The sequence below is a fragment of the Folsomia candida genome, unplaced genomic scaffold (assembly GCF_002217175.1).
Source record: "Folsomia candida strain VU population unplaced genomic scaffold, ASM221717v1 Fcan01_Sc022, whole genome shotgun sequence".
Classification (NCBI taxonomy): domain Eukaryota; kingdom Metazoa; phylum Arthropoda; class Collembola; order Entomobryomorpha; family Isotomidae; genus Folsomia; species Folsomia candida.
The window spans coordinates 384,527-672,884 of NW_019091214.1; the positions used below are offsets into that span (position 1 = coordinate 384,527).

Sequence of the window (288,358 nt, forward strand, 5' to 3'; positions counted from 1 at the left end):
GGCAATCAAATTAAGTGCCAATTTTTGCGTAGAGCGCCGTTGTGGATTTTTGCGAATTTAATTACAGTGACACGTTGTACTGATAAGAACACAAAAGAGTGGCGACATTTTTCCCGCCTCTCAAGTTGTTTTTACTAGAAAAATTCAAAATATATCATCCACGTGGTTACCAGCTAACAAATTAAGAGCCAATTTTTGCATAGAGCGCCGTTGTGGATTTTTGCGAATTTAATTACAGTGATACCTTGTGCCAATAAGAACACAAGACAGTGGCGAAATTTTTCCCGCCTCTCAAGTTGTTTTAACTAGAAAAATTCAAAATATATTATCCACGTGGTTACCAGCAAACAAATTAAGGGTGTTTAAATTTAGGGTGACCAGACCTCCCGGTTTAACCGGGACATGCCCTGGTTTTCAAAACCTGTCCCATCGTCCCGAAGATATTCCGGTTTTGATAAAGTGTCCCGTTTTTAAAATCTAGGGCAACAATTAAATTATCTCACAATTTTTGGCAAAATATTGTATAAAAAAGTAGATTTTAGCACATAAATACCAGTACCGTGCTGGTAAGATCTGCTTAATTCACTTTTCTGCAAATTTTTCGCCAAGCAGTAGATATTATAGGCAAATTTTTCGCCAAGCACTAGATATTATTGGCAAATTTTTTTGTCTAAAATGTCCCGGTTTAGTAAGAACAATTATGGTCACCCTATTTAAATTAGGACTATTTAAAGGTATGATGTTCATGTCAAAAAGTGTCCACCCTGGAAAAAATCTATGCCTCGTATAATATAATTTTTCGACTTTGTATGTCTCATATTTAGTAAGATACAAAACCTTGCATTTCTAAGTATTTTACTGGGTCTGGGTCTGGGTTAAAAATATGCACGACGTAAAAATTGCGTGAACATTTTACAAATTTTGTTTAAATCGTGACATGAGCAATTGCTACATTTAATAAGTAATTCATTACAAAATACTTTAAATACCTGAATTAACTTTTTCAAAACTTACTTTCTGTTCAAATTAACAAATTTTGCTAAGTTTACTCGGTTAAAAATATCCACTTGAATTAATCGTCTGAATTATTCTGCAGTTGCATGAACCAAGCTGGCATGAATGAATTTCATGAAAAATAGCCACGTTTAACCGCCGTTTTACTAAAATTTATTAAATTGTGGGACAAATTGCTGTTATCAAGGTTTTTTAATTCCGCAAAAATCAATTTCTGTACAAGTTGTAGCATAATTTGATTAAGTTTACTCGGTTAAAAATATTCACGTGAATTAATTCATTGCCAAAATTATCCTGCAATAAATTTACCAAACTGGCGTGAATTTAATGAAAAGTTGCTGCCTTTCACCGCCGTTTTACTAAAATTTATTGAATTTTGAGACTACATAACTTATAACAGATTATCCTCATCAATTGCATCGAAATTTCTTTTTGTTCAAATTCCATCAAGCTTACTTCCTACTCGATTACAAATATTCGCGTGAATTGTGTCCATATTCTGCAATTTTTATTATTAGAAGTTATGTTTCAAGGATGGTTGCAATTAATTAATTTTAAAATTTCCCCATTAAGAATGCATATACGTTGAAAAAATCTCATAACTAAAAGACAGAGACGACGGTTGCGTCTCCTTGTGTGCCGAGAGATTTATTGCTAATGAGGGGGGGCGGGGCGAAGAGAGCAGCTGATTTTCATGTAAACAATGCAGGCAGTTGCATGTAAAAAGTTGCTTTGGGCTTTGAGAGTGACCGTTCCCACTCTCCAAACGGGGCATCGCGAACCAGAAAAGGAGAAAAATTTCGACTAAAACTTCTAATTTGCAGCTAATACAAAATGGATTGATTTCGTTTTGGTGGCAATAAATTCCCAAGTTTGTGCTTTACAATTGCCATGTTGCATAAATTCCATAATAAATCTCAGAGAAAAGTATTGAACTGAAACATGGACTCATATCATGTTTCAGTCCAATACTTTTCACCGAGATTTATTATGGAATTTATGCAACATGGCAATTGTAAAGCACAAACTTAGGAATTTATTGCCACCAAAACGAAATCAATCCATTTTGTATTAGCTGCAAATTAGAAGTTTTAGTGACAAAAATCATTTACATTACTGGTAAGTGGCGAGGAAAAAAAGTCAACTCGCTCACTAGGATGCCCAGACTGTTCCCTAACTCAAACTTTAAAATGCCGTTCAATCTTAATTACAAAATTATTTAAGCGATTAATTAAATACATACAGATCATGATTACGCCGTTTTTTGGAGCAACCCTGTAAACATGGGGTTGTCAAAATTCTCAGAAAATCTCTCATTTTTTAACAGTACTTAATGAAATCACCAAAATCGTTATATCAAGCAGCACATTTTTAATTCATTTATCTCCTCTAGGATTTTATTTTAAAATTCTGAACGACAAAATTAGTAGAGCAGATGGTTGTCAATTTCTAAAAATGTGTACTCCAGATTTTGACCGTTTCTAAACGAGATGTCAAGGTTAAGAAGCCTTCAGAAAAAATGTTTTTGCGTTTTTGCGTAATTTAAAACCAAATTATATTTCTCGTTATTATATTTTTTGCATCTTCTACTCATGGAGATACATATCTAACATAAATACAAGTTAAACTCTGTCTTTTAAACTATGGCTTGTTGGTCGAGTGGTCTGCGTCGGGGATTGTGGGTTTTTGGGAATGCTGCTGGGATTCGAACTGGTGACTAACTAATATTTGTTGTTTCTTTACAGAATATATAGTAGAAGTGTGCCTGTGGGGGTATACCTGCTACAGCAGCAAGTTGGTATTTTCGTAGCAGAGTATACCCCTAAAGATGAACAGACACACAAAAATACACAAAAATACAAACATCAAACCAAACTATAAACAAGTAAGTACAAATATCTACACTCTTAAAAAAATCAATAACCGTTGGTATTGATACGTGACTCTACCGCGTGGTATTGATCCGGTATTGAGTTAATACTACGTGGTAAAAAAATTAATACCAATTAGTATTAAAATTATTACCATGGGGTATAATTTCAATACCGGTTCTATACCAATATGGTATAACTGTTTAATACCAAGGCGGTAGAGTCACGTATCAATACCGTTAAGTTTTTTTCAATACCAAGTTTCTAAGAGTGTAAATAAAAAATATCCCCGAAACAGACAAACCACAAGCCAATTTTTTTGCAATTTGCTGCTCGAAAATCTTTTTCATTTGTCGTAAAAATCGAAAAAAATACTCTTAAAAATAGTATTAGTGTGGGACTCGATGACTCTTCTCCAAAATCGTCAAAATCAACACATTTTTAATCATTTTTTAGCTCTGGGAACTTATTTTAGAATTTTGGACTATAAAGTCATGGTCGATTAAAGAAATTATGCACCCCATTTTTTGGCAATTTTTGGAGGAAGCGATCTAAAGTTCAATAAACAAGGCCCCAAAAAAGGGAAATCTTAGTGAGGCTTGGTGGGACTACAACTAATAAATACAATTAGATTGTAGAATCTTTGCATCACCGCTCTCTGTACCGTTCTTTACTGGAAGCATTAAGTAATCATTTGGAATAAATGGCTCCCCTCAAACATGCTTGTAATTTCATGAGAATAAGAATTAATAGGATATCCAGATTATAGGGCTATCCACAAAAAATTAAAATTAAATATTTGCAACTTTGCATCTTATACTTAAAGATTGGTAGTTCACAATTGTTTACCCTTTATATTTGTTCCCAGTTAATTTACCAAACTTCTCGTTCACTAGTAACGTCTTCTTAAAAGCCCTATTTATTCAATAAATGTAAAAATGCATGTGTATGCAAAACAAAATTTATATTGAATCCAGTAAGAACGGTACAGAGAGCGGTGATGCAAAAATTCTGCAATCTAATTTTATTTATTAGTCGTAGTCCCACCAAGCCTCACTAAGATTTCCCTTTTTTGGGGCCTTGTTTATTTAATACTTGTAATTGAGTTCTTTATATATTTAATAATAAACACCACACATTCCTTAAAGCTAGAGTTGATTAGAAGATTTATTGTCAACAACATTAATGCTTTGCGTCGCTGCAAAACTTTGAAGGTTTTCTAAATTTAATAATCTCTCGACTTCTTAACCGATTTTGATCATCCGGATCATAAATTCACCAAATCAGTTTGAATGTCATTTCTAAATTTCATAAGAATAATCGATGCAAAATGTCATCAAAAACGGTTGAGAAATGACTGAGATATTGAATTATTTCTATCAGTTTTTTGGGGTGGGGTCAATGCACACAATATGTAATTTTTGTTGCCAGGGATAAAGGTCACTAGAAAATTGCAATTTTTTAGATTTCAAATTTGAATAACTTTATGAGTTCCTAACGGATTTGGATAATATAGGACTTAAAATAACCGGAATGACTTTATCTACAATGTTTTCAATAAGGGAACATGTTTCTATGACCCATTAATGAACTATGAAAAGAAATATTCAGTAAGGGGCAAATTTTCGCGTATTTTTGCCAATAACTCTCTTAAAAAACAAAAATTCCAAAAGGCGACTCGTACATCGTTTTTAAATTATCTAACAATGATCGGTGCAAAATTTCATCCAAATCGGTTGAGAAATGACGGAGATATCGTCTGTGGTCACTTTTTTGGGGAGGGTCAAATGCATACTTAGTAATTTTTTTTGCTAGGTATTTGCCTCACTAAGAAAAAGGCTTCAGAAAAACTGGAACTCATCGAAACTTGCTTAAAAACTCACTGCCATTCTATTAATCAACTTACAGATTACAAGCTGTCGTTCAAAATTTTAAAATAAATTCTCAGAGGAGAGAAATGCTGATTTTGACAATTTTGGCGATGAGTTCCACGTTAGCAATAATTTATAGACTGATTTTTTACAAGGTTTGGACCTAGGAATACCCCAATGTTTGATCTAGTTTTATTTGCATCACGCATAATTTCGTATTTTTTGCAAAATTGGAAGTTAAGTTTAGCAAAATTAATCTTTATTTCAAAAATTATTACTTTTGAACCAAAGATGATTGAAAATTTGCTACTTTTTGATGTTTTGAAAGCTAACCAGGTAAACTTAAGAAGATAAATTTACGAATCAAAAACATGCATTTTATCTTCGTAAGGTTTTGTAAGTTCGTTTCGTAAGCAAAATTACCTTCGAGATGTTCGAAAGTTTCGTAAGTTACTGGCTACAAAATAGTCGTCCAGAATTTTAAAATAAATTCCCAGAGAGGGAAAAATGATTCAAAATGTGTTGATTTTGACGATATTGATACGAGTCCCCGTCGGTGACTCACCGGTTCCTAAAGAAAAACGTGAACATACAAATTTTAAACATTTTGTTAAATTCCTGCTAAAATTCGATCACTTCCTTTATCCACGGTCTTACATCTGCGTAACTAAGCCAATAAATTATTTATTCTAATGTTTTATACAAGAAAAAACCTCTTTATTTGAAAATTCTGACTTCAACATTAAAATTCATGACATGAAAATGCATTCACATTTGTCAGACGACTCCTCTCCGATCAATGTTTTGAATTTTAATATTTTTTTTTTAAACAAACCTTGTAAATATTTAATTTAATGCAAACCTATTCTTTAAGTATAAACAAAATAGTAATAACAAAATTTGCATATTAATTAATTAATTGTATTTAATAAATGAATGACACAATAAAGTGAAAGTTGATTTAAAATTTAAAAAAATACATGACCTTAATTCGTTTCCCAATCAATACTATTACCGATTTTGCAATACAAAATTAAACCTTAAATTAAAACTAGGCTTAATTATTCATGCAAATTAGTAAATCACGGCGGAATACATACGGAATTATAAATTCTAATGATTTTTAACGCTTGGGATTAGTATGCGTGCATGTAATTATCATAATCTCATATCCATCCATGAACATGACTTCATTTCATGACGGGCTGAAAGGATGTGGCCTCCATAAAATTTGTAACCGTCTCAAATTTCTAGTAGAACTGTACAATGAGCATGGCATGGAAATATCTATTTGTAAAAATGGCAAGAAATTTTTCGTATAAAAATAAATTTTTGGCATGACAAATATTTCTGGAGCATTTATCTATTGCAATTTTTTGTACTGGGCATAAATTCTGGGCAAATATGGTCATACATAAATGTCCAAATTGTGCGCGGAATTTTTCGTACGAAAAATATTTGAAAATGACCGGAAAATGAAAATAAATCTCCCGAATTTTTTCTATGAAAATCCATGTTTTTCCCTGAATTTTGTCTATGAAAGTAAATTCCCATAAGTTTTTGCCACGAGATAAATTTCTGGAGTAATTATTACATCATTTTTTGGTGGGCATAAATTTAAATTCCGGACAAACAAGGTATATTCTCCATAAATACGCAAATTTTGCTCGGAATTTTTCGTATGAAAATAAATGCCTCAAATTTTTCTTGTGCATTAAATCCCACGAATTTTTTCGATGAATATAAATTCCCAGAATTTTATATATTACATAAATTTCTGGAGTATTTTTTACACCATTTTTTTGCTAGGCATAAATTTAAATTCCTGGCAAACGGTATAAGTGCCCAAATTCCACCGGTATTTCCGCATAGATATCTACAACTCTAAACTCTAAATCAACGTCCCATCAAAAATACCTCAATTTTGACGTGTCTCTCATAAATCATGACTTTTCCTATGTTACATTACGAGGGGTAGAAAGTCTTTTAAAAAATCCATCCTGCACGCTCCATAGGTTATTAACCAACCACGCCAAATAAGACAACAAATCCCAGCCAATAACCAGAAAATAAGACGCTCGTATAGCAATTTCCCTGCCGTACGTAAGTGATACCATCTTCTTCTCGTTATTAACTTCCTATTAAGTTTTAGATATTTAACAGTACTAAACAGGAGGATTGCATAGTACTTTTTTAAACTATTGTGTAATGTAATAAAGCCCAGATATGCGATGGATGCGACTGACGACGACTGGCTGAGCGGAAAACAGGTCCATTCCACTCCGCATTGTGTTTTTCCTCTCCATTCTTCATGACCACGTGCAGAAAGCATGTCCACAATTTGATAGATTTTTTTATTTATGGTTAAGACTATTCGTTTTTGGCAATCAAATTATAAAATTCTGAAGTTTTACAATCAAATTTACACGCAATGTTTCATTGGGGTTTGAAGCGTTTAAAAATTACAATTTAACAAATCATTCTTTTTTTTTTGTAAACAAAGTTATAAAAATCTGAATTTTTGGTTCTATAAAGTTACAAAATTTTTTATTTCGAAATACGTCGTCGAATTTTGTTTTTTAATTTTATTAGAAATGTGTATTTTTCTGGTAACACAATTTCTTCTTTGTACAACAAATTGCATATATGCAAAAAAGTTCATTAAAATTTTTCTGGTAACACAATTTCTTCTTTGTACAACAAATTGCATATATGCAAAAAACTTCATTAAAATTCCTAGAAATCTGTTACCAAAATTTTAAAAATTTCTATTGAACGTACATTACTCAAAATTTAACCAATTTTCTGCAATCGTACCGTACAAATACATATACATAATTTAAGCACACACACATGGATCAAGGTATGCAAATTTTTTGCACGATAAAATTTCGCACATCATCCTTACTGCAGGGCCCTTTCTTTTATGCAGAAAATTTCATACATTGCTCGCATCGCATTTCATTTTCATGAGCCAGTCTCACTTTGCTTGTTTGGTGGACAAGTTGTTGTTACGTGTGTGCTTTCGTTTTATTTTATAGTTTTGTTGTCTACCTTTTCACTTCGTGGTCTCGTCTGGTTTTCAGTGACGTGTCGACTCGACATGAACGTGGAAAAATTGTTTACGGAGAAAAATCGGGGTTTAAAATAGTGCAAAAATTCCAGAAATATGAAACCACAATGAAGTAAAATATCACAGTGACAATTAAACAGGTAAGAACTTTTTTGAAATTTAAATTTACGAAAATCTAGTCATATACATAAATTTGGTGAAATATGCATGCAAAAAATATGTGCGTAGAACTCTACGCAAATAATGCGCAGTTTTTTTTTAATTGAGGGCAGCAATTGAATTTTTTAAAAACGAAATCGAAAGGAAACGATAGAAATTTTATTTTTCATTTTTTTAAAATTTTCTGACCACCTTAAATAAATTGCGTACCACACCTTTGTATGTAATCATTTTAATTAATTTAATTTAATATTTCCTAACGGCGTTAAACTTAAAGAAAAAACAAAAGAAAAAATTAATTCCTTAATTATGTCACGTGTTCGTTTCGATAGATTTAGATAGATGTATTATGCATGCATGTATACTCGAGTTGTGTCAGGTCACGTGGTCAATTGTGGTTAAAAATCGTACATATTTTTTAAACAGGGCAAATAATTATTTTTTTTAAGAAAATTAGACCTCTAGTTTTCAGTTTTTTAGTTGACGCGCATTTGAAAAACTTTTTGTTTGTAGTTTTTGGACATTTCAATCAATAGATATAATTTTCTTGTGGTGCGTGTTATGCACGTCGAAATTATTTGTATTAATCCCTGAAATTTTTTATCTAACTTAAAAATAGATACATACCTACATGAGCTTTGGCTTTTTCGAATGGAAAATTTGTTTTACGTGAAAAAACAAAAGTTTAAAATTTGGTTGTCATACTAAAATTTATAATATTTTCCATTGTTGGAAATCTGTCACAAAAAACTTTGTAAAAGTCTATTTAAAAAATTAGTCGCTTCTTTCAACACAATTTTATAACAAATTTTTTTAAATTTACAAAAAAATATACACTTAAACTAAAATGCATTCTTAGAAATATGTCATCAAAATTTATAAAAACATATCCCGTTAAAAGCACATCGTGCAGAATTTATTTATCAAATTTTCTGCAATCGTACCAATTACACACAGAATTAAATACATGTAATTTATCCATCTACATAGACACGAATGGATATTATATCAAATTCCATGAACACGAATCCCAAGTTCATCCTGTGGTTGATTTCCTGTCATTTTTGGTTAAACTGGATTCCAAACGCTACCCAAAATCGGATTCGTATGAGGAAAAGTCATATAAAAAATTTCAATGGGGAAGAAAATCCAATCCACCACCACCAACATGAGTACATTTACTTACTTATTTATCACTGCATAAAATGGATTGGATTGCATTTCTTTTGGGGGAGGCGCATAGATTTTTGATCCCCTTCAACGTGTTTATTATAGGAACTGGTTTTAGTTTAATGGGTAAAAATCTTATAAAAATGTGAACAAAATCAACAACAAAATTTCAAAAATAAAAAACAAATACTAAAAATATGTAATAAAAATCAACAAAATCTACATACCAATTTGAAGTGTAAAGAATAAGATTTTTGACCCTTTAAGCATGTTCACGTATTAAAAGATTTGGCCTAAATGTAATAAAAAGGTCAACAAAATCAATAAAATTTCAAAAATCTGAGAAAAAACACTAAAAACAATTTTAGAAAACCAACTAAAAATATAACAAAGTTACCCGCACTTAAGGACAATCTGTAAGTTGGGTAACTAAATTATATACAAAATATATGATTTTTTTAAATCGTCAAACTTAACCAAAAAAAATCGGAAGATCAATAACAATCAACAATCTTGACAAAACAAATTTAATTACTAAATCTGACAAAAATATATGAGGAAAAAATTATGAAATTTTTAAAAGGGTGAAGAATGTAGATTCTTATTTCGCTAAAAAAATCATCAAATCTTTTATATTGATGGAAAGCTAAAAATATTACATTTCTAGCTAAAAATATGTCAATTGTCAAAACTATTTATAATCCGTACCTCGGGTGGAATGGGACTACCCACTTTTGGCCAATTTTGTTTTATTGTTAAGCATCAAATGGAAACCACGATTCTGTTCAATTGTTTGTGAATAAATGGCAACTTCCTTTACAGGCGGAGAGCCCTGCACAATAAAACAAAGGGTGTCACTTTAATTTCGACCCTTTAATTTAAAGTACGAAAAAATTGACCTTCAAAATTTGACCTTAAAAACACATCAAATATATCTGGCCCCCAAATCACATCTTATGTGCAAGGCCCCCTTAAAAAAGATATTACATGCATAAATGACATTCCAATTTTTATCTGTGCAAATTGCAATGACGAATTTTTACTGGTGTGAAATCTTTTAAAAAACCGAATAAGTTGTTAAAACTTGAAGTTATTCGTGATTCTTTTTAACATTCCATTCTTGACGCTGTTTTGTGTTCACTTTGTCGTAAAAGAGCTAAACCACAGATAGAGTAGGCTAACCAGGCATGAAGAATTTGTAGAATAATAATATTTTACGATATGGGGAACCGAAATTGGAAACCGAACTGTCTTTGGTAAGAAAAAACAACGTTTTTTTTTCTTCGGTAAGACAGTTAGTACATATTTTGTTTATTTATTTATTTGCAATTGAGGGTGAAATTTTACTGTTGAAATTTGAGGAGCAGGTTTAAATGTCATATTTGTATTAATTCGATTGTTAGAGTTGTGCTTATGGACATACGATGACATTTATGACACAAGTAAAATTGTGAGAATTTATTTTGACGCCAAAATTTGCAGGAATTTATTTTTCATGTAAAAAATTCAGGCATTTATCATTCCAAAGCCAAAAACCCTGTATTGATTTATTTTATGCCCAAAATTTTGTGAATTTATATACTTTTTTGTTCTAAAAATTCATGATATTTATTTAATAATTCCATACGTTTATTTTGGTAATGCTCGAAATTCTGAGAATCTATTTTCATTCCCAAAATTCCTCTAATTTTCATGCCCCTGCTATTCTACGACGCTGCCAGGGATGCATGACATTCAAAGACATGAAACAGTGCAAGGAAGACAAGGTGCATTTAGGATTTTATTCATTCCATCCTTTATTTGACTGGGTTCAATTTTATGGACTTTTGTACTTTTGTACATACACCAAGAAAATTGCATAGAAGAAGATGCACTCCGCTCAAAGTTGAATAATAGCCAACCAGGGTTTGATAATCAAACGTTACGATTTAGGTGTGATTTTCACACAATGTGATTTCTTCACGAATTGTGATTTTGTGATTTATTATATTACTGACTGGGGAAAATTGTAACAAAATACATTTCTAGGACAAAACTAACTTGATAAGTATTTGGATTCAGACGAAATTCTGAGCACTTTTCTACGTAAGTTGATCCGATTAGGATAAAGTTGCAGTCTGCATGTAATTTGTATCTTAAAGATTTGTCAAAAAAATGGGTCTAGTCGCGTATGAAAATGCTGCGAATTTTGTGCTGAATCCGAATATCAAGCCAATTTTTAATCTAAAACATATACATATTTATTTATAAAAGTTGTTCCATTTTTCCCCATGATCGCAAAAATTAATATATTTCACAGAAATAACATAAAATCACATTGTGATTTTCCTCACCCTGTTGTGCAACAATGGAGTCAGATTTCGTGCTTCTTTCTGGTCCGTGTAAATAAAAATGCATGGAATAATCTCATCTGCCAAGTCATCATCCTCCTAAGTAAATACCAACCCGTTTTTACGGGGACCCTGCATAAAGCACGTGTCCTGAAGTTTAGGGGTTAAGCCAGGTCAATTATAAAGTGAAGGTCAAGGGTCAAAACTTCTGTAATAATTGAAATTCTTCACATGCTTCATGCAGAGGGTCTTGTTTTTGATGAATATTCGAACCAGGTTGTTGTCAGGTTAAAGAATTCCATTCAAGTTTTTTAGTTGGTTGGTGTTAAGAATTTTAAAATAAATTTCCATATCCGTTCTGTCAACATAACGGGATAAGGAGAGGTTTAAAATATATTTACACCTTTAAAAAAGTCGGAATTGTGTGCTTTACACGCCGTAATTAGTAATTTCAGAAATTTTGTAGTTTAAAAAACAAAAAGATTGTCGTATACTTCAACAAAAATTCATAAAAACAAATTCCAGTCAAATCCAGTCACTAAAATATGGTTTTTGTTGGAATTCGGAAATTAGTGAAGCAATTCACGCAGGCCTTGGAAACATTGTAAAATCCGTAAATTCTGTAAACTTTCAAAATTTTACAAATATTTCTAAAGAAAATTAGCTCACAAATTTGTAAGCATATTCAGAGATCAAGGACATCTTTTATTCTTGTAACCTTTGCAATTTCATACTTCATCATATTTTGACGGTATCGAAAAAAATAGAATTTTAAGAGTATAAAATTAAGTTATTTGAATTGAGTTTGGCCATAAAAATTTGAAAATAAATTGATTTTCTCTGAATTTAATCATTTTTATACAAGATTTGTAACATAATATATGATTTAAAAAAATTATTTTTGAGTGCTTTACACGACGCAACAATTAATTTCTAAAATTATTCATGGTGTATAAAATACTAGATTCATCATTTAGTGATTAGTGATTTCAAATATTATTTATAATAATTTATAAAACAATAGATTCGTTTTTGAAGGATTACAAATAGTGATTTACAAATATTTGAAAATTAGGATTTGAATATTATACATACAGTTTAGTTATTCTAATTGATTGTCCCTGAATTGAAGCTTTTGAGTGATTTTTTTAACTATATTTGTCACAGAATATATGATTTTAAAAAATATATTTTTTGCTTTAAACGTCGCAATTATTAATTTCTAAAATTCTTTTTAGCTTAAAAAATGGTAGATTCGACAGCCCCGCTACCTTCTTTAATTCACGATTTAAAAATATAGAAAAATGGGATTTTTTCATGAGATTTATCATGGGATCATATTTAAAATGGGATGTTGCATATTTAAGTTCGCCGAATTGATTTTGGACAAAAAATTTGAAAATCCATTGATTTTCTTTGAGTTAAAGGTTTTGAGTGAATTTTGTCACGATATTGGTAGCCAAACATACTTATATGTTGTTTTTCTTTAATTTATAGCGTGCTTCACACGACGCAATTATTATTTTTTTTAACTCTTTGTAGTATTTAAATTGATAGATCACTTGTTAGTTTTTGGCATTTTTGGTATAGTTTAGAAATATTGCAAAAAAAATTTTAAGAGTACGAAATTAGAATTGATTTTAGTCATGAAAATTTGGAAATCCACTTACTTTCTTCTGCACAGAAGTTTTTGAGTGATTTTTATACCATATTGGTAACAAAGTATGGTTGCAACTTTTGTGCTTTATAGGAATTTCTAAAATTCTTTATACCTTTTTAAAGGGTAGGTTTGCTGCTTCATTCTTCGATAATTAAAATACTTTTACACCTATAGAAGTCGAGATTTTTGCCTTTACTTACACGCCGGAATTATAAATTTCGGAATTTTGTATAGTTTTTAAACAAACAGATTATTTAACTCGTCAGCCAAAATTCATAAAAAACTCCACTCAATTCCACTTATTAAATTTGTGTTTTTGTTAGACTTTAGAAATTAGTGATATGCAATCAGGCAGCGCAACTAGCGTATCACAAACTCCTCCCTGGATCCATTTATCTTTTTAGGGACACTCAAGAACGGATCCAAAATGTGAACATGTGCGATCGACTTGAAATTCAAAACTTAAGGGTTTACTGGCCTTAAAAATTTATTTAGACTATATTTTCATCGCCATGACCTCTTTTTCGACACCATATGACCTGACTGGGTAAAATTGGGTGATCGACTTGAAATTCAAAATTTAAGGGTTTCGTGACCTTAAAAATTTATTTCTATTTTATTTTCATCTCAATGACCTTTTTTCGACACCATATGACCTGATCGGCCAAAATTCATCATCAGTCGATCACCCAATTTTGGCCAATCAGATCATATGGTGTCGAAATAAAGGTCATGGCGATGAAAATAAAATAGAAATAAATTTTTAAGGTCACCAAACCCTTAAATATTGAGTTTCAAGTCGATCACGCAATTTTACCCAGTCAGGTCATATGGTGTCGAAATAAAGGTCATGTGATATCGTATTTAGTCTTCCGAAATTTTCCAGTCTTTTACAAAGTCAACAACTTATACCAATTTTGTTGCCCTTATTTTGTTATATTGCTGTGCGTACGTAATTTTCATTGAGTAAGAGTCATCGAATTTCGTAATCTATAATTGATTAATGATTAAACTTATGATCAATATATCCCAAGGCCTAAATTTTTATAAAATTTTGTAAAAGTTCGAGACTTTGCAGAATTTACGGAGTTTACACTGCGTGAATAATTATAAGCCTAAAATTTTGTATAAAATACATATGTTAAACGAAAGTTTGGACGAAATATGTATGTAATCAATTTCAAAGTATCGCCGTGAAAGTATGGAAATTTAAATTTTCGAACAAGAACAAATTCGAATCTGAACAGTAAATTTTAGAAAATGTTCATACTAGCCTTTAAAGATAACATTATAACCAAACAGTGGTTTAATTATTCTCAATTTGTCATATCAATATATGACCATCAAGAAGGCATATTTGTATTAAACAATTGATCACGGCCCACGGTGAGGCAAATGGTCCCTAATGCATATTATTTGTTGGGATATTTACCGAAAACTATAAATTCTGGGATGAACACTAATGCACCACATTATTTTAGTACACGATGATAACAGCTTGTTTTCCCCTTTTAAGCAAGCCTCACCTAAGCTTTTTTTAAGAATTAATTTATTTTTTATTTTTTTTAAATGATGTTTAAATGATGGGACTGGCAAACGTACCATTTTTATCGCTATAACAAATTTCAAAAATTTATAATTGGGTCGTGTTAAATTTTTTTTAAGTCATATTTTATTGCAAACATGGTAGAAAAATTCTTAAACAAACTTTAATTCAGAGAAAATCAAATGATTTTAAAATTTTAATGTCCAAAATCAGCAAACCTATCATTCAATAAGTTATAAATAAATTTTCGAAATTACTCGTTGCGTCGTGTAAAGCACTCAAAAAATTAAGCAAATCATACATTTGATGACAAATACTGTATAAAAATCAATCAAAAATTTCAATTAAAAAAGTAAATCGGATATCAAATATATAATATTAAATAAGATCCCAGTTTTTAGATATTTGTAGATACTTCATGAATTATATAATCCGTATGTCAATCGAACTGATTTTGGACATAAAAAGCATAAAACCACGTGCTGCTTCATTCTTCGATAATTTATACTCCACAAATACCGAAAAAATGGGAGTCGAAGACAGCGAAATTATTCTATCCGAGCTGGTTTTGGACATAAAAATTTAAAACTCAATGGATTTTCTCTGAATTAAAGTTTCTGAGTGATTTTTATCCCATATTTGTAACAGATAAGTATGTGATTTTAATTTATTGTGTGCTTTACACAGCGCAATTAGTAATTTATAATATTCTTTGCAACTTTTAAAACGATAGATAGAAACAAGAGAAAAATTTGATATTATGAAAGGTTGATTTTTAGGTTTTAGGCCTTTTAAGATGGCCTTATAGATTTGTCAAGATGTCTGTCTGTCCGTCCGTCTGTAGGCACGATAACTCTCTTAAACACATTATATCGACCTGAAATTTTGCACACTTCATCTTCGGGTCAAAAGTAAGGATGAGTTCGGAGATGGGCATGATTGGCCAAGTAGTTGGCCAGTGGGGGGTCTTTGCCACCCAAATGCGTTGCCATTAACTACCAAGATGGTATTATTGCCATCTTAAAAGGCCCCGCAAAGTTGCTTGGAGTAGGTTTTAATAAGTATTTTTAAACTAGATATCTTTCGTACACAATTTTTGCATTTTATTGCAATTACATTACACAATTTCATAAATTTTGCGTATCGTTGTCAAATTTTTCTTGTCAATTTGATTCTATACAAATTTCATCCTATTTCGTTACCAATCGGTCCTTATTATTTGTGCACAGTCGTAGAATTTTATTTGCTATAAAATAAAATAGGTTCATAAGAAAGTAATTATTAGCTCGTTTCAAGCCATGTCCAGTCCAGTAAAAAAGATAATGATGGGTTAATCTCTTCTTAAAGATGATTGCATCTCATGGTTGATTTTCATTTGCGATTTAATTGTCCTCCTAGCAAATGAACTACTGCCCAATATGCTAATTCACAACCTGGAATGTTGATCTCATCTATGCAAATTCAATTTTGGCACATGTGTTCATATCTGTATTTTCTTATTTTTTGCAGTAATGGGCGTATTCATGACGAGTTCGCATTTTCGCATCGCAACACAATTTGTTCGCAATTTTGTAAATGCTAGGCTTGGAGATGTACAAGTTCGCAAATGAATTTTTAAAACAATTTTTTTGCGAACTTGCGAACTGTGGGGGTATTCATTACGAGTTCACATTGCAACATATTATTTCTAAAGTCCGAACTAAATACCAGCCTTGGACATGTGTAAGTTCGCAAGTTGAATTTCAGGCTAAATCTTTTTGCAAACTTACGAATTTGTTTTTTTTTGCTAACTTAACTAACGTTGCGAACTCGGAGTGAATACCCCCAATTAAAATTTCTTTTTCTATTTCTTGGAAATTTTCAAATCTTGAACTTCAACCAGCCAGATTTTATTCCTGCACTGAATAAATTATGTACAGTCTTGTGTAATTAATTTTTTGCAACAACCCTTCAAAGCTGAGAGGAGAGAGAAACATGGCACATATTTTCATAATTTGCAAAACCATTCAAATTTAATATTTTTTGTGGTTATTTGACTTAATTTTTCATCATATTGAGCGTACTCACGTCAACCTTCGCATATCTCGCATATCTCGCAAATTGAGCATAGCAACATAACCTGCGAAGTTTTGCGAGATATGCGAGATTTCGCAAAAAATTTGCTGGAAAACCATGGGATTTTTTTTTCGCAAATTTACCCAGCAATTGAGCATGTCCTTATTTCGCAAATATATTTCGCAAAATAATTCTGCAAGAGAAATTACAGAAATCCATGGAAACAATACCAAAATAGGTGGTTTTCTGTAGATTTGCGAAATAAGAGAGTTTTGCGAAGTCATATTTTGCGAATCCCCTCACGACAGAAATATTTTGATCTTCGCAAATTTTCTAAATGAGTTGCGATGCGAAATAAGAAGTTGTCGTGAGTACGCCCATTGTGTTCCTCAATTATATCAGAACTAGTGCATAAGCCCGTCAATCGACGTGCAAAATAAGCCCGTCGATAAGCCCGTTAACATTAGTGAAGTTAGCCTCTACTATTCTCTCTGCAGAGTGGAGAGAGAAAAGGAGAGGCTAACTTCTCAACTAAGCCACCGACACAGCAGCGATACACTCGCCTGCTTTATATAGTTTAGATTTCGAAATTGCAGATAAATAGCTAAGGAAGAACCATAGATATAGATTAGAGTAGATTCGGCTACTTTTGAAAAAAGCGTCTCGGCATGGAGGAGAATTTGGGGATAATTTGGGGATAATTTGGGGATAACGCATGGTTGCACGGTAGCGCATGGAATGCTTAGCACGCTTGCACATCATTAAAAAATTATTATTTGACACCTGTTATTTTTATTTTGGCGTTTAAATCATACTAAATTGAATAATTTAAAAGCCAAAACAAAAATAAGTGGTATCAAATAATAAAATACGGAGTTTAACAAGCTTGGTTTGTAGACACAGGCAGAGTTTAGTCCCACCTCAAAAACATTGCCGAGTTTTTAACATTGACTATATGGAAGAAGCCTGATCTATTCTACTCTATATCTATGGGAAGAACCTGGTCAATATTACTCAAGGTTAAATAACTAAAAAATATATGATTATGGAGTTTTAACTTTACAAATCACGAAAAAATATATTTCCTTAAATTCGCAAATATAATGTAATTTTGTAACGACAAATTTTATGTGATACTACCAAAACGTTGGTAACAATATGTTTTGCTCATTTTACACTCATTTCAATAAATTTTTGAGGATATTTACCAACATAAGTGAAACCAAACGTATATTTTATCCTTTGAAGTTTTATTTGCTTTAAATCACATTCAAAAGATTTTGCAAGTTAAGATTGCAATTTTGTGCAAATTTCGAAGCCAAATAGTTTAATTATAAAATACTTATGCTGATACCATATAAAAGATACCTTGCTGTTCGTAGTGCTTATATTAATTTAAAATTTTCAAATCATTTTTATAAAATTTTGGTAAAAAAAATGAAGCAAAAAGGCACATTTTTACCAATTTTTATAGTTCATAAATCAGTAATTTACTGCGTGAATTGCCTCTCTATAAATTTCAGAAATTCAAAATGCATGCGATTTGTTAACTTGTTCAATTAATTGCTTATTATATTTATTAAATGTCAGCTTCATATTATTTCTACACTGAAATTTTACTTTATTTCAATTTTAATTTTTTACAAATGAAACTATTTTTTTTATAAATTGAAATCCTCAGACTTATAATTTTATTCGAAAATTATAACTTAATTTATTCGTAATTTGAAGAACTCTAAATAAATAAATGAAACCAGTAATTTTCATCGACTTCACTTTATTAGCCAATTTTCAGAAATTTATTTCCCATCTTATTTTTTTGAACATCAAATTATACATATCTTTGCTCTAATCTTATCCTATATTTTGAACGAGTGAAGTAAAAACGAATCTAATTTGCTCATCTATAATTTAAAGTTGGCGAACAATGCGAAATTTTTCCGTAAAAAAGTGCACTATGAAATTGAAAGGATTTTCATTTTCAATTAAGCCTCACTTTTTGCTACTGAACTTGAATGTGGTCCAAATTATTTGCATCGCAATTGGCGACAGGATTTTCAATGTCACTCATTTTATGAGCGCATGAAAATTTATGTGGCATCATTATCCAATCCAGTGCGGATCATAAAAACCTCCCACCTCGTCGTAAAACGAGGACGGTAAATATTTCGCAAATAATCCTATTGTTTTCTGCCCTACGGAGTGGAACGAGTCTGGGCTGGGTGGAGTGGAGTTGGTGACAAATTGCGATGGAATGCAAATATGTATGGACGACTTTAAGGAAGGGTTTGGTAAAAATTGGTAACGAAAGAACGAAACAAGGCAAAATTGGTAGCAAAAGAGTACAAAATTGGTAACGAAACAAGGCAAATCTGGTAACAAAGGAATACAAAATTTTGTAATAATAGAGTACAAAATTGGTAACAAAAGAGTACAAAAGTTGGTAATAATAGAGTACAAAATTGGTAACAAAAGAGTACAAAAGTCGGTAATAATAGAGTACAAAATTGGTAACAAAACAAGACAAATCTGGTAACAAAAGAGTACAAAAGTCTGTAATAATAGAGTACAAAAGTTGGTAACAAAAGAGTACAAAAATTGGTAACAAAACAAGACAAATCTGGTAACAAAGCAATACAAAATTTTGTAATAAAATATGACAAAATTATAACAAAGCTTGGAAACAAAGCATAGAAAACTGGTGTTAAATCATTATTGACTGGATGTATGGGTCCACCGGCACTGATAATAACAGGCATTACCGCTTAGTAATGTTGTGGTTATGAAAAATTTACCACTCGTATAAACAAATGGTAGGTAGTTACGAAATCAATACCCGTACATGTGACTCGACCAGATTTTTAACAGTGTTTCAAAAAAGACAAAACGGGTACCAAAACCTGACCGAAATTGGTAAAAACTTGGTAAAAAATTGTTAACACCACATTGCCAAAAATTATATAACCCTTGTAAAATTGCTGCGAGTTGCCATTTTTCTGTAAAATATTACCACACAATTTCGTACCGAATTATTAACAATAAAATTGTGAAATGTGTAATTTTCGATTTGGAGTTAATTATGTACACTTGCGAGTCTATTTTGCATAATTTACGTGTAGATGGCTGCATTTTAATAAATTACATTTATCTATTTAGAAAATCAGATTCGTGGATCTTCGTGTGTTAATTTTCTCTTTGAATTGAACAATTAATACGAAAATGACGTGTTTTTTATCGGTAACCATTTGTGTACGAGTGGTAAACGCGATTTGTCACTAATTTCATAATCCCAGTTGTTACCAATGAATCATATTTTTATTTTTTTTTGCAATAAAGTCGTCAATATTTGCACGTTTGCTAATAAAACCGTGTAATAAATGTGCATAAAATCATCTTCGCAGTTTTTTCGCGACATAATTATCAAATTTTTTGTTAAGCTGGTTCCAAATTGGGAAAACTCCCAAAATCAGATTTTCTGCTTTTTTACCCCCGTTTTTATCGTCATGTCCAAAGTTGTACACTAATTGCGTTTCAGTTTCACACTGTTGCGCAATTAAGAGTATTTTCCTAGCATTGTAATCGTTTTACATATTTAGATTTTAAATGTGTCTAAAATTGAAAATTTTCGCACTTTTTTCGCACATAAAATCTGATAATAATGATAATAATGATAATAATGATTTCAGACTACAATTATTGTAGTCTGAAAATAGTGTGAGATGATAGAATTTAATAATGGCAAAATATTTACGTCGTTTTATTTATTTTAAAAGATTTTTACATTGTTAAGTAAAGTTGTGTCAGGTACTAAAACTACGTTATTTTATTAAGTTTTTTAAAATTCTGGAAATTTATAGAAATTATGTTTCCAAAAATTTGTTATCCTGTGTCGTGACCGCAGCTTTTAAAATTAAAATTCACCTGATATTTAATATATTTAAATATTTATATTTATAATTTTTCCAATTTTATTTATTTGACTAGTTTTTACGTCTATTTTATTATTCAAGAGATTTTAAGCACCAGTTATGACAGATAAGGATGATCTCTTTTGGAAGTGTAGTTCAAAAATTGACCGAAATAAACTAAATGATTCTAAATCCTGGTAAAAAAACTATAGAAAAACGAACATCATTTTCAGTCAGCCCAAAATTTAGCAGTTTTCAAAATTGGAAGATTTACAAAAGCTGCTGCTTTTTATCACCAATTTTCTTACTTTTATTATTATCCAAAAATTTCTGATCTATTTGTAAATCCGTTTTTGCTTACTGTTGTTCAAGCATTTTTTATTATTTTGTAATCGTTTTACATACGCGAATAATAATTACATGTTTTACATAATTACGCAAATATTCTCACTTTTCCCCTTACTTTGAAGTGTCATTTATTTCCTGGAAAGTTTTACAACAAGACAGACAAAAAAGAGAATATTTGTTAATTAATTATGAAGACATCCCAATTTAATTATTACAAAATTACGCAGTCTTGGCGTCAATTCAAATTTTTTCCTGATTTTGAAAATAAAATGTCATATTTAGATGATATACCTAATTTTTGAAGTTGCAAAAATTATGTAGTTTGTGTCGTGACTTGGAAAGTTTTAAAATTAAAATTTTGTCATTTTTTTTTAAATAATTGGTCTTTAATTAATTAAAATATATTAATAACTTTTCGCAATTTTACTTATTTGGCTACTTTTATCTAGAAACAGGCATCATTTAGGCCAAAATTTATACTGATTTCCCACATTTTACATATAGAATTCACAATTCAATGTCATGAACATGTGAACTTTGACGCATTATTTTTCCACAAATTTGCATTAAGCTCACTTTCAGCATGAAGTTGCAAGTTTTCCATGAAAATCTCGTGTTACAAAATAGTCCACACAGCACATCCTCCTCTCTTTTTAAACCTAAATCTTACTTACTTATAAGGTTACCAACCTTATTTAGATATTTGCGTATAAATTTTGCTAAACATATTCGTGCAAAAAAATCCCCACAATTCATTAACAATAAAGCAATGAAACGCTGCTGAAGGATTATTTAACCAACTTATCACACACTTATCATCATTATAAATCTTTTCAAGATAAGGCTGACTGAGGATGAGTTGCTCTAAAAAAGGGAAACGTTTCCAGATTTGACTCATTATTTATTTATGAAAATGAAATAAATCACGTCAAAGTCAGGCCTAAAAATGTACGTATCGTGAGAAGATTAACTCATAATTTCAGAAAAACAAGGTAAAAACCTCTCCTGGTTCACATAGGTCGCATGCATGCAGAAATTATGCAAATCCAACAACAATTCTTGTCCCATGTGTCAACCAACTGTTACAGGACTTGGCCCATTTTAGGAATGTGTTTATTTTTCCGTGACACATTTTTTTGCACATCCTGACTACCACGAGACCACCATTTTTGGGAAGAAGGAAGTAGGATTTGCAAATTTGTGATAAAATTACAAAATAAAATTATATATAGTTCTAAAGGAAATCACAAAAGTGAAATAACAAAAGTGCAAATTTGTTTGCAAATTTGCAAAAAATATAGTTCGACTGTTTAATACGTAAACCTTGCAATATTTGTAACCTGACAGATTACAGATTGGGTATTAAAATGAAAATGAAACCCACTTTTTTATTTAGCATATACGGCCAAAGTTTTTGGATCCACCTAAATAATTCATAACAAACTTAACTAATTTTTCAAAAAACTTGCCTTCGGTGTCAAACTTGTAAAATTTACAAATTTTATAAATAATAATTTTCCAAGTAATTTTCAGATTTTGCTTAAAAATTGTTTTTAGAAATTCAATTTTCTTCAATCGTTAAATTGTGCAATTTAAAAAAGAATGAACCAATTTAGTACAAACGTACCTAGCTAGCTTCGGACCTAACCAAGCTTAATGGTGAGCTAAACATTTAGGAAATTTAGAGTCGGATTTTAACAAAGCAAAACTCAACTTAATTTTCAACCTGTGCGAAATGATGCTTAATTTATAACGTATATTTGGTTTTGAAAACATCACTGCGAAATAAGCAAGTCCCACACACACAAAAAGAACGATAAATTGCTAAATTTAAAATAAGTTTCACACAATTTTCGGAATTTTGTGCATCCTTTTTCAGAAATAAATTTTGTCGAAAACTGTGCTAACCTTGTTTTTATAAAGACATTTATTTATTTAGGTTATAAATTAAGCATCATTTCGCACAGGTTGAAATTGAACTTGGGTTTTGTTTTGCTTACTTTAAATCCGATTCTGAATTTTCTAAATGTCTAATATGTTATTAAAACGAGTTAGGTACCGCTTCCGAGTTAAACAAGTTTGTAATAAATAAATTAGTTCATTTTTTTAATATATATTTTGCATAATTTTGCATAATTTTTTTAGACAAATATTTCTATACAGAGTTCACCCTGCAGTACAGAAAGTCAAACTTAAAAAAATATGCAAAAATTCTCAAAATTCCGAAGATTCGTATGCAATTTATTTTCAATTTTCCCCCACACATTTCATTTACAATACTTCTTGTTAACTTGATTGGACAAAATTTCATCATTATTATTTTTGTAACTGTTAACTTTTAACTGTGTTCGTGACTAGACATAAATTCTATATTTGCGTTATCAACGTTAGCAACGGACTCGTAAAGAGACAGATGAAATGAATTCGTAGAATGAGATCAATCTAATCGTGTACGAACACACTGCATGGAAAAGTTGGAAGTTGGACAATTCTAGGAAATTTCTATGGACAGATTCACCTCAAAATTGGCAAACTTTGAGAAAAAGTTGTATAAAACAGGAATTATTTATATTAAAAAACAAAGTTGACAAAAATATAAAATTTAAATTTGTGTCAAAAAGTTTACAAAATTCTTATCCCTATAATTCGTGAAGTTTTCCAATTTTCAAAATAATTTCTAATTTCGCAGGGAAGAAAGTCATATCATATCTAATTTTGTAACGTAGTCTAAATTCATTTCCAGAATAAAAAAGAACTATGATGTCACACTTAGGTAAAAAAAAACTTGACAAACTTAGCTATGAAAATGAGCCTGAAACCATTTCGCAAAATTATTCACATTTGCAATCCGTGCTGGAAAAAATGACATGCCTACTCCCAAAAGTTTAGTCTGCTGATGGATTTTATTAAATAAAATATTGAATAAAATGGGACTCGATTAAAACACTAAACAACCATTAAACTTTTGCTGGGCAGATATTTGCTCAATTTTGAACATGCAACTTATCGCAATTTTATTATTTGCGAACTCTCATCCTCATCCATTCCATGATAAATAAATACGATTCCAATCCTCACTTAATTTGGTCATCCAGTAACAATAAATCAGTAAATGTGGACGGATGGAGCATGATTTATAATAATAATGCAGTCCACACTAACTAACTATAGTTAGTTAACTATTATAAGTTATAACTATCCAATACATACGTGCTTTGCCATGCATTTTATTTTGGCACTACATATTCGCCATTATGAGTATGTGACATTTGCAATGCAAATATTGAATCATCACACTTTTTTATTCGCGAATAAATACATACGCGAATTGAATTCCATTCGAGTCCGTCATACATGTTGTTCTCGATATGAAATGAAATCGTATCATTCTCGTTTTTTTGAAATCTAGTGAGTTAATTGCGAAGTTAGTTAAAATTGTGGACGTGTGAGAGATTTCATGGTAAAATAATTTCGTAATTTAGAAAATAAAATTTCAAAATTGTGTAACTTTGATGCCGAATAATAAATAAAATATAATTTAGCAGCGAGTTAAATTTATAGGTTGGCCATTTCGTTGTCTGAATTTAATTGAAATTTAAAGTTTACATTTATCAGCAGGTTTTTGGGACAATTTTCATATTTAATAATAATGACTTTAGTTAACTAACTAACTATTCTGCGTCATTAAATAATGAGTCATTATTATTAAGTATAGTTCGTTTTAGTTTAGTTAGTACTATGTGAGCGACTAATTATTATTATCCACAGCTGATAAATACTAGTGCTATTAACTAAACTAAATATTGTATTGTGTCATTTATTTTGAATCGACGACTGACTAAACAAAGTAGTTAATTAACTTTAAATTCGTCATCTTGTTTTGTTGGTTAGTTAAAGTTAATTTTTACTTGTTCCCATAATTAAGTATGCCATCAGTTAATAAATAATTAAGTTTTGTTTTCATAAAGTTGGAAATTATTTGTGATACATATTTATATTTTTCTTTGTTATTCAGGTGTCAGCAAGTTCAAAATTCAAGAAATGACATCATACTCGTCACTTTACCAAACTACAAGTGAAGTTAATTAAATACTAAAATTAGTTAAAATTTTAACGACAACCGGAAGTTACAAAGGTCACAAATTTCCTCAAAACCACAAGAGATGACCACGACCACACACACACACGCCAAACTATCGTCACACATCGTCATAAAAACAATAACAACGAGGACAATACCTCCAGGAATTTAAATATTAGTTAATTAAACAATACTTTAATTAAGTGGATGACGTCAATTGCCAATTATAATTACGATGACGGATTCCAAAATGACATCAATTTTCGCTACATTCCGTCGCCCCAAGAAGAAGGATTCTCTCTCGGGTGGTGGGGACAGCTTGGGACAGAAACCTTCGTCCGTGTTCTCTTCGACGCCTAATCTCCTAAAAATCGACCAGAATCGGATCCACCCCAAGAACAAGGTGCTAGTCGACAATAATTCGTCGTCATCGTCGAAATCTTCTGCGACGGGATGGGGTGGATTTGATCATCGGAGGGCGAGCTTGTCGAAGGCGACGACAATGGAATCCATAACAATGGGGCCTACGCCACCACCACCACCGCCGCCGCCTTCCGTGGGGATGTCGACAAGCCTTAAAAAATCAGCGGGGGGCGGGTCGATGCGACGTTTCATGTCAATGGCAAATATCCTGGGGTCGTTGAAAAGGTCAAAGTCGATACGAAGATTGGGTTGGGAATCTACTTCGGTAAGGTTTTTGGCGATTAAATATTGCGAATTTAATTGGCGAATAATCTCTCCTTTTGAAGACTGAGCTGTTTTACGCCAAATTTTCAGTAAAATGACGCTATTGCGAATTTAAAGCATTTTTATTCCAAAATTGCACCAAAATGGCGATATCATGAATTTATATTAGCGAATAATCCCCCCTTTTGAATTCAGAGCCTTCTTACACCAAAATTACACTAAAATTGAAATTGCGAATTTATATTAGCTAATCATCTCCCCTTTTTGTATTCACAGAACGTTGCCTCATCACTACCCGTGTCGAAAGATTCATCGCCAGGCCCACATGTCGCAAAATCTGCAGAATTTCTAGACCAAGACGACTCCTCGTCGATATCATCATCTTCCCGTCGTCTGCACGCGAATAAACCTTGGTTGGCGAAATCGTCGCCGAACACGGAGCCTGGCGTGGCCAGTAGTAGTGAATCCTCCTCGGAAAATTCTTCCCTGCAAGACGCCACCTCAATCCGGGCAAGTTCGGAACGATATTCTGAATTCGGGAGCGATTTTGAGGACGAGGTGACCCCAAAAGATCCCGCAGACCTTGAAAGAAAGAAAAATATTTTGATTGGGACGAAGAAATTTAATATGGAGGCGAAAAAAGGGATTGCGTTTTTAGTGGAGAAAGGAATTCTGGAGTATACGGCGGATGATGTTGCTCGGGTAAGAGAAGATAATATGACTTATCTTAATTTTATATACATAATCTGAATTTCTGGAAAGAAAGCTTGCAAGTTTGTTTCAGAAATTAGGGTGAATTTTGTAAAATTGTTAAGTTGCGAAAATGCAAATTTAAAAAATACTTTTTGCCAATTTTCAACGCTAGTTTTTAAAAATTATAAAATGTGACGATCGAGTAATTACAAAAACTGTTTCATAATTACCTGTCCTAAATTTGCAATTTAACTTTTTTTTTCAATGCGAATTGTTAGGATTATGTATTTTTATAAGTTACGGAGGGTGATGTTGCTCGGGGGAGAGAAGATAATGTCTTATCTGAACACAACTAGAAGTTCTGGAGAGAAATTTTACAAGTTTGTTTCAGAAATTAATAAGATTAGTCGAATCATGAAAACTTTGACAGAAATGCAAATTCTTCCTGTGGATATTTTCAACACCAGTTTTTAAAAATTATTAAATGTGACGATTTCAAGTACAAAGAAGGTCCACTGGGATTGATGGCGTTAATTATTTTTTGCACTTTTGAGATTTAATTTGCAAAATTGCTCATTTAAATATTAACCAAACTTTTTTTGCGAACCTTTAACTCCATTTTTTTTAAATTACACCATTTGTGCGGTATAACGAACAAAAAGATGTGGTTTAATTCTTGACTTAATTTTAAATTTGCACGTTTAAAATTTGCAAATTCGATTATTAAAATATTTCTTTCTCATTTTCACAGTTCATCAAGCACGGTTACGGCTTGAGCAAGGCGTCCATCGGAACTTATCTCGGGGAGCGGATCGACTTCAACGAAGCCGTTTTAAAAGCCTTCGTCGATTTGCACGACTTCAAAGATCTCATCCTCGTCCAAGCCTTACGCCAATTTCTCTGGGCGTTTCGTCTTCCGGGAGAGTCGCAAAAAATTAGCAGGATGCTCGACGCCTTTGCGGAACGATATTGTCGCAATAATCCCGACCTTTTCTCAGCCGATACCTGCTCCGTCCTTTGCTACTCAATTATCATGCTCAACACGGAACTTCACAATCCGAACGTAAAGGTAAAAAATGAACAAGAAAAAACATTTGCATATTTTCGAAATGAAATATATAAATTATACTCCAAGTTTTTTCCCCTCAATTTATCCTACGAATTTGTGTATATCTATGAAATTTTTCAAAATTTGTACTCTCAGATTAATTATAAACGACGTTGAACCCTGCCAAACCAATTCTAACTTCAAATCCGTTTTTTAAATGTTGACATTAACACTAATTTGCGATTTCTGTACATTTACTTATAAACTCATTTTACAACTTATTTTTAAAAATCTTAATATTTGTAAATTTTGTGAAATATTTGGACTTTGATTTTCCCTAATTTTGTCAAAACATTTTATATTAACTGATATTTGTTGACATTAATCAACTTGACTTGACATTTGTAAATTTCCGGATTTTACAAAGTCATCCAAGTGAACTATATGAATTTTGTTTGCTAAAGTGACCTGTAAATTTTTGTGAAAACTTATGTAATTTGTATTTCTTCACAGGACAAAGTGAGTCTGGAACAGTTTATCCGACGTAACCGAGGGATTGAAGGGGGCGAAGGGTTCACTCACCAGTTTATGACATCACTTTACAATTCCATCCTCTCCGAACCCTTCCGTTTCCCCGAAGAGGACGGAAACGACCTCATGCTCACCTTCTTCAATCCAGACTATGAAGGTACATAAATAAGCAGTGATTTCTGGGATGAAATGTGGCAAATAATTTCCTAAATCTGCAAAAAAAACTTGTAGCTTGACATAGAAATAAGTTTCCGGTATATTTCGTACAATATACATATCAATTTTTTCAATATTTCCGAGATTATAGACGAAAAATTTCTATTACAAAAACTTCGAATACTCAATTTAAAATATGGCCAAATTTGGCCAAGAAATGTCAAATTTGTTCGCAATGTAAATGTTTTGGCGTTTTTTATGTTTTAGAAATATTAGCTTTTTTCATAAAACTTTATTGATTATTTAACTTAACAGGCTGGCTATATAAATTTGGGGGTCGTCCTAAATCTTGGAAACGTTTGTGGTTCATCCTGTCGAACAATTGCCTCTACTACTTCAAGTTCACCACGGACAAGACGCCGTTGGGGATCATCCCCCTGGAAAACATTCTCGTTCAGGTCCCCCCAGAAAAGCCGACCAGCAAGCAGAAGGCCTTCGTCCTCTACAAAGACTCACCCGACCCCTCGATCGTTGACCTTATCAAAACCTGCAAAACATTACCGGGCGGGCAAACCGTTCCCAGACTTTACAAGTAAGTTTGCAAATAAATAAAAATTTGCAAAATATACAAATTTTAGGGAGAAGAAATTCAGCTGAAGTGCTTATTAATTCGCAACATTTTTTTACCCAGGCAAATTTCAATGCAAATTCGGGAATCTCTTTTTGTAAATTTATATGTAACTTCAGTTTTCTATTTTTTTACGGTGAATTAAACTTTGCACTTTTCACTCATTTTATCAACACTGGCAAAACATAACTTTGCCAACTTCTGATTCCGAATTTGAATTTAATTGCAAAACGTATTTGCAAGTTATCGTTTGTTTAGATGCAATACAATTTTGTAATTGTAATTTTATATTATCATCCTTAAAAAATATTACAAGGTCTGTTACTCAAAAATTTCTACTTTTCCTCCCCACAGTTCCATCCAACTCGGCACACCCGACCGGAAGGAGCGTGAACACTGGGTCCGTGCCATTAACGCTAACCATTCCATGTCACGATTCTACTCGGACCTCGCCCGCAAAAAGAACCAAGCCAAGAACCCTTCTTCTTCCACCCTGAACGTCCGCAAGTCACAAATCGGCGCCCCCTCCAGCACCTTCACTACCGCCGACGACCTACCTCCTCTCCCACCCGAAGTGCTCCTCGACCCGAACAAAGATCCCAACAATTTCTTCGCGGCGAAAAACCTCAGCGCAATTTCCCTCGTGAATCCTGAACCTCTCGAGCACTACCCCACCGCCACCGATGACCCAAGAACCCGATCAAGATCGGAAGGTCGTCTCTACAACGGAAGACGGAAAGGATCCCTCGAACGCGGTCCGTCCTCCGCACTCTCGGTGGAAATGAGGTCCCGATCAAATTCCAAATCCCCCCTGTTTCGCGATAAGAACCGTCACGGAGTGAAGGTCGACGATTCGATGGAGTCACAATTTTACGTCCCTAGTCAACACGTCACGACCACAGAACCAGTCCCACTCAGAAGGGAGCAGATATCTGCCACACCCAACCCCACAATTCCCCCTCCCGCCATTTACGACAAGTACAAAAAACTTTCCATGATTAACGAACTATGCGCGAGATCTGGCAGCATTTCGTCGTCGTCGTCGTCATCGTCCGATGATTACTTCCACGCGAAGAGAAAGACGTCACTTGTCGTGGTCACGGATCCCCCAGCGTCGTCGATCACGCCCACGAGTGATACTCCTAGTCCGATAATCCTCTCGATACCGAGACCCTCGTCGTCATCGTCTTCTAGTGACGACAGTGACTCGAGTGGTGGTGGTGGTGACGATGGCGATGATGACGCCCACACTGAATTTGAGTACCGCGTCCTCACCAGCGATCAAGACGACGGTGGTGGTGGTGGCGGAAATCTGTCCTCGTCGAGAACAAATCTTTTGTCGACAAGTCAAGATTTTTTGTTGGACGATCCTCCCAACCAAATTCAGATTATTGACTGTAGCAAGGCTCACGTTAGGACGAAGTCGGTGGATTTAATGTGCATTGATGATGAGGACGACGAGGTCACGAAAGGTGCTGACGATGACACTAATTTTTACGAGAATCCTAATCCTCAAATATATTTCCAAAATAGTATTTACGAGTCAAACGTATAGGGAAAAAATGATGTGATAACTAGTTATCAAATGTGATACCGTAATTTCTTAGGATAAGGGTAAAGTCAGTCGCCAAACCGGAATTCAAAATGATAATAATTAATGACGCCAACTCAGACAAACTGCCTCAAATTTTAGACCCGCACGAAATAACGATTTAGCATGATTGATAGAATTTTATATTTATCTAGTAATTTATTTTATCGTGATAATTTAGATATTTGAATTTAAATAAGGAGAAAATAAAGCTTGTTGTATGTAAATAATATTTTAAAGAAAAGAAGTTGTTTCATACAAAAACTGAAATACAAAATTCCACAAATTATCATAATACAATTTTTTTAATAAATGAAAAGAAACCATGATATCAAAAATTATAGAAAAATGAAAAATGAGTGAATTAATTATTTTACATTACATAATTATTTTTAATTTACTACTCAGTATTAATTGGTCTTTAAAGTGGTGCGAAGTGATGGGTCTAAATTTTTACACTTTTTCCCCCTAATTTCTCGATAATACTGACTTTTTTTGCAAATTAAGTTCGAGAGAAACATATGTAGATTTGTCCAAAGTTGGACAAATATTGTCTTTTTGTGACGTTTTTAAATAGAATTTCGGTAACATTGTTCATAATAATCTCGTGATTAAATAGTTTACAAACTAGAAATTCTTAGCCAAACTAGACGAATATTTTTGCAATATGTATGTAATTGGCACATGCAATAATTACAATACGTTCCAATTACAGGTATGAGTATCATGCATAATTAATTAACTAACTACTTCACTATATAACTTCAATGATTAGCAACAATTAAGGGTATTATGTGTTTAGATCATCAATTACTCACTATTTTGGATTTTTAAGCGCGTACTTCGAAAAACTAGACACCGTTTCATTAAATTATCACTATAATTAACAGTCTGTCGGGAAACATGTAAGTAATTAGCTTAACTAAGAATTAATTAAACACCTTCGACTCATCCCTTTCCAAAAAACACCATCCCCGAAAAAATCATGAACTCAAACTCAAACCCTTCCAAAATCACGACCCAATTTTTACATAATTCCGAAAAACAAACAAAATTTCAACTCGTTCATAATCTCCTCGCCCACAAAGTTACCTTACAACAACATCAACGACACTATATTTACACACGATCAACATCAAGATAGATCAACACCGAGATAAGAGAACAACGAGAACGACAATGACACCAAAAACGGGACAACTTTTATCTCAGAGAGGTGAAAGGATTAGATGGATTTCTGACTCCTCATAAAATCGGCAAATTTCCAAAAATTTCCACAATTTTACACAGATTACGATGCAAAATCTGTAAAATTCGTAAACTGACAAACATTTCGTTACACAGATCACGATGACACATCAGGTGTTACAAATCTATCATAAATCCCACCCTTTCTTCCTCCCTTCGAAATTTTACAATTTACATAACTTTTTTGTCTACTACTCGATTTTACAACACAAAAAATCCTCATTAAATAATTATTGCTACCTTACACGTTTTCTTCTACCTGTGTTACCCACCCCGTCGAAACTCCGGTTTTTTTATTCACCGAAGCTCTCCAGGATGGAGGAAGAATTAAATAATGATTGGTTCAGGCCGGACGTCGTCATGCGGATGTTGGTCGGGTCGAAGGTGTTGGAGGACATGCGCCTCTGCTGAAGCGTGAGGGGTTGAGACAAACGGAAATCTTTAAAGTGATAATATTCATTGAAGTCGAGGCGGAACGAGAGACATTGCAGGGTCAAGTCGGGTTGGCGATTTAGCACGAGCAGGAAAGATCGCACGAGGTCTTGCGTCGTTGTGTGGAGCGTTTCTATCTTGCCTTTCGCGTGGCGGATGTAGGATGTGAAGAATTCTTTGGTTTGCGAGATGGGGTCGGACGAGGTGAGGGTGTTTTTTCGGTGGGCGAGTTCCTTCTCCACTTCTGATTCAAAGTCAGAGAGGAACGATTTCAGTTCGTGGACAGAGTCGAAAATTCCACGGAGTTGGTTGAGCAACTCGCGGTTTTTTAAGTCGAGAAGGGATCGAGACGTGATGGCTTCGAGGAAGCGGTGGTGAGCGGAAATGATTTCGTCGAGATCAACAGACCGGGAAACCTAAGGGGACAAATAAGTAGAGTAAGTCTCATGGCAAAAAATGTGACATTTTTAATTAAATGTGGCATTTTATTATTTTTAAATGTGGTCACCACCTCCTCCATCAATCTGTCCCATGCACACTCGGTCGCCTCGAACATGATATAATATTGCGTTTGGTGGACAAAATGGATCATTTCTGAGATTAAGAGCTGCGAACGGTGAAGAACTGGACCCAATTCTGGAAATATATATCAAAGTTTTTATAAAATTTCATGAAAAAGTGTTCCAAAAATCTTACCCGGAATCACCCTTTGAAACTTGAACAGGGCGGTTTGATCTTTCCACAATGTACTTAGAATCATCTCGATCCTCTTAAATCGCCATAACGCGTTGAACAATTGATTATAACGGATCATGTCGTCCTCCGTGAGAACCGTACCGATCGGACCGTGCACTTTGTAATCGAGGCAAAACACGTCCCAACCAAGGTCACGATCGTTCACGGGTAAAATCCGGGTATCAAGGCGACACAGGATTTCCTCCGGTTCGAACTGTGCGTTCGTCGCGCGAACGGCGGATTCCAGAATGGCGGAGATGTTATGCGTGTACAGCTTGTTGGCAGGTTTTTGCAGCTCCTCTCTAAAAAATACATTTTTTAAAATCAAATTGCACTAAATTTACGAAAATATGTATGCAAAAAAATACTTACTGCACAAGTTCGAGCAAATGTTGGATAAAATCTCCTTGACCGAGGAGCAAGTAGTGTTTTAACGCTTTTAAATGATCGATCAGCTTGGATTCATTGATTAAAACTTCTAAAACCATTTTAGACGTGGTCTTGTACGCTTTCTCGATCACGGTGGTTAACACTTTGTCGTCCTCGGTGAACATGCAGTCGACTAAAAAATCCACCAATTTTAAATTAAACGCAAATCATTATAAAAATACACCCAAACCGCTAACCTGGGTTATCCGCGAGCCACTCTTTTATCCGTCCACGCCCCTCATAACCTTGATTATGATGACAAATATCTTTCAAAAAGTTGATGTTTTTTCCCGTCGCCAAAACGCGTTCGGCCTGCTTGATCGAGATAAACGAAGGGAGCATGGAAGATCTGAAAAAAGTGAATTGCATTTTAAATGAAATCGGAATTTTTCAAATTTTGTGTGCAAATTTCCTCAATTTTGAACCATTTACAAATTCCTGGCTCACCGAATGTGATACTTTGCGTGCCACAAGCGCTCCTTTTTGCAGGAGATGTCCGCCTCGATGAAAAATTCTCCGTAGGGATCTTCCAACTCGCCGTAGAGGATCCACTGGCATAACATCAAGTAGAGGGGTTTTGCCGTTGTGGAGAGGAGTGACTTCGTCACGGCGCGAATCATGGGGTCACCGTGGTGAGAATATTTATAGAGCATGGAACACAGCTCGCCGCCTTTGAAGGATTCACAAGTCGTGATGATCGAGGAGAGGGCGTCGAGACGGGGGCGAATGTCCCACATCCAGACGGTCAGTTTTAAAAGGGTCATCTCTTCCCCGGGGGAGGTTAACGGAAGCTGCTCGCTAAGAGGGGTGTCAGCTATGATTGTGGTTTGTTGGACCTGGGAGAAAAATTAGAACATAATTAACATCAAATTTACGTTTCTTTAAATCTAGTAAAAAACCAATTTGTTACAAAAACTTTGCAATTGAGACCTCGAAAATAATTATCGGAAGAAAAATAGACAATCAAACGTAAAGAAAATCTAAAAGAATTTCAAAATTTTCTAAAAAGACAAGTAGTTGCAAATGTGAAGAACGTTTATGGGCGAAATTGTTAAAAATTAATTTGGCGACCCACCTGTCCTTGCACGATGGCGAGGAGACGATAATATTCTTGGAGTTCGATGTCCAACGCATGTTTCAAGCCTTGTGCCATAAGTCCCACCCTCGCAGTGTCGCAATAGGTGCGAATTTGTTTGTAAAAGTAGCCCAGTTCGGCGAGGCGGAGGGCTTGGAGGCGAGATCCGGGATGGATCGGTTTCTGGATAATCAAATTAAATCAATTGAACGATAAGGTAATCAATGCTTATTTATCTACACTGGGATATTCTGACTGCTACCTTTGCAGCAACGTTGAAATTTCCTTTCGCATCACATTTAATCATGGCACCGTCAATCCCTTGGAAGACGAAGATTAGATCACGGATCAAATCTTTCTCAATTTGTCGGGGCGACAGATCTACAAAATTATTGTAAAATATTAATTAACTTGAAATTTTTCGCAAAATTGGATCAAGTCACCACAAATTAATTATTAACTGCCCACTTACACAATCCTCCACCACCACCACTCGTGCGAGGATGTCCATTCATTTTATTAACAGGGGCGGCATCATTTTTACCAAATAAATGCAGCTCACTTCGTCCCCCTCTTCCGTTCCCCATCGAGATCGACTGGGTCATTCCACCTCCACCACTACTTCCACTAACAAACGGTCTACGACCTCCTCCTCCTTGGTGATCGACAGGAAACGCGATAACTTTACTGGGCAAAAGGCTACCCCCATTGTTCAGAAGTTTCTCCATGTTATTATTGTTATTCGCTCCATAGCCGCTGTCCGTCATAGGATGTCCTGCTGGACGCGTCGACGTCGACGACGGTGGCGACGTCAAAGAGGGCACGTTGCTCACGCTGCGATGAATTTTATCACTCATTGCACGATCCGATACGAATGAAAAGGTCGGCATGGGGGTGAACCCGTCGAATTCGAGGTTACTGTTGGGGTCGGATTGTTGTCGAGGCGTCATGAGGGGAGGTTGACCTCTGGCTGCGCGTCTTGCTTGTATCGCTGCACGGGTTGGTTCCTTATCAAAGAGGTCGAAAAAGAGGGTGATCATGGCTTCACGATTTTTGAGGAGGGGGATTCCTCTCAGTTTTTGGGACAGTTCGAGAAACCGTTTCGACTCGACGGCACGATCTTGATGGATCAAGTGGAGTTTGAGCTTTTCTATTAATCTGGTCTCATTCTGGGTGTTAGTAGGTTCAGAGGTGTAGGTCAGGGAGGAGACGACCTCGCAGAGATCACGGTCCCCAATTACTGGAAGAGATAAGTAATTAAATTAATTAATAATTTGATTAGACTTTTGTGACGATAGAAAGTAACATAGAAAGTAAATTACAATTTTGTCATTTCATAAAAATTGTAATTAGAATTTGTAAATTCTATAAACAGTTATCGTAATTTGGCCAAATATTCAACAAAACAATTTGTAAACAAACAAGATCAGAACATGTTAAAATCAAAATCTCTCCAAATTCTCCGTTCCCCTTCCTCTCTTCACATCATCCCCCCGTCACAATTAACCCTTTAGCAATTAACTTTAACTACAAAACAATTAAAAATCTTGCTTATTTACCTTTCCCACCCGTCAAATGTTTATAAAGTTCAGCCACCCTTCTCGCCAAGGCATCTCCACCACCACCACTCCCTCCCTGGGAGGAGATCGACGTCGCGGACGCATTACGGAGAAAACTCGAATTATTGCGGGAGGAAGTCGACGACAACGACGACTTCATGTCGAAAGTGGCGAAACAAATAAATAATAATTAAAATAATGACGAAGAAGACGAAGTTGGTGTCTCTCTCTCTCCCACCCTGACTTTTGCAACCTGCGCGGGGTGCACTGTCGGGGTAAAAAAATAACAAAAGTCGGCACTTTTTTGACACAATTTTGGTCAGTTTTTTGGAAAAAAATTAATTTCCGACCCTTCATCATGGACATCTTGACCCCCGACACGTACTGGATTGATGACCGTTGTTATAGAAGAAACCCGTCGAAAACGAGGTGTGTTGCGGCCCAGCAGAAATTTTGGAGCAGTTCGGAGAATAATTCTGCGGGGAAAAATGATAAGTTCCCGTCCTTATCTTCGTCTTCCCGACCTCCGCCAGGCCTTCAGAAACAGGGAGATACTGGAGGAAACGGTCAGAACAAACCGTACGTTGAGGAGGACGAGTATGGTTGTAAGTTTTGAATAATGGAATGGACACTTAATTTGTGAAAAGCAGTTTTTTTAATTGTTTTTTAGTTTGTGTAGGGGGCTCCGACGAGCTTGGCGACAATGATAACGAATACCTTATCGAAAATAAGGGCGATTACTTCAAGTCGATCTGCGATAATGTTCCATCCCAACTTTATGCCGTGGTTATTGGTACGAAGGGATCCACCAAGTCGAGACTTGAGAAGGAGACAAAGACTAAGATTATCGTTCCGAGGCAGAACGCTAAGGGATTTATTGGTGAAGAATAGATGACATTAATTAGGTCATAACTAACTAATGTGTGCGTACCATTCATTGCGCAGAGGTCGAAGGTCGTTCCATACTCACTGTTCGCCACGCACGTAGAAGAATTGATGAATTAATGTGGCAAACTAGGATAAAATGCGATGCGACACATTTTGCCTGTTTTCCTGTCAATAGCGCAGCAGTTATTCAGAGAATTAAGGACTTCAAGGTACAAAATTAATTAAAAAAGGGGCATATTTTAAAAATGAATTGCTCACGCAATAATTTAAAACTAGGAGGAGGTCACGTCACGCATCGCCGGGGCGGATCCTTTCCTATTTCTCGAAGCGGAAAAGTGTCACATAACGATCTGCGTTACGACCTTGTTCGACGAGAAAGAGAGAGAAAAGGCGGCCCAGGTTTTGGAGCAGGCGCAGAAGGAGATTTCCAAGTATTTTTCTGTACCAGAATGCTTACAAAATGAATTAAAAGATAACCTAAACATTGTATCTGTTTTCCAGACAACTCGGCCACACCGGAAAAATAACCGTGCATCTGAAAGAACTCGAAATCATGAATGATGATCCCACCCAGGTCGACATTGTATACGCGAAATGCCACGACAAGGGGGACGTGTTACAACAAATGGCAGATTATATTGCAAAAAAGTTCGATAAGTCGGGTAAGATAGCAATTTCTGTAGTTTTGTGCATTGCTTTGAGAAGTCATCTCATTCTTATCTCTTTTCCTCCTTAGGCTTATCGAGACAGGCTCGCGGCGACCACGTCAAGTTGCATTGCACGATGATGAATTCTCTCAAAAAAGCGGAACGCCTCATTCCAGATAAGACTGACCAATCATTCCCCTCCGAATCTGTAAAATTTTGTAAGAAAATATCCCGAAAAACTTTTGATGCCAGTCAAATTCTAAAAGTATGCTAAAAAATAAGACACAATTTTAAACCTGATTTTAATTTTCATAAATAATTCATATTTATTTACTATTAGGAATTCAAAGATTACGACTTTGGCGTCGTGGACATCACAGAGATAAAATTAGCCACGAGATTCACTTCTGGGCCGGACGGATTTTACAAGTGTTTCCGCACCATTCCACTCTAACCTAATTTGTATAGCTAATTTTCTACTTAATTTATATTTAAACTGGGTGCTAAAGAGTCACATTAAAATCTAGTTAATTCAACAAGGAAGAAATTTCCACCTTAATTTAATTGCTAATTTATACCTTAGAACTGACTCTTTTTGGTTAAAGTTTGGTCCCATTTTACGTTCAGTTTTACACTGAATGTTAGATTTTAAAATGTCGGAAAATTTAAGGTCCTCAAAATCTATGGGATTATTTTTCAGAAACTTATTTTACTTAATTTTTGTCTTCTATTTTTCCTCGGTACAATCTTCGTCCCCTCGAAATGTACAATTTTTCCCTCAATCAATAATTTCCCCCGAGCAAAGTGTCACCGAATCGATGTCGACCAACGTAACAAAATACGACACCGAATACGTCACATTTCTCCAAGAAGAAAACCATCACCCTTCTTCACGACAAAAACGGTACGTGTATCTCAACGTACAGTCAAATTTGGATGTCGGGTTCCTCTGCGTTATCCCCATCACGATAGTGCTCCCACAGATGAGCAATCTCTTCAATAAGTGGCGACGGAGGAGGAGCAAGCGGTCATCGCCACAATCTGACGACGAACCCCTTTTCGAAGACGACGATCCCCTCGTACAAAAACACTTGGACAAAATTTCAGCTTATTTCGAACTCTTGGACGTAAGTGAATCAGAAATTTTGAGTTTGAAAATCTGGCTGATGCTGATTTTAAAAATTTTTTCGGCAGATTTCCGAGCATACCTGCCAACTCCGCGCAATCTGTGAGTTTTCCTCCGATCCGTCCACCTTTTACCCGGTATCGGACATGATCATAAATCATTTACAAATTCCATCCCCTCCTCAAAAAAATGGAACAACTTTATACAAAACCTTTACCACTGCGTCCGACACTGGAATGAATCTCGGCCGAAGAGGGTGTTCCTCAAAGTACGGGAATAAATGCAAATATCCAGCCGATAAATTATTGAGCATGAATTTCCTCCGGGTCTGGAAAGGACTCAGGACTCAATTCGGCCTGGGTATCAGGGACGACTACGAATTATGAAAAAATTAACTGGCAAATTACCTCAATAATTTTTTTTATTCATTTTTTTTACAAGATATAATTACTCAATAATTAATTAGTGTAAATCCTTCGTTACAAATTAATACGATAACCTCATCTTGTTCGTGCATCCATATACATATTTATCCCTTATCGCCGGCGTCAAATTCATAACTATTTATTTTCAAAAATTTCAAAAATTCTGTACAATTGACCCTTAACCACAACCTCGTCTTAAAATTCCGTTAATCTTCCTTATCATCGTCTTACTTATCGCCGAAATCATGCATAATTTTGAAAATTCATCATCCCAAAAATACCGTCATCTTTTCATGTAAATCTATATCTGCATATGCATGTGTGGCACGGTGCAATGCCACGTTGTCACTCGGTCATCATTACCAATTTACTAACTTTTTTAGCAACCCCTCATCTCATCTTTGTTATTATAAACCAATTCGCAATCCAAATTCTAATCCACACAATGCTTAACTTTTAACGCCCCCGTAGCAGAAAAGAACCGGTTGTGTCTACGTCACACTCTTTTTTCGTCCAGGGTGACACTTCTTTTTCATGATTGGCGTCATTTCGCCATCAAATTTATTTCCAATCCTGATCATAAATTTAGTTCTGGTTGAAAACATTTGATTTAATTTTTTTTTTCAAAATTTTTGACCTGATTTTACCTAATTTTTTAAAAATTAAGCCATTTAACCCTTTCATTTACGACACCCTGTCAAATCACCACCACCACCACCGTAAACCAACCAACCAACCACGTCCACAATCCAAAAACTTTCTCCGTCTTTTGGTTGAAGTCCTCTGTGTGAGTAGTCAGTCGTCTCTCAGCTCTCGTTTTTAATTTTCATAAATTTTACGAGAAATTTTGAAAAGTAAGAATTCATAATGGGTGCCCAACAGAGGATGAAAGTGGCGAACGAGAAGGCCAAGAAAGCGCTCGAGTTGAGGGGAAATGTACCAAAGTCGACGGTAAATAAAAATAAAAATACTGGTCTTTTTTTTCTAGATGGAATTTCAAATTTTTATTTGTTTTTATTTTGATAACAGCGCGCCACCGAAGATAAGTACCCCGTCGCTCCCTGGCTCATGGGTCTTTTCCTTTTCGTCGTGTGCGGATCTGGTAAGGAGAAATTTAGATTTTGAAATGAAAAAGAGAATGGAATTTTGAAAGTTGAAAAATTTGAAAGTCTTGTTTGTTTGAGTGATGTGGAAAAAAATCTATTTTTAAATCAGAAAAGGGTCAGATTTTGGTGAAAGTAACGGTTAAATGATTTATATTTTTAGATTGTTAGATAGAAGAGGGAAGATTTTGTCCATATGGTAGATTTTTGTGATGTGATAATTAATTACGATGTACAATTTGGACTTCAAACTTTTAGTTATGGATGGGTTGCTAATTATTCTCACGTTTTTAATTTAGTATCTTTGATCTTTTACAAGTTAAGTTTACTTCTTGATGCTAAATTTTCCAAATTTTTACAAAAATAGACTCATTTAATTCACCAATCACTAGATGAACTTTTCTCTAAAAAATAGATAATTGTATCTGCTGAAAATGACCATTTCTAATTAATTATGAAACTAATTGCATGAACATTTTTCCTTCCTTTAAAAATAGCCGTTTTCCAAATCATCCAATCCATCCGCATGGGATAAACTAAAGAAGAACACAAAACCTGGACATTCTAAAAATTCCTCAAAAATCTCTCTCATCACAACTTCCATTTCTACGATTTCAAAAAGAACAAAAATTCTTCTAACGATTCCACCAACCAAGCAAATTCAAAACCGAAAGAAGAAACCAAATTCGACTGAATTCATCGCATCACAAGATTAAGATTATGACGAGATAGTTTCTAAATTTTAAAAAGTTCAATTTATTTCAAAACAGTTTAATGAATTTTTCTGACTGGAATTTTTCATCGTCTTCTAAATCACTGATTACATAAAATATTGAAATTAATTACTGATTACTTTGTAAGAAAATAAATGCCAGTCGAGTGACGAGTCAGGAAAGAAAAGAATTCCATTCTTCTCGAGTAATTTCTTATTGTTTCTCTGTTTAAATACTAAACACGCAATCAATTCTACTGTGCAATTTAATACGCAAAATTTATTAATTGTACGTAAACTTACTAAATTTTGACTTAGCTGTAATTACTGTACTATAATTCTGGCCTCCACACTAAACTAAACTACTGTACCGTACTTACATACAAACATTTATTGTCAATCATTATCCCGACAGCATCGCCACCGCCACGGAGTGAGAAAAACATATAGTTAATTTAATTATTATTACTTTAATTACATAATTGCGAATATACATACATGATATTTGTTACGTTTACTTTAAGAAAATGGGGTACGATTTTTTGCCAATGTGAAAAATGTGTCGAGTTGCAGTTAAATAAATGATATGATAAAAGGGTTATATATATGAATATATATTGAGTAAATAAATATTGCGAAAAATTATATCAAAGAATATTCGGTTATATTTAATCTGCATCTGCAAAAACCACAAACATGAGATCCGATGCGCAATTCGTGAGTGATGGGATGAGTGATGTGCAAAAAATAATGGAAAGTTTTATTCAGCCAACAGAGGAGATAAATATTATATTCGCAATAATGACCATAATTTAACCCTAATTCAGCATCAAGGTTGAATTAAATTCGCATGCATCTCGAATGTGTCATTCATTTCATTGTGCAGTTTAATCAATACGTAAATTCGCGTAATATTTGCAGAAAAACATGCAACATAATAGTTCGATGTTATGCAAAATATGGGGAATTTTACCACGGTTTTAAAACGAAATGTGTATGAAATATCTGACCAATAAATTTTTTGTAACTTTGTTTAATTTGTCTACTATTGACGCCGACTTTATTTTTGTTAATTTGCAAAAATATTTAATTATAATTCAGATACAGTTAGTTTGTCATTCAAATTGAATTGAATTTATTTTAGTAAGTGTATTATAATATTCTGATGTAAGTGTTATATCGAGATTTTCAAAATTTTGATTACTGATTAATTATGATTACTGATATGATATTGATCTCATTGTAACAACAATTCCGAAAAGTTTTTGCACAAAAAACTTCTACCAAATTGTTTTAATTAAATGTCAATTTGAGTAAAAATTATTACACAATCATTTGTAATTAAATGTCAATTTGAGTAAAAATTATTACACAATCATTTGTAATAAATGTATATTCAATGAATAACTGGAATTTCCAGACTGAAAAGTTTCCCAATATTCTAAATTCACGATAATTTTCAAAAAATATGAGAGTGTAAAAATAAAAATCTATATAAAATGAAAACTGAACTTAAAATAACGCATTGTGCAAATTAAAAATAATAGGAATCTTAAAATGTGCATGAAATTTTGGCCATGAAATTTAAATTTACCTTAAAATTTGGTATCTGACAAATTTTCTGTAACTTTGTTTATTTGTCTATTATCCACGCCGGACTTTATTTTTTATGAATTTATCAATGTCGAATTATAATCTAGATTCCCTTATGTTTTGATACAAGAATTTAATTGAATTTGTTTGTTTCACTTTTAGTGTCAAGATTTTTTTTCCCAAAACGGTGTTACGCAGAAAATTTCTACCAATTTGTTTTACTAGATGCCGATTTAAGTATATATTACTATGTGATGTAGTTAAATATGCATGAGGTGAGTTTTTGGTGTAATACAATCTTCCATAATAAATGTTGTTCAATAAATATCTGGACTGTGAAGGGAAAAAGTTGCTTATAAAATTGGGGATAAATAAAAAAAAACGATTAGGAAAGTGGAATAAAATCTCCATCCATCCATCAAAATGAAAACTAAAATGTAAAAATAACTACTAAACATTATGATAAACAACGTTTTTTATGCAAAAATAACGAACCGTATGCAAAAAATAAATGACCTTATCAATTTAATGACTATAATTACATATGCAAAGTTGAATCCGAATATACTATATGCTCAAAGATTACTCCGTATATGCAAATAATTCTTAACAACACCATTATTATAGGATCACAACGGTTCAAAATCGGTTAATTTATTTTCAAGGTTTCAATCTCAAATCGTATTTTAATCAAACAACTGTCCGCTGATTAAAAATCCTTAATAAATAAATCCATAAATAAATAAATAAACTTTAACCATTCTAATTAATTACAATAATTGATCATATTTTTAACCCAACTTAATATTTTACCATCATCAACTAAATCACTTTCTTCTTCTTACACAACCAACCACTGACTAACTTGACTCAGAAATTATGTAATTTAATTTCCAGTTTTTTCTTCTCCAAACAATTTCTAAAATTCAGCTCATTTTTGAAAAATAGTTTTTGCATTAAAGTTAAGTAAACTTTATTTATAGGTACAATTTTTAGTCCGTTTTTTCCAAACATTAAACACGACATGTAGAGATTTTAAATTAATTACACGTTTTTTTTATACCTAAAATTTTCTAATTGTTGTCCCATTTTCAAATTTGAACTCTGATTTTTCTCCACCAAAATTTCAAGATGTTTTTTTTATTTACAATTTCATATTTTGATAAAAAGTTTTTTCGCTTTTCGAGTCAAATTGGGCGACTTAATTTTAACCAACGTTTCTTAATTTGACAGAAATTTTCCTCATCCCCCCAACTTTTCAGAAAGACGTACAAAAATTATAAAATTACGGAATATTTTTTTAAATACTGGTAAAAAATTTTGTTTGAAATTTCATAAATGTATTTTCTGATGTTTTTCCTACAATTTAGTAGCTAGCTGCGCGTTATTATTCTTTTTTTGATAAGCAGAGCGTTTAAAATTGCATTGTTTCGTGTGTGACTTGGACTTGGCGAAAAACTAAATAAATGCAATTTAAAAATTAATTAGAGTTAATTAACTGACTATTAACTAAAATTCAGTCCATTTTTAGTCTATTTAGTTTGCGAAATGATTAATTAATCAGAGAGCGTCCATAAATCACGTGATCGATCATAGGGGGGGAGGGGTCCGAAATTTGTCACGTTCTATCACCGGGGGGCGGTGGTAATGGTCGGCAGTCACGTGACATACCACGAAAAGTCTTTCTTTTAATTTTGGATGTAAATAAACTTGACACATAATATGTATTTAAATACTTAATCGTTAACCTCTTTTTATCTTAAATTCGTAATACGGCGTATTTTTAAATTTTGATTGACAATCTTGGGTCTGGTTTATATATATATATATCACTATTCCAAGTTTCATTGCACATTCATAGAACTCTCATTATTCTTTCAGATTATAAGTGTATACAGTTGTCCTTAAGATGTCATGAATTTTAAATTAAACTCTAAGCAAAGTGGTAGCAAAACCTAGAAATTTATTGCTACCAAGCCATGGTAGCTGCTCTCATTACGCTCTCGTTTAAAATTTAATTTAACTGCGGATTTGAAAAGGCCCAGGAATATCATTATTGGATTATTTTGTGCCATGTGTTGTCCTGTCGGAAATAGGTCAGTTTGGTGAAAAAACTTTTTGCGAAAAAAAATTCGCCACAAAAAATCACACTTGGCGAGAAATAGGTTTCATGCGTTTTACATTACTTTAGGTTTAATGTGTATCCTGTCACGTGACCGCGGGGGGGGGGGGTAATGAATTTATCACCATTGGTCACCAAGGGGGGGGAGGGGGTCAAAATTGTCCGAAAATCGATCACGTGATTTATGGACGCTCCCTCAGTGTTTTTTCCCTATTTTGCAAAATAATTAAAGAACAAATTAATTAATTAAATAGTTCTGTAGGAGAACTAGAGAATGGTTAAAGTAGAAGTAGCACCTTAATTTACGTAACAATAATTAGCATATTTAATTTTAATGATCGATCAACATGAGACCAAAAATTACATTAATAATTTTTTGCAAATTTGCTATTTTTTACAACAGTTTTTACATTTTTACAATTTTTGCATTTCTACACTTCTTAAAAGTATTGTAAGTTATCGTTACGTTTTAAATGTACAGCTTATCCTGCGAGCTTATCATCGTTATGTATTTACCTTATCTGCTCCATAATCTCACCTTTTTGTGTTATCAATCTCGAACAGTAACAATTTTCCATCGATCCATCATAAACGGCTTATCTGTAATTTTGCAGCTGCGTAAATTTGTCTGACTTATATTACACAAAATCCAATCAGATTTGCGAAATTTGTGCAAAATCTGATCTATTTATGTTTAATCTCCAGTTTTGGATTTGGAACCATTATCTTCTTAATATCGCACCTTTTACGAAATACTTCTTTTTTGCACTCTTAATAAATCTAGGCAAAAATTTGGACTATCGAAAATCCGATTTTGTCCAGATTTATTAATCAATTCATTTCTAATGACGCTATAAAAAAGGAATTTCGATGGACACCGAGCCCGTGTGTCATCTATCAAAAGTCCTTTTTCTTTTTCATTCCAGCGATTTTCGAAAATTTTCTGTAATTTTAAAATCTAAAATGTCACGATTTCTTACAAATTTTCAATACAATACTGCGCAGGTAATGGTCACGTCAACTTTGTAAACTGTGTAAATTTATGCTGCAAATTTTTGCAAATCGGGAGTTTTGTTTCTGCAATTATTTTGAACAAAAAATGCATCTCATGATTTTATGTCTGCAATTTTTGCGCAGTTTACACAGTTTTCCGTAAAACAATTGACTCAATCCAGATTTTCCTGTTAGTTTAAAGCGCTTCATTTCTAAATACATGATTTGAGGTTTGACACAAGATTTCTAATTTCAAATTTTTCGCCTAAACTCTTATTGTCCACGAAAAGATACTGATTAATTAATTAATTAGTTAACGATTTCATTAAATTAATTATAGCCGCCGTTTTGATGAAAATGGTGATAAATAGATACCATCTTAATTCATTAGTTATTAATTATTTACCTGAGATTGATTAAATGCTAAACATGTATTTATCCAAAATTATAGTCACGACACGAATTTTTTAGTTGCATAATTATGTAAATATTTAGCCTAACATTTAACATTTAAGAGTATTATGAACTGGTTTTTGGTTGCTGATATCCGATGGTAAATATGTGTGACACGATTTTTTTCCGATTTTAATATCCTTCTCAGAGTACTCATTAGGTAAAATTCTGACTAAAAAATTTGCGAAATCCTGGCAAAATTTTAACTTCCCAGTGTTCTTGCTAAATGCCAAAGCTATCAAATTCCCAGTTGTTATTAAGACAATTCACCCGAATGTTTGTAACGCAGTAAAATTTGTGAAATTAGACTTTTGCAAAAAAATATGCTACACAAATTTTAACAAAATAGCGACGCTAATTTGATGTGTATTTAATTTCGCTTCGTAACCTTTGCAAATTTATACATAAACGGAAAGATTTTTTCAAATTTTGATTATTACAAAGTTTCCACAGATCAGCGTGAATGATTTTTTTCAAAATTAAGAGAAAATAGACACCATTTAATTTCATATACTCGATACCGCTAATTTGTAATTTTCCGAAATTTACTGCGTTACAAACATCCACGTTAATTGCGAGTTCCTCTAGCTTTTTTCCATGACTGATTAATAACAAACCCAAAATTACCATCGATTCATGTCCAACTTTGTAAACTAACTATGCAAATTGCTAGTTATACATACACTTTTGTTTCGTAATACTTGTTCTTTTTTATCCTAATAAGAATTCAAGCTGCTTCTCCCCATGGTTTAACTTTTAATGTACAAGTTAGAGATACATATATAATTATAATATTTACATAGTTTAGACCTCTCACAAGTTGCGAATTTTTTCGCAAACAATTCTGCCAAGCCAAACTTTCGTCATTTATTGATAGCTAATGCTGCCTTGCCGTGGCCCCTGTCTTCGAGTATGTACTTCAATCAGTCAACTTTTTTTCGAAATTTGAAATCCAACCCGTTTTCCAAGTCTTATCAAAAAGCCACACCTTTCCATTTTCATAATTTCCGTTCATTTCTTATCTACTATTTGTGACGATGAGTTAATTAATATCATAATTAATTAGTAATATCGTAAGCTAATATTTCCCAGAGACAAGACCACTGCGCAGACCAGAGAGTAAATATTTAGATCGTTATTAACCAACCAACCAACTTAATCTCACGTGTGACTAATAAATAAATGTAAAATAGTAAATTTTTTAATGAGACGATTCACTCGGATGTTTGTAAACTGTGCAAAAATAATTTTGCAATTTTGTAACTTTTTTTACAAGTCAAAGAGACGCCCTCGAATCGAACGGTTTAAGTTTACAAGAGATTTCTAATCTTGTTCAAGTTCCTAATTTTTTGCACAAGTGCAAAACTGTGCAAACTTAATAAATTTTGGAATTTTTAATTATTGAAAAATACTCGTCGAACTATGCTTTTACAAGAGATTTGTAACCTGATTTTGCATCCTAATTTTTTACACCTTTTCTACAAAATTGTGGAAAAACTTGTTCGTAAGCTGGGTGAATTTTGTATACTTTTACAATTTTAATCGTAAGACACGCCATCAAATTGAAAAAATTTCCAGATTTTAAATTTACAAACATCCTCCCGAATCGGCTCACTAATTTACAACCAACTCAAAACAGAGATCCTTTAAAGAAGAGAAAAATGCTAAAACGACAACAATTCACGATTTACAACACTGACAGGTAAATTTCATTTCGTTCCAAAATCCAACAGTATTGCTGCACATTTTCCATCAAAATTTCAGGTAATCAAGTTTCTAAAACAGAAAAATTAGTACAAAATATCAGATTTTTCCTTTCCTTACGTACGAGCAAAACAGACTTTTCCAGTTTCGTTTCTTTCTTTTCTTCGGTAACGTGTGAATTACGAGTTGCTTTCCATGTATGTAAATTAATTACGAGACGAGACGACAATGAGAGATTAATGACTAATGAGTAATTAATGAACAATTAATTAACTAACTGTAAACCAACCTCTCCTCCTCCTTCTCTGATCAGTCGTGACTAGAATCACGACAGTCAAACGTCCACACCCCTCCTCCCACCCGCATTTGGTGGGCCGTTTCACTGTCGTAATTCTACTCACGACTTTTAAATTAACATTTCATTCCATCCTCGAAAACCCAAATTCCTAACTTTTTTGTTCCGCTAATTACCAACTTAAATTTCCCAAATTTTGGGAAATGGTTAACTATATATTACTAATAATTAATTAATTATCCATTATTAGTGAATAGAACGATTAACAGATTACAAGAATGCAAATAGAAGTTATGAGAATTTTAACAATTAGGAATTGTTAAATGTGTAATTGTCAGTTAATTACATACACAGTTTACAAGAATACAGAAGTAGATTACACCGTTAATTATGATACTGACTAATTTGTAACACGTTATTTTTTGAAGTTGGAACACTGCGTATCTAATTTTACACCAATTAATTTTTGTTTTCACACCGAACACCAATTCGTACTCTTTTTGTGCTCTATTTCATAATAAGGAAAGTTTTTTTAGGAAATCATAAAAAGTGGAAATGTGACAGGAAATGATACTACAGTTTCATTTTTTATTTCTCTAGTCGTCGTCTTCCTCCTCGTGCAGAATGATGGGTGGGATGTTGTTCGGGAGGCGGTTGAGATCTACGGGCGGCGGCGGAGATGATGGTGCCTGTTGTTGGTTATCTTGCCCGACATGGGGATCGGATTGTCCGAGTTTCTCGAGGAGGGTTAAGTACGTGTGATATCGGAGGATTTCTGACTGGAAAAACAACACCTTTTCGCGGTCCTCCTTCTTCACGTGGGCATAGGAGAGGAGGAGGAGCGGCGGAAAGGGGGGGTTGGAGGTGGAGGTTGATGAGAATGGGGGTGGTGGAGGTGGCGGTAGACTACTGGCGCCGGCTGGTTGATCGCTAGAGGAGGAGACCTTTCCTTTCCCTTTCTTCGGTGGGGGGACCTCCTGGGAATAAAATAGGGGGAATTTTTTAGTATGGATAATTTTTGCATAGATTTTTACGATAAAGATAAAATCGTTAGAGGAAAAAGTGTAGTTGAAAAATTCAAATATGAAAACATTCTAAATCTATTCGAAAGTCAATGTGAAAAATTGGCAAACAATTTGCACATGCAAACAAAGTCTTAATTGGGGTGACCTAAAAAAGATCAATTTATAATTAATTGCTTAATTTTTGTACACGTTTTTTTTGCACAAATATGCAAACTTCTTGCAGGGACAAGTACGTCTTAAAATTCGAACATTAAAACATCACAAGTCTAACAATTCGAAACTCATTTTTTCAAAACTGAAACTACTTGAAAATTCCAAAATCCAAATCTCCCCAGTTTAAAAAACCTACTCCAAGCAACTTTGCGGGGCCTTTTAACATGGCATTAATACCATCTTGGTAGTTAATGGCAACACATTTGGGTAGAAATGACCGGCCAACCACTTGACCGATCATGCTCATCTCCGAACTCATCCTTACTTTTGACCCGAAGATGAAGCATGCAAAATTTCAACTCGATAGCTTTTGTATAAAGAGAGTTATCGTGCCTACAGACGGACGGACATCTTGACAAATCTATAAGGCCATCTTAAAAGGCCTAAAAACTAGGTAATTTACAGAGTAATTTGTTCCTAACTTATCTTTTCATTAGTTGTAGTGCATTTTTAATACATACCTTAACCGGTGGGGTGTAAAATCCCAACTGTTTTTCCCAATGCTGCTGCGCCCTCAGGTGTGTCGCGACCTGCTCGTCGCGACACAACGCAGTGATACAACTTGGCAGAAGAGGTTTCTGAAAACGGCCCGTCGAAGAGATTGGTGCTTCGAGAGCGGGAGCGGAAAATCTGGCCGAATTCCAATTCAGCAGTTCGACCCAGGAGGTCAGTTCGCGGGGGTCGGAGGCCTGCAGAAGAAATTGAGAGCTGTCCGCGAGAACGAGGCGGAGAACATTTTTCCTTTTTCGGTAGTCAGACGCGGGGGAGGCGAAAGCGTGGTGGAGCTTGATTTGGTACGTGGGAACGGAACAGTTTCCCTCATCGGCGAGAAGGAGGAGGACGAGTTCCTTCAAGCGACAGAAGAATATCTTCCAGGAACGTTTGCCGAACGGGGCTGAGGAAAAAAGAGACGACAAATTAGCATAAAATACAGGACAAGTTATACCCAAAAGATATCAAAATCTCCCCCCAAAAACGTAACGAAAAATATGGAAAACATGTTCAAAATGAAAACGAATTGACGACTTAAAATTGCAAAAATTTTGGAAAACTTGGTAAAATTAGTCCAAATAATTTTTTCTGCCTTACTCTTCTTTCCCCCAAGCTCATGGGTTGACTTCCTCATGAGGTAGCCCGTCCTGTAATCCATACTTTTCGTAAGATCAGTCACACTTGCACTGGCTGCGGCTTGATCCTCCAAACCCATTCGGGCTCCACGATTAGCTGGGTTGACAACCGCGTCGTCGATATCACTAAAAAAAGCCACACAATGCATATAATTAAATAAAAACTTGACAAATTTCCAAAGTTTTACTACAACAATTCACTCGGACGAATTTTCCTTGAAACAAGAGAACTTTCACAGTTTACAACAACACCTCCCGAGTGAATTGCTTATCAAACTATTTTCGCCATGTCGCGATAATTTGGTACAATATTTGCCAAATTATTATTCTTACCCTGGGGACACAAGGGGCTTCTTGCGGACGGAGATGTACAATAGTTTTAGCGTTTCTTTATTAAAATTTTTCCCGTCGTTGAGACCAGAAAGATTTTCAATGAATTGGGGACACGTCATGCGTTCTTTATTGGCACCGGCATAAAGGTCCGTGTTGAGCAACATTATCGCGCACGTGATCGTGTGGACGGCATCCGGCGACGAGAACTGCAAGCCCGGATTGTTCTCGAGATAACGAAGGGCAAAGTACGACAGGACCCGTTCGCGTTCCTGAGTCTCGCCTGAAAAAAAAAAAAATCAAAACCAAATTAAAATTGAAAAAAAATCTGATTTTCACTTTCCCAAAATATTTGAGAAATTGGGAACACAATTTTACGAACGAACATTCAAAGCAACAAATACACAATTTTTTCGTTTGACAAATTTATAAAAATGGTACAATTTTTTTCCAAAACAAAGCCAGACTTCCCAAAATATGAGAAATTTCCAAAATCACGACATTCAAAGCTACAATTTGTCAACTTTTTGTTGCGTACAAGATTCACAATTTTTACAAGAACTTTAAAAAATGTCTCAATTTCTCGCCTAAAGTAACGCAATTTTCCAACACACCCTTTAAGGGACACGTCGCCAAGAATTTTCTCAAAGCAACGTCCACCGTTTCCCCCGTGAAGTTAAAGTTGCTCAAATATTCGATCGCGACGATACGATTGTATTCCGTATTTTTGCATAAGTGACGCCACACGTCGCCCGAGCGGAAGCCGTCGAGAGCCCAGAGCCTCTTCCCCAGGCGGATGGCGGAGGGGACATCGACCGCCTTGGTGACGGGAGGAACGCATACGGATTCTACGTCCGAAGAGTCTGATTCACCGCCGGAAATTGAGTCCGTATTGTGTCGCGCGGAGGAAGGGCCTCCCTCTTGCTGGGAGGACTGGAAGGGGTCGTTTTCTGAGTTTGTCGACGTCGTTGTGGACGATGAGGAGAGGTCTTCGTCCTCCTCGTGGAAGGAGGACGACGGGTCGCGTGGCAGGGAATTTTGGTGTTTAGTCGGTGGTGTTGCCTTGCTATTGATGGCTTGCGAGTAAGAATTCGAGTGGTGTGGACCACCGGGGGTGGTAGCGTTGGTGGTGGGGCCATGGCGAGGGGAAAAGTCGGATTCGTTGACGAGAATGTATTCCGCATATCTGAAAAAATTAGGAAAAATAATATTTAAAAATGTCCAAATATTGCAAAAATATGGTAATTTTTTTTGTATCCCCACCTATTTATGCTACCTATCCGTTTAAACGATATTCCCACCAAGGGTTGAGGTTGACTTTCAGTCAACATTAAAAATTGTGGTGAATTCTTTTTCGCAAAAAAATTCGCAAACTGTTAAAAACCCTGCCTGGCTTATTCTCTAAAATAATTGATTTCCATAATCTGAATATGTGTCTTCTTTTGATTTTATGCAAATCAATAAAAACAAACTAATCAACACTATAATTCCACGAACGAGAAGAGACAGAGATCGAAACATGTAAAAAAAAATGGGAAACAGGTCTGCCTTTAATTCCAATCAGACTGGCCAATCCACTCGCAATCTCATCTCACCGATTCTTCTCGCCCCTCATAAAACAAGTCAAAATCCATCCATTCATTTGCACCACAAATTTATCAAACTATGCAAACCTCTCTCTTGGTTATCTAATCGCATCCTCTCGCTTACGTATGCATGTGCATACAAACAAACCACTAGATCATCACCAGCATTCATCATTTTCATTCACCATGCAACCATCGGAAAACAGGACTCACAAGTTTAAAAAACCGGAATTTTAACTCACCTCTCTTTCTCAAAAGAAGCAGTAGCAATGCCACCACCACCGGATTTTTCTACTCCTCCTCCCCCATCGTACGAATCCTCCCTCGTCATCTGCACCCCCGTCGTCGACGCCGCAATGGGTCCGGTTTTGATCCCATTGTAATAATTTCCGTTTCCATTTCCCATCAAATTTTTACTGCATCCCGCCACCGGACTGGTCGTCCCCGTAGCGTCCACCTCCGCCACAACAACGTCTTCTTCACATCCCGGATAAATCTGGTCGCGACATATCGCCTCGTCGTCGTCATCATCACTCATCACGGACGACGATATGCTCGTATCCTCGGTATTATTCCCGCTGTAATTCTCCTCCTCCTCGTCCTCCACGTCGTCCCGATAATTCGGATAAAACGTCTTCTTAGTGACTCCGTTCGTCTTCTTTTTATCGTGACATTTTCCGCAGCCGCCATTCTTCTGCTGCTGTTGAGTAACTTCCACCGGTGGCGGGGGCAATTTCGCCTCGTCCGAGTTGTACGAATTATTCAGCTCGCTCGGCGGCGGGGGGAAGGTGGGTGGCGTTGGGGTGTCGTCTGATTCAGACTTGTCGACGAGACATGTCGTCTCTTCTTTGCGGGGCATGACGACGTCGGTTATCGTTCTGACTACGACCGGCTTCCGGGGCGAGGAGAGTAACGGATTGGCTTCGTTTTTTGATAAATCTTTGGATAAAATGGCGTCACCGGTCATGACAAAGGTTTCGAAATTTCGGGATCGTCCGCCACCACCATTCCTCGTTGAGGTGGGGACTGCTTGCTGTTTGTCTTGCAGGGTGTGGATGTGGGCTTGGACTTTGTTCACGGTGGGGGAATGGAGCACCTTGGCGGAGGAGGACGTGGCGTGATGGTCGAACGAGTGGTTGATAAATAGCTCGTCGTTGAAGGAGGAGGAAGTCTTTTTATGATCGGGTGATGGCGTCGATGTCGTCGTCGCGGCGACGACGACACGATGTGACGGGGAGGAAGAGGTTGGTTGATAGACGGGAATTTGACTGCCTCTTTTCGTTGTGGAGATTGAATTGGAATTTAGACTCGTTGTTTTATTATTGTGGTTGGTTTGGCTTGGAGAGTTGTGCTGTTTGAGGGGGACGAGTGTTGGTGGAGGTTGAGACGATTGTGCTGGGCGTGATTGTTGTCGTGATGTGTGACGTCGCCGCCGCCGCCCATGGGATAATTTGGCGTTGAGAGGAATTGTCGTACCCGGCTTACGACGTGGGGATCTGGAAGAGAGAGAAAAGGGGAGGATTTATTAAGATGTGCATAAATACATAGAAATTATTATTAGGAGGTTAATCATGTCATGAGAAGATTAGTGTCAAGTGGGCGACTGACACCTCGCCAGCCACTCGATCAGTCATGGTATAAGAAAGCGTTATTAATTAAGAGAGAAAGAAGAAGGCGACAAGTGAAGATGGTTAATTAATTAATTAGCTCAGAATTTGAAATCAGACCAGATTTTGAGTACTTCAAGTGGCTTTGTCTACCTCAAAATCTGTCTGAAATCAAAATCACACCTGTCCCAACTTAATTAATTGCAAGCTCTGATTTTGATTTCTTTACCTTCACTATCACTTCAAATCGACATAAATAAACTTTTTTAAATTCAGACACCTCAGACAGAAAAATTCCTTTGTAAGATTTTCAAAAAATTTACTGGACGTTTTTTATCAAAATACATAAATTACACTGAAAATTTTTACGAACGAGACACAAAATAAAGTTAAATTTCTCCACGTAAATAAATAGGTAAATCAAATACATCGAGACGAAAATGTCACCATGCAACACAGATGTTTCATACGGACCAATTCAGAGACAAGGAATATTTACGAGTCATTCGTATCTTTATTGTGACCAATTTTGAGTCATTAAATCATCTTACTCATACATTCTGACGTCTTATCGTTATTTGGTTATCATCTTCTCCTTCCAGAAAATGTAACATGACCTCGATCCGTCTTTTTTAGGCTCATCCTTTTATTCATTACATATTCTTATCTCCAATTCTCGTTAAGTAAATGAATCATTGCATCCTCAGAAGAAGAAGAAGAAGAAAAATTACCTCGTATAAAGCTTACATCAGAATGAAATGGTTCATCAAAATCACAATTATAAAATCATAATTTCCGGAAGCATAAAATTATGACTTCACAGCTTTTAATAATAAAAGTTTGTTAGTTTGCAGAGGAAAGTATGTTAGTTAATTTGTTAGTTAGTCACAAGCCATCATCATTTTCGGAAACATGTAAGATTTTAAGTTTTAACAGCTTTAAAATATTTTGCAGACGAAATTGTTACTTAAATACAATGGAAGTCTCCCAACCTACGTTCTCCGATTTTAACCAAATTAGTGTCAATTGATCACAAATTTAATTTATAAGAAATTTGCAAAAGGCACAATCTCCCAATGGGCACGTTTGGCGGAGATATTTCCATCCTAAGAGGAGAAAACGTGCAGAAAATTTTGAAAATGTTAAATTGGTCGACTTTGGGGCCCATTTTCTCCTCTTCGGATGCAAATATCTCTGCGAAACGTGACCTTTGGGAGACTGTGTCTTTTGTGAATTTCATATTAATTAAATTTATGATCGATTGACACTAATTTACTCAAAATCAGAGAACATGCGCTGGATGACCTCCATCGTAAGTTGAGTTAGTTTATGAGAAAGAGAAAGAGATTAAGCAGGATGAGCAAGAGGATATTACATAATTATTGGTCATCACTCAATTAATTGACCACTTTTAAGGGTGGGGGGACGTACCTCGTTTAAATTTAATGTGGACAATGTCTCCACTCAGTCTTAAACATTTTAATACTTCTTTCGTGCTCAATTTCACAACTTCCCTTTCGTTTACTGACAAGATAACATCGCCCGCTTCCAGCTGCAAAGATACAAAGAAATACACACATATAAAACAACAACGACAACCAATTCTCCTGGACAGTAACAAATCAGGCAACAAAATCATCCACTATTTTTTTAGCAGGCAGTAACATTTACAGGGTCACACTTTTAAAGGGACCGTACATAAAGCGTGATGAGGTCAAAATTCGGGGTTACAATTAATCACATTGTTTATGCAGAGTCCAAAAATTAGAAAAAAAATCCATCCAGACAACACTTATCTTTTCGCCGAGGTCGAAACCTGACACATATTTATGTACACATATAGAAATATTCATGAAAATTATAGACACATTTTTTGTGCAAAATTAAAACTTGTGATAATCAGTATTTAACAACGTTTTAAGTGGTTGCATGCAAAAAAAAATTTAACAAAAAATCTACAACCGTGTGCTATACTGCTATCTTCATTTGCACAAAAAAACTCAACAAATCCCAGAATTTACAGTGGTCAGTGATCATAAAACATTCAAATACTTATGTGCACACTAAATAATTATTGTAAAAGCATTTTATCCTAAAAACTTTCTCACCAAGTCAAAAATAATTTTATAGAAAATGTCACCAATTTTACTAAAAAAGACTATTTCCTAATTTTGGGTTGTACTCACGTCAACATGTTTGTCAATTTTTGCAAAATTCTGCAAGCTAAAAACAGACGCTTGCTCAATCTCAGTAGTCAAGTTATTCATTATACACATTCCTAACCCGATTTCCCTTCGTAATCGTCCTAAATTTTCGAATTTCCGCATTTCAAATTGTTCCTAAACCTGCAAGCATCTGATCATTTAACATCGGAATACAACAAACAATAAGAAAATTGTCCCTAATTTCGAAAATGTTTAAATCCCCCCGACGTGAGTACAACCAAACCAGCTTTATAATCCCCCCATATAAAAAATACTAAACAATAAGAGACAATTAGAATACTTACCATTCCGCAAATTTCGGCGGGCGAGTCCTTTTCGATATCGTAGAGGACTGGGGGAAAATCATAGCCGATGCCGCCAATAATAGAAAACCCCAGTCCCAGTCCCCTTCCGGCAGTCTCGCTGCGTCGCAACACCACGCCAAGAATGCCCTCACTTCCCGAAGAATCCATGTCACCTGGAGCAAATGGAGGAACAAGGTCAAGCACCGGGCTTCCGCGCGCGCCAAGAATGCACGTTGCGCCGCGTCTGCGCCACCACCACGACCACCTTCGTCGGCAAGGTGACGAGGTCGAGCACGTTGGCCGCGACGACGATTTTCTCCTGGGGGGTGGTTGTTGTTGATGTCGACGTCTTCTTCCAGGGGGTGGGCGTGGGCGGCGGCGCGTGGACGAGGGCGACGACGACGACGATTGTGATGATGGTTGTCAATTGTGCCGACTTTTTTTGGTAGGACGCGGGAGTCTCAAGTGGGGGTATGAGAGGGGCTTATCTTATCAGAGGGGGAGATAAGGTGAAGGGAGGTTTGTCAGACTCTGTAAAGTGGACACAAAGAAACAAAAAACTAAAACATAAGTACGCGTTGGTAAAATTTCTATGGTTTTGTGCTGCAAAATTTGTGGTGAGCGTGCCTAATTTATGGAGTCGATTTATTTATGTAGGATGCTTGAAAAATGAAAACTGCATGAATTCAATTTGTGATTGTGCAAATAATTGTGTGCAAAAAAATTAATGTGCAACGGAAAAAAATGTTACAAATTTTATGAAATGTAACATATGATCAAGTTTTACATAATGCATTTAGATTCATAAATATGTATTTGACATTTGATTTCCTGCCTCTCACATTTCTTGCATATGTGAATTATTGAATTATATACAAAATTCCTACCTCTTCCGAATGCAGAAATTGCATAGTGCAAAATTTGCATTATATTTGCAGTGCAAATTTTGCACTATAAATACATAATGGCTTAATTTCACCCCTTTTCCACAACAAACCTTACTTACGTAATCCCCGTATAACACGAAGGACCACCAGATTACGTAAATTTCAACTAACCATAAAATTTTCCAAATCCTTTTTCCCAGTCCAAAAAAACCTCAAATTATTCAAAATTCTCAAAAACTACATAACAAACACTTTCCCTTTATCTATCTACGCAGAGAATCACACTGTACACTAAACTCCATAAATCTCCATAATAAATCTGCCTTCATCCAACCACACTGCATACATATTTACCAAACAAGACCAGACCAGCAGACCACACATGGCATCCCGTATCTACACAATATCCACCAATTCGCGAATTATATATTTGTCATCATCTTCTCACACTCGACAAAATAAACTAATGACCAACAACTGACAACCGGACATGAGATAAAAACTACGCTCTCCACTCTCCACCATCCTAAATTCCATCACTCAACAAACCAACGATTTTGTACTGAATCCCTTTTTTTAACGACCACCAACAAATAAATCTAGTCGAGTAGATCATCATATTCGTAGGAAGTCGCAAATAAAGCCACTTTACGAGTGCAGATGACCGTAAATTGGTCCCATTTCCACTTTCATCTCGGCAAATATGTACATAGGCAAAAATTAATCCGCGGAAGAAAGAAATAAGTCCTCAAAAGGTGAAAGCTGTATGTAGGAAAAGGTCAAAAAGCCGTTCGTTAAAAAAATCCTTCCTGCATACATAATTTAGCTCAAATTTAGCACACGCGAATAAATAAATAAGTCAACACTCACTCAGGAGGACGTCAAAATCTAGAGTAACCATTCAATAAACCGTTACAACGCATGTAACCAAGGGGTGAAAGGAGTGTCATACGTCAATGTGAATATCAAATTGTTCGAAAATTTGTTAAGATTGACACTTCTGACGTGTTTTCGACTTTTGTGTCTTATTTGTGTCAAATTTAACAGTTGATAACCCTTATGTGACCTTTATATGACCTCTGAGGTCAAAATGGAGGTCACCATTGAATTCGGGGTTGAATTTCAGTTGAAATTGAAATAGATATGTCCTATGACCTTTACATGACCTCTGAGGTCAAAATGGAGGTCACCATTGAATTTGACATTGAAAAATAGTTAAAAATGACGTGTCACATGTCAAAACTGACAAGTGACACTTTTTCGTCACTTTTCGTCACCGTGACGATGTCATCGTCACAGGTGACGTCCAAACACAAAAGGACATGAATTTTCGAATTCCTCGTTGAAAATTAGTTAAAAATGACGTGTCACATGTCAAAACTGACAAGTGACACTTTTTCGTCACTTTTCGTCACCGTGACGATGTCATCGTCACAGGTGACGTCCAAACACAAAAGGACATGAATTTTCGAATTCCTCGTTGAAAATTAGTTAAAAATGATGTGTCACATGTCAAAACTGACACGTGACACTTTTTCGTCACTTTTCGTCACCGTGACGACGTCATCGTCACAGGTGACGATGTCACAGTGACCATCTTCGAACTCGTCCTGTCCATTGACGTTAGGAGTTTACGTTCAAAATTTCAAGTCTCTATGTCTTTTCGTTCAAAAGTTATCGGAGCTACGGACAGACAGACGGACGGACGGACAGACGGACATAACGATCTTATAAAGGGCTTTCACCCCTTAATAATTATGATGGGTGAGGGGCCCTGCGTAAAGGAATGCGACACATTTTTATCCCTCTTATTCTTATCAAATTTTACCTCTATTAGGTCATCGCATGGTCAAATTTGAATAGCTTTACTGCAGAAATTCGGCCCAATTTTCTGCAGACTAACTAAAAACCTTATGCAGAATTATGCACATACAGTTCTACAGAATAAAACCGATCGAAATTTTCTGCAGGATTATGTACATTTGCAAAAAATTATGCAGAATACAATATGCATCTCGACCTTTTTGTCGATTACTGCAGAATTCGATACAGTGATTTTTACATATTTGTGACCTCGTTCCTTCCCGCACGACCTCCTCTTCCTTCTCTTTACAAATACATAAAGTCCCACAAAGTGAACACAAATCTTGACAAATTAATAATAAGTCGTCCTCTTTATTGAAATGAAATCAGAACTCAGCAAACGAAATCAACAACCGGATCAAATTCGTTTGAATGAAAACCCCGACTAAATTAATTTCTATATACATAAATGTCAAATCATTACTACTTCTCTCCGTCAAGCTTAATAATTGTGTGTAAAACTGGACAAAAACATGAGTAGAATAACCACGTAGAGAAATACGAAGCGTGTAATGCGAATTTAATGGTGGTCTTTTTTCTGCAAAAGAAAACTCTTCCCGGCGGGCAAACGTAGAGCAGGGGAGGTCTCAATAAAATGCCGAGTAATTGGTTGATTTGCGAAAATATTTGCACAAAGCATGCCAACTTATTGAAGATAAACAGTAAAATGAAATGAATTGAAAATATGAGACGTAGTAGTAGTAGAAAAACTACTGCCTCCAATTATGTAGGCTCAGGAGAGGAGATGTCAAATTCGCCTAAAAAGGCATATCTCGGATGGAAATCAGGACCTCAAAAAAATCATGATCACTTTAATATAACACGACTCCTGATCTTATATACTTATGATGAGCAAAGCAATTATCTTGGCTCTCGTTAGGATTCGATGAACCATTTTGATTTTGGCTTGCCTCCTATCGGACAAGAAATCTAAAAAGTAACCTTAATTGTCATCATTACGGTTAGTGACTATTTGACATTTTGGGAAGTTTAAAATTCTAAAAAAACTAAAAAAAATAGTCAAAATTTCAGAAGAAAATTATGTCCACACCCTAAATTTTGAAAAATCGTCTCTAAACTTCCGGAAAGTACGATGCAGACAATTCAAGCTTACATTCTTAATTTTCTAATTTTGTCACAATTCCCAAAAAATTTACATCACAAATTTTAAATTTTATCAGAAATCAAAAGACCTTGTGTGGCTATGAATAATTGATTAAAACTTTCAGAAAATCTCACCCTTTTCTTGAAACTATACGACACAAATTTGAACCAAATTTCCAAATTTTCCAGCTTTTTTGCCCAACAAATTCAAATTTCCCACAATTTCCCTAAACTTAAACTTGAACAACCTCCCATACCTACATAAAATAACTGAAATCTTACCTACAAAAATTCTCACCATTTCTCTTTCATCCCCACCCGGATTCCAATTTTACATCCTTATTCTCCACCAAAAAATATTTACCCACGCCTCCGCAAAAAAACGCCACTCACGAGATACTACACGAGGTAAAAAAATACTGATATCCACAATCTCTCATCTTCCTACGACAAGTTTCATTCTTCTTATTTCGCCCACACACAGGGTCAAATTATATTTAAAGTTCATTTCTAAACAATAAAATCTACGCACAAAAAACTGAAGTTAAAACTTTACATATTCACACACGCCACAAAAAAACTTCGCGTAAAAACAGTTGAAACTTGTCTCGAAATCTTTACGATCCTTGAACCACCACCACAGAATTAGAAACACGGCTAAAATCAGAGACACGACAAATTCGCAACTTTTTTGCTAGATGTATTTTCCTTGCAAAATTTGCAACAATCGGTACAAATTTGCAACTTTTTTTGCTGCACATGTGTATTTTCAGTGTACAATTCACGACACTTGTTACAAATTAACAACTATTTTGCTATGTATAAATATTTCCCATGCAAAATTCTGCACTAAACATCACCTGGAACTACTGAAAATCTAAATAACACCACACCATTAGGAAGACGCACTATTATCACTGACTTCACTGACACGCCAATAATCGTCACAAATATGTATTTATTTTCCCTGCAAAAATTATGCTTCATTTCAACTTCACCCAGAACCACACAAACTCTAACGTCTAAATAACAACATTTTAGCGAGCGAGAGATCATCTCACATTTCTAATCAAAATGCAGTATCAACAGCCAAAAGGATTGCCATGTCCTTCACTCAATCTCCTAAAAAGGGTGAGAGGAGGACAAAAACCGTCAACAAAACAAGCACCAGAGATGAGTTCACTGCACAAAATGTACCTCAACCAAAGCAACAACAGTTTATGCCATCTCCAGAATTATGACTGTATCTGTGCTCGCAGGAGAACATAGTTTTGCAAAAAAATATACTACTAAAAATCCTGCTAAATAAATATATTTGTACAAAAATATGTAATTATTTATTTATGCTAATTTTGCAATGTTTGCAAAATTTCGAGACTGTACAGCACTGCTAGAAATCTGATATGGTCAGGCAGGTATTCATTTCTCGGTAGTAACGTTGCTACCGCGTGGTATTAGAATTATACGGGTCCATAAAAATTTGCTACCGACATGGTACAACTTTAATACCGAGCTATTACTAAAAACACCGCTTGGTATTATTTTAATCCTGGATTTCTAACCCTAAGAGTGAATACATGATGCACATTTTGGCCATACTATTTTTTGCTCTTTATTGCATAACAGGGAAAAAATATAACCTATGCGAAACTTCAAAATCTAAAATCTTCTTCCCGAACCTCGACGAGACGGCAGGCAAAAAATAAGAGACATCTCTCTTATCATCATCATCATCTCACCGTATTCATCTCTTTTTTCTGCTAAATTAGGTACTCGTTTATTCATGACTCATCAGAATGTTCCATAACTAACTACCTTGCCAAAATGTTATGCAATATTCCATAACGTGCGAGACGCCACATGTGGACAAAATGTGTACAGATGAACAAAACCTATGCATGACTTCATAATTTCTTACTTCACCCCGTAACACCTTGATCCCAGATCATGATTCTCTGCATTTTGCACAATGTATTTTTCGCAAAAACATCCCGTTCTACGTTTCGCAGTATTTCGTTTTGTAAACGAGGTCACACAAAATGGGATCTCTTTCAAGTCCCAATATTTCTCGAAATTTCGCAAACTTTCTCCTTGCCCAACACAACTTTCCCATCATCTCGTCACTAGTTTGTGGATGTATCATGTTGTTTTCACTTTACGAAAATCTCCCACTTTTCCCCACAAAATCAAACCCCGACAACGATTTACACAACACACACACCAACAACGCAGCAGGAATCCAATCCAATCCACAGATTTCGACAGAGTACACAAAATCTTACGCTATTAGACTTGTACACACAATAAATTCTCCCCAAAAAGGAGATCAAAGCGACAAAATTGATTACAAATCATGAACCAATTATTACCCCGTCGAAAACATACGCCACCCAAATAAATCAACTCTAAATGATCGGGGAACACAAATTTTGGAAATGATTGTTTCTGAGTAAAAACAAATTTTCAAAAATTTCTAAACCGGGATCAAAATTTATCACTTTAAAGGAGTGACAAATTTTGACAAATTTCTGCAACAAATCGTTACCAGGTTTGTCTCTAAATAAGTCCGGTAACAAAATTGACACTGAATTGGCAACATGCCCAATTTCTTATTTTTTTAAACTAACAACGCCTCGATCAATTTACCACATATGCAAAAGAGTGCCAAATTCTGCCAAATTTTTGCAAAAAATCGTTCCCAAACTAGGCACAATTTTGCCTCTTAATAAATCCGGTAACAAAATTGGCAACATGGTCATTTTTTAACATTTCGAAACTAACACCGGATAAATTTCCCACATAGGCAAAATAGTGCCAAATTTTGCAAAAAATTGTCCCCACCTCGAAACAATTTTGCCTCTAAAAAACTGAATCCGGGAACAAAATGCAACCAATTTTTTTTAACCCAACCTTTCAATCACTTTCTTCCCTAAAAAATCCATCAAATTCCGCTCAATTTTGTCCCACAATTATTTACAGTGTGTCACATCCTACATAATTCTAACTTAATTTCCTTCCCCCCTTGAACGAAATGGGGCGTTAATTACGCTCTAAATTCAACAATTGTCCTCTCCTCAACTTGGTCCATTTACCAATCCAATTCTACATCCTAATTAAAACGTCGTCCTCCTTTTGTCCCGATTGTTTACAGCAAATAAAGAGAGCGACAGAACACATAATGGAGAGTCCCATCATATTTACATAACAATTAAATATCCTGAGGTGATCCGTATTAGGACAGATTTTCGCCATTTTCTCAAATAATTGAACTAGTGAAATCCATGCTCCATTTATTCAACAGGATTCCAAATACTCAACAAATTACGCAAGATATTTTGTCATTAGATTTGTTCCACGAATTTTAAGGGACACCTCACTCACAGAAAATTGAGCTAATTTCAATTAAATTCAGCCAGCCAGAGATAAACAAATGTCCACATTACAGCCAGAATTATTTTAGTTCAAGCTGAAATTTCCAGGAAATTTATATCCCAGTTAGACTTAACCATTGAAATGTTCGAGTTTTCTCATTTCCGATACAAATTGGAATTGAAATCAACAAATTACACAAGATATTTGTCATTAGATTTGTTCCCAGAATTTTATAGGGTACCTCACAAAATCGAGCTAATTTCAATTAAGAGCGACTAAATTCAGCCAGCCAGAGATGAGCAAATGTAGACAAATGTCCACATTACAGCCAGAATTATTTTTGTTCAAGCTGAAATTTCCAGGAAATTTATATCCCATTTAAATGTAAGCATTGAAATGTTTGAATTTTCTTATTTCCGATACAAATTGGAATTGAAATCAACAAATTACACAAGATATTTTGTCATTAGATTTGTTCCCCGAGCTAATTTCTAGTAAATTCGAGCTAATTTCAGTCACAAATGTGGACATTTACACGAATTATTTGTTTGTGAGCTGAGATTTTCTGGAAATTTAACTTCCTAGACAAAAACATTTTACACAATTCTAAATATGACCTGAATCTTGCGACTAGGTGGGAATGGGAAAATTCTACGTCTTATAACACGTAACCAAAATCTGAAATTTTAAAAAATTTTAAAAGATCAGACACACCGGAAGATTGATATGTATCTCAATATTTCAACAAATGTGAACAGAACCTCCGAAGTTCAATTATCAAAGCAAATTATTACTTTTTAACAAAAAATGACAAAAACAATTCCTAGAAATGGAAGATCAAAAGTAAAGATAAAATTTCATAAAGATTTTACATACATCTGAATTGTTCTCTCTTTTTCACAACGACATCATTTCCTACTTTTCATTAAATTTCAATCAATTACTACTTCAAAGAAGTAAAAAAGTCAAAATCAAATTTCATATCTCTTGCACAATTTAAAACGGCAAATGTACAACTCTCAATAAGAATATGAATTAAGATTCTAAACAATACATAAAGTTTCTACAAGGACGAAATTGCAAAATACAGGACTAAATTATCATTATGATTATACTGATACAAAAATATGAACCAATTTCCAGAAATTGGCATACAGAACCCAGAATCAAAATCTAAACGTGCAAGTTCTATGTACAAATTTGAAACAATTTTATATGGCGTTAAATATTGGCAAAAAAATATTCCTGTAAACTTTTACATCTAAATAGTTGCTCATTTTTCTTCACCTGCGTAAACGTACTAACACAATGTTTCTCAATTTTTACAAAATTTCACCAAATACTTTTTTTTAAAGTAGGAATGTGAACCAATTTCTAGAAATTGTGACAAGAAAACCTATAAACCTGAACGTATAAAACCCAGATATAAATTTAAACCAGAATTTTATACGGCGTTAAATGTTGGCAACAAAATATTCCTGTAAACTTGTACCTCTATTTTCCTTCACCTGCTGCGAAATAACACAATATTTCTCAATTTGTATATTGACAAATTAACTGATACAACGCAGGAATATGAACCAATTTCCAGAAATTGTCAAGAAAAAGGATACTAAATTGGTCCCACTTGTGAAAAACAAAAACACAAGACGAAGTATCATCGATCTAAATATATCAAATACATCGCACAAATTCCAGTAAAACTTTGAACGACGTTAAACATTGACAGAAATTATTCCTGAAAACTTTTATATTTAATTTTCTCCATTTTTCTATTAAATCTCAATCAATTACTTCCCAAGAATTCAATCAAAAACCAATTTTTCTTTACCCAGTATAAAATTAAAGCCAAATCATTAAAGGAGAACTGGTACTGTAAAAATAGAGCTAAAAATAGGCCGGAAAGGATGATGCCAAATATCAGAGTTGAGAAATACGTGTATACAACTGACCACACGTTATTATTGCCTGACCCTTGACTTTATTACTACAGATCTACTTCAGGGACGTAAATAAAAACTCTCCAATTCCGCAAATCCACCACATCTCTCGTCCTGTCATTTACACGCCATTCAATCCCAATTTCTTAGCTCTTCTGAAAAAAACTAATACAAAATTCAGGAGAGCGAGAGAGAGAGAGAAAGCTTTCCAATCCAGTGTTTCGAAATATTTCTTGCGCAAGAAAAAAACGGTATGAAATATGTTTCAAAGTTGACCATTCAATTCAATTTTGTAAAGTGTGTAACTCTTGGAAAAATTGCAAAATATAGAGACGTTTAGGATTTGTGTGCTCGTTTCTTTTGTATGTAACCTGATATCTTTTAACTTTGCAATCTTTGTAAGTTTTGGGATTTTAAACTGCGTTATGCAATTCAGGTTTGAGTGAACTGTGTCTTTTTAATTTTGTCGATTTAATCTAACAATTGCTTATTTCCGACTATTTTTTTGTTCGATTTTGCCCAAAACTTTGCCATTTTAGGCGTAAATTTGTCCACTATTCTGTATTAATAAATAATCCACAATTCTGTGAAACCTTGTCCATTTCTGACCAAAACTTGTCCACTTTAAACATTGCAAAATTTCGCAACATAACTTGTGCCATTCCTGTGTCCCTATAATTTCGCCTCCCCTAGTACGAAATCGAACTTTCTTTTCCAAGAATCTCTCCACCAAACAGGACCACAGCCACCACCACCTTTCTCGATTTCATCTCTTTCTCCCTATTGACATTAAAGCCAAGGTGTAAATATCAACAATTCGGAAAATATAATTCGCAATATTGCCCACAATTTGACATCCTCTCTCTCTTTCATCTCTCGTGGCACAAAACAAGGCAAATATTTAATTTAACGAGTAAATATCCCAAAGTGGTTTCATTATTGTGATTCCTTCTCCAAGACAGGACGGAGGCGATATGGGTCTCACTTTACTCTACTTTCTCTTCTCCCCTTTTCTTGCTGACTTTTGCGAGAAAAGGAAATTCAATATTTTCATGAGATTCGCACTTGGAGAGAAAGTCGGCCTGTCAAGAGTGTACGGCAAATATGGATGGGGGTCGATTTATTCGGGGAGAGTTGTACAATGGACGGGGGCAGGAAAATAAATAGTTTGGAATTTTGGGCATGCCATAAATTAATTTGAATAGAGGGGGAGGGGCAAATATGGAAAATAGGACATGCCGTGAATGTCTGGTACGAATGTAGAGTTATACAATGGACATGAAATGAAAATACAGGTATTTTTGGCCTGGAGTAAATGGCATAGGTATTTATTGCAATGTTGGGTATGAATTTTAATGCAGGGTAAAAATGGTAAATATGACATGCCATAAATGCCCTATACAAGTGTAGAGTTGTACGATGGGTAGGGAGGGAGTGAAAATAAAGGTATTTACGACATGGAATAAATTGCATATGTACATAATTGCAATATTGGCTATGAAATTTAATGTGTGGAAAATAGGTATGGCAAATAGGGCATGTCATAAATTAATTTAATTATAACTCTACCACTAATCATAAATTATTTAATTGCAAACTTTGTACATTTATCGAATCACATCTTTCCATTTAGTTTTACAATTTTTACGCAAAAAAAATCATATTTATTTGACCAAAATTTCCAAAATTCCTGAAACTTACAAACATTTCTCTTGATCTGAGTACCCCTAAAATTGTTGGCACCTTAGTTATTTCCCCAGAAGTACAACCTAGCATCCATCACTGCATACGTACATACGTGTACGTTCTCCTCTCTCTTTTTCACCCTATTTCTCCATTTCTCTCTCCATACATAAATCTTTGCAAACACATAAATGCCAAAAACTCGGCGTAAAATAGAACGCAAATTATACGGCTACATACCATCCACGATTCAAACTTTCTCCTTCGGCTTGCTTCCCTTTCTCCGGTAAACAACTACTATTTTTTTCCACATTTTTTTTCATCCGAGCAAGATCAGAAATTTCGACTTCTTTGAAATTGAGTGGAAACATGAAAATATTGGGAAACAGAACAAGTGTGAAAAATATTATATTCATTGAAACAATGGAAATATGTAGATTGGTATTCTGCAGTAATTTCGGTAACAAATTATTTTACTGGATAATCCCGGTAGCAATAATTTTTGGTAAAATTCAAAAAAATCAAATTTCACGGAAAAAATATGATTTTTTTTACTACAAAATTCGGTTTCTTTTAAATTGAGTGAAAACATGAAAATATTTTTAAAATAAACAGATATTGAATTTATTGAAACTATGCATAAATTTCTCTTAAACGAGCTTTAATTTCGGTAACAAATTATTTTACCGAATAATGTCGGTAACAAATTATTTTACCGAATAATCCCGGTAACATTAATTTTTCATAAAATTCAATTTGTTTTTACCACCCTTCCATCGTGTTATATAAATTTCCACCATTATTTCCCAAATTATTTGCACAGTTTACAAACATCCGCGAAAAACTGATTCCTTTTTTTTACCGGAATCAATTATGTACCATCACTTTCATTAATTTATGCCGCGCCTAATTGATTGACAAGGGAAAATTAAACCGATGCGGGTGCATATTTTGGACGCGAGAAGAATAATCAAATCAGAAATTGATAGACTGGGCAGAAATATGTGTATGGAAAGCAATATGCAAAACCAGGCCTTTCTCTCGACTGAATGGATGGATACCGATATTTCGTGGGCTGGAGAGAAACCACAGCTTTCTCCATGAACAAATAAGTGGGTGAAAGTTAGTGAAATCATGACATGACAGCAGTGCAGTAAGGGGACGTGCGGAAAAGATGAGGATCTAGTTTTGGGGTCATGGCACCCTAAAAATGCACATTTTTGTACGCGAAATTCCCAAAAACTTAGCAAAATTTAAGACATAATTGAATCACAGCCTTTCTGCACGACCTGCAAAGAGCAGTGCAGAGTATTTCTCTGTCATGAGAATGAGAACGATCCAACTTTTTGCACAGGGTTCGGCCCAACGTGGACGAAAGTGTAAAGTGTGCGATTTGATTTGTACGCAAATTTTTGCAATTTGGCAGGTTGCAAATATTTTAGCACCTTTGCAAAAAGTAAGGAAAGAAAATATGATTTAAAAGAGATTAGGGGCCACAACATTTTTGTTAATAGTTTTAAATTTAAGAAAATATGCGGTTTACAAATCTTCGTGTGACTAAAAAAAATGGGAAAATTTATTTTTATACATCTGGGCAATTTCATCAGCATAAAAATATATTGCGAAAAATTGCCCTTTATCGTCTAAATTTCCAAACTTTAATGTGTCTCTCTCCCACAAAAACTGAATCTGTGCAAAATAAATGCAAAATAAATTGCAACCTCTTCCTTTCTCCTTCTCAAATTGTATAAGCCAACGTGCAAAAAAAAACTTTTGTAAAATGCAAAACTTTCACTTTCTCCACGGCAAAAAAAAAATCCGCCCACAAATCCAAAACCAACCGAGAAAAAGAAAGTTTCTAAAAAAAATTAAGGAGCAAAAAAAAACTCAAGTTTCTCCAATGAAATGTATGCCAGAGAGTGAAATCAGACCCAGTCAGAAGAAACCTAGACCCGGTTGGGCAGTAAAGACGGGAGGATCTCGGTTTTAATTAAGCTGTCTGCACGCTATGAGTTAGGAGAGAGAGAGAGAGGGATCGGGTCAGATCAAAATTCAGAGGGCAAAATTGCCATAAATTTTGTCCAGGAGAATATACAGTCAAAATTGTAATGGGGACATTCACGTCGGACACATGATTTCGAAAATTGTGGCTCAAAATGATTCCAAAAGTTTGCCTTTTTTGCAAAATTGCACTATTTGGAAATTTAAGTTGGAAACATTTCAAAGGCTAACTAATTTTACAAAATTTCCAAATTCGTTCAACTGTTCCTAATTTGTGATGAGCGAGCATTCCAATTGCCAATAAAAGAATATGATTTTCAAAATCAGACTCTTATCAGTTTGAAAGTCTAAAATTTTGTGCAACTAAATTTTCAAAATTCGGCACATCTTAAAATCCTAAAATTTACCAAAATTTCTAAATCTTTTTTCACTAATCGTGTCGAATATTGAGTTCCCCGATTTTCAAAATCACACTTGCAACTTTTATTATTGCGAAATTCACTGAAATTTATTACACCCAACTTTTCGAAATTCGCAAATCCATTATAGATTAATTGTCCGTCGCCCGACAAGACAACTGACAAAGCAAAACCCCTGCCTTCGTCCAGTCCAGTGAGAGATTTACCGCGTCCTTCACGCCCCGTTAGCTCTGGGGGTCATCATACCGCATACAAAATAGATCACTGTCTCTCTCTCTACTAGATTAGTGAGGGCCATGCACACCAGATTTCGCCTAAAAAAACTTGGTAACAAAATCGTGTAACCACCACCACGCTGGTAATGATTTGTCGTTGAATGACATCAAAAATTTCTGTGCAATCCAATTAGAAATTGATTACATAAAGCGTGGTTGAATCTCCCATAATATTTTTGTTACCATTTGATGTCAAATCTTTACCAACGTGATATAGTAACTGACTACATGTGGTGACGATTTTGAATCTCCCTGATATTTTTGTTACCATTCGGTAGAAACTCTTTACCAACGTGATATAATAACCTCCTTCAAAACTTTTGTTACCATTCGGTAGAAACTCTTTACCAACGTGATATAATAACCTCCTTCAAAACTTTTGTTACCATTCGGTCCCAAATCTTTACCAACATAATATAGCGACTACATTTTGTTACCGCCCTATTTCGAGTCACACTCTGCCCGCACTGCCTCGCCCACTAATCGGTCGACTCTCTTAATGTGACCATTTCCATTCCAACCCACCGACTCCACCAATTCACCCAGAGCACAGATTTTATTACGAGTTTGAAGCATTTGTTGGACGAATGTGGATGGATAGATATACGTACTTTCTCCCAAATACTTTATACTTTTATATGTACCAACTTCCCGTCATTTCTGACCCCGTGAGAACAAATCAATACCTTTTTTTCTCTTTTCTCTCTCAATACGTAGACATCTAAATATCGAATCTACGAACGTATGTAGGCAGGGTTCCTATTCTTTATTTTCAGTGGTAATAAATAGTTTTTGTAGAGATAGTTCGAAATTTCAAAAAATCGGATTAGTCAAAATTTTAATTACACGAATTTTGATGATTGGTGAATCAAAATTTAATCAGAATTAAAATTCCCCTAGATTAAAATTTAATTAATCTTATTGCTTGGAAATTTCGAACCTACACAAAAAATGCGCAATCTTTTAACCAATAAATTTTCCTGATATTTTTTTTTATGATGAGAAATTGGATGCCGATTTAAATTCGATATCAAACAGGACGATGGGAAATCTGTACAAACAAAGCTAAAAATTAGGGCGGCAAATTCAAGCAAAAATGATGATTTGCATGTAAATCCAATGAGAAATTCGATATCAAACATGAGGACGGGAAATTCCACGGCTAAAAATATGGTGACCAAATAAATTATCGATATCGCAAGAGGACGGGAATTAAAAATATGTATTTTGGAAATTTTTGGCCCAAAATATATTTAATATTTCCAGAAACTATGCATTCAGTACATCAATTTCCATGCAATTTAAGAAAAAAATATAAGCAAACCAACGTTTATTCCGTCACACGAGATGCGTCCAGTAATCGGCCTCCTTCCTACGCCACGTGGTCACATGAATATGTCCCCCCTTCTCGATGCTGATGTTTGTCTTAATGCAAATAATCAGGATCCAGGAACAATTTGGCAGAATGCACCAATTACTCGTGCCTAAGTGAATTCGGCAAATCTGCAAATGCAAGAATATTCGGGTTTTACTTTGGTAATGAAGACGAAATTAAGGTGTCTTCATTAACTTTTTTGTTTAAATTGTAGCGTCTTGTAGCGTAAATTGTAAAGTGTATTTTTCAATTTTCTGTTACATACATCAAATTGTACAGATTTATACTACAGGACGACTGACTGACGAACTATCTCCCATGTCAAAATATTTCTACATTTTTAGATAATAACCAGAAATATTTACAGCCACTTTTCATTTTTAATATATTAATCATAAAATTGCAGCAATTTTTTCAAAAAATATGTTTCAAAAGTGCATAACTTGTTTAATACCATTAAAAAATACATATTATATAGATTTTATTATTGGTGAGAAATATGGAAAACTACGACTTTAAAATATTTTCTAAATTTATAAAAATAACCAGCAGCATTATTTCAAAAACGCATAACTTTTATAAAATATGACTTTAACTAATTATATAATTTTGTGTTAGCAAAATGGAAAATAAGGAAAAAAGCCAGAAAATTAATATTTTATCGTTTTATTGTCCATAAATATTAAATAAATATGCTGAACACTTGATAAGTGAGTAGCATACGTACTTATCACACTCACTTATCATTTGCTGATAAGTGAGCAAAATTCCCAAAATATGCAGCGACCACGACGCAACACTGCTTTTACTTTCACCCAGAAACTTTCAGTGAACGTGACTAGGGTAGAATTTTCTCTTATTTTCTTCTCTTTCTCTCTCCTGCCCTACATATTTCGTCGCAACTTCTACTCCACGTACGCATTTCTTAATCCGCACAATATGCTATTGTCTTTTGAGACGATTGAATTAGAGGGGGATTAATGGTCACAAAATCACAATTCAATTGGTGACATGTCCATGCCACGTGGCGGCACGTGTTCTTACTTTCGCATAAAAGTTGGAAACTTTTTTTACCCGCATCAACACATGGGAATCATTGCATGATTTTATTAAGCTGTTCGAATTTTATGGGGATGTTTGTAACATAGTAAATCGTGGTGTAAAGTTGTTTTACGAATTTAAAAACTTAAGATGATTTCTCATTTTTGTCACCCAATTTTTTTATCGTAAACTTGGAAAAATTTTTAGTGTTTACTGTTTCCACCCAAAATCCAGTTTTTTGGGAAAATTCGTCGTACAAATGAACCTTGCCTTTTGTCAACTTTCTCATCACGTGTCATGACCATGACATTTGAAATGACTTAAAAGTTTATGACACATTTGTCACACAAGTTTCCCTCGTAATCTTTGTAAAATTTGGCAAACTTTCCACCCAAAAATTTCGTTTTTTCCTCACAGAAATTACCACTTTCTCTTCGCTAAAAGATAGGTCACAATATAACAACGGCTTATGAAATGAATGACCACGAGGCCTTTCTCTCCCTTTCTCCACTTTTATCTACCTAATCGTATTTATTTCTCTTCTCCAATAATATTCTCACTCTCCTCTTCTTTGCAAACCTAATTTCCATATTATTCATCTTTTCATTCCACCCAGAAATTCGGGCCGTCGTAATCAAGTTAACCATCAAAAAGTAAAAAGCCATCGTGCCTCTACTTTCTCCATGGCGGCCACGGCAGCACTCAAAAAGCCATCAATCAAATCCTATCTGCCTCCATTAATTTTTCTCACATGTATAATTTTCAGCCTAACTTTACTCTCTCACCGTTAATCTAATCTCCTACTCTCTTTTCGGCAACTTTCTCTCTCCGCTTTCGCTTTCTCCGACACGGCCAAATGTAGGCCGCCTTTGGTGTGAAATGAAATATGTGGGTAACTCATTTAAATCCGGCTTTCAGAGTGTCAAATGTACTCGTATTTCCACTCATGGTGGAAATCAAATCGTGCCAAATTCATGTCGAATTTGAGTATCTGGTAAGGTAAGGTTAATTAATTTAATTAGGACAATTCGCAAAATTTGCACTTATCCGAGTGACACTTTGTGCCTGTACAAATATGACAAATATGTGCCACGTGTGTGTCTGTGTTTAATTGTTAAATTGATTCCTATCCGTCTTTTGTGCCAATTTTCTAAAATATGAAACTTTCACTCTGGGTTTTGGGCTTTAAATTCGCAAAATTTTCTCCTTTAATCTCTACAGTTAATAAAATTAGGGCCACACTTTCTCTCTCATCCATTTGTGTGCGATCAAGTTAATTATAAAATTGGTCCCTTTATTAAATCCATCCATTGACCTTTTAGGTCATCTCTTTGTACCAATTTTGTAAAATATGTCAACTTTCTCCCTCTCTCTCCATTTGCTAATTTACCAAAATGTCCCTTTAATCTTGACACTTGGCATAAATACAATAAGCTTGCTCTCATCTATTTACGCGATCCAAACTTAATTACACTTAAAATTGTTCACCTTTATTTTAGCTACTTCAATCCCTACTCACCTACAGAACTCTGTATTAAATTTCGCAAAATTCGCACTTATCCTTTGAACCAATTTCACTTTTTATTTCACTCAACAAATGAAAAGCTACATTGTACAACTCTCTCATCTTTTTGGAATTAAAACGGCTACAAAATTTCACTCCACTTCATCTCATCTCATCTCACTTTCTCCCTCGAATGAAATGAATACAAGATTATTTTCCTTCTAAAAACCCACACGCTAAATAATCCAAAGACAAAAATTGTTATTCGTTTGTAACTCATGATCAGTAAACTGTATAATTTCTGTAAAATGAAATATAACAAAGCGTTCTTTTCGGTAACTTTGTGAAATCCGTAAATTCTGAAACTTTACAAACTTTGAATAACTTTGAGGAACCCAGATAACCATTAATAATGTATCTGAAATTTTAAAATTGCATACAAATTTATGAAAAATATAAAATCTGACGTTAGTGTTTTACGAAAAATTTTGTGAACGACCCATTCACGCAGGCATTGGTAACGTTGCAAATTCCGTAAATTTTGTAAATTTACAAACTTTTACAAATATTTCGAAGGAAAATTAGCTTACAAATTTTTGTAAACTTCAATTAGTCAGCTAGGCAAACCGTAAAAAAGTCTGGTAGAGTCACATACATACTCCTTACTTGTATTGATTTGGTAATAAATTTTTACCGGTTTGGTAGTAGTTTGTTTCTGAGTGATAAATTTTTCATTACCACAACATTACTAAACGGAAATGCCCTTTATTACCAGTGCCAGTAGAGTCATATTTACATCTACTCCGGTCAGTAATGATTTAATACCAGTTTTCTAAGAGTGCAAACGGATCAGGATTCTGCTTGCGTAACGTAACGTGTAGCCCTGTGGGCAGGATGACAACCCTTTTCAGCGAGTGAAAGTGAGTGGGTGGACACGAGGAGAGAAAGTCCTCATCCATCCATCCACTCGACATCTACTCCGCCGTATTTATTTTCATCCTCCTCAAAATAATGCATATTGATGGATGACAAACTATGTTTCACGAAAGAATATAAATCCACGTGGACATTTGTAACTTTGTAAATTCCGAAAATTCTCTAAAGTTAAAAACTTTTACAAAATTTTCTTACACATTTTTGGTAAACTTGCTCATGTCATTTTTTACTTTTGTGAAACTTAATAAAACTATGTTATAAAATTTACGGATTTTACAAAGTTACCAATAACTGCGTGAATTGCCTCAATTTGTCATAAAATCTGTTAAATGTTGGTGAAAATTTATTGAAAATTTATACAATTTATTGTAGTGAACCATTTTACCATGTACAATTAAAAGTACCTATCTACAGAAGAGACTACAAAATCAATAAAAATTCAAAATTTTCAATATCGACACCGCTGTTAAACAATTTCGTAAAAATAATATAAGTTTCCTAACCGTTTTTATTTTACAGAAAAACTATTATGAAAATTCATATAATTATATTATTAGTATTCATATAAATTATATGTATTTCGTTAAAAATAAGCTTCCAATGCAGAAGAAGAATACTTAATTTGTCCCGTGCAAATTAAGAAAATCGATGAAAATCCATTTGTTCCCCATAATTTTGCAAAGGTAAATAATTTTACGCAGTTTTGATGTCACATCACATTCGCCTTTCTCTTTATGGCTAGACAATTATTTTATTGTGGAGGACGGGATAGACACGAGAGATAAAAATCAATAGTTAACTGACCAACCAAACCAAGAAACCACCGCTATTGACCCGTCATATGTACATAACAGCACAGTCACGAAACCACGCACGGAAATAATTTCACTTTCCGATTACAAAAAGCCAAATTCAACCCCATATCAGATAAATAAATCGATCCACAAAGCAAGAAATGGAATGGAAGGGAAATTAGCAAATCTTTAACTTCTAGAAATGTAAGTAAAAACAATTCAGATTGGGAACAAAAAAAGTGTGTGGTTTTATGAAAAATTTACATTTGGAGAGAAAATATTATTAATTGGTAAAAAAATCAAGTACAGAAATTCACTCGGATTTTTGTAAACTACTATTTTACAACATTTTCCAAAATAATTGCAAAAATTTTGCACACAAAATTGTATTTATTTGTGTAAGTTTAACACCGAACAAATTGAATTGTTCGATTTAGACAGTTTTGTACGACTGAAGATCCTACGGCAGTAGTATTGTAATAAAAATTACTAAAAATTGTTCAAAATTAGTGAAATTCAATGACTTTTTTAATTCTACAAATTTATTAATAACCAACTTTTTACAAACTAATGTCTGATTTGAAAAAAAATTTCAACCCATGTTTACTCGTAATCTTGAAAAACGACGTTTACACAGTTTCCGAGTGAAGTTTCTATATCTTTCTCTTCACTATAAAATAATAAAGAAAGACACGCTATCCCAAAAACCACCACCGAAAAAAACAAGCACTTATCGTGTGAAACCGAATTAACTGCATTCCTTGGGAACGTGTGACATGTGAAGTGCATACGAAAGCGGGCGAGGGCATGGGTTGGAAATAAAATGCAATTTTAAGAACGAGAGACACGAGTTTTTAGCGAGTTAATGATTAGTTTGGAAATTCCAACGTGACAAATTCACCACCAACTCGATATATAAGACGGAACGAAAACCTCGTACTTTTCAAGATCCACTCCACCACAAAGAACTTCATTACACCATGTCGGAGTCGTAACTTACTTAAGGACATAGATTTCTGCCAAAAATAGAGCTAAAATACATTCCTCGCCAAAAGGGTATATGTCATTTCGTCCTTAAAGGAATGATTCAAACAGAAAATACATAGGTTTCTTAAATTTGATGGACTAAATACCGCTTAATTTGCTAAGATTATACCACATTTTGCATACTTGCGTATTTGTAATTACTCAAATTCACGTAAAGTACACAAATTGTAAACCTTGAAAACAAGTGTACACCTTGTAATTGTAAACCTTCCACGCATAAAGTTTGCAAAATAGGTATTTGTCCCAAAAATTGCACCAATTCCATTTCCACCATTTAATTTTCCATCAGCCAAGTACACTCTTAGCAACTTGGTAAAGAATTCCTAATAAACGTCTTTACCGAGCTCTTGGTAATTACGCGTCCTACAAAAATTATACGGGGTTATTACCGTATCAATACCAAACGGGTAACTAGCCTTCCACCGCAATGTTTAAAGTTATCTTTATAATTTTGGTAATAAATTCCTACGAGCCGGTAATTATATCCTACAAATTTAGGTAGCACTCTTTACCATAATTTGAATAAAGTGCAGTACAGATTGTTTCTGTTGTGGTGCTGATGAGATCTACATTTTGGTGTAGTTTATTACCACGGAGGTAAGAATTTTAATACATTTGGTGTTAAATGTGAGACGCTAAACAGTGCGCTCAGCTCAACTCAAGTTAACACGGCGAAATTAATCCAATTCTGCCCGTGGGATAAAAACTGATAAAAACTTCTGGAAATTATATACAATTTTTGGAAACAGGTAAGTATCAAATTACCATATGTAGGTGCCGTATCAACATGGTGGTCGTATCTTAATAGGAACAAGTAAATAATAAAAATAATAATCTGCTGTGTTTAGTTTTTCAGTGAAACAAAAATTAAAGGTAAGTGTACGGCAAAAATTATAAAATGTTTAGTTCGATTTAAATTTCATGTTAATATGTATACTGAAGTGTATGTACTGAATAGTTTGCATTACACTTAAATTTTATAATTATGTAAGTATGTCTCATTGTTTTATAATAAATATAATTGATTCAAAGATTATTGTAAAGAAAAACAAAAAATCTATTCTTTTCGGTGGAAATCTGCACAACATTTGGTAATGATGGGGTATACGTAATACAAAGCATTAATACCGGTATGAATAGCACGCCGTGCACAAAGTGGTATGGTTTATTACCAGGCGGGAGACATTTTACTACATATGTAGTACATCTGTCCTACATCATGGTATTAATTTTATCCCAAAAGGTGTTCTTTATTACCACTTCGGGTTCAATCAATTTCTTTACCAGCTGGTGGTTATTATTACCGTTTCTGCAGAGTCATATACGTGTGCATTTTGGTAATGATTTGGTAATGATTTTATTTAGAGTGTAGCTGCATAACCAATTTACCCAGTTTACAAAGTTGGCGTTAACACCTCCCATTACCCCCAACCCCCTCCACTCTTTTATATATTGGTCACCCAATACTTTTTTTCAAAAACTTGAAACTTTCTAAATTAAGTAAGTACATCTCCGTCGTCTCACCTCTGCCCATTTTCATCTCCGCTAAAAGACACACCATTTGCAAAAACTTGTGTCTCACTTTATCCCCTCCACCTCATTTTCCACTCTTCCTCTCTACTCAACTAAATAAACAGAGAACAAGCCTGGAATTCTGTCTTCTCCTTCTTCTCCAGGGACACACAAAGAGATCTCGTCGCGTTTAAAAACATGAAAGGAAAACTATCATCAAAGCAACTGTACGAAAGCGGATTTACGTACTGTAAATTGTGGCAGAGAGAAAATATAGGGTCCTCTTAAGGATAAGATGCTACACAAAATCCGCATTATTCACGCCATGTGGCAACAACTTACGTACGTTTTCTTCACTTTCTCGTGTGGCCAGAGGGATTGAGAGTTGAGAGACTAAATCATTTTTAGTGTCCGGTTTGGTCAGGTTAAAATCGGAGATATTTGAAGTTTGAACACAATACATATTGAATATTTTGTGAGAATATTGTGAAAAGTTTTGATCTTGTTTATCACGGTAAAAATCCGTCTCAGAAATGTTTGTGGTTTAAATAAACCAAATTATGATAAATATTCCGTTATTCTTTAAATCACGAGAAAATCGCAGATGTCACAAAAAATCTAAATACATTTCTGTGTCCAGTTTCTTTGATGTTTTCAAGTCTCAAACCGTCAGACTAAAAATCTCGACTCTTTTGATCAAATATTTTATGTAGGTACTTCATGTTTTCCAGCTTGGTCAGATTTGCAGATTTCATTATAATTTTTCCCCCGTAGTATGAAATGAATATTGCTTCCAATTTTAGAATTGATCCTCCTCCTAGGAAATCGCTAATTCTTCCGGGATAATAATCTCTCCTACTTACAAAAATCCGTGCCTCTTTGATCTTTAAATTTCTTAAGTGTTTACTTGGATCGGGATTTATCTATATTTTTTAGCATATTTTTACCTATATGAATTATTAGCCAGACAACTTGTTTATTTAGCTAGAGATCAATTTCTTCTTGTACAAAGCTTGTTTACTGTCCTCGATCTTAACGTCCATGTAAAGCGTATTTTTGTCCAGAATTTCTTTACATGTGTCCCAAATCTCAGCTTAAAGCAACTTTACATAACTTGACGCAATTAAGGAACAAGGCAGGAAAACCAGACGTGTAGAAAAAGATGACCTATTTTTACCCTATTTTTAACCACTCCCTTGAGACTAATAACACCTGTCCTCAATCTCCCCCCACAAAAATTCGGAGTTGAAACTCATCAAATAAACGATGACAAAATTCATCAAATAAAATTCTGACCCATTTTAAGTTTAATTATAAAATGTGACTTGTGCATAGAACGATAAATATTTATATTTCCTCTCATGTCTCATTATCCCCTCCTTTTTTCCAGAGGGGATTCATGATGATGATGATAAATAAGCTAAACATACTAATTTCAGGCAAATGTCAAAGCAATAACTTGTTCCTCGAGACATATGGATGGCTTAGTTCAAAATAATGAGGCAATTCACGCAGTCCTTGGTAACTTTGTAAAATTCGTAATCTTTCTAAAATAATTTTACAATCTTTCATAAACTAAGAACACGCCCTTGATCTGAGTAAGCTTACAAAAATTTGTTACCGACCTCCATTGTTAGGACACATTCCAAACCTAACAAGACGAGAGGACAGAGGAGTCACTTCCGCTCTACGTTTTTACAAATGATGACACTTGCAGTTAGGCTTTTGGACCATGCATAGAGCACGTGACTGATTTGACCTCTTGACCCCTTGAATAATGACATGCCCCGTACTATAATTTTGACCTTATGACCTCCGCATCGTCTCCGCAAACAAAATTTGTCCCATCATTTCTGCACATGCCCCCCTATCTCCAGCTTCTGTGTCTCTCCCAATAAAAATCTACCAGCTAAAGAGACAGCCTAATTTTAGACTGGAAAGAAACGAAACGACTCCTTCCTTCTCCATATCCGTTCAAGAACAAGAAGAAAAATGATGATGAACACGGTTACAAACGCGTGAATCGAATATCCTATCTTATCCACTCTACCACAAAGTAGCAAAACACAAACTTGTCATTTATCCAGGATTATCCTATTTTCCCGTTCATGCGCTAATTCTGCAGCAAGATTTTAATACGTAATGATGGTACGCACAAGATTCTGTTGTCGAAAAAGCAAATAAGTGGCAAAAAGTGTGAGGAAATTAAACGAATAGATCAGAGAGATTAACAGACTTAACAGTTTCACAAAATCGTTAACCTTGACTTTTGTATCATTTTCACTCCAAAATTATAAAATATTAAAAAAACAGTTTATTATACTAAATTAAGATAACTTGGCTTTAGTCAATGCACTCACTAATTTCCCCAGAAGGAAAATCACTCCCGTTTGTTGATGAGTATTACTTGAGCAAGAGATCATGCTCTACAAATTTTTCTCTCTTTCACCTTCTCAAATTACCCCGTTTATTAAATACCTTACTTTACCTTCAAATGATATGGAGAAAGTGGCAAGAAAATTTAGCTCAGATTATAAGAAATATGTTTAGACTCTACCTTTTAGAAAACTGGTATTAAATCATTACTGACCGGAGTACATATGCATAGACTCTGGTAATAAGGACATTACCGTTTAGTAATGTTGTGGTAATGCAAAATTTACCATTTAGAAACAAACTACTACCAATCCGGTAAGAAGTTATTATCAAATCATTACCAGTTCGAAGGACATATGTGACTCTATCAGATTTTCATCAGAGTAGCTTCTCTAATTTCCTAACTTTCTCCCCTGACAAAAAAAGTAACATATATTTCCACATTCGATTTCAATCCAGTGAATTCTAGGAAAGGTACCAATTTGGAAATAGAAACTTGTCCAAGTCCAAGTGGGTGGTCTCCTCGGGTTACAAACAAATTACAAAATACCTTTCCTCCACTGGACAAAAAGGTGAAAAACAAGTCGACAATGAAAACAATTCAGTGGAAATAAATACACGACGCTTTCTTTCTTTCTCATTAAATTATAATCTTCCTCCAGAGACAAGGTAGGCATTGAAGATGAGAAGAAAGGCGAAATAAGAGAAGAATTAAAACCGGCTATACAATTGAAACTAAATCTCTCTCTCAACTCTGCCAAATAGTCACGAAAGAAAAGGTCTCAAATTTTTGGAAGAAAGTGGTCCAATTTTCAAGTAGGGCGGTGCATAAAAGATGCACTTTGTTGTAAATAGTGGATTTTAGCGTAGCCACAAATTTCCAAGGTTTAGAATCTGCCTGAAATTTCCAATGTATTAAATACCTTCGAAATTTCCACTTTCAAGTATGCCTGAAATTTCTAATGTGTAAAATATCCTCGAAATTTCCACTTTCTTTTTATAATACGCCTGAAATTTCCACTTTTTAAAATACGCCTGAAATTCCAACTTTTTAAAAAATCTCCGAAATTTCTGCTTTTTAAAATTCCCAGAAGTTTACCTTTTAAAATTCTTACTAGTTTCTAATTCTTGCCGAAAATCAGACAAAATCAAAATTCATGATGTACTTAAAAATTCGCCCTTGAAAATTTCTGCAAATCTGTGCCATCTTTTCTGCACAGTCTCTCTAAAACTAAAAAGGACCATCGTCCATCCATCCATCCAAACTGATCACGCCTCCTGGATTGGATCAAGTCCAATAAGACTCGAATTCCAATAATTCGCAAAATGGCGAGCGAGGACACGTACATAAAATATCTACCTCTTTACTTTCCCCCACCACTATTTGCCACACAATTTCTCCGTCTAGGGAGACACAATAGGCCACGAGTTCTGTATTATATATCTATACCTGCATTACTTATTTTCGAGTAAGAAAGCCAGGTAATTTTGGCAAATAGGAAATTCAATACCCACCGAAATTAGGGGCACGAGCAAGCCAAACATAAGACCAGCTTATTACATAAATTGAATAACAACTCGCACAAAAACAGCTTTATACTCATCAACACGGTCGAAAATTCAAATTCAACAAGTGCTAAATATGCATGTATTGACGACAAAACTTCAATTATGGGAAACCCATCAAGATTTTCAATTTCATTTTCACTACATAGAAAATCTGCGCATTGAATTTACTTACTTATCAGGCGGAGAGAACGTGCAAAATCTCTCGAATATCCACAATCTGGAGAGAAATTGAATACCTAAGTTTCTTTTTTGAGCCAGAAATTAAATTAACTTAAGTAATTTTCCAATCATTTTTCATCCAAATTAAAATCTTTGTAAAATTACTTTTTCCAATTAAGGTAGCCCAGAAAATTGAAAATCTGCTACCTCCCAATTTAACCAGGAGGGAGACTTACTATAAAAACTAGACAGACAAAATACTTAAGTTAGTAACAAAATCATTGCATATGTCGCTCCATCACGTTGGTAAAGATTTGCCACCCAATAGTAAAGACAAATTAAATTTGACACCTTGTCGTTAATAGAAAGCAAGTGCAGTATTAATTCTGAATCTTATAAAAATTATTCGCACCATCCGGTAGCAAATCGTTACCAATTTGGTAAAGCTCTGGTAGTCATACATATATAAATTCTCCTTAATTTGATAATAACTTGCTACCGGATTGGTAGTAGTTTATTTCTCAGTGATGAATTTTTCATTGCCACAACATTACTAAACGGTAATGCACATTATTACCGTGCCGGTAGAGTCATATACGTACACATGTACTCCGGTCAGTAATGACTTAATACCAGTTTTCTACCCAGTGCACACATTTTGTTACCAACTTATTTTGGGGGAAGTTATTAACAAGTAATATGTATGTATATTTACGAGCATGCGAGATGAGCAAATTGCTACGTGACAGACATGAGTCGAAACGAGAGGGTGAAAATGAGCCTAAAACTTTCACCAAACTGTGGCAACTTTCTCTTTCTCCTCTTCCTCCTCCAGGGGAAAGATAGAGACCAATCGAGCCAAGATTACAAATTCATAGCACTCTGTCTGCACCCTTTTCGGCAGAGTTCGTTCCACAATCACAAATTATGCAACGTGCAGAAAGTTAAATAAATAAATAAAAATAAAATGAGGAACATCTTTAGCTTTGAGGAGATACACTTGCGCCAATGTTTTAGAGCTTAACTATATGGCGCAAGTTGGAGTCGTTGTTTCTTGCATTTTTGCACAAATTTTGCACTAGTGTGGCTACTCTAAAAAATGGTAGCATTTTTTGTCAGCAGTTTTGACCACATGAATATTCCAAGCCATTCGAAATTTCGAATGAAATGGGGGGAAATTAAATTAGTTTTTTTAATTAAATTAAAATCTATCGGACCAAAATTACTTTTTCATGCGTTCCGTTTTTTATGAGAACAAATTTCTTTAAATTTTAGATTAATTTTTCATCACATTTTGTCCACCTAAAACCTTTTGTGATCTTCAATAGTGCACTTAATTCATTAATCTCTACAGATTTTTACCCCGGTGTTGAAGTTTGACTAAAAGTATTGGCTTGATTTGTGGACTTTTATTGGACAAACTTCAATATCACATTGCCCCCTCCCCCCTAAATACGTGATAACCTACATAATCCTCACCAAGATAACGTGTTATCATCATAACCATCCTCCACCATACATAAATAATATATATATTGCCTCCCTTTCCTCACAAGTATGGCCATACTTCTGTAAAACTATAGCTCTGTAAAACAAAACCGACCACAAAATAAAAATTTTACAACTTTGTGCAAAATTCCCTGTAAATAAGTTGTAGAAGTTTTTTTTTTTACTCCTCCTGGAAAACTGATCTCTGGGCAGGGAACGAAAACAAACATGTGTTTACAAAACATCCACCCTCTCGTCGTAAACAAATAGGCAAACTTTTACGGATCCCACTTACAGGACTTAAATACGTCCGTAACTTGGTCTGACTAACCAACCAGACGTGAAACCATTAACTATGTACTATTTTAAAATAAAGAAAAACAATAAAGTCCCCCGCTTTTTGGCAGGGGTTCAATTCTAATCTCGACATGAATGCGTAATGAATAACTCGCTAAATTTCCTATTCGGAAATGACATATAAAGATGGTAAGAAATTGATTCTAGGGTGGGAGCAAATTTGATTTTTTGTAAAAAACGCCACCAACGAGACCAAGTTTGGTAACTCCTAAGGTTAAAATTTAAGGTACCAGAGTTCGTTTCATTTACAATTCAAAGACTTCTCACGAAATGATTCGCTTGAAAGTGAAAGCTCAAAATTTAAATTTTGATAACAAATCGCTACCGAGTGGTAAAAAATGGTAACACAATTTTCAACCTTAACTAAAGTTTGTCCATGAAATTTAAATTTCTCACCACATCACTCTCTTCATTTTCAAGTCGAAGCTTTCTCCGACCCGAAATTACGGCATGATATGATTCTACGTGAAAGTGAAAGTCCAAAATTTTGAATTTTGTCAACAAATCGTTACCAACCGAGTGTAAATTGGTGTACACACAATTTTGAAAGATTTTGTTTGAAAATTTTGTCCACGAAATCCACTCTTTTCACCACATAACTCATTTCACTTTAAATTCAAAGCCAACTCCGGCGAAATGACGGCATGATTCCACTTGAAAGTGAAACCACGGCTAAATCCACATAAGTAGTTGACTCGTTCAAACGGATTGAACTCCTCGTCCGCCCACAAACAAATCTCATATCAACTTTCTCTCTCGGTCCTGATTATGTATGTACATACATACAAAATTTATGTCAAATTCAGACCATATGCAATAACAAAACAGGAAAATAGGTCATTTCCTAAATGTTTTGACCTTTTCCACCTCCCACTCAATGTTTGAAAACCATCTTAAACAAAAACAAGCATTATGTACTTCCTCTCTCTTTAAACACTTCAAATCTGCTTAAGTTTTGGGTTTAGGGAGTAAAATCTAAGTCTAAATCGTGGAGAAAGTCAAAAGGGGGCATTTCCTCGGCTTAAGATGGGTCACATTTTATGGCGTAGTTTCAGAAAAAGTATATAATTTTGTATTTATAAAATTTTGAAAATTTAAACTTTCCCTAATCCAACTTTCTCCAGTTTCAATTTTTTATACCCAACACAATCGTACCTTGATTGTAAACGAAATTTGTCACAAATTATGACTTTCTTGCAAAATTTTGAAAATTTCAACTTTCACTAATTCAATCACCTTTCTCTAGTTTCAATTTTTTACATAAATCCCATAAGAAATTAGGCACAAATTACGACCTTCTTCTTCCTTCTCGTAAAGAAATAATATTAATTTAATTTATCTTCAACTTTTTTTCTATAAATTTCATTTCATCTTAAACTTTAAAAACTTATATTTAATTGAAAAAACCCACATCGCAAAAAAACTAATGAAATAAAAACCTTACAAAAAATTTCGCTAGAAAACTTTTGATTAATTTTACCTCCTAGAAAAAAATACTATTTATAATGCCCTACATAAAATAAATATCTTCTTATCCAACTTGTTTTTCCATACGAATTCTGATAAAAATCATCAACCTCGTCATCAACCACTAATCGAATTAGCAGAGTCGAAAAGTCAAACTCCTAACTTTTTTGCCATAACGTACATAAGTTGAGAAAATCACAAATTAACACCTCTTCTGCGTCAACAAGAAAGATTTTTGGATGATGATGATGACTTTCAAATGTGTATAGTAAATTAATAGCTTTTTTGTGTACGTGTCGAACAAAAAAAACAAATTTCGACCACTTTATTAGACCCGGATAACAAAAAGACACGTTGTATGAAAATCTAATATCAACTTTATGGGCAGCGTTGTGAGAAAAAGTATAATTTAGTGTGTTCTGCTAGTATGAAACTAATTTCTGCCATTTACAGCATCAAATATCGAATGTGATCCTGGTAAAATGTTTTAAAGAGATGGTGATGATGACATAAAAGTACGTACGTAATAAATTACGTAAAAGTACGTAATTTGATGGCATATTGAAATTATTATTCGCAATCGCAGCAAACTTGTGTATTGTGTTTGTAAAAAGCGACTCGTATTTGTATTATGGACAATATCACGATTTATGCTATATTTACCACATTGTCAAACCTAACCATTGTGAGAATGAAGGTATGCTCCAGAGTGTAGCGGGCAGGCCAAGTTTTTCGGGCATGCCCTGCCCAGCCCAGCCCACGTGGGCATGGGCCGGGCGGGCACAAAAGACATGGGCTGGGCTGGGCTGGGCATTTTATTGCCCAAGAAATTCGGGCTGGGCTGGGCTGGGCATTGAAAACATGCTGCCCAGCTACTCTCTGGTATGCTCTACAATTTTGACCAAATTAGTGTCAATCGTTTGCTAATTTAATTACTATGAAATTTGCAAAACACACCATCTCCCAATGGGCACGTTTGGCAGAGATATTTGCATCCGAAGAGGAGAAATATGGCCTTAAGTTGAAAAATTTTACCCTTTCCACATTTTCTCCTCTTTAGTTGCAAACTAAACTCTCTGCCAATTCTGACTATTGGCAGATATTTGTCTGTCTTTTTGGCAAATTTCTCACCCTAGTTAAATTTGTGATCGATTGAGACTATAGCTTAGTCAAAATCTGTGACCATAAATAATTTTGGGAGACCTCCATTGTGATAGAAAGATGCCTTAGAACTGTGTTTTCCAATCGTAATTGCCTAACTACATACCCGACAGGAATAATTTTATTGTCAAATGCATCGTACACCCACCACGAGGTCAACTCGTAGCTTCGTGTTGGTATACAGTTTCAATCCTATCCGGAAGCCTTAAAAAGTGGCGTGATTTGCATGTGTTTCAAGCGTGCAAAATACATAGCACGCATTACAAATACTTGTGTGTATGTAAGTGTCCCACTAATTAATTAATTAATTACTATTCATCCGCTAAAACGTGTCGTAAATACGTGACACAATACAATCATGTACGGCACAAACTCTAACACGAATCAGTTTACTGGTGAATTAAACGACAAATAATAAACCGAGGTCAACGCGTGTCGCATTATTCGACAGAATTCTAATTCTATCAGAATTATTCACAGAATTCTGTTATCCAGCCCAATAATAATCACGGCAAGCTAATGTATTTCAATTTTCAATGTGAAGAGGACTTAAAAGTGTTGGGATTTCCGATAACATGCCAAACTTTACATTATATTTGCATTGCCTTTTATGTAGTTAATTAATTAAATTATACTAACCAACATTTATCCTGATATGAAAATAACTCTAGACATGTATTTCATTTACAATTTCATAATTAATAAGGCACTTATTTATGAAACCATTAGTGCGAAATAAGCCAGTTCAACACTCAATTTTATTATTCAATTCAATTCGTCGAATCAAATCCAATATGCAATCCAATCCACAAAAGATGCCTTGTAATTTGCAATTTGAACCAGTAACTAAATAAACACATTATGCAAAACTTTTGATTGTCAAGAAAATGATGAACACGAACATTCAAAACTAAATATGGCCCAAAAACCAAATCAAAAGTGGTCGTGGTGAAAAACAGATACCTTAAAAAATCTCGCCCATGATGATTCGAAACAAGTTATCCATTCAGAGAGCAAATTAATCGAAAATAAGCATTGCCCAAATACACAATAATTTCTGATCAGAAATTATTGTGTATTCTGATCAGAAATCAGATCTGTAAACGGTGAAAGATATCAAGTAAATGAAAGAACGTGGATATAATAAAGCGGATATATGGACGAGAGCAGTGGCCGCGGAAGCAGCGTGGGGACAGAGGGACATTGTCCCCACGGTTGTTTAATGTCCCCATTGTTATATGACCCCCTCCACCCCCCTTATTCTACCATGTTAATGCCCCCAGATGTCCCCATGCACGGCTTCCGCGGCCCCTGTACGAGAGATGACTTATAAGCACAAGAAGGTGCCATAATTTTGGTCAAACTTTACTTTTGGTCCGTTCCATGATGCAAAAACTTATTAAACTTATTAACGAAAGTAGAGAAACTTATTCCATTTTCCGTAACGAAACGGGAGGGGGGACGGGCATGAAGGATGTGTCCCCACTTATTTCAGGGGGGCGGGTTTTCTAAATTCCCCCCAAAAAACATCAAAAATCCCCCCATAATCGATCACTTCCTTCATGCCCAGTCCCCCAAAATGCAAAAGTTTAATATTTATGATCCCAAATAACAACACCAAATTATCCATGCAGCACAAATCATCATGATAAAGATAAAATGCTTCATCGCCAACATCAAATTTTATGAAAATTTGCAAGAAATTTACACTTAAAAGCAAAATATTACATCAAAAATATTGTTTACCATTCTTTCTTCACTCTCAATCCCACGATGAATGCTGATGATTTCTTCATAATGCTATTTTTTAATACTGTTCGTTTTAATAATTGTTCAAAAGTGCGGCGCGTATTTATTGTCCGTATAAAAAAAATTGTCACGCTTCACGCACTTTGTTCAGATTTCACTATAGTTTTTTTTCGTTGACAATCGGTTTGTTAAAGAGATCGAGTTTAATGAAGTGTTGTTGAATATCTTATCGGTCGGGTGGGGTTGAAGATGAGAGTGATGTCTTCTTCTTCTAGGGTCGTGGGATGACGACGACGAAGAATGTCATGCGTCCGTGTCGAGGTGATCTTGCAGAGTGACAAGAGAGCGACGTTGTGCCGACAAGACGCTCGTTCACCATCTACCCATCAGACCCGTGGTGGGGACAGAATATGTATTTGGAAGAACTCGGGAGTGAGATTTCCAACTGGTTTTCTCCGATACCGAGAGCCGCCGAAGAAGAGAGCAGGGCGAGAGAGAGGAATGAGACGGGACAAATTACCCGGATTTTGGTGGAATAACAAGAACCGGGTAGAAGATGGACCGATCTCTGGCTGGATTGGTCACTCACTCACTCACTAACACTGGAAAGTCCGGTGTTTCTTCTTCCGAAAATCCGGGAGTTGTAGGGTGGAAGTCTTTGTCTCTTTTTTGGGGCGATAATAATTATGCGTCGGGTATCCGCTGGTTATTTATTGTCCCGGTGGGGAAAGTATTGGAGTTGAGATAAGTAAGTGAGTAAGCAGGCTCTGTCAGGAAGGAAGGGATTAGATTTTATGTTTCTTTTTAAATGGGAGTTTTGTAAATAGTACCTTTGAAAATGGTTAGCCGTTTACTTTAATTTGAGTTTATCTTCTTCTGATAAGCAAGAAAGGTTTGAGATTCGATGGGTAATATCGTTGAGATAACGGGTAGCAGCAGTGAGTATTTAGATGTCATAGGGTAAAATGTTGGCTTGAAGGTAGCGGCCTGCAATTAAAAAACAATTAGTTTTTGACGTACCTGCCAAAGTAATCATTCAACACTAATCTTAATTAATTCACATTACATTTATTGATTATTAACTATTAAATCATGAAAAAACAACCCTTTTTAATTAACCGACCACCTCCAACTTTTACACTTCTCGCTAAAAAATTACAAGGCCGGTAGCGATAAAACTTGACATTTTAAACCATCCAAACCCATCTAATCCAAATTAATCCGAATGAATAGCAAATAATCCCGTTACGACACCTCAATTAACTCAAATCATCATTATACATACATACAGCCACAAAGTAAATAAACCCACAAAACAAAACAAAACAATGAACAGAACAATGCACAGCACTAAAATTTACGTAATGGCAAAAATTTATCACTTCAACCTTAACATTAACTACCTTATCAATTCGGCACTACCCTTAAACTACACTTTTCAATAATTAACAAAGTAACCAAAAACAATTAAAACAAAACAAGCAAACCCCTCCTAAATTAATTAATAGACACACCTTCAAGTTCAACTTCCTGACCTCTTCAATCAACCAAAAACCAAAGCTTCATCGCCTCCCAAAATTAAAAAAAACTACAATTTTAAATTTCCTAAAAATTCTTGTTTTGTACTCACCGAAATTTTTTCATCCCAGCCTCAGCTGCAAAAGAATGGTTGGACTGAAAATGCAATTCTTCCGTCGTCGTCGTCGGCATCGGCACTGCAGTTCTTTCACTTCCCTGCCACCCAGCACAATAAAAAACTAACGAACTTGTACACTAAAAAAAGTAGGCAACTTCACAGTCAGTCACAGACAGCCGTGCAACTCATCTTCAGTCGGCAGCAGATGCTAAAAAATAATGCATAAAATGATCATCTTCTTCCTTTTCTTCGGCTAAACTGACATCAATCAACATGCTTTTTGCTAGATGATGACGACGATTTGCAAAATTTGTGCTAATTGTTGTCGTAATTGGGTATTTTTAGATATAATATTTGTGGAACAGCGAATTCTGTAAGAAAATGTTTATCGTGGTTTTTGTCATTGTCAAAATATTGATAAGTTTGGCATGATAAGTCACTTATCATGGTGATTCAAGATGTTTTTTTTGCTGTATGATGACGACGATTTGCAAAATTTGTGCTCATTATTGTTATAATTGGATTTTTTTTTAGGTAATAATACGGGAGCAGTAAATTCTGAAAGAAAATGCGTACTGTGGTAATCACAGTGTTATTTTCATTATTGTCAAAAAATTCGCATTAACATGATAAGCCGCTTATCATCATGAGTTATGCAAATTTTAGGGTAAGTTTTTATTTTGCCATGTACATCATCTCACCTGCCCCGACTGCATCCCCGCTAGCGGAACTTCCAACATTTTACTATATGCGGCTTGTTGATTTTTGGTTTTTTAAATTTTGAAAGTTTCTGAAAATAATTAATTACTGGAATTAATTAATTCTTGAATTATAGTAACAAAGGGTAAAATATGGCTTCTTCTTGATGTTGACAAGGAGAGCTTGGAGAGCTCAAAATAAAGGTAAAGTCTGGTTTAAAGAATATTTACTTTTACGGTTTACTTTTTTTGACAAATTTTAAATAAATTAATTCCTCTTTAATTTTACATTTAATAATTGTTGTTATTAACGCAGGGAGGAAACTGACCGTGCAACTGATAATAATAGCAATTTGATAAAAGTTACAAAAACTCCAAGAAATAGAATCTTGTCGACGACATACTTTTCGTCATAATGGGCGACAAGGAATCCTCCGCCACGGGCACCGTCCTCTTCGTCGATTCCATCAAATCGATGGCGGAATCCGTCGGGGTTGCAAATTTAGAGGACGAAGCAGCCAAAGAACTCGCGGAAGATGTCTCGTACCGATTAAAACTTGTGGTGCAGGATGCCGTCAAATTTATGGAGCAAGCTAGACGGACAAAACTCACCCCAGCGGATATCGATTATTCTCTAAAAATTAAAAATATAGAGGTAAGCACCTTAAAAAATTGGCGAAATTATTGCAAAAATTTAGCTAATTAACTCTTGCTAAAGTTTAAGAAATAATTAAAACTACCATGTATTTTAATGACATTTAACAATTTGTATATAATTTAAAATAATAATACTCTTGCTCATCTTTTCCAGCCTCTCTACGGCTTCCAAGTCGACACGTCGACCCCTTTCCGTTTTGCGTCTGGTGGAGGTCGCGAACTCCACTTTATGGAAGAGAAAGAAGTCGACATTCATGACGTCGTTGGCGCCCCCATCCCCAAAATCCCGGCCGATATAGTCATCCGTTCCCACTGGTTGGCTATAGAAGGGAGGCAGCCAGCCATTCCGGAAAACCCGCCCCCTCAATCCATCGACCTCCAGAGGAGCGAGTGTGTCGACCCGGCGTCAAAGTTGGCCAAGGGGAACAAGTCCAACGGAACGGGATCGTACACCCCCACGGTGGGAAAACCCATCAAGTTCAAGAGCAGTGAACAAGTCTTTGTCAAACAGTTGGCGACCCATGAACTCTCCGTGGAACAGCAGTTGTACTACAAGGAGATCACGGAGGCCTGCGTAGGCTCGGAAGAGACGAGAAGAACGGTAAGAATTTGCGAAAATGATAGTGCGAAATTGAACCTAAGCAAAATTCGTGTCGTTTTTTTTTACAAAAATTGGAAAGCATTTGTCTTTCTATCTTTAATTTAGCTCTTTAATTTTTTGGAATTTGGCCATTTCGGTTTTTAATTTTGTTTTTACATTTATGATTCCAGGAAGCCCTCCAAAGTTTGACGAACGATCCTGGTTTGTACGAAATGTTGCCGAGATTATGCACATTTATCGCGGAAGGCGTCCGTGTTAACGTGGTTCAGTGCAATCTCGCTCTCCTCATCTACCTCATGCGCATGGTCCGCGCCCTTCTGGACAATCAGACCCTCTACCTCGAAAAATATGTAAATATCAAAACCTGCTAAAAACTAATTACCATATTTTCCACATTGAGATGATATTTGGCGATGTCAAAAATGATGCTGAAATTTTCCACTGAAAAGTTTAAAAATTCGAAATAATACAAATTCTGTCCAGGATTTAGTTATTTTCTAACCAAAAGCACTAAATTTATTTCAAATTTACAAATTTTTAATACAAATTATCTCCAAGATTTGACAATTATTAATTAATTTCTCGATTTTTAAAGAATTTATCTCCATACTTATTTACTAATTATGAACTAATTTCTTCTCCAGCTCCACGAGATCATCCCCTCCGTCGCGACGTGTATCGTGTCCAAGCAACTTTGCGGTCGCCCCGAGCACGATAACCACTGGGCCCTCCGCGACTTTGCTGCTCGACTTATCGCCCAAATTTGCAAGACGTACAATACCTCGACCAACAATGTGCAAACGAGGATAACTCGGATATTTTGCACTGCTCTCATTAACGAGAAGTCACCCCTCTCCTCGGTCTATGGCTCAATCGTTGGGCTCTGTGAACTGGGGCCGGAAGTCATCAAAACCTTCGTCATCCCCAAACTTAAAGATGTCGGGGATCGGTTAGAACTTTGTCTGGAAGGCGTGGGCCATACTCAAGCAGATAAAGCGTCATGTGTCAAAATTAGACACATTATTGCAGTGAGTACACATTTAACAAAAATAAATAACTTAAATTATCACGAAATTTATGCAAAAAGTGTAGAATTTTAAACAAAATTTGAAGGTGCAATTTTGTAAAGAAAATTGTACCTAAAATATTTGAAAAAGTTTTCGCACTGTGCAAAATACACTACGCCCACAGCAATTCCCTAATTCCAAAATGTATTAAATTTATGATTTGAAATGGAAAACTGCTTCAAATTTTAACGGTACAATTTTCAAGAAAAATATTACGTTCTCCACTACAAAATATATACAATAAATTTCACCCTCAAAATTCCCTACTTGTCGTCTAACCATTTATTTCCTTGCAGAAATACGTCGCCCCCATCGTAAAATCCTCCCGCCCAGCCACCGACACTTTAGAAGATTACAAAACCGAATTCGGCTATTTGGCGCAAGTCTTAAAAACCCAAGACGCCAAAGCCCCTTCGTCCACTCCAGCACCTGGCATTCTCCGCCCAACCCCGCAACAATCCATCCCCGCGACGCAACAACACACCTCCTCCGCCTCCAAACCCGTCATGGGCGCACCTCCCGTCCCCGTCCGTCCTACCACCCCGACCACGCCGACGCTACCCAAGTTCACCGTGGGAAGTAACGTTGTGGTAAATTCGTCTGGGTTGCAGCAGCAGGTAAACCAAAATCAGCAACCGTAAAAAAACAGGAGGAAACAGGAGATAGATTATTTTTTACAAATACATATTTCGTAGATTTGTAGTAGTTTTTTTTCATAATTTTTTAATTAAGACTAACTAGGATTAAAATTCCACTTAATTTTGCTTGAAATTTTCTTCAAAATTTTCTCTAATATTTTAAACCTGGACCAAAATCCTGCAGAGACATGTGCTACCCACGTGGAGAGAGAGAGAAAGAGGAAGCTTTTGACGTTTTTTATTTTTTGAAAATTCCCAAAAATACCTTGTTTTTTGTTTTCTTTTGTCTCCCCGACTTCCAGGTGACCATCAATCTTGGCGAGGGGGACACCTACTCTGTCCCAACCGGATCGGGGATGTCGCTACGTCCTTATATTTCTCCACCGCTGCCACGTGCCCCCTGTGCGCCGACGACGCGACATATTTCTGTCATTCGTCACACCTCTGCCTCCTCCGCCGTCGGTACGCCTAGAATCCTTGCTTATCCCCGGCGCAACGTGAACTTGGGCAGTCCTGTCGCTAGTAATAGTAATGCTCCCGCTTTCAATTTAAATTTCCCCAAGGTTTCTAACCCATTTCAACCGACGACTACGACGACGGCAGTGGTGATAACATCGACGACGACGACGTTAACGACGAGTACTCGGAACATTAATGATTGACAGGAAGTAAAATGTTGTTGGTTCACTTGGTTGTTTGTAACTCTGTAAATTTACGGGAATCGTAATTTTGCAAAATTCGTAATTTTGTAGAAATTTGTACCATGATTTTGCAAAAAGTTTGCTCAGTTTACAAGCATCTGAGTGAATTGGTGGTATTAATTTTCTGTGTTGTAGATTCACTTGGTTGTTTGTAACTCTGTAAATTTACATGGTTCATAATTTTGTACTAATTTGTACCATGATTTTGCACAGTTTACAAACATCTGAGTGAATTAGTGTATTACTTTCCTGTCGGAATTATTATTAAGACGAGGATGACGTGACTATAATAATGTCGACCCGATCTCTCCAGAAGTTGTTCAAAAGGTGTAAATAAATAATAGTGACTCGTATTAATTTAATTGTGTGACTTTATAATTAATTAATTAACAATTAATTTTAATAAATCGTGTGTGAAACCAATTTTGAAGTAATTTAAGCTATATTTTTACATACATATAGGAGACTACGTAAATATTTTGCTGTGGAAATATTTCTGTCTAAAAATTAGTCATTCGTAATCAGCTAAGTATGTAATTGTGTGCTAAATAAAGATGGAGTTAATTAAGGGAATCGAAAATTAAAAACAAAACACTTTCAGGTATTTATTTGTTTGATAAATATTTAAAATTTGACATGGAATAAAGATAACGAGTAATTAAAAACCGTCATACTTAGTTTTGGCTTTGTAATTAATTAACAATTAATTTATTTGCATCGTTATTGCGATTTGAATTTGTATTGCGAAACAGTTTGACGTGCATATGACTAGTAAATTGTGCCCTTACGATTTGAAATGATTATTGCATGTAAAAGAGATTGCATACAAATTTTCAGCTTTAGGAGACGTTCGTAACTTCATAACTCGCAAGCTCGTAAACTTCATAACGCAAATTTTTGGTTTTTTGGTCACCATTTTGACACATGTCACATCAATTGTAAAAACACCTTTTTTTACTAATTGCTCATTTTCTTTATTATTAGCGCAGTTTATTTATTTTGCAAATACTTGTGCGAAATAATGTTGCAAGAAAATAGTCACCTTTTTAAGTTTTAAAAACCTAAAACTTCACAAATCTTTGTGCATGTTGCATTCATAATTTGGGAATTTTGTCATGGGAGTTTTGTATAGTTCCTGAAACTGGTAATTTTTGTGGATCTTTTTTCCTAATTCCGGTATTTTGCCGGTTTTTAAAATTCGATTTATTTCAGGCGTTAGTAAATCGAATTTTATGCGTTGACTAAACGTCGAAATTATTAATTCGCATCATGCTAATAATTAATTAAAAATACTATTTAGGTAATTTTTTGTTCAGGATCTAAAGATAAATTGCAAAATGTTAACGGAAATTTAATTAAAATTTTAAGCCCAGGTGCTAAATAATTTTGCATAGATTTACTTACTTTCTTGAAGTTTTTCAAATTAATTTTTTTTTCCATTGTTGCAAATTTTGAAAAACTATGCTCAATTATCGAGATACCAATATTGTCGTGCGCCCCCTAATTAAAAAAAAAATTGGCAAATAACTCCAAAATGTTGGAAATCGTGTTTGTCAATTTTTTTGCAAAAAACCTCTTCTCTCAACAAACTGACGTTAAAAAAACTTGCTAAACTTTGCTCAATGTTCAAGATTTTCCAACCAAACTTGTCGTGAATACATCCACGGAATTCTGTAAAAATTGGAAACACAAATACATCAAAAATATTGGAAATTTATTGTCTTCCAAAAAAATCTCTGCTTCTCTCAAATTTCTAACAAATTGATGCGAGTGAATCCAACCAATAATTTTTTTTTATTACCGGGGCAAATTCAATACTATAATTTTTATAGTTCGTTTTTTGTAGAAAAGAATTGGTTAGAAAAATTGTCCAAATATTGACAAGATTTATGTTCTTGAAAAAATAGCCGAAATAATTTCATATTTTTCACATAACAGGAATTTTTTTTACAAAATATTGATATTTAGGAAAACCCCAAAACACGTACTATTTTGAAATTTTAGTGATGTTATGAAATGTTCGGTGAAATTAAGTATAACTAATTGTAAGTATAATTAAGTATAACATTTTTAGGCATGTTTAGCGAAATTTTAGTGAAGTTTTATGGATTTTATGAAATTTTTAGTGAAATTTTAGTAATATTTTAGTAAAATTTTAGTGATTTCGTGAAATTTTAATGATTTCTCACTATTTTGTTACAAAATTAATATTTGTCCATTTGTCATAAATATCTTTTACTATCCATTAAACAACATAATTCCGAAATTTTATCTATTCGACTTTACAATGTTACAATTTTTTACTCCATTTAATCATTAATTTATTGCTGTCTTCGTCCCTAGATTTGAAGCAACCGTTACAAAAATTTGTCAAAAAGCAAGCCCAAACTTGCACATTTCCAAATATATTTCCAAATGAACAGAATCAAAATATAAATCTCTCTTCTGCATCCAAACAAAATTAAATACACAAATATATTTCGAGAGCGAAAGAAAATGACAATAATTAAATCATGATTTGCACAAATTTCAAATTAAAAATACTTGTTAACAGTCGTCCACTTTTATTAATTTTTTAGTTGCCTTATTGATCACTAATCTTATCAAACAACGCCCTTTTTGCTATCCACACATGCATTATTTCACACATGCAAACAAAAATGTATATCAAGAGATCAAAATAATTTTCAATTCGTATTTATCAGTTAGGTTTATACATATTTGGGAAAAAATGTGAAACATGTAAAAATTTTGATAAATTCACCTCTATAAAATCAACAATTTACAGATTCAAATAAACGCTCAAATTATTCAAATAAATTTCTACATATATGTACTCATAATTAGTGTTTGTTAAAAATAGGAACAATAAAATCTGAGCCTTTACCTGGCAGGGTTTATTTATATTTACATGGAACTACAAAATTTAATTTCGAAAAATTTAATGATTTTTGTCTCTATTTTTTCTCATGAACAATAACGTTTTGCCAAAAAATTGCGAAAATTTTTCAAAAATCTCGAAAACCCGTTTTCAGAATTTTCTGTAAAAACGTTTTGGCTATGAGATTTATCTTTTCAATACTTAAAAATCACTATGAAAAATTACCAAAATGATCAAAATGACGTGAAAGTTACGGAAATCTTGAAAAATTTAATTCACAGTTGATTTATTTTTTGATTATTTGGAAGCTATGTCATTCAAAGAAAATGGAACGGCTTTCGCCGCGTAAAGTAATTTTGAATGAGACAACTAGAAGTTATTTAATTAAATGACTATCATTTAAATACCTTGAGATGTTTAATTTTATATTTACTATTCTGTACAAATTTGGCCAAAAATTAAAACCAAAAATATAACAAAAATCATTTCTGAAGAACATTCAATTTTCACTAATAATTGAGTACATATGAATATTTTAATTTTTGCATAACATAATTTAAAACCAAATCGTATTTCTCATCTATTTTTGTATTCACTTGTACAAATGGAGACACACCCATAAATAAATACAAGTTCGACTCCATCCCATTTCAACCATGGCTTGTTGGTCGAGTGGTCTGTGTCGGGGATTGTGGATTTTTGGAAATAATGCTGGGATTCGAACTGGTGGTTAACTAATATTTGTGTGTCGTTGTTTCTTTACAGATATAAAAGCTATTAAAAACCAACTGATCAAGAATGAAAAATACGCATTAACATAAATTACGCAATTTTAAAATTGAAATAAATTTACTTTTCGTGTGACATCATATCTGCTGTAGCAGCAATTTCATAGCAGAGTATGCCACTAAAGATGAACACACACACACACAGCAAGCACACCTAAGAAAAAACTATACGCAGAAACAAAACACAAAAACAAAATATAAACATGTAAGTACAAATATCTAAATAAAAATATCCCCGAAACAGACAAACCACAAGCCAATTTTTTGCAATTTTCATTGCACACTTTTCGAAAAATCGTTACATCTTTTTCAAAAAATCTGTAAAAATCCTACAAAAAATATTTACTTTACTGACTGATAAATTATATCAATAAACACGTAGCAAAATTGTTACGGGGATATTTACCAGAAGAAAAAATCTGCATGAAATGTGCAGATATATCCCAAAAGTAGGAATGAAAAAAAATCATCCCACAAATGTGCGTAAGTTGCACCAAAAATCTTGTAAAATTATTGCAGTATATAAACATCGGACTAAATTTCTCACAACTTCGACACCATTAAAATAACTTTCAAAAAATTTGAATAATGTTAGAACATTTAAATTCGATTTTCTGCCTTATTAATAAATAATCTGTAATAATAATCTGTATAATAATCTGTAATAATAATCTGTAATAATTTGTAAAATTAGGACTCCTAATTTAGGAGTGAAAATCAGGCTGCAATTTTTACTAACAAGGGACACTCACGACCTGTCGTTTGAGTCCAGGGTACCCACTATGTTTTTTAGAATCTACTAGGACCCCAGATGAAGGATTCATTCATATTTCCTTGTAAAACTCATATTTGGCGACGTGGCGTGGCGCCAAATTCGCCAAAATTGAATGTTTTTATTTTTGAAACCGCTATAACTTTTGAAATCCTGGACGGATTTTCAAAATTTTTGGCAAAAATCATGACAAAGAGTTCAACTTTTCTTATTCCATGAAATTTTTTCTAAAATTATCGCTTTTAACTTTTCGCAAAATTTCGTAATTTTCTTCGAAATGGGGGTTCGTCGAAAAAATCCTAAAAATATTGCAAAAATTAGAAATTTTTTATTTTTATTTTTTTGTCAAAAATTTCGACTTTTGTGATCATTTTAAGCATAAAATTTTGAAAACCCGACATAAAATGCAAAAGTTATGGGGGTTTGAAGTTGGGCGAAAATGCAAATTTTTAAGTTTGGCGCCACGCCATGGCGCCAAATATGAATTTTACACGGAAATATGAATGGATCCTTCATCTGGGGTCCTAGTAGATTCTAAAAAACATAGTGGGTACTCTGGACTCAAACGACAGGTCGTGAGTGTCCCTTGTAAGATTGCTTCCCTATTATATAAACTACGAACTACCATTTCATAAAAGTAGCACAGTTTGCGAATTTCATCAATTTCTTGATCACACAATTTACTAAATTAAAACTTACTGTAACAATTAACATACCGATTAAGCTAAAAATAGCCAAAAGTTAATGATTCTACTGTTAGAAATCTGCCATAGTCAGGCAGCTATTGATTTCTCTGTGTTAAAGTTGCCACCGCTTGGTATTAGAATTATTTACCTTAGAATTAGAATTAATTGCTTACCTTATTGAATAATTTTTGTTGATTTAAGTTTAATTAGTTTGACTCGGTTTTTAATATTTCGTTTGAAATTAACAAATCTTGGTAATTTAGATTTGTCCATTTTACGTTATGGTTGAGGCATTAAAATTAAAGACATTTTTACATGCATTTCGCCGCGTAAAGTTAGGCTGGATCAGACAACTAATCACGGAATTACTTCATTAAATATCTATAATTTCAATACCTTGAGATATTTATTTTTATATTTATTATGTTGTATAAATTTGATTTCCCCATTTAAAAATGAAAACCAAAAATATAGCAAAACTAATTTATGTGTTCTCTAAACGAACATGCTGTTTCACCAATAATTAAATAAATATTTACGTTTTTGCATAACATAATTTAAAACCAAATCGTATTCCTCATGAATCTATTTTTGTATCTTGCACTAATTTCATGAATCTATACGAGTTAAAAATATAGATTTCTGACTTATTTACTTGCTTGGATAAATAAAGACACGCATAAATAAATACAAGTTCAACTCCATCCCATTTCAACCATGGCTTGTTGGTCGAGTGGTCTGTGTCGGGGATTGTGGGTTTTAGGAAATGCTGCTGGGATTCGAACTGGTAACTAACTAATATTTATGTCTTGTTGTTTCTTTACAGAATATCAATACAAAACAAACTTGAAAAACTTACTGATTTCCCGCTAGACCAGGAATGAAAAATACGCATTAACATAAATATCGTTATTTTTAGTAAATTTACTCTTAGTGGGACATACCTGCTGTAGCAGCAATTTCGTAGCAGAGTATGCCCACTAAAGATGAACACACACACAGCAAGCACACACCTAAGAAAAAACTACGCATAAACAAAACACAAACAAAAATATAAACAAGTAAGTACAAATATATAAATAAAAAATATCCTCGAAACAGACCAAACACAAGCCAATTTTTTGCAATTTTCACTACACTTTTCTAAAAAATGGTTGCATATTTTTCTGAAATCCGTAAAAATAAAAATAAAATCATTTGATAAATTACATATCAATAAATACGTAACGAAATTGTCAAGAGGCCATTTACCATAAATAAACTCATTTTAATGTGTAAATATTTCTGAAAAGTTAAAATGAAAATCACCCCACAAATTTGTGTTACTTGCACCGATTGCGCAAAAATCTCGTAAAATTACTGCAGTTTATCAACATCGGACTAAATTTCTCACAACTTCAACGCCATTAAAATAACTTGCATAAAATTATAACACTATTACACATTTTAGATTCCTTCAATTTCTGGTGAAATGATCGTTTTAAAGACGTTGGACTTCGTGAATCGTTTACCTCATTGAATAATTTTTGTGAATTTATTTTTCTGTATTAGTTTAACTCCATTTTTAATATTTGTCATGAAATTAACCCATGTTAGTCATTTAGATTTATGTTTTTTAAGTTACTTGTGATTTTAATTAGTTTATTTATGGTCAACGTTTTAAGAGGACTTGTAAATTGCTTCAGAGTTTACAAAAAAAAACTACGAAATTTTTAAAAATATGGACAATTTTGCTTCTTTATGAAATCACTAATTCGCGAAATAATGGACCCCTTACGCAAAACCTGTCATCGATTTTGGTCGAATTTTGACACTTTGACCTCCAACCAACTCAAATTAATCACACCTTTTATGCAACACCCTGCTTAAAAAATTTCGGGCAAGATTTTCTGAGATTTGCCGGACTTATAAATTGCCTCAAAATTTACAAAAAAATTACTAAGTTTGTAGAAATTAACAATTTTGATTTTGGATAATTTTGGATAATTTTACTATGAAATTAATTACCAGTTCGTGAAATATTGAAAACTCTTACGTAAAACCTGACATCGATTTTGGTTGAATTTTGACACCTTGACCTCACACCCTTTCAAATTAATCACACCGTTTATGCAACACCCTGCTTACAAAATTTCGGACACGATTGACGAGATGATCATCATCACCTACCACAATATGCAAATGAGGAAGGATGGAATTCATTCAATTAAAAAAACACAAACAACACCACACACACAGAATGATATCATCAGTCAAAAGATGATTTATCATTCTCATCTCGAAATCACTTTGCCCTTTAACCCTACACAATCCCGCTGGCTTATGCACCATGCAAAACCACACCCTCGATGACAAGACAAAGGAAAACTTTAAATTAACTTATTACCCAGGCAATTCACGCAGTCGTTGGTAACTTTGTAAAATGCGTAAGGTTTATACAATAATTTTGTAAACTGTTACAAAATAAAAAGATGCATTTGATCGGAGTAAGTTTACAAAAATTTGGAAGCTAATTTTCCTCAGAAATGGTTTTAAAATTTTATAAAAATTAGTAACTTTAGGAATTTTACAAAGTTACAAAGAACTTTTAGACTTACTGTGACAATGTTGACTCATCTGGTAGTAAATTAATACGAGTTTGTAAATTCACTGATGTTTTTAAAACGGCGTTGCACATGTTCGATTAATGAAGTGTTCCATAGATGCATAATTTAAAGTAATATGTAGCTCTCCAAAATTTTATCAGAAACTAATTGAAATTATGACTTGGCTTAAAATGCTGATTTTTTTCATAATTAGAAATTTTAAGGTGATGACGCCAAAATTGAAAATTTGAGAGATAACATAGTAAAATTATTTGAAAGATAGTTGACCGGTAATCTCACACAACTTGTATGCAAATGTGGCAAATATATTTTTTTAGTATTATAATTTCTGATTTTGAGCATTCTATTAATTTCTGAAATGTCTGATTTTTGGGAACTAATTTTCCTTCTAATTTTGTAAAAGTTTTGTAAAATTTTATAAAGTTACTTATACTTGCTTACCTTGTCGATGCGGATCTATCTATTTAAGTTTGCACATGGTCAAAGTTTTATCAGAAACTAAATGAAATTATTTCTTCTGTTTAGTAACTCCTGCATTGAAAATGCTGACTTTTTACATAATTCGAAATTGAATGGTTGAAACGCCAAAATTTGAAATTTCAGAAATAATGTTCGAAAGTTGTTGCAAAGGTCTCTTTATGATATTTGTATTTTTATGCTAACGCACACAACTTGTACGCAAATCTGATCAACGTTTTTTTTAATATACTTTTTTCATGATTCCGAGTATTTGATTAATTTCTGAAATATCTGATTTTGTAGAACAACGTGACGTGAACGTGGCCCAATTTTTACGTAAAAAAATGCAATTGATAAAAAATCTGAAGTTTATGCAGTCCTTGGGAACTTTGTAAAATCCGTACGTTTTGTGAAGTAATTTTACAAACGTATGCAACATAAAAAAAATTGATTTGAGTTAATTTACAAAAATTTGGGAGCTAATTTTCCTTCGAAATATTTGTAAAATTTTGTAAAAGTTTGTTAGGTTACGGATTTTGTAAGATTACCAAAGCCTGCGTGAATCGCCTCAATATATTTCTGAGTATAAATAAACATAAACATAAATACAAATCCACCTGAGTTTGTGGAAATATGTAAAATATTGAGCAATTCACTCCTGGTTTGAAATCCCGTAAATTCTGTAAATTTGCAAAATTTAAAGAACTTGAAAAAACTTATCCTTAGAGGTATCGTCGATCTGAAATTTTGAATTAGCACAAAAATTTATAAAAAATATCAAATCTGGCGTTAATATTTGACGATAATCCTGAAAATTTCTCAAAAAATTAATTTGCAAATGTTTCAAAAGAAAATTCGCTTATAAATTAGTTAAAACATTTGGGCAATTCACGCAGTCAATTTCATAGTAGGTAATTGTGTAAAATAAAAACAGCCAGGAAACAATTTTGCTTTTACGAAATTGTTTAACAATAATTGAGGCAATTCACGCCCTCCTTCGTAACTACGTAAACAGCGTAAAATCCGTAAACTTACAAACGTTTACAAACTTTTACAAAAATTGTCAAGGAAAATCAGTTTACAAACTTTTGTAAACTTACGCAGCTCACAGGCGTCTTTTAATTTTGTAAAGTATTTTGTAAACTCAATTTGCGGAAGAAAAAAATTTGTTCGATACAGAAATTTGGCATAGAGGTTGCTAATGGCTCCTAATGAAAGAATATGAAGTGAAATTGGAAAATTTTTCATCTGGAGGTACCCGAAGGGGTGACCCATACCGATTTTTCAAAATCATCCAATCGAGCTGAAATTTGGTATAGAGGCTGCTAAAGGCTCCTAATGGAAGAATATGAAGTGGAATTGGTAAAAAATCACATCCGGGACCCGTTGGGGTGACCCATACCGATTTCTAAGAAGTTATATATTCAGCTAAGATTTAGTGTGATTTAGGATTAGAATTTAGGAGGGTTGAATTTCGAAATTTTTATAGGAACAGCCTTCACTGTTCGTGGTATTTATTATATCAATAAATGCAGCTCCACAAATTTCTTCCATTAATTTCCGTTTTCTGGAAATGATCGGCATTTTGTTTCAATTATCAGATAAATTTTTACGAAAATAATTGCGAAAGTGAATTCACGGGAAGCTGTTTGTAAACGTTTGTAAGTTTACGGATTTTACGCTGTTTACGTAGTTACCAAAGGTGCGTGAATACCCTCAATGTCGATATTGAAAATTTCGAGTTTTTCTTACCAAATAAATTTCTCGGTAGGCAGGTTGCATTACAATCGTAACCAACGTATTAAACTTTTCACTGGCATTAAACAAATTTTAGGATATATTCACACAGTCCTTGATAACATTGTAAAATTCGCAAACTTATAAACTTTTGCACAATTTTGCAAACATTTCAAAGGAAAAATTTGTGGAAATTTACTCATCCTCCTTAGATCAAGGGAGTCTTTTTATATTGTAAACGTTTGTAAAATTATTTAACAAAATTGCCAGTGACTGCGTGAATTACTATTCATAATTTTTCGCCAGCCACATTTTTTATTTGCAAATACATGAATAAAATACATTTATACCCCAAAATTACTGTACTTTAAATAATTTTTAATTATATTACACTGATGCCAACAATATTTAATTGTGTATATAAACTTTGTTTGCAACCTGATTTTCCACGGTCGGTTACATTACAAACATCCGAGGGAATTTAGTCTTAATATTCCGTAGTTTTTAGTTTTCATGAACTTGTTCCATGAAAAAGTGCTATGCTTAGACGTCGTTCAAGAAATTTGCTCAATTGGCAAATGTGAGAATTTATTACAGATTTGTAGGGTGATTGTGTAGATTTTTTTGCAAGTAGTAAATACTAAATAATACCTAAATAATTAGCATAAATACCTAATAAATGTGGGATTTCCCTCTGGAAATCCATGCTCGGAGCTAAAAATTTCGTATTTTGCACAGCAGAACAATTTCAATGAGAAATATTAATATTCAGTACCACCCAATACGCATGCATGCATATTTATTATTTATTAACCCCCCGAAATGGAAACCTGCTGATCTCCGGTCTGCCCAGAGAATTAAATTTATTGTTACTTTGCCAAGAAACGCAGCGTGAAGAATTCGAATTTTTGACCACATGGCAAAAGTCAAGTCAATAATGAGGCAATCGCTTCGTTGGAGTCACCTCACCATTGTTTTCATCATCTTGTACATACGCAAAGCTTGTTTAGATGATGAAGATGATCTTGCTCATCTTCATTCCATACATAACTTGCATAGGCGTACCTAAAAAATGCAATGCAGTGCAGCCTTATTTAGCCCGAGTCAGGTTGTTATTAATAATTGAGATGGGTACTGCAACTTTTTTAAAAATTTTGCTACAGATTTTGCTCATCTTCTTGCCTGATTCCCAATTTTGCAGTTCCCGAAATTTTATTTTTTGCAATTCCTAATTTTGAATGTTTTATATTGTGCAAAATTTTCAAATCGATTGAATAAGTTTTACGAGCATAATTGATACAAATAGACAAACAGACAGACAGACAACCGGGACTAATACAGAAATCCTGACTTGGACTAAAAATGTGAAGCTTGGGACATATTTGGCTCATTGTTATTTGAGCATAAAAAATTGTAATTTTCGGAAACTTTAGTTAAAAAAGTGATTTATTTAGCCTAAATTTTGTAGGGAAATATACAATCTAATTATACGTACGCAATTGTAAGTTAAAAAATATATATTTTTTGGCGTGTTCATCTTACCAAATTAAACAAATTTGTAGTTTCTACTGAAATTTTATATCAATAAAAATTGATTCTTAATTGTGCGTGCCGTACATGTGTCCAAGATTTCAGGTCGATTGGATAAGTTTTTCGGGCGTAATCGATAGACAGACCGACCGACAGACAACCATGACTGGCGCATAAGCCTTGTATCGAGCTAAAAAGAGAAAGATAACACTCTTAGATTTGAGATAGCCGTACATGCAAAATATCTGTATGAGTAAAAATATAGGTGCAATATTCACATCTTAAAAAACTGTGGGTGGATTTCAATGTACAAGATTTTTCAATTCACTCAAACATTTGTGGCCCAATAAAAAACCGTTGATTTCCGGAAATTTTTGAGATTTCGAATTAAAAGTATGCAACAAATGTATGTATCTCAAACTTACAAAGATCGGTATTTTGATCGGCATTTTTCCCATAATTTCCCAATTCCTGCGGATCTTTGTGAATCATGTAAATTTCAAATTTTCGAATTTTAAGATTATGAACCAAAATCAGAGCACAAATGTATCGTAAATTTCACAGATGTCGATTTATTTTATATCATGACCTTACAAAATTTAAAACAAATTGCAATTTCAAAACATTACCACGACCCTGCTTAATCATTTTTGTTCAGTAAAAATCGCTACAAAATGAAGTCAAAATCTTAATTTAATTTAATTTACAATCCTCGTATCAGATTTTCCAGGAGTCGACGTGCTATTTGAGTGTCATTTGCATTCGGGAAGGTCAGATGCAACGTTCCCACCGAATTTCCTCCCCACCTGTTCGGAAATGTGGCAGCCACCAAATGGTTTGAATCATGGCACGGAATTGTCGTCCACACCAGCTTGTTGACCGCATCGTGTAAAAAGAACTCCATCACGGGAAGGGTGCCATCCTCCAGGGTCGAAAAAAGTTGGGCTGTCCGGGTGAAGCCGTTAACGTTCAGGTAGAGATTTCTGGGGACGGCTTTTGTCAGATAAGATCCCAAAGCGCTAGAAACAATCCAATATGCAGAAGATACTCGTATCACTTGGGAAATAGGGTTCGGTAAGTAGGCTGGCGGCAATGGTAAGCAGGTTGAGGACGACGTTGATAAGGGAGCCAGTGGTGAGATGGTCGGGGAGCCTGATATTATTGAGGAGAGCGCTGATATGATGGAGCAGGGCGTTGATAAGGTGGTTGAGGGCGCTGATAAGGTGGAGCAGGGCGTTGATAAGGTGGTTGAGGGAGGCAGTGGTAAAATCGTGGAGGGCGTGGGTAAGACGGTTGGGGGCTCTGCTTCATTGTTATTGGACATTGGTGCAGGATTCTAAAAAATACAATTGAGTTCATTTAATTTTAATTGATCATATTTTACTGCTATGTTCACACTGTGTATGTATACACCCTTAGAAATCTGGTATTACAATAGTACCAAGCGGTATTCATATACCAAAGTGGTATAGATAAGTAATCCGATCTAGCAACTGTGTTACTATATCCGTATCAAATACCAGACCTGGCCAAATTACTTAAAAGTCAAATTACAAATTACAATTACAATCACAACATTGCCTCAATTACAATTACAAATTACAATTACTCAAGACAACTCAATTACTAATTACAAATTACAATTACTTCTCTAAAAAAATTTCGCTTCAATTACAATTACTAATTACTAATTGCATAATTGAATTACATCACAAATTACAATTACATTTGAGATTTTTAAATGAAAATTTATTATTTAATATTCAAATAATTTCAATACTTGTTCACTTTTAACAATGTAAATGCCTTTGCATCAAAATTTCCACCTAGAAAAAATAATTTACGGGGCAAATTTGGCAAGTAAAAGCATTTATCAGTATGTATATTGTCCAAAGTGAACAAGTATTGAAATTATTTGAATATTAAATGATGAATTATCATTTTAAAAATCTCAATCTCAATTAGTAATTATCTTAAACTTCAATTGCATAATTTGTAGCATTTACTTATTTTCATGCATGAGGTTCAATGTGATATACACCCTACCATTAATTCTAATGTAATAAAAAAAATCGCGACTGCGAAATAATGTTTATTTTAATTCAGAAAATGAAAGCCATGCAGTGAAATTTTCGCATGTGAAAGACAGTCGATTTAACAAAAACAGGGATTTTTGGTTGGTTTTAATCACAATAGATGGTGATTTAGTAATTGTAATTGAAGAAGTAATTGAATTACAATTACACCATGTGAAAATGTGCAATTACAAATTACCAATTACATTTAGTTCAATTACAAATTACAAATACAATTACATTTCTCGAATGAAGTAATTGAAATTACAAATTACAATTACTAATTTGTAATTTGTAATTTGTAATTGTAATTGTAATTGTCAATTACTAATTTGGTCAGGTCTGTCAAATACTACAGTCTCGTATGTATTATTTCAATTCCAAGCGGTAGCAACTTTATTACCGAGAAATCAATACCTGTTTGATTATCAGATTTCTAAGTGTATCAATATCGTCGTAGAATTTTGTATGCCAGGGTATATTATGCAAAAAGGTTATCCATCACTAGGGTTTTACATTGTCAACTTGTCATGACATTTTGACATGTCATAAATGTCATAAATGTCAGACATTTATTTTTATTGACAATTATGACATTTATGAAAATTTGTCAAATTCGAAATTGTCAACTTTTCTGGCAACTTGTCATTGACAATTATGACATTTTCATTTTTTTATCTCATTTTCCACACATAAAAGATCATCGTAGGCGGTATATTTTGCTTCTCAGTTACACATGTTTCCTCTCATCTAATTTTTTTATTGCGGACGACATTGGAAATATTATATTTACGACTTTTGCTCTTAAAATTACAACTTATTCCGTTTGTTTCTGATCATTAGCTTTATTTGGAGAATTCATTTGGAAGCGTTAGCCGATTCCAGACATGTTGCTTCCAATTATATTGACCCGAAGTCTGTCTTTTCCGGTAACATAAAATATTTTTCGTTAAACATGAGACCAATATGAAGCTTGGACCACTGGTAGTCTACAGAGTTTAGACTCATTCACTCGAATCCCAATACATAATTTATCCAGCAGGATATACAGGAAGTTGCAGCCAGCTCGGTGCATATTTTCTAAAAGTTTCCAGTTACGACCAACGTGGTAAAGTTAACTGTACTGCAATACTTACAACGTTTAAATATTCACAGTTGTAGACCGGGGACGGAATCTTACCTGGCAATCAAACTAAGAGAACTATAGATAAAATTAAAGCAGGTGGAACAGAGGAAATTCCTAACTTTATAGTTCTTGAATGAAACTGTGAACGGCCGTAATTAAACTTGACGTTATACTTATTGTTAGATATATATAAATACAAATGGTTGGCGATAAAACAAGAACGTTTGTTGACTCGTTGAATTCAAATGAGAGAAAGCAGAGTTTTAATAGCAGCTACCAAGATTACCAGGTCACGGGGCATATTGAGATTGACAATTATGACAAATGTCATAAATGTCCGTCGTATTTGTCATAAATGTCATACATTTTGAAGCTGTGACATTTATGACAAAAAATTGACAAATTGACATGTCATGACATTTATGACATGACATTTATTCCGTTGACACTGACAATGTAAAACCCTATCCATCACCCATTAATTACCGTCCCAAATATGTATAAAATATTATCAATTATAGTATTTCTTCGATTATTTAAGATTCGATTGGTAAGTAGGTTTCTTCGATTTTATGAAACTCAACATTGTTTTTTTCAGCATTGTAAATATTTTAAATTTGGTACTTTACAAATCTGCATCTTAAGTTAATAATATGGACTTATGTACTTTCCCCCTAATTCACTTACCTCCTGATTTATTTCCAATTTCGCAAAGGAAGTCTGTAACCCCGTTACGGTGGGTGTGGTCCCGGATTCATCGTTAACCATGCATTCTGGTGGTGATGGTGGTGGGTATAACGCCATATTAATTAGTACCACGTGACAGCAGAGGAAAGGTGTGACACTGAGGTAACGCTCGACTTTAGTGAAGGTAAATATGCAAATGCACCTCTTTTTGGGGAGTGAACACGCATACTTATTTGGGGGAGGAAAGGGTTGAGTTTTTGTATAAAATATGAACAAAAAATTAGTGAAAGGGTTGTTGTTACTGGACTAAAAATAGTTCAAAAGGGTTGCATTTTTCTAAGGATAAAAGTTTTAGCTATTTTTTAATAAGTGGGACCTTTGCTGAACACTTGCCCTACATATATATGCTGTTAGAAATCAGGTATACTCACGCATTGATTTCTCGGTATTAAAGTTGCTACCGCTTCGTATGAAAATTATACCGTCAAAATATGCTACGGAAATAGTAAATGGAAATGGAAAATCCGCGTAAATTTCATAAAAATCTCTACAAACCATTTCAATTTTTTGTCACGATTTTTATTACAAATTACTTTTCAAAAATTCTGTCCTCGATTTTAATCTCGTAGTATAAATTTTTCCTGTGATTAATCATTATCAGATTCTTAATTTAATTTACATTTTAATTATTAATAATTACACATCTTCTTCTTCTGCTCCTTTCACTTCCATCCCTTCATAAAATTGGGTCCATTTTACAATCTCATTCTAATTAATTACAAACAATCCTCTCCATTTTTCAATTGATTATTTTCAAGGAATTTATTTATCGTCATCAAATTAATAATGGAACAATACTTTTCCCTTATTTACAAATCGCTACAAAATATTTAAATTATTTCCCACTTTTCAAAAATGCTTCTCAAAATTATACATACTCTCGACAATAAAATTGCATGAAAAATGAATTACAAATCAAGGATTATGTTCTCCAGGAGTCGATTAGCTCTTTGTGTGTCATCATTATTTGCAAAGGTGAGATGCAACGTGCCCGCCCAGTGACTTCTTTTGTTCCAAAATATCGCCGAAACTAAATTTGGTGAATCCACGTGCGGAATTCTAGTCCATCTTGGTTTATGAATCTGGTCTTTTAAAATAAATTTCATCGCGGAAAATGAACCGTCATCCATTGTTGAATACAGGTCAGGTGTGCTTTATGTTCGGAGCTGTTTATGTGTAGGTTTAAGTGTTTGGCTTCGATACTTGTGAGAAAGCCTAAGGAAGCAATGTAATACGCGGAGACAACTTGTAAGTCGAGAATGGGGGCTGCAAATGTTGAAACAGTATTCTAAAAAGAATATAGACCAATCCAATCGAATTAATATTTTATGTTATGTGCTGCACTTTACTATGTCGTCGTTTAATTTTAAGTACATGCCTTCTAGTCATTATTTTAATCGAACTAACAATGGAACTTTTTCCAAGCTACACCGGGATTGTGTAACGTGTTATATAAAAAAATCAAGCTAAAAAATTAGGAATCACATGGCTTACAATGGAACCTTTTTTCAAGCTACACGAGATAAGCTTAGTGACTTATGCTAAAAAATCAAGCTAACATTAGAAATGACGTGGTACTTATCTTTCCGTTGAATGGGCACTTGGAGGTCAAATATTTGAGGGCAAAGTTCACAGTAGCGGCCTGCTTTTTTCTCAAGCGGGCGAGCGGTGGAGTGAGAATTTTCTCCTTCGAGGTCACTCCGCTCCCTTCACTCTCGCACGCTTGCACTTCATTAAATCATTAAATGCGTATTATTTTTGACAAAATTTCACAATCTCGTAAATTGGTGCAAACATTCATATAATTTTATATTTGCTTTTCAAAATCCTACTATCCACCGATCCGTAATAAAAAAGTGACGATGGGTTCAATAAATTATAAGTGCGAAAAATTAATTAACATATTAATTAATTAGAAATCATAATCCTTAAAGTTGACTTATTTTTATTGTCAAACTTTGTTGTATATTTTTGGAATTGCATATTGATTGCATACTATTTACGAACGAAAGTATCTCGAGAGTGAAGGGAGCGGAGTGACCTCGAAGGAGAAAATTCTCACTCCACCGCTCGCCCGCTTGAGAAAAAAGCAGGCCGCTACTGTGAACTTTGCCCTCAAATATTTGACCTCCAAGTGCCCATTCAACGGAAAGATAAGTAGAGGGTGTTCCGGAAGTAATGTAACTTTGGTAAAATTCATATATCCAAGGGTATCAATTTGCCCCAACTTCTAAATTGGGTGGATATTGTAGTCCACACGTCTATCTAGTAGAATCCGAAAACCAGAAGTCGATATCTCGATCCGTTCCAAAATGAGGTCAAATACCACCGAGCAACTCGCAACCATCGTCTGCCACTACTTCGAAAAAGTGGTTACGCGCTCCAAGAAATTGAGCTGTGTTCACTTTAAAAAAGAACAAATTCCAAAAGTGGCAATTTGTTGTGTTCTACTAATATGAGGTGCAAAAAACCACTAATCGCAAAAAAATATCTGGTCGGCCCATTCGTGTGGCAGCCCCGAAAGTAATGAACTTCGTGTAAACAGAAATTTGTTATGCCGGAGCGAAATTCGCTCAAGTACTTGAAGTTGTCACCGAACACCATACATTATTTGAAAGCTTAGAAGTTAGACATCAAATCCTAGAAGGCTCTATAAGCTTATAAATATAGTAAAGAGTAAAATAAAAGTAGCAAGCAGGAGGGCAGAAAAAATCCTTGACCTGAAGTAATCAAAATTAATCAAAATTGATCGTCCTGTACAAGACGATTTACTGCTCAGATTATCAAAATGCTTTTATTTGCACATAGTACAACTCTCCCACCTTCAAGAAAACCATTTATGCAAAACTGGAAAATAAATCTAAGCCAAAGTATCCCGTTCAGCCTTAAAACGGATCAAATGCAATTAACATGGGAGAGGTGAACAACGTTCCAAAATTTGCCAAATACAAGACCTATTGAACAATTTTAGTTTTTATCCAAGAAAAAATATTGTAATCGAAAAACTTCAGTCAAAAATTTGAATTTATTTCACCCCATGTGGCCAAAAATCCCAAAAAAGGTAACCAAAAACAGTGGCGAAGCACTAATGGGGAGCGCCCGACAAAAGCTTCCCCAAATTGGGCGGAAGGAGATGTATGGACCATTCGAAGCAAAAAGTAATTAGCTTTAACCTTTGTCTCTTTCTGACCAAAATTTCGCCTAAACAAATTCATTGGTTCAGTTTATATATGCATTTGACCAAAGTTGCATTACTTCCGGAACACCCTCTACCACGTCATTTCAAATTTTTAGCTTGATTTTTTAGCATAAAACACTAAGCTTATCTCGTGTAGCTTGAAAAAAGGTTCCATTGTTAGTAGGTTGAGAATTGGGGAATGAAAATTGTGGAGTGAAACTTGTGGGGTAAGAATTATTGGGTGAAAAAATGCACACTATCAGTAGAGGAAAAGGAGAGAAAATTTATTTAAAAATTGAACTTTGCCGCCAATATTTTTCTTCAAATGGGCCATTCAACGGAATGATAAGCGCCATGTCACCCCTATTTTTTGGCTGAAGTTTTTGATATAACTCGCCGAATAATCCCGGTGTAGCTTGAAAAAATGTTCCGTTGTAAGCGAAATATTTACGATTAGGAATTATCTTACAAAACCGCATATTTCGTTTGTATGTGAAAAATTGTAAGGACTTTCTTCATAATTTCACGTACCTCGTTTATTTCCATTTTCACAAAGGGGGTCTGCAACCCCGTTCCGGTTGGTGTGGACCCGGGTTCCTGTTTAACCATGCATCCTGCTCGTGGTGGGTATGACGCCATGCTAATTAATACCACGTGACAGCAGATCAGCAAAATGGAAAGATGGGAAGGCTCGACTTTACTGAAGTTAAATTTGTACAGGTACACCTTCTGGGGACGGGTTATTAATTTGCTGTGTACATGTATACATACTGGAGGGAAGAAAGGGTTGAGTTTTCGTATGAAATATGTACACAATTGAGTGAAAGAGTTTTATTATTGTTGGACTAAAAATAGTTGAAAAGGTTTACTACATTTTTCTACATACCAGTTAAATAGGTTTAAATATTGTTTATAAACAGCATTATATCTCTTGTTGAAAACCACCTGCAAAAAAGGTTTTTAAACACCAAAAATCCGGAAAAGTGCACGAAAATGCATGAAAATCAAAATATTGTAAAAATGCAATTTTTCTAAATATCTGATTAATTAAGAAGCCGTTATGGGATTTTATGGTATTTTCCTATAACTCGTAGTTTTTTATTTAAAAAGATTTTTCAGTTTTAACGAAAAAAATTAATGAACATTTTAAACCCTGGTGGAATTATACATAACTCAAAGTTTAGATAAGTGAAGTATGAAAATGTGTGCATATTATTCATTAAGAGGAATTTTAACGAATTCAAATTTTTTGACCACATGGTATTAAAAGCTAGGTAAGTCTTTTTCAGTTACCATTGTTTTCATAATGTTTTTATACAATGTATGCACATATTTTTCAAGATGATGAACCTGCTCATCTTCATTCCATGCGTCACTTACGCACACCACGCCTAAAAAAAGTGAGATAGATGAGATAACGCTGTCAGATTGAGCTGTGCATGCAAAATATCAATCTTCATAAAAAATATGAATGAAAAAAATATGAATATACATACATCTTAAAAAAACTTGGGGTCAGTTTACAAATTTCGTCATAATTTATCGAGTCAATCGGATGTTTGCAACCCAGTAAAATCGCTAAATTTCTACAAAGTAGTGAAAGCTATGAAGGAAAATCAAGCTAAAAATCTATAGTAAATTTCGGCTATTTCGAAAATATGCAATAGTAATAATCTTGCCCATATGTTCAGCAAAAATAAGTTCCCTAACCCAGTAAAATTTCCGCAATTCTAATTTTCCAAAATTTACTAATTTAACAAATGAAGTGCGAATTACTTAAAAATTATGGAAATAAAATCTATCCATTTTTAGATTGTATTTTTGCCAAAATTTTACCAAAAACTTGCACCCGTATGTACATGCATGCATATGTATAGACAAGTAAAAAAGTAAATACACATAAAATCAGTGTGAATTTCATGAAAAAATAATAAATTTTCAATTACACCATTTCATTTTTTTATCACGATTTTTATTACTTCTCAAAAATTCTCTCCTCTTCCATTTTCATCTTGTACGTACGTAGTATAAATATTTCCCGTCATTAATCATCATCAGATTCTTAACTTAATTTACATTTTAATTAATTACACTTCTTCATCTGCTTCTCCTCCTTTCAATTCCATCCCCTCGTAAAATAGGGTCCATTTTTTTCATATCTCAATTTAATTAATTAATTACAAACAATCCTCGCCATTTTCCAATTGATTCTTTCTTTACGAGGAATTTATTTATTTATCATCATCAAAAAATAATGGTGACGACATTTCATTTTTCTTAATTACAAATCGCTACAAAATTCCTACCCGCAAATTTTTTAGATTTGACTTTTTTCAATATTTTTAAAACAGGCGAGGCATTCATATGTTCATTTTTCATTTCATTTAATTTGTAAATATGCGTGCGGCCGTGTATTTATGTATGTAAATATTTTTTTAATTATGATTAATTACTTAATTATAATTAAACCTAATTTTAATTAATTATTTAGTTGTCGTCTCGTCTTCTATACAACAAGAATAATTATGACTTATTTTTTCTTTGTAATTAATTAACTAATTGCGTATTTTTTAAATTAATTTACAAAAAATTTACTAATTATTTACGTACACTTTCATTAAGCGGAAAAGCTTTATGTTTTATTTGTAGAAATTTATTTGTGTTTTCAAAAAACTCAAGTTTTTTTCCGCCATTATTATCAGAATGATATCCAATTAAGCCACAACATTGTCATCATTCAAACTTGTTCAAATTATTAATAATTTGAATATTTTTCGAAAAAGTTGGGCACATTTTTTATCAGTGGAAATTACTTTTATTTATGATCAGTCGACTTTTTTTGTAAAAAAAACAACGGAAATTCAGACGAGAAAGGGACCCTCAGATCTGTTTTTAGCTTAAACTAGCTCACTCGGATTTTTGCAAACTATGTAAATTTTAGGGATTTGTAATGTTGAATTTTGCAGATTTTTGTGCAAAAAAAAAATTGGTACGAATTTTTTGTCTTGAAAAATTACCATTTTTTACTGTGTTAAAAAGATTCTAAATTTTTGCAAACTTTTATGCAAAAAATTGGTACGATTCAAAGTTTACTAATTTTTTTACTATTAGTATAAAGATTTTTTGCAAACTATTCCCAAAAAATTGGTTCGAATTTTGTTTACCAATTTTGTATTTTACAAATATCCGCGTAAATTCCTTTCCACAAAAAAATTAATTTTAATTAAGATTTTAATCACGATATAAATAATTCTATTATTAAAAATAGATATCATCATATCATTCATTCACAATTAAAAAGATATTTCTTCTTCCTCTTATTACAAGCTCGTCTTAATTTACGTTCGATATTATCCATTCTGTTTTTTTAATATGAGAAAAAAAACTTAATTAATTAGAGGAATTTAAATCAAATGGCTTTTCTTTGAAGCAATTCACGAAGTCCTTGGTAATTTTGTAAAATGTGTAAACTTACAAAATTTTACAAATATTTAGAAGGAAAATTAGTTCACAAATTTTTGCAAGTTTACTCAGATCTTTGTATTTTGTAAAAATTTGCTAAATTATTTTACAAACTTTATAAAGTTACCAAGTACTCCGCGTGAATTATCTCTTTATCGCAAAAACTACACAACATGGCAAACTGTTCTTTTGTTAATTAGGATGACGTAAAAATTATAAGCTTTACAAAAAAAGGTGTGAAGAGAGAGAAATTATTAATTAAAATCTGATAAATACCGATAGGAAATGTCCTCTATCATAATAATTTGGCATCACGAGATATGCGAAGATAAGCCTTCTTCTTACCTTATCAATTAATTAATTTAATTTTTATTACAATACATAATTTCCTCGACACAACCCAAATTCAAATTTCGTTACATACACAATTTCTTCATCCCGAAAATTTTTACGATCACAATTTTTTTTCAATTATTCAGATATAAAAAAAACTCGTAGAAATATGAAATGCCACAAAAATTTTGGGTATAATTATGCACATTTTTTCGCACGTCAAATTTTTGCAACAACAATTTTCACACACAAAAAAATCAAATTATTTCCAATTTTTTTCAAAATTTCGTCTCATAAATTTCCGAACACTCGACTCCACAAAAAAAACAGTTTTATAGAAGAAGGAATGAATTTAACGTTTCAAACAACAAGTAACAATTATGTATGCTTAATAATAATAACAATTAATAATTAACTAATTACAATAATAATTAATAATGTAACGATTTCTCCTCCTCATTTTCTGGCTAAAATTATATAAAAATGATGCTTTTTTTCGATGCTGAGGGTGTCGCCGAGAAATCAGAGTATGCAGCACGAGTTGTTACAGGAGCAGCAGTACGACTGCTTGTTCTTCGTGGGGCGACAGTTCATTTCGCGAACGACTTCGGCAAAAACGTCGTTGACGTTTGTCCTCTGTTTTGCCGAGGTTTCGATGAAGGAACAGCCCCAAAGTTGCGCCAGTGCGGCCCCCTCGTGCTTCGAGACTTCGCGCTGATGCTCCAAATCAACCTGGAAATAGAAAAGAGATGAAGTAATTAGTAAATAATTTGAGAAATTTGAGGTGAGGAAATTTAGAAATTTATGATTCAGAAATTTAAAATCCTGACTATGGGAAATGCAGTGACTGATAAAGATTATGCAAAATTTATTGGGCTCTGAAGGTGAGAAATGACAAGCTTCCAGTTTACATGGAGATTTCAGAAATTTAGGACATTTCTGATTCAGAAACCTTTTGGTAAGCAATTGGAAATTTTGGAAATTTCAGTACCCCAAAACTCATGGGAAATGTCATGACTAAAGAGTACGCAAAGTTTATTAGGCTCCGAAAAAGAGAAATGATGAGTCTTCTCGCTCCGGTATAAATTAGCATTTCAGAAATTTAGGAAATTTCTAACTCAGAAACTTATTCGTGAGCAATTGGAGATTTCTGAAAAAAAATCAGACGCCAAAAACCAGACCGTGAGAAATGCCATATTTGCATAACAAAAGAACCCCGCAAAATTTATGGGGTACCGATAGTCTCGCCCCGGTTTAAAGCTTAATTGTAATTAATTACTCATTTAAAATTTGTATATTTTGCTATCTCGTCCTATTCAAATTTATTGTTTCGCAGATAAGTAACCCGGCTTATCTTGAGTCTGGCTATGTACGATTTTTCATAATATTTCTCTATGTATGATCTATTCCATTTCTTTCTGAAACAAGATTTATGTCCACTTTTCATGCAATCTCGAAAAACAGGATGCCACGTATTGTTTCATAATCTAGTTTTTAGACAGGAATTTGTGCTTCGTCGTGCCGGGATGATTTACATTCCACGTTTTTAAACGCGTATTTATTTATTTGTAAATATTTGTAGGCATATTTATTTGCCAGCTGGTACGTATAACCATACCATGTACATAGTTTATTACGCAAAGGTAACAATTTTCGAAAAAAATCTTGTAATGAAAATTATTGGGTTGTCTAATGATTAGTTAAACGGAACAATTTTAAGTACAAAGAAATCATGAAATGTACCGCGGAACGATTTTTAGTCAGATTTGGAAAAGGTTGGAAAAGTTTGAAAAATTTGGAAGATCTCAACACCAAATTTGGATTTTTTTTAAATTTCTGTAATAATTTTTAATAAAAGATGATTCGTCAATTTCTACTACTTTATGTAGTTCAAAATTTTGGACAATTTACACGCGAAATTTTATTTTTTACATTTTTCATAAATAAGTTTTCGAAAAAGATGTATCCAAGCTCAGTTGAAATAAAATATAACTGATCTTGAATTCGCTACCCTTTAAAATTTAAAAATTTAAAATTCGAACAATTTGAAATTTGAATTTGGAAAATTTTAACACCAAATTTAATTTTCTATTTTTTTAAATTATATTTTACTTCAAAACAGATACTTCGTTCCTCATATGTTCGTTTATGCTGAGCAACAAAATTCAGACTCGCTCGTGGTTCGCATAAAAATCCGTTAATTTCGCATATCCTTTTTTCTTTTCGGCTTTTTCTGAAAGAATTGTAGGAACCAAAACAGCAGGAAAAAAAACTGCGAAAAAATCGTGGCTGTGCCCCTGACTTTGTAAAGTCGTGACGAAGCCTGATGTTTCATATTGTTTACTGCTTTTTGCCACCAATAATTTCCCCGTGATCAACATGACGAGATTGGATGAGCGATACATAAAGTAGAAGAGAATCCGTGTAATAACCAGCTACACACAGAACGAGGCCTGCTATAAATTGCAGATTCGCTAAACTGTGTATAATTATGGGAAAGAATTTCTATAAAAACAAACCATTTTCAGACGAAAACGTCACAATTTTATGGTAGTAATTCACGAAAAATATTTGTGATGGGGTAAAGGGCGGAGTAAATTTTGAAAAAAAGTTATGTTTTTTTTTTACTTTGTAAAAATTGTAGGTTGAGTAAAAAAAATATGAAATTTGATTTTATACACTTGACATAAAAAACAATTCACTTGGTAAATTTAACCCAGCAAAAAAACTTCGTAACTTTTTAAAAACATTACGGAATTTTGAAGACCGACCAAGAAACCGTTAATTTTGAAACTTAATAAAAATTGAATTTTCTTGAGTAAAAAATGTACAATCTAATTTTACAAACTTTACAAAAGCATCAATGCACTTGAATGTTCATAAACTATTTATAATAAGATTATGGTGCAAAAATTGATCCAAAATTAGGAAACGATCCACTCCTAATTAAAATTTTCTTCGGAAGTTTTCAAAATTTGTGGAAACATTTTGTAACCCGTTACAATTTCTATTTCACAAATACATTGTGAAAATTTCTATTTCCTTTCTGTAATAAACCGCCCATTCCTTGACAAGCATCTCTAACTAAAATTACTTATTATAACAAATTTTTGGCAATGTTGTGCAAAACAAGGGCGCCACACGAAATTTCGACCTATTCGAAAAAAGTCAGTAAATCAATTTCCACGGCACGATTATTGACGTTAAAATGCTTGATTAGCGTGAGTCCCGTGTCAAAAATTATATCGTATCATCATCCCCCCCCATTATTCTGCGTGGTAGTTAACTAACTATTTAATATGCAAATAAGTTCGTATGCAAATCTACATACTTTCCTTCTTTTCGTGGGGAAAAATAGCGTAAAATTGATAAATATTAATGAGCTTGACGAGGAGGAGGAGGATCATCTCACACTTCAAAATGCACAACACGCCATCAATCAATTCCCAATTTATTGGCAAATTTAAATTCAGAAGAAATCATACTTGATGTATGTCTGCACCATTTTTTTAATGAGTTTCCTCCTCCTCACCTGGTACAAACTTCCGTAGTTTTGCATATGACAATTTTTCCATTAATTTGGAAATTAATTAAGAAAAGTGTGACGCAATTCACGAAGGCACTGGTGACTTTGTAAATTCTTCAAACTTTTCGATTTTGCAAAACCATTCTGTTTTTATGAGAAAAAAACTTAATTAATTAGAGGAATTTAAATCAAATTGAGGCAATTCACGCAGTCCTTGGTAACTTTGTAAATTCTGCAAACTTTTTATTTCGAAGGAAAACTAGCTTACAAATTTTTGTAAACTTACTCATATCAAAAGCGTCTCTTTATTTTGTAAAAGTGGGTAAAATTATTACACAAAATTTACCTATTTTACAAAGTTACCAAGGACTGCGTGAATTGCCACCATTTTTTAAATTCGTTTCTTCCGCACTTGGGATAAATTTCCGTATGTGACAATTTTTCTACTACTTTGGAAATTAAGAAAAGTATGACGCAATTCATGCAGGCCTTGGTAACTTTACAAATTCTGTAAACTTTCAAACTTTTAATTTGTTCTGAATAAAATGACGATGTGGAGAAATTATTGTTTAAGTTTAATATTTAGCAAAAGCTTAATGTCGTATGAATATTATTTAAAAAATCGAAATTTAGGAAAGTTATGTCAAGGTGTTTTCTAACTATAAGATGTTATACTAAGTACTAAAAATAGTAAAAAAAGGTATTCTTTGGAACAATTTTACCATAGTTTTGTAACACAATTTTCTTTTTAAAATATTTTTAAAGAGTAAATTACACATCCCTTTGATTTAGATTTATCGAGTGTTTTGCATTGGAGCAATTCACACAGGTGACAGGGCGTCTCTTTATTTTACAAAAGTTTGTGCAATGGTTTTATAAAATGTACTTATTTTACAAAGTTACCAAGGAATGCGTGAATTGAGTCTCTATATTATACAGAAATTTATAACAACCAATTCAACGTAAACGTTATACCTAATCTAATTCAACATAATTTAATGTGCGAATTTGAAGCACAAATTCTTTTGGCATGCTTATCTTACAAATTTATCGGATTTTTCTAGGGGAGTTTTCCTAAAGAAAATTATAATTTTGCTTGTAAACATCGTCATTTAATTTTAATTTCTTAAAGTTTCCACAATTTCTACAATTAAGTGTCTTCTTGAAACAGAGATGCAATTTTAACTCTCACCAGGCTGGAAATAATTATTCGCAGATATTTTTCTTTAAGAGCCAACAATTAAATGAAATCGTTTAAAATTTTTACATAATTTTGGTGGCAATTTTCTGCTTTATTTTGTCAACAAGGGTGCAAAACTGTAAAAATCCTTGTCATTTTCTAAATAACAAGTTATCATCATCCTGATTACCACACCACCACTTTTGCTACTACACTAATTATTTGCCCATCCTGCACCCAACCCAGCTTCTTTTTTTCAATCAAGCAAAACCAGAAAATGTCTTGATTTCCAATTCCATCAGATAAATTACTCCTGCTCTTTTAACTACTTCTTGTCGCAATTATTAAGTCGTCTTCTTCTTCTTCTTGGTCCCACTCATACGAAACGAGTAAGATAATTGCACTTAACTTGATAATGGTCCAATTAGCCGAACAAGGCATCGAGCCGAATTAAAAGTAAGAGAAGAGAAGGAAAAAATCTAGAATAACTTAATTTCTTCACGTAATTCGAAATCTCCTTTTTTGCCAAAAGAAACCACACATCACACATCACATCTTGACATCGCATTACGACCATGACCATATCGCAGCACGACCACCGTGACGATACATAATATTTAAGGGGGTACACTCTTAGAAATTTTGAGATAGATTGAAACAAGAGGTTAGTTTGGTAGTATTTTTTGTTACCAATTTTACTTGCCGATCGATTTGGTACTATTTTACTGAAGTTTTTTACCATTTTTTTACCGATCGGTTTGGTACTATTTTATGTATGGTAGTTTTTTTACCAATTTTGTTGGGTTGTTTACCAATTTGGCCTTTTTTATTAATTTAAGCTACAATTTTTTTTTAGAAAATTGTGTCTTGTTTTTGTGTTTCCAATTTTAGATAGATATTTTTTACCAATTTAGCCCGTTTTTGTCACCATTGTTTGTTCATCAAATTAGTAAACTATTTCGTTAATTTTACCTATTTTTTGTTAATTTTGTCATTTTTTTTTACTATTTTGGTCGCATTTTACAAAAAGTATTTACAAATATTTCATTTTTTTGTACAAAAATTTTGTCCTCGCATTTTGACTTGTCAATTTTTAACAGTGTAATTTTAATTCTTGATCTAAATCTAGGATCAAGCATTTTTCACCACTTTCATTCCTTCGATCCAAATTCCATCAAATAAATTCAATCTCTACGCACCCAACCGAATCCACCCAACAATTGGAACAATTTATATCAAAAAACGGGACTCAAAACTCTTCTCATCCTCCTTTCATTTCACAGAGGCAAAGTTTCAAGTGTGCAATTAAAACGTGCCGTTGCCATCTCAGGAGGAGGAGAGCTGATAACTGGCAGACTTACAGATTTTGATGCCCAAAAATTCAATTTTGATGGGATTTTCGTAATTTTCGAATTTTCGTGATTCCAGATACGTATTCGACATTAAGCTCAATTTAAAAAAATTTTTAGCGTTTTTTTTTCAAAAATATTCTGACCAGTCTGTGAAAAAAATTCACAAAATTGAATTTGATAATGGATGTAGTAAAATCACTATTAAAAATCAAGAATACGCTAAAATTTTGAAAATCTGAGAAAAATTAAGTTTTGGTTGAAGGTTTTAATGACAAAAAACGGCATTTTGGTCACGTGGGTGGGCTAAATCGTTCATTAATTCATTGTCCATCAATGAATGAACGTGAACAGGTACATATGACTACAACATATCCAAAAATGGCATCAAAATCTGTGAGTCTATCAGTCCCAGGTTGTCCTCCTCCTCAGAATAAGAAGAGAATCACTCCAATCAAGCCGTGGACTCGATTTTTAGCTCATCCATCGCTTAAAATGGGCCCCTTAATTGAATCAATTATTGCATCTCAATCAAAATCCCCCAACAGTCAGGCAACCATTCTTCCGTCACAATAATTAGAGAGACGACTTTCCACCCAGCCATTCACTTCTTCTTCTCAATTCTAGAGCCACCAACGAGCCGGAGTTTTCAATTGCAGACAAAATACATGTTTGTTAAAATAGAAGTTTCAAAAAAATAAGAAAATTTTGAAATGCAGAAATTGTATTTTTCTTAAAATTTTGCAGACTTTCAGATTATTTCTGGGAATCATTCATTAAAAAAAACCTCCACGGGTGTAAAGCTGATTTTGTCTGGAATTTTTTATAAAGATTTATAAAAGCGTAAACCATAATTTCTGCTCTGTTAATGAAGATATTATGTAGGATTATGTTAATTACTTCATTATTTCGTAGTAATCAGGAAATGTAAATTCCAAAATATTTTTGTATTTTATTTACAAATTGTGTCTTCATAAAGTCGAATATGTAATTTTATGGTTTTCACAATAAGGAGATCGTAAAAAAATGGGTGACAACAGTAATTTTTTTATTTAAAATGAATGACAAAAATTTCAATTTATTTGAAATTTCCACACACAAAAATAATTTTTTAAGCCGGATAAATAACCTGTCGCGTCCCTTTTTCACATCTCGTGACCAACTCTAACTACACTTTTTCCCTTCTAAATACCAAAAATCAATCGATACAAAACCAAATTTCAGTTTCATTTCCGTCTAAGGCACACGATTTCTGTTTACAAATTCCGATTCAATTTAGCCTTTCGTTTATTTCAATTCGTCCACATTCTTAGGAGAGAGATTTCAATTTCTTGTTAAAACCCCGAAATTCTTAAGCAAAAAAGATAAGAATGGCATTTAGCCCGTCCTCCGAATGATTCATTTCCAAGAAACAAATTAAGAATTCCATTCTCATCTTAGAAGAGAAGAGTTGATCCTTCGTCAATGTCAGTGTCGTTGTCGTCGTCATTGTCAAATTGTCACAGAAAAAAACTCATCTCAATGAAATAAATAGTTACATTATGCAACTTGCGAAAATGAAGCAACGCACATGGATTCCACCATTTTTGAAAAATTGTACTCTGTAAAAGTGATGAATTCAGAAATTTTACGAAGAATTATTTATTGACATTTTTTGAAAAATTTTTCAAGGCGAATTGTATTTGCATACCGTGGAAAGACAAATTTCTATATAGTCCATAGTTTAAAGTTTACCAAAGATACGAAAAGCTTGTTGCCTGTTCGTGTAACGTTTAATTGTACTTTTTACTGTTTAAAAATAATGCTTGTTTGCTACATAACTAATTTTTTCATAATTCATTCCTAACAAGTTATGAAAATAATTGACATTCAAATTTTAATTTTACAACGAATAAAACATAATTTTAAAAAATTAGGTTGTATTATCATATCGTTGAAATACAAATTTTCATATATTTTGTGACTTTAATTTTACAAAGATTCATACATATTTTGTCACAAGAATACGATATAGTAACCAACTAAAAATATAATAATAATTGATGTTCAAATTTTCTAAGAAATCTTAAGAATTTTAAAAATCAAATCGTATTTTCATATAATCAAAATGAAAAATTTGTCATACTTTTCATGTCTTTCATAGTTTATCATATTTTTCATTTCTGTCAAATTTTTCATATTTTCATACGTTTCTCATTTTTCATTATGTAATAAAGTTTATAAACAATTTCTAAATTTTTCTCTTCAGATTTCTGAAAACTTTGTAATAATGCCAAAAAATATTGCTACACGTATCTTTTATAAAATAAAGTCTACTAAATATATATTTTTAAAGTTTGCCGTCCCACTATAACATTTTTTATGAATAATTGTGTCACAAAAATGCAACTTTAGTCACTCCTTTATTTGGGCAAACTTGACCAGATGCAGTTTTTCTTTTTTTATGAATGCCATAAATGAAGGCAGATAATCATCTAAACTTAACTTAAACGAGACACAACTGTCCTCGTCACCAGAATCGTTTCATTCAAAACCAAGGTTTTGTTTTCTTGTCTTCCGACTAAACCACATTTTTCCCAGGATGAGTGGGAGAAATGGGAAAAATGGAAAAGCCGGTAAAAATACATTTTCAAATTCCCTACCTATTTTGGGTGGGTGGTAAAAAGTGGTAAAGAGTAGCAGATTTTCCCACCGCCCTGGTAAATTTGGGTTTTTACCAATCGAAGCACTGTAACATCGAAATAATGGTAAAAAATACTAATTTTACCAATTTCCACTTGGTGGTAAAAAAAACTGGTAAAAAGTGGCACTTTTTTGTACTCCCGCCCCGGTAAATTCGTGGTTTTACCAATCGTAATCTCCAGTATACCAATGATGGTAAAAAGACACATTTTCCCATTTCCCACTTAGATCGGTATTTTTGGTAAAGAGTGGTAAAAACTGGTAAAAACCGGTAAATTTGTGTTCTTACCAATCTTAACGCTACAGCATAACAATAATGCTACATAGAAACACATTTTCCCATTTTCCATCTACCTATTTTTAGCAAAACGTGGTAAAAACCGGTAAAACCCTTACTTTTTCCCACCTTCCTTATAAATTTACATTTTTCCCCCTTCCCAACCCTGCCTCCAACTGCAATATGCATGCCAACAAGAGATTTATTCGGATTATTAGTCCTCATTTGTTCAACGACTTGTTTCTTCTATTCATGAAAATAAAATCCAACAGCAAAAAAAAGCACACTGCAAGCAACGAGAGAACATGTGTCCAACACAGTTTTTGATTTGATGACCACTTTATCTTTATCTCCGTCAGTCGTGCCATGCCACGTCGTGGCGTGTCCTGGCGTGACGAAAACGAGATCTTATAACCCAACCCAAGCCATCAAAAACTAAACAAATCCTCAAACCAAGTTGACAATGACAATGAGACAAGATGACCAACATCGTCGTCCCCCCCCCGAACTGACTGAAATCTCGTCAAATCGTGTCTTCAGCTAAGAATAATTGTGCACCGGGCTAAAATTGTGTGCACAATTTTGTCGCGAAAATTGCAGTTTTACACCTTTTATTTACAGCTCTATTTATTCATTTTACACGGTGTCCTGTCCTCATTAATCCTTTTAAACGAGTGGATAAAATCTTCTCCTTCACCCCGCAATTTAACAGTTTAACCACAGGAACACACATTTTCAATTTACTCTTGGTTTTAATCAGGGTAAAACTTTTTACTTGCTAAACTCGCTCCCTGCTAAATTTTCACGTACACAATCCACCTCAAAAGACAGATTTTACACAGGCAACAATACAATATTTATGTGTATATACACTCTTAGAAAACTGGTATTAAATCATTACTGACGGGAGTACATGTATATGACTCTACCAGCACTGGTATTGACATGCATTACAGTTTAGTAATGTTGTGCTAATGAAGAATTTACCACTCAGAAACAAATTACTACCAATCCGGTAGAAAGTTATTACCAAATCAATACCAGTACGGGGTATATATGTGGCTCTACAAGATTTTTAACAGTGTTTACATACATATATGCATCTCTTACTACTACCAACCAGCTTCTCATGCATAATTAATCCTTGCTCCGTCTCCTTCCAACTTCATCACGTGACACCTTTCATCTCCTCGCAAATAAATTAAAACTTCATCTCATCTCGCAAGCAGGTAGAGTAGAATGTGTAGAAATGTATGTACATATTTAAGCACATCTCGTAAATAATTCCATGCATGCCTTGTAAATAATCCGGTATTAAAAATTCACCCAAGGCCAAAACCACCAAACCAAGAATCTCCTCAAATATAAAATCTTTGCTCTACGTACGTAAAACCATGCAAAATTTACTTGCTAACAAGTCGCATTCTGCACATTTTTCTCTATTGTCATTGTTATCCTCACCCGTGACAAGGAGACGAGACGACAAGACCGTTGTTGTTGTTGACGAGAAGAATCATCGCATTCAATTCGTTCGCACAAATGACATGCATTCACACACGTGCAAAAAAAATCTCTCTAATCTTAAAATACTTCCGACTTTGGGGAGATCTCTCTCTCTTCTTTGTCAATAAAATTGTGTCGTAAAGTAAAACACGACTTAAGTAAACCGTAAACCAAAAATTTGTGCCAAAATGACATGATTTTAAGGTTGGTTGGGATGTAATATTTGGATAAAGTAGGTAAGTGCTTATGAGATTTCGGCTATTTTTTATTAGTTGGTGGAGATAACATATGTCTTAATTATCTTTTTGGGAGAAAGTTTTCCTCATTTTTTTCATGATTTCGCCCTCATGTTTGAGAGAGATGGTTATTATATAAGGAAAAGTTGGATGGCGTGGTAATAAAATTTATGCGGAAAATCCATGTAAGTAAAGTTGGGAAAGTTTTCTTCTCTCATATTTCGGGAATTATTATGTAAGAAAAATAAATGCGTCAAATTGCACACGATTCATGCATGCAAATATTAACTGCAAAATAGTACAAGTAAGTTTAAAATTAAATTTGAAATTTGGTATAAAATTTCAGGATGCAACTTTTATTAAAAAATGGACACCTAAATGCCATGTAAATTGTTACGAAATTATGTATGAAACTTTTCCTTATTTCGGACATTATATAAAAAATATAAAAAATTGCATGCAAAATATTAACTTCTGAAGATTACAAGTTCAAAAATTGCATACTTTTTTTTACAAATTTTAACGTCAGAATCTAATTTTTTGAATCTTGCGTGATTAAAAATACTAAACAGATTAGATGACGTAACCGTTTGGCATGGTATGAAGTTTATACTTTTTTTTACAAATTTTAACGTCAGAATCTAATTTTTTGAATCTTGCGTGATTAAAAATACTAAACAGATTAGATGACGTAACCGTTTGGCATGGTATGAAGTTTAACATCAAATATCTGATCATGCACGTACATATCTCATTCGGGCAAAAATGAGGCATAAAACTGAAATAAATTTGTATTTTTTACAAATTGTAACGTCGAAATTGAATTGTTTCTATATTTCAAAAATAAAAATACTACAAATGACCAGAGTGTGCAAAAAGGCGCCTTTTTGGGAAAAAATTCATGCCTTTTTGCCGTTTTGCCCGTTTCAGTGCCAAATTGCCTGTTTGCGTGCCTTTTTGCCCGTTTGATGCCTTATTGCCTTTTTCCGTATGTTTCTATTGGGCATTACCTGGACCATATTACCAATTTTACTATAGACAATAAAGAGTGAGAATAATATAATTGACTTTACATTTCAAGTTTTCTAAAAAGCTAACACTCTGACAATTCAAATTCTCCACAAGATCATTAACTAGTCATGATGATCATTATGAGTATGTATAATACGTATGAGTATAATACACCTGCATAATTTATTTATTGGTGTTGAAATCATCCATCTCGCCCTAATAAGCATAACTTAATTATTCACATGTTGACAAATCCTGTGTGCAGGGTATTCCGACCCCGGGTTTTACTGGGTTGGGGTTTTGGGGTTTTACTGGGTCGCAAATTAATAAAACCCAGCGGGTTTTACTATGTTAAAGGGGTTTTACTGGGTTTTACTCGGGTTTTACTAAGTTTTATCTAAAATTCAAATAGATAAATCAATAGAATCAGTTTGCAGGTGCATATCTAACTCGAATTAAGTACTCTGATCAATATTCCGTAAATTCCTCTATTTATTTCGAATTTTTGTTTATGATCTAAAAATCATAATTAACTTGGAGTTTAATCAAATTCGTATATTTTTTGTGTTCCTTGCACTTTGAATTAAATTTTTTTCATAAATCTTGATAAAACTCATTAACTTAACAAATTGACGCAACATTGTAAGTTTTATTACTTCACCCCAAACATTGAGTAAAACCCAGTAAAACCCCAAAACCCAGTAAAACCCAGTAAAACCCCGGGGTAGTTGTTTTCAGAGTAAAACCCCGGGTTTTTCAGAACCCTGCCTGTGTGAAAGATTGTAACTAAAAAAGCATACAATCGTATCATCACATTGCCCCGATTTTAGCAAAAAGGCAAAAAGGCATTTCGGGCAATCGGGCATAGCCAAAATTCACGTGCCTAATAGGCAAAAAGGCATTTTAGGCACGGCATGCCTTTTTTGCCCTTGCACACTCTGCAAATGACAAAGATTGAATGCATATTAATTTCTGCACCACAATTATCTGATCATGTTCGCACAAATGTAATTCGGGAAAAAATACGACATAAAATAAAACTGAAATATGCAATTACACATTTCATCAAATTTCTCCAACTCTCCGAGATTGAAAAACTTTTTATTACGCAACAAACAACTTGATCACCTCTTCATCCACGACACGCTCTTCTACGTTATTTCGTTACTTGGTCCCTCCATTATCTTTATGTGAACATGGACGCAACAACGAAGGCATCCTGGTTGGCAGCACGGAGATGCAGATTCCGTTTACTTTACACAAAGGAGATGGAGGTGACACATTCACAATTTATTACACTTCTGCTGCCTACCTACCACCGTCTCTAGCTGGTTCGGTACACTCTTAGAAATTCGGTGGTAAAATAATACCAAGCGGTATTCATATATGACTTTACGAAAGTGGTATTGATAAGTAATACCGTGTAGGAATAGCTTGATATTAAAGTTTTACCAGTTCGGTAGGAATTTTTTTTACGTACCGGTATAATTTTAATACCAAGCGGTATTAATATATGAATTTACCAAAGTGATATTAAGTAATAATACCTCGGAATTAAAGTTTTACCAGTTCGGTAGCAAATTTATACTGGCCGGTATAATTTTAATAACAAGCCGTATTCATATATGGCTCTACCAAAGTGGGATTGATAAGTAATACCGTGTAGAAATATGTAGCTCGGTAAAATTAAAGTTTTACCATACGGTAACAAATTTTTACGGACCGGTAAATAATTTTGATACCAAGCGGAAGCAACTTTAACAGAAAGAAATCAATACCTGCCTGACTATACCAGATTTCTAACAGTGTGTGCGTGTAGTTGACTGGATGCATATTCATTTCACATCTCACACCGACCAACCAAAGGCACTGCAGGATCATAAACTAAACTAATTTCGAATAACAAGAGAGAGTTCTTGAATCTCATCTCTCCAATCCGACGATGTTCTTGTACATACAACACTCGTGCATAATATTTGGCAAATTTCTATATAATTTGATCTCATCTACATATGTACACACAGTCTAAAATCCAGTTTATAGTACACTCTTACATACACAACTAGTATTAAATCATTCCTGGTTGGAGTACGTACATATGTGACGGAATGGTAATAACGAGAAATGCAGTTTAGTAATGTTGTGTTAATGAAATATTTACCACTCAGAAACAAATTATTACCAATCCGGTAGGAAATTACCACCAAATAAATACGTGATACTATAAGATTTTTCAGATTTTTTCAGATTTTTTTTCTAAAAATAAGATTTTCATGTATTTTCATATTACATCAATTTTCATGTCAACCTGATTTTTAGCGAAATTGCATGAAAATACAAAAAAAAATGCAATTGGAGTCACGATCCGACTATTTATTTATTATGAAATGTAAAAAAAATCGGAAAATTTGAGGTGAATTTGCCCAAAAATATGTAAATATTTAAAACGGTAAGAAGTACGACGAGTATACATATTTTATTTTATGAATATTTTATGAAGAAGCTGTTCCCGTTTTCTTCCTGTTATTTATCCTGACACACCGACACGATCTGCCCCATTTATCAAGAAACACTCAAAACTATGCCCAATTTCATTTCCATCATGTTTTCTCATCTGTCTCATGTTTCCTCCCAATTTCCACTTCCACTTCCTTCCTTCACTCCACGTGGATAATAATCAACTGGAAATATGTACGAGTGAAAGTCACGCTTAATAAAATCTCCTCCAACTTTCTCTCCTAAATTTTGTGGCGGCACAAAATTATTAATTTTCGTACATCTTGCGAATAAATTGCAAACCTTGTAAATTTAATCCACCTGTCAATCTGGAAGACCAAATTTATTGCCAATTTCTCACAAATTTGTTATCTGTCATATGCATTTGCAGTATTGCAAATATGTATCGGCTCATCTTCCAAGAAGAGTGGCAAAATTTATTACACGGATTTCCCACAAATTTATTATCTCTTTGTCAGAATCCATATTGTTCTTAATTGTCCCGAAGGACAAAGAAATTACGATTGGAAGGCAAGCAATTCTCCATCTATTCCATTATCCGACTTGATAAAAAATAAATCGGATCAAAACAAAAGCAAAGCAAACTAAGGAGGGGAGGTTGTGTACTATCAACTCCCAGATCTCCATGCCCTTTGGATATGTTGTAGTGTCCCATGAATGTACAAGAACCCTGAAGTGGTTTGATGCCATGGCCACATTTGCGCCTGCCACACCCACTCAAAGGTGCCCAAAAACCGCTTTCACTCCAGCTTTCACTCACTTAAATTTACCCCAAAAATCCAATTTTACTCGGATTTTCAAATTTCTTTCACCATTATGCTCCCAGATAGTTGCTTTCTTATTTCCAACATCAAACTCGACTTTTCAATTTTTTTAGTATTTTTAAAATTTAAAATTCTGAATGAGCATTGTTGTAGCAATCAACAAAGCTAATTATGCCTGCGAAATAAACATCAAACAAGTTGAGTTTGGTGTTGGAAATAAGAAAGCAACTGTCTGGGAGCATAATGGTGAAAGAAATTTGAAAATCCGAGTAAAATTGGATTTTTGGGGTAAATTTAAGTGAGTGAAAGCTGGAGTGAAAGCGGTTTTTGGGCACCTTTGAGTGGGTGTGGCAGGCGCTAATGTGGCCATGGCATCAAACCGCTTCAGGGTTCTTGTACATTCATGGGACACTACAACATATCCAAAGGGCATCGAGATCCAGGAGTTGATAGTACACAACCTCCCCTCCTAAGTACTTGAAAGAAAGAAATCCGTAAAAGCTGCCATTATTTTTTGGCCAGATCTCTCTCATGGGCTGGACGTAAAAGATGTGATCGAGAATTTTGACTCCTTATCCTCATAATGGAGTTGTCCCAGTGTATGCTCTCCGATTTTGAGGAAATTGGTGTCAATCGATCACAAATTTAATTATCATGAAATTTGCGAAAGACACGATCTCCCAATGCCCAGATTTGACAGAGATACAAATATTTGCATCCACAGAGGAAAAAACGCGCAGTAAATTTGGAAAGTGTAAGATTTGTCAAATTTAAGACACATTTTCTCCTCTTTGGATGCAAATATCTCTGCAAAACGTGCCCATTGGGAGATCGTGTCTTTTCCAAATTTCATACAAATCAAATTTGCAATAGATTGACACTCTGTAGTTTCATTAAAAATCGGAGAGCATACGCTGGGAGAGCTCCATCGTCAGAGTAGTCTTGACCCCTCAAAAAATTGATGACATGCTTTACCCACGGTCCCTCTCCTTTTACCTCGAGATCGATCCACTTATGTACAAGCTGTGTCCAACAAAATAAACCAAAAAACGAAATCTTCTCATCTTTTACGTATTTTTCTCGGAACAAAATCCTACTTCCACGTGCAACGAAAACAAATAATCCCGAAACCCATTAAATATTAATATTTCCTGTTTGTTTTATCCAGTGCTTTAAAATGTTGACAGACCCATTACAAATCTACGACACAAATAGATTATATGCACGAAATTTGGACAATGTCGTCAAAATTATGAAGAATAATTTTGAAAAATTTAGTTTTCATAATTATTATTTTAAATAATTTTAAAGTTGCCATAATAAAATGTTGACAATGAACTCGACGACAACGAACACCGCCACTCTAAATGACTAAAGGTCGTAAAATTTTATGAGAAATATGAACAACGGAGTCAAACTTATGAAAAATTAATGCACAAAAAAATATTTTGGTTACTATTAATTTCACAAGTTTTTAAAAGTGTTTTAAACATTTTTTAGGGAATCTCGACCCAAAGATTTCTATTAATTTGATCGAAAATTTGTAGCATTTTATAAAAATCGATGATCCCAAAGAAATTCTTCGTCTCTTTCTATGCGTTCAATTTTCGAATTGCGTCAGACCCACCATCCAAAAAAATCTTTGCATTCTTTCACCTCATCCAATCCACTCACTCTGTTAAATAAATTCGGTTGTTAAATCATCTACTTACTGCCTGCTTGCCTGCCTACCTAAAATCTCACCCTTCGTCATCATCATCATTACCAAAGTGAAAAAAAGTCTTGCTCATCGTCCTCGTCGTCGTCATCTTTATGTATGTTTGCCAATATCGCATCCGACAATGATCATCATCACCACCAGGACCACTTACTACCTGCGCTTCTCTTATCCATCCACTTTTTTTCAAATATTTACCCGTCCTGCAAAAAGGATGGGGCATCATCTCCGTTATCAAATTCTTCTATTCGGATTGAAATGATTTGGTGGATGTTTCCGATTTGGTAACAGTCTGGTAGTTTGGTGATAATTTGGTAAAATCTTTTGCAAGAAAGTATAGCATACCAAAGTCGGTTACATAGTATTCCAATCTTGGTAGAGTCACGTTGGTAATGAGTTTTTCGTAACTAATCTGGTAGATTTTACTGGTTTGGTAACCGTATAAAAATCACGTGGTCATATATAATTTTGATAACACTTTTGTGTCCTGGCAAATTAAGTTTGGACGATATATGTAGAATTCCATTTTTGAAATAGTTATCTATGTACAGTGGTAATAAATTTGTTACCGAATTATTATCCGAGCGAGCGATTTGACCAATTCGAACAATAAACGATATTCTTTCCGCACAGCCCTCATTTTTCTGGGGATTTGATCACATCACTAATCGTGATCTTTTTCTTGGTCTCTTATTATTTATAAATCCCTTCAACTCAACTCCTGTCCACCATTTCCTACTATTTTTACACTCAGAATAAAAAGTAAGCAAATTGCTACTGGGCGGTGTCTATATATGACCTCACCGGTTTGGTAGCGATTTTCTACGGAATTGTAGTAAATTTGCTACCACCTTTTGACTAACCATAACAGCGGGGTAAGGAAATGCTACAAGATGGTAGCAAATTTACTACAATTCCGGTAGAAAATCGCTACCAAACCGGTGAGGTCATATATAGACACCGCCAGTAGCAATTTGCTAACTTTTTATTCTCAGTGTATGTAATCCTAAGCCTCTCACGGCTCGTCAATACGTTGCCCACCCACTCGCAGTAAGCAGAGGTCGACGCTACCGATCGTCCATAAGATTCGCCAGTAGTATTTTCGGGGCCGCCGATAAATCCGACTTCATATCTCTTCAACATACATATGCTTTGACGCCGCCGAAAAGAATCGCAAAAATTGCGCAAAAACCGCAAAATTCAAAAAGATTCGATTACCTACTTCTTCAATATTTAGACGCCGCCGAAAATCACAAAAATTCGACAAATTTGATTTCTTCAATTAAAATACAGCCGTCGAAAAATTACCAAAATTTACGCCACAAAAATTCGACAAATTTGATTTTTTTCAACTAAATACAACCGTCGAAAAATTACCAAAACTTGCGCGTCCATCGCCGCCGCCGCCACAAAATTGGTCGACGTCGACCTCTCTCCTCACACCCACCATTTTTTTCCTTCATTGTGCGAATTACTTACTTGCGTATAAGACAAAACTTTTGTTTTCAATGAGTTTAATAATTCTAATCACTTCTGTTTCTTTTTTATGCGAACCATTCCATCATTATTTTTGCCTCTTCTTAACTATTAATTCACTCCATTGTTGTCTGATAAAAAAAATGCAATAATCCAATCTTCGCGTACATACGTAGATAGTTATCAAACTCATCATCAAAAATAAGAATGCGGGGCTGGAAGACAATGAACTTTTGTTTCTTCTCTTTTCTATCTACTTACACCCGACTTTTAATAATAAACAAGACTCGATTATAGATTTTTTTTATATATGTTTGCAAAAATTGCATTGCAAAATTAATTTGCAAAGTTTAAAAATAAATGTAAAACTTGCATAATTTTTGCAATTCATTCGGATGTTGGTGAACCGTCAAAGTTTGTGTAATCTGCAAACTTTTGGGAATAAAAGAGATGTCATTGGAAGTTTAAGATGCACTTTTATACAATCTATGTACTTTTCATTCTTAATCTTTGCAAATTTGGGGAAAAGATTGGCAAAAGTTGGCGAATTTTACTAGATTACAAACAACCGCTGACAAACCCATCTTTAAACTGTGCAAATTTTGTGTTATGCAAATTTTTACACAAAAAAAAGAGAGAAAAAATGGCAAAACTTTGAGAATTTTACTACATAGATTACAAAAAACCGAGGATAAAATTAAGGTTTGTCTACAAATTGTGCAAATTTTTGTGTTATGTATACAAATTTTTACAGAAAAAAAGAGAGAGAAATGGCAAAACTTTGAGAATTTTACTACATAGATTACAAAGAACCGAGGATAAAAGTAATGTTTGTCTGTAAACTGTGCAAACTTTTACACAAAAAGAGAGAATTACAAAAATTGCTTAAAGTTTACAGGGTTACAAAGACCCGAGTGAATGCATGCATCATTACTTTCCCCGAGACCCAGATTTACGTAATCTACTCTCAATAATAGAAACTATATCGTTCCATCTCCCACTTTTATTTTTCTCGACCCGCAAACAAAATAATTCCAAGAAAATAAAACTCCATCGAGCTCTCAAACTTTACTTTCTCCACTTCTCGGATACCCAGGTATTAGAACGTCCCCCTCGTTCTCTGAGAAGGAGAAGTTGCGAAGTTGACAGTACCCGATTTTGACGCCGCTTGGATATGTTGCATGATTCATTGTTGAGTCGCATTCAAACCTTGCTCAAAATCAAATTTTCATCAAATTTGTATAATTTTCTAAATTTCCTGATCCTAGATACATATCCGACAGGAAAATCTATTTTTCTTTAAATTTTCTTGTAGTATTATCAAAAATTTCCTAGCCTAGTCTTCAAAATAATCAAAATTTCAAAAGATTCGAGTTTAATATGGACCATCACAAATACTTAAACTATCTACGATCAAGACAATAAAAATCAAAAATTTTCAAAATCCAAATTTTCAAAATTGGGTTTTTCGCAATGGCTAATGGTTTGAACTGGGAAAAGTAGTGTTTTTTTCTTACTTTTCATGCCAGGTGTAAATGGAGCCATGGAGTAAGAAATCGTGGATCTTACAATTATTACATTCATCGGTTATCAGTGATAACTTATCACAAAATCTGGCATTGCCACCTTCACAACCTCTCCTCCTCCTGAGTGGCAGGGCGACTAAGTACTTTCCACTGACTCATTATTTAGTCAAGACCTCGCAAAGTTTCTAGAAATGCGAAAACCCTCCCTCCGTCTCATCCGAGTACCACCAACCACTGCTTATTTATGCAGTTGACATGTCGCCCGGTCTGAGCTAAGCGGAAAATAATGTCGTCCTCCTCTTCATCTGTTGAATAATAAAAGAAGCACAAGAACGCAGAAAAATAAGAGACGGTCTCACTAAATTTTGCACAGTTTGATATCTCAAAACCAAAATTGCTCCTGACAAGGAAACACTTTTATGTGCGGAGAAAACATTCAATTTTCCTGTCCGATTCGATAAAATGTGTCAAATTTGATTTAAATTGGTGCAAAATTTAATGCTTGCTCACTCAGTCACGCTTTTGTAGGAAAAAAGTATCATTTTCTAGGAAGGAAATGTGTAGCGGGGTCCAATTTGATGAGGTGAGCTACCAAAAATGTAAGATTTACTCGGATGTTTGTAACGTAACTGTGTAAATTTTGCAAGATTTATGGTAAAAACTGGTAACTACAAAATAAAGAGGGGTTTCACCCGTATAATTTTACGAATCATTTGCATATGACTTTTGAAAATTTAGTGACAAGAATTTACCGAGTTATAATTTCCGAGTGAATTTTGTACGAATTTTAACACGTGTGACATGAAAAATTGTAACGTTTAAGCGTCGTTTAGTATCATTTACTAAACTAATGTATAGATTGTTAACCCAGATTTTCTAGTCAATCTCTATATAGTCGTGAAATTATGAAAAAATTACTAAATTTGAAAACAAAATTTGAAAACAAATTTTCACCTGATACGAAAATGACGTCAACTCAACTTCCCAAGGTCTTCCCAAGGTCCAAACAAGTTACCAAGTTACAAATTTCGGAGTGAATTTTGTGCAAATTAGAATCACATGAAAAATTGCCAGGTTTAAACGTCGTTAAGTATAATTTAGTAAATTAATTATATAAATTAGTTAATCTCCAGATTAATTTATAAATTTATATATTTAATATATTTTTAATTTATAATTTATAAATAACGAACCAATTTCACGCAAAATTTGTAAGCAAATTTCCACTTGACACGAAAATGGCGTTAATTTCATCTTGGAATTTCCCAAAGTCCAAACAATTTACAAAATTTACCGAGTTTACAAATACCCCAGTGAATTTTGTTACATGAAAACTTAAACGTCATTCCGTAGAATTAGTTAATTCCACATAGTGATTGACACCCTAGATCATCGAATAGTCGCATACAAAAAAATTTCATACAAAATTTGGAAACATTTCCACCTGACACGAAAATGATGTCAACTTCGTCTTGGAATTTCCCAAAGTCCACACTCCAAAAAATTGCGACGAGAAACATATCAGTAGCCAATCGGTGTATAACATCGGTCACTCTCATGTCACATATTAAACATGTGTATCACATCATTAAAATAATTATAATTCAATAATTATCGATGCACAAAGTCCAGTCCAATGAAATTAACCTTTCTTATCATCCACCCAAACTTAATCATGCCATCAACGTACTAACGTAACACGAGGCTCGGTGTAAAGGAGACTGTGCAGAAAGAATTTGGTCCATTTTAGCACAATTTTTACCCACTTATACAGTCTAAATAAATTTAGAGAAAACTTAACGCGAAAAATTTTGAGGTAAAATTTATTTGAAATTTGTTTAACACGTTTGACAAATTTTACACAACCATTTGTCTCATCTTAAATTTTATCATGCAATTTACACGAAAATACTTTAAACTCTTTGAAAATCGGTAAAAAAAATATCAATTTCAAGCAGGAATATACCTTATCTTCGAATTACAATTGTTCAACGTGGCTTAATTTAGTTGTGACATTTTACCATTTTTTGCAATTTTCATGAAAAAATCCTAAAACTCTTTAAAAAACTCCTTAAAATCGACCCCATCCTTTCTGCACTGTCCCAAAATTAATTATGAAACTCGATACCGTGTCCTCCTCTCTTCTCCCTTATCTCGATCATCAATCAATCAATTATTGACTTGTTATTCATTAAATTCATCACCCCGCTATCGATTGCACCATCAGTCCACCACAAATTGCATAGCCTCGTCTTCATCAAACCCATAATAATAGTAATAATTTTGTCTCAAATTTCACAATTATGACGACAAAAATAATAATTCCCATCATTGTTTTCGTCTTCGTGGGTGTGGCCCACTCGGGCGAAATCATCGAGTCGGAACGTATCACGAACTGGGGGGAATGGGGATCATTTCATCGCTGTCCGAACGGCACTTTCGCCCAAGGTTTCCGGCTCAGAACGGAACCTTACAAGGGAGCCTTGATCGATGACACGGCGTCAAATGCGGTCAGGCTGTTTTGTGGAGATCCGGGTAAGAAATTAAGAAAGATGATATGGATCGGGGCAATTATAGTGACCCGGGTTTTTATTTTTAATTAATTAAGTTTTCTGAATTTTATGATAAATTATAAGAAAAATTGACATGCGGTCAAACTCTTTTCTAAAGATCCGGGTAAGATACCGGGTCAATTAGTGACCCGGTCTCTGTTTTTAATTAAGTTTCCCACATTTTAGGATAATTTTTTTAAAAATGACAGATTTTATTTTTTGTTTTTAAATGAAAATTTGGGCAAAAGTCGGGTGAAATTGTTCAAAATTCTGAAATTTTTATAGGAAATCTTCATAGATTTTTGTACAACTCTTTTTGTACCATTATTTTGCAAATTTGTACTAAATAAAAACAAGCCGGTGACAAATTATTAATTAAATTTCATATTTAGCAAGAGCTTGACGTCGTATTAGTGTTATTTGCAAAATCTTGCATGAAAATTGTCTCTAGATGTGGACCCAAGTATATTTTAATATTCATAATACTTTTTAAAAAAAAATTCAAAAATATTTGCAAAGATTCCACAAAAAATAGAAGAAAAAACTTGCAAAAAACTTGCAAAAAAATAAAAATTTTAACATCTTTCCAGACAACATTAACACGCCGACCATTTCCTCGACCGAGGGTCACTGGGGGACTTGGGGGGAAATCTTTAAGTGTCGCCCGGGTGGTTATATTCACGGGTTTTCGCTTCGTGTGGAGCAACCCTTCCTCATCCCGGATGATGAGACGGCCACCAACAATTTCCGCTTTTATTGCAATAATGATGAACCCGACGTGTTTTTGGAGGGCGACGGGATCAATCGGTTCGGACAGTGGAGATCGATCAAAAAATGTGCCAGGTCGGAAGCCCTATGCGCCTTGCAGACACAAGTTCAGAGAGATCAGGGACTTGGTAAGGTCCATTTTTTGTACATGAATTGCAGGCTTTCCCTCCATAATAATTTCAAAGTTTTGAAAAAATTTCTGAAAATTTTAGTGCCGGTGAAAATTTCAAGTTTTAACTGTTTATTAAAGGAGAAAAATTTACCCTAAAATTTCATAAAAATTCCCGAGAATTTAGATCCCCTCGTAGTTTCTTGAGATTTCTAGAAACTTTTGTTTTGATAAAAATCTCAATTTCTGAGATCAAAATCCGTGAATCTATTTAGTATCTTCTCCAAATTCCCAAGTTTTCAAGAATTTCTGGAAATTATTTTCTAAATTATTGCCGATCTATTTTGTCTTTTTGAAATTATCGCTATGATTTTTTGTATTTTGTACTTTCCTTAACTTTCCTTAATTTACAAAATTTGGAATTTCATGAACAATTCACTCGAATATCGGTACGTAATCCAACCATTTCGTTTCCACAAGTTTCCAAAGATTACAAAGAAAATGTTACAAAATTTGCAAACATTCGAGTGAATTTGGTGAATTCTTTTCAAAAATTGTTATTCCACCCGTAAAATTACGTAAATGTCCATAACTCATTCTTAATTTTGTATGCAGGGGATGACACGGCCCTGAACAATATCTCTGCCGAGTGTTGTTCTCCACCCTTGAATAATTAATTGGGAATAATGCCGCTCGTCCAAATTTAGCACGACAACTCATCGTCATCAACACTACTAATCAATCTGTCCCCCTTTTGGTTCGAATAAATCCTAATAATTCTTCGCGTAAACGTTATAATTGTTATGTGAGTCCATTTATTTATAAATAAACAAACAATCCTGACCAGCAAAAGGTGGGGTCTTAAAGAAAGCATGTCATCAATTTTCTGGGGGTCTCGAATTCTTAAATATTCTAGTTTTTAGTACAATTTAGCCAAATATGAGCGAATTTTTAGCTAAAACTTCAAAAAATAGATAACACCTTACCCAACCTTCCGCCCCTACAATACATATTATACTATGATTATTTATCTATTCAAAATTACGAAAATTTTGAGATGCCGTTCATCAAATTCGTTGAAAAGTAGATCAAAATTCACGTCAAATTCATTGAAATGCAGACCAAAATTCGCCTGAAATTCGCTCAAATACAGATCACAATTCGCTTCAAATTCGGTCAAAATTAGTCTTACATCCGTTCAAAAACTGGCCAAAACTCGCCATAAATTCGATAAAAAACTGACCAAAATTCGCCTAAAATTCGTTGATAAACTAGTCAAAATTCGGTCAACTCGTCAAATCACACCCTTTATGCTCTGCCCTCGCAATTAATTACGAAACAGTTTGGCGCAAAGGAAGGCGGAATTAGACTGCCTAATTAATACGCAGCACAGTTCGTTAATGTACGTTCATTACATGACGATGACCATGCAATGCAAGCAGTCTCTTAAATAAATACTACGCGAAATTGATGCAGAATTGTGATTATTGCTGGCTGCACGGTTCAAGGCGAGTCATCATCAAAACAATCATTTTCTACGCACTCTAAATAATCCGGTAACTTTTACCAAAATGAGTTTGGTAAAAGTGTATAGTTACCGGTTTGGTAAGAAGCGGTAAGAAATTCGCCGTAAGTTCAACTATACATAAACTGGTAATATTTAAATTGTTACCAAATCCAACAAATGTAATTTTTTGTTACCGGCGTTTATCAACAGTTTTGTTTTGGTAACGAACTCGAATTTCGCGGTATCATTTTCTTACTGTAAACTCACAATGATAATAAATTGTTACCAAATATTTAGTCCCGGTAACAGGATTTTTACCGGATTATTAAGCGTGTCCATCCACTACTATGACTGGACTGACTAACTAAACAAAACTGTTAATGTGTCCAAAGAGAAAATTCTTGGAATCCGATGCAGCAGAAATTCTGCGCCAACATCACAAACAACTCCATGAGCAATGCCAAATGTTTAGTCATCAGCAATTTGCATGTTCAATATTTTGCACGCTATTTTGTCTCCCTCTCATTCTTTACACGTTGCCAAATATTCGAATCGCAAATTTAATTACACATTTTTATGACTTCAAAAAGCGCCACGAACATGACACCAATTCTTCTAAATTTTGAAAAACTAGCCACTCATTTTTCACCTTTCCGACAATTGTTCGTCTTTTTTTTACCCATGACTTGATAATAAATGCCTGATAGCTTTCGAAATATTGACAAAGTTTCCTAGTTTTTCACTAAAACTTCCCTGTCATCCAGACAACAAAACCTTGAAAACCTGGAACACTAAGTAAATTAATTAATTCACACAATTTTTATTACCGGAATTAAACCGATCAAATCATTGTTTGATTTTATATCGATTCATCGATCCCACTTCATCATCCCGATTTCATAAGTAAATCCCACCCCCATTTATAATTATTATGAAGAAATAAATCTCCTTGTAATGATATAACTTGTCATTATCTCCACAAAAATTTTTTTTCTCCCGAATAATAATACAAAAATTTCCCATTTTTCCTTCGCCCACAATTTCCATGCTAATAAATCTTTATGTAACAACAAAACACTTCCTTTTTTCACGGGCAATCTTGAAAACCTTGGCAAATTTATAAATTTTCTCAATTTTGTAACCGGAGTAAAACTATGATAATTCATATCAAAAAAAAAATAATGTATATTTCAAATGTAATTTATATCTTAAAGTACAATGGAGGGAGACAAATGGCAGACCTTGGAAACATAGTCAAATTAATAAATTTTCTCAATTTTCTAACTGGAGTAAAACTATGACAATTCATATTTAAAAAATAATAATTTATTTTAAAGAAATAATTTGTATTCAAAAAATCATTTATAATTATTTTTAATAACTAATTCATATTTCAAAAATAATCTATATCGAAAACTACAACGGCGACAAGTGGCCAATCTTGAGAACCTTGTAAAATTTATAAATTTTCTCAAGTTTCCAACTGGAGTAAAACTATGACTAAATTTCCTCCAAAACTAATTCTCTATATTTCTCAAATCGATAGCTTTTCAGTATCAGAAATTAACTTGACATTAACATTTAAAAAGTTCAATTTATCTCAAAACTCATGAAATTAATGACATTTTAATTTTAACAATTTTCATCCAAACGCATTGCATTATACATCCATGAAGAATCTTTAAATATATTTTTCCCTAATCTTTCCAAAATAATAATTTAGCCGTGTAACCCTTACAATTGTATGACAATTTATATTTAGGAAATTAATCCATCTCCTACTCTTCACCCCGATTTAATAGAAGTAGATAAAAATCCCACCCGACCCGATTAGTTCTTATCCATACCAAATAAATCTTGCACATATTTATTAATCATCTCCACAAAAAAAAAATTAGAGGAATCCTTTCCCCTTACGAGATTTCTTCTCTTCCTTCCCACAAATACCAAATCAAGCGAGATGAAATGATGGTTGGCATTAATTTCTTTCGGCCACTTTTAGTACGACGAGGCAAAAAACTAAATCAAATCAGAGGGGATATATTTCTTATAGGGATTCCGGCGAATTGGGGTTGTCACACGTGACCACACGTGAGGGCGGATATGTATTTAAATACTTCCAACTTTTTCATTTGATCCCGACAGACGGTCAAATTTCGCTGGTTTGTTCCCTAACTCGAATAGATCACAAAAATTTCAAAATATTTTTACATATTGTCACATTTTTCTACGTATATGATGTATTCAGACGTATTTATAAATATTTCCGCTATTATTTTAAAAACACGTAAATCTTTTATAAATAGTTTTCAATTGTCAAATATTTTCAATTTTTACATATTTCTAAGTTTTCACACATATTATTTGAAAAAAGCACGTGCATCTGTTACATATTTTTTTTCAAAAACGCACATATGTATTTTGTAAACATTTCAACAATGTGAGACGAAATTTTTTTTCTCAAAGAAATTGGACCATACAAAATTCGTTACGTAGATTGAAAATACAAATTTTCCAATGTTCTCATTTCTATGCTTTTTTGTACATATTTCGCACATACGTAGTTTTCGTAAATATTTCCGTGATTTTTCGTAACTACATAGCCGGCCTGTGGACATGAGGCGAAAACTGCATCCTCCATCCACCCACAAGAGCACAGGGGTCGTAAAAATTCTTAAGAAAGAAAATAACCACGTAGTAAAAATGTAGTGTGGATGTGGACGATGCGAAGCCATAAAGAAATACACCCATGAATTATTTCCACAGTCAATCTCAACCCTCTCCGATCTAAATTGGAATTGCTTCCCTGCCATAAGATGGATCGTAGTCACGGCAAAGTTGGGAAAAAAAGTAGGGATCACACATTTTTCGAAATTTTATTTTGTATTTTTAAGAAATTTTTAAGTTTGACGCCGAGAAGCTTTTAGAATGATTTTTTAAATTCATATATCGATTAATAGATACAGTGGGTGTCCAATAAATAAATTTCTGTCAAAAATTTCTGTCAAAAATTTCTTAGTTTCCGTTGTATTGCATTGCATCCTATATAAATTTTAATTGCAAATTTCTTAAATCCAAAGAATAAATTTCCAAAGAATTGGAAATTTGGCTAATTGTTTTTTCGAAAAACTTCCATTTGTGCAAAGTTTTTCCTGGGACGGAAATTTAAGCAAAATTCACCAAAAGTGAGGACGCCTATTAGTCCCAAAAGAGATAAACAAAGCAACATCAGGAAACTAGGCACAGACTGGACCCACATAACCCATCCTACATTTAACTATTTCTTAACAGGATTAATTTCTCTGGACAAGAAAAAACACTCGTTATTAATAATCCGTAACCATTTTACTTTTGGCCACATCCTAAATTTTTACCACTTTTCTTCTTAACAGGACGATTTAACCAGGTTCATACCCTACGAACGTAAATCATACTTTGTCCTGATATGTATCATCACCAGACGAAAAAAACAGCCTCCATATTTGGAACCACAACAACATTACTAAAAAACCAGAAGAGATAGCCTGCGAAGGAAATTCGTACCAAAAAAAGTCTCCATTATGGAATATGCAACAATAAAGTAAGGAAATTAGGGTTTATTCTTTAAAAAAATAAGTATTTTTTGTGAGGCTCAAATTCAGGTAGAAATATGAGATTTTTCTTCATTTCCTTACAATCAATTCCAGCAAAATTGGAGTCTTTTGTTGTGAATTCAAATTTCAAATTTCCAGTTTTTTATTAGTTTCAACAGAATTATCTATTCTTTTGTGTAAATCGATGGCACCGTAATAAAAAAAATTCAATTACGCATTTTATCCAATTCTCGGTAAAGATGTTCGATCATGATCATGGCAAAAATCAAATTATAAGCTTTTATCATATTTTATGAAATATTCAAGATAACGACATTCTATTTTTTGTAATTTTAATATAAAATTCTTTACATTTTTCCAGGAAACTTATTTTGCCACATGAATCATGGAAAATAGATAACGACATCCCAATTTTAATAGAAAATTTCCTGAATTTTCTAACGAATTTATTTACACAAATACATGAATACGCCCATTGTTACTGCAGATCGTAAATCTGATTATATTAAAAAACCTATCATTTTACCAAGATAAACAAACAAACAGACAAAAAAATCTGTTACATAGTGCATAGAAAGAAAAAAACGTCAACAAAAACCACAAGAAATTATGTTTGCCAAGCCAATTTCTCAACATTTCACATGCACACAAATTGCCAATTATGTACCTCGAATAGGAGAAGAAGAAGACATAATATTTCCAACCGCTGCCAATTTCTGTAGATTACATTTTTCATTTCCATTTCATTCCTCAAATTACAACATTACGTGAAAACAAATCATGTCAAGAGCATCTTTACAAGACAAACTTAATTTTTTCCTGTTTTGTAAATCAAATCAAGTATTATTCTTTTGAATTCCGCTTTTTGATCAGAAAAGTGATCAAATTCACGCCATATTTTGGTAAAGTGTGTAATTTAGAAAAATGTATGGCTTGTAAATTGGTTCAGAATTTAGGTTAAAAGGTAATTTATAAAGTTTAATTGAAATGATTTTTTGAAAACTTTTCAGAAAGAAGACACCTCAGTTTTTGATTTTGTGTAAACTCCCTAAATTTTAAAAAATACTATAAACAATTTTATTCAAAATTTACAATCTAGAATCTCAAATTTTAAACAGTTAAGGGCCACTCGTAATTTAAAATCTTCAAAATTTCCAAATTTTCCTTTACATATTATTGACAGTTTCACATTTGCAAATTTACGCAATTTTACAAAGTTCATCCGCAATTTTATAAAAATCTGAAAAACTACCAAACTATCCGTAACTTAAAATTTCATAAATTTCTTCTTTACTAAATTATTGACAGTTTCACAAATTTACGCAATTTTACAAAGTTCCTCATTACGAATCCATTACAAGTACAATTTTCCCCAATCAAAGCCCAATATTTCACTCGCATCCCGTCAACACGTACATGTCATTCTTCATTTCTCTCTAAAAACTGTCAGCTAAATAATAAATCACGTCATAATAAATCATCATTCCTCATTTAAAAAAATAGTCGCAAATACAAAACTATTTTTTTTATTCAAAGTACAATATTTTCATTTGCATATCGCAAAAATTGCTATTATTTTGGCGCACAATTAGTGGTCTCTGGTCATTTTGGTCAGTATTGCATTCATTTTCTCTTGCACAACGGGCTCATTCGCACCAAAGGCAAAATATTTTATGAAATCCATTCCCATTTCTATTTAAAATACAACGATACCAAAACAACAATTGTGAATGGTGCATTGTGCATTCAAGATTTAGAGAGAGATATTTATTATGAAGAAGAGGAGGAGGATTGACTCATTTGCATAAAACGATCCTTAATTTAATGAATGTTGCATTCTCCACGAGGAGATAAATAAATGCGTTGCATTGTCCTGAGAAGAAGAATACGTAGAGATAAATAATATCACCATTTTCGTTTCGCGAGCATTTTTGCAATACAATTTGTAACATTTCTTTTTTGGCTAAGATGTCCGAATTTAGAAAAAGAGATGAAACCATTGAGGCAAACATTTTGGAAAATTCTCTTTTAAAAATGGGACTTTGAATTCACAAATAAACGGCACTAGATTTTGAAAAAGTCGAATTTGTTCCGGAAATAATTTAGCAGAAAAACGGTGATGTCAGAATTTAGCATGCCCGAATTTAGGGAAAAGAAACACTTTTTGCAAATTCCTTTAAAAAATGGGACTATGCAAAATTTTTCATTTTATAAAAACGTCACCAGATTTAGGAATCGAATTTGTTCCGCAAAATAATTTAGCAAAAACTGTGAAGTCCGAGTTTCAATGTAGCGAAATAAAAAATATGCACAAACGATAACAAAGTCGGGTTTTGCAAATTCCCCTAAAAAAATATCCCTACAAATTCGCAAACATTTCCGAAAACTGAGTCACACTTTCTTCTTCCCAAAGCAATAATTTTGCACAAAAAATAAAAATAAGTCTGCAGCAAACATGATAAATAACAAGTGCCAATTCCCCGTCAAATTAAGCCTATCTGGTAACACATCAGTCAACTTTTTGCCAACGTAAAAATTCGCAATTCTTGCAAATCCAAATATAAGCACATTTCATTTAACTCGAATCCTTCAACTGTCAAGATGCCTGTCTGCCAGCGGTGCGATAATGTTGACGGAACTTTTTATTATTGCAGTTTTTAATATCATCTCTCTTTCAACACTTTCCTCTTAACATAATTCGCATTACTGGCAATTTTTTTTTTTTGCATATTTCGCAAAGTGAGCAGCTTACTTATGAATGTATTTCGCAATAAAAATAACTCCTCTTCCCATAATAATAATAATTCCCAACGTTGTGTGTTGTGTTATACAGCATAAAATTTGTCACCCCACCACAATTATTAATTAATCTTTGTCTACTTAAAAAAATCGAGTTGAATACATTCGCAAATTCTTTTTCCATTTCGTTTCACTACTTGAACGAACCCACGCCCAGCTAATTTATTAATTTGGACTGTGCATAAAGCATGGGATAGATTTTGGAGAATTTTTTTTACAGAAATTAACAAATTTTGCAAAAATGTGCAAAATTTCCATTAGATTTGACTATGCACAAAATATGGGCTAGATTTTTGAACACTTTTTACAGAAATTAACAAAAATGTGGGAAATTTCCATTAGATTTGGCTGTGTATAAATCTAGGGAAAAATTTTGGAAGAATTTACAGAAATTTACAAAATTTAGCAAAAATTTGCAAAATTTCCATTACATTTGACCTAAATAAATGTACATTACTCGATTTTCGAAGAATTTTGACCTCTGCATCCTCCTATAAATTGACCACATGCTTTATGCACGTTCCCTAAAAGTGCATCCATTACTGTTTGGAGAGCAGATTAAAATTTGCATACATTAAATTCTGCTCACATTCATTATGCATTATGCGCTCACTTACAAATTTGGGTTAGACAAATATTGCATTCGTGCCGATAGGAGTAAAATAGTGTAAAGTGATCCAACACATCTTCTCGCTTACCTGAAAAGTAAACAAAACAAATATATGAGGCATCATTCGTACGTATGAAATGTGGTAGCAATCGGTTACCAAATTTTGCAAACGGCCACGTGGTCATAATAATAAATTTGTCATGAAATAGTGGTGACTTCGAAATTAGCACCAATGTGGTAGCATTCGGTTACCAATTTTTGCAAACAGTCACGTGGTCAAAATAATGAATTTGTCACGAAATGGTGGTAACTTCGAATTTAAAACCAATGTGGTAGCAATCGGTTACCAATTTTGTACCAATTTGCAAACAGCCACGTGGTCATAATAAAAAATTTGTCATGAAATTTCAAAAATTAAAACGTCCTCAGCCATAAATAATTATAGCAGAGTCAAATTTGGAATGTATTAAATTAACCACGGAATTATTTATGGTCCGATTTTTATCAAATTTTGACCCCATCATCCTTTCTTACACGGCCTTGCAAAAAAGTCGACCACATCCTTCCCGCAAGAACCTACGGCTTACTTCCTTAGCACTATTTTTACATGTTAAGCTTAGGATTATGCTCTCTCTCTCTCTATTTATCCATGTACTGGATTACGACTTCCTTCTTTTTACACAGCACGGAAACATGATCATCTACGTACTCTCATAAAAAATGTGACTGGCTGAATAAATAAATAGTAAATAAATGTATGCATAATCCAAGGCGAGTCAGGTATTAAGTAGATGAGCAAGCAAAGCAGTCGACCAGGGTTTGGAAAATCACATTGTGATGTGATTTCTGTAAAATATGTGATTTGTGGGGCAAATGGAACAAGTTTATTCACTTTACTTTTCTATTTAATTGAATAGTTAGGAAGCCAAATCCCGAATTTTGAGCAAATTGTATATAGCAAATATGTATGCCTAAGGTGGATTCGAATTTCTTGATTTCTGTAATTATGAGACAAAATGGGACAGCTTTATTTAATACAAGTCTCAAATTAAAAATTAGCTTTAAAATTAAACTAAATATTCGGATTCAGCACAAAATTTGGAGCATTTTCATACGCAACTTGACCAGTTTTTTGACCAACTTTCGTCTTTAAGATACAAATCTAATGCAAAGTTTGCATTGCAAATTGCCAACTTTGTCCTAATCGGGTCAAGTCAGGTAGCAAAATGCTCAGAATTCCATGCCGAATCCAAGTATCAAATTTATTTTATACTAGAATGCATTTTGTACCACTTTCCCCCAGTAATATTACAATATTACACAAATCACAATTAGTGAATAAATCACAGCGTGTGAAAATCACACTAAAATCACAAAGTGCGATTTATTACCACAATTCAAACCCTGCACTAGACTCTCCCTGCTAAAACATTACTAAATTTAATCCACCATCATGTTATGCAATATTTCTTTACGTAAAAAAAAGTCTACCACCACAAATTTTTTTGCGGTCTGACTCGATTTCTGCAACATTCGCATAATTCTAGCATAGATAGATAACTATGTAAATATATACATTTATCTAATATCTTCATCCTCGCAAAACACAAACCGCAATTTTTTTTCTTTTGCGAAATAATACAATTTTCGATACAAAGAAAATTGCGTGTTTTTCCCATTTCTGTCTGGATGGATCGAAACTCAATTACATTCTTCTGATAAATAAATGATCCAACTTTCTCTCTTTTTTGGCGAGTTTTCTTCTTCTCCTAAAGTCGGACAGTGTTTAAGAAACGCTTAGCGAAATGTCGATGCGATTCGAATCCATGGTTTGTCTTCGAGAGATAAATGCTTTTACCAACTTTTACTGAAAATAGTGAGGCAATTCACGCCGTCATGAATTACGGATAAGGGGCAGGAATATAGGCCAAGTAATATAACGTGGTAACAATCTATTACCGAGGGGCGACTACCTACATATCCGGCAATTTTTGCACATTTTTATTTGAGAGCCTCCCATCACACCTAAAACTATATAAAACTTATTAAAAAGTTAGAATAAAAAACAAACCCGGAGACTAAATCTTACAATTTTTAAATAAAATTCAGTTAGCAATTATGCAAATTATTACCACGTGATTTTCAGTTGGGATGAATATATAAAACAATGTATGGAAATTTAGCACATCCCTTCGGTCAACAATTTATGACAATTTACCAAAAAAACTAATACGGCAATTCACGCAGTCCTTGGTAACTTTGTAAAATCGGTAAATTTTGTAAAATCGGTAAATTTTGTAAAATAAATTGACAAACTTTTACAAAATAAAAAGACGCCCTTGAACTGAGCAAGTTTACTAAAAATTTGTGCGTTAATTTTCCTCGGAAATATTTTCAAAATTTTGTACAAGTTTGTAAGTTTACAGAATTTATAGATTTTATAAAGTTATTACCAAGGCCTGCGTGATTTGCGGCAGTATTAAATTTAACTTTGAAGAAATTAGGACCAATTTCTACCTCACATTTCACCCCAGGAAATGTAAACTACTTTCTTCCCTACAATTGGTCACCTCACCATCATCTCGTCATCGTCATCGTCATGCAATCATGATATCCAATCCACCTCATCAATTATTTCCCTCTCGTCATGTGTGCTTTCTGCTCGAGGGGAAAAATAATAAACAAATAGGTAAAACCCGGTTTGATTAACGGGTTTACGTCCTCACAAATTTGGCCCAACCCAATCTTTGTACCCGTAATAATACACATTTTCAGTGAAAATTTCAATTTTCTAAATCAATCAAATTCTTCTTGAAATGTCAAAAAAGTCATTCGTGGAAGGAAACAAACAAGGTTTGTTTGGGGCTGTGCAAAAATCATGTGTCAGCAGTTTAAAAGTTGTAAGTTTGTTACCCATTTGGTAATAATTAGGGTAAAGTGGATGTAGCAATTATGAAATTTTCTATTAATATTGCACCTTGTTTCTCTTTAAAATTGCACACAATTCATACATATTAACCGAATGTTACTTGCAAATACGAAATCCCCAAAAAAATTTAAAAAATATTTGTATACTTGCATTGTAATAAAGTCAAAATTTATTTATTTTGGTTTTCATAAATATATAAATACTAAAAAGATTTAGGGACCGGGTTATGGTTTTTATTACATGTTTCACATTTCGGAATTACGTAAAGAAAAATGGAAAAAATTCATCCATACAAATATTACAAAAATTTCGGAAAGAAAATAAGAATTGAAATTTTAAAAATAATTTTGGACAAAAAATTGGTCAACATTTTTTTCGGTTCACAAATGAAAATAACGGGTGCCCAAATTTGTGAAATTCGGCTGTTTTTTACTTATCCTTTCTGCACAGCCTGGCCGAAATTAAGGGAATAAACTGAACGAATCCTACATGTAAAGTTCATGTTATTGCTTCCCCAGGCAAAACTGGATGGATGGATGGATGGACGACCTGATTTGGTAAACATGACTTTGTGCATGGATCCAATATGGTACCATTTTCTGTCTCATGTCGCATCGTCCTCACCCCTCGAGGAATTTCCATTTGACGCGTAAATATGTAGCTCATAGTCGCGTTTTTCTCACAGAAAGACAAGTTCACAAGGGAGCAAAGTATGTAGCGTATAATGGATCCGGAAAGTCGATGACAACAAATCGACAATAGATCACGACTCGCTTTCTCTTCATTTCTTTTGACGTCGCGATGTGGAGGACAATATGAGAAAAAATCTGGAGACAGGAATTCATAAATCTTTTACTGTGTTTCTTACTCTGCTAAAAGGGCGAAAAACATCTCTAAAAGGTTGAAGGTAAGTGGTTACCAAATTGGTAAAATCGGTACCAAGTTGCTACCAAAACGTATTATATACAATATTACACGATCAAAAATTGGTAACAAAACCTAATCCAAAATTTCGAGGTTTGGTAAGAAAAACGGTAAATTTACAATCGTTCTACCAAATCTGTAAAATCATTACAAACTGCTACCGAAAACAAATTTGCAAGACCAAAAATTGGTAGAAAATCTTAATTCATTAATTAACACGAAATATGTAAACTTAACCCGTCAAAAAAGACATCATCGTTGTTTCGTTCTTGGATAAAAAAACGTAAATTTACAATCGTTTTACCAAATTGGTAAAATCACTACCAAATTCCTACCAAAACATATTTACATGACCAAACTGATAACAAAACCTAATCCATTAATTAACAAGAAATACATAAACCTGACCCATCAAATTTCATGCCTTGGTAAAAATAACCGGTAAAAACAACATGATCTCTCCCCGTAAAAACAAAATCTGGTAAACAAACAAGTATCCCTGACTTATCGACATCTCAATCCAATAACAATATGCACGCCTCCGTAAAATCCTGTTCTGCTCCTTTCCTTTCCATCTCCCAATTTAGTGAATCTTTCCCTGGCCAAAATTTCTGAGCAGGTGAATGAATCCATACAAATAAAGTGAAAGTCAAAAGCTGCTTTCTCCTCCTCCATGGAAACAGTGATGCCTATGGTGACTGATCCCCCCTCCTCCCATCGAGCCACCCCGGCTCTCTCTCTCTCCACGTCGGAAATCTAGCCCAAAATTCCCCAAACAAAATACAAAACAAAGTCCAGTCCAGGTTGATTTTCACTGGAAAACCTGTACCCGAGAATTCGTGCAAAGCCCGGATTAACTTTTCCACCTCGGCGAAATTACACCAACCAACATCGCATCGCTTACAGCTAGCAAGCCAGACTTACGACTTGTCGTACATAATGCAAACGCACACAATAACATCTTTGATCTCTCCGCCTGAGCGGTAACACTTAGGAGGAAAGGGGCATAAATAAAGGGTGGCATGTAAAAGAAGGGTCACCTTTTCATGAAAAATTTGACCTTTTTTGACCTTGAAGATTTGTAAAGTAAATCGCGAGAGGAAAATGTATGCCAATTTTTGAGGATTTTTTGATTTTTTTTTGAGTGAGGCACGGGCCTCACTTTGTCAGACTCCCACAACCATTCATAAATAAAGGGTGGCACATTAAAAAAGGTCACCTTTTCATGAACCACGTGACCTTTTTTGACCTTGACGATACATATGTAAATTGCAGGGGGAAGATTTATGCAAATTTTTGCACAGCTCCCACTTTTTCAGACTCCCAAAACCTTGCATAAATAAAGGGTGGCACAAAAAAGGTCACCTTTTTTATGCCAAAGTGACCTTTTTTGACCTTGAAGATATGTACATATGTAAATCGTGGCGTATGAAAATGTTCCACAATTTTTGCACGGCCCTCACTTTCCCAGACGCTCAACCGTTTCGTAAGTAAAGTGGAACATGAATAAGTCACGGCAAGGGCCAAGGGAACAAAATAATGCAAATATACCAACCGCACCGTCTAATTTAGCCACTCATCCATCAAAATTTAATTGGGCAATGTCGGAAGAAATGTACAAATAAAATTTTGATATAAAAGTTAGTTCGAAATTTTTGAAAAAGAGGAAAAAATGTATTTTTTTGTTAGGTTATGAATTGATTCATTCACAACAAAGAAAGAAAGTCACCCGAGTTCTTTTCGGTTCAGTTAACTGTGCAACTCACTCATCCAATTTTCGTAATGAATTCTTTCCTAGTTTTTGGTGAACACTCTTAAAAATCTGGGAATTCAATTTGTCGTGAAATTGGTGTACTAGTAAAAAAAGTGCACATTTAAAATTATTTTTTTTTTGCCATAATGTGACAATTCGCAAAGTCGTTAGTTTGTAACTTTAGTAAAATCTAAAAGCATCTTTTACTTCTTATCTATTCATTATTAAATTTCTAATGAAAAGAATTCAAAATAATATTAACGACGTTTAAATATCAAAGTTTAAATTTATTATAATTTTTTTTATCCGCGATTCAACTAGGTGTCTATGAAATTGTCAATACAGGGTGGTTAAAATGTCACGCTACAATGAAAATTTTTCGATGGGAAAAATCCATAAATTTCCATTAGTTACCGAAATTTTGTCTCTGAAAAATGCAACATTTTAAGAATTTTGTCATCAGTCTTGAATAATTTATAAAAATCTCAATCCCAAATCTTGTAACTAATGGAGATTTAGAGACTTTTCCTATTGAAAAATTTTCCATTGTAGCGTGACATTTTAACCACCCTGTACAATTGATTCGCACAGTCCTTGGTAACATTGTAAAATCCGGAAAATCCTTAAACTTACAAACTTTTACAAAATTTGGCAAGTATGTCACAAATTTTTGTAAACTTTCTCCGATCATTTCGTCTTGTGAAATTTACGAATTTTGCAAAGTTACCAAGAAGAACTGCGTGAATTGTGTTAATACTTGTAAAACAAAACCATGACTACTTTGGTCTTTAAGTGTTACTAATTCTTGGTAAATGTGTACCGGTAATCGTGTACCAATCTCTTACCAAAATTTTATAAGAGTGTCTTCCAAACTTCTTTTGTCCCCCAATTTTTCCCGTAAAAGCTAAACTTTCTCTATTACTATTTTTCTAGACCAAATTGTACACATGAAAGTGATCCAGCCCACCCAAAGTAAAGTATACGCTGGGCAACAAGGAAATCCAATTTTGTCCTAATAACCCGCAATCATTTCCCTTCTTTATAACTTTCTCGGTTCACAGAAATTCCGAGTAAGTGCAGATTTTTTAGACAAAATTCTCCCCTAACACAATCCGTGGAGGTGGCCAAGTGCAAAATTCAATAAACCTGGAGAGAGAAACACTTTTCTACTTTTTAAACGAGAAAAATAAGCCGTAATATTTCTCAATATTTCCATAACAGAGTTTTTTTCTGGAGGAGAATGTATACATAAATCTTACTTCCGCTTTTTTTGTTCTTGATACACTTCGCATTGCCCGAGCGGTGTGGTGTTTATTTCCAGAGAATCTAGCAAATTGAGTGTATTGTAAGACAATTTGCAAAATTTTTGTTCAAGGAAATTCGCAAATTTTCGTAAATTTACAAACATTGGAATGAATTTGGCAAAGTTTTGTTTAGAAATAAATGAAACGATTACAAACAGTCAATGAAGTACATCTGTTTGGATGAATTTATGAATCGTTTGTTTGTACTTTTAATAACTTTGGCGTTAATATTGTTCAAAAAATATTGTTCAAAATGTGCAAAATGCAATTTTTGTTGGAAAGTGGTGTCATTTTTATTCGCAAATTTACCGAGGACATAATGGTTATGAATTTTGCCGAAAAATTCACACATAAAATATTAGCTTATTCATACTTATGTACATCTAAAGTCAGTAGGGTTACTTACTATGTCCATACGTGACGGACCGACATTTCGATCAAATAAGCCACCTCATTCCTCCCAAAAATGTGGAACAGTCCCATAATCAAGTTTCACCTCGTGTCTGTCTCAATAATCAAATTATGATTCGAGTCACAGTTTTCCGGTTCGTTTTATTTTATGGAAATCGCACCCTCAAAATTCAATTTCTAACTAAAAACGTGATCCCAAATCCATTACGGGAGGGAAGCATATGTCGCTTCTAATAAGGAAGGTGACAAAATTAGGAAATGCGGTGTATAAAAAAGTAATATTCAATTCTTCACTGGTTCCGAATGTTACTTTTCCCTGAGAAAGAAAAAAATAATATAATTTAGTAACAAAAAGTCAAAGGTTCGACGACAAAAAGGAAAAATTAATTAATTTCAAATACCAAATTAGTACCAAGATGGAGTTGAACTTTTTAATAACAAATATAAGTTTTCAAAAATTTCAAGAATTTCAAAATGTTTTAACAAAATTTGAACAGCCAAAAATTTTCATACTGTAAGATAGATATGACACAATACATTTCTAAAAATTTAAAATTTGAAAGTCAAAAAATTTTCATATTTAAAAATTTGAAAAGTTAATAAACATCGTATAAAAAATTGAAAAACAAAAAATCAGAGGCTAAAGTTTTAAACCTAAAAATTTACAAACTTGAATAACTAACCAATTTCATAATTTAAAATTTTACAAAGTAAAAATCTAAAAAATAATAAACTAAAAATTTTCAAACATCACAATTTTGAACGTCAAATTACCCCCGACATTTATTTAGCTCCATCCAACTTTCTCCCTTTGTCATCCGTTTAACTTTCTCCTGTAGAAATTTACCTAATGAAAATTCCAACCAAGGAACAAACACCTTTCTCCTTTTGATAAGCTTCCTTCGAGACAAGGCGAAATGCATAATAATGGGAAAACTGTCCCCGAAATAGAAGACTCTACAGCAGAGTTAAGTATGTTGACTGACAACGCAACAAAACCCACGACTTTCTCCAGAATTAACTAAATTTCCCAGAATTTCCAATCTCTCCAAACATATTTTCACTTTACTACTCGCTACAAACTTTCCCCTTCTGGTGCAATGGGCGGATTACCAACTCTAAATAATGTGGTGACAAAATTGTTACCGGTTTGGTAAACTGGTAGAGTTTGTTACCGTTTACAGAATTTCATAATTCACATTTTTCAGACAGAGGATGAGATTAAAAATACGGCCACAATTTTGGTGCCACAATGCGACGACCGAGTTTGGTAACAATATTTTTTTACCGAAGTGTAACAATAATTGTGACTACGAAAGTTCAACTTATTAAATCCAGTCGTATTTACTCAGAATGTTACCATATTTTTCAGATTCCATACCAATGCGAGACGACCGAATTTGGTAAAAATATATATTTTACCAAACCTTAACCATAATTATAACCACGAAAGTTAAACTTATTAAAATAATGCAACTTAATTCCTGCGTGGTGAATTTCATTTCATTTCCACTCTAGGTTAAAAATTGTTACCAAACTCGGTTGCCACATTGGTAATGAGCTTTTATACCGAACCTTTTGTTACAACATATTATTTAGAGTGCTCATTTATGTAAATTATGACGTCTCACCATCTTCATTTGTCCCCTTGCATGAGAAATTCTCCTCAAAACCCATCCACACCCACGGACCGTTAACGCAAAACATTACATATTTTGTTTTCACTTTCTCCCCCGTCATCATCCTTCCAGCCTCATTTTACTTTCACTTTCACCAGTTTCACCTTCTATCCGCCTCCGCACCCTCGAAAAACTTTCCTCATATTAAAATTTTCCAAGCAGAAATTTCAACTCTTGAACTGAAAAACTTTCAAAGTTTCCAATTTCATAACGACTGAGACTTATGTAAGGTTGGATTGGATTACGTAATCCGTTAGCACATATATTTGAAACTAGACCAATTTAGAAAGGACCTGTATTAATTGGATTAATTAAGAGTAAAGTGTCATTAAGAAATTCTACAGGAAAGTTAAATCTTATGTAAATAATGTAATTTCGTGTAAATTGAAAAGTGTTAAATTGAGTGCAATCTATGCGCCGCGTTCAATTTTGGATCTGATTTATTTTCCAAATCAGCGCAAATTTAGTGAATTCTTTAAACGGCGTTAAACAAGGAAGATTTAAAAAGATATTTTGATTATTTTTTATTTGGCAAAAAAAATAGTTGTGTCACCTCACTAATGTAACTCATTCCTGAATACAGTAAAATCAAGTATCTGTATTTCGTAAATTATGTAGCACCACATTTAAATAATTTTACTAGAAAACAAACAGATTTCAAACTATAAGTTCCCAAGTGTTTTAATTTTCGATAAATTCCTCAAATTTCTCAAATCTTTATAAAAAAATCGAAAATCTCATCCGTATAAAGTGTACTTGTGTTACATATGCTTAAGATTTCGGCAAGTTTATATTTTCATGCAAAAATGCCTTATTTATTTTCACTCCCAAAATTCCCAACATTTATTTCTATGCCAAAAATCCCGTCACTTATATTTTCATGCCCAAAACTCCCACCATTTGTTTTCATCCTTCGAAATGCCGTAATCAATTTTCATGCAAAAATTCCCCTCCTCCCCAAAAATTCCTGATATTCATTCTAAAAAATCTCAGACAATTAACTTTCCCCACCCTGCCCATCCTCCCCACAACTCTTCACTTCTCAGGTAGCAAAATCTCTGATCTTCATCTCTCCTCCTCCTCCTCTTCATAATAATAATAAAGATAATAATAATATCGATCCTTTCACGACGAGGAGGCTCTCTCTCTTCATTCCATTTCATTTCATCGATGGCTCTCCACTCCGATCGTGCCCCTCGTGAGAATCAGATGCCCAAAAAAATGTGTCCTCCTTTGTAATTTGTAATAAAGAAAAGAAGAAGAAGAAGAACGAGATTAGATTTCTATTAAATTAGTTCTCACAAGAAAGACGATGGTCGACATGGGCGGAAAATGGGAGATGCCGAAGATAAGATAAGACATGTATGAGAGGCAAAATTAAATTCGCTCCTTTTCTTCTCTTTATGTATCACATACAGTTGCAAAATTCGGAAAATATTTCGCACACGGGAAAACCTAATCGGATCTTCTTGCGAGATGAAATTCACTCGGATCTTTGTACATATGTAAATGTGTAAATTTTGTGTAAGTAGACACGCAGTCCTTGGTAACTTCGTAAAATGGTAAATTTTGCAAAGTTTTTCAAATAAAGAGACGCCCTCGATCTGAGTAAGGTTGCAAAAATTTGTAGAAATGTTTATCAGATTTTGTAAAAGTTTTCGGATTTTACAAAAATTCACAAAGGACTCCGTGAATTACTTTTCTTTTCCATGTTGCCTATCTATTTAGATAGTAAATTTATAGAAGTTTAAATTCATGGATTTTTTAAAACCGGCGTCGCAAATATTCAAGGAATGAATTGTTCCACAGACGCAGAAATTAATCAGAAACTAATTGCAATTATTTCTTAGTAATTCATGCATTTAAAATGTAGATTTTTTCACAATTAGAAATTGTAAAGTGATAACGCCAAAATTGAAGAATTTTAGAAATAATATAGTAAAATTGTTGGAAAAGATACCATGTTGTTGTAATATATAGTTCATCACATAACTTTTGTATGAAAATATGATAAATATAAAAAATAAAATTTCCGAGATTCTGAGTATTTAAATAATTTCTGAAATATATGATTTTGCAGAACAACGTGACCCAAATGTTACATAGTAAAAAATATCACAGATAAAAAAAATCCACGAACTTTGACGCCGTACAAAGATTTCTGAATACTTGGCTAGTTCTTAAAAATAAACCAGGTAGTTGGTGCTTTCTTTACGCTTTATAAAATCATGAGCAAACCCAAAAAATAAAAAATAATTTTTAAAATTTCAAAATTTCGTCCCAAATTTCCACTGCACGAAAAAACCAGACACATTTCTCCCACGTGTTTCAAACCCTGTCTGCCTGTCGATCAGGTGAATGCGTGAAATGAAATCAAGTGACATTCTTGATCGAAAAGATTAAAAAATGTCATTTCATTTCTTCACCATTGTTCTTCTTCCGCGATCGATGGGAAGAAAAATTCTCCTCTTTTTTTACATGTCAATCGCTCCACCCTTATGAAAATCAGGCCCTTAAGTATTTTTCCATTCTTGCCATTATTATACTTTTATCGATAAGAATTCCTTTTCTTGGACCACCCAGAAATTTCCAGGGCCGGATAACATGTTATCGACCATGTTAAAAGGTGGAAAAATTGAGAAAAACTCATAATTCGGTAGGTAGCATATGTTGTTACCAAATTTGGTAACAGTTTGTGGTCGACTTGAATTTAAATTGGTGGTATGAATTGGATCCTACATACCGTAATATTGGTCGGTGAATATTGCGACCAAATTTAGTAATAGTTTAGCTTCGATTTGGTGGTACGAATTGGTGACAAATTTGTAATTTCGCGGTAATAAAATTCGCAGTGCTAAAAAATATGCCAAAAATCTATTGGCCATCATTTCTGCAGGTCTCTTAACACGGTTTATTTACATCGTAGCTTAATAAAAACAGGAAATCGGTACATATGATTTTAAGTGTAGCTTTAAATCGTGGCCTTCAGATTTATTTCTTCATGCATTCTCTAAACCTGACCTAGTCTTGAGAAATCTTTTCGACGTATAAATACAGCTCGACACATAAAGAAAGTCCATCAACAGATATAATAAACTGGCGGAAACGGAGTGCATTGAGTCGAGGTGCATCATCATTTACTATAGGAAAATTTGACATTTTTGACGTTTCGACCTTGCATGACCTTTGACCCCATTTATATCGTCACAAGGCTGATGAACTTCGAAATGATAAGAATTTCTGAAACCCTAACCCTAAATAACGTTTAAAACCGTCAAAATTAAAAATCACACATTTTTAACCTTAACCTCATCAACGTGACCTTTTTTGCCCTTCAAGGTCAGTTAACGAAATCACCCTTAATTTTAAAATTAGGTGTCAATATCTGAAAGCAGAACTAACAAGGGACACTCACGACCTGTCGTTTGAGTCCAGGGTACCCACTATGTTTTTTAGAATCTACTAGGACCCCAGATGAAGGAATATTTCCGTGTAAAACTCATATTTGGCGCCATGGCGTGGCGCCAAATTCGCCAAATTTGATGGTTTTTCATTTTTAAACTGCCATAACTTTTGAAATCCTGGACGGATTTTCAAAATTTTTTGCAAAAATCATGACAAGGAGTTCAACTTTCGTATTCTTTGAAATTTTTTCCAAAATTATCGCTTTTAACTTTTCGCAAAATTTCGAAATTTCGGGTTCGTCGAAAAAATGCTAAAAATATCTCAAAAATTAAAATTTTTTTATTTTTTATTTTTTTCTCTAAAATTTCGACTTTTCTGACCATTTTAAGCATAAAATTTTAAAAATCCGACATAAACTGCAAAAGTTATGGGGGTTTGAAATTGGTCGAAAATGCAAATTTTTAAGTTTAGCGCCACGCCATGGCGCCAAATATGAGTTTTACACGGAAATATGAATGAATCCTTCATCAGGGGTCCTAGTAGATTCTAAAAAACATAGTGGGTACCCTGGACTCAAACGACAGGTCGTGAGTGTCCCTTGTAAGAAAAACTGCTTCGTTCCAAACTTATCGTGCTGACAGACAGACACGGACAGACAAATTGATCGCAATAATAGCCTTCACTTCGTCGTTCCACTCCTTAATAAATCTTGTTTAGTTGAAAATTAGCATAAAAATTGCTACGTATAACATGGTCCAATTAGTCCTGTTATTTAATTAGGCATGCATGCATTCTATCCCAACACCACCACCCATTTTATTCCAAACTAGATTTGATGGTTTTATCTCACAACAATAGCAATTATGTACTCGCAAGTATTGGCCTGTTAGCCAAATTAACTGTTAAAAAATCCTGTTAAAAGCCAATAAATATTTAATCCTCGATCTCAATTGTTTTGTTTTGAGAGGACAAAAACGAGTCCAAATTCTTTATAAAAATTAGAAACATTATTGCACAAAATTTTCACACGGTTCGTTCCTTATAGCTCTACCGATCCTGGTAAAAATGTGTTACCGGTCGGTAAAATAAATTTGCAGTCCATTCCATTCAACTAAGCATCAATCTCGGTAGAAAACATTGACACACTTGGGTAAAAATAAATCTATGCCGTAAAATGACACTATCAGCTTCGGTACAATTACTAATTACCAGTCAACCTCGGTAAAAAAAATGGTGACAAAAATGTTACCACAAAATTATACCATTCCTCTACCTGAGTAAAATTATTTTCGAAAAATATTTCATTTCCTCCCAAACATATTTGGCGTGTAACGTAATCAATTTTCAATTTCTATCCCAAATTTTTGCACCGCAAATTATAATACGCAGGTATCTTTTAACCAATGATACAATTCACGCCGTCCTTGGTAATCTTGTAAAATCCGTAAATTCTGTAACCTTACAAACTTTTACAAATATTTCTAAGGAAAATTAGCCTACAATTTTTTTAAAACTTACTCAGATCAAAGGCGTCTCTTTATTTGGTAAAAGTTTGCAAAATTACTTATTTTTACAAAGTTACCAACAACTGCGTGAATTGCCTCGTTATAAAATATTTGTAATGGCAAGGATGATGCCACTATCAAAAATCATGCACAAATTTTTGCCTCGCGGAATACTTATCTAATCCTAAACCGATAAACCAACCTTCCCCTGGGCGCATTCCATCTCTCCCTCCGCACAATATTTATGACGTACGCAACTCATAAGAGAGGACAAAAACTTGCCACAATATTTTAAAACTGAATTTCAAACTGGTTTCCTGTCCCTTTGAAAAAAGTAAAATTTGTTCTCTAACAACATAACAAACCACTTAATATTCCAATATATATCGCCAAGATCAACAGTTTCCACCGTAAAAAAGTGGGGGCTCTCACTCACCACATTATCACCACGTATGTAACCACCCGCTGTTTTAATAGCGGGGAAACCATCAAATTTTTTAGGGTAAAAATTTGCCAAAAAATAATTCGCAATTAAAGTTGCGAATATATTGGAGTTGAAATTTGAACGTGTCACTGGTGTATTTTTCTTGTCGCCATTTCTGTCTAGAGTGGCTATTTTCTGGTCAATCATGCCCATCAAAAATTGCAATTCAATAAATAAAATCCCCAGCAGGCAGGCAGACCACATCATTAAAAAAAATAAGCGATGATTCTGATTCTAAGTACGCTGGCAACAATGGGATTACATAAAATTTGGGTAGACACACGTAGCATCGGAACGAATTGGAAATTAAGGATAATCACGGAGGAATTTTTGTTGTATTCGTAATCAAGATTTTTTTTTGAAGTATTTTCTAAAAAAAAATTTTTAACAGGGATTTTAAGTAGTTGATTTTGGTTTTTTATGAATTTTGGATATAATTCTTCACCAGGTTTGTTATAAATTTTACTATTTTATTATGTACTAATTTTAAATTTATCTTATGCTGGTCTTAAATCTTGTCTTAAGTCGTGTTATAAATTTTGAAATTATTTCCCGTTGTTCAAAATTTTTCATTTATTTTATGCATCCCGTTTGTTTAAAATTTTGCTATGTTACAAATTTTGAAATGGTTTTACGCCGTTCACAATTTTGCGATTGTTACGGATTAATAAATTTGGGGCAGGTGTCATAATTGTTATTAATTTTCGAATTTATTCAATTACAAATTTTGGCATGTTTTTTGCTCGTTTTTTTTTCAGTTTGAAGTTAACCATTTTATCACTCCGATTTTCCAGAGTGTAATTATTTATTTCCACCGGGAGAGAAATTCTTGTCCCATTATTTAATGGGATTGGTCAATTTCCAGGCAAAAACTTCATTACCAAGTCTTTTCCCGTTGCGCAATAGCTTTCACGTCAAAATCAAGCCAAATTTTGTGGTCAATTCTACTCTGAAGAGTCTCACACATCCGATCGGAAATTAACAGAGTTGTCGGTCCACGTCCACGTCCAATCCATTTCCAGGCTGGACAGAAAATGGGCGATTTCATCATGACAAAAGGTCAATTCTTACGTATGTATACTCAGCTAAAAGTTTGCTGCGTCCCTATTTTTCGATGTCGTGTCAATTTACGTACGACATAAAATTCCCACAATCCAGGGCAGCCACGTGTATTTATAATTTGCTAAAAGTAACTTATGCAAAATTCGCTAAAATAATTTTGCAAAAAAACTGTACTCGTTTAAAAAAAGATCTATCGACCCCCTACAAAAATTTGCAATTTTGCAAGAATTACGGCTTCACTTTCCTTAATTTTGACAATTTTTTTCATACCCGGGACTAAATTTCAAACTAAAAAAATGTCATAATTTCTTGAAAACTTTGAATATTTGACTACCTCCGTTTCCATTTCTAAATTACGCCATTGTTGAAAACTGTGCAAACAACAATAGTGTGACACCATCACCCCCCAAATAAAATGAGATTGATTCCTTCTTCCCAATCTCAAAAATTGTCACCTCAAACATATATAAAAAAGAAAAAACCGAAACTTTCCTTCATCTCTCACCTGTCATGTCACCTGTCCTTTCAGACTCATTTTTATCCAAACAACAAAGAAATATGACAATAAACCATGCGTGGTTTGGTTTGGTTGGTAGCGTGACATCACAAACCGATCAACCTGAATGATGTCATCGCAATTTAAGAAGGATCAAAATCCGTCAAAAAAATCAATCCCATGTATTCTTCTCCTCGCACAAAATCCAAAAAATCCATTATTTCACAAAACCAATTTCCTATATTTCGCCATACGAGAAAGGAATTTAACACGTCGTCATCATTTTCATTTCATTACACATTTTACACTGAGGCAATTCACTGAATCATTCGTAACTTTGTAAGTTTTGCCATCTGCAAAGTTGTGAAAAATGCCCTTGATCAGAGCCAAAAATTTGTAAACTCATTTTTCTTTTGTAAATACAGAATTGTAAAAGTTTGCTGCATTTTACAAGGTTACCACCGACTGCGTGAAGTGCCTCATTGAATAATTTTTGGGAATTTATTTTTCATAAGTTTGACGCCGTTGTTCACATTTCATACAAAATTTGACCACTTCTAGTCACAAAGATGATCCAAACGTACCAAAAGGCCTGCGTGAATTGCCTCGTATGAAATTCTCCCTCCATAAAATCACAACGAAACCATATTGTGACCCTGACCCTAACAAAACTGCATAAAATCTGTGCACATATACAAATCCGAATTTTACACCAGATGGTATCTACCTCTCTCCAAAAAACAAGTCTTTTGCATCCAAAAATCCCATCCACAATTATTAATTCGCAGACGACTCCTCCGAGATTCAATCGCAGGAACAAGTTTACCCTCTGTTCTTCTGTCTGTCAGGATCAAAGCAATATGCAAATTAGGTAACTAACTATTTTGCGTAATATGAAACCACACCACTCACTCAATCACCTTGAAGTATGACACACATAGTTAATTATCATCCAACAATAATATTTCTCTCTCTCTAGCTCTCCTCTCAATCCAATAATCAATCCAATCCAATCCACGCCTGACATCATTTCACTTCGGTCACTGTTACACAAGTCAGATCGATTCTGCTAAAGGACAGGAGGACAAAATAGGTGTCAATTTCACACATATATTTTAATTAAGTGATGATTGTCACTGTCACGTCTTGCTAAATGTATATTTCCTCGCTGGCTGACAGTGGCAGCGGATGCCGTGGGGACATCGGGGGATATTAATATTGGGGGATAGGGGAGGGAGAGGTTTATATAACATGGCAGGATGAAAAAATAGGTGTCAATTTCACACATTTATTTTAATAAAGTGATAATTGTCACGGTTAGGCTGCTTAATTTCTATTTTCTCGCCGGTCAGTGGCCGCGGAGGCTGTGGGGACATCAACATTGTAGGATAGGGGAGGGAGGGGTTTATATAACATGGGGAGATGATGGGAATATCGAATAACTGTGGGGACATTGTCCCCCTGTCCCCACTTCCCCTTCCGCGGACACTATTCGCCTGCCCAGGTTTTCATTTCACGAGAACAATTAACAAACTCGGCATTATTGATCGTTAATTAATTGGATTTCGTTTCTCCACGAAATTTGACACGGCTCTTTCTTCATGACAAATCCAGAACACAATTTGAAGTGACAGCTACTTAAAACTGATCAAAACACGGGAACAAAGTATGGTAATTTACGACCTTATTAAGCAAATCAGGTCAATTTTATTACGCCATAATTTCCACGCTTCTTCTTCTCCACGTTAATTAATTAAATAGTTGACATGTGACAAATCCAGAACACAATTTGAAGTGGGAAATTATTGACAGAAATTTGAAGTGACAAATAATTAAGATGGATCAAAACACGGGAACTAAATCCATACCGATTTTGCTTGAACAATTTTTTTATGCTATACTTTTCACTGCTAATTAATTATGTAATTGAGACTAATTTCCTATCTACTCGACATGAATAATTCTACAATCCTCGACAAAACGCCAAATCTACACAAATATGAGTGTCATTTGCACAAAATATGTAATTAACTGTTCCCACCCATCAAAAAATCACGATTATCTTAAACAAACTGACAAATTCTGACCAAATCAAGCGTCAATTTGAGCCTTGTCATCATCTCAATAACAAATTTTCCACTTGTCGTATAACCTAATTAATTTATGCTCTCTTAACTAAATAACTACTCACTCATCTTCCTCCCGGTGTCAAATAAGACGAGTTAATTAGACAAATCAATAACAAATAAAAATTTATCTAAACCACTCTGTCAATCAAAATTTGCACGAAATTATTTAACAATTATAATGCACACTTGTTTTTGCATGCGAAGAATAAAATAATTTCCCATTCATCTAAGGAGGAGAGCGTCACCACCTGCCCTTCACAGATCTCGATGCCCTTTGGATATGTGGTAGGGTCCTATGAGTGTACTAAAACCCTGAAGTGGTTTGACTCCATGGCCACATTTGCGCCCGCCACACCCACAAAGGCGCCAAAAACACGGAAAAAGCCCTGTTTTCATGTACTTTAAATGTCACCAAAAATCCAATTTTGCTCGGATTTTGATAAAATTTGCATTTTTGTGATCCCAGATACTTGTGTGATCATATCCAGTAGATATCCCAACTTTTTGGAAATTTTGAATTTTTTCGAATAGTTCATCAGCTGGAAAATTTCAAAAATTTCAAAAAGGTTGAGATTGCTATTGAATATTATCAGGCAAGTATCTGGGATCACAAAAATGCAAATTTTATCAAAATCCGCGCAAAATTGGATTTTTGGTGGATTTTTGAAGTTGGTAACTTTTGTGGTTTTCATCCCTTTGAGTGGGTGTGGCGGGCGCAAATGTGGCCATGGAGTCAAACCACTTCAGGGTTTTAGTACACTCATAGGACCCTACCACATATCCAAAGGGCATCGAGATCTGTGAAGGGCAGGTGGTGACGCTCTCCTCCTAAAGTGGTGTTTATGCTTCACGTCATCGTCACGTCCTCCTTCAAATCCGATTTTTTGATTGGCTGAACTAAATTATCACTACGACAATTAAAAATTTTAACCAATCAAAAAATCGGATTTGAAGGAGGACGTGACGATGACGTGAAGCATAAACGCACCTTAAGTTACAAATTAGCTTCAAAATTTCACAAAAATATCACCATTTGACACCAAACCTTGACAAAAATCTTGTAAATTGAAACCTGCCAAATCCCACCAATTTTCCGATCTTAATTAAAACTTGAAACTTTTTATGTAAGAAAACAACATCTTACGTAAAAAAAAAGTAATAAACTAATCAAATTATCGGGATGGATGGGGCCGGGCATAAAAAACGTCATAAAAATTTGACCACATTTTTGCACATTTTTGCACAATCTGACTTACACATTCAAAATCAACGAAAAAAGAAATCTGCACCCTTTACGCACAACCCTTCGCCCACACACACGACACGTAACAAAACTTCAAACAAATCTCTCCCTCTTATTTTTCTTGTACTCGTTAATTTAATTTTTACAGATTCTCTCTCACAAAACCTTGGCAAGTTTTGGGCAAAAAGTTTCTTGCGAAAAAAATCTTCTTTTTCAATCATTTTTACCCGTCAAAGAACACGACTCTTCATAAATATATCCCATACAAATAAATACTGTGTATGGCTAGGAAAACCTTGATTAATTAAATAACTTAAACCTTAATTAATTAAATAACTTTCTTTCTCCAGTAATAAAAACAAAATACGTAACGCAGAAAATAGTAATGTTCTAAGAGTTTCTCAAGACAAAATTTCTCTTTTCATCAAAATAAATATCGAAAATAATTACGAACTTTATCCTTATTTCAATTAATTTCACTTTATAAAGTTTCTTCCATCTAAATAACGAGTTAAAATTCACCTTATTTTTCACGACTCAAATTCCACACATATACCAAAAAAAGCAATAAATATCTTAATTAATTTAAGACTTTTCTTTCTCCAGTAAAAACAAAATAGACAGAAAAAAAATTAATATGCAAAACTTTCTCCAAATTAAATTCCTCCCTTCGCCATAACAAATTTCGAAAATAACTCCAAATTCTATCCCTCTACTTCAATTTCACGACTCGCCAATGAGAGTTAAAAGTCACATTTTCCGTACATACATAATTACTTATAAAATACGCGATATATGAAAGCTATCTACCTATATTCTCATAAATTCCCGGAATAATTGGAAATTTATTTTTCATCGCTTAAATATTTCAATTTCAATTTCCCTTCCTATAAACTCGACACAATCCACACGGCTTCCATCTCAATAATCACTCGAGTTAAAATTCACCTCTCTGATGAGACCCATTTCACGAAATAAATTTGAATAAATTGGACTCCTTCTCAAAGGAAAGGGCCCTTAATAATAGAAGAGAAGCTCATTTCATCTCCTCATCGTCTGAAAATGTAACACGGTCCGTCGGTTTTTGACTCGTTTCTTGTAAAGAAATAAATTACCATCACAATAAAACCTGGCTCCAGAAGCGACCAAACCAAACCGCATGCATATCTCAATCTTTCTGTACTTGTTTAGAGATGCACGAATGCCTCCATTTCCATCGTTCGTCGCTTCTTTTCTGGTCGGATTGTTGAGTAATTGTTGCAAAAAAATTAGGAGGTACTCGTTACACGGCTTCTTCTTCTCAAGTCCAGTCCCATTATTTGAGATTTGATATTCCAATTCCATTTCCGACGTGTAATAAACCAGAAGTAGAAATGGATTTGGTTTGCATATGTAGGTAGATAACGATGTGGCGCCTCTCTTAAAAATTGTAGGGTGAAATTTCTTTTACGACCAAATTGGTAACAAAATGTACTGGTAATAAAAATCAGACCAAACATGCTACCAAAAATCACTTCATTACCAATTTGGTAACCTTTCTTACCGAGATATTACAATTTCCTTGTCAAATTTTGTACCAACACGGACAAACTAAAATTTGTTTAAAAGGAATTTTACAACCAAATTGGTAAAAAAAATATAAAAAAACAGACGACCATTCATTTCATTACAAATTTGGTAACAAAATACTTCGTCAAACGTGTTACCAACGGAAAAAAATTCTATCAAAAACCGGTAAAAAAAACTCTACCACAACCGGTAAAAACTTGATCAAACATTTCTAAGCGTGTCCTTCTCCTTCCTTACATGAATTTCTACCTTTCTCATCAAGTAGCCTTTTTACCCACAATTACCACCACCACCATGAACAAAACGATATTTCAAAATCCAAACTGTAACAACTATATGTTTAAAAAGGTGAAGAAAATACCGAGTTGTGACGTGAGAAAGACGAGCCTTCTTCACCACGGTCCTCAACCCTTTTAAAAACCAACCCTTTTATTTAAAATCCACTATGAATGCATACATGAGTACAATTGTAAATAAGTGTGAATTATGGATGCCTCAATTTATGAACTTAATAATAATAATGACCCTTCCCCATTTCCTCTCCATTTCCACTTTGATAAGGGTAATAAACAAATGGTGACAAAAAACCGGGCTCAAAAGTGAACCCCTTCACGTAAGTGACGACAAAATTCAACCCACCATTCACTACTCGTGTCAAGAAAGGAAAGGAAATCGTGTAATATTTAATATTGAGGCAATTCACGCAGTCCTTGGTAACTTTGTAAAAGGCATAAATTTTGTAAAATAATTTTACTGACTTGTACAAAATAAAAAAAAACGCACGTGATCTGTGTAAACTTTAAAAAAATGTAGCCTAATTTTCTTTCAGGATAGTTGCAAAATTTTGGAAATGTTTGCAAACTTAATTCTGTAAACTTACAAACTTTTACAAAAATTTTTAAAATATTTCAAATCCGTAAACTCACACACCCTGTTCATGTAATCTTGTTCAGTAACAAGTATTAAATTTTATAAGAAATATGAACAACGGCGTCAAAATTATGAAAATTAAATTCACAAAAATTATTCACTGAGGCAATTCACGCAGGCCTTGGTAACTTTGTAAAATCCGTAAACTTACAAACCTTTACAAATATATATTTGCATAAGAAAATTTATCTTACAAATTTTTGCAAAGTTGGTAAGATCAAGGGCGTCTTTTGATTTTGTAAAAGTTCGTAAACTCATTTCATAAAATTTATCGATTTTACAAAGTTACCAAGGACTGCGTGAATTGCCTCATTGTTTTCTTTCAAACTACCTTTTTCTTGTAAAAAGGGAGGAACATCCTATCAAATTATCACCCCATGCAGGCATATTATTACCAACCAATATCGGTATCCTCGTGACAACAATGTGTCAACACCTAAGTAAATATAAAGCCTCAATAGCAGAAAGGTCGTCCTCGTGGTGGTGCAAAGGTCACCAAATTTTATGACAGGAATAAACGATAAGGGATGAGAAAACAATGAGAGCTTCCATTAGAAAAAGTGACATCCTATTTTTTGGAGACACCAAATCGGCACCAGACCCAAATCTTGTGGTACAAATAATAAATCCAGAAATATCCAGTTCAATTGGAGACTAATTCATGAAGGTCTTTGCTTTGTAACGGAATAATCAAATCCGGAAACTTATTTACAAAAGTTTTCTTAAAAAAATCATCACAATTTTACAAACAAGAAAACTTCTAAGCACACAATTTATAAAATAGTTCTTCAAACTTGTCAGAAATCAAAATACATATTTCTTAGAATTTGTATAAATCGTCATATTTTACAAAAAACTCAATTCTACCACAAAATTTTGAAAATATTTCTTCAAACGTGTCCCAAATCAAACCTTCAACTTTAAATTTCCGAATCTCAATTTTCTCAAAATTCTTCAAAATTTTCCAAAATTCTACTCTGTAACAACCAACTGTTCAATAAACTGAGTCTCTCTCTATGTGAAATGAAAACAGGAAGTCGTCTTAAAACAGAATTACATAATATTTTTTAACAGCACAGAACACGACCCACCCGTTTTTCGAAATTCGTCTCTCTCTCTCTCCATTCCATAACGAATCATGGTTTCCTTTCCTGTATGCATTTTCATCTCGTCGTGTGTGTTTGTATATTTAAATATAACGGCCTTTTTTACCCTTTAACCAAATAAACATACATTTCGTCTGCGTTCCGAAGAAAGAAAATCCTTCAAAATTTAACGTGATGCATTAAAAATCCCGTCTGGTTTTTGGTCTTCTTTGATACCCGACGAAAATGGGATGGATATCGGTCAAAAATTGAGATAAGGTGGTTTAATGCTTTAAAAAATGGACTGTGGTTTAAAAATGTGACCAAAACTGGGACCAAAATTAATTTCGTTACTAATTTGGTATAACCAAATACAATTTCCTTTGTCAAATGTTTTACCAAAAGTGATAAAAATTCTACCAAAAACCGGTAAAAATTTACCATAACTGGTAAAAACGTTTCGTTGCAAATTTGGTAACCGAATACTTACTACAACTTCTTTTGTCAAATGTTTTACCAAGACTGGTAAAAAATCTACCAAAAAACCGGTAAAAAATTGAGGTAAGGTGGTGGTGGCTTACCTTATTTCCGACTAGTAGTAAAGGCACTCTGTCCATCCCCTTGACCCTGGAGATCTGTTCCTTCATCGTCTTTATGTCCTGGAACGTTTGATGGTTCGTGATCGAGTAGACGACCAGAAATCCTTGACCGTTCTTGATGTAGAGGTCCCTAGAAAAAATAATTAACATTTCCAATTTCTAATCTTTTACATAAATCATCATAATTTTAATAATTTTATGATTACGTCTTGTTTATAAAAAAAAATCAAGGAACAGATTCACAGAATTTTAACAAATGGAACGAATCATTTTAGAATTTTCGAATTTTCGGACATATGAAATGCAGTTTTGCAAAATTACATATTTAGCTTATTCAGCTCAGCTGTTTGTAAACTATAAAATTTGTAGGAATGAATACATTTATGTATTCATTCATAATCGAATGTTTGTCATAATTCTGGGATGACAAATTACAGAGAAAATCAATACAACATGACATTTCCAGTAGACAAATTTTCAAGATTTTAATAAATTTTTCACTATTCATATTTTACTATCTTGTGTTGCAAAAAATAATTTTATTTATTTTTAAATGACAATGTGGCAGTTAAGTCACTCAAACTGCGTAATTTTTGTAAAATTATTTTGTAAATAGAGAGAAGAAACGCTTGTAAAGTATCAAGCTAAATTTGTCGCCTTTGTAAATGTTTGCGCAAAAACTTGCCAAAAGTTTCCAGAGATTGCAATCCTCCTTCATTTTACGAAAAGTGATCAGTTTACAATCCAAAAAATCAATCATTTCAAGGTTTTCCTTTTGTTTTACAGAGTTTACAAGAACATGCGACTGAACCGCAACGCAATAATTTATACGTTGTCAAAATGTCACTTTTGCGTGTAACTTTATTTTCCTCCATAATATTTCCTTTGTACGAAAATAATGATAAAAGTCTAAAATAATCCCAGTCCTTCAAAATTTCCGTTTTTTTTACACAGTTTGCACAGAATCAAGAATAATGCAGCAATTCACGCAGTTATTGGTAACTCGTACAATCAAAATATGTGCGTTTTGCATGTACAATAATTTTACAAACTAACTTTTACAAAATAAAGAGACGCCCTTAATCTGAGTAAGTTTATACAAATTTGTAAGGTAATTTTCCTCAGAAATATTTTAATTTTTAAAACTTTATAAGTTTACGGATTTTACGAAGTTACCAAGACCTACGTAAATTGCATTTTACACAAAAATTTTCAAAATATTAACGCCAGATTTGATATTTTCCATAAATTTTTATTCTAATTTAAAATTTCAGATTAGCAAGACAAACCGGTGGAAGTATTTAAATTTACAAAGTTTACAGAATTCCACAAAGTTAGAACCCAGAGAGTTCTACCAACCAGATTGGATACTTTTCGTGAATTTTTATTCAAATTTAAAATTTCAGATCAAACTTTTTGGAATTTTGTAAATTTACAGAATTTCCGGCTTCAAAAATTAATTTACCAAACCCTACATAAATTTCCTAAAAAAAAAACATAAAATTTCATTCTCACCTCATCGAAGCGAACTGTTCCGTCCCGGCAGTATCGAGTATTTCCAGCACACACGGCGACCCATCGACCTCGATTTCCTTCCGGTAAAAATCCTCAATCGTGGGGTCATACTTTTCCATGAAGCAGCCCGACACAAACTGCACGGTCAGGGCGGACTTCCCCACGCCCCCAGATCCCAACACCACCACCTTAAATTCACGCATATTTCCCCTTAATATCCCCCCCAACAAGCACTTATCTTCTTCTTATCGGTCCTAATGTAAGATAAGCCCCGAGGCCAGGAACCAGTTCGTCGTGGACGTCGTCGTCGTCGTCATTGATGATGCAAAATTGAATTGCACTTTAAATTCGCAAACACTAAAAACCACCGTAAATTTTCACACTAATTAATTTAAACCGTTCGTATTCACGTGCATGTGCGTGTTTACGTACAAAAACCGTTAGAAACTTGAAGTTGTGCAAATTTTTGGCAAAAAGGCGGCGATTTTTCTTTATTAACACTTGTGATTAAACTGCACTTTTTTAAGCCACATGTGTAACATACGAATATTTATGTAAATACGACTGCAAAATAATATTTGCACTGGTGTGTATCGTATCGTAGAAAATATCTGAGAATGTCTTATTCACACCCTGAAGAAGGGGTCACAATTATGCAAATTTCCGCAAAAAGTTATTACCGAGTTTTATGAGTGTGCGAATATTAAACAAATACTTAAAAGTCTTTCCTCCCACAGAGTTTAGTCCAGAGAGTGGATTTGATGATAAAGAGTGAGTGCCAAATCCGGTGTGAAATTGAGTCCAGTCCAGTCCAGAGTATAAGAAAGAGCTCTAAATGGGAAAAACAAAGGAGATTTTATGACTAGAATTTGTGACCATGCAAAGAAACTGAATAATTTTGGCGTGTTGGTTACGTTACAAGTCTTAATTTTGCATGTTATTTGAGGAAGGGTGGATATGGATTTATTTTCATGAGGTTGTGTGTAAGCTTGTCAAATTTTGTGGCTCAGAATTAGCAGAAACTTTTAAATATTTTTCCAAAATTTTGCTACAAATTTGGCCAAATTGCTTACGAGTTACTATTTAAAAATCTTTCAAAATTTCAGTAAAATCACAAAAATGTCAGAAAAAAAGTTAACTAAATCGCCAAAATTTCAATAAAAAGTTCACTGCATTACTATAAATTTTGCTAAAATTTCAGTGAAAGTTCGCTAAAATATCAAAATCCTCGTTTCGAGGTTTTCCTCCAATATGTTTGCGAGATTTTTTTTGTGAGAATTAAAAATTTAATCTATTTGAAAAAATGCGTGATTTCTGCGTCCATTTAGTTTAAAACACAAATTTGACATACATTTTGACAAACTTAGGTTGTAGCTTGTAGGTGTAGCGTTCCATCATGAAATAAATTGGATAAAAAAATCAGCTAAATAATAATTTTACCAAAATTTGACCCAAAATCCATACTTTTCGTAACCATTTTGCTATTTTTTCATACCAATATATATATTCCGCCCCACATTAATAAGCAAATAGATAAATTACACCAAAAATCCATTCCTAATCCAAACAAAAAGTTTTTTCGTCTGTCTCAAATTTCAATTACTTTTCTCTCTCTTGATATCATTTTCCTTTCCATTATATTCGATAAACCATTCAATAAATTTAACCCACCAGGCAAGTCAATCCATCTAATTGTGCATTCTACTCCAGCCTCGCGTCCTCCTCGTCCAGTCCAGTCTTTACATTACAAATATAGCAAATTCGATATAAAATCCATTCCTCCGACTAAACTACATGCACCAAAGTAAAGATAAGACTCTTATACAACGAGCAAATTCTGTGTGTGTGTCTGTCTGAAAATCGTCCCGTATTCTGGTCACATCTTGCCTAATGCCAACCAGACCAGACCAAGTGACATGGAGGACGTATAATGCGACACATTGACGGCGGAAGCGAGGGGACATTGTCCCCCCAGCAAAAGTTATTTCTATTTCAATTATGAAAATTTAATTATTTTGTTGGAAATTTTAATGAAAATTGATGTAAAATAAATAAATTGATTGCATGTCATGATTGGCGAATATATTAATTTTGGTTGGAATAAACCATATTTTCGTTGGATGGTATAAAATAAATCCGGCAAAATTGTATCTTGTCCATGTTAATAAGTTCCTACTCCTCCAATCCCTTAATGTTAATTTAATGTCCCCATATGTCCCCCCAACTTCCGCCGGCACTGATAAACGTATGACATGCAGTTCCTCGTCCTTCTTCTTTCTGCAGAAATCTTCTTCTCATTACTTCATCCTGTTAGATGCATTATACAATTTGGTAGTCGTGGTCTCTTCCTCGTTCATCGTATGTAACATGCAATTACGGGTCGTATATTTGTATTAAGTTGTAGTGGACAAGACGAGGATATTATGTATGTTGTAGTGGACAAGAGGACGAGGATTTTACGGGCTGGCTGGATTTCGGATAAGGATTTTTATACTATTTTTTACCATGTCGGTCAGTCAAGGTTTGTTATCATTTCGTTTTATGTATTTTACGGTTCACGAAGTAATAATGTCGGACGGGAAGGCAATATATGCATGCTGTGCGACCTGGATTGTTCTTTTTTTGGCTGGTGGTTCAGTTAAATTATGCAAAAAAATTGTCAAGTTTTTGGGGGTGTAAAAATGGTAATAAATTTGTACCCCATCGATATCACTTTAATAATAAATCAGAGTGACTTGAAGTCCTTTTTTGCAGGGTGCATATTAAAATATGGATTCGATTTAGTGACACTTTGCAATTTGAAAATTAAAAAGTATACAAGAGAATTTCTTTGGGTTACTTTTAACAAATTTCCAATTCTAACGAACTTGAGATTCAAACTTACGAAAGACAAAGTCGTAAAAGGATAAATCATCTATAAAACGCGTAAATAAAATGATTGAAAAATAACTGGGTCCCATTTTTCTGGAATTTTAATCCGGTGTTTGACCCCATTCTTTTTGTACAGCCCTGCATCGAATCCACTTTAATGCTATGATCCATATTATCCACCTCCTTGAAGTAGATTAATATCTATATGGATTTATATTTTACTACTCAAAATGTGGTATCGATACGTACACGAAATAAACCTAAACTGTAAATCGTAATCGTCCTAAAAGGTGAAATAATCCATAAAAAGAGTTCCACAAGGGCAAAATGTGGTCTCTCTGGTTGTTGGTGTGCCAAATTGGTGTTAAACGTATTATTACATAGTACGAGTGAATTCAACAAGTAGGGAAGGGAAGCTATAAAAAAATTCTGATTCAATAATCCGGATCAATAAAACGGAATTGGATGGAATTGATGGATCCCGTTTGATTTCCTTCCTGACTGAATAATTCATCGGTTGGAGGGAGGGGAAATTTGGAAAATACATAAGTAAATTCCCGTTTTTTTGCCGTACAAGATGGGAAACAAGGCGAAGAAATGAAAACAAGGCGAAGAAAATTTTATGAAATTCAGAACTTTACAAAAGAATACGTTTTCTTTTAAAAGTTATGAATAAATAAAGACCCATTTTTTTTTACAAAATTCGAAACCCATCGAGAAATTATTATTCAAGATAGATTATTCGGATTATTTAGATTATTCAGTTTTTTTAAGAGTCAGATTTTTTCGAAAATATGTTCAAATATGTTTAAAACGATTTAATTTCCAGTTAAAAATTATATTGCCAGGTTTGAACGCCAGTTCTGGTTTAATATGTAAAAATCTAGGCCAAAGTTAAATATAGGTGTAACTTCATCCAAATAAAATAATCTAGAACATAAAAATGAAGAAAATTAAAAAAAAACACGGAACGTTAGTTGAAATATTTTTTTTCTTTTTAGGATACTCGGAAACATACAGGTTTTCAAAATACTGCAAAATTTTGTTGCTAATTCTATCATAATTAAATATTTCAGATAAACTTTTACATAAAGATGTATGTAATTTGTACTAAAAAAATACAAATTAAAATAGTAACTCGGAACAAAAATCCAGTAAAATCATTTCTTCTTTTTTTGTAATTCTGAAACCTACAAGTTTTCAAAAAGTGTTAAATAAATTTCTATTGAAACATTTGAACGTCAATTCGGACAAAACCAAAATTTTTCGATTAATTTTGAAATAAAGATGGTAACTTCAGCTATCCCTGCTAGTCAATTTTAATTTAAATCAATCATACTTCTAAAAAGTAAAATAGTCCCTACAATTTTAAATCCAGGTTAAAAATCAATTCGGAAACATAAAAGTTTTTAAAATAATGTAGTAAATTTCCCATTGAAACATTTGAACGCCGATTCTGACAAAACTAAATATTCACGAGCAAATTTGAATTACAGATAGAATATAGGTTCATCAAGCAAAAAACCAATTTTAAATCAATCGTACCCTTAAAAAAATTCCAACAATTCTAAATCCAGATTTAAAAAAAACATCCGTCATTTTATGCAAGAAAAATAAAATTCCGAATATTACTATATAATTAGAACCAGCAATTCCTAAGGACAATTTTAAATCCAGGTTAAAAAAACTCATCAATCAATTTATGCAACAAAAACGCATCTAAAATTCCAATCAAGTTACTCAACAAGTTAGAAAATTGTGTCCTTCTTCACATTTCACATTGAAAAAATATAAAAAAACACAATTTCCTGACTAGCTGCCTTGTTAAATTAAACTAAACTGATTGATGGCTCCCTCCTCCTCTTATGTATCGTATTTGTATTATGAAAATTGCCAGTTTTTTTTCAAACCTATTAAACGGTGTGAATTCTAGTGGGAAAAAGATTCAATTTAATCCATCAAAATTCAAGTGATATCGTGATGATAGTGATAGTTAAGAGATGACATTTCCGATAAGCAGTTATCTTTTCTATAATAATGTTACATCACTTCCGCCAATTATTTATTCCTCTTTTCATCCGATTAGTTCCCATATTAAGTATTATGTGAAATGCAAATGCTTAACTAAACCAAAAACTTAACCGCAAAGAAAAACATGGCTCCAAAAAGTGATAAAATGATGACTAAACGAGCATTAAATCAATTTCTTGGAGGGTAAAAGACACCAGAAATTGGTAAATTAAGGTATAAAATTTTATGCAAAATTTAACATAAAATAATTTTCGCAAAAAAACATGCTCCCATCTATTCGATTAGGTGTACTTCGCATCTATTTATAAATTTAATTAAATAATTCTTAACTAATTCAAAATCAACGTTCAACTTATTCAAAAAATTTTAATTTTCAAAATTCTCATCCCAATGAAATGCAAATATTTACAAAAATTGAAATCATCCTTCAAAATACGAAAACAACTGCGTGCAGCTGAACAATTATCAAGCTGTCGCAAAGTATGTAACTGATATTAAATAATTAACTTGGACTATTTACAGCGATGATGAATCATTGCGTAATTTTCCGCTCGACAGGTCCAGACATGAACATAATCCTTGTCTTGAAATGACATCGCATACATGCACGATGATGATGATGAGCGATGATAACGTATTTAAATAATATTTAACTAACTGATTAACTAATCATTAAAATTTTGTTGACTTCTAAATAAATACCAAAAACTTGTGAGTCATGTGTAAATAAATAAACTGTACCAGACCAGATTTTCTTTATAAAAACGTGAATAATTCAAGCAGTCTTTGATAATAACTTTGTAAATTCTGTAAACTTATAACTTTTACAAAATTTTACAGATATTTCGAAGGAATATTAGCTCACAAATTTTTGTAAACTTGCTCCGATCAAGGGATATTTTGTAAAAATTTGTAAAATAATTTTACCAAATTTACGGATTTTACGAGGTACAAAAAAACTGATTTCTAATGAGTCAGCGGCTTAGTAATTAAACTATTTAAATACTGGAGAGAGAGAGGTCATTCGTCATTTTAAACAAATAATACAGAGTTCATCCGGTTACTTATGTACAAAACGTTAAAAGTGTGACTTTGACCGCATATAACCGAACCCATATTATTGTGTGTTTTTTTTTCTTTTATTAACGAGGACATTCATCCAGCCGAGATAAGAGAGATATCAAATATCGTTATCAAAATTCAGCGAAAAATGCATTTCTCTTATCATCAAAATGTTAAACAAATATGTAAAATGTGAATGAAATGAATCGGATGACTTCCTGTCAATTGTTGGGCAAAGGGAAATGGAAATTTGATGAAAATTTGTGTATTTTCGAAGCCAGAAAGGAGAATTTGCATTTGTGTATTTTCGAAGCCAGAAAGGAGAATTTGCATTAAATAAAATACGGAATTGTAACGATTAGATGCAAAGTCACTGGCCCATTAATAAGTTTACTACTTTTTCTGATCTGAATAAAAATTTAGAAATATCCTATTTTATTAAAAATTTCATATTTTGTAAAAATACAAAACTACATTATCCTGTATAAATTAACCTCAAATTGTCCACCAACTAAAATAAAATTATATACATAAACTTCCAAGTTGCACAAAAATCTAATTTTATTTTTCTCTCGTAAAAATATTTTACTCTCGTAAAAATATTTTACTCTCGTAAAAATATTTTACTCTTGCTTAACTTCAACGTCACAAACTAAATATTCACAATTTAAACTTTTTTTTTGCATCCCTATTTAAAGATGTAGTAAACATGAAAAACTAATTCAACTCACCAAAATTTCGATCCAATTTATATATCCCCACAAATTTTCAAAAAACAATAACAAAAACTCACTTCTTCTCAATTCAATTCATAAATATATAAAACAAAAACTTCAAAATTATCTCCTCCTCCTCCCACCGTCACGTCAAGTCAGTTAAAAACTCAAACTAAAATCTCCCCTTATTTTCAGGACATTATTGTTCTTCCTTCGTTCTTTATCGTCTTTCTTATTAGAGAATATTTATATGAGTATGTAAACGAAAAGGAAAAAACAAATGTGTCCAATCCAAATCCAAGTTGGCCTGAGACTGAAAACTGACTCGAGTTTTTTAAGCAACACACACACACAAAATCCCCTTCTCTCAACTAACCAACCAAGTCTTTGTCATCCATCCCCTCATAACATTGCAGGCGAAATGTACACTCTCCACCAAAATATTCAATGTCCTTTAGAAGAACAAGAACAAGGGTGAAATATCATCTACTGTTTGTTTCTACTTGGATTTACAGAGATCTGTCTATGCTCTCCCAGCTGCCGGGGTGGGAAAGTTTTTCCGTGTGAAAATTCGCACACCATACATGAACACACGACTAAAATTCGCGAATAGTTGGATCATCCAGTCCGGCTGCTGGATTTGAGGGAATTTGACGTGTCGGTGAGAAACCGTATGGTTGGATTTCATCAGGAAATTATAGGAGAAGAACAATAGTATTCATTCATTGTTGAAGTGGAGAGTTAATTAATAATCGTAAAGTAAGTAAATTGTTGTAATTTTGGAAATTTTATTTATAAGAATAAAATATGTCGCTGCTTCTTTGTAGATAAGAGCATCCGGTCCGGCTGCTGGATTTGAGGGAATTTGACGTGTCGGTGAAACCGTGCGGTTGGATTTCATCAGGAAATTGAGGATAGTACAATTGAGGACAGTAGAAGGACAATTGGAGACGGTTCATTCATTCATTGTTCTATTGTTGGTGAAAGTGGAGAGTTAATAATTGTAAAGGTAACTTGTCCTAATTTTGAAAATTGTATTTATAAAAATATGTGATATGTTTCGTCTTTGTAGATAAAACAAGGATATCATGGCGACACTGACGACAGGACTCCGCCTGTACAACAGTTTGACCCGCTCGGTGGAAGATTTTCGCCCGGGTGACCCTGCCGGACGACATGTTACTTGGTACTCGTGCGGTCCAACGGTGTACGATGCGTCGCATATGGGTCACGCCAGGTCGTATATTTCGTTTGATATTTTGCGACGTGTGTTGACCCATTATTTTGGATATGACGTGTTTTTCGTGATGAATATTACGGGTGAGAATGTACTAATTTTAATTAGTAATTAATTAATTATAAACTAATCGCAATCTTGTCTTCATTTATAGACGTCGACGATAAAATTATCAAGCGTGCCCGGCAAGAATACCTCTTTGCTGAATACTCTGCCTCCCCGTCGACTACAATTTCGTCCATCACGTCGGATCTTACGCTCGCTATTGAATCCTACGTGACCGCGACCCTCGCAGAAACCGATCCCGATAAGAAAACCATGCGGGAACGAAGTTTGGGCAACGTTAAAGCTGTAATGGCCCAAGTTGAGGCGGAAATTAATAAAAATTCTGACAATGCGGAACATCTCGCTGCTCAAAAAGAAATATTGCTCGCTAGCGGTCGCGATATTTTGTACGACTGGCTCGACCGTAAAGTTTCTGACGACCGTGTCTTTGAAAATGAAATATTCAACACGTTCTCGCGACGCTGGGAGGGTGAATATTTTTCCGACATGACTGCACTGAACGTCCTCCCACCCGACGTTCTCACCCGGGTGAGCGAATACGTGCCGGAAATTGTGTCCTATATCGAAACCATTATCGCCAACGGATTTGCGTACGAGTCAAATGGATCGGTTTACTTTGACGTGGCGAAATTTAGGGTGGATCCGAATCATAAGTATGCTAAACTTGTTCCGGAAGCGGTAGGAGATGAGAAGATGTTAATGGAGGGGGAGGGTAATTAATTAATTGGGTTGTAACTAATTAATTAGGACAGTTAATTAATATGACATTTCTTTTTTTTACTAGGCGAGCTGACCTCATCCCGTGCCACGAGTGAGAAGAGGTCACCTGCGGATTTCGCTCTCTGGAAATCATCGCGTCGTGGCGAGCCATCTTGGGATTCTCCGTGGGGAAAGGGACGACCTGGCTGGCATATTGAGTGCTCTGCTATGGCGAGTGCGATCGTGGGAAAAGAGCTGGATATTCATACGGGTGGGTGTGAGGAATTTGTGAATTTGCATAATTTGCATAATTTGTTTAGATGTGCACTTTTTGCAAAGTTTTGTGACCACCTTGACCCTGGTTCCTTAAAACAAACTTTATGCATTTGAAGGGTTTTAACCTTTGAGATGAGATACAATATTTCGTCTCTCTGAAGGATAGGGGCTTATTTGTGACGGGGTATATCCATCCCAAAGGCACACGCATCTAGGCCCAGATAAACCCTTATCCACGAAGCAGCCGAGATATTGTATCTCACAGTTTCAAACCATGTTTCGAATAAAAATTATACTAATCCCTCAAGAATCCTTAATGATTCTTTAATTCCTTAATGATTCCTTAATGATTTCACATTCCCACCATTTTTACAAATAAATCCTTAGCAAATTTTGAAATTAATTTTGCACAGATTACTAAATTCTCAAGTATCTTTACTCAAGTTTTTCTCAAGTAGGAATTTTGTTCCCCAAATAATTCCTCAATTTACTTGTATTCCTGTTAGGCGGCGTTGACCTGAAATTCCCCCATCACGACAATGAGATCGCACAATCCGAAGCCTACTACAACTCTAACTCTTGGGTCTCCTACTTTCTCCACTCTGGCCATTTGACAATCGCTGGGTGTAAAATGTCGAAATCACTCAAAAATTTCATCACCATAAGGCAAGCCTTAAATGAATACACTGCCCCCCAACTTCGCCTCACTTTCCTCCTCCACTCTTGGAAGGATACGCTCGACTATTCTCCCTCCGGCATGGAAGCAGCGATCCAATACGAGCAGAAAATTGCAGAATTCTTCCTCAACGTCAAAGCCGCGATGCGCTGTAGTCCGGATCCCTACCCAAAATGGGGTCAAGATGACGTCACCCTGCAAAAAGGAATCGACTCTGCAAAAGCCGCCGTTCATGCCGCCCTCTGCGACAACGTGGACACTCGCAGTGTCCTCTTTGCTCTGCGAGATCTCATCTCCGAGTCCAATATTTACATTCAAACCTGCAAAAATGCAAAGTCCCCAATTAACTCGCCCTTACTGAAGGCAGGAGCGAAATATGTGACCTCAATTTTGAGAATGTTTGGCGTCACGGGTTCAACGGAATTGGACAGTTTTGGATTCAAAAGTGCGGACGGAGGGGAAGGAGTGGCCGGAAGCGTGGACGTGGAGGAAACCGTGCTCCCATTTGTAGAAGTATTATCCGAGTTTCGGGAACAGATTAGGTCCACGGCAAAATCGATAGGAGACGCAGCCGTGAAGGGGACGATTTTAAAGGCCTGTGATGAAATCAGGGATAGTAAATTGCCCGAGTTGGGGGTGCGGTTGGAGGATCATGAAGGTAATTATTGCTGATTTGCTAACAAGATAATGGAGAGAAGTGCAAAATTATGAAAGATTAGAAAAATAATTTTTGTGATTAATTTTTATAAATTATTTGTAATTCTGCTCCAATTAAATGCCAAAAGAGTTAAATTTGAGTTTTTTGAAGTTACGTTTAACTTTTAGATTTCATTAAACACTTCAGGAATAATTTAAATGTAGGAAAATTAAATTGTCCGTGTATTGTACCGAGATTCAGATTAGAACTTCGATTTTTGTGATTAGTTTCTAATTATTTCTATTTTTGCTTCGTTTTAATGCCAAATGAATTAAATTGAGGTTTTGAAGTTACTTAACTAATGTTTAGATTATTGACCACGAAGTCTCAAAATTTAACAGATGGGAAAGCTAAATGCTTGTCACTGTAATTTGTATTTTGCACGGTTAAAAATGATGACTTCATTAACTAATTGATTTTAATTGATAATTAACTGACTTGAGTTCTTACCTAAAAAAATATCTCATCATGTGCATTTGTTCTTTCTTTCACATGCAGGCTGTCCCACCACGGTCAAATACGTTGGAAAAGAGGCCATGCGGAAAGAGAAGGAGCAAAAAGACAAGTTGGAAGCTGACCGTGCCGCCGAGAAAGCGCGGAAGAAGGAAGAACAGGCCCGCGTCGCGGCGGAAAAAGAGGCCGCCCGTCGAATCCCACCGTCCCAACTTTTCCTCAAAGAGACAGACAAGTATTCCCAATTTGGTCCGGAGGGAATCCCCACGCACGACGCGGAAGGCAACCCGGTGACAAAATCACAGCTCAAAAAGCTCGAAAAATTACACGCCCAGCAGAAAAAGGTGTACGACGAGTACTTGAAAACCGTTCCGAGTGAGAATTAACAGTCGAAAAACTAGTTATTTTTTTGTTATTACTTAAAAAAACTAAAATTAGTCTTGTTTGCCAGTTTGCAAATTCCGAGGTAAAAAATGCGATGCAAATTACTTGTTATTACTATAAATGGATGTATGACTTAATTGGGTTGATTAACTCCAGTGTAATTAATTAACAGCTTAAATCCATGCCTTCCGAGTCTGTTAAGCATAATACTAAAATAATTCCGAAAACCTATACTCATTTCTTTTACAATGTATGCAAACAATAAACTTTTTCCATTATAGATTCTTATTGCAAAAATTGTGCATAAAAATTCGCAACATTTATAAACTAAACCCGGGATTACGTATAATATGCATGCATGCATCAATTCATTTTGTCCATATTTGCACACGCTAAAAAAATTAGACATAATAAATTTTTGCAAAATTCTCCGAATCTGAAAATCCACTAAATCGCGTAATAGCCCGACGGTGGTGGTTCTTGATACGCGTGGCGCATTCTCTTTGAGACTTGGAAGCATTGTGTTTTCGATATTTTTGACTTCTATCTTGCATCGTGGAATGAACCGAGAATAAAAAATTAATAAAACAACATACTCAGATTTTCGAAATTGGTTTTAATCAAGCAGCAGAAAAAAATTGAAGGAAGAGTTCTTTTAACGAGTTTTACGCGAAATTCAGCAAATATTTTACACGAGATAAATCTGTTTTCGAAAATAAGTAAACAAAACAAGCTGTTTAACTATTATCTGTGATGATATCGTATTATCGAGAATTATTATAATTATAATTGTTGCAATTAAGGTTTAATTAAAGTGCAGGGTTGTGTGTATCTTGTAAGAGTAATAATTAACGAAAGTTCAAGTTTATCCAATCCAGCTCATCATCAATCAGTCAAATTATTTGGGAAGGAAAAAGTGATCTAATTTTAATAATTCTGGTAAAAATTGGAGAGTAAGTTATTAAATTTCAAGTTGGTTTTATAATTTTTGATTAGTTTAACAAATACGTTATCTTTTCAGCTAAATATCTCGTGACCTGATCTTGTCGTATCTCGCTCGATTAGTCAAATATCGCCAAATCCTAGACCCGTCGTCGCCAAATCCTTTGAAGGAAGATAAAACTTACAGCAATATGTCCGTAATTGATGAGTAAGTAGTTCATAAAATTGGTCAATAATAATTATTAATGAATCTTTTTTGCACGTCAATTTCAAATTGAAATTTTCAATCCCCACATAAATATTTTCCTGTATTTTTTGATGTTGAATGAAATTCTGTTTTTTTTTGTTTTTGTGTAACTTTTTCCCAAATTCTATTCTCCTTGTTGGGTAGTTCAGGTGTATCTTCAATTTTTTGTGCACAATTAGTTGATTTACGTTAATAACCATTAACTTTTTAATCATTTATCCATTTAATGACTCGAATATTATCGTATGTTCGTAAAATAGTTAATTAATCATTAATCCAGTTAATCCTCTTCCTTCCACCCCGAGAAATTGACATCACAATAACTTTGTGTATTAATTTTATGTTGTTTTTTGTTCTTTTTTTTATGTTTTTTACATTTTATTGCTTGTCCTCCTCTGAATGTTCTTTACCTCCTCGACTCTGCCTGCCTGCCTGACACACAAACAAATCTAAATCAATCTGCAACGACTGGATTCGAAAATAAATAAAAAATCCTATCCCTGCGCCACCCCCACTCACATCCTACTCGATAATCCTCCCCATAATTCTAAATCAACTGCGATTCGACGAAAAAAGTCTGTTTATAAACCGTTTCAGTCTGCGGAAAAGTACGGCGGAAGAAGATGTCGATGACGATGAAGATTTGGTAAATAATCTTGGATTGAAAATCAAATTAGTACAAATAATTAACTTGTTTCTCCATTTTCCACAGCCCCCACTTGAAGTTGGCCCCTCAGAACACAAGCTTCAATACACTTATGGACTTTGGTACATTGGAAAAACGAATTACCAACAGTATGACTTTTCCCTCAAGAAAATTGGCAGATTTGCATCGGTGGAACAATTCTGGGCGTTGTATTCACATCTCGTCCGACCCTCGGATTTAAATTCACCTTCAGATTTTTTCGTATTCAAGGACGGAATCAAACCCATGTGGGAACACAAGGTGGAATAAAATTTGACAGAAATATCATAATTTTATAAGATTTTCTAAAACAATTGACTATTTTTGCATCTGTTCTTTAGGGAAATCGTGACGGTGGTCAGTGGCTCGTCCGTCTTAACAAAGGTCTGGCTGCACGCTGCTGGGAGAATTTGATCCTTGCCATTCTTGGGGAGCAGTTTGACCTGGGGGACGAAATTTGCGGAGCGGGGGTCTCCATGCGACAGAAGAAGGACTGTATCTCCCTCTGGAATAAGAACTGTGCGGATCACGAAATTACCGACAGGATTCGAGACTCACTCCGCAAGGTTTTGAACCTTCCGGCCCACATTCAAATGGAATATCGGTAAAAAAAAATAGCACGATAAAATTATATTAATTAAGCAGTTCACTGGGATGTTTGTAATTCAGTAAATTCCTCAAAAAAGCGTTCAGGGAAAATCAGACTACAAACTTATAAAAATCTGTCATCGCTGTATTTCAGAAATATTTTACTAGAACTTCTCACAAACGCGTGAGCACGTTCAAAAAGTTCCAAAGTAAAATGAGGCCACAAATTTATTGTAAACTTACAAAAATCTACGATTTTCACTCTATTTTGGAGCTAAGTTTACCATAATTTTTCAGTTTGGAAACATCCACGCAAATTTCCTGAAAATATTGGGGTTCTAATTCTACTAATTTCAATTTCCCTACAGATATCACAAAGACTTTCTCAACTGGGTGAATCAACGTGACAGCAGTGGGCGAGAAGGTGCCAGCGGCGGCGGGGGCGGTGGTGGTCTTCCCACCGGGGGAGGAGGAGGAGGTGGGGACAGTTCGATCTTGCCTCGCACTCCAACCACACCCGGATCTAGTGGTGGTGGCGGCTTCTCATCCAATAAACCGAGATCCGGCAGTCCACCGCATTTCGAACGCGGCGAAAATATTCCTGCTCCTTCAGCATCGTCGTCCACGGCTTTGTCGAGGGAGGGACTCGGCCGCGGTGCTCCTCAAATTAATTTATCTTCGAATCGATGATATCACCATAAGTATGGCTCAACAACTAGGAAAAAATGGAGATAACGAGAACACTTGGACCAACTAGATGAGGAGGGTGACGGGGCGGACAGGAAAAATTAACTCAAATTATTCAAATTCAAATAAATTTCGTAAAACTCGGAATATTTTAGGCTAAATTTTCTCTCAGAATGTTAATAAAGATTTTTAAGTAATTGATATCCATAATGTCGTAATTTTTTAAATGTTCTCGTTGTCGTTATTAATAAATGTATACAATTAATTATAATGCTTAATCTGATCGAAGTTTCTTAAAAAAAGTGCTATCTAGAGATTAATAAGAGTATACCAATTTGTAGATATTTAAGAAATTACGATTCTGAAGATAAGCTAAATGTAAAAAATATGAATTTGGTACATATAAGAAGTTTTTGTAATGTGCAATTTTCTTTTCGAAATATAATTATTCGTGTGTAATTTGTCCAGTGGTATAAAATCTTTAAAAATTAAACAAATCCTGCCAGAAACCTGAACCAATCTTCTAAAATTTCCGTTATCTTGTTTGTTGACGATTTATTCATACCCTGCTGCAGACATTCTCGAGTACAAGAGTTTAATTATAGTTAAATAAATAAATAAATGTGTAAATGTCATGCAATCAAGTGCTTTATTGTTTTGAGTGAATAATTATTACCATCAAACTTAAAATATAAAAAAAATCAATTTAGCAAGTAATTCGAAAAATGCATACATATTTTTGAATTTGTATGTAGGTCAAAAACTTCGTAAAAACAAGGGGTTAATCTAATTCCTAAGACCGTTGCAAAACGGTCAAAAAAATTGCGAATTGCGAAAATACACGGTCCGCTTAATGTCCCACCACCAAGAATTCTCGGTCTTCAGGTTAATGACCTCGCGTTTGGAAAGAATTTGTGGGAGCGAGCAGGCCAAATTTTGGCAGTGAGTGAACTACTCTGCTGCACACTCACTTTTTTTACAACGAAATTTTACAATATTAAATTTCTGAAATTCGAAACTAATTTTTCCAAAAAGTTTTTCACTAGTTTTAACATGAAGAAGGCTTCATTTGTTGTAAAGGAGGAGAAAAAAGTCTCGAGATCGTTCCAAGATAATAATAAAAATTTGTTACAGATGGTTCGTTCTCGTACCGTCTTTTTTCCAACGAATATCGAGGTATGGAAATTTATTTTTAATTGACGATCATCATTGATTAAAAAATATTTATGCATATAGCTCGGAATATGAACTATTTTCTTTTTTCCTCATTTTTTAGGATATAAGTATAAACGCTCCTAAAAATTCACTATTCAACTTTAATTTCGGCTCTAACAAGCGCAAAATGGGTAAATTAATTGTCAACTATTTTTTACTGTAAATATCTATAATATGTACACATATAAAACTCATGGTGTTATTGTTTGCCTCCCTAAAGTGTCCCCCAAATTGGAGCTTGGTGATCATGATCAAAACAGAAGCGAAGAGGAGTATTCAGATTCTGGAGAAAACACTACTCTGAAAATTAAAAAGCTTAGGTCAAGAGTGGTACTGGCAACTGTATCACTTTCACATCGTGTAAAAAATCGAAAATATGAACCTCTCACAACTTCTAGCAAATTCTCAATGAAGAAAGACCCTTCAAGTTTTGCTCCCCAGCAGAAGAATGCATTGAAAAAAGAAAAATTTACACAACCACGTTCACGCTCTCCATCTCCAACTTATCATAAGGCGATTCGTCCCGTTGATGTGACAAAATCAAGCCGAATGTCGTTACCATCGTCAACCTCCTCATCAATCGTCGTAAGTCCTTAAAATACTACTCCCGTCTCAAAAATCTTAATTTTACTAAATCTCCTTTAAATTATAGCAAGTGGGAGGCAAAGATGACGAGGAAGAAAGTATTTCACGTTGTCTGGCTCCAATCCGGCGACGTATGCCCTCTCGAAACATTGATCCTGACGACGAGAACATGGCTTCTTTTTTTGATAACAAATTTGAAGCAAGGGTTGACGAGGCTGAGTTTATAAAATTTATGAATTCAGACAACCCAGAGGACGATGACATCAGAGCATCCCTCATCAACTATCCTGCCGATGTTAAACAACTTTTCGGTTCAGGAACAAGGTTTCGACAATCTCATCCAGGCGTGGGGCTTGCACCTTTGGGCGTTTATGGAAATACCATCACTGGATATATTAACATCGCTCCGAAAGCGTCGAAACCGTTTAGCATCTCTAAAAATGCTCAGATTGTAATGAATTTATTTTTCAATTTTTTGTTTGATTATGAAATGATTTATTTCGTCTTGTTTTTTGTAGATTTGCTGGGTATTGAAGGGTGCCGTGGTCGTAAGATCTACAAAATATGAAGTCATTGACGGAATAATTAGTTACCTTGTCGGGGAATCTGTAACGACGGGAGGTTGCATAGTTGTGCAACCGTACACGCCTTATATGCTGGAAAACAATGACCCTGACCGGGAAACCGTTATCGGATGGGTCATGAATTATCTGAACTAGGAGAATTAGCAGCTTTTTTAGAGTGTTTTTACAGTAAAAACATTGCACTTAATTAGAGATACAGATATTACTATTGGAAAATGACACGTGTAGCTATTTTTTAAGCAAAATTTTGAAACAATTAGTTGGATTACATTGAAAATTGGTGAAATAGGGGGAATCAGAAAGTATTACATTACTTATATTTACTTCAGATTTTCAATACAAATACATTGGCGAAATTAATTTGGCTTATTATCAAAATATTTATGTAGAACTTGCGAAACCCTTTACAGTTATTTTTTTAATTGTTCAGCCGTTATCAACGGAATAAATTTTTAAGGATGCAATTGTATAAATAGACAAAAAAGGATCTGTAATTTTTCTTGAAAAAATATATTTTTAAATTATATATTAATAATAATTGACAATTGAGTAATTTCAAATAACCTTTAAATGTGATAAGGGCTTATCTGCGTCGAGGTTCAAGGCAAAAAATAATAAAATTGTCGTGACCGTGAGAAGGCCGAGCTTCATTTTCACATGACCTATTAGCAAGCAAGAAAGAGGATTTTATTGAAAACTCGTGCAAATCGGATGACCAAAGTTGTTCAGCTTTGCCACGGTCACGACGCACTAAAATTTAGTTTTTTTTATATCATACGTACCATTCCTTCATATTTGCAAACGACTAATTCATGGTCACACCGGAAATGTATGCATTTTCATGAAAAATGAGATTTCTATAGAATATGACATGTTGATAAACAAAGCGGGTCGGATTTATTTTTGTAAACAATATTCCATCATCTGTCATCTCGCTGACTCACATAACAAATTTCCTCAGTATTAATAATTTTAAACAAATAAATAATTAATTAATGACTTAACTATTATCATTCCTATAAGAAAGGAGATCGTCGTTTTTTAGTAGTCACAAGGGTGTGGCGATGGTGGCCATCCTGCGGAACAGCGTGACCTTAATTCTGTTAATTCTTGCAGCAACTGGATTTATTTATTTCCTGTATTATTTAAGTGGTCCAGATGTAAGTGAAGAGCTATTTGATTGATTAATCAACTATAATTTAGGTACAAATTTAGCAACGGGGAATTAGTTAACCTGTTTTTTTTAATTTGCGAGACGTTTCATAATAAAGTTAATTTTGGCGTGGAATTTATACACAAATAATTGACTAATTAATACTAAATTACGCCATGAAATTGTAAGTAACTTAACTTGGGTCTATTTTTATTGCAGAGTCGCCTCCAACTTCCCCGTGACCTAAAACATCTCCTCGAATTGAAAGAAGTTTTGGAAGAATATGCGACAAAAAGGGTCGCCTACACGGTCCTCTTCTTCTCCTCGGTCTACTTATACAAGCAAACGTTTGCCATTCCAGGATCAGTATTTTTAGTAATCAAAAAATCAATTAATTATTGATTATCGATGATCTAATAATAATAATAATTGATTATTTTCCCCCAGAACTTGATGAGTGGAGCTTTATTCGGAGTATTGAAAGGTAGGTTAATCACTTTCAAACTTTGGAATTTATCATTTTAAAAATGTGTTGAAATTATTTTTTGATTTCCAGGATTCCCATTATGCTGCTTTCTCTCGGCTTGCGGTGCTTCGAGTTGCTTTCTCGTTTCGAAATACTTTGGGAAGGAGATTCTCGTGAGATATGCGCCCCACAGGGTGGCATACTTTCAAAAAATGGTGGGTCAAGGTCAAGGTTATCATGCTAAGGTGAAGGGTGTTATTTAAGAATGGTTAAATATTTCAGGTGGAAAAAAGGCGTGAGGAGAGAGCTTTGTTCAAATTCCTTGTTAGTATACGTGTCTTTCCAATGAGTCCGAATTGGCTGATTAATATGTGCTCGCCGATAGTAGGGGTGCCTCTGGGGACCTTTTTCCTCTCCGTCCTACTCGGTAAGAGATCCAATGATGCCCATTTATAGAGATGGATATTAATTAACTTAATGTTTAATGTAATTTGGCCACGAATTAATTAAGTTATGACACATTTTTTTGCCGAAAAAAGTACCTCTTCAATTTTAATTTTGCAACTTGGCTCATTTTCTTTGTATCCATAAAACGGTTTTATAGATCCAAATTTACTGTAAAAATGCAGAACTTCCATTAAAATTATCATCTTCATCCTCATTAAATTTTAATGGTTTACTTAACCCTCTTAATTATTTCTGGTTTAATTTAAGTAAAACTGTTTATTTATTTATTACAGGACTCGCTCCTTACAACTTCCTCACGGTCAATGCCGGTTCCGCCTTGGCAGATTTGGACTCCCTCGATGATATCATTTCATTGCGCGTCGCCTTCGGACTTGGCCTTCTCGCCGTCGGGATTCTCAACCCGTTCAAATTATTGAACAAGTTTAGAAGACCGAATATTAAAGCGACCTCCTCCACGACTAATCTGCTCCTCCCAGAGTCCTCGTCGTGAGTATTAGTAAACAAGAAGAAGGAGACAGTGACATGCAATGCAAACAAACACTGCAAAACGTAAATTAGTAGCGAGCGATCTTATCTACAAAGTCTGACGATTCTGTATTAAACAATATGCTTAAGGTGCTCTTACATTTCATCGTAACTTGCGCCATAGCTAAATTATTGGCGTAAGTTATAAATGAAATATGAAGGCATCTTTGTATAAGTTGCTGTTATCTTTTTATTTGATGGTTGATGATCCGATAGTATTTCTAGCTTTAAAAAATGAATATTTTTGTCAAATGTGATTTTATTATGCAATATTTATGAAAATGTATGTCGAAAGTATTCTTATCATTTCGTGGAATGATAATAAACAAACAAAACCTTCAAAAACCTGATCACATGCGATTTTAAATCATGCCATGCATTTCAACCAAACCTTCATAAAAAATGACTACAATTTAACCCCCTTAATTTTAGCTTAGCCAATTTTCTTTATTTATTCCATTTTTGCATGAAGCTTTTTCAAATTCTTCAAATTAGGAAATTTTACCAACTAAGTTATCCATGAATGAAACTTTAAATTAAATTAAATTAGGCTTCTTTTTTTAATACTGACGAAGCAAGAAAAGATTGAATAATAATTAACTATAATTAATTATTTATTTCATCATTTATGCCTTCTGAATAGCCCCCTTTGCCCACCCCCCAAACTGGTCGGCGCCTTCCTGATTCAACTCAGCATAGCCGTCAATCTCCTCCTTCAGCTTGGCCAGGTAGGCGACAGTCTTGCCATGTTTGGACAGGTCGTGACCCGCGGCCTCGATCGTGGAGAGAGATGAAGCCACCGCGTAGTCAGCAATGGTCAAATTGTCGCCCGCCACGTATTTCGACGCGGTCAAGTACTCATCCAAAAAGTCGAGGACTTCCTCAAATTTTTCCACCTTGGCTGGGTCCAACGTAGTCTTGCCGAAGATGGCGGGGTACTGGATAACATAAAAAATATTATAATTTAATACTTTGCAAAAAAATTATAATTTGCAAAATATATAATAATCTGCAAACTTACATAAGCCTCGCCAAACTTGGCGTAGAGTGTTCCCATGTCGAACAACAGTTTCATGTCGACGCGTGCCCTCGCCTCGGGGTCCTTTGGATACAGAGAGTCATCCTTGCCATACTTGTTGGCCAAGTATTGCAGCATTGCTCGAGATTCGTTCAAGTAGAAGCCGCCGTCATCCATGGTGGGGATGGTGTGTTGCACGTTCATCTGTTGATAAGGGTAGTAAATTATAGGATAGGATTAGTCGAAGGTCAAATCGACAAGATATTTTGCAATATGTTTGGAGCTCCGTTCTTCCAAACGACTTGAATTTTTAAGGCCGCTACAAAATGACGCGAATCTATATCGAGAATACAGCGTCATACTGAAAAATAGTACAAATTTTGCGAAGAAATTAACTTTTTAACGCGATTTTATAAACATGAAGTATTTTGACAGCAATTAAAAGCTAATTTATTCACAAAACGAGTATTTTAATACGACGCTGTATTATCAACGTAGATTCTCGTCGTTTTGTTAGGAAATCGTATGCACGGAGGTTTATGTTTCCGGAAATCCAAACGTTTTGAATGAATGGAGCTAAAAACACTATATTTTGACAAATTATTTAGTTAGTAATTTATTTACCTTGAGGAATTCCGGAGTCCTGTTTTCCCCAGCCATGATATCAGTCGGCTTCAAGTTCAAGGTCACTCCGACCGCTTTCGCCACCATCAGAACGGAGCGGCAGGGCGCGGAGAGGGGCAAGTAGTAGAAATCGATGGATGCCATGATTCTCGATGAGATAAGAGAGTTATCTGTAAAGGAAAACAAAGACAAGATATTATTAGGATGGATCGATTTATGTACGTATTTTTAACTGGTCTGGTAGGCAAATAAGATAAAAAAAGAAGATACGGAAATGGATCGATAAGTGTTTTTGTGGGTAGAATTCATTAAAAATTTAAACGGTGGATATTACACTACTCTAATTATTCTGTGTCCTTTATTGTCCGGCTATTATTATTCTTGTTGGAGGACATGTACATATTCATTATTTTGAGGGTGGACTGGACAATATCGATTCGAATGATGATGATCGTCGTCTCATTTACATCACTCACTGTCTCAAACTGTCAAAAAACCAGACAGATGGGAAAATTGAGGTTGCAAATTATGCAAAAATGTCGCAAAAATTAACGATTGCAAAACAACGTCAGTCAAAACCGTCAGAACTAAAAATGTATTAAAACAAAATGAGACAAAACCTGTCTTACTTTACTTTTAGGTTCAAGGAAATCTCAAAATTTCAGAAATATTTACAAAAACTGCCACCTATTTTTCCGCTCGGCTCAAGGAAATCTCAAAATTTCAGAAATTTATTAACCCCCTCCAGAATTTCACTTACTTTCTCTACCCAGAATTATTTCACCGTTAAAAAAACCGGGACACTGATCCAAAAAAAGAACAGCCGGCGCAATAAAGAACGAGTAAAAACCGGGTAAAACAAGAACAAAATTGGGACAATAAGGACAAAACTAGACAAAAGAACACCCTAAAAAAAGTGTCTCACCTGGATTACTTTCCGTACAAAATTTCCTCAGTCTGTCTCGATCGAAGGGCAAAGCTGGAATGGGCCCCGGTGGTGGCGAAGCGTCACTTTTATGTACAAAATCCAAGCTTTTCGTCGCTTTTCATGATGATGAGTCTGTCTTATTCACTGTCTGTTTCACTTCATTTACTTGTCCAGCTAGCCACATAGTTGTCCATGATGGTTGGCTGTATGGACATACATAAAATAAAAGTTATGCCGGTTTTGGATACCATTTCTTACTTTGCATCATTCATTTCCATCCATCCATTTGCGTTCCAGTCCATCCAGTCAATTCCAGAAATGGACAGGATATGAGAAATTTAACAACATTGGAGTGGTGGTGACTAAGAGCCATAAAATCAGCATCATCCTGCATAAATACGAAATGAAAACGATAGGACGAAAGAGAAGAGAGAACCCACAAAAAATAGGAGAAGGCCGTAATTGACTAAATTACCAGTTCGACATGGACATTCGGTTCGAGACATGAATTCCTCCCACAAAGTTAGCCTTAGAAGAAGGAGGAACATTTTGTGTAATTTAATGAGTCCAAAGACATGACAGACGGGTTGGGTTGGTTGAGACGTATACATTTTTATGCAGTTTTGAGGCTAATTCACGTCAAGGTTTTGGTAAATTGGGTAAAAAATTGGGATAATAAAGGTGACAAATTTTCGGAAACCTGGTAGAAATTTGATATCATTTTCTTTCCCAAATGTATTTCATTAGACAGGAAACTTAAAAGTTTGCAAAAAAGTGTCGTAAATTTCGTAAATTTCGGAAGTGACAGTTCTTAACTCTCTCTAAAATTCGGGAAACTTTTCCTCACAAAAAGATACAATTTTCCGTCACAACTTCAAAACCTCTCATAAAATCGAACATTAAATTTTCCCATTGAAATCTCCCAGTTTTTCATAAAAGTTTGTATCACAAAATTCCCCAAATTTATCCCTCTTTCTGAAAATTTGTGGATACGATTTCCCGACATAAATCGTGAAATCGAACATAAAAATTTTCCCCTTGAAATTTCCCACGTTTTCACCAAAGTTTCCTAACTATTTATACCAAAATTCCCCAAATTTATCCCCCTTTCCTGAAAATTTATCCCCCTTTCCTGAAAATTTCTCCCTTGACATGAACACCCCCAAACTGCATCAATTCTCTCTCGTCACGTTATTACCATTAAATTCTCCAGCCCATCCATGCCCTAAAATCTGTCAGCATGCATTTCAAACTGCATTTCATTTCATTCCCATATTCATGAGACATGACTCAAGAGGAACGTTTTATTTAACGACTCGAAGTACTTGAAAAGAATGGAATCCATTTTTGTTATGTAAATATCGCCACTCGTAAATACAGTGTAATTACGTATTTACAAGAGTTCAAATATTGACGAGATGCACATTATTAAAATCCAGACTAGACTACAAATAAACTGATGAAACGACCATACAGAACAAAACTTTACAATGCCCGTCATCTCACATTTACATAAATAATTTACATGTTGTGTAAGAAAGCATACACATTTTTGAGGTACATATTTACATTCAAGGTTTGTAACAAACTTTAAAATTATGTTCTCTCAGGAATGAAAGTTTGGTTATCTAACTGGAAATAGAGTTGGATTTTGCATAGATTTTTGCAGTTATTGGTTTAACGGATGATTATTTTGCAAAACTGAAGTTTAGTTATCTAACTGAAAATTGAGTTGGATTTTGCATAAATTTTTGCAGTTGTTGGTTTAAAATCGAAGTTTAGTTAACTAACTGGAAATTGAGTTGCATTTTTGCATAAATACATGTTTGCAGTTCTTGGTTTAACGGATGATCATTTTGCAAAACTGAAGTTTAGTTTAGATACGTGACAGACGTAAATTGAGCTGGATTTTGCATAGATTTTTGCACTTCTTGATTTAACGGATGACAGATTATTTTGCAAAACCGTTAAAATTGCAACGGCTAAAAGAATACGTCAACTTGCAAAACTTGCATCCTGCAATATTTTTCCTCATAAATACATACATCTGTTTGTTTATTCATTTATATAACCAAACCAACTCACAAAATAAATACTTGCGAAATGGTTGTGTCAGAAATCATGACCAATTTTATTACCGGATAGCCAATAAACCGGATGATAAAAAAAAGTATTTATTTATATACTTATCATCAAACCCTTATCTTGTTATGTGCATGCACTTATCTACCGCAAGGAAACAAGAACTCATAAAAAAGCTGCACATTTTATCCAAAAATGGTCATATTGTAATGTAACGACCAACAAAATGCACCTGGCATGTTAAACATGCCGATTTTCTGCATACATATACCCGACCCTCGCAAAACCTTATTGGCACAGTTGCAATTTTCAACTGCATGACTCACACTTTCAACTTTTGTACCAGAAAAGTACCTCATTTACATAATATGACGCATACACACATAATTATACTGCATTACGAATAAACTGCACGTTTTTGCATTTCTCGTATCTGATCATGCACGAAGGAAACAATGAGAAAATCGAGACATACATGAAACCTTTCATGAGATCGGATCAGATACAGCGAATCTAAATTGTATGGGAGACTGTGCATTAAGCTTGTCATTTAAAGGTCAAAAGAGGGGTCAATTTGGGGTCAAAATTCCCCCAAAATTCGGTCCTAAATCTAGGATTTTATCAACCAAAACTAAAATTAATTGCATTTTCGACTGCGTTATCTCTCAAGAATTTACTCTTATTTAACGTGTGTACTCTCTAAATTTAAGGTCAATTTGGGGTCAAAATCTCCACCCCCCATTTGATTCTGAACCCAAGATTATTTTGATCTTTTTCTCTTGCGTAAAAATATTAAAGTAAACAAATCAAATAGAAATTTATTACGGAAATATTTAGAAATTCAAAAATAAGACATCATTTCAACTGATTATGGTTACATTGCAATTTGAAATTTTTATGCGAAATTGCATGTTTACGAAATTTACGAAAATTTTAAATTTTGATTTAAAAATGCCACAAGAAGAATGTCATTGTCAAATATATTGAATTTCATCTGTGGTAAGTTACAGTTTTAACAGAAATTCTCATAAAAATGTGTAACGGCGTCGAAATTATAAATTAAAATGTTTTTCTTAGTTCTTCACCAAAACTAAAATTCTGCCTGCATAATTCCGTTTTAGACTCGATTTTCTCTCAAGAATTTTACCCTTCCTCTCTAAATTTGAGGTCAATCAGGGGTCAAACTTCCATAAAATTCGATTCCACTCACCCATCCTTCACGTCGGGTCCCCTAAAATTCACAAGTTTTTTTTACCTAATCCACCCTCCAAACCATTCTGACTGCATAATTGCATTTTCGACTCACGATTTTTATTTAACACCTGCATGTCTAAATTTGACACAAGGTTCGCAAATTTCAAAAATGTGTGCAGAAAAAAAACGTTGAGGATGAAACGAAACGACCTTGGTGGAGTTTGTTGCTTGTTTCGGCAGACTGGCGTCACTTGAGATGACATTCGTGTTCACGTTGGATTAGGTTATGGCAAAAGCAGAGAGGATGCGGTTGGTTTCGCACAACAGCAACGTTTTTTTTGCGATGAGTAATCAACCAACATGCAAAAAAATTGTGTTTGCAATTCTAGAACATTCTTCTCGCTGGACTGGACGAGATTGCAAATCAGTGGAGGAGAGAAATGTTTTCTATGAACTTCCACCACGCGAAAATATATGGATCACATTTTTTTGTGTGCAAAATGTCGGATGGAATGAAATGTGAGTGGCTGTGTTGTTACTAATTTTGCATTGCTTATCATCAATTTCTAATTTTGTGCGAATGTAGGTAGCAGATTTTTTTTGCAAAATTTTGTATATCACGAACCACACTTTGGAATCTATCCGTCTACGTTTAAATATAATGCGTCACTTTATTTTTAATGGCGTATCAGAATCGCAATAAAAATTTCGTAAACCTGTCAAATTTTGAGGTGAAATTTCAAATTTTGAGGGTATTCACGCACCCTTGGTAACTACGTAAACAGCGTAAAATCCGTAAACTTACAAACGTTTACAAACAGCTTCCCGTGAATTCACTTTCGCAATTATTTTCGTAAAAATTTATCTGATAATTGAAACAAAATGCCGATCATTTCCAGAAAACGGAAATTAATGGAAGAAATTTGTGGAGCTGCATTTATTGATATAATAAATACCACGAACAGTGAAGGCTGTTCCTATAAAAATTTCGAAATTCAACCCTCCTAAATTCTAATCCTAAATCACACTAAATCTTAGCTGAATATATAACTTCTTAGAAATCGGTATGGGTCACCCCAACGGGTCCCGGATGTGATTTTTTACCAATTCCACTTCATATTCTTCCATTAGGAGCCTTTAGCAGCCTCTATACCAAATTTCAGCTCGATTGGATGATTTTGAAAAATCGGTATGGGTCACCCCTTCGGGTACCTCCAGATGAAAAATTTTCCAATTTCACTTCATATTCTTTCATTAGGAGCCATTAGCAACCTCTATGCCAAATTTCTGTATCGAACAAATTTTTTTCTTCCGCAAATTGAGTTTACAAAATACTTTACAAAATTAAAAGACGCCTGTGAGCTGCGTAAGTTTACAAAAGTTTGTAAACTGATTTTCCTTGACAATTTTTGTAAAAGTTTGTAAACGTTTGTAAGTTTACGGATTTTACGCTGTTTACGTAGTTACGAAGGAGGGCGTGAATTGCCTCTTTGTAAATTCCTTTTTTTTTACACTGCAGCAACGCAAAATTTTTTGCTAAAATTTATGATCTTTTTTAAAATTTACAAATAAAACTTGTGATCTTGATCTGCCCAAATTCTGATGGAATGATAAGGAATATTACTCCATGATAACGTAATATAATGTCATGATAACGTAATATAACGTAATGATAACGCAATAAAATGATATTACTCCTTGATAAGTAATATAATGTCCGATAAGCCATAAAATGACGTATTATTCGCGATTCCACCTTATTAATCGCAAAAATAACGAATAATAAGTTCGCAGAAATTTTCTGCCAAGTGAACTAGTCTGTTCTTCTGGTCTCTCAAACCTGTCTCAATTACCGGCCAGGCCTCCAACCACTTCAAACAAAACTTGTGTAAACGTATGATAAATTCGCAACCTGACTTTTCCTACGTAATCATGAAACGTTTCTATGTTTTGCGGATTTTACAAGGTCACGTCACATACAAACAAAGATCCTTAGTGAAATTTTCTAAATTGTACGTAATGTAACCGCTTTACCGAGTTGATAATAATTTGTTACCAAATAAAATTCAGTAATTATTGTCCATGAAAATAATTTAGTAAAAGTTCGTGTAAGGGAAATTTTCGTGTTAAATTGGCAATGCTCAACATAAATAACCTGGTTTCATTTCGGTGTGTGAAACCTTGTGCGAATTTTGTAAGGTTGCAAAAATCCGAGAGAATTTCCTAGTTAGGCTTGTGCGACATAATTTATTTAAAATTTTGTCTAGGTTCCTAATTATGTTTAATTTTAAGGTTAAATACCGTTGGTATGTACTATTTTACCAAATTGGTAACAATTTCTTACCCAACGTGGTGACAATAATTGTGCATGAAAGTTGACTATTATACAATGAATACCGCTATTTACTAAATGCAATTTTATTTGCAAAATATGCATCACTATGTCATTTAGCACGAAATTCTGCACGATTTACATACTTAATTTGACCTCTGTCCAATACATCCACTATTATTTACCGTCTCGTATTCATGTATTTACTCTGTGCAAATTCTTGTCCGACTGCATGTACAAATTCTGCAATAAAGTCAAGCACAGGAATTTAGCCCAGTAAATAAAATCAGATTTGCCATTTTACTACTCGATGCGGAACAATTGCATCGCATGTTTCGCATCATTTGCGACTCTGTCAAATCGCAAATTCCGACACCATACATAAAGTATGCCAATATGCAAACAAAATAAATTGTCGCGATTCCGGTTGCTCTCTAGAGAATAGAAATCCGTAAACGGAAACTAATTTTCGTGTAAATGCTTTCATGCATGTATTGTCGTAAAATTGGTGGCGGTGACCTAAGGTCAATCAGTGACCTTATTTTCGTACAATAATTGGCGAAAATCACTCCAAAAACGTAGTGATAGTCAAGCCCCCCACTTTTGGTCGCGTATGCAAATATGTACACAATTAACTAATTGGCATTTAGTAACGCGTCAAATTAAATAGTTGACGTTATATATATCGGGTGACCTAAGGTCAATCCGTGACCTTAATTTGCACCAATTTCGTACACTAATTAACTAAAATCACTCCAGAAACGTAATGATAATCGCGAATAATCAAACCTCCACTTTTGGTCGGGTATGTAAATATGTACATAATTAACTAATTAAGCATTTACTAAAGTGTGCATAAACCCGACAAATTTTACCTTCCATGAAATAGTTGACGTTATATATCGGTGACCTGAGGTCAATCGGTGACCTTACTTACTTAATTTCGACACGGCAAAGTCAAATAATTACCAGTCCCAAAAATACTAATGATAATTAAACCACGATAAATTTTCCCGGACCAATCAAGCCGTCCACTTTTGGTCGTGTAGTTAGTTAATTATTTACTAAATGAATCGATCCATAACCATTAATTAAGCTATCAAGGTGTGCAAAACTACCTATATTTTCAGTCTCTAGCACAGGAAACCGACTTGTTTACAACTTTGCAAATAAAAAATGGCGTGTATTTGCACTCCGAATTTCATTTCATTTCAGAACAAAGGTGTAATTAAAACTTTCTTTTTGCACATGCAATTTCATTTCGTAATGAATCGTGCAACAAGTCCAAGTCCATATTTCGAGATGAGATTAACTAATATTAAGTGCTTTACAGAAGAAATTTTCCATTTCAGTCCAGACATGATCAATCAACATCATGTGAAAAATAAATTGCAAAATTCTACAAATAGCGATCAATGCATTTGATAGTATAATTTGCATATTTAAGAATTTCTGCACACTATAAATCTTAATGTGGTGATGATGATGGTGGTATGGTGGTAATAAAATTGTCACCGAATTATCGATAAGCATTAATAATTAATGCTTATTCATTCTTTAATTATTAAAGAATGAAACTGTATTTAAGAAAAGTTGCATCATAATTTCCTTTGAAATGATTAAAACCCCAGAGAAATTTAAAAAAAATTAAAACTTAAACTTAACTCACTAACAACCTTACATTCTGTTGAGGTTTTCAGAATTCAAAATTTTTTATAACGGCGTTCAGCTCAATTAAAAAATATTTAAAATTTGAGAATTGATGAAAATCCAAAAATATATATTTTCCTAAAATCCCTTGATATCCTTTTTCAACGATTTGAATTTTTCAAAGGGTTTGTGATAAAGCATTAATAATTTCGTTTGTATGTAGCGAAATTGCAAAATTATTTGCAAAAAAGCAAAAATTACATTTCACAAGAAATGTGCGACTTGAACGCCATAAACAATGCAGGAGTTGTACTGAAGAAGCTATATATTCAGTTGCAGATTTTTGGCGAGGTAAAGATTTAATGCGAAAAAAATTTGCAAAATCCTTCCATGAAAAGTGAATTTGCAAATTTAACTCAATTTCTCACCCGTTTTTTTTAAATCCAGCAACAATTTCATTCCAATCTATAACAAATAAGCTCTTCAGAGAAATAGAAACAAATCTATAAAACTTTGCAAACCTTGCCAACCAAACTTTCCAATTCGTGGCGTTCAAATCGCACACTTTTTTTCTTCCACGTCCTCCAAATAATTTGCATTTTGCTGCATAATAACTGGCCAATTATTTTTTAACCGTTTCCTACATACATATTTTTTATTGCGTATTTCTTCCCCATTTTTCGGGACATGAAATCCAGCTGGAGAATCCGAGCGTATTATTTTGTCGTATTTCTTACCATTCCTCTGATCGTTATGCAATAACCTTGTCTTATTTCTGAAGAGGTGATGTAATGAGGAGGGTCACGCAATCGGGGCCGTGCGGAAAGGATGCTGGGTTAGTTTTTCAATTTTCAAGCTCTTCACTATCAGAAATCTGACATAGTAAAGCATAGGTATTGATTTCTCTGTATTAAAGTTGCTACCGCTTGGTATTAAAATTATACTGGTTGGTCCGGTAAAATTTGTTACCGATATGGTAAAACTTTAATAGTGAGTTGTTCCTACACGGTATTACACAATCGAGGTCGTGCGAAAGGATGCTGGGTTATTATTTTGACATGATTTTTTATTTTTATTTATTTTTATTTTTATAACGTTAGAAATCTGGTGTAGTCAGACAGGTATTAATTTCTCGGTGTTAAAGTTGCTACCGCTTGGTATTAAAATTATACTGATTTGTAAAAAATTTGGTACCGATATGGTAAAACTTTAAGAGCGAGCTATTACCAGACGGTGTTACTTACCAGGACCACTTTGGTAGTCATATATTAATACCGCACCGCTTGATATTATTTTAATACTGGATTTCTAAAGGTATACGTAAAAATTTAAGTAGATATCGACTGACAATTTTCCAGAAAATAGTACCTCTTAGATAGTCTATATTTAAAACTTTCAAAATTTTGCCGAAAATTTTTTTGAACCCAAAAATATGTAAGACTTACGCGACATTTTTGTAATTCTGGAATATTCAACATTCTATTTTAATTGATTTAGATTCATCACGCTCGTTATTGAATCAAAATGTCTTTTGATTTGTAAAACTGTTTAAACTGAAGAAACAGGAAATTTTCAAAATTTTTTAATCTTGAGGTGAAAAAATATCAATTAAAAATTTTTGAATTGGAAAACTTCAGCCGGAAAAAATTTAGTATGCCACCTGAGCGATATGGGGTCATATGATACCTCATTTTGTTCAGTTCGTCGAGCTGAACAAGAATATCAAAACCATTTAGGGCGGAAACGCTCCGTTCAAAAGTTATGGCGGGTCAAAGTTTGAAATTTTTATTCCATTTTTGGACGTTTCGGAGAATTCTAAGACTTTGTCTCACTTTCCCCCAAAGCGGGAAATTTTTTGGGGTATATTGAGATTTTGGGGTAAGGTGAGATTTTTACTTTTTACTGTAAAATATGGATTTCAATCATTTTCCCGCGAGGCGGGAGTGTTTTTTTAATTTTTGGGCTATATCTTATCTAATTCTCCCACCTACCATCTTCCAGGTAGAACTTCTAGGTAGCACTTCTAGGTAGCACTTCTAGGTAGCACTTCTAGGTAGCTCTTCTAGGTAGCACTTCTAGGTAGCTCTTCTAGGTAGCACTTCTTGGTAGCTCTTCTAGATAGCACTTCTAGGTAGCATTTCTAGGTAGCACTTCTAGGTAGCTCTTCTAGGTAACTTTCCTTGGTAGCACTTCAAGGTAACTTTCCTAGGTAGCACTTTCCGCGAATTCTATCTAACCTAACCTCGCTCGCTTCGCTCGCTTAAATACGAACAATACCCCAATATGGGCATAATCTCATCTCACCCCCCAAAAGTCTCAAAATGCCCAAAACCCTTCCCGCCTCGCGGGAAAATGATTGAAATCCATATTTTACAGTAAAAAGTAAAAATCTCACCTTACCCCAAAATCTCAATATACCCCAAAAATTTCCCGCTTTGGGGGAAAGTGAGACAAAGTCTTAGAATTCTCCGAAACGTCCAAAAATGGAATAAAAATTTCAAACTTTGACCCGCCATAACTTTTGAACGGAGCGTTTCCGCCCTAAATGGTTTTGATATTCTTGTTCAGCTCGACGAACTGAACAAAATGAGGTATCATATGACCCCATATCGCCCAGGTGGTATACTAAAGTGTAGCCCTTCAGCCTTTTCAAAAAGTGTTAAAACTATGGGGTGGAAATTTATAGGTGTACAAAATTTTAGAGGTTTTCTCCCCATTTTTTATCCGTTTGACTTTACCAATCCTTTTATAAAGTTACTAAATTAATCGAAAATTTTGAATTGGACAAGCATACCTTATTTAATAAAAAAGGGTTAAAATTATGGCTTGGAAATTTTTTGAATTTTTGTTTCTACTTCGTATAGCATTATTAAGTTCCGAGTCCTGTTCTGCCTCGTGAGGGACACGTGGTCACACCCTTCGTGGGCGGCCCCTGAACGTAAACTACTCCACTTTTATTGGTATATTATCCCCCTTTTCCGGCCCGTTTAAACGGTTGTGGTAAGGAAGGTGCTACCCTCTTATCGCTGCTCTTCACCAGAGGAGAAAAAATTCCGGGTTTTGAGTTTTTTCCTAGTCTCAACCTTCTCTCTCGCTTTGCAAAATACATTGCTCGCTATCTCGAAACTTCGCATCGACCTTGTGGGGGGGAGAGGGGGAAATCGGGCAAAAAGAGCTTATTAATTGATAAAGATAATTTTTTTGAATTTTTCTACGTTGGTCCCAAATTTTTTCGTCCACGGAGAGTACCTCTGCGTAGATTTTAATAAACACATTGAAGCTTATGCAACTTTAAAATCTACGCAGAGGTACTCTCCGTGGACGAAAAAATTTGGGACCAACGTAGAAAAATTCAAAAAAATTATCTTTATCAATTAATAAGCTCTTTTTGCCCGATTTCCCCCTCTCCCCCCTACAAGGTCGATGCGAAGTTTCGAGATAGGCGAACAATGTATTTTCCAAAGCGAGAGAGAAGGTTGAAACTGGGAAAAAACTCATCCCCAAATTCTCCTCCTTCTCGTCACACTCCCCGTTAAGTAACGAGAAGCGTTTTTTTGTACGCATAAATATGTACAAATGTGTTTGCCTTGCAGTGTTTCGAAATTCTGGATTAATGTAATATCTAATATCGAGAATGGTATGATTTCATTCATACTATTTTTCATATGTAGGTAAGGAATTGTTACTGTTGGATTTGATTTGGTTGTATATTTTTATGATGAGTTTTCATGAAAATTAATGTCCTGTAAAATTTTAAGTTCATGAGTGGATATGAATTTTCATGAATTTTAAAATACTTATACTGAAAATGGATTTCAAATGAGTTATCATCGAACAACCTGAAGTTGGCTTACTTAAATTCTTAAATTAAATAATGTGTGCATTTTGGCGTTAATCCTTTCCCAAAAAATTATTTTATCATCAAAATAGTTGATTTACAGATTCTCACAATAGTTATGTAGAGTAGGTGCAACAAGTCCCTTGTCAAAATTAAAAATTATTAACATGGTTAATAATTTTGTTCATTTAACAAAATTCCGAATTATTGACAAAATTTCCTGTTTTTTTTTAATCGGAATCAGTAACGGATTTTATCTAACACTCTTGTTCAATTGTGTTAGAACTTATGGGTTAACCTAAAACAATTCCGTTTTTCAATCATGGGTAACTAATAAGGAAAATGGCATAATTTTACAAAATTCAACAAACTGTGTCCTCTTAACGTCAAAATAATTGTTTGATAGATTCTAGCCTTGACTTTGTAAGGTAGATTTCTCAGTTGGGTACTGGGGATTTATGAGACTAGCAAATTTTGAAGATTATGTTATTGGGATTGAATAAATTGAAGCCAACACAATTTTTAGCAATCCTTAATTTCCAAGTCATAATTTCTCTGAATTTTTGACCATGATTTTCCAACATTTCCATGCTTGTAAACGGTACACATTTATTTTTTAATAAAAAATGTATCTAAATACTTCAGCATTCATACAGAACAATACAGTTTTTAGTATGACTGAATTTTCATTTAAAAAAACTGGACACCTATTAATTTCTAATTTCCGCATGTACACATTTCTTCGAGTTTTTAACCAATCCACCAATTTTATTTTAATCCGGTCGGTTCTAAAGGATACGTTTTTTACCAAATTAATTATCACTCGTCGTACCCCAATTAGAAATCTGGTATAATCGAACAGGTATTAATTTCCCGGTATTAAGTTTGCTACCGCTTCGGATTAAAATTATACGGGTCCATCAAAATTTTGCTACCGATATGGTAAAAATTTAATACCGAACTATTACTACATGGTATTACTTTATCAAAACCACTTTGACAGAGTCATAATGCGAATACCGCTTGGCATTATTTTAATCCTGAATTTCTAACAATATTTAAAAATGCATATTTTCATGAAATTATTTTAAAAATTATTTCCAGCAGCATGAATGAAACCCTGGTTTTATTTTGCAATATGCAAACTCGATCCATGCCTATCAATCATGTTGTTCCGTACATGCATACCTTTACTTACGCTATGTACGTATGTATACCTATTTATAAATAAATAAATACCTGTACATACGAAATAATAGAATCTCGTGTCAAGGAGGGATTTAGACTTGGTCCGATTTTTTTGTCCCCTTACAAAACCCGGGTAGTCCATGAAAATCCATTCCTCCAACCACAAATCTGCTATATCCTTTATAAAATCTGGGTCTCATACGTATCAAGTCGACAATCGGAGTGGATAACTTTCTTGCGGTTTTCTCCCTGCCTAAAGTTGTACGTATGTCCATTATATTTGGCATTTACGGCATTTATGGCATCGTTTATTTGCCAGGCCACGGATTTAAATTTATGCCCACGCAAAGGTTATGTCATAAATTTTAATGAAAATTCTGAAGTCATGTCAAAAATTTCGGTTTCATGACAAAAACTTTTGGTATTTATTATTTATATTAATTAAAACAATTTCATGGATTTATTTTTTTGGCCAAAATCGTGGCATTTATTTTCATGCTCGAGTCAAAATTTTGGGCAATTGCTTGTCCAAAACACTTGGCATTTATTTTCATGTCCAAAACTCCTGGAATTTTTTTCATGTCCAAAACTTCCAAAATTTCCATTTATTTTAATGCCAAAAATTTTAGGCAATTATTTCCATACAAAATTCCTGGGAAATTATTTTCATGATGCTCAAAAATTTCCTGGCAATTATTTCCATGCCCAAAATGCCTTTAATTTATTTGCATGCCCTGCCCAACGTACAATTCTTACATTCGTCAACAAACGAATGTACCTGTCCGTACCTACCTGCCTGACCACAATAATTCGCGTCAGGTACTCTCTGCCTACATTCATACGTAATAAGAATGGGAACAATAGGTCCAAAAATTTATATGCATGTCGAAGAAAACCAGACCACGCCACAGGGTCCACCATCGTCAAGTATTCGTTTGTAGTACATACATACACACACATTTCTCTCATTATTCGCACTTTCATTCCATTCCAAAGAAAGAAATCAGTCCATTTCCATCTCTCCCAATGCGAACATTGATCCAACACTAACTTTCACCTTGCTTTCTCCACAATTTCATAGCTTTCTTCGTCTCGATAAAAACTCCAAGTCGTTTTTTCGTCACCTATGTAAATACGACGCAATTCACGCAGTTATTCGATAACTTTGTAAATTCCAAGCGTTTGGTACCGTAATTTTGCAAACTTTTCAAATATAAAGATCTTCACTTGAGTAAGTTTACAAAAATTTGGGAGCTACTTTTCCTGAGAAATGTTTGTTAAATATTTGTAAAAATTTACGGAATTTACGATGTTATGTGAATGCCTGCGTGAATTGTCTCATTATAATTTCAGAGTGTGTAAACTGTGTTAAAAACGGGATAAAATTTAAAATAGTATGGAAATTCTGCCACAATTGGTACATATCAGGATCGATGTCCAAACGAGTTGTCCGTGTCGTACAAGTTTTTTCATGCAGCGTCGTCCCCTCGTGTTCTTAGGAGTCTGAGAAGGATACAAAATACCGAGATTATTCTATTCATCGCACCGCACAAGTAAGTCGGTACCTTGTCTTGAATAAATTTGAAAATGACAATGTGATTTTTGCGGAAGAAAATATGTGATTTGTGTGATTATGTAGCAAAATAGAGTAATTTTCTTTAATATCTATCTTTATAATAGCTTGATATCCGGATTAAATATAAAATTCTGCCAATTTAATCACATCACGGTGTATTTCTGTGAAATTTGGGATTTTTGGAATTTCTGTGATTATGCAGCAAAATGGAGTACATCCTAGATTAAAAATTAACTGGATATTGAGATTGATTAAGCACAAAATTCTAGCATTTTCATACCCGACTCGGCCAGTTTTCTGACCAAATACTTTCATCTACAAATGCAAACTGCGAAACTGCCTGCAACTTTGCCCTAATCACTAAACCCACATATGTAACCAAATACTCAGAATATTATGCTGAATCTAAGAATGAGAGCTGGTTTAGTCCTAGAATGCATTGTAAACCATGTTTTGTTCCACTTTCACACTTGTAATATTACAGAAATCATAAGGCATGAGAAGAATCACATAAATCACACCTACATAAGTCACAAAGTGTGATTATCACAGTTCAAATCTTGTTTTCTTTCATTTTTATAATATTAATATTTTTAGTTTAATTTTACAATTTATACCACAGAGTTTGATATTTATTAGAAATAAATAAAGAACTCTGAATGTCACACTTTGTGGATTTTATCTTCTACAGTATAATAAATACAGTATAATAAAATAGTTTATGATAAATTAATTTCTCTGGCGTCGAGAAGACCCAATTTTTTCATGGAAAAGTGAGATATAACAAAATTAATGTTAAAGAATTAGTTAGTTCACTGTGTTTTCTATAGGTTTCAAATATTTTATGAAGTACGGTCATAATAAAATTTTATTTTCAAGAAATTTAAAAAAATTGGTTAAACATGTGGCTTCGAATGATAAATAGGTAAATTTTGTAAAAACAAATGTACACTTTACAAATATTATATGAATGTATGAAAAGGTGAATAATTATCAGCAGAATTACTGCATTGGTTAAAAATGCAAGAGAAATTATAACTCGGAAATTTTTCCCGTTTCAATAAAAATACAGTTAAACTTCCAATTTTATGAAAATACCGTAATTACCTAATTAGAAATTGACAAATCTGCATTCAGTTTCAAAAACCCAAGTTCAAATTTATGTTATGAAATTATGAAGATAAACCGCAAATTAATCACGGTACACAATTTTTATAGAAAAGTCAACTTAAATTTGGCAAAATCAAACTGACGCAAAAGTATCTATTAAGTTTAGGAATATATATAATTTAAACTAAATAAACTCGACGTTTCGATTACACAAATAGTTTTTGCATAAAATCTGTTTAAAAAAATATTTTGTTACTTAGAAATTCATGAAATTTTATACGATTTCTTGAAAATTAGATTAGCAAAAACCACACATTACCATCCCACGACGCATTATTAATTTAGGTCTGGATTAATTTCCAATGGTACAATTTTCGTAATTTTGTTTTACATAACGCAGAACCATTTATATTATGTACGTACCAAAACCTTACTTTTCTCCCGGTAATTGACAGATATATGTAAATCTCATCTAAAATGTATATAACCAAAAACTAAACCTTATGTATCTACGGATAAAAGCCATCCAAATTCACTACATAAAAATGCAATCTCAGAGGAAAAACTGCATTTTTTTGGTTACGATTGATTTTGAAAGATTTTTCTATACAGGAAGTCCTTTCATCACGGTCGTCAAAGTTCAGTAGGGATAATTTGATCCCTGATAGCTTCCAACGTGATAAGCACAGGGCGGATATGTATTTGGGAAAAATTTAATATTTGGGAAAAAAATTCGAAAATATTTTCGAAATATGTAGGAAAAAAATTAAAAATAAGAATTTTGGCAAAATCTATATATTTTTTAATGTAGATTTTTTTATGGGCCAATTTTTTTGTGCAAAAAAATTTCGCCTCGTATTTCGTTGAAATATTTACGAAATATATGTTATCTATGCGATATAGGGAACACACCCACAAAGCTTTACCATCGGTCGTCATCAAATGAAACAGTTGAATAAAAGTACATATCCGCCTTCTGCTCATTGATGAGAGGATGCCTATTACAATTTATTTATCTACACTTAATCGTCACAAGTTTAAATACTGAGCAGGATATTGCGTCCCATTTGATAGATTTTTATTGTATTTTTAAAAGTTATTAACTGCAACGAGATGCACAGATTTTCTAAGTCATTGCACATTTCCACCCACGGCATGAATTTAGCGTGGATCGAGACAAAGTATAAAATTGCCAAAGCATAAATGGTAGGTTTTTAGTTAGAGTTTGGGATCCATACTAATCTGGTAAAATAATATTTTTTTTTACATCCAGACTTGTTTTTCAGAAATTTAAATTCGTAAATATATAAAATTCTAGAATGGACAAGTTTGCGTTATATGCACAATCACTAATGGTGCGAATATATGTATTCTTGAGTGGTGTTCAATTTTTGTTAAATTTTTGCTATCTTTTGCTATTTTTAAGTTAAAATTCGGGATTAAAGCGACATTTTAAAAATCGCTGAGAATTTTGTACCCGGATTTTTTTTCGAAGTCTATACAGCACAATTTATTCAACAGCTATACAATTTCAAAAACTTAAAGAATTCTTTTTCTTTGCCCAATTTGTAATCTTTAAATTTATTCTGGGTTTTATAATTCATTTTTTTTGTAACGGCGTCGAACTAAATTCCTTGTCAAGATGGTTGATAAATAAAATCTTAACTTTTTCCTAATATTCCCTGATGCCTTGTTTAAAACATTGCAAATTTTTGCAAATTTGATAACCCAATTTCTTATTATATTTTTATTACGATTAGATATATTGACAAATATTAAGATCCCAATTTATTTTCGAAATTACAAAACCCTCATATTTCAGAATTTCCATTTTTTTCGTCCTGCCAAGAAGTTTTTTTAAAATTTTGTCTGCAACTCAAGGGGATAAAATCTTTGTCACAAACTGAAATTTATCCTAATTTGAATTTATGACCATTATTTTCCACCAATTTAACTAATTTAACCAATTTAACAAATGCAAAGTTTTCGAAATCTGTGTACCCCATTTTTTCATCCGAAATTTAGGATTTGTGTTTTGAATTTTGAAGAAAAATTGTGAATTTTGAAGAAAAATTGGATATCCCGATTTTCACAAATATTACCAATTCCTCCCAAGTAATCTTTATTTCATTACATAAGTTATTAAAATTGATTTTTTTAGAACGGCGTCCAAGTGACTTCAAAATTTCAGAATTTACGAAAATCCAAAATTTTTTCTTCTCCTAAAATGCCTCGCCATTCTTTTTCAAAAATTTTCTGATTTAACAAACTTATTAGTCAACAGTGACAAAGTGGAAGTCTACCTTTGTTTTTCTTTAGATTTTTTAAAATTTGAACATTTAAATAATAATAATAATTTATAATAATTTAAATTTTTATATTTTCGAAAATTTTAAATTCAATTTTTTATATAAACAGAAACTAATCATTTTGAAATTACATCTCAAAGGATTGTTTTTTAATTAATTAATCTACTCAAATGCAAAATTTTCTTTTTCTAAAATTCCTCGATATTCTTTTTGAAATATTTGAATTATTTTGAAATATATATTTGAAATATTTTGAAATGAGTTCTTCAAATTTTTTGTAATTTCTTAGGCAAAACTTCTGTAGACATGATTTAAAAAACCCTTTGTTTCTTTTTATATTTATGAAATTCCAATTCTTTCTTCAATGATGTCAAACTTTATTGAAATTTTGAATACACTCCTATGTACCGAAAAGATATATCTCATTTAATTTAGGTTTCTGAAATTCAAAATTATTTAAACGGCGTGAAACTCAATTCCCCTTCAAAATTAGTGACGTTATCCAAATCCTAAATTGTTGATTTTCTGAAATTCATTAATATTCTTCTTTAAATATCTCGAAATTTTTATTATTTAGTTATTGCATGTTATGTATGTTTTTATAGTCAAAATTTAGGATCAAAACTATGTGCGTGTTACAAAATGTTGTAAAATTGTTGTGCATCCCAATATTTTTTTAGATGACGAATACCTAAGAAACTTACAAATTTCAAATACTTCAATGTTAAATGTTCAATGTGTAATGTTCGACGTTGCTTCAATGTTATCTTTGATTCTGTTGAAGTTTTTAAAATTCCCAATTTTTTTCTAATGGCATCCAGCTCATTCATTAGATTTCGAATTTATCCAAAACTAACAATGGAGGCGCAAACCATGTTCAGCCCAGATAATTTTTGACCTTATTAGTTTGAAAGAGCAAGTCTTTACAAACAACATTTGGTTCGGCACTTGGGCAGATGCGCAAATTTCAGCACGTTATGGGCGCCGCAAGTTCGCAAAAACGCACGAAGTTGAGCTCGTGCTGAGCATTGCCCGAAAAAACGTGCGTTTTTGCGAACTTGCGGCGCCCATAACGTGCTGAAATTTGCGCATCTGCCCAAGTGCCGAACCAAATGTTGTTTGTAAAGACTTGCTCTTTCAAACTAATAAGATCAAAAAATTATCTGGGCTGAACATGGTTTGCGCCTCCATTGTAAGTTTTTTCCTTTTCCTGAAATTCTTCGATATCCTGTTTCAAATATGTAGCTCAATTTTTCTAAATTTTTTCAATTTATTTATATACCCTCTTTCCCCGTCAAAGTTTAGGGTTACAACTATATTTAAAACACTTAAAAATTCGACATCCTAATTTTTCGAAATGAAAAAAAACTAAGAAATTGCAAAATTTATATATTCTTGAAACGCCGTTTTAATCCGTGTGGAAGTTTCGAAATAACAAGAACTTTCCACTGTCATTTAGGGAAACTTATGACTTGTCCACTTTATTCTGGCAAGGATCTAACCTTAGTTTCTACTTAATTATATTCGTGCATTTCAAAATTTTCTATAACGGTGCCGACCTTTTCAAAATTTCGGAATCAAGAATAACCCAAATATTTTTCTTATCTTCCAGTTTTCCTAATATATAGTTTCCTGTAAACAAAAAATGTATTTTTTTTTGGAAATACAGGTATTTTTCGGAGAAAGTAGATATTTATGTATGTACACAGACAAAAGTTTCAAAATTCTTAATTTTAAAAATAACTACCATAACTTGTTGGGAGACAAATTTCGAAATTCTTTTTTAAAAAAGCTACCATAACATTTTTAGGTAGACAAATATCGAAAAAGTTTTCCCCACACCCTTCAGTAATACAATTTCAACGAAATCAGGTCGAGCTGTTTGAAGTACATGAAAAAATGGAAACATTCTTCCCTATCTTTCCAAAATTATATATTCAAAATTTTATTTTATTTTTATTTTCCAGTGGGTCAGTGTCCCTCGAAAAGTTTGGACAGCATAAAAACTTTGGATTATCCAGGGAAGAAATTTTATCTGTCGCACAGAAACAAGATCGACACCGTTGCGGACGTCATCATCACGAAGGAAGGCGAGGGTGGGGCTGGAGGAGGGGCGGAAAATAACGCCACGCGACAACCCTCGTCTCGAAGTTCGTTTAAAGGTAAGGAAAAAAACTTTTTATGAAAAATTTAAAAAAACCGAAAACGAAATTCACAGGATGAATTTAAAAAGCAAAATATTAGACTCTGTTTTTTTAAAAAGAAATTACCATAATTTTGCAAAAATCTTTATGCAAAATTAGTTATCAATTTTACAATTTAAAATTTATCATCATATTAATTTGATCTAAACCATTTATAAGTTATTCCTTACTTAAAAAATAAGAAACGACTTGAAAATGGAATAAATTTGGAAAGTTATTTGTAAAAAAATTACACAATTTTGTAATTTATAAAAAAAATGTTTTGTTTACAACTTGAGTAAAAAAATGTTTTGTTTACAACTTGAGTAAAAAAAATGTGAAATTTTCAATCTATGACAAACTCAAGTTTTTAAACGAACGCCAGTTCAGGGTGTCCAATTAACAAAACTTTAAAATCCTCGATAATCAAACCTATGTACGTAGGGATTAAATCGTTCATTAATTCATACAATTTCAAAAAATGGCGTGAAAGTTTGCCGTTAATTTGACCAAATTTTAAACTCGTACCAAGGAACGAAGATATTATATATCGAATAAAAACAGTATTTTTAATATCTTTAAAAAAAATATATAAGTTTAAAACTTTGTACACCCTTGGATCTAAACAACCTTTAGGTTATTCCAGCTTAAATAAAATTGATAAACGACTTGAAACTCGAGGGATCTTGTAACATTATTTTTCGAAAAATTACACAAATTTAATAATTTATATAAAAAAGCTATCTTAACTTGAGTTACAACTCAAGTAAATTTTTAAACTGAAGTCATGACAGTTCAGGTTGTGAAAGTTCCCAATTTAAAAAATTTGGAATTCGCCCGAAAACAAATTATCTAGAAATTTTGTGGTTCGGAAATTTATAAAATTTCATAAAAAAGGGCGTGAAGGTTTAGTAAAATTTTGAACTCGTACCAAACGACAAATACATCTGATGTTAACCATCTTTTTAATATTCCTTTCTTTCCACAACTTCTAGAAGTTAAAAATTATTATCATGATAACTTAATCTAAACAATTTTTAAGTTATTCCTGTTTAAAAAATAATAATAACCAAGTACATACAAAATCGCATAAGCTTGTAAATTTATTTTTCGAAAAAATTGCGTAATTTATAAAAAAAATACAGTTGTTAAAAAGTACAGGTTGTGAAAGTTGCCAATTTCCAAAGCTTGGAATTCATCAAAAGAAAAACCCCATCTCAAATTTTCATGTTTCTGTCAATAATAAAATTTCACAAAAAATGACGTGAATGTTTGTCATTAAGTTTGGTAAAATTTTGAACTTATACCAAACGACAAATATATTATGCCTTCCTTTCAAAAAGTTAACATTTATTATCATCATAACTTGATAAACAATTTTTAGGTTATTCCTGTTTTTTAAAAAATGATAATAAACGATAAGAAAATCGTATAAACTTGTAAATTTATTTTTTCGAAAAATTGCATAATTTATAAAAAAAAATATAAAAAGCTAACCTTTGTTTACAACTTCAGTTAAAAAAACATGAAATTTCCAACCTATGACAAATGCAAAATCATTTTTAAACAAAAGTTTCAAACTAATGTTCCGTTGTGAAAACTATCGATTTTTAAAACTTTCTATTTGACGAATAACAAACCTAAGTAAAATTTTAAAGTTCACTAATTCATAAAGTTTCACAACATAGCGTGAAAGTTTGACATAATTTCCTACCAAAACAACTGTCAGGTATCTGAAAAAAAAACAGTTTTCTTTTGTTCGTACCTTCCGAAAAGTTGCGGACGACTTGCAAGTACAACATTTCAATAAATAAATTTTTTGATAAATTCCAAATTTGCAAAATTCTAATGGTTTTTTAGAAAAAAATTATAAAAATTTTGCTACCGCGTTCCAAGTTGGTAATAACAATTTGTATTTTTGCGTAAAAATATCATTTTCTCCACGGGATGGCAAAAAATTTGGATAAATTTCATTACTACAATATTAACAGTAACGTCGAAAATAATAATTTTACCATAAATAACTTCCAAATCTTTTGTTTAGATGTCCCGTCGTGTTGCTCGAATTAACAAAAAAAACCTATGTATCAGGTTCAAACAAATTATTTTGTCCCAAATTTTTACATAGTTTACAAAAATTTGAGTGAAAAGTGTGATACAAATGTATGTTTTTAACCCAATTTTTCATCCCCAGTGGGGATTCCCTAAAAAATCCACAAATTCATAAAACTTACCAAACGACTAAATCAAAACTGTTTCATTATTTTGTGTCAAATTTTTAGAAATTTTACACTTTTATAAACACTCGAGTGAATTTTCATTCAAAAATTCCTTTTTCATCCCTGCAAATTAAACAAAATACACAAATTACTCACAAAATTAAATACTATCTAACAGAGTGTCTCATGTCAAAATTTTTCGAAATTTTATACATATTGCAAACACCCGAGTGAATTTTTATTTTTTGAAGTCTATTTTTCGCCCCCACAAATACAAAAAATCTTACTGAATTAAAACTGTTTCGTTATTTTGTATCTACAATTTTCGAAATTTTACCAGTTTACAACATTCGAGTAAATTTTTATTACAAAGAATTATTTTTCGTCCATGCTTTTTAAAAAATCCGCAAATTAATCAAAAAAACTTATGACGGCTGAATCAACAATGCTTCGTGTCAAAATTTTTCGAAATTTTACACCTTTTACAAACACCCGAGTGAATTTATGTTTATTTTAAAAATCTATTTTTTGTCATCCCCACAGGAAGCGGAGGGGGCAAAAAGGTCGCGATCGCCATGGGTCTCAAACTGTACCATATCAGCGACTCCCCGCCATGTCTCGCCGTCCGGATGGCGTTGGCCTATCTGGGCCTCCAAGTAGAACTCGTGGACATCGACTTCCTCAAGGCAGAACAAGCCTCGGAACTTTACAAAAAGGTTGGTAAAACAAAATGTGACAAAAAATTTCCAATATTTTTCATGGCGAAAATTGCAGAAACCATAATTTTATAGCTTATTTTTTAAAAAAGTGATGCTCAAGCGATTCATAAGTTTTCAATTAGAGGGGTCGCCCTGGGAAGTGTTGATGGGGAATTTTGACCTCAAAATGGTCAAAAAATGATTCTACAAATCTCAAATTTTGATATAATATGTTAAATACATCTGACGTTACATATTCGCGAACAAAGGAGACTTTAATCCATTATCCACTTCGTATTTAGTCATTTTAGTCGCGTCCGCCAATAATACTTTTTCGGAAGACTTTACAACTTCATTGTTAATTCTTTCCTATCGGAACCGAAATTTTTTTTAAATATCGACTGTTTCACAAAGCAGGGAGTATTACTTCTTACATAGAGTCCAAAATATGTCGATGGGGCGAAGATAAGGGACATAAGGAGGGTTTTCATTTTTCAAAATCAAACTGCCATATGATCACCATACATTTTAACGCCAGCCAAATCGGAAATTTCGTGAGAAATTTTTAGCAACATTTTAATTTCTCTTCGGTTTTCACTTGAGAGATATATTTGCCATGAAAAAATTCCATTCCCGGAGTTTCTGGCACGTTTTTAAGGACGTAGGGCTCGTCGTCAGTGACCAATTTTTTTGGTGAGATTTTGTTGTAAAACTTTGGATGTCTTGCGTTTACCATTTTTTCTCGATCTTCTGTATGTTTTGCTGGAGATTTGTTTGTACACGCTTTGACCCACAACTTATGGGCTTTAACGTGATACAAGTAGTTTGTATTTATCTTTGACCTTTTGGCCGCATCGGGCATGGACGTGGAGCGACATTTTCCGAAAATAAATTCAATCGTTTTTAACTTTCTAGGGGTCATTATGAAGGTTTTTTCTCATGGTGCGTATTTGAGGTAGACATTTTCGGATTCTCCATACTTTTTTATGTAAGTCTTAATTTTTTCACGGCCACCACATTCTCCATTCAAATTTAGTCAAAACTTCTTAGAGTCTTCGTCGCTCAGATTTTGGTACTTACAAAAAATTCCTTTCCCGACTTCCTCGCTTTAAAATGGTGTAGGAAATTTGTCTTTCAAGGAAAACTTCTGAAATTTTTGGGACACGGAGCTAGATATATTTGCAATATTGTACGAAAAAATCAGATCTCTAAAATTATTTTGTTCTACCCCGCTACTAATTACAATTCCATCAACACTTCCCGGGGCGACCCCTCTATTTTCAATATAAAATTTGCGAAATCTGGAAAATCATTGATGCAAAAAATATAAAATTCTAAACTTTTGGACAACTAAATTAACATATTCCAAATTCACATATTCAAAATTTACGAATTAAAAATTAACACATTCAAAATTCACGTATTCAAAATTTACGAATTAAAAATTAACACATTCCAAATTCAAGTATTAAAGTTTTATATGGTTTAAAATTTCAAGTTCTGAAGCTAAAGAAAAAATTTCCGAAAAACTGACATCATTTTTTTTAATGCAGGGAGGAATCATAACTTCTAAGATTTTAAGTTTAATTACAATTAGAATTAGTGATGCAACGAGTTCTACATTTCGAGTTCGAGCCGAGTTCGAGTACTCTGCAAAGCTCGGTGCTGAGTGCTCGAACTCGAACGAGTTCGAGCACTCGGTGAAACTCTGCAACCGAGTACTCGAAAAGCCGAGTGCTATCGGCTTTTCGAGTGCTCGAAGCACAAAGCACTCGAGTCCTTTCCTATTTTCACTCTAAAACAAGGCAATCGAAAAGTTCAATTTGACTCATCAACAAGATACATGACCAGAACCAGCTGTTAATCCAAAAATTTGTACTAAAAAGCACAAAATAACAAAATAACTGATTTTGCTGACTCAGCAGAGGTCTAAATTTTGAATTTCTACATTTGGTAGAATTGCAGTTTAGTGAACTAACTTGGATTTAGCTGAATTTTGTTGTGAATACCCTACGGTCGCCTCAGCAAGAAAAAACTTTTTTTTCGCGGCGGTCTTGATAAATAAAATTTCTAGAAATTTAGGAAATTTTCCATAAACATTTTTTTGTCTCAGATTTCAATGAACATGATTTTTTAGACTAATTAAACTATGCTAAACAAGAATCCGGAGGATTTTTTTATTAAAAAAGTGTGCATGAAATAATTATTACTCAAATTTTCTGAAATTTCTGGAAATTTTATTTTTCGAAACCGCCACAAAAAAATTTGTTTGCTTGCTCAAGGGACTATAAGTTACTCACAAAAACAAATTTCAGCTAAATCTGAGTTAGTCCACTAAACTGACAAGTGTTATTTAAATTGTCTTGCCGTAAAAGTAAGAAGAATAAAACTCGGCCGAGTGCAAAAAAAACTCTGCAGAGTTCGAGCTCACCAAAAAATACGCAGAGTGCGCCGAGTACCGAGTGGAAACGAGTACTCGTTGCAACACTAATTAGAATTTAATTAGATAGTTATGGTTTAAAACCAAAGCTGCAAGTCTAGTTTTAATTTAATTTTAAAATTTTCTATAGGTTGGGAAAAGGTCATTGGAAAAAGGCCGTTGAAGTGAAACATTTTGAATTATACTTTAATTCAAAAAGATTATTTTAACCTCAATTTTAAACTGGCAAACAAATCCGAATTTTGCGAAGGCAAAATCATATTTCATTTTTAAGGTAGAAACGGATCGTAATTTTTTTTTAATTTTGCTGAATTTTCAAGCCAGAATTGTAATCGTTGCAAATCAGTTTTGCAATTAAAGATCTTCAGATAAACTCTGGTTTAAATTCAATGTTTTTTATTGCTCACGAGTTATTCTACCCAAATTGCATATTTTAATTCTAAGCTGCTTTTACAGTAGATAGACCAAAATGAAGTACCATTTTCTAAAAAAAAATCATATTTCGTTTTCTTTAAACTCCCTTTAAACTTTAATCTTTTCTCAAAAAAATCCAAAACTTTCCTATAAATTATTATGTTTTATGATTTTGTATCATTTTTAGTCCAAAATTAAAAATACTGAAAATCAATATGAGCAATTTTTATCAAGATTACTGAAGATTAGTGAGATACGTAAGATGTTTAATTTCAAAAATACTGCCTTCTTATTCAATTTAAAACCTTTTAAAGGGTTTCATTTCAAACCAAAGAATACAAAAAAATCAACAATAACTTGAAAATAAATGATTTACTCGTAAAAAATTGGGATTATTTATTCAAAATATTTATAAAAAATTGAAATTACTAACATTTTTTGATTTTGCAGAAAAATCCACAAGGCGAAGTGCCCCTGCTCGATGATAACGGCTTTCTCCTCAGTGAAAGGTAAATCCCCCCCAAAAAAATAATACAGTTACAAATATCTGAGTGAATTTTGTACCAATTTTTGTATCAAGTTAAATTTTTCCTGACAAGTTTTTTAGTTAGTTTTTTTAATGGCTACGTTTAAACTCCGTTCAATAAAATTTAGTATATTGAGAAAGTTACAAATTTCAAAAAGATGCTATTGATCTTGTTTTGAAGTTAATTTGTCCAAGATTTTACATATTTTATCAAGTATACATACCCGGCTACAAATATTCAATTGAATCGTGAAAAATTATGAATTGTGTGAATATTCCGTTTAAATTTGGACTAAATTTTTACCAATTTTGAATTTTTGCATCGGAACGTGTTCTTAAAAGTGTACAAAATCTGCGAGGTTACAAATACCAGCGTAAATTTTATTTTAATGCATTAAAATTTTATAAACAACTTTACGAAAATTACCAATACCAGCGTAAATTTCATTTTAACGTGTTTCTAAAAGTTTACAAAATCTATGAGATTACAAATATCAGTGTAAATTTTATATCAATGCCGTGCTATTTTATTTCATTTTTCATCGTTGGGAAACCTCCATTGTAACGTTACAAATATCCGAGTGGTATATTTTGCTCCTCTAAAGGTCACTACTATATACGTCATTTCACACAAACCGCAATACGACAAGGTCATCCCTTAATTTCGTCTCCTTGATTGTCATCAATCTCTATCCAGGCACTAATTTTAGACGCTAATTATTATCACGACCCACTTCGATACGTATGTACATACTTGATCACTCTGGAGGCGTAATAATAATACCGCAAACAAATTTCGCCTGTCCAGAGAGAGAGAGAGATGAATGCATTTCCTTCCTTCCTTCCGTTGTTTACATCATTTATAAATAATTTTATCGCTAAAATTACACCGCACTCGGTGCGTCATAAATTAGACACGAAATTATTTACTATACCGATTTACAAATCGAAGGGCACTCTAAAAATAAGGTGGTGGTAACAAAATGTATACCATATCCGGTAATAATGGGCGTACTCAACTTGGCAAAGCTTGCAAAATTTAATAGAATACCATAATTTGCAAAGTTATCTTAAAATCTTGGGATTTTTATTTGCAAATTTATCAGCATGTTTTTATTTCGCAATAATATTTTTTTTATAGATTTTGAACTATTTTCATTCCAAAATTTAAAAATTCTGAAAATCATGATTTATACGTAATTTTTATAAAGGTAGGATCAAGTTAAAGGACGTATTCCAAATTTTGAAAACAAAAATTTAACTAATTATTTTCAAAATTTCAATCTTAACATCTTAATGAGAACTTGCACAATTCATCTTTAACCAAAATTTGCAATAAGCTCATTCAGATAAGTACCAATCCTGTAAAACCCGCAAACAAAATTCATCAAGAAAAATGACGAACTTCAGGTCACAAATTTATCAGACGATTCATAATTTTACAAAATTTACCCTCCCGTATTATCAATTAAATTTTTTACAGTACAATTTTTAGATTTGGTACTTATCATAATTTTACAAAAATTTACCCACTTTACAAAACCTACCCGTATTCAAAATACATAAATCAAACTATTCCACAAATTATTTAGAGTGCACTTCCATTTTCTCCTGATGTCCAAGAAATTGGATGGAATTGATTTCTCGCGTGTTTTCCTTCCAGCGATCAAAACTTGGCTTTTATTCGAGCAGGATAAAAACCTTGCCAAATTAAAATAATGAATTAGTAACCTAATGATGCAAGATTTCTGATTCTGATTTTTTATTGCACCCTTTGATTTTCCGCAGTGTGGCGATTCTCCAATATTTGGCCGAGAAGTACAAAGTGGACGAGAAATTCTATCCGAGTGCTGACCCTCAAGCCAGAGCGGTCATTAATCATCGCCTTTCCTTCCACCTGTCAACCTATTATAAGGCCATGGCCGACTATGTGGTGAGTCTTGACCTACTTTTTTATAATGCTAATCACGGGTAGGTTTGTAATCCGGGAAACTTACAAAGTTTACGAAATACATTAATCGAGGGGATTTCTGTGCGTTTTTTTAAACAAAATTTCGTAATTCGTGTCGTAACTCTTGACCTACTTTTTGACGCCAATCGCGAGGTTTATAACTCAGAAAATTTACAAAGTTTACGAAATACATACATGGATATTCAAGGGGATATTTTTTTATATGTTTCTTTTCAAAATTTTGCAAAAGTCACGTAAAGTAATTGCCAGTCAAATTTTACGAAACGCATACCTAAGAAGAAATTTTGGTAGTAAAATTTTGCAAAATTTGATATGCGACGTTGAAAACATTCGCGTGGCTTGAAGTTCAATATGTGTCGTCAGCTGGGGAAAATTGCAAAAAATTGACGGTTTAATAATTAGCCATTACCATTTAATTAATTAATTAACCATTAACATTGAATTAATTAATTAACGGTTAATATTGAATTAATTAATTAACCTTTTTCTAGCTGCTGCCCATTTGCTACGCGTACACGAGGAGTGAACCCAACTTGAAAAAGGTGAATCATGCGTTGACCGTGTTTCAAGAATTGCTCGGGAGGCAAGACGGAAATTATGCGGCTGGAGGTAATAACAAGGCAATTCGTTAATTAATTTTGCACCAATTTACATAAATTACAGATATGTCAGTTTTCATCTTTATTTGCACATGCATAATCAAATCCTTTTAAGTTGATCCAATTGTTTCCATATTTCTTATCGCAAAACGTTTAAAATCAGAATATAAATGAATGATTTTTAATATTTCTGAGCAATACTTCCGAATTTTTTTAACTCGAAAATTGAAAAGTCGAAAATTCCGAAATTTTTTAAGACAAGAGGGAAACGAAATGAAACCTACAAAAATACATTTATCATACACTTTTATTAAAAATCTATATTCTGGCTTTAAACTGGTACATGAATTGTAAAAATTACCAGTTTCATATCTTGGCGAATATATCCAATCATAATCTCCATTTTTGCAAAAATTTGCAAGAAAGTTTTCAAAATTAATTTACCTCTAAATTTTAATCTGAATTGCTACCAAAATTAGGAAACAAAATTTGCACACAAAGGATTAAATCGGGTTTAGCCCCTCTCTTTGGGTGGGTCATAAAAATAATGAAGACCTCCAACGATTTTGCTAAATTTTTTATATGTTGTGATACAAGTATCGAAGTGTCATCCCCGTGAATTTCATGAAAGAGGCATGCCTTGAACTCCCGTATTAATTATTTTAGTGGTGGGAGTTTTTTACATGCATTTAAATGGGAGAAATGCATGTACTAAAATCATGCTAGGATAAAATCGTTGAAGACCTCCAACGATTTTCTTCAAACTTTGTACACTTACTTATTATATAAGTGAGCATATTTAAGCAAAGTTTGGTGAAAGAGGCATGCCTGGTTCGGGTGCTACATGCGTAAATGCACAAAAAATAATGAAAATCGTCGTCACTTTGATCAAAAGTATTAAATTAAGGTAACCATGTCACAATTTGATGACGTAAAAAAACTTGCTTCAAGCAGGGGCCTTTTAAGATGGCATCCCTTTATGAAAATGTCATGTCTGTCGGTCTGTCCGTATCCACGATACCTTTAGAACAGATTCGAATTTCGACATGCAGTTTTCGCCAACGTGTTTCTAATTTTTCAAGTACGGATGATTTCGAAGATGGGCGTTGTAGGTCATAAGGTCATGGCGCCACGGTGGTGAGATAAATGGTCAAATATATCGAATTTTTTGTTTCGGCCGTTCTAGACGTAGTTTTTTGGGGGATCTCAGAAATTGATATAGTTTTGACGTGCCATGACCGTGTGACCGTGTAAACGACGCCAGAACGGAAGTCGAAAATGTCGAATTTTTTGTCTTGATTGTTTTGTTTGACGTAGTTTTGGACGGGGATTTTCTGCATGGTTGTGATGTGCCATGACCGTGTGACCGTGTCGCTTCACCCCTTTCCGCAACGCTTTATTTACTAAAAACCGGACTCTTAATAAATGATTTCGTTTTATGCAAAGAGCATCTGGAGGATGAAATCTTTAAACTGGACGAAGTTTTTATTATTGGTGTCTCATCAACTCAGATTATGAGATGTAACTAGAAGTGTCCATGGCCACTCTAAGTTTACTCAAGCATTGTGAAAGGAATAGCCAGAGTTGAATAGGGGGCCCATTTTTTCGGGTTATTCTTGGCCCGATCAGTATAAATCGGATCGGGCTTTTTTAGCGTCCAAAAAATAGTCACCATGCGACACCTGGGTTTGGTTGTGAATTCTTCATCCATAAGGACTTGTCGGATTTGATAAGAATGAAGTTGTAATCTCGATTTAGCAAACGTCGTTATCACATCGTGTGGATTAAATTCATCCATGGGGACTCAGACAGGAAGCAAGTGTAGGATGGTACCGTCTCTGCAAAAATGGCGCAGGAACCCTTGGTTATTGTGGACATATAGCTGCAGTAATTAATCCACCTTAATTACAATCAGACAACCACCCCCAGAAAACTGCCATCAGATGTTGGGTGAAGTCTCTTTGGTTCGAACTGAACTTGCACTAGATACACTGATATGGCAGACAGAGACTTCGGTTAGGTTATTTTGGGTCGCAGAGACAGAATCGATGTTATCTGGGCGCACATGCACGTCCCCGTGTGCGCACAACTTATTAGAGCACCAGTGCTGACTTGACACAACTCATCGACTCTGTACTTAGCGCACAGAGGGACAATGTCCCCAAGATTATTCGATGTCCCTATCACCTGTCCATGTTATACAAACCCCTCCCTCCCCTATCCTGCAATGTAAATGTCCCCAGATGTCCCCACGGCTTCCGCAGCCACTTATGTAGTGCATGGTCGAACCAAAGCGACTTCACCCAATATCTAACTTCACTTTACTTAAAAGTGAAGTGCAAGTCAGTCACGGGTATGCAGGGTTGGCCACTTTAAAGTGAAGTTAAAGTGAAGTGGAAGCCACTTTCGCTTCCGTTGCGAAACATTTATCTTCATTTCTCATGCCAACAAACATTTCCCATTCCATATATAGCTTATGATATTGATTGATACAATTAAAAATTGATCCGGTGGAATTATGCACTGTGCCACTCATTATCATGAAAATCAAATAAGCTCTCGCCCGGCGGCAGACGGGCTTATACACCAGTATTAATATATTGCATCAATTTTTCTGCGTAACGACATGACACTGTAAAATACTTGCATCACAACCAGCATATTTTGCTTGGAAACCCTTCAGAAATTGGTAATTATTCACCACCCAAAAAATGCCCTTAATTTCTGTGGTGAAGTAATTTGCAAGGGAGATAAATCCACCCAAAACGATCACCATAACAGATTCCGTCCTTTGCAAAACTATTTAAATCTAAATTCAAATTACTTAATTTTTTCGCAGCCGATCTGACCATCGCTGACCTTCCCCTCTTTGTGGGAACCCTTCTCCTCCAAGTGATCGACTTTGACCTGAGTCCTTACCCAGGCGTCAAATCCTGGTACGCCGCCATCCAGTCGGGCCACCCTGACCTTTACGCCATCGCGGAAAAAGGGCTCGCTGAGCTGAAAGAGTTTGAGAAAAATCCCCCCGACCTTTCCCAAATTTCTCACCCGATCCACCCCACCGACCGGAAGAAGCAGCCCGACCCCGAAGTCACCGACAAACCGGAAGTGACGGAAATGATGCCGCCGCCACAGCCGGAAGTCGTGGAAGCGACCCCAGTCGTCGTACAACCGGCAGAAATTGAACCGTCGTCGGAAACAATAGAACCAGCCCCAGAATAATTTTGACAAGATTTTAACCAATTAGCTTAATTGTGATTAATTTTTCAAATCTTAATCTGGACGTGAATCATATGTATGGATGGATGAATACAGTAAATGTGGGAATAAAATGTGGGCATGAAATATAATTCTTTCAACAATATTATTTATTGTTTGACATCTTTCCATCAATTATTTAATAATTTGATTACACTGAGGATGAATTTTAGTGGAAAAACGAGCAAAAAGTTTGCTTTATTTGTCAATATTTCGAAGGCTATTATCAAGACATGCGTAGAAAAGGATGAGAAATTTGTCACAAGATTTTTTGAAAAATTATTAGTGTTTCGTTTCTGGAAATTCATAAGAATTGTTGTCCTCTTTGTGGCGTCGGATATTGGGGTCACGTTTTGAAGTGATAATATTTAATTGGCATTGATCGACTTTTCATTTTAAGTATTTTTTTCTCGGAAAATTTACATCGAAATGGCATCATCATTTGTCCCCACAGAGGTCACGGTAAAGGTCAACTTAATTCAATCAATTCTAGTCGTATAACAAACAACTACGTGTCGAAATCGTTCGAGATCGAGATACATATTTTTTGTAATTCTACGGAGAAACCCTGACGATTGCAACAAGGGACAAACATATTTTTTTTGCAAACAAAATTGACAAACAAATAAACAAATAAATTTTTAAAATACATACTTTTTGTCGGTCCCATTGTTCTTTTTTGTCCGAGAACAAGTCAATCTTTTTGTCAAAATGCAGCAACAAGATGCAAAAATGCAGCCACCCCAGTACAATCAACTTCCTCCAAGTAAATATTGCGAATTTTAATTGTTTGGGATCAATTAAATTAATTAATTATTTTCCACCTTTCCCAGGTCAGCATCCGTCCCAGCACCCGTCCCAAGTTCAAGCGGGTTATTATCCATCGCCACCTGTCGCTGTCGCTCCCGTCGTGCAAGTGCAAACTAACGAAAGATATTGTTTTTAAATTGAAATTTAATTTTGCCTAATTGTAATTTATAATAGCCAATTAATTCATTAGTATCATGCCTGGGATGTACCAGGGGGCTGGAAGGTGTCCAAATTGTGGGGTAAGTTCAATTTTGGTAAATTTGTCTGAAATGAGCCAAATTTTTGTCCTCAAAGTTCAGTGTTTCGTTTGTGTTCGACTTTTATTTTGAAATCTAATCAAATTTTTGTCCTCGAAGTGGTAAACTTCTCTGAAGTGGGTCAAATTTTTGTTTTTGAAGCGGTCAAATTGTTGTCCTTATAATGCAGTGTTCCGCTTCTTGCGGTTTTTTCTACATTTCTTGCACTGCAAAGCAAGAAACGCAAGAAATTCATCGTGCAAGAAACTGCAAGAAATATTCTGAAACTTTCGTGCAGTTTCTTGCATCTTTCATTTCTTGTAGGTCAAAATACCTGTAAGAACCACTACTTGCACTTGCAAAACACTGTCAAAACGCTTAAAATTTGTGTGCTCAAAATTGTCCTGAATTTGGCCAATTTTTGTTCTCGAATCTTAAACTTTTTGCCCTTATTGAAGCTGCTCAAATTTTCTTCGTCAATTTCCTTGTCTCACTCTCACTATTTGATAAGCCTCTTTATCAAGCTGTGCATTTTTTTCTGGATAACCTGACACCTTTTATTTCTTCAGGGGATGATGGTGGAAGACATGGGAATGCTCATTTTTGCAATCATTTTGGGCTTTATCCTATTTCCTGTTGGCTTCCTCGCCTTGATCTGTATGTGGAAGAAACGCTGTATCAATTGCGGATATGAAGTCCCTCAGTGTTGCTGAAGATATACAAATTTCGAAATTGGGGAGAAAATAATAATTGGAATGATTTCTGAAAAAAATACTCATAAAAAAGGATAAAATAGTGAATTCATACTCGAATAAAATAATACGGGATTTATTTATTACAATGACGATTTATCTGATAAAACATTACGCATTGTTTTAAATTAGTAGAAAAAATGCAGCAATCTCATAAATATGCAACCCACATGAATAGAGCTTGGACTTGGACTCATAGCTTTGAAAATTTATGTGCCGTGGCGTCCTGGACTCGTGACGCAGAAATTTTGTGGGGGCTCGTTTGGCTTGGAAATCTTGTTTTGGATTGGTGGCGAAATCTTATCCTCCAATCGAAAGGCCGAAAGAATCTCAAAACTTGCATTTAGTGACTTTTATTTGAACAAAAATTTGCAAAAGTCCGTTTGCCCCTAAATTATAATCCATACTTTTACACCAAATAGCATGTATAGTTCCAAAATTAAGCCACGTCCTAATTATAGCCTCTCTTTTTACTTAAATTATGTATGTATGTAGCTAGAAGTCAGAACATAACTTTACGCAAGATTCACTTACAAAACTTGTACACAAAATTTATAAACCTTAATTTATTTAACTCAATCTAAATTGAAATTACTTCAATGTTGATCGGCGTCAAATCGTGGTACACCGCAATCCTGTCGGGTCACCGTGACCTCTACGCTATCGCGGAAAAGGGCTCGCTGAGCTGAAAGAGTTTGAAAAAAAATCCCCCCGACCTCTCCCAAATTTCTCACCCGATCCACCCCACCGACGTCGACGTCACCAGCAAACCGGAAGTGGGTGAAATGATCCCTCCGCCGCAAGCCGTGGAACCGACTGTGTCGTCATACAAGTTTAAATGAATCATCGTCGGAAACAATGGAATCAGCTCCACAATAATTTTGAAAACATTTAAATCAGTTTACTTGATTAATTTTTCAAAGTTTAATCTGGATGTGTATTCATACGGACAAATACAGTAAATGCAGGAACAAAATGTGGGGCTGTCATAATCCATTCAGCAAAGCTGCAAATTTACACCCTAAAATTTAAATTTTTTTCAAAGAATTTATGAATTAAGCAATGAGGCAATTCACGCACTCCTTCGTAACTACGTAAACAGCGTAAAATCCGTAAACTTACAAACGTTTACAAACTTTTACAAAAATTGCCAAGGAAAATCAGTTTACAAACTTTTGTAAACTTACGCAGCTCACAGGCGTCTTTTAATTTTGTAAAGTATTTTGTCAGGGTTGTTAAAATGACAGTAACTTGATAAAGGGTTGCGCAACGTGGGCGATTTTTTAAAAATAATTAAAAAATTAAATTTTGAAAAAAATTAATCACTAAGCTAAATCACTAAGTAAATTTGAGGGGAAACTCAATTAAATCTCACCGTACAACTTTGCATAGCCCGATTCAGAAATTATCAGTATATGTATACATACAAATACACAAGCACAATTTAATACCGTTTTTTATGTACATACATTATAAAAACACTCTATATTATTTTAAATCGATAAAGATTTGAATTCCAACAATACTAAAACATAAGGATAATACAGGATAGGAATGATAAGATTATTTTATCGTGACGACAGACGGACAAACAGCTACCAGAATAAGCCATGAAATAAAAATTTTGTATGGAAAACCTAACAACCAATCAGGAGCTGGTGGTCCGGACCACCAGCTTTTTCAAAATTTAAAAAATCGAAAAAAGTGCTCACGTTGCGCAACCCCTTATCAAATTACTGTCTCTTTAACAACCCGGTATTTTGTAAACTCAATTTGGGGAAGAAAAAAATTGTTCGATGCAGAAATTTGGCATAAAGGTTGCTAGTGGCTGCTAATGAAAGAATATGAAGTGAAATTGGTAAAATTTTCACATCTGGGACCCGCTGGGGTGACCCATACCGATTTTCATAACTTGTCTCAAAAAGCTGAAATTCAGAACAGTGATACTTAATAGATTCTCATGAAAGAATATGAAGTCAAAGATGAACACAAAATAACCAGATGGGCAATAATAAGGAAGGGGTACCCATACCGATTTTGAAGAATTTATATATTCAGCTAAGATTTGGTGTGGAGTCGAAAAATAACTTAGGATTAGAATTTTGGAGGGTTGAATTTCGAAATTTTTATAAGAGCTTTATTACATCAATAAATACAGCTCCACAAATTTCTTCCATTAATTTCCTTTTTCTGGAAATAATCGGCATTTTGTTTCAATTATCAAATAAATTTTTACGAAAATAATTGCGAAAGTGAATTCACGGGAAGCTGTTTGTAAACGTTTGTAAGTTTACGGATTTTACGCTGTTTACGTAGTTACCAAGGGTGCGTGAATACCCTCAATATTTCGGACATGTGTACGTGTTGTTTTGTTCGGATTCGGAGAATTCCTCAGCCCTTAGGGATATGCTAACCTAAATTTTCGCCACTATTCCGACACAAAATTTCAACGCATCGCAAGATTTCCACGACACGATTCCTCCTCCAAGTTGATTGATCAGCCTTTTACTCAATCTAAACCCTTCTCCGTATGATTTTTAAGTTTTAAAGGCAACTTATCCATATTTTTTTTAACAATATTTGTATGAAAAACTATACTTAAGTACTATCTAATTTTTACGAAAAGAATGATTTGTTCGGGCAGAAATGAACAAGAACAAAAAAGGACAAACAAAAAAATGTGCTTAATTTTTAATTCCTTAATTCTTAAAAGTTACTTCACTTATCAGCTTAGACTCGAAAATAATGTGTACCTTTATCACAAACATCATCGTTGCAATCAATCCGTTTAGTTTTATTGATACATACATCAACATACAATTTTATCCAATCTACAATTTTGTCCTGGTTTACAATTTTAGAGTATTTTTTCAGAAATTATTATTTTCACTCCCATTTCGAAATTTGTATTCATTCAGCAGCACTGAGGCACTTCAAATCCGCAGCTGACGCAGCGTTTCTTCCACATCGAGGACAAGCAGATCAGGCCAAAAGGAAAGCAGAAGAAGGCCCAGAGAAGTCCACAAATGAAGGCGTTGTTGTCGGTCAACAGCATTCCCTGAGGAAAAAAAGTGTCAGGTTATCCATAAAAAAAGGCTTATCGAATAGTTACAGTCAGGTTAATTACGGATTGGACAATTTCAGGACAAAAATTGGAACAAGAGAACAAAAACCGGGCAAATTCAGGACAATTTTGGGGACAAGAATTTCGCCAGTTCAAAGGCAAAAATTTGACAGCATTTCAAGCACAAAATTTCGACAGTTCACGACAAAATTTTGACCCATTCCGAGGACAAAAATTTGACCCATTCCGAGGACAAAAATTTGACCCATTCCGAGGACAAAAATTTGACCCATTCCGAGGACAAAAATTTGACCCATTCCGAGCACAAAATTTTGCCCCCGTCATGAGGACAAAAATTTGACCATTTTGAGGACAATCCCCAATTCAAGGACACAAACTTTGACTGTAATCAATAAGAACAAAAAAATTGGACAAATTGAACCTACCCCACATTTTGGGCACACTCCTTCCCCGACCATCACACTAATGAATGAATTATTATTAATTAAAAACAGCTAAAATCGAATTTTAATTGAAAAATGCTTTAGTTTGCACTTACACAGGAGCGCCGGGCCCAGGCGGTGGGTAACCGGGTTGATGTTGGGACGGGTGCTGACCTGCCAGACAGAAAGACGGACAATAATTAATTAATTGACCAGAACAAATTAAAAAATCACAATATTTACTTGGCGGGGCTTGATTGTACTGAGGTTGTCCTTGTTGTGCCATTTTGACAAAAAGAGTGATTTGTTTTTCGGACAAAAAAGAACAAGAACAAAAAGTGGAACCGACAAGACAATTTTTTTTTCGAATTTATTTCAGTTCGTAGATTGACAAAAAAAATCTGACTTTGTATTATAATCGTCAGGGTTTCGTAACCTTAAAAAAATATGACGAGTATAACCAGGATGATTTGAAACAATTTACACTAGAAACACCGGCCGTAGCCGTTAGTGATTGAAGAATCCTGGAGTATAACAACCAAAATCAGAGACGCCAACGAATTGAAATACATGAAGATTACGTCATAAACTCGAGAACACATAGTTTTTGCGAGTCTGCGATTGTTCTTTTCTGGAACAAATCAACCTTTCCGTCAAAATGGAGCAACAAGGACAACCCTCGCAGTTCAGTCAACAGTACAGTCAGCTTCCTCCTCCAAGTAGATAATTATTGCCATTTTTTGAACCTGTTTGGGGTCAAGTAATTAATTAATTATTGTCCACCTTTGTGTGCCACAGGTCCGTCCCAACAGCAGATGGGTTATCCGCCGCCCGGTCAACCACCAATGGGTTATCCGCCACCCGGTCAGCACCCGTCCCAACAACCAATGGGCTATCCGCCGCAACCCAGTACCGTGTAAGTTAACCTTATAAAAACTAATTAATTTTGACCTGGATACCATTTAAAAACGGAATTAAAAATGGTTTCTATTGCATTTGGGGGCGGATTTACTGGGGGGCAGAATACCATTGAGACCGACTTGTGGGGCGGTGATAAAATCAGTTGGGGACTGAATTAATGCAAACCGATTTTGAATATTCTACTGATGCAGTTATGATTTATTAGAGACCTGGAACTGATTCGACAACAAAAATTAGAACATAATACATTTTTAACATGAAATTGCAACTGAACCAAATGAACACACGATATTAATTTTGATAAAAAGATCGGATTTGATTTTGATAGTACTACAAAAATAAACTAAACGAATAAATCGTCATCATTCATGTCATCAATTTGATGACACTGATTTTGGGATGCATTTTATATTTTAAACAAGTTATTAGCTATAATTTTGTCCTTCAGTGTTCTGTGACTTGTTCCGATCGGTGGTGACACTATTGCGAATATATTAGCTAAAGAGAACGTTGTGATAATTTAAAAAAAATATGAACTGTATCATATTTACAACATGATACAGGTCAGAGGTCAACGCCGACCAATTTATTAGCGGCGCCAATGTTGGATAATTTTTCGGGGGCGCGGCGTGACCTCTGATGCACTTCCTCCGAGTTCCTCCCCCCACTACAACTACAACTCTAAACTCTAAAAAAATTAGTTCAGGCTTGAAGAAAAACCAACGACAAATAAGGAGGAAAGAATGGAACTGAGAAAATTTTCTCGGTCATTTTATTTTTATTTTTTCCTACACCTTATTGATGTAGCCCGGTCTCAACGGAATTCTGTAACCATACACCTTATTGGTGGAATCCGTCGCCAACGAGAAAAAGTTGGCCTACACCTTATTGGTGTAGTCCGTCGCTAAGGCGAAAAATTTGGCCTACACCTTATTGGTGTAGTCCGTCGCCAAGAGATCGAAATCGCCCTCCACCTTATTGGTGGAATCCGTTTTTAAAAGGTTAAGGAAATATTACATCGTTATCAAATTAAAATGATATTTTTAAAATGCAAGCAATTAATAATGGTCAATTAATTCAATAGCCTGGTTACGGGTGGAGTGGGGGTGGCTGGGAGGTGTCCAAATTGTGGGGTAGGTCCAATCTAGTCAATTTTTTGGACTGAATTTCCATAATTTCTGTTCTCAAACTGGTCAAATTTTGTTCTCAAGTTAGCCAAATTTATGGTAAATTTGTCCCAAATGAGTCAAATTTTTGTCTTTGAACTGGTCAAATTTGTGTCCTCGAAATCTTTGTGTACTTAAAATTGTCCCGAATTTACTCTATTTTTACTCTCCTGTTCAAACATTTGTCCTAAAACTGTCCAAATTTTGTCCCCCATTCTGTACTTACCTCACTCTCACTATTCGATAAGCCTCTTTATCAATCTGCCTCTTTCTTGAAGATAACCTGACACATTTTTTTTTGCTCAGGGGATGATGGTAACCGACATTGGAATGCTGGTTTGTGCCCTTATTTTGGGCTTGGTCATATTTCCTTTATTTGGACTTGTCTTCTTGCTCTGCTTGTGGAAGAGACGCTGCGTCAACTGCGGATATGAAGTCGGAGAATGTTGCTGAACAATACCAATTTCAACGTGGGGGAGGAAATGCATAAGAATTAAGACGATTTCTGAAAAATATACTCGTAAAATACTCGTAAAACAATATAAGATAGTATGTATTGCTTATAAAATAAGACGGGATTTATTACAATGACGATTTATCTGATAACAAATAAAACAGCATTGTTTTTCAACTTGAAAATTCCCAAAAAATTGCAATACCTACTTTTTTGCGAGTAGAGTACTTGTACTTATTCATATTGTTCAAAAAATGGGGTAAAAATGGGGAAAAGTTTCTTTAAAAAAATAAAACTCATGCGGAGAAGGTTATTGAGTGGAGGATTCATGTCCATTGTCCAGGCGTCAAATCGTGGTACGCCTCAATCCAGTCGGGTCACCCTGACCTTTACGCCATCGCAGAAAAAGGGCTCACTGAGCTGAAAAAAATCACCCCGATCTTTCCCAAATTTCTCACCCGATCCACCCCACCGACCGCAAAAAGCAGCCCGACCCCGAAGTCACCGACAAACCGGAAGTGACGACTGAAATGATGCCTCCACAGTCGAAGTCGTGGAATCGACCCCAGTCGTCGTACAACCAGTAGAAATTCAGGTTTTGAACCAGCCCCAGAATAATGTTGACAAGATTTTAATTAATTAATTTATCAACTTATTGGTGATGTGCAGAGTCTTGGGATTAATGAAAGTGGGATTAATGATTAGGATTAGGGATTGATTTTTTTAAAAATCGGGATTGAGGATTGAGATTAAGGATTAAATTAACTCGGGATTAAAATTAATTCGGGATTAAATCTCTCTAGGCATTCAATGGGATTAGGGATTAGGATTAATTTAGTCCAATTTTAATCCCGGATTGGGATTAAAATCGTGTTTGTCGTCGATCACCTTTATATCTACTAGTTTTGAATGTTTTAATCAAGTTGTTTGATAAGTCCTGACTCCTAACATTGTGATTGAATATGAATCCTGACGTAACCTAATGACCGTATAAATAATGACCTAAAGTGCGAGTTGTCGCTATTTGATTAGCATTGAAGTGTGAGTGAGTGGGCACTCCCACGGGCCGCTCTGGGTTATTATTATACGGCCATACGAAGTACACATTAGCGACATAAAGTAAGGTTGCTTATTAAGTGATCACTGAACTAAAATCAAGTTGAACAGATAAAGTTTTATCAAATGTTTTTAAAGACATGAGCTATATTTGTTTTATAATCGAATTGTTGTTTGTGAAATATAATGATGGAATTGCCGTAAATATATCGTTGATAGGTATGGGAAACATATTTCTCATTGAAACAAAAGGAGAATTTGCAAGGTCTCCGAGAATTTTCAACAGGTGGAGCTGATTTAATCCCATTTTAATCCCATCTTGGATTAAAATTAATCAATTGCTTCCGGGATTAGGATTGAGGATTAATTATTTTTTCCAAACTTCTTGGGATTGAGGATTAGGGATTAAAAGTCAAAAATTACGGATTGAGGATAGGGATTAAGGATTAATTAATCCCCAATCCCAATCTCAATCCTCAATCCGTAATCCCGGATTAACAAGACTCTGGTGATGTGGTTCATTTTTTAAGTTGTTAATCTGTACGTGAGTAATACGGATAAAAAATGTGGGAATAAAATATGGCGTGTCATAATTTCATTCAACAAAAATGCAAATTTTGGACTTAAAAACTTAAATTAAAAAAATGTAAATATGAATTCAGGAATATTTCGGACATGTGTACATGTTGCGTCCGGGTTCGGAGAATTCTTCGACCCATCTAGACAGGCTAGAGGACAAGATTTAATTTTCTACGCCACGGCACACTATTTGCACGCCTAGAGTTTAGGACAAGATTTCGCCACGAATCCAGCCCAAAATTTCCACGCCACGAGCCGAGTACAAGATTTCGCCACGAATCCAGCACAAAATTTCCACGCCACGAATCGAGGACAAGATGTTGACGCCACGAATCCAGCCCAAAATTTCCACGCCACGAGCCGAGTACAAGATTTCGCCACGAATCCAGCACAAAATTTCCACGCCACGAATCGAGGACAAGATGTTGACGCCACGAATCCAGCCCAAAATTTCCACGCCACGAGCCGAGTACAAGATTTCGCCACGAATCCAGCACAAAATTTCCACGCCACGAATCGAGGACAAGATGTTGACGCCACGAATCCAGCCCAAAATTTCCACGCCACGAGTCGAGGAAAAGATTTCGCCACGAATCCTGCTCAAAATTTCCACGCCACGAATCGAGGACAAGATGTTGACGCCACGAATCCAGCCCAAAATTTCCACGCCACGAGCCGAGTACAAGATTTCGCCACGAATCCTGCTCAAAATTTCCACACCGATTCAAACCAAGAGTCCCACATGAATCCTCCTCCAAGTTGATGGACCATCCTTCACTGAATAACTTTCTGCCTCCCTATGAATTTTAAATTTTTAAGGAAACTTATCCCTACTTTTATACAATTTTGAACAATTTTTTATGAAAAACTATACAAGTCGTCTTCCTAATTTCTAAAAATTGCTGCACTTTACTAATACTCGAAAATAATGTATATCTTTACTACAAACATTGCCATTATAATAAATCCAGTCTTGTTTTATTTGTACAAAAGCAATACACAATTTTATGCTGTTTTACATACGTGAGTAGTTTACAAGTATTTTTTCAGAAATCATCCTAATTTTGATTTTCTCTCCCATTTCGAAATGTGTATTATATAATTCAGCAGCACTGAGGCACTTCAAATCCGCAGCTGACGCAGCGTTTCTTCCACATCGAGTGCAAGCAGATCAGGCCAAAAGGAAAGCAGCAAAAGGTCCAGATGAGTCCACAAATTAAGCCGTTGTTGTCGGTCAACATCATTCCCTGAGGAAAAAAAGGTGTCAGGTTATCCATAAAAAGAGGCTTATCGAATATTTAGAACAAATTCAGAACAATTTTGAGTACACAAATTGAACCTACCCCACAGTTTGGGCACACTCCTTCCCCGGCAACCATCACACTAATGAAAGAAGTATTTTTAATTAAAATTTAATTTTAATTGAAAAATAAGGAATTTCTTTAGTTTGCACTTACACGGGAGGAGCGCCGGGAGCGGGTAACCTGCTTGAGTTTGGGACGGGTGCTGACCTGGCGGACAAAAGCGGACGATAATTAATTATTAATTAATTGATCACAAAAAATTAAAAATTCGTAATGTTTACTTGTAGTACTGACCTTGATTGTACTGACCTTGTTCCTCCATTTTGACGGAAAGATTGATTTGTTCGGGCTGAACAAGGACAAGAACAATCGGACTGGCAAAAAGTAGGTGTTGTCGATTTTTTTTTCAATTCCTAGACTTACATTTTTTTGTCTACTTTTGTTTGTGGTAATCGTCAGGGTTTCGTAGAATTTAAATAATTGTCATCATATTTTTGAGAGACAAATATTTTTTTGGCAAATCTACAAATTGCGATAAATTCTAAATATCATATTTTTTGTATGTAGGTCCCTCTTGTTTGTTCTTGTTCTTTTTTGTTTGAACAAATCGATCTTTTTATCAAAATGCAGCAGCAAGGGAAGAACAATCAACCACTTCAGGTAAATATTGCGAGTTTTTAATTGGTTGGGGTCATTAATTAAATAATTAAGAATTGTCCACGTTTGGGTTCCAGGTCAGCATGGAGGCCCCCCGTCGCAGCACCCATCCAAGCATCAAGGTCAATCAGCCGGCGATAAGGGTTACCCGCCGCCCGCTGTTCCCGTACATGTGTATGCTAAAGAACGACAGAATTTTTGAATTTGAAATAAATTTTATCTGATTTTAATAATTAATAATAGGCAATTAATTAATTAATTAGTGTGACTCTTGGGATGTACGGGCCTGGGTTGTGTCCAAATTGTGGTGTAAGTTTAATCTGTCCAACCATTTGTCCTTAATTTATGGCAAATTTTTGTCTGTAAAATGGGTCAAATTTTTATTTTTGAACTGCAAAATTTTTGGTCTCGAAATGGTAAAATTTGTGTACTCAAAATTGTCCTGAATGTGGTCGATTTTTCCTACCTTGTTCAAATTTTTGTCCTAAACCTGTTCAAATTTGCTCCTTCTGTGTTACCTAACTCTCTATTCGATAAGCCTCTATCAAACTTCAAACTCTATTTTATGGATAACCTGCCATCATTTTTTCCTTAGGGATTGATGATAACCGATAATAACGCCCTCGTTTGTGGAATCATTTGCGCCATTTGCTTATTTCCTGTTGGCTTGTTTGTGGAAGAAACAATGCGTCAAGTGTGGGTTTGAAGTCAAAGAATGTTGCTGAACAAATACAAATTCCAAAATGGAGAAGAAAATAATAATTTCTGAAAAAAATACTCTAAAATCGTAAACCAGGATAAAATTGTGACGATTTTTCTGATAAAATGATGCACATTATTTCCATTCATTTTGCACTTTTTTCATTATTACATAATACTGATTGATAGCACGTATAGTTTTTCAAATAAATATTCTGTAAACATTGTATAAAAATAGACATAAGTTTCTGTAAAAAATTGAGATTCATGCAGAGAAGGTTGACTAAAGGCTAGTTCATCAACGAGGAGGATTCATATCCTGGAAATTTTGTGGACTCGTGGCGTGGGAATTTTGTACTGGATTCGTAGCGGAATCTTGTCCTCCAACCTGTCCCGAATTCTCTGGATGTACGACGTACACATGTCGAAAGTATTCCTGGCTTTCTGAGACCTGAGAATCTTCTTCGCCTCCTTCTCCTCCTCCTCCATCTTCATTTAAAATTTCTGACATGATTTCTTTAACCCACTTTATGGGGAAAGATGGCTCTAATTTCTTGCCTTCTCCCTGCACCCCCTCTTCCCCACCGAGGTCAAGTTGTGCCAAGACGTCCCACATCTCTCCGTCCTCCTGTGGTGGTGGTGGGGGTATGTCCTGCATCGAATTCGTGTCCTCACAATCCTCCGACATTGACATGTGACTGGGTGAGATTGGAGCGCAGTACGTGTGATCCGGTCCAGGAGGTGGCGAACATCGCAACGTTTCTTGTCCCTGATCGGATAACCGGGTTCGTTTCGGATATCGGGGAGACGACACCTTGCTGGCAACGTTCTTCTCAGATTTTGGGCGAGAGGAAATGGAAGATGGGAAGGATTTATGACCACGTTTCTTCACGGCGGGTGGATTGTTCTCGTTATTCACCTCGCCGACAAAGAGGACATCATTTCCTGTCATTTTTGCAAAGAGGGAAATGGACGTGGCAGGACTTAATTTATTTCCAGCCGGATCCACCAACTCTACAGAATCGTCCAAGGCTTCTTCTTCTGTTTTCGTCGCGTCGTCCGTTTCTGGCGTCGTAATTTCCATAAAGTCTGAGCATTCACTTCCGCTCACGGTGGTTGGACACTCCCCATCCGAGCAGCTTTCTTCCGTCGTCATTTCCACCGTCGTGGCATCTGAATAGTCACTTCCGCTCAGAGTAGTAGCCTCAGAAGCAGCAGAAGACGACCTCCTATTCATTTGAATCTCGTTCGGGTCGCCGTCGCCGCCATGAACTTCGACATGCTCCTCGCCACCCACCACGTCGTCGCCGGTAGGAATTTCGACACCACCCTTCCCCATGTTGTCGCCACCTTTCTCCACGTTGTCGCCACCCTCCCCATTCTCCGCCGCTATCTTCATCTCAAACTCCGCCAACTTGTCCGCAATAAATTTCCTCTGCTCTAACCCCCTCGCGACTTGGAGTTGCATCACGCTCTTGAAATATGTGGCGAAATTGCAGACCACGCTCGCTTTCTTTTTCAGTCGCCTCACCGAGGCGAAATTCCAGTCTAAATTTTTTGAAGAACGCAACACTTTCGGCTCCACTTTGGGAATCGGGGGACGAAATATTTTATACGCGAAGGGTCGTGGCGAGCCAGGTGACGCTGATGATGTTGTTGATTTCTTCCTTGGTTTTCGAACTGGTGATGCTCTCGATTTTTTCTCCGGAATGTGAACCGGCTGCCAGGCCAGCGAGGATGGGATTTTTTCGCTTTTTTCCAAAAAATACTCCATCACCGAGCAAAGTTGGGACCGAGAGGGGACACTGATCGGAAAAAGTGGTGGGGGTTTGGGGTCTGGACCTAGTTTCTTTTTTTCTGGCTTTGGTGACCGGGGAGAAGACGACGCGTTTGATGACGGAACAGGAATCGGTGGTGGCGGCGGTGGCGGTTCCTCAGCCGCGGCCAGAGCTTCATCTAATGTGATGAGGAGTTGATCGAAATCCGACTTGGAGGACAAATTGTGGGCGAGAAAGTAGGAAATTAGTCCTTCAAACTGGAAAAAAGGGGGACACATATCATGATAAGGTCGGTATGATAAGCTACGCAGAGAGGTGAACAGAATAGTTTGCTATCTCCCCCGGTTTTTACAGGAACTTGAATTTCCACAGGGTGCTACTTCAACAAAACGAAGAGAATCTACATCGAGAATAAAGAAAGCGTACGAAAATACGTGTTTTGTGAGGAGATTTACTTTTTATAGCTATCAAAATTTTTATAAAACCGTGAAAATGGACGATAAAAAGTTAAGTTCTTCACATTTTCGCCTATGCGACTTGTATTCTCGACATAGATTCTCGTCCTTTTGTGGCTGTGACACCCCCTGAAATCCAATAGCTGGGAAGAACGGGGACAAAATACTGTATTTTATTTAACAAATTATGTTGTCCATCCTTGAAAACCTGGAAATCTTTGGTCGTACCATACTCTCCGTGACGGTGAAGGTTGGATCTACTCGTCTCTTTTCGACTAGAAATTCTGCATCTTCTTCATCAAGGTCGTAATCCGTGTCACATCCTTCGCCGAAAGAGGAGCACAACATTGACTCATTCAAATAGTAGGGAGGCGGTGATTCTGTACCTAATTCTGTAAATAATTGAGACATAAAGCCATGACCTATCAACTAAAAAAATTGAGAAGTAATCTAACCTACCCGTCGTCTCGGTGGATGATCCGGATCCGAATGCGTGATCCGTCTGACTGATGAAGATGGGACAATCAATGACAGGATAAAGTTTGTCGTAACGTTCGTCACTAATCTCCACGACGTCTGGGACAGGGACTTGCCTTCCGTTTTCCAGCCCTTGCTGCAAGTCGACAAGCTGGAGAAAAACCATACTTTTCTTAAATTTTCACCAAAAAATCGTCAATTTTCACACATTTTCAACCCCATAATTCCCACATTTGTACACCTTCCAAATTCCCCCCAAAAAACTTACTTTTCCCAAATTATAGTTTTCAGACATTTTTACGCCCCAAAAAATCATACATTTTCATACATTTCATCACCTACCAAATTCCCCCCAAAAAACTTACATTTTCCTCCCCGTCGGTGAAAAGATAACCTAACTTCTGCCTCTTGAAGAGCTCCATGTCCGGATGGGAAACTCGATAACCTTTCGACGGGTCAGAGATTTCTTCCAAGTGGTAAATCGGCAGCGCCGTCACTGCTGGACCGGAAGTTGACGTTGACGTTGTCGCGACGGGACATGACGATGATGACGGGCATTCTGTTCCCGACGGGTGGCCTCCTTGACCTTGATGGGACGTCGACGCACCGAGAAGAGTTGCGCGGAGTTGGTTCTTGTGAATACGAGAAAGTTCGTGGCGCACTTCCATTTTGTACCAATTTTTTTTAAGAAACTTTAATTGAGAAAGTAAATTTCCGAGAAGTAGTATGTCAAAAATCAAATAAATCTGGCGATGACCGAGAAAAACATTGGAAAAGAGATGCATAATGTTCGCTACGGTGTCGTTGACCCCTTGGAAAATTTTCCTGTTTTTTCTTCTATATTTTCATGTTCTTTTCCACCTCTGTTGAAAATTTTTAAGAAAAAATCCGATTTTACAAAAAAATGCAAGAATTTTAAATATATGAATTAATTTTTGAAACAAATTTGAAATTTAAAATAAATATTTGTCAAAGTTTTAGGGATTTGTCAGCTGTGCGAAACTAGCCGTATGTCATCTCAATTTACAATTTTATTATTAAAACTGGAAAAAAAAACTTTAAGCGTTGAACACCAACAAAAAAATATTTCTTTCAACATTTCACACAAAATTCAGCATCAAAATTTCCTACAAATTTCTTTCCTTCGCATAAAATGCATTTTTTTAATTTGGACGTATCAATATTGTGGGGCCGTGGGGAATAATTAGTTCAAACAATCTGTACTATGCATACCGAAGCAGTTAAACCGTATCATAAAAATTCTTTCAGCGTTGAACAGAAAAAAAGTGGATTACAAATATATGCAAATATTTTACAGTCAAAATTGCAACAAAAATGTCCATATTAATGTTGTGCAAATAAGTTTTCAATTTTTATTTGAACTCAAAATTACATACCCATGGATCTATAATATCAATGGGTAATATTAAAATTGGAGAAAAAAAATTATAAACTGTAAACCCTAGCAAAAAAATCTTAAAATTGCATGTAACAAAAATTTCATATACCAAATTCAACATCAACGTTCGGTAACTTAGTATGTATGCATATGTAAACCATTTCCTATCTTTTTGACTGAAATCTATTTCATAATATGATTTACCTATTTCTATTATTTTATGACCCATACTAATTGTATGAACTTTTATCTCTAATTTACTTACCATATCTCTTAAACTTGACTACAATAACCTCGAGTTCATTTTCTTCATGTTCTAGAACATTCTACACACGTATGTAAAAGTCTATTTAAACAATCTCAACATTCATACTCCTGTCCATTCTGTTACGAGTCATTGTCAAGTAAAGTCAAGTCAAGGTTACTCGAGTTTGTCCAAGTCCACCCACTGATTTATGCACACCTATCCACACCCAAAGTGCACATATTCATAAACCAAAAAGGGTACACATTTCCACACCAATGCACCCCAGGAGAAAACATACTTCAACGACACGGCCCCATCATTTGGTCTCGCTCGAACCAGATATCAGTACGATATCTCAAACCCTACCAGAACTCAATCACCCGTAAGTTGAAGTCCAGTTTTATCCCCTCTACCCTTAATCATCGCCGTCATGGCACCAATCGACAAATTCGTCGCCGAACGTGATGCCGTTGCAGACACGCTTGAGTACATCGACAGCAAAGTGAAAGCCCATCAAGTGACGCCCGTCGATGGGACCAGCATCCCCATCCTACTTGAGGAAGTTGCATCCTGTCGTGTGAAACTTCACGAAATCCACCTCAAGATTCGTACCCTTTGCCCCAACCACATGGGAACTCACAAGCAAGATCTCTTTCTGCTCTTAAATTCTGCAGATTCCATCCACAATGCGCTTCATGGAATTCAAGCAAGTCTTCCCATCACTAATTCATCGACAAACTCATCAACACAACAAATTCGACTACCGAAACTCGACTTGAAGGCATTCGACGGCAGTATCCTCGAATGGACCTCGTTTCGTGACCTCTTCACAGCCTCTATTCACAGCAACACTACAATCAGTAAAGGTCAGAAACTAACATATCTAAAATCATATTTGAAGGGTGAACCTGCCAAACTAATACAATCCATGGTCCTGAGTGATGCCAATTACGACATCGCATGGCAGCAACTTCATGATCGCTACCAAAACGACAGAGAAATCCTCTTTGCGATTCTTCGCCGCTTCTACAATCAGCCTGCAGCAAACTCGTCGTCATCCATCCGCAGTCTGGTCGACACAAGCAAAGAATGTCAGCGATCTCTCCAAATTCTCAATCTAAACACAGACAAAACAACTGATGCCATGATGCTTTTCACAATTCTCAATAAATTGGATCATACTTCCCGTGAACTGTGGGAACAATCACTGAAAGGCAACTCCATCCCAACCCTAGCTGAACTCTTCGAATTCATGGAACAGCGCGCTCGTGCTCTGGCAGCCGGTCCAAAACCTCGTAACTCTTCGAAACCAGAACCAAGTCCAACTCGAGCCCATGTTCATCACACTCACACAGAATCAAATTGCAAAGTATGTGGAGTGAACCCTCATCCAATCTGAAAATGTCCCAAACTCCACCTACTCTCTGTTCCTGCAAGAGAACAAGAAATACGTCAACTCAACCTCTGTTATAATTGCTTGCTGGATAACCATCAAACCAAATCCTGCACCAATACTGGGCGATGCAAGAAATGTAACGGAAAACATCACAGCCTTCTACACAAATCAAACGATTCTCATGTGCAACCCTTGGCCTTGTCTCACCATTCTCAAGATGACCAAGTAACTCGATCTTCTCATGGTATGCTCGCAACTGCGATCATTCTTGTAAACGATGCCCGTGGACAACAGCAATCCTGTCGAGCTCTTCTAGATGGAGGATCCACGACGTGCATTATCACATCTCGCTGCCTTCAGCAACTCGGACTTAAGAAGAAAAGAAGCGCCGCTGAGGTTCTCGGTCTTGCTGCTGCCCCCGTAGGAACTGCTCAAGGTGCCACTTCTTTCGTATTTCAACCCAGGTTCCCTGCAACCAATTCGTACTCAGTGGATGCTTTGGTTCTCCCAAGAATTACTGAAGACTTACCACTACAACAATGTGACACTTCCCGTTGGTCACACCTAAACTCAATCAAACTCGCAGACCCAGGCTACTACAAACCTGGTCCCATAGACATCCTCCTTGGATCCCACGTTTTCTGGTCTCTGGTCGGAGGTGGACGACAGCATGGAGCAGTAGGTACTCCCATGGGCATCGAATCCACTCTTGGCTGGCTAGTGGCTGGAAATGTCAACAAATCTCTCTCTCGTCCCCAAGTCTACGTCGCGGATGTGGATTTGGATAAGCGCCTTCAATCCTTCTGGCAAGTGGAGTCCGTTCCCGAGCAGCGGTCCCTCACTTCAGAAGAAAAGGCATGTGAGGACCACTATGTATCTCATCATCATCGTGGTGAGGACGGTCGGTTCACAGTATCTCTCCCTCTCAAATCGCCTATGCCTCCACTGGGAAATTCTCGTGATGCTGCTCTTCGTCGCCTTCAACAGTTGGAAAGAAGACTCGTCAAGAACCCAGATCATCATCAACAATATACAGAATTCATGCGTGAGTACCTCTCTCTTGGTCACATGTCCCTCGTCCCTGCTGCGGAGGTCTCAAATCCTATCAATCCAACGTATTTCATCCCCCATCACTTTGTCCAGAAGACTGATAGCACTACTACCAAATTCAGGGTAGTGTTCGACGCCTCTGCAAAGACAAGCACATCCAACTCTCTCAATGACTGCATGATGGTTGGACCTACCTTGCAGGATAGCTTGGTCGATATTGTGATGAGATTCCGTCTTCACAAAATCGCCTTCACTGCAGACATCGCCAAAATGTATCGCCAAATCCGGGTCACGCCCTCAGATGCAGATCTTCAAAGGATCCTTTGGCGTGAAAATCCTTCTGATCCTGTACAAGAATATCGACTTAACACTGTCACGTATGGTACTGCTGCTGCTCCTCACTTAGCAGTAAAATCTCTACAACAATTGGCCGATGACGAGTCCGAGTCCCTTCCCATTGCTGCTGCAAAGACAAAAGAAGACTTCTACGTTGACGATCTCATCAGCGGTGAGTCAACAGTGGAGGCAGCCATCAATCTACAACAACAATTATTGCAGTTAATGCAACGTGGGGGCCTTAACCTACGGAAATGGTCATCAAACTCTCCTGAATTTATGGCAAGCTTACCCTCTCATCTTCATGAATCTCAACACCAATTGGACATCTCCCTTGATCCCTCTGTCAAAACACTTGGAATACGGTGGAACACACGCGACGACCAGTTCGAGTTCCGCTACACCCATTCCAATGTCATCAAATCAAATCACAAAGAGAAGAATCCTGTCAGAAATCGCCCAGCTATTTGACCAACTTGGTTGGCTTTCTCCAGTAATCGTCCTCTCAAAAATTCTTATGCAAAATCTGTGGAAGGAACAGACAGGATGGGATGATCCAGTTTCTCAATCAATTGCAACACTGTGGTCACAATACAAAGAAGACCTACACAACATCAATAATATTACCATACCAAGATGCATCGTCGACACTATCCCCTCTTCGTGTGAACTCGGTGGCTTTTGCGACGCGTCAGAGAAGGCCTACGGTGCAGTCGTCTACCTCCTGTCCCACTCCTCTCATGGTGGCCGGGTGGCCCTTGTGACATCTAAAACTAGAGTTGCACCCTCCAAAACAATATCACTCCCCAGGCTCGAATTGTGTGGCGCCTCCCTTCTCGCTCAACTAATAAGCAGCGTGAAGAAAGCACTCAAACTTCCCGAAGACACTGCTGTTCGTGCTTGGTCCGATTCAACCGTCGTCCTAGCGTGGATCAAGTCACATCCCTCAAGATGGAAAACCTTCGTGGCAAATCGTGTCACAACCATCCAGGAGCTCATCCCCTCGTCGTGCTGGTACCATGTCCCCGGAACAGAAAATCCTGCAGATATTTGCTCTTGTGGTCTCTTCGCCCGTGACCTCGTATCATCATCTCTTTGGTGGGATGGTCCTTCGTGGCTTCTATCATCGTCACGGGGTCCGTCCTCTCCAATTGAGGTTGGTGACGAGAATCTACAACAAATCAAAGATGCAGAGAGAAACGTCGTCGTTGTTACAGCCGCCCTTACTGCGCAACACGACTTATCTCTACTTTATCGCTACTCCGACCTCACTCACCTGACCCGAATTACTGCATGGATTCTACGATTCACAAAAAACTGCAAACCGCAGTCTGCACGTACCAGTGGACCTCTGACACCAGCAGAACTACGACAAGCTCTTCACACATGGATAAAAATAACGCAATCACTATCGTTCCATCAAGAAATATACGCAATCAAATATAACAAACCGTTATCAAAAAGCAGCCAAATTCTCTCTCTCAATCCATTCCTGGATTCCGATTCCATTCTCCGAGTTGGCGGTCGTCTCCGGAATGCAACGAAAATCTCATCCGATCAAAGGAACCCAATCCTTCTTCCCCGACACTCTCAGCTGACGGAACTGCTCATCCGCTCTCTTCATCTTCGTCACCTTCACGCTGGCCCAACTCTTCTAATGTCAATAAGCCAGCAGCACTATTGGATTCTGAGGGTCCGAGATGCAGTTCGTTTCCAGATCAGAAGATGTGTCACCTGTACGCGACACAAGGCAATAACTCAACAGCAATTGATGGGTGACTTACCAGCATCTCGTGTCAACCCTTCGTATCCATTTCAACGGTGTGGCGTGGACTACGCCGGTCCCTTTCTCCTTCGCCCTGACATTCCAAGAAGCAAAGTTTCCGTCAAGGCATATCTGGCCTTATTCGTGTGCTTCTCAACTCGTGCCTGTCACTTGGAACTGGTCAGCTCCCTTAGCACTGACGGCTTCCTAGCAGCTCTCCGCCGATTCGTCGCCCGGCGTGGAAAACCCACCGACATTCACTCAGATTGTGGCACCAATTTCGTGGGAGCTAACAAGGAACTGCAAGAACTCAAGAATCTAGCTATCTCTCAGACCCACAACGATCTTGTCGCCAAATCTCTAGCTGGAGAAGGAATCAAATGGCATTTCAATCCCCCCGGCAGTCCCCACTTCGGAGGAATTTGGGAATCTGGAGTGAAATCTGTCAAATTTCACCTCCGTCGAATTTGTGGCTCAGCTCGCCTTACATTTGAGGAACTCGCCACAATTTTCGCCCAAGTCGAAGCGTGTCTCAATTCTCGTCCGCTGACACCCTTCTCGAACGAACCATCCGACCTCAACGTTCTCACATCAGGACACTTCCTTATCGGACAACCCCTCCTTGCTGTCCCTGAACCCAATCTCACTACTTTGCCAGAGAACCGATTGTCCCGATGGCAATTAGTCCAATCGCTCCAGCAGCAATTTTGGAAACGATGGTCATCAGAATATCTGTCCCGTCTACAACAACGTCATAAATGGCTACAACAAAAAACCAATCTAAAAGTTGATGACATCGTCCTCATCAAGGATGAAAACCTTCCCCCTCTTAAATGGAATCTTGGCCGCATCACATCACTTCATCCAGCCGCTGACAATAAAGTTCGTGCTGTGACCCTTCGCACCATGGCAGGATCACTTCAACGCCCAATACACAAACTGTGCCTTCTTCCAATTATCAACAGTCAGTGACAGTGAAACATTAGATATTGTGTAATTTATTGAAACAAATAAGTTATTGTTCCAAGGTGGCCGGAATGTTCGGTAACTTAGTATGTATGCATATGTAAACCATTTCCTATCTTTTTGACTGAAATCTATTTCATAATATGATTTACCTATTTCTATTATTTTATGACCCATACTAATTGTATGAACTTTTATCTCTAATTTACTTACCATATCTCTTAAACTTGACTACAATAACCTCGAGTTCATTTTCTTCATGTTCTAGAACATTCTACACACGTATGTAAAAGTCTATTTAAACAATCTCAACATTCATACTCCTGTCCATTCTGTTACGAGTCATTGTCAAGTAAAGTCAAGTCAAGGTTACTCGAGTTTGTCCAAGTCCACCCACTGATTTATGCACACCTATCCACACCCAAAGTGCACATATTCATAAACCAAAAAGGGTACACATTTCCACACCAATGCACCCCAGGAGAAAACATACTTCAACGACACGGCCCCATCAATCAAATTTTCCCAAAATCTTTTTTCCTTCTCATAAAATGCAGTTTTTTTCTAATTTGAACTTATGGGATCGTGGGCAAGTATTGTTTAAAACAATTTGTGCTATGTATAGCCAAGCAGTTAAACAGTAGCAAAAAAAAATTTTCTTTACCAAAAAAAATGGATTATAAATATTTTAGATTACAAATTGTAATAAAAATTTGCACATATTAATAAATAATAAATATATGTGCCAAAAACTTAATTTAATTAATTAAAATTTTTGTTAATTTTTGTTTGCACTTTTACAAAATACATACCAATAACCGTTCTTTATAATCAATGTAGCAAATTAAAACCGGAGAAAAAACCTATCAGTACAGCTTTGCTTAGGCCGAACCAGGGTTGATTAATAAACTCACTTTTGTCAGAATTTTCAATTATAAAATTTCAAAATTCAACCCTCCAAAACTCGGTATGGGTACCCCTTAGTGCCCCTCTGGTTACTTTTTGTTTATCTTTGACTTCATATAATTTCATGCGAAGCCATTAAGTATCACCGTTCCGAATTTCAGTTTTTTGGGACAAGTTATGAAAATCGGTATGGGTCACCCCAACGGGTTCCGGATATGAAAATTTTACCAATTTGACTTCATATTCTTCCATTAGGGGCCTTTAGCAGCCTCTATACCAAATTTCAGCTCGATTGGATGATTTTGAAAAATCGGTATGGGTCACCCCTTCGGGTACCTCCGGTTGAAAAATTTTCCAATTTAACTTCATATTCTTTCATTATGAGCCATTAGCAACCTCTATGCCAAATTTCAGCTTTCTAACACAATTTTGAAATTTTGGTGCATAATACCCCACCCACTCCGATGACCCCCACCGGTCCAAAACTTTTCTGATCGAACCCATGTTCGAACTCGGTCGTTGCATTGCCCAGATACATGTCTGTACCAAATTTGGTCCAAATCGGTCAACTCGTTCGAAAGTTATCGAAAGACAGACGGACGGACAGACGGACGGACAGACGGACGGACATGACGATTACATAAGCCCTGGTTCGGGCTAAAAATATAAACTGTAAACCATAGCAGTTTAATATAATTTCACATCAAAATTCCCTAAAATTTTTGTCCTTCGCATAAAATGCTGTATTTTAAAATTTGAAATGAACATATCAATGTTTGGACCAAAGATGGATCTGTACAACGTATACGCATTTAAACAGTTGAAAAAACATATTTCAACGTTACACGCTACCAAAATTTTGGAATTATATTATTTTCGAGTAAAAATTTCAATAAAAAATTTGCACATTATTAAATACTTATTGTACAAGTATTTATTAGTATGGGATTTTTTTACTATCAAAATTACAAATAGATACCAGTACATCTATGCAATCAATAAGGTCATAGATAAACCGGATAAAATTTTAAAGCACAAATTTGCATATTAATTAACATCTGTGCAAGTCAGTTATTTATCACTTACTTATTTATTTATTTCAATTTAAAAAAGTATTTATGCATGTATTTATGGACATCAAATCTCTAAACTGGTTAAAAAATCTTTAAAATTTCATCATTTCTGGTCAAGAAATCTTAGACCCGCTATTCCCCATAAAAATTTCCCCAAAAAATCAAACATTTTAATTTCATTTTTTTCGTTACTTGTCAAAATTATCCTTCAATTGTTTCAAAATCTAAATTATTCAACATGCCAACCTAATCAATATAATTTTACACAAATTGGAGAAAAAATATTTAAAAACTGTCAACTCTAGCAAACAAACTCTAGCAAGTAAAAAAAATCATCAAAAATTTCACCATGTCAAGTAATCTGAACAAAATTGCATCTTAAAATTTTCCCAAAGTGAATAAAATCATCAGAAATTTACCAATTCAAGAAATCTACATAATGACATATCAAAGTCATACTAAAGGTTTTTCTAAAATTCCATCATTAAATTTCCCCAAAGCCAAAAAAATTATCAGAAATTTCTCCATTAAAAATCTTCATAAAACCCCATCTTAAAATTTCTCCAAAGTCTCCCACTACATATTTCCATCCTCATTAATTTATTCTTCATATCACTCCAAATTTTCCATATTCCCGAGTACAACAAACTTTTTGCACTGGGACAACCTTGTCGCAAAACTAATAAATAGTTGACATTGCGCCCCAAACCGAGCTAGACTTTGCTTTCATTCTAGATAATTAATCTCATCTAAATGATCTCATTTATCCCAGAAAAAAAATAAGGTCACCTTGTGTCACACAAAAACGTCATCCATTCTCACGTAATTGTTCGTTGTGACTTAATTATAATTGTTCATTCATTAATTAATTAATTATGAGTGAGGGTATTATATCTCCTTGAGTGAGAAATCTACCTAAATTTGCATAATAGAATCATCCAACCCTGCTTTTTATATTGGCTTGATCATCCCAATTTTTGGTGGATTTTATCATGGGCGATGAAACTGTGAGGAGTTAGTTGACGGAGATTTGTTGTCTTATCTTATCTGAGAAATAAAATTCCGTTAGTTGATTTTTTCACTTTTGTCATTTGTGGACGAAAAGGCTCAAAATAGGATTACACTGGTTTATGCATTTACCGTTGATCAGTATTTTTACGGAATTTGACCCCACAATTCAGTTTCTTGATAAATTGTTCTCGGCAAAATATTAATTATTTAATTATTTTTGAACGAAGTTAATTAGTGATTTTAATTAATTAATAATTAATTGTCTAATTATGACGATACAAAATAATGTGGTGAGGAGGAAACACAGTAAAGTTTTGGGTTGGGGAGTGATCGTCATCTTTTCTTGTTGGTGTATCGGACAAGTTAAAGGTATCGGAATTTTGGTATTTATAATTTTATTTGTGAAAAGGGTAGAAATATTTTGGAAAAAATTTGGAAAATATTAAATTTATAAAATTTTCATGATTTTTTTGCACTACTCAACTTCAACAGTTTGTATAATTTTTTCAAAAAATGATTTTACAATTTGTTGCGGAATATTTTAAAAGTTGTGAAGTTTTTAATTGGCAGAATTTGACGCCATTTTGTAAAATTGAACTGTATCTTCGTTGTTTCAAATAAGTGTACAGGTGTGTCTCGGTCGCTCTATTTGTATCTTTGACTGGATTTTTTTTGCAAATTGGAACCTTTTTCGTTTTAATTTGATGAATTGCTCAAGTTGATTTTAATTTTTCGAACAATATTTAAAATATGCCTGTATAGTTTTGTTTATTATCTGAAAAACTTGCAAATTGAAAACTTTGATCCTACAAAAGTTTGTCGTCGATTTGAAATGTTATTGTTTTTTTTACTAACGTTACATTTGTACATTGCATAATATGCAATTATCAGTTTACATAAGTTTATGAAGAAATAATTTTAAGATTTTTGCATTTTCAAATCGTGTATTAAAAACTTTTGTAAGGTCAATATACGGAAAATTTTGTAGTAATGACGCAATGTTGAATTAGGAGAAATTGACGTCGTTTTGTGAAACAAATAAATTAGGTGGGTTAATTTCGGCTTTGCAATTCGTAAAGTTTTTGCAAATGGGTAACTTTTTCGCCGAAATTTTATTTTAAATAAATTTCTCAAGGTTTATCCTAGCCCAGATTAAATAGTGTAACTATACTAAAATTTATTTATTTCGTGTAAAATAATCAAAATATTCATAAAAGGTGTGAATTTAAAACAATGTGTAAAATATTTATACAAACCTAAAAAATATTATGCAATTTTTGGTAATAAAACTTGTTGAAAATAAAATTTAGTATATAAATATTGATCAAAATATAATCCATTTTTGTCCAAAATCGTCAAAATATTGGCATAAACATTTGCGCATTAAAAAAAATATTGACATAGTTTACAAGTAATTTACAAAATAGTAACATTAAAAAATGTTTTAAAAAAATTTCAATTTTGTCTAAAATCGCCAAAATATTGGCGTAAACATTTGGATATTAAAAAATATATTGACATAGTTTACAAGTAATTTACAAAATAGTAACATTAAAAAATGTTTAAAAATTTTTTCATTTTTGTCTGAAATCGTCAAAATATTGTCATTTGTGTATTTTTTTAAAATGTTGACGTAATTTACAAAATGAAATGAAATTGACATTCATAAAACGTTGAAAAAATTATATTTTTTTTAACTTTTCTAAATTTTACCATAAAAAATTTCTTTTCCAGGATATTATGGAATTCACACTTTGCCATCGTACTATCACGATTTCGTCCAACTTTATAACTCCGCTGCTTCCGCCCCCACAAATTTCGAGCACGACCGAGCCGTCGCCGACGCCCTCAATTCCACCCGAGACCACTATTTTCTTGAGTCCCCGTCCGAATTGGATGACCAGATCGAATCCCTTCACGAGTTCATCACGGCGCAAATGAAACAGCAAAATAATTCCGTTTCAACGCCCCACCAACAAACCAAGATTAACGCGTCGGCTCTCGGATTCCCAGATTTTTACGCATTCCGCCAAATATTTTCCGGCTTTGGTGACACCGTCAAACGCGACGCGGTTTGTTCCGGGTGTCAAGTTTTTCTCGGGTTGATGGCGCATCAGGTAAAATATTTTATATGCAAGTTATTTGCGCCGTGTATTCTTTTTAAACTGTTATAACTTTTAAAATTCTGGATAGATTTCCGAATTTTTTTGCGACCATAAAAAGATAACAATAAAATGATCATAAAGAGTCAAGGGTTTCATTGAGAAATAGAAATAAATAAAGATAGAAATATGTAAATATAAATAGAAATGAAGTTTTTTTGTAATTGTTTTTGAAAATTTTGGAGAATTATTTAAACAAATGGTCTATTGAAAAAAGTTTGGTTTTTAATTTTCAAACATTGTTCAAATTAATCTATTTTTATACGAAAATTAAACCTTTTGTGGTCATTTCAATGCAAGAATTTTGAAAATCTATCAAGAATTCTAGAAGTTGTGGCGAATTTTTAAAAAATCATTTCAAAAATCATCGAATTTATGGTCACCGAATCATCATATCAATTTAAATTATTTTTTCTCCTTCAGATTAAAGTCCAGTCGACCAGTGAGTCCAATTTGGTCACATTTTCGACCTTCACGTGTACATTTTTCCGGCTCGCCGCGCCAGAAGTTTGCGCCGGCGTGTTGTCCCGATTGGGGCCGTCGTTCTACTACATCGTCCAATCGAGGCCAAAGGTCAAGTCGAGCATAATGTGTGGTCTCATGTTTCAAAGTTTGGGATGTCGAATCCCTCACAGAGCAATTTTGGGGACGGACTTTGAATGGAATGTCGACACTTTGAGAAAACCGGGTCACGTGAGCAGCACGTATCCCGTGCCACGACCGGATATCAATGTTCTGCCGTCTTTCGACTACCGAAATCCGGTCGGATTGACGAAAGATCCGAATAAAAAGGTCATGAAGATTGTGCATTTGGCGGATCTGCATATCGATTATGATTATAAGGCGGGTAAGTGTAACATTTAAATAAGTATTTGATTTTAAAAAAATTGGCGGTAACAAAATTTGTACTGCGTCGGTAACACAATTTTTACCGCGAGGTTTGTTTTTACCCAACGTAAAATAATGCTAGGTGAAGAAATTTAACCCGTAGTGCACGTAAAAAATATTAAATTACTGTTCAGCCGATATTAATAGTCTGAAAAAAATCTGAGAGGTTTCCTGGCAGATAATTGATATTATTTTCAAAAAACCAAATAACCTCTCAGAAAAATTTCCAAGGAATTGAGACTATTAATATCGACTGAAGTGCAAAATTTTTGCTCTCACTCAGCGCTAAAATATTGTGATCAACATTTAAAGCGGTAACAAATTTGTTACTAACTTTTTTCTAAGCCACTATAATTTTTTTAAATTTCGAATTTGCAAAAAAAATATTTATGAAAGTGCTGCACTTTCAAGTCGTTTCGTAACTTTTTGGAAGGTACGAATGTCAAAAATAGTTTATAGATCACTTTGTTGTTTGTCACAGTTCGACAAAATTCGACCAGATAAAATGGTAAATCTTCACGCCATTTTATGAAATTTTATGAATTGCTAAACTCCAAAAATTTTACTAAGGTATGCTTCTCCACAAATTAGTAACTTTGAAAACTGAACTTTTAGTTCGAAACTTTAAAAATGCACGTTTGTCATAGATTGGAAATTTCATATTTTTTTAACTCCAGTTGTAAACAAAGTTCGGATTTTCTATTTTGTATAAATTACGAAATTTTTCGAAAAATAATTTTGCAAACTTATTTGATGTATAATTTTTCGAGAAGCTTAATTTCATTTGATTTCAAAGTCGTTTATTATTTTTTTTAAAGCAGAAATATATTTAAAAGTATTTAGATCAATTGATGGAGAATACATTTAAATTTATGAAACTTTTTGAAAAGAAGGAATATTAAACATACCGTTTTTATTTATTAGATCTATATATTTATCGTTTAGTAATGGTTCAAAATTTTACCATTAAATGGCAAACCTTCCTTCCATTTTTCGTGAAATTTTACGATCAAAGTTTTACGTAGATTTGTTTGGCTACCAACTCGAAGTTTTAAAAATTGGGAACATTCATAGCGTGAATTTTCATAATTTCTTTAGTTTCATAAATGAATGAATTATAAATAAACTTAAGTTCTTCATAGATTGGAATTTTAATATTTTTTTCCCTCAAGTTATGAACAAAAGATGGATTTTTGGTAAATTAGAACCACAAAATTTTAACCTGTAACAATTGCAAAAATTAGTTTTAAATTGTCTACACAAGTTTGAAAAGTTTGAAATAAATTTTTAAGATTTTTATTTTGCCAAGCTATTTTATTCCTAACGCAATTTTTACCGCGATTTTTGAACTTATTTTTACCTAATAGGAAAACAATGCTAGTTTAAGAAATTTAACCAGTGGTGCACGTAAAAAATATTAAATTTACTGCAGAATTATTGTTCCCACTCGGTGCTAAAATATTTTTTTAAAGCGGTAACAAATTTATTATTGTGTATTGTTATTGATTTTTTTCTAAGCCACCAAATTTTTTTAAATTTCGAATTTGCAAAAAAAAATTATGAAAGTGTTGCACTTTCAAGTCGTTTCATAACTTTTTGGAAGGTATGATTCTTAAAAATAGTTTATAGATTACGTTGTAGTTTTGCTTTGTACCAGTTTAAAATTCGACCAAATAAAATGGGAAACCTTCACGCCATGAGATGAATTTTTATAAATTCTGAATTATAAAACTTTACTGAGGTGTGATTGTCGACAAATTAATAACTTTCAAAACTGAACTTTAGTTTGAATTAAAAAAAATGTATTTGCGTTTGTCAGACATTGGAAATTTCATATTTTTCTTACTCAAGTTAGCATTGTACATTTTTTCATAAATTACGCAAATTTTCGAAGAATAATATTATAAACTTATTTGATGTTCTAGTCGTTTATTAATTTTTTCAAATAGCTAGAATAACTTTTAACTTGGTGATCATAAATTGTAATTTGTCAAACTTATGACATGGCAAACCTGGACGCCATTTTTTATCAAATTTGATGAATTACTGAACGATAAAAGTTTTGCGTAGATATGTCTTACTTCTAATTCAAAGTTTAAAAATTGGGAACATTTACAATGTGAAATGTCATAATTTTAATTAAAAGATGAATTTGCATTCGTCATAGATTTGAAATTTTATAGTTTTTGTTTACTCAACCTGTAAACGAAACATAGCGTTTTTCTAAATTACTAATTTTTTTGAAATTTTTCAAGCAAATTTAACTTTATTCGATATTCAAATCGCTTATTAATTTTTTAAAACAGAAATAAATTAAACATTATTTGGATCAATTGATGGTGAAAATAAATTGTAAATCTTTTTGAAAGGAAGGAATATTAAAATTACTGTTTTTATTAAGTATGTTTATCAATGGTTCAAAAATTTTACCATTAAATGACAAATTTTCTTGTCATTTTTTGTGAAATTTTATTAATTACTGAACGATAAACGTTTCACGTACATAGGTCTGTTTGGCTTATAAAACTCCAAGTTTTGGAAATTCACAACCTGAACGGTCATAAGTTGAGTTTAAAACTGAATCTAAATACGATTATCAATTTAGTTTATTCGAGTTTCAAGTCGTTTATTAGTTTTTTTTAAGATGCAATAACCTCGAAACTGTTTAGATCAAGATCCAACGATGTTATAGCAAGTTTTAATTTGTAAAATTTTGGAAATAAAAGAATATTAAGAATACTGTTTTTACTAGATATCTTCGTTCCTACACGCTTAGAAATCTAGTATTAAAATAATACCAGGCGGTATTCACTGGTATTGATAAATAATACCATGTAGTGATAACCCGGTATTAAAGTTTTACAATATTGGTATCAAATTTTTACGGACCGGTATAACTTTAATACCAAGTGGTAGCAACTTTAATACCGAAAAATACCTACGTGACTATACCGGATTTCTGACAGTGTAGGTATGGGTTCAAAATTAAACGGCAAAGTGATTTTATCAAATTCTAGGAATTACTGAGCGATAAAAGTTTTACGTAAGTTTGTTTGTCCACAAACTCGAAGTTTTGAAAATTAGGAATGTAAACTAGAGTTTGACATAAAATAGAAATTCCATACTTTTTTAAATGAAGGTGTAAAAGGAAGAATTTTTTTTATAAATTACTACGTTTGTGTAATTTTTATCAAAATAACTTAATAATTTTATTCTAATGTGAAGTCGTTTATTAATTTTTATAAAAGCAGGAATAAATTAAAAATTGTTTAGATCAATTGATGAAATGATGATAGTAAATTTTAATTTGGAAACTATTTGAAAAGAAAGAATATTGAAAATACTGTTTAACATTGTCATTTGGTGAGTCTAATTTGACAAAATTTCAGAAACTTTCTAAATGACAAACTTTCACGCCGTTTTATAAAATTCTATGAATTACTGAACGATATGATTTTACACAGGTAAACTTTATCAGAAATATAAAGTTTGAAAATTGGCAACGTTTGTAACCAGCATTTACAAATGAATTTTCGTTTGTCATAGATTGGAAATTTCATATTTTTTGTTACTCAAGTTAGCGTTTTTGTAAGTTGAAACCACAAAATTGTAAACTGGTACAATTGCAAAAATTGGTTGTAAATTGTCTGCGAAATTTGTGTAATTTTTCGAAAAATAATTTGCTTAACTTTTTTCGATTTTCTTGTGGTTTAATATTACTTTTTAGAAACAGGAATAACTTTCAAATTATTTAGATCAAGTTATGATAATAAATTTGGAAGGTACAAAAATTAAAAGTAATTTTTTAAATGAAATACTTTTGTTGTTTTGTGTATTCCAAATTTGTCCATATTAAACGGTAAATCTTCACGCCAGTTTATGAAATTGTATTAATTACTGAACGATAGAGATTTTTTTAGATGTTTGTTTGCTTGCGAATTCGTTAACAAACAGATTTTGAAGAAACAAACAAACTTTGAATTTGAGTATTGGGATTCCCAATACTCAAATTCAAAGTTTCAGATTGTGAAAGTTCCCAAATTGGGAACTTTCACAATCTGAACTTTACTTTAAAAAGTAATTTCCATTTGATTGGAAATTTCATACTGTATTTTACCCATGCTGTAAGGCAAAGATTTCCTTTGTATTTATTTTTTTAATAAATTACGTAATTATGCAATTTTTCGAAAAATAACTTTAAAGTTTAATCGATTTTCTAGTCATTTGTTTACTCAAGTGAAAACAAAAGAGTATTTTTTAATAATGAGGCAATTCAAACAGACTTTCTAAAATCCGTACACTTCCAAATTTTACAAATATTTTTAAGCACAATTAGCTTACAGATTTTTATAAAGTTATTCAGACCAAGGGCATCTTTTTATGGTGTAAAAGTTTAAAAAATTTAATATTTTGCAAAGCTTACGGATTTTACAAAGTCACAAAGGAAGGGCTGCGTAAATTGCCTCAATATTTGGCATAAATTATGCAAATTATATATTTATTACTTTCCGAGAAATCATGTTACAAATGTGTTTCATAAAATCACGCCATTATGAAAAATTTTGCAAATTTTATACTTTCAAATGTGTATGGATTCTTTGTACATTTGACAACTTTCATAGTATTGTACCAATTTACTAAATTTGCAATTTAATTCAAACTTCAAAATTTCGAGAAATTTTTCAAAATTATTTTTAAAATTTAGTTCAATTATCAATTAAGTCTATATCTGCATTTTTAAGAAAGAAACATACATTACAAATTGTATACCCATGTGTGTAAAAAAAACATGTCAATTTGTAAAGTTTCACTCCATTAGGAGAAATTTTAAAAATTTTAAATTCGTTAAATTGTAATTAGATACAGCCAAATTCTTTTTGAAAGTAGTTGGAAAAAGTTGTAATTTGAGAAGTTTAATAATATTAAAATTTGTTTCAACAAATAAATTATTCGAAAAATAAGTTTTTCCAAGTTTGAAAAGTTTCAACTAAATTTTTAAGATTTTTTGTTTGCCAAACTATTTTAAAATGTTTTTTTGTAAATATTTTGCTTTTCCCAAAAACCAAGTACTGTATAAAATTGAACTCGAGAAATTTCGGCAAACGCTAATTTTTGGTATAATTAATTTTCAATCCATAATTTCCTACTTTTCTCTCAGGGACAAATGCAGAATGTGACAATGAAGTTCTCTGTTGTCAAGAAAAATCTGGATATCCTGACAAAGCCAAGAACATTTCGGGCGCCGGGTATTTTGGCGATAATCGAAAATGCGACGCGCCCATAACTATTTTACATATGGCGTTAAAACAACTCCAGACCACGCACGGGGTACGTATTTATACCAAAAATTAGGTGGTAACAAAATCGTCACCGCGTGTATGTAGTTACTACCACGTTGGTAAAGATTTGCGACCAGAAAGTGGCAAATAATTTCGAGGAAATTCTATACATAAAATTGCTATCATGTTTTAATCAATTTTTATTACTGGAAGGTGTGAAATTTAATTTCCTAGAAATTTTTGGGGATAAATCCTTCCCACCTGGTAGTAACTATTTACATACGCACGGTGACGATTTTTGTTACAAATTTAAGGTTGTTTATTTTTGAAATTTTAAAACTGAGGGGAAAATCTGAATTATTGTCATTTTTTTAGAGCGACATCGACATAATTTACATGACGGGTGACCTCGTTCCGCACAATATTTGGTATTCGACGCAAGAAGATAACACCGCGACGATTCGTGGCACGTCGAAAGTTCTGCACGATTATTTTCCCACGGCCACGGTGATTCCGTGTTTAGGAAATCATGAACCACACCCGGTCAATTCGTAAGAGCTTATTATAAAATTTAAACATATGCATCTCTGTGGACCAATATATTTATGTAATGTGTGCGAAAATAATGCCAAAATATTTGCGAAAACAAAGCAAAATCCTCAATTTTGAGACAAGTCAAAATTTTTTGTACTTAACAAAACAGTTTGATGCCAATTTGAATAATTTTAAAAATTCTATCTAACCTATACAAATGAGTGTAGATTTATTGGATCATTAAAAAAATAAAGTTCGCAAGCAATTTTTACTTGAAAATTCAATTGCAATTCGATCCGTAATGAATACTCCAAATGATTATTAAAATTTTGTAAAATTGAAGCTTTCTACGTCAAATTAATAATCTTACGATTTTAGGTGTTTAATATTGTTACAGATTAAAAGACTTGCGTTGCAAACTTCAATGACTATGACAAAAATTATTTCTTTTAAAATGGAAATGGTACAAATAATATCGACACAAAATGTATGAATTGAAGATCCGAAACATTTTCAAAATATCGATATTTAAGTAAACATAGAAGATATAAAAAATTTTTTTAAATTTTTGTGATTAATTCGAGTTTTTACCACTTTTTGATGATTTATATCTATTTATAATGGTAAAATTTAAACATTTCTAGATTCAGCCCAACCACGAGAACGTTCGGCTCCCAGGAAGCCAACCCAATTCCGAAAGATCTCCAAACCGATTGGGTTTACGAAGTGGCGTACGAATCTTGGCAACAATGGATCCCGCCAGACCAAAAGGAAACGTTCTTATCGTCGGGACATTACGCGGTAGAGATTAATCCCAAATTCCGCGTCCTTGTCGTCAACACGAATGTCTGCTACGGATTTAACATGTGAGTCAACGTGTAGCCAAATTTTATTTTCGCCAAAGTAATGATCCAAGGAATCCAATTTTATTTTTGCCAAGGTCACAATCCATGTCAAATTTTCTTTTGGGGAATAAGTCATGATTTATTACGCCAAATTTTATTTTGGCCACAGCCATAATCGATGTCGCCAAATTTTATTTTCGCCAAGGTCATGACCTTTTTTATTTTTTGCGCAGGTGGCAACTCTACGACCCTCAAGATCCCGGCGGTCAGTTGGAATGGCTACAAAAGCAGTTGGCCCTTACAGACTCGCAGAACAAAACGGCACACATCGTAGGTCACGTGCCGCCCGGGCATGAAGACTGTTTTAAAACGTGGTCCCGGGAATTTTACAAAATCGTGGCGAAATATAGGAACGTTATTCGAGGACAGTTTTACGGTCATACGCATTACGACGAGTTTCGTGTCCTGCATGATCCCCTGATTAAAAGTGAGGCGATTAATGTCATGTGGGTCGGGCCGAGTTTGACGCCGTACAGGTGAGAAAATTTGCCAAGTTATGTCGCAATTCAACAAAAATACTGACTATAAAATTTCAAAATTATGTGTCACAATTCAAAAAAGCTGGTTAAAAGTTCGTCAGAAATCGCACAATAAAAAACGATTTTGATAAATTGTGTAAATCTCATATAAAGAACACCTAGATTTTCTTGATATCAAACTTTTAAATTTCCACGTAGAGGACAATAACACCTTTTTAAAATTTATCTCTTATGAAATTTGAAAAATCTCATAAAATGACGTCAAACTTTGCAACTTACGTTATTACATTTTGTAAATTATTCTCATATGCTGTAGGGTCACTTGGGGTAAGAGTGTTTTTGATGATATCTTATTTTGATTTATATCTTTCACCTCATAATAATTTTGGCCAACTAGTGCAGCGTACATTGTTAAATAGTTACTTGTTGTAATTGTTCAGAAAAGTTTTCATATCTAGTCGCCCCAGAACTGCCGCAAACTCAATTTTCCCAAAAGAGAATTTAGAAATGACAAAATAAAATCTGCTGAAATCTTTTGAAATTTTGATTACTTCTTAACCACAGGGTAAAAAAAATTCAATTTTTTAAATATAAGTCTTCATATGTTATAGAAGTTGTATATAATATTTTAAATACCGAAGTAGCTTTGAAACGTAATTAAAGCTGACTCACTCTTGCCCCTCAGTTGTGCCAGACCTGGGGCAAGTGTGTTTTTTCTGTGGGGCAAGTGTGATTTCTGAATAAATTATTTTAATCGTAATATCAGACCTATGATGGTGCGGAAATATATAAGGACGACCAATTGGGGTGTTGGGGGACGGTGGACAATGGATCAAATGGCTAAAGCTATTACTGATGTCCAATCCAAGAAGTTGACCGTGCGACAATCTGCCAATTGTCATCAAGTCCCAGAATCAACACTAAGGAGGAGAGCTTTACCACCTGCACCTCTCAGATCTTTATGTCTTTTGCATATGCTGGAGTACCCTATGAGTGTACTATAACCCTAAAGTGGTTTGACTCCATGGCCACATTTACGCCCGCCATACCCACTCAAAGGGATGAAAACCACAAAAGTTAACAACTTCAAAAATCCACCAAAAATCCAATTTTGCTCGGATTTTGATAAAATTTACATTTTTGTGGTCCCAGATATTTTTGTTACCATACTCAATAGAAATCTCAACTTTTTCGAAATTTTGGAAATTTTAGTGCTGATTCAAAAAAATTCAAAAATTCAAAAAAGTTGAGATATCTATTGGATATTATTACACAAGTATCTGGGATTACAAAAATGTAAATTCTATCAAAATCCGAGCAAAATTGGATTTTTGGCCAATGGTTTGAACGAGTCAAAACAGGGCTTTTTCGTGTTTTTGCCGCCTTTGAGTGGGTGTGGCGGGCGCAACTGTAGCCTTGTAGTCAAACCACTTCAGGGTTTTTGAGCACTCATGGGAGACTACCACATATCGAAAGCACATCAAGATCTGAGAGGTGCAGCCTGCACCGTGCAGGTAGTGAAGCTCCTCTCCTAAGATTGAAGACTCAACATTTGAAGAGCTTTTACTTAAAACTGTTACACCTCAAAAGCAAAAGGAGACACAACAGAGGAAACGAATTGACACTGCTGCGATAATTACCCAATCAACTAATTTAGATTTACTTAAGCAGAAGAAGAATGATGTTCAACAAAAGAAATATGAAAATTATATGTTTTCTGACCTCTGACCTTGTCGTAAAGGTCATAAGGTCAAAAATATTGATGTCGTTGAATTCATGGCGAAATTTCCTTTAAAATGATACCCCATATGAAAATTAAAGTCAAATTTAATCTGGACCACACCCCCTGGCGCAGTGGGGTGTGGTCCGATTGACCCAATTTTCGAACTCGACCGAGAACTCAAAATTAGAAACACAATTTCGAAAATGAGGTTTGATGTCGACTCGTTCTGGAGATATCCTGCATACGGCAGACAGACGGACGGACGGACGGACAAAACGATCGCAATAAGTAGCTGCCGCTACTTAGTAATTGATAAAATACCTACACAAATTGTTAGTAATAGCTTTATTTGTTATTAAAAACAGTTATTGCAGCTGCTGAATCAATATCAGCCTAGTTTTTGATATAAGCACTCTTGCCCCACGAAAAATCACACTTGCCCCAGATTCTGGAAAACCGTGGGGCAAGTGCGCGCACGTACTTAATCTTAAATAATGCATTCTAATTTGAATATTTTCAAATTTTCTTTACAGACAATCTTGAACGACCTAATTTACGATGCCTTATCACAATTTACAATTTTTGAAATTTGTTTTTTTCATAATTTGCAGCTATATGCATGATAAGTTTCATGAAATGCACTCGCTCTTGCCCCAGTTGACCCTATGTTACCTAATCTATGTATGTAATTCTTAATATATGTCTGATTAACAAATATGCCAAAAAGTCGTAAGAGCAAGAAATTTTGCGAAAAAAATTCTGTTAAATTTACAAATTTCAGTATATAATAAAACGCACAAAATAACCTGCCCAGAGCTTACAAAATTTAATCAATTTTAATAAGCAAAGAAATATTATGGTAAAAATACCACAATTTTTTTAAGTGTAACCAAAATTCACTAATTTAACACAAATTTTGGATAATATATATTTTTGAGATACGTAAATATTTTGGAAAATATTAGAAAAATGGTTAAGAATACATACTTCATGTTTAATTAGTTTATTAACCTTAAAATTTTTTGATTTTCCAAGTCTAGAAAAACTAAATCAAAATCAAAAATCAAATTTCCTTAACGATCGCCATCATCAATACAAATTCTTCCTGAATTTCATTTTTCACAAATATTTTGAAAATTTAGTCGGATTTTCAAGTCGCCTTAATAAATTGTGTAAGATTGAAATATCTAAAAGTTCGACAGGTTTTGCGCTTGAATAATGTGTGTGAATTAAGAATGTCATAAACTAAAAAAGTTCTTAAATTGTAAGGTTTCACGCCGTTATTTGAAATTTTACAAATTTTATCTTCTCTAAATTGTATTTACACAGATAGGTGATCTCTTTTCGCCAAGTAATAGTGAAGAAATTATAAAAAGCTACCATTAAATAATTTTGATTTCTCTAATAAATTTCTGCACTCTTACTTACCATTTTTTCAAAATTTCTTCAATCATATTTCTTTCAAAATTTTACAAAATTTTCCTTAATTTTTGTCTCCATTATTTTTTTACAGAATTCACAACCCCGGTTATCGCATCTACCACGTGGACATTTCTCACGATTCGACCTACGGCGACGTTATTGACCATGAAACTTGGATTTATGATCTCGAACAAGCCAACACCGAGGCGGAGAAAATTTTCGGAATTCCACCACGTCGAAGACCCTCCACTTCCAATAAGAACATTGTCCCGGCTTCCGGTCCCGACCATTTTTCAGTTCCCTGGTTTCGTCTTTATCAAGCCACGGAAATTTACGGGATCAAAAACTTACTTCCGAAAAATCTCAAACTTTTCGTCATCAAAATGGCGAAAGATAGAAAAACGTTTGACGCTTTTTACAAGTAAGCTGAGCAAAAACATTGCATATTCTTTTTTTGGAAAGATACTTTCAACAAATGCGCAACAAAGATCTTACAAAAATTTAAAGATTAAAAATCACGAGAATTTTAAGTAAAGATTTTTAAATAATAATTTTAAATTTGAAACATTTTTCGTATTACAAAAACTTTGCCAAATTTTGTCATTAATAACCAAAACGAGGGAAAAATGCGACTTTCCATCCGGTGGTTTCGCCTTTATCGGGTCAAGGAAATTTACGGGGTCGAAAACTTATTTCCGAAAAATCTCAAAATATCTCAAACCTTTCATCATCAAAAAGGCAAAAGACAGAAAAACCTTTGACGCCTTTTAGAAGTATGTTGCGCAAAAAAATTCGCAGATTCGTTTGGAGAAATATAAATTGCTCTATTATTTTTAACCAGTGTTTCTTTTTGTGCGCACGAAATTATTTTTATGCATGCACGGTGCATAAAAATGCATAAAAATGCACGAAAATGCATGAAAATGCATGAAAATGCATAATAATACATGAAGTGCAACTTATGCAGGGAATTTCATATTTTCAAGAAATCCTATATTTTACTACCCTGTCAAATTGGAATTTGGTACACATATCGAATAATATGGAATTATTATTCGGTAAGAAAATTTCAAACAAATGACAAGTATTTGTTTTGTTATAAAATACTAGCCCGTATTCAGCCGTTCATAAAAATCGTCGTGTTCATTCATTTTCGTTTTCAAAACTTTCATTAAATATTTTTATTGAAAGAATATAATTTTTAATATTTTTTTCAAAAATATTTTTCATTTTTCAATACGAAAAATGAAAAATATTTTTACAAAAAAAATGCAAAAAATGATGAAAATTATCTTCAATAGCACATTGATTAATTGAATATTTTAAAAATTACATTATTCCAATAATATTTGCATGTAAATTATTTTCGTGCATTTTCGTGCACTTTCATGCACTTTTTCGGATTTTTAGTGGGTGTTATTAAACGTTTAAAAACATTTTCGTACACTAATTTCGTGCAGGTGTTACTTAACAGCAGAAACACTGTTTTTAACAAATCCGTAATACAAACCGTCAAAAATTCCTGTTTAAATCAAGTGAAATTTTAATACGGTGAAAGTTTTTGATTTGCAAAATGTTATGGGTTGAGATAAAAGTTACTTGCACCTTTGTAAAGTTGTCTTCATTACCAAATTTGCAAAATTTTACGAACTGGCGACAAGGTTTCAAATTTACAAAAAAATGCTCCTTTCCGCGTTTTATCTTTTTTGAGTCACGAAAATTTACGGGATCAAAAGTTTACTTCCAAAAATAACAAAATTTTCATCAAAAAGGCAAAGATGGAACAACGTTTGATGCCTTTTTCAAGTTGTGCAAAGAAATTCGGAATTTTTCTAAATACAAATTGCTCTACTACTTTTAACGAGTCCGTAATATAAATTTTCAAAAATTGGGGTTTAGTTGGTAAAAAAATCAAGACAAATTCTATAACTGTGAAAGTTTTCAATTTACAAAATGTGGTAGATTGGAAAACAATTCAAAAACACATCTGCCTTACCTTTGTAACAATATAATCATTACATAATTTGTAAAATTTCACAAACAGGTGTCAAATTTATCCAATTTTGTAAGTTTGTAAAGTTTCCAATTTTCTTTCTCAAAATTTACCAGTCACCAATTCCCGGGAACAATTGTTAATAATTTCCGTACAATTTTCAATAACTTCTTTAAACGTGTTTATTAGGAAACACAGGAAGTTTGCAGGTTAATTTTTCTAACATACAAATTCTACAATTTTTAACACATTTAACAAATCTACTCGCTTTATCTATTTAGCATAATATTTGGGTTAAAAAATCATCCAATTTAAAGTCGATGGCAACATACAAATTTTTTACGAAGAAAGTTTCCGATTAGCAAGATTTTTATATCATTGTAAAACACATTACCTGAAATTTTATTACGTAGAGATAAAATGTGTCAATTTTCAAGAAAATTACATCCAAATTATCTCGTTATGTGTAAAATTCGTTTTCACGCACATATGATATTTTTGATTCCTCTTTCTCTATGTAAATTTACTAAACGACTCGACAATGCTACAACGGTAGCTACGGAACACTACAAATTTGTAAAAAAAATTCACAAATATTGTACAAAATTTCAAAAATTATATTGATGCAATTCATGGAGTTATTGGTAACTTGTACATAAAATCCGTAAATTTTGTAAAATAATTTTACACACTTTAAAGAGACGCCCTTGGTCCGAGTATCTGAGTAAGTTTATAAAACTTTGTGAACAAATTTTCCTCAGAAATATTTACACAATTTTGTAAAAGTTTGCAATTTTATGGATTTTGCAAAGTTACCAAAGCCTGAGTGAATTACCTCATTATAAATTTGTGACTTTACAAAGTTTACAAAGCTTGCAATATAGTATAATTTTTTCAGAATTAATTCTAAACAAACCAAACTAACACTTGTAGTTGTAGACCTGAAGTTGTTAAATTGCACATAAAAATCTAAAAATATCGAGTTTGACTTTAATCCGAAACATTTTGCCATGATTTTTCGTACATTTCTTAATTTCTTAACTGGTAAAATCCACCAAGAACTGCGTGAATTGTCTCGTAATAAAATTCTATTTAATGCTAAAATTCCATTTTCTTTAGACATATTTGTAAAATTTCGGAAGTGTTACCAAGACTGGGTGAATTGCCTCATTATAAAAAAATACATCTTTTGTTTATTCCCTGAGTAAAAAAGTGAAATTTCCACCTTATGACGAACCCAAGTTCATTTTTCAACTAAAGTTTTACACTGACTTTCAGATTATGCACTTTCCCAACTTTTAAAACTTCGTTGTCCAAGAATGACAAATCTACGAAAATATTTCACTGTTTAGTAATTTACAAAATGTCACAAAATGGCGTTTGAATATTGAACCTCATTTAGTCAAATTTTGAACCTAACCGAAAAAACTCTTACTTGAATTTTTCATATTCCTTCCCTACCTTCTAAAAACTTACGAAACTACTTGAAAGTACAACACTCTAAAAAATTAATATTTCTTACAAAATCCAAATTTATTTGTAAAAAAAAGCGGAATTTCCACCTTATGACGAACCCAAGTTCACTTTTAAACTAAAGTTTTAAACTAAAGTTCAGATTGTGCACGTCCATTCCAATTATCAAAATTTTCTTCTGGAAATGGCAAACCTACAACCTACGCAAAATTCTTAAAGTTTAGGAATTTATAAAATTTCGTAAAAAGACGTAAAGGTTTGCTTTGCCGTTTGATTGGGTCAAATTTTAAAATTCCATTCGAATCATAAAATTTCAAAATTCTGAAATTTTCAGATACTACTTCAAAGCGACGGACCCCAACCATCAGAGTAGAGATCCATGCGACACAATTTGTCGGAAACGAATCCTCTGCGGCATGGTGCAGGCGTATTACGACGACGATGACGGACAAGTCGAGTGCAACGCGATACAGAAAGATGTCGACGGCGTTATTCTGCCCATGCGCGTTTTAGAACATCGCAAACGCTTCATTTGGTTGTAAATATATGCAAATTTCAAAATTTCCGCTGCAGTGTTTTTCACAAACTGACCGTTTTAGTCGTCCAACAAAACAACTCAAAAAATTGTGTAAAAAATGAAAATGCCAAATAGAAATAGTTTATGTATTGTACATATTGTGTAATATAATTAATGAATGCCGCGCTATGGAGGGAAGTTCAAATTTTTTCTTGCGCTACCTCAAAATTATTTTATTCATTTATAAAATACTCGCATATTTTTCAAAATCGTTTAAATTTCATATTTTTATGTTTTAGCAGTCAGAAAATTACACGAATAATTTATACCGCATTGTACACACCTAATTACAATATTTAGATATTTTTAGTACATGTATGCACAGATATATTTTTGCGATTCTGAAATTTTGACAAATTCCACCCCGTTCGTTATAATAAATTTTGAATTTGTAAAATTTCAAAAGAAGATTCAATCGTTTCTTTACCAGAAGGTTAAAACTTCTGAAATTTCCTAGGTTTATGAGATTTAAAAATCGAGATGACAAATTTATTACTTTTAATCCAGAATTTTAATTCAAAAGTTGTATATGTCGCAAAATCTTCAAGTAAATTATTTATGGTAAGTACATTTGGTTGTGCGAATTCGAAATTTCGATAAGTTGGACGCCTTTATATATAATTTTGAACCTCAAAGATAATAAAGCGAAACCTAGATTTTGTTCTTTCAGTACTTCAAAAATTTCTGAGATATCAATGGAGTCGTAAAACCTGGTACGCAAATTAGCATAAGTTCTGGAAAATTTTGAAATATGAAACAAGACATGCACGAATTTCAGGAATTGAAAAAATTAATTTAACTATGTTCTAGCCTTTATAGAATTTTATTTTGACGAACAATTGACAATGGTGGGTTGTATACGCCGGTATCAAATAAATTCGATTTAAACAACCCCCAAAAAATAAGATAAGGTGACAATAGAGTTCAAAACGAATCGCGTAAATTTGTAAAATATTTGTTTCAATTTTGGAAGTTTTTAGAAGCAATTGGACGTCGTTATTAGAAATTCTGAATTGTAAAAAACTTCAACACGAATAAAGATCAGTTTATAACCGTGTAAAAACTGGAATTTCTGGGTTTTCATAGATTTTTCCGGTTTCCAAAAAAATGTAGATGCAAATTCAAAATGTTGAATTAAGCATAATACATAACTCACAAAAACTGGAGATATTTGAAACAAATATTGCCTAATTTTAATAAAAGAATACAAAACTGAATTTTAATAAATTCTGAAAATGGTTAGATTTGGACGCCATTATAAAAAATTTGAATCGGCGAAAACTCGAATGATAAGTAGGTTCTCAGGCTCTGGTTGTGAACGATAAGCTGTAAATTTGAAATTTTAAAAATCTGAAATTTGTTTGTCCATGTAACTTGGAAAAAATGTGGATTTAAAATTGCTCTGCATTTTCCAATATATTTTTTTACTTCTTCATAAATTTTAATATGAAAGCCGGAAAAGCTTTAGAAAAATTTAATGCATCTCTAGTCTCGAGGTGGTCGCATGTATGCATACCTGTTCAAGAATTTAGTTTTTCCTGCCCGTGGCTTCCATGTTGTCGAGCCACAAAAAACAGGAATAAAAACCTACGTCAGAAAACTCTCAAACTTTTCGTCAGCAAAATTCCGAAAGATCGAAAAACCTTTGATGCCTTTTACAAGCAAGTTGTGCAAAAAATTCGATTATTTTTTAGATATCTATGGAATTTTTAAATTTTTAGTAAATCCAAAATGCAAAATTACAAAATTAAACTTCCAAAAATTCCTGAGTAATTAGTAAAAAAAATTCTGGCAAAATCTAATACAATAAAAGCTTCTAAATTTTGTATGCTAGAGACAACGTTCAAGCAAGACCTACAAAACGTATAACCATTACGAAATTTTGAAAATTTCACAAACTGGCGTCAAAGTTTCCAGAACACATAAATGTCTATGTTTTTCCTGGCCGTGGTTTCCACGTTATCGAGCTACAGAAATTATTAGAATAATAACTTATGCTCCCAAAAAATCTCAAATTTTTCGTTACTAAATGGCAAAAAATAGAAAAACCTTTGATGTCTTTTACAAATAAGTTGTGCTAAAAATTAGCATATTCTTGAAAAAAATATATACATTCTATACTACTTTTAAAACCTCTAAAACCCTAAAAGAAATTATAGTAGTATCAAAGTTTCCCCTATGCAAAGTTTGGTGGATTGGAAATATTTGGAAAAAAATTCTGATCGCAACATGCCATACCTTTATTAAATTATCATCTTTACGAAGTTTGCAAAATTTAGCAAACTGGTGCCAAAGTTTCCAATTTATAAAAATGCATTTTTTACGATGGTAAATCATAGTAAAAGTAACTGAAAATGAATTTTCAGCCATTTGGGTGAAAAGGACTGAAGGATTCAGTCATTTCAGATGAATAACTGTGAATGAAATTAATTAACTATTTTATTATTGAATAGCCTTATTTTTCACCCTATACCTAATACATGAGGTGAAGTAAGAAATGAAGCCCGATGAAGTGAAATGAACTGAAATGAATTTGAACGAAGATGACTGAATGTGAATGAAAATCTTCAGTCAGAAATCGGGATGACTGACTTTTGAATGAAAGCTAAATTTTGGAACAGCTATGATTCTACACTCTTAGAAATAATTTCAACCTTTTGAAAAATAATAGCGATTTAAATAATAGCGAGTTAAGTAAAGCATACTAAATCCTGAGTAACCTTTACTCTTTATAAAATTAACGTTTCTCTCGATTTATTATAGTTTATTTAAGTTCGAATTTAAATCGCGAGTACTTTTCAAAAGGGTAAAATTATTTCTAATAGTAAGATCGTATACATAAGACTACCAAAGTGGTATTGAAAAGTAATACCGTGTAGTAATACATAGCTCGGTATTAAAGTTTTATCATATCGATAAAGAATTTTTACAAACCGGTATAATCTTAATACCAAGGACAGCAACTTTAATACCGATTTACACCAGATTGCTAACAGTGTTAGCGTTGTCTTTATTTCTGTAACGAGTCTTAAAAAACGTGCAACCCTGAAGACACCTCTTGTGACGTAAGTATTTATTATTTACATCTAGCAAAATTAATGGCGTCAAAGCTTGATAAAATTGAAATTTTGAAATAAATGTAACTATTGAGAAATTCGATATTTTACTCTGGCGTGTTTATTTTATAAATATTTACTATAATTTTACACGGTTTAATGTATCACAAATACTCACACAGTTCTTCGCAACTTCGTAAAATCCATAAATGTTGTAAAACAGTTTTACAAAGTTTTATAAAATAAAGAGCTGCTGTGACTGTGACTAGTTTGTAAAAATTTGTAAGCTAATTTTCAATAGAAATATTTCTAAAATGTTGTAAAAGTTTGTAAGTTTACGGATTTTACGAAGTTACCAAATCCTGCGTGACTTGCCTCATTTAATTGGCATATTTAATTTCATCTGGTGAAATAAGGGCGAACTCAGGTCAAAATTGGTAAACTTCACAACCGAATAAAACAAATTTTGAATTTTATGATTGTTTCAGCCATTAAAAACAGATGACGTACCCTTCAAGGTGTAATTGTAAATTGTTCTATAATTTTCAGTTTGCAAAAATTTTCGCAAATTGCGATCCTCCTTAATATTTATTTAACACATTATAATAGTAAGTTTCGGAAATGTCACTTCTTTAACTTGTTACCGGATAAATTTACAAAAATTTTGATTTCTGGAAGTATTTTTCCTTCGAAATATTTCCAAAATTTTGTAACAGTTTGTAAATTTACGGATTTTACAAAGTTATCAAGGTCTCCGTGCCTTGCCTCATTTAATTGACTTGTAAAGTCTGATTTAATCTCGTGAAATATGTAAGGCCGAACTCAGGTCAAAATTGGTAAATTTCACAACCTGGTTTAAAAAATTTGAATTTTTCGATTAAGTCTCACTTTAAAAATAGATACACTCCCAAAGTAAACGGTGTAAATTGTTTTATAATTTAATAATTTACAACTTGCAAAATTTTTCGCAAATTTTCGCAAATCCCCACTAATATTTATTCATCGCATAATAAAAAGTTTCCACGGGAAATGTTAATTCTTTAACTAGTTAATAAACCCCCGTTTCGACATTAAATTAAATTGTTTTCGTCGTCAGAGCCCATGTGTCACTCGCTATAAATTAGGAATTTTACAATTTATTTTGTAATTAAAAAGAGGTAAACAAAACTTCAATTGTTGAAATTTCCATAATGTTATGAAATTTTACAAATTTTACAACATTTCCAGTTTTTACCAAAAATTTTCGCGAATTACGATCCTCCTTAATATTTATTGAACACGAATAATCTATATTATAAGCTGGAAATGTTTGTCTGCAACGGAAGTGAATTTAATTTTCCGTGACGGAAGTAGAAATGGAGAAAGTTTCACTTCCCTCGCCAACAGGCATTTCTAGCTAATTATATGGTAAAAAATGATTCGCTGGAATTATAAACAATCCGACTTAATTTTCGCGAAAGTCAAATAATAAGCTCCAGCCCGGCGGGAGACGGGCTTATACACTAGTATGTAATAATAAGTTTCACGTATAACTTGTTCAATAATTTGCATTTTGCAAAAATCTTTCGCGAATTACGATTCTCCTTAATATTTATTCTACAAAAATAATAATAAGTTTCCGCCGGAAGCGTCAACTCTTTTCTTTAACTAGATAACCCTCGTTTCGACAAGACATTAAATACTTCTCGTCGTCAGAGAAGCCCATGTGTCATTCGCCATAAATAATGGACACGTTGACACCCCTGCAAACAAACCAGTTTACCTTGAATAAAAAGCGAAACCCTGCACTTTCTCCGTTCTATCTGCACCCCAATGTATTTGTTGTCTTATATATTTTTGTACTTTCTCCTCTCCAGGACGAAATTGGATTTATTTGTATTATTATCGTTTCCTAAATCGTAACCGAAAACCACATCGGGAACCAAAACCCTTTAAAAAGGCTTTCAACTCACAAGTCGCCTGGGTATTGGATACATACACCACTCTGAACAAAAGGTAAATGCAAACTTAAACTCGATTGGACGGACACCAACGAATTTAATAATGTCGTCAGAAACAAAATTGGTTCAGAAATCGGTCGGAATTTTGTAAAAAATTTTAACTTGTCAATTTTTATAAGGTTTTTGAACTTAATAAATGAATAGTTCAGATTAAAATTTTTGTTTAAAATTGTATAAATTACGACAAGAATTTGCAAATTTGTGTAAAATTGAAATGTGTGCATTCATAAAAAGCGGAAGCAGTTTAGCCAAATAATTATGAATTTATATAAAAAAAAAGTAAAAAAATTGATACAAAATTTTATGAAAGGTAAAGTTGACATAAAATTGGGAAAGATGATATAAGCTGATGAAAAATTGCATAAATTGAACTAAAACTGGTGCACAAAAATGATATAATTCTAAATCCAGGTAAAATGGTAAAAATCGAAGTAAAATTGGTACAAATGAAGGCCAAAATTGTAGAAATAGAAGCAAAAAATTACCCAAAATTTTTCTGAAATTGGTCCAAATTGAGCCGGAAATGATGTAAATTGAGCAAACATGATGTAGGTATTTAAGTTGGGCCAGAATTGTAAATCGGTGAAAGTGAAAAAGGATACGAACCAAATGGAGGCAAAATGAGATTTTCTCGAAAAATGGTCACTTTTATATATCCGGAAACTTTTTGTCCAAAACACTTATATAATGTTACAATCAAGGGCATAACCACATGAAAATTGGCAAATGTCGCGGAACAAAATCGGGAATTTGGTTTGTAAAATTTGCAACTATCATGTGCTGTCCACTAATCTGTTTTAAGGTAAGTTACAATTTAATTAAAATTCCGGAAAATTTTTTGGCGTAAAAGTTTAAATTTGAAAAAAATTAATTGCTAATTTTTCACTCTGGCGTGTTTATTCTTGTAAACGTTTATCATAATTTTACACTATTTTTAATACACTATAAATATTTTATTGTAGTATTATTTTATATTTAATTTGGAAGCTAATTTTTATTACAAATGTTTGTAAAATTTTAGAAGTTTACGGATTTTACAAAGTTACCAAGCCCTGCGTGACTTGCCTTGTTTAATTGGCTTGTAAAACATTATTTAGTTTCATCTGCGGCCATCTTACTACGACTGGTAAACTTCACAGCCTAATAAAAAATAGAAGTTTAAGATTAAATGTTGTGAGAAAAACAGATGTGGGGCCTTCATCTTAAAATTGTTCCATAATTTACAATTTACAAATCTTTTCGCAAATTACGATCCTTCTTACTATTTATTCAATACAATAATAAGTTTCCGCCGGAAATGTCAATTCTTTAACTAGTTAGTTCTTGATTGGAGTAAGTTTATAAAATTTTGTGAGCCAATTTTTCTTTCGAGATATTTCAAAAGTTTTGTGAAACTTCGTAAATTCACGCATTTTACAAAGTTACCAAGGCCTGCGTGACTTGTCTTACTTAATTTGGCTTGTAAAGTCTCAATCAATTTCATCACCCGTGAAATAAAGGTAAAATAACTGGCGTCAAAAATGGCAAACTTTACAGCCCAATAAAATAATTAGAATTTTAAGATTAGTTCTGGCATTAAAAAACAGGTCCGTCATGTATTCACATCTGTTCACTTTCATTCATGTGACTGATTATGATAGAGAATGATAGTGAATGAAAATAAGTGAAAGATTCCGTCATTTCAGATGAATGACTGTGAATGAAAGGATTTCTAACTCTTTTCATTTTTCACCCTATGCTTAATACATGGGGCGAAGTAAGAAATGAAGTCCGATGAAGTGAAATGAAATGAATTTGAAAAAAATGAGTGAGTGTGAATGAAAATCTTCAGTCAGAAATCGAGATGACTGAACTTTGAATGAAATTTTTTTTTTTGAACATGTATGCATGTATTGTTCCATAATTTTGCAGTTTGCAAAAAGTTTAGCGAATGTAGATCCTCCTAATTATTAAACATATAATAATAATAAGTTTCCGCCGGAAATGTCGATTCTTTAACTAGTTAGTTCTTTATCCGAGTAAGTTTACAAAGATTTGTAAGCTAATTTTTCTTCGTAATCTTTCTAAAATGTTGTAAAAGTTTGTAAGTTTACAGATTTTACAAAGTTACCAAGGCCCGCGTGACTTGCTGTATTTAATTTGGCTTGTAAAGTCTTATTTAATCTCGTGAAATCTATAAGGCTGAATTTCAAAATTCGTAAACTTCACAGCCGGATAAAAAACTTTTTAAATTTTACGAATCTTTTTGCCATTAAAAACATGATAAATTTACGAATTTCAGTATACAATAAAACGCACAAAATAATCTGCCTAATTTACAAAATTTTCTCAGTTTGAATGAGCCAAGAAATATTATAGTCAAAATGCCACCAATTTTTCAAGTCAGTGTAACCAAAATTAACAATTCTTACACATATTTTGAATAATATATGTGTTTTGGAGAAGCTTATTTTGGAAATATTAAAAAAAAACCCGCTTATCTTTTTAGATATAGAATTTTTAAAGTTTTATCAAATCCAAAATGAAAAATTACGAAACTAAACTTCCAAAAATTGCTGACTAATTAGTAAAAAAAAGTTCTGCCACAATCTAATACAATAAAAGCTTTTAAATTTTGTAGGCTAGAGACAACGTTCAAGCAAGACCTATAAAATATATAACCATTACGAAATTTGCAAAATTTCACAAACTGGAGTCAAAGTTTCTAGAATACTTAAATTTCTATATTTTTCCTTCCACGTCAACGAGCCACAGAAATTATTAGAATAATAACTCATACTACCAAAAAATCTCAAATTTGTCGTCTTTAAAATGGCAAAGGATAGAGAAAACTTTGATGTATTTTACAAATAGGTTATGCAAAAGATCAACATATTCTTTTGAAGAGATATTTGCATTGCTCTACTACCTTTAAAATCTCTAAATCTCTAAAAGAAATTTTAGTAGTATCAAAGTTTCCCCTATGCTAAATTTGGTGGATTGGAAAAAAATTCAAATCCAGATATGCCAAATCTTTATAAAATAAATCATATCTAAAAAGTTTGCAAAATTTTACAAACTGGCGTCAAAGTTTCTAAATTATAAAAATGCATCGTTCCTCAGCTTCGTTTTTATCGAGCAATGGAAATTTATTGAATCAAAAACATACTCCAAATAAGTTTCAAACTTTTCGTCATCAAAATGCAAAAAATAAAAAATCTCTTATAAAAGCATATAAAAGAAATAATCATTTTATTTCACTAATTATCATTGCATTACACGAATTACGCATTAGTAAAGCTGACTAACAAAGGAGTCTTACATTAAAAAATCTCTAACCTGAATAAAAATCGTAGAAATCATAAAAAAGTCAAAATAAGTTAAAAAAATACATTAAAAATATATCACCTCTTCTAATTCTTTGCCTTCTGGGAGTGTCCCTAAAATAGAGCTTATAAAATAAAATTGCATATATTTCGAATAGCTCAATTTTTAACAAATCCTTAACACAAAACTTCCAAAGATTGCTCAATAGTTGGTAAACAAAAGTCATGACAAAATCTAATATTATAAAAGTTTATCATTTTTTAAATTTTGTGGGGGGAGAAAAAATTGCAAGCACACCAATCCAGAACCTACAAAAAAACGTAACTTTACCAAACTTGCAAAACTTCGCAAACTGGCGTCAGAGTTTGTACAAAAATTACAAAAATGCCATTTTTGGTTCCTGTGGTTTGCACTTCATCACAGAAATTAACAGGTTAGGTTAATTAAACTTGCTCCCTAAAAATCTCAAACTTTTCTTCATCAAAAGGAGAAAAGCGTAGCAAATTTTTTTGGGTGCAAAATATACAAATTGTTAGACTTTGCAAACAAAAGACCTCAAAAAATTGCCGATTAGCTTGTAAAAGTTCACAAGAATTTCAAATAATAAATAGTTTCAAATTTTAACAAGTACAAAAACTTTATCAAATGTCTCCATAAATAACCAAAACGACTTCAAAAGTAAGTTGTGCAAAAAATTAGCATAGTTATTTGAAAAAAATACAAATGGTACTACTTTTAACAAATCCACAACTTCCAAAAATTGCAGTATACTGGTAAAAAAACAAGAAATTCTAACACTATGAACGTTTCCGATTTGACAAATTATTTGTATTGAAAAAATTACAAATACACCGTCTCGATATCTTCAAAAATTTCGGAACGTTACGAAATTTGCAAAATTTCACAGACTGGCGTCAAACTTTCCAAATTACAAAGATGCCGTAACCCGAGAACGAAATTTACTGGATTTGTGGGATTAAAAGCTTACTCCGAAAAACTTTTTGGCATCAAGATGACAAAGTTATACAAGAAAAAGATTTGGTAAAAATATTCCAATCTTGGGAAAAATCATCAGGAATTTAAATTATATATTTTTTGGGACAAAGTAAAATTATTGTTAACGAATATTCTAAAAGTTTCAAATTTTTTTTAATTTGGAGCAATGATGAATTCTACTCTACCTGGCTTATTTTAGACATCAGAAAATTTTAAAAAAAAATTCACACTGGTGTGAAAGTTTACAAATTATTTTGACAGATTTTCCCCGTTAAAGTTTAGCATATCACTTATCAAACCTACCTGAACGGAAAAATTTTGTCAGAAAATTTCTTTGAAGTCTGTATATTCGAAAAACATCTGACGCCATGAATCAAGACCACGGCATGAACCTGAATCCTATCTGGTCCTCACTAATGTTACCCCTGATCAAGCGCCGTTGATAACGATATATATCATTTTTGAATAACAACAATAATTTGTGATAACTGTGTGAAGTGAAATCAGTATTGTTTTTCGATTTCTAAAATTTTTCCCTGAAGATTATACAGGTGTAGTATCGAAAGCTCGGAATAATTATATATGCGTTATTAAAACAACCATGTCGTCTGATTACTCTAATACAGACCTAAATAATTTATTTCGTCTCATTTACACTTTCATTAAATAAACTGAACGACTTTAAAAGGTACCAAAAATTTTCATATTGTCCATTTAAAACAAAATTTTATGTTTGTTCGAACTGAATTTTTAGGCACCTTTCTCTAATGTCAACGTTCCATTGCAAGCGGGTTGGTTTTAAATTCTAATTTTATTCTCAACTCTCCCTTCTTTCATGCGTTCAAAATGACGATTTTTAAACTTGTTCATTTAAAACTTGTGCATTTAAAACGAATGAAGATTTTTTGCATCTAAAAATCGATAATTTTTAGGTTTACAGAGTTAGGGGGTAGAATTTTGATTTTTCCCATGAAAAAACAATTAATTATTACTTGTTTGTTTGTTGTTTATTTTCTTATAGAGGAAAAAAAATCTAAATTCAAACCGAACCTTGCAAACTTACAAATTATCGACTTCTACGAGCAATAAAACCTTCATTTTTTTAAATGCACGGAGATGAACAAGTTTCAAAATCGCCAATTTTCATGCAAGAAGAGGAAGTTAAAACAAAAATTTTAATCCAAAAACGATTTAACAATGTATCAAAAAATTTATACAAATTGCTAAATTTTGAAAAAAAAGTTATCTTCCTTTTCTGTACAACTGACTGGAAGAGAAAAAAATATAAAATTTCAAATCGAGAGTAAATTAGAAGTTTATTTTAGAATCTTTTCAATTTGCTTTTTTACGGTCGAAACCTTATCCGAAAAATTCTATTTAACCATTCTGACGTGAAACTGGAATTTAAATAGGTGTCAAATTTTGTCATTTAAATTAACAAGCAGAAACAAATGTGTATCTAGGCAATTTTGGTAATGTTACGATTTTTAAATAAATTTACGCACATGCAAAATGTAAATTTGCAATGTTTTCGAAACACTTCAACCTAAATAATTAGAAATCCTTCTTGAACAAAATAAAACTTCGCAAATGGCGTCAAAGTTTGCAAAATATTTTGTCAAATTTCTCCAATTATGCAAAAATTATTTCTCACCCACGAACAACTTTAGCCTTACAATTTTTTAAATTAGATATCCTGTTTTATAAAATTAACTAAAGAAATCGAAAATGTAACAAATTTGAAACATTATTTTCGAAAAAATTATATAAAGTTCTAAATTTTTAATACGTGCAAAATCTATGTAAGTTGGGTTGAAAAATTCATAAAATTTGCAAATTTGCATATGTGATACAAATTTCTCACAAGTTTTGAGTTGCAACATTTTTTTAACTTTACAAAATTTGAACCTAAACAAATTTATTTACTATAAAAGTTTGTAAAGTTCCACTAAATGACGTCCAAATTTAGAAATTTCTTTGTAAAAATTTCCTAATTAAGAGTTACTAATTCTCGGGATCAATTGTTTATATTTTTTACATACTTTTCAATACCTTCATTAAACATATTTACTTGAAAGAAAAGGACTTTTCAAATTAATTTTCTAATAAAGCTTACAAATTCTTGAAATTTTAACTAATGTAAAAAATCTTTTTTTATCTATATAGAATTTGAATTTTTAAAAAATCATCCAGTTTCTCGTCGAGGCGAACATACCGATACAATTTTTCGGCTCCCCGACAGTTATGCTTCCCGATAAAAATGCGCCGACATTAATGCGCCCCCATGTGATATTTTTTAGCCAACAAAATAAACGCCTTATATAATTGTGACTGATACTCTGCATTTTCTTTATAATATTCTTCTTGTTACATATTTATATTTAAAAGAATCAAATCAAAAATTTGAATAAAGTTAAAAATATCCTCCATCAATTACATTAAAATATGACTACCATTACTTTCAGTATAAAACCCATTACCTGAATTTTATTTCAGGTAATGCAAAATTTATAAATTTCACGAAAATGGCGTCAAAATCATGGCGTCAAAATCGTGGCGTCAAAATCATAGCGTCAAAATCGTGGCGTCAAAATCATGGCGTCAAAATCATGGCGTCATAATTATGGCGTACAATTTACTAATTCATTTTCGCCACACAGTTGCAATATCTTTGACTACTCTACAAATTTACTAAACGACTTGACAAAGGTACAAAAAAAATAAATAAAAAAATTGTACATAATTTCAAAATTAAATATATTGATACAATTCATAAAGTCGTTGGTAAATTTTACAAAAATTGAGGGCAAATTTTCCTTTGAAATATTTGAAAATTTTTGTAAGTTTTAGTTTACAATGTTACCAAACATTAGGGTGTCCCAACTTTGTAAAAAAATCGCTTTTTCCGCTCACGATTTTTTCGCTCTTTTTGTAAACCGCACTGCGCATGCGATTCCGATCTTTTTTCCGCTTTTTCTGCTCAAAAATAAAATCTACTTTAAGATGATTTTTTCGCTCTTTTTACTACTTTGAGTGAAAAATCAGTCTCTCAGAGACATGTTTAAGGGGACATCGCCCGATTTTGATGCCCTATGGAATATATTGCAATATCAGGTGAGTGTATGAAAAGTGAGGGAGGATTTTATTCCATTGCCCCACCTGCGCCCGCCACACCCCCTGAAAAGCATTGCAACCACTAAAACTACCGCATTCAAACCTTTGCCAAAAATCCTATTTTCATCCCATTTTGGTAATTTTTGGATTTACATGATCTTAGATAGTTGTTTTATCATATCCAACATGAAGCAAATTTAAATTTTAAAAGAAACTCCAAAGTTTCTTGACCACCCATTCTCTGCTCCTGAGTATTCAAGCGATAAAAAATCGGGACAGTCAAGTATTGAGCGAAAAAAGCGGATTTCAGATTTTTTAGCTTTTCGCTTTTTCAGATCTTTTTTACAAACTTGGGAGACCCTATTGTGTGAATTTACTTATAAAATTCGTGACTATATAAAGGTTACAAGGTTCAGAATATTATTATAATTTTTTTCAGAATTAATTCTAAAGAAACCATAATACTAGCAGAGTTACACGTAAGTCACACACACACAAATAACATACCGTTCTCTGATTTCGAAATTACAGTAACCAAAATTCATAAATTTAACGCACATTTTGAATAACGTATATTTTATAAATGCATATCTTGGAAAATATTAAAAAACTTGCTAAGCATAACTTAATTTTTAGCCCGAGTCAGGGCTTATGGAACCATCATGTCCGTCCGTCCGTCCGTCCGTCTTACGATAACTCTCGTTAAACTCATCCTATCGACTTGAAATTTGGTACACATGTAGTATGGGGCAAATGAGGAGTTAAGTTCGAAGATGGGCGAAATCGGTCAAGTGGTTGACCAGTGGGGGTCATATAGGTGGGTGGGGTATTATGCATCAAAATTTCAAAATCGTCATAGAAGGCAGAAATTTGGTATAGAGGTTGCAGAGGGTTTCTAATGAAAGAATATGAATTCAAGTTGGAAAAACTTTCATGTTGAGGGACCCGAGGGGGTGACCCATACTGATTTGTCAAAATCGTCATATCGAGTTGAAATTTGGTAGATAGGTTGCTTATGGGTTTTAAGGAAGAACATGAAATGAAATTGGTCAAATTTTTGGAGGGACCCGAGAGGGTAACCCATACCGATTTTTGAAAATCATCTAATCGAGCTGAAATTTGCCATTGACGTTTCTAATAGCTCCTAATGAAATAATATGAAGTGAAATTAGAAAAAGTTTTATGTGGAGCGACCCTAGGGGGTGGCCCATACCGATGTTTAGAAATTGTCTTAAAAATATGAAATTCGGTCCGGTGATACTTAATGGTTTCGTATGGAAGTATATGAAGTTATAAGCGAACAAAGTGGAACCAAAGTAGCCTAGAGGGTGACCGGTTACCGGTAAGCTGCTCGCGCTCATTTGCACTCGCTCATCTGCTCACGCTCATCGGCACACCCTCGATTGCACACCTACACATTTTGCACACGGATGATCCTGCACACCCTCATCGGCACACCCTTAACTGCACACGTACACACTCTGCTCACCAATCATTCTGCACACCTAATTATTATTTGCTATGAGGGTCATAAGGATGGTCACAAATATTTTGGTCCCAATTGACGAAAAACGCATTTTACACCGAAATTCCTTCAGTTTGTTGAATAAGTCCAGTATTGTGGTCATTTTGGTATATGTAGGTGTCAATCCTTTCATTCATACATGTATTTTATATAGGTAAATTAAGACAATTTTAAGACAATTTTAAGATTTTAATAAAAATAATCCAATATATTTTCGAAATTTAGAAGTACCAACTTACAAATAGTAAATTGTAATAAAATTTTAACCATAGATAAATTACGTGCTCAATGAGCAATGGGTTGATATTTCAGTTCAAATATGAGAGGTGTGAGGAGTGGTAGATGAAAATGTACATCCCATATTAAGCATTGGCGAAAGTGGCCGCTCCGCGCGTCACTTAAGTGGTCATAGGGTGACCAAATTTTATTTTAATTTTTTTTTAATTTTAAACATAGGTATTTCAACCTTCTTATTCAATTTATAATAATGAGAATACAAAACAAATCACACAACTAAAAAAAATAACTTAAACTATGATTATGATTTGTATCGAGGTATGCCTAAAATTATTATTATTAGTTTTAAATCAAATTTATTACTAAAATATTAAATTTGTATATTACGACTAAGTTTGGCTAAGAATTATGGCGGTGGTTATCTTCTTGAGAGGACAATGTCTAAATGCCGTCATGGGTAGAAACTAAGCATTTTTGCCCTCTCCATCATCTTGATGACCACGTGAGAGATATAAAGAATAATTCAATTATAATATAAAAGGAAACATACTTAACTTTACTTTGGTTAGTCATGCATAAAGAGCGAAAGTTAATGCATCAAAACCCTAAATTAATATTGATCTTACTATTTGTAATTTCCTAAATTTTAAATTTGTCCCACCTATCATAAAATTTTGATATCAAACTTTTGTTGAGATTACATGCATGAAATTCTGTAATTATCCGCCCATATAACATGTGGCGGTATGAAGAGAGCAGGTTAAAGGAACCAGAATAATTGTTAAGCTTATGGACAAGGCATTGATAAATAGTATAGTAAGCATAAAGGATCAAAATATTGGCACGCACGTGTTTTGTGCCATGAAGAAAGGCGTTCTCGAAGTCTCGTGTATGTATTTTTACCTTGGTCAACAGCTTGGCAACCGCTTGCTTCAAATCTGTGACATGCTCACAAATCAAATAATGTCCTACTTTTGGCCTCTCAATATTACAATATGGACAGCAATTGTTGTCATAAATGTTCATCGATAGTGCAAGAGAAGGCGTTATATTTTAGATAAATTTTATTTATTTATAGCGTTTTATTTTAACACGGAAATTTTGTCGCATCACTGGAATAAATACAATATGTCGAATTTTTATAATTTATAAAATATAATTTGCCTATTTATAGCTCGTAATTGGCTTGTCAATGGCAATATTACACTGAACCACCGTCATTAACTATTAGCAGTCAGAATAATTTTGCTAAATTTTTAGTAAAATTATTCTGTCCAATTGTTTAGTCCTAGGAAAAATATTTCCTAGGACTAAGCATAGTCGAAACCCCTCATAAATCTTAACCAAGAATAATTAGTGTGCAGAATGATTGGTGAGCAGAATGAGTGCGTATGCAGTTGAGGGTGTGCCGATGAGGGTGCGCAGAATCATCCGTGTGCAAAATGTGTAGGTGTGCAATCGAGGGTGTGCGGATGAGCGCGAGCAGATGAGCGTGTGCATATGAGCGCGAGCACAATGTAGGACACCGGGTGACCCATACCGTTTCTAAAAGTATTTTAAAAGTTGGTTGTTGGTAGCTGATATTCGGGAAATTGTTCATACTTGTGTACTAAAGTGAAAGTGCAATGTCATAACGACCGAATTACTATTTTGAAGTACCCAGTAGGGTCACCCGCCCTGGTTTGGAAAATGGGCGTAGAAGACTAAAAGTTGGCGTGATCCTGCAGGGTTAGATCAGCTTAATAAATGTGAAGTAAATTTTAAGATTTTTTGCCAAGAGGACCCAGTTGGGTTTTTGGAATTGGTTAAAGAAGCTGCATGCTGGATTTATGGGAAATTTTTTAACGATTGTGAATTATTCGCAATCGTCAAAAATGTTTCCATAATGACCGGTACCAACTACTATTAGGAGTTGGTACTGGTCACTTGACAAACATTTAGAAGTGGACTCAGTCCCTGACTCGGGCTATATAAACACTGCACACTGTAGGTTTTATTAATTTATACATACATAAAAGTCGTGCTTAAAATTACCGATTTCCCAAGTCTGTTTTCAAATAAAAAAACTAAAACTAATTGTAAATCAGAAATTACATTTCTTTAAATATGACCATCATCAATAACTTGACGTAAATTCTTTCCGAATTTCTCGAAATTTTTCACATGTTTTTCAAGCTTCAGTGAGATTTTGAAGCCGTTTATTAAATAAATACATCAAAAATAATGCAAAAATAAAGGAAAGATTGTACAGTCGTGGTGCTTTCTTGTGTAGTATAAAGTTCAAATTATGAACTAAAATTTCCTTAAATTGTAAGTTTCACTCCATTATGTGAAATTTCGCAAATTTGATCTTCGCTATAATAACATTTACACAGATAGATGATCTCAATTCTCGATTAATTTGGTTGGCAGAAAATTACAAAAAGCTATCATTTAAAACTCGTTACAATTTCTCTCCAACAAATTTCTGTAATCCTATTTTCCATTTTTTCCGAAATTTCTTCAATTATATTTTTTTCCTAATTTTACTAAATTTTCCTTAATTTTTCCCCCTAATTTTTTTCACAGGATCCACAACCCCGGTTATCGCGTCTACCACGTGGATATTTCCTACGATTCGACCTACGGCGACGTTATTGACCACGAAACTTGGATTTACGATCTCGGACAGGCTTACACCGAGGCGGAGAAAATTTTTGGAATTCCGCCACGTCGTCGGCCCTCCACTTCGAACAAGAACATTGTCCCAGCTTCCGGTCCGGACCATTTTTCAGTTCCGTGGTTTCATCTTTATCAAACCACGGACATCAAGACACGGGATTAAAAACTTACTCTCAAAAAATCTCAAACTTTTCATCTTCAAAATGGCGAAAGATAGAAAAACGTTTGACGCCTTTTATAAGTAAGTTGTGTAAACGATTCAGATATTCTTTTGGAAAAAGATATACATAAATTGCTGTACTACTTTCCGTAATAAAAACCCATAATAACTGTTTACCTGGTTGGTAAAAAAGAATCAAGAGAAATTTCAATACTATAAAAGATTTCCATTTATACAATTTTGTAGATTTGAAAAAAAAATTTGAAAGACCTACACGTAACCTTTGTAAAAGTAATATTTATACGAAATTTGCAAAATTTCACAAGCTGGCGTCAAAGTTTCCAATTTGTAAAACGGCATTTTTCCTGTTTTCATTTTTATCTAGCCACCCAAATTTACGGGATTAAAAATTTACTCTAAAAAATATCAAACTTTTCGTTATCAAAATAACAAAAGATGCAAACACGTTTGATGCCTTTATCAAGGTGTGCAAAAAAATTTTTGTCTGGGAAAAATATGCAAATTGTTCTACTATTTTTAACGAATCCGTAATATAAAAGATTCAAAAACTGGTGTTTAGTTGAAAAAAACAAGTCTAACGAAATTCTAAAAGTTTCACACTTTTACAAAATATTGTGAATTGGAAAAAAACTCAAATGCGCTACGTCTACAAATCTTTGGAAAAATAAAATCGTTACGAAATTTGCAAAGTTTCGTTGCAAAGTTGCAAAGTTACAAGGTTACTCCAGAAAACTTTCTGTCTTCAAGACGGTAAAATGTTGATTAGAAGTTGTGCAAAAAAGATGGCAACAATATTGAAAACTTGGTAAAAATTTAAAAAATTAATATTTTTAGGAAAAGTAAAATTAATTTAAATAAATATTCTAGAAGTTGACAATTTTTTATTTGGAGTAAAAATCCATTCTATCTAAATTATTTTAGATGTTAACAAATTTTGAAAAATTGACAAACTGGCGTGAAAGTTATTTTGTTTATTTTCCCCATTAAAATTTATCTAGTGAAATTTTGCAAAATACAATCGACATCAGAACTATATATGCAATTATCTATTTCATTTCATTTCTGCTATTATCAAATTAACTAAATGACTTGAAAACGTATAAAGAAATTATGCAAAATGCTCAAGAAAAAATGAAAATTAAGAAAATTGGAAAAAATGGAGAAAAATGGAGAAAATTCGCAATTTTTGTTGGAAAGTTGGTCAAACCTTATCGGGCATATGCCTTCACAAATCTGTTTACCCGCTGACAATCTAAACCTACATATTATTTGGTAATATTTCGGCTATCATCAAATTAACTAAATGACTTGAAAATGTATCAAAAAATTCGCAGATTGTTCCATTTTAAACTAAAATAATGAGAGTATTCACGCAAGATTATTTGACACTTTATCAATCTATAAGGGTAACTAGGCACTAAATGTCAAGCAATCGTGGTATTCACGCACCTTTGGTAACTACGTAAACAGCGTAAAATCCGTAAACTTACAAACGTTTACAAACAGCTTCCCGTGAATTCACTTTCGCAATTATTTTCGTAAAAATTTATCTGATAATTGGAACAAAATTCCGATCATTTCCAGAAAAATTAATGGAAGATTTGTAGAGCTGCATTTATTGATATACTATATACCACGAACAGTGGAGGCTGTTCCTATAAAAATTTCCAAATTCAACCTTCCTAAATTCTAATCCTAAGTTATTTTTCGACTCCACACTAAATCTTAGCTAAATATATAAATTCAGAAATCGGTATGGGTACCCCTTCCTCATTGCCCGTCTGGTTATTTTTTGTTCATCTTTGACTTCATATTCTTTCATGAGAAGCTATGAAGTAT

At 34.0% G+C, this 288,358-nt stretch overlaps 18 protein-coding genes and 5 long non-coding RNA genes across 75 annotated transcripts; 14 read left to right on the forward strand and 9 right to left on the reverse strand.

Moving 5' to 3' along the window:
• The first annotated feature begins 7,754 nt into the window (after positions 1–7,754).
• On the forward strand, positions 7,755–30,758 carry LOC110858689. 3 transcript variants are annotated; one of them, XM_022107540.2, is made up of 7 exons: positions 7,755–7,969; positions 25,021–25,774; positions 26,050–26,475; positions 27,218–27,535; positions 28,028–28,202; positions 28,517–28,793; positions 29,184–30,758. In XM_022107540.2, the coding sequence occupies exons 2-7, from the start codon at positions 25,322–25,324 to the stop codon at positions 30,382–30,384; spliced, it is 2,850 nt and encodes a 949-aa protein (XP_021963232.1). In that variant the 5' UTR covers positions 7,755–7,969; positions 25,021–25,321; the 3' UTR covers positions 30,385–30,758. The 3 variants fall into 3 exon arrangements, with proteins under 3 accessions (XP_021963232.1, XP_035714777.1, XP_021963231.1); XM_035858884.1 differs by lacking the exon at positions 7,755–7,969 and adding an exon at positions 24,318–24,465; XM_022107539.2 differs by lacking the exon at positions 7,755–7,969 and adding an exon at positions 24,539–24,891.
• A 30-nt stretch (positions 30,759–30,788) lies between these two features.
• On the reverse strand, positions 30,789–36,202 carry LOC110858821 (gamma-tubulin complex component 3). The gene is made up of 10 exons (XM_022107709.2): positions 35,899–36,202; positions 34,812–35,579; positions 34,602–34,720; positions 34,340–34,522; positions 33,712–34,100; positions 33,462–33,613; positions 33,208–33,397; positions 32,797–33,137; positions 32,612–32,736; positions 30,789–32,516 (listed from the first exon to the last, which is right to left on the reverse strand). The coding sequence occupies exons 1-10, from the start codon at positions 36,056–36,058 to the stop codon at positions 31,962–31,964; spliced, it is 2,982 nt and encodes a 993-aa protein (XP_021963401.1). The 5' UTR covers positions 36,059–36,202; the 3' UTR covers positions 30,789–31,961.
• Positions 36,150–39,057, forward strand: LOC110858702 (activating signal cointegrator 1 complex subunit 1). Of its 2 annotated transcripts, none has more exons than XM_022107554.2 (8): positions 36,150–36,503; positions 36,569–36,778; positions 36,844–36,995; positions 37,063–37,217; positions 37,288–37,448; positions 37,523–37,698; positions 37,774–38,560; positions 38,628–39,057. In XM_022107554.2, the coding sequence occupies exons 1-7, from the start codon at positions 36,257–36,259 to the stop codon at positions 37,885–37,887; spliced, it is 1,215 nt and encodes a 404-aa protein (XP_021963246.1). In that variant the 5' UTR covers positions 36,150–36,256; the 3' UTR covers positions 37,888–38,560; positions 38,628–39,057. The 2 variants fall into 2 exon arrangements, with proteins under 2 accessions (XP_021963246.1, XP_035714799.1); XM_035858906.1 differs by having other exon boundaries at positions 36,578–36,778.
• Positions 39,058–43,013: 3,956 nt separating this feature from the next.
• LOC110858669 (PH and SEC7 domain-containing protein) lies at positions 43,014–90,562 on the reverse strand. 30 transcript variants are annotated; one of them, XM_035858893.1, is made up of 15 exons: positions 90,066–90,562; positions 89,266–89,422; positions 88,433–89,202; positions 71,229–71,403; positions 56,357–56,887; positions 55,279–55,399; positions 52,483–53,736; positions 51,242–51,840; positions 50,658–50,937; positions 50,287–50,450; positions 49,659–50,092; positions 48,310–48,936; positions 45,053–45,114; positions 44,692–44,724; positions 43,014–43,924 (listed from the first exon to the last, which is right to left on the reverse strand). In XM_035858893.1, exons 7-12 carry the CDS (start codon positions 53,205–53,207, stop codon positions 48,556–48,558), a joined length of 2,583 nt encoding a protein of 860 aa, XP_035714786.1. In that variant the 5' UTR covers positions 53,208–53,736; positions 55,279–55,399; positions 56,357–56,887; positions 71,229–71,403; positions 88,433–89,202; positions 89,266–89,422; positions 90,066–90,562; the 3' UTR covers positions 43,014–43,924; positions 44,692–44,724; positions 45,053–45,114; positions 48,310–48,555. The 30 variants fall into 30 exon arrangements, 13 of the variants coding, with proteins under 13 accessions (XP_035714786.1, XP_035714788.1, XP_035714785.1 ...); XM_035858895.1 differs by lacking the exon at positions 44,692–44,724 and having other exon boundaries at positions 43,014–43,850; XM_035858892.1 differs by lacking the exon at positions 44,692–44,724.
• Positions 90,563–90,665: 103 nt separating this feature from the next.
• LOC110858780 (transcription initiation factor TFIID subunit 6) lies at positions 90,666–95,104 on the forward strand. Of its 14 annotated transcripts, XR_004836855.1 has the most exons (9): positions 90,666–90,973; positions 91,086–91,424; positions 91,581–92,027; positions 92,198–92,377; positions 92,672–93,055; positions 93,391–93,711; positions 94,035–94,194; positions 94,296–94,400; positions 94,703–95,104. XR_004836855.1 is itself a non-coding variant. In XM_035858905.1 (8 exons), exons 2-8 carry the CDS (start codon positions 91,185–91,187, stop codon positions 94,301–94,303), a joined length of 1,740 nt encoding a protein of 579 aa, XP_035714798.1. In that variant the 5' UTR covers positions 90,666–90,973; positions 91,086–91,184; the 3' UTR covers positions 94,304–95,104. The 14 variants fall into 14 exon arrangements, 13 of the variants coding, with proteins under 13 accessions (XP_035714798.1, XP_035714791.1, XP_035714797.1 ...); XM_035858905.1 differs by having other exon boundaries at positions 94,296–95,104; XM_035858898.1 differs by having other exon boundaries at positions 90,674–90,973; positions 94,035–94,410; positions 94,671–95,104.
• Positions 95,105–98,038: 2,934 nt separating this feature from the next.
• On the forward strand, positions 98,039–100,584 carry LOC118438504. Its single transcript, XR_004836863.1, has 2 exons — positions 98,039–98,307; positions 100,387–100,584. It is a non-coding gene; the product is annotated as an uncharacterized LOC118438504 (long non-coding RNA).
• A 5,902-nt stretch (positions 100,585–106,486) lies between these two features.
• On the reverse strand, positions 106,487–109,983 carry LOC118438510 (protein PRRC2C-like). The gene is made up of 2 exons (XM_035858953.1): positions 109,781–109,983; positions 106,487–107,228 (listed from the first exon to the last, which is right to left on the reverse strand). The coding sequence occupies exons 1-2, from the start codon at positions 109,895–109,897 to the stop codon at positions 106,596–106,598; spliced, it is 750 nt and encodes a 249-aa protein (XP_035714846.1). The 5' UTR covers positions 109,898–109,983; the 3' UTR covers positions 106,487–106,595.
• A 4,985-nt stretch (positions 109,984–114,968) lies between these two features.
• Positions 114,969–116,951, reverse strand: LOC118438530. The gene is made up of 2 exons (XR_004836883.1): positions 116,595–116,951; positions 114,969–116,462 (listed from the first exon to the last, which is right to left on the reverse strand). It is a non-coding gene; the product is annotated as an uncharacterized LOC118438530 (long non-coding RNA).
• A 99-nt stretch (positions 116,952–117,050) lies between these two features.
• Positions 117,051–180,597, reverse strand: LOC110858739 (ras-related protein Rap-2a). Of its 4 annotated transcripts, XM_035858981.1 has the most exons (5): positions 180,233–180,597; positions 173,538–174,368; positions 172,005–172,152; positions 155,998–156,152; positions 155,694–155,928 (listed from the first exon to the last, which is right to left on the reverse strand). In XM_035858981.1, exons 2-4 carry the CDS (start codon positions 173,738–173,740, stop codon positions 156,018–156,020), a joined length of 486 nt encoding a protein of 161 aa, XP_035714874.1. In that variant the 5' UTR covers positions 173,741–174,368; positions 180,233–180,597; the 3' UTR covers positions 155,694–155,928; positions 155,998–156,017. The 4 variants fall into 4 exon arrangements, with proteins under 4 accessions (XP_021963291.1, XP_035714875.1, XP_035714874.1 ...); XM_022107599.2 differs by lacking the exons at positions 155,694–155,928; positions 155,998–156,152 and adding an exon at positions 117,051–117,545 and having other exon boundaries at positions 180,233–180,579; XM_035858982.1 differs by lacking the exons at positions 155,694–155,928; positions 155,998–156,152 and adding an exon at positions 147,833–148,603 and having other exon boundaries at positions 180,233–180,592.
• Positions 138,771–140,858, forward strand: LOC110858738 (vitelline membrane outer layer protein 1 homolog). The gene is made up of 3 exons (XM_022107597.2): positions 138,771–139,112; positions 139,720–140,025; positions 140,622–140,858. Exons 1-3 carry the CDS (start codon positions 138,881–138,883, stop codon positions 140,681–140,683), a joined length of 600 nt encoding a protein of 199 aa, XP_021963289.1. The 5' UTR covers positions 138,771–138,880; the 3' UTR covers positions 140,684–140,858.
• On the forward strand, positions 143,994–145,891 carry LOC118438532. The gene is made up of 3 exons (XR_004836884.1): positions 143,994–144,363; positions 144,906–145,093; positions 145,468–145,891. It is a non-coding gene; the product is annotated as an uncharacterized LOC118438532 (long non-coding RNA).
• A 165-nt stretch (positions 180,598–180,762) lies between the features above and the next one.
• LOC110858755 (cysteine--tRNA ligase, cytoplasmic) lies at positions 180,763–184,987 on the forward strand. Of its 2 annotated transcripts, none has more exons than XM_035858979.1 (7): positions 180,763–180,976; positions 181,045–181,220; positions 181,290–181,537; positions 181,609–182,232; positions 182,305–182,490; positions 183,002–183,829; positions 184,367–184,987. In XM_035858979.1, the coding sequence occupies exons 3-7, from the start codon at positions 181,306–181,308 to the stop codon at positions 184,705–184,707; spliced, it is 2,211 nt and encodes a 736-aa protein (XP_035714872.1). In that variant the 5' UTR covers positions 180,763–180,976; positions 181,045–181,220; positions 181,290–181,305; the 3' UTR covers positions 184,708–184,987. The 2 variants fall into 2 exon arrangements, with proteins under 2 accessions (XP_035714872.1, XP_021963310.1); XM_022107618.2 differs by having other exon boundaries at positions 180,764–180,976; positions 181,045–181,226.
• A 145-nt stretch (positions 184,988–185,132) lies between these two features.
• Positions 185,133–188,498, forward strand: LOC110858710 (eukaryotic translation initiation factor 4E type 2). 2 transcript variants are annotated; one of them, XM_022107564.2, is made up of 6 exons: positions 185,133–185,658; positions 185,727–185,855; positions 186,471–186,540; positions 186,607–186,840; positions 186,921–187,183; positions 187,536–188,498. In XM_022107564.2, the coding sequence occupies exons 2-6, from the start codon at positions 185,839–185,841 to the stop codon at positions 187,855–187,857; spliced, it is 906 nt and encodes a 301-aa protein (XP_021963256.1). In that variant the 5' UTR covers positions 185,133–185,658; positions 185,727–185,838; the 3' UTR covers positions 187,858–188,498. The 2 variants fall into 2 exon arrangements, with proteins under 2 accessions (XP_021963256.1, XP_021963258.1); XM_022107566.2 differs by having other exon boundaries at positions 186,492–186,540.
• Positions 188,499–188,671: 173 nt separating this feature from the next.
• Positions 188,672–190,598, forward strand: LOC118438477. Its single transcript, XM_035858841.1, has 5 exons — positions 188,672–189,030; positions 189,131–189,200; positions 189,290–189,654; positions 189,722–190,105; positions 190,173–190,598. The coding sequence occupies exons 1-5, from the start codon at positions 188,908–188,910 to the stop codon at positions 190,371–190,373; spliced, it is 1,143 nt and encodes a 380-aa protein (XP_035714734.1). The 5' UTR covers positions 188,672–188,907; the 3' UTR covers positions 190,374–190,598.
• A 538-nt stretch (positions 190,599–191,136) lies between these two features.
• Positions 191,137–193,195, forward strand: LOC110858670 (transmembrane protein 41A). Its single transcript, XM_022107506.2, has 6 exons — positions 191,137–191,398; positions 191,611–191,766; positions 191,839–191,875; positions 191,948–192,072; positions 192,140–192,284; positions 192,598–193,195. Exons 1-6 carry the CDS (start codon positions 191,303–191,305, stop codon positions 192,813–192,815), a joined length of 777 nt encoding a protein of 258 aa, XP_021963198.1. The 5' UTR covers positions 191,137–191,302; the 3' UTR covers positions 192,816–193,195.
• An 81-nt stretch (positions 193,196–193,276) lies between these two features.
• LOC110858672 (glutathione S-transferase 1) lies at positions 193,277–195,574 on the reverse strand. Its single transcript, XM_022107507.2, has 4 exons — positions 195,418–195,574; positions 194,493–194,662; positions 193,872–194,072; positions 193,277–193,788 (listed from the first exon to the last, which is right to left on the reverse strand). The coding sequence occupies exons 2-4, from the start codon at positions 194,634–194,636 to the stop codon at positions 193,477–193,479; spliced, it is 657 nt and encodes a 218-aa protein (XP_021963199.1). The 5' UTR covers positions 194,637–194,662; positions 195,418–195,574; the 3' UTR covers positions 193,277–193,476.
• Positions 195,575–208,704: 13,130 nt separating this feature from the next.
• On the forward strand, positions 208,705–227,100 carry LOC110858760 (glutathione S-transferase 1). 3 transcript variants are annotated; one of them, XM_035858956.1, is made up of 8 exons: positions 208,705–208,935; positions 209,058–209,257; positions 214,667–214,861; positions 217,645–217,817; positions 221,104–221,162; positions 222,968–223,112; positions 223,643–223,760; positions 226,590–227,100. In XM_035858956.1, coding segments are annotated over exons 2-8 (1,074 nt in total). In that variant the 5' UTR covers positions 208,705–208,935; positions 209,058–209,256; the 3' UTR covers positions 226,973–227,100. The 3 variants fall into 3 exon arrangements, with proteins under 3 accessions (XP_035714849.1, XP_021963316.2, XP_035714850.1); XM_022107624.2 differs by having other exon boundaries at positions 208,705–208,832; XM_035858957.1 differs by having other exon boundaries at positions 208,710–208,832; positions 209,100–209,257.
• Positions 227,101–231,579: 4,479 nt separating this feature from the next.
• On the reverse strand, positions 231,580–232,656 carry LOC118438515 (brain protein I3-like). Its single transcript, XM_035858964.1, has 4 exons — positions 232,557–232,656; positions 232,430–232,487; positions 232,317–232,353; positions 231,580–231,864 (listed from the first exon to the last, which is right to left on the reverse strand). The coding sequence occupies exons 1-4, from the start codon at positions 232,597–232,599 to the stop codon at positions 231,721–231,723; spliced, it is 282 nt and encodes a 93-aa protein (XP_035714857.1). The 5' UTR covers positions 232,600–232,656; the 3' UTR covers positions 231,580–231,720.
• Positions 232,657–237,445: 4,789 nt separating this feature from the next.
• Positions 237,446–238,200, reverse strand: LOC110858804. Its single transcript, XR_002548772.2, has 4 exons — positions 238,088–238,200; positions 237,947–238,000; positions 237,833–237,872; positions 237,446–237,736 (listed from the first exon to the last, which is right to left on the reverse strand). It is a non-coding gene; the product is annotated as an uncharacterized LOC110858804 (long non-coding RNA).
• A 144-nt stretch (positions 238,201–238,344) lies between these two features.
• Positions 238,345–239,200, forward strand: LOC118438480. The gene is made up of 4 exons (XR_004836824.1): positions 238,345–238,453; positions 238,528–238,624; positions 238,714–238,759; positions 239,046–239,200. It is a non-coding gene; the product is annotated as an uncharacterized LOC118438480 (long non-coding RNA).
• Positions 239,201–239,264: 64 nt separating this feature from the next.
• Positions 239,265–242,811, reverse strand: LOC118438479. Its single transcript, XM_035858843.1, has 4 exons — positions 242,225–242,811; positions 241,842–242,010; positions 241,611–241,774; positions 239,265–241,184 (listed from the first exon to the last, which is right to left on the reverse strand). Exons 1-4 carry the CDS (start codon positions 242,642–242,644, stop codon positions 239,448–239,450), a joined length of 2,490 nt encoding a protein of 829 aa, XP_035714736.1. The 5' UTR covers positions 242,645–242,811; the 3' UTR covers positions 239,265–239,447.
• A 2,336-nt stretch (positions 242,812–245,147) lies between these two features.
• Positions 245,148–249,024, forward strand: LOC118438523. Its single transcript, XM_035858970.1, has 2 exons — positions 245,148–246,459; positions 246,575–249,024. Exons 1-2 carry the CDS (start codon positions 245,148–245,150, stop codon positions 249,022–249,024), a joined length of 3,762 nt encoding a protein of 1,253 aa, XP_035714863.1.
• A 2,970-nt stretch (positions 249,025–251,994) lies between these two features.
• LOC118438517 (sphingomyelin phosphodiesterase-like) lies at positions 251,995–269,588 on the forward strand. The gene is made up of 9 exons (XM_035858965.1): positions 251,995–252,377; positions 253,743–254,125; positions 254,594–255,017; positions 260,217–260,386; positions 260,713–260,888; positions 261,516–261,737; positions 261,950–262,252; positions 265,492–265,821; positions 269,201–269,588. The coding sequence occupies exons 1-9, from the start codon at positions 252,278–252,280 to the stop codon at positions 269,406–269,408; spliced, it is 2,316 nt and encodes a 771-aa protein (XP_035714858.1). The 5' UTR covers positions 251,995–252,277; the 3' UTR covers positions 269,409–269,588.
• Positions 269,589–288,358: the final 18,770 nt, after the last annotated feature.

What these genes read in the sequence shown, in the direction of transcription:
- LOC110858702 (XM_022107554.2), top strand. Translation starts at nt 36,257, where the DNA reads ATGGACATCTTGACCCCCGACACGTACTGGATTGATGACCGTTGTTAT. An exon ending in TGAGGAGGACGAGTATGGTT is followed by an intron (nt 36,504 to 36,568) that starts GTAAGTTTTGAA and finishes ATTGTTTTTTAG; the next exon opens with TTTGTGTAGGGGGCTCCGAC. An exon ending in ATGCCAGTCAAATTCTAAAA is followed by an intron (nt 37,699 to 37,773) that starts GTATGCTAAAAA and finishes ATTTACTATTAG; the next exon opens with GAATTCAAAGATTACGACTT.
- LOC110858669 (XM_035858886.1), bottom strand. Translation starts at nt 53,207, where the DNA reads ATGACCGGTGACGCCATTTTATCCAAAGATTTATCAAAAAACGAAGCC. An exon ending in GCTTCTTTTGAGAAAGAGAG is followed by an intron (nt 51,841 to 52,482) that starts GTGAGTTAAAAT and finishes TAATTTTTTCAG; the next exon opens with ATATGCGGAATACATTCTCG. An exon ending in GGAAAATTGCGTTACTTTAG is followed by an intron (nt 50,938 to 51,241) that starts GCGAGAAATTGA and finishes TTTTTTTTTCAG; the next exon opens with GCGAGACTCAGGAACGCGAA.
- LOC118438479 (XM_035858843.1), bottom strand. Translation starts at nt 242,644, where the DNA reads ATGCATCTCTTTTCCAATGTTTTTCTCGGTCATCGCCAGATTTATTTG. An exon ending in TCACCGACGGGGAGGAAAAT is followed by an intron (nt 242,011 to 242,224) that starts GTAAGTTTTTTG and finishes GTTTTTCTCCAG; the next exon opens with CTTGTCGACTTGCAGCAAGG. An exon ending in ATCATCCACCGAGACGACGG is followed by an intron (nt 241,775 to 241,841) that starts GTAGGTTAGATT and finishes AATTATTTACAG; the next exon opens with AATTAGGTACAGAATCACCG.
- LOC110858739 (XM_022107599.2), bottom strand. Translation starts at nt 173,740, where the DNA reads ATGCGTGAATTTAAGGTGGTGGTGTTGGGATCTGGGGGCGTGGGGAAG. An exon ending in GAACAGTTCGCTTCGATGAG is followed by an intron (nt 172,153 to 173,537) that starts GTGAGAATGAAA and finishes TATTTTTTCTAG; the next exon opens with GGACCTCTACATCAAGAACG. An exon ending in TACTACTAGTCGGAAATAAG is followed by an intron (nt 117,546 to 172,004) that starts GTAAGCCACCAC and finishes TTCTATTTCCAG; the next exon opens with GTTGATTTGGAGCATCAGCG.
- LOC110858710 (XM_022107564.2), top strand. An exon ending in TCGATGACGATGAAGATTTG is followed by an intron (nt 186,541 to 186,606) that starts GTAAATAATCTT and finishes CATTTTCCACAG; the next exon opens with CCCCCACTTGAAGTTGGCCC. An exon ending in AACCCATGTGGGAACACAAG is followed by an intron (nt 186,841 to 186,920) that starts GTGGAATAAAAT and finishes TCTGTTCTTTAG; the next exon opens with GGAAATCGTGACGGTGGTCA.
- LOC118438510 (XM_035858953.1), bottom strand. Translation starts at nt 109,897, where the DNA reads ATGGCGTTATACCCACCACCATCACCACCAGAATGCATGGTTAACGAT. An exon ending in AATTGGAAATAAATCAGGAG is followed by an intron (nt 107,229 to 109,780) that starts GTAAGTGAATTA and finishes TGTATTTTTTAG; the next exon opens with AATCCTGCACCAATGTCCAA.
- LOC110858780 (XM_035858898.1), top strand. Translation starts at nt 91,185, where the DNA reads ATGGGCGACAAGGAATCCTCCGCCACGGGCACCGTCCTCTTCGTCGAT. An exon ending in CCCTCTACCTCGAAAAATAT is followed by an intron (nt 92,378 to 92,671) that starts GTAAATATCAAA and finishes TTTCTTCTCCAG; the next exon opens with CTCCACGAGATCATCCCCTC. An exon ending in CGTCTGGGTTGCAGCAGCAG is followed by an intron (nt 93,712 to 94,034) that starts GTAAACCAAAAT and finishes CCCGACTTCCAG; the next exon opens with GTGACCATCAATCTTGGCGA.
- LOC118438517 (XM_035858965.1), top strand. Translation starts at nt 252,278, where the DNA reads ATGACGATACAAAATAATGTGGTGAGGAGGAAACACAGTAAAGTTTTG. An exon ending in GTGTATCGGACAAGTTAAAG is followed by an intron (nt 252,378 to 253,742) that starts GTATCGGAATTT and finishes TTTCTTTTCCAG; the next exon opens with GATATTATGGAATTCACACT. An exon ending in TCGGGTTGATGGCGCATCAG is followed by an intron (nt 254,126 to 254,593) that starts GTAAAATATTTT and finishes TTTCTCCTTCAG; the next exon opens with ATTAAAGTCCAGTCGACCAG.
- LOC110858689 (XM_022107540.2), top strand. Translation starts at nt 25,322, where the DNA reads ATGACGGATTCCAAAATGACATCAATTTTCGCTACATTCCGTCGCCCC. An exon ending in CGGCGGATGATGTTGCTCGG is followed by an intron (nt 26,476 to 27,217) that starts GTAAGAGAAGAT and finishes TCATTTTCACAG; the next exon opens with TTCATCAAGCACGGTTACGG. An exon ending in TTCACAATCCGAACGTAAAG is followed by an intron (nt 27,536 to 28,027) that starts GTAAAAAATGAA and finishes ATTTCTTCACAG; the next exon opens with GACAAAGTGAGTCTGGAACA.
- LOC110858755 (XM_035858979.1), top strand. Translation starts at nt 181,306, where the DNA reads ATGGCGACACTGACGACAGGACTCCGCCTGTACAACAGTTTGACCCGC. An exon ending in TTTCGTGATGAATATTACGG is followed by an intron (nt 181,538 to 181,608) that starts GTGAGAATGTAC and finishes CTTCATTTATAG; the next exon opens with ACGTCGACGATAAAATTATC. An exon ending in GATGTTAATGGAGGGGGAGG is followed by an intron (nt 182,233 to 182,304) that starts GTAATTAATTAA and finishes TTTTTTTACTAG; the next exon opens with GCGAGCTGACCTCATCCCGT.
- LOC110858821 (XM_022107709.2), bottom strand. Translation starts at nt 36,058, where the DNA reads ATGAAGTCGTCGTTGTCGTCGACTTCCTCCCGCAATAATTCGAGTTTT. An exon ending in ATTTCAACGTTGCTGCAAAG is followed by an intron (nt 34,523 to 34,601) that starts GTAGCAGTCAGA and finishes TTGATTATCCAG; the next exon opens with AAACCGATCCATCCCGGATC. An exon ending in GGGACAGATTGATGGAGGAG is followed by an intron (nt 32,517 to 32,611) that starts GTGGTGACCACA and finishes TTGTCCCCTTAG; the next exon opens with GTTTCCCGGTCTGTTGATCT.
- LOC110858738 (XM_022107597.2), top strand. Translation starts at nt 138,881, where the DNA reads ATGACGACAAAAATAATAATTCCCATCATTGTTTTCGTCTTCGTGGGT. An exon ending in GCTGTTTTGTGGAGATCCGG is followed by an intron (nt 139,113 to 139,719) that starts GTAAGAAATTAA and finishes ACATCTTTCCAG; the next exon opens with ACAACATTAACACGCCGACC. An exon ending in TCAGAGAGATCAGGGACTTG is followed by an intron (nt 140,026 to 140,621) that starts GTAAGGTCCATT and finishes TTTTGTATGCAG; the next exon opens with GGGATGACACGGCCCTGAAC.
- LOC110858760 (XM_035858956.1), top strand. An exon ending in GGCTTTCTCCTCAGTGAAAG is followed by an intron (nt 221,163 to 222,967) that starts GTAAATCCCCCC and finishes GATTTTCCGCAG; the next exon opens with TGTGGCGATTCTCCAATATT. An exon ending in AGGCCATGGCCGACTATGTG is followed by an intron (nt 223,113 to 223,642) that starts GTGAGTCTTGAC and finishes ACCTTTTTCTAG; the next exon opens with CTGCTGCCCATTTGCTACGC.
- LOC110858670 (XM_022107506.2), top strand. Translation starts at nt 191,303, where the DNA reads ATGGTGGCCATCCTGCGGAACAGCGTGACCTTAATTCTGTTAATTCTT. An exon ending in ATTATTTAAGTGGTCCAGAT is followed by an intron (nt 191,399 to 191,610) that starts GTAAGTGAAGAG and finishes TTTTTATTGCAG; the next exon opens with AGTCGCCTCCAACTTCCCCG. An exon ending in TTTCCTCTCCGTCCTACTCG is followed by an intron (nt 192,285 to 192,597) that starts GTAAGAGATCCA and finishes TATTTATTACAG; the next exon opens with GACTCGCTCCTTACAACTTC.
- LOC110858672 (XM_022107507.2), bottom strand. Translation starts at nt 194,636, where the DNA reads ATGGCATCCATCGATTTCTACTACTTGCCCCTCTCCGCGCCCTGCCGC. An exon ending in GGACTCCGGAATTCCTCAAG is followed by an intron (nt 194,073 to 194,492) that starts GTAAATAAATTA and finishes CCTTATCAACAG; the next exon opens with ATGAACGTGCAACACACCAT. An exon ending in CCAAGTTTGGCGAGGCTTAT is followed by an intron (nt 193,789 to 193,871) that starts GTAAGTTTGCAG and finishes TATGTTATCCAG; the next exon opens with TACCCCGCCATCTTCGGCAA.
- LOC118438523 (XM_035858970.1), top strand. Translation starts at nt 245,148, where the DNA reads ATGCTCGCAACTGCGATCATTCTTGTAAACGATGCCCGTGGACAACAG. An exon ending in CGTTGACGATCTCATCAGCG is followed by an intron (nt 246,460 to 246,574) that starts GTGAGTCAACAG and finishes ATTTATGGCAAG; the next exon opens with CTTACCCTCTCATCTTCATG.
- LOC118438515 (XM_035858964.1), bottom strand. Translation starts at nt 232,599, where the DNA reads ATGGCACAACAAGGACAACCTCAGTACAATCAAGCCCCGCCAA. An exon ending in GTACAATCAAGCCCCGCCAA is followed by an intron (nt 232,488 to 232,556) that starts GTAAATATTGTG and finishes TCTGTCTGGCAG; the next exon opens with GTCAGCACCCGTCCCAACAT. An exon ending in CCTGGGCCCGGCGCTCCTGT is followed by an intron (nt 232,354 to 232,429) that starts GTAAGTGCAAAC and finishes TTCATTCATTAG; the next exon opens with TGTGATGGTCGGGGAAGGAG.
- LOC118438477 (XM_035858841.1), top strand. Translation starts at nt 188,908, where the DNA reads ATGAAGAAGGCTTCATTTGTTGTAAAGGAGGAGAAAAAAGTCTCGAGA. An exon ending in TTTTTCCAACGAATATCGAG is followed by an intron (nt 189,031 to 189,130) that starts GTATGGAAATTT and finishes CTCATTTTTTAG; the next exon opens with GATATAAGTATAAACGCTCC. An exon ending in CAACCTCCTCATCAATCGTC is followed by an intron (nt 189,655 to 189,721) that starts GTAAGTCCTTAA and finishes TTTAAATTATAG; the next exon opens with CAAGTGGGAGGCAAAGATGA.